General features: G+C 45.6%; 1 protein-coding gene across 2 annotated transcripts; it reads right to left on the reverse strand.

Annotated features, from left to right (window-relative positions):
• Positions 1 to 30,972: 30,972 nt before the first annotated feature.
• Positions 30,973 to 232,552, reverse strand: LOC115092793 (zinc metalloproteinase-disintegrin-like batroxstatin-1). 2 transcript variants are annotated; one of them, XM_029604111.1, is made up of 26 exons: positions 232,332 to 232,552; positions 221,212 to 221,300; positions 210,037 to 210,113; positions 195,939 to 196,017; positions 194,608 to 194,684; positions 175,085 to 175,268; positions 172,564 to 172,626; positions 170,599 to 170,670; positions 160,335 to 160,504; positions 140,415 to 140,499; positions 139,692 to 139,822; positions 127,851 to 128,028; positions 125,670 to 125,759; positions 124,610 to 124,805; positions 87,129 to 87,231; positions 79,091 to 79,247; positions 51,748 to 51,828; positions 50,115 to 50,190; positions 43,389 to 43,500; positions 42,483 to 42,582; positions 39,561 to 39,629; positions 37,055 to 37,102; positions 35,313 to 35,369; positions 34,471 to 34,539; positions 32,134 to 32,202; positions 30,973 to 31,099 (listed from the first exon to the last, which is right to left on the reverse strand). In XM_029604111.1, exons 1-26 carry the CDS (start codon positions 232,384 to 232,386, stop codon positions 31,067 to 31,069), a joined length of 2,520 nt encoding a protein of 839 aa, XP_029459971.1. In that variant the 5' UTR covers positions 232,387 to 232,552; the 3' UTR covers positions 30,973 to 31,066. The 2 variants fall into 2 exon arrangements, with proteins under 2 accessions (XP_029459971.1, XP_029459972.1); XM_029604112.1 differs by lacking the exon at positions 210,037 to 210,113 and having other exon boundaries at positions 232,332 to 232,551.
• Between the last annotated feature and the right edge of the window lie 55,806 nt (positions 232,553 to 288,358).

Consider the following 288,358-nt stretch of genomic DNA (forward strand, 5'->3'; position numbering starts at 1 on the left):
GAACAGCAGCCTGAGCCAGCCTCCTTATATTATGCTATGGCAATGATGAACCTGTAATCCTGCCTTCCTTGACGAAAGAAATCCGTGCACACACGGGTCAATGCAGTAAAGTGCGCAGGAGAGCCGGCGCTCTGAGGCGAGTGCCCGCTCTCCCGAAGCGCGCCCAGGCCACTCTCCTGGGCGCGTGATTCACTATGCAAATGAGGGCCCGTGCTAATAAGGAGGCGCTAGGGACACTAGCGCGTCCTTAGCGCCTCCTTATTGGAGGAAGCGGCGGCTGTCAGTGGGTTTGACAGCCGAACCTTAATTTTACCGAGGTCGGTTGTCAAACCCGCTGATAACCACAGGTTCGTAAATGGACGCTGGCAAAATTGAGCATCCATCTTCCAACCCGTGGGCAGATTTTTAAATTTTTTTTTTTAAGATTTTTTTTTTAAATTTTATTTTTGGGGCCTTCAACTTAATATCGTTATGACATTAAGTCAGAGGGTGTACAGAAAAGCAGTTTTTTCTGCTTTTCTGTACACTTTCCCAGTGCCAGCCGAAATTAACTCCTGCCTTTGGGTAGGCGTTAATTTCTGAGAGTAAAATGTGCGGTTTGGCTGCACATTTTACTTTCTGGATTGCGCGGGACTAACTAATAGGCTCATCAACATGCATTTGCATGTTGCGGGTGCTATTAGTTTCGGGGGGGTTGGCCGCACATTTTCTACGCGCTATTACCCCTTACTGTATAAGGGGTAAAAATAGCACGTCGAAAACGCGCGGCCAAACGGGGGCTAACGGTGCACTCGGCCGAGCGCACCGTATTGTATTGGCCTGACAGTGGGGTAAAACCAGGGAAAGTCCAGCCGGCTCTTTATTTAATTATTTAATTTATTACAGGGCATTCTGATTCACTCTCCTAATGGAGTGCTTACAGCAAGGTACGGGATTAGTTGAATAATTTTCATACATAATACAACAAAGGTAAATGCAGTACAAAGTACCTAAGCATAGCATAAATATATACATAAATAATACAAAATAAATAAACATAAGGCATAATATCTAGACAATACATAGATATAGAGAAGGGTATGAGGTAGTGTTTACTAAGTGTACTAGGATGGCCATGAGGATGTTCTGATTCTGATGAGAGGGGCAGGAAGATGAGAGGGAGTAGTTTCTGGCAGAAGGGACAGCTCTTTACTATTCAGCAGAATGTCAGTATGTCAGTGGCTAGTCTGGCCTTTTGGTGACCCTAATTAATTTGAGAAATCTGAATTTTTATGGCTCTTTCAATAGGTTTAGAAATTCAAGGACAAGAGGTGGAGAGGAAACAGAAAATATTTCTTTATTGGGAGGGTGGTTGATAACTGGCAGAGCTGTTGGCCACTTAAACTGTGACAAAATTTAAAAGTGCATGGGACTGACAGAGCACGTTGGTAAAGGACTGCTGGGGCTAACAGATAGAAGACATGAAAGAAAGGGATATATTTGGGATGATTGTGGAGGGTGATTGTGGGAGCAGGATGGAGAAGTCTGGTGGGGGACATGGGGGAAAGAGTTGGTGTTAGGCAATGGGAATTTGGGTAATCATCTACCTAAAGCAGAAGAAAACTAGAAAGAGTCTGAATCCAGGCAGAGTAGGTGGGCCAGTTGGTCATTGTCTAGTATGATTTACAAAGTTATAACATTATCTGGTGGTTTTTTCCTCTCTGTATTACAAGAGACCTCGAAATCTGTAAATGAGGTCCTTTGCTGTGTACACAATTTTAGAAGCGTGTTAGAAATTTACCCCTAGATTCGTCAAAATGCTATAATTTTCACATGAATAATGCATGCGATAAGAAAAAGGGATGTGACTATGATCATTTCACAATTACCATGTTAGCTTAGTGCTTTGCATGGGTAGTTTATTGAAATTTGCATTAAGTGCCCACACCACAAAGGCACTGAGTCAGAGGGAGAGGGAGAGAGAGAGAGAGAGATAGACTCTAGGATGGTGTACATAGTTGTCATCTATATATATCACTATAAGAGGGCCAGCTAGTAACTCAAGGTGAGGCTTTGGTGGTGGTGTAGGGTTTTGGGGTCAGTTTTACATGTAGAGTGACATGTTCGAACAGCACAGTACACCTCAGTGAAGATTTGACGTGATTTGGAGTGAGGAAATTCAAACTAAGATGAGATTACTTCAGTGTTCTCTTGACCTAGCTTGATAGTACCCTGGTAGAGAGTCCATCAAGCTAGAGCGAGAGAACATCGTAGAAATCTCATCTTTGTATGACTTTCCTCACTCCAAATGACGTCAAATCTTCACTGAGGTGTACTGTGCTGTTCGTATGTCTCAGTCTGCATGTAAAACTGGCCCCAAAAATGTACAACACTACCAAAACCTTATATCGAGTTACTAGCTGGCTCTCCTATAGCAATAAAAAGAGTTGACCACTATGCATGCCACCCCAGAGGTGCTCTCTCTCTCTCTCTCCCTGAAACAGAATTTGCAATATTTATTACAGCTGTTTTGCACAGCTTAAAGCCAGGAAAAAAGGTGTAGTTATTCCCACATTAAAATTGTGCGATAGTGTGCATTACGCTATTGCACGGTGTGATAATGCCCCTCATTTTCATTAATCCCTCCGCAATCCCAACCCTTTGAATAAATTTGCCCAATTTGAATTTGCGCCGTGTGCTGTGATAACTATCGCGTGCGTTATGGCGTTATCGCGGGCAATAACGCACTTTGATGAATGACCCTGTTAAAAAGGTGCTTCATGATTTGTTGAAAACTTAACTCTGGTATGACTGCATTTTTCATATAGCTTTTATAACAAGTTCTTTTATTGCATAAGAAAATAATGCCGTGCAATATATGCCAGAAGAGCAAGAAGCAAGGCTGAGTGATTGTGATATTAATAAGATTCATAAGTAATGAATTTCCTAGATAGCAGAAAGCCTATGTTAGAATGAAAGTCTCCAAGCACTAAGTATGGACACAGCTCATCAGTCATGCATAATTAAGGCATTAATAATAATAATTGTTATTATAATAATGATAAAGGGTATGGAGGATGATGCTAGCACTAAGGATATCCTGCTGAAAACCAAGTGTAATAATGTCGGTACAGCCATTATGGCTGGCACTCATCTCCACTGTTACTTAGTAACATTTTGGCAAGTCCAACACCAGAAAGAATTGAAACATTTTTTTTCTGGTAGAATCCTAGCATGTGAAAAGCAAGGCAATTATAAATGCTTCTGAAGAGGGAAAGCCATTATAAGAAGTATAGAGAGAAAAATAAAGCATGAAGCTGCAATCCACTTGGCCTGCTCCCAACTAACCAGCCCCAGGCTCTTGCGACTTGGTTTCTGAACAGTGCAGATAACAGGATTTTTGTCTGGTAAGAGATTCTTACACCCGAACAGGAGAATTGCTTGTTCCTGAAAGGTTCTCTTTCCATTGGTCCCTTAACAGGTATCACAACTTACTAAGACTTCTTTAATAAATACAACTAATGGGGCTAGTTAGATATGCTATGAGAATGACATACACAGTAACATAGTAAGTAGGTGATGGGAGAAAAAGGATATATCCCAGCCATACAGGGGGACCACTTGTAAGATATTTCTCCTTATCCAAGACAATTGCGTTAATCTTCCATATTTATACATTATCATCTTGGGCAGATGAGGGTGTACATTTCCCACTCCGTTCACTCCCAGCTGTCCTCTCCTCCAATGTCTAACCACAAAACTTTGAAATAATCTAAATAGCCACCAGAGCTGTTGCCTGCACATCCGGCCTCCAAGGTCTCCTCATAGCCTGCCAAATAGACCAGGCTGCCTGAGTGCCTATGTTTCAGCTAGGACTGCCAGTGATCATGAGAGCTGGCTGCTAATTTAATAGGGCCCCTTCGGATAGCCTGGTGTTTGGTGATATAGGACAAAGTAACTACATTGGCTCCCCATCCACTTCCACATACAATTCAAGCATCTCTTATTCACCTGCAAATGCATCCGTTCTAAAACTGGTCATTACCTCTCCACACCCTTCCTCGGGATTCCATCCATTGGGTAAAGTCATTCTTATCAGTGCCCTTTCCTTCACTGCCAGCTCCCAATGCACTTTCCAGCTTACTGTGCCACAGGCCTGGAATAGATTTCCTGAGTCAATGTGTCATGTTTCCTTTCTGGCCATATTCAAATCCATCCTAAAAACTCCCCTTTTTTGACACTGCTTTTAACACTAGAATTGCTGCTGCCAGCATGTTTTTATGCAGTGCAAATTTTAAATCTTAGCCTCTCCTCTATAATAAACACATTTCCCATCGATGCTTCATTCCTGTAAATTTGTCTTGACTAAACTGTAAGCTGCATAGAGCAGAGATTAAGAACATAAGAACATAAGAACATAAGGAATTGCCATGCTGGGTCAGACCAAGGGTCCATCAGGCTCAGCATCCTGTTTCCAACAGAGGCCAAACCAGGCCACAAGAACCTGGCAATTACCCAAACACTAAGAAGATCCCATGTTACTGATGCGATTAAAAGCAGTGGCTATTCCCTAAGTAAACTTGATTAATAGCCGTTAATGGACTTCTCCTCCAAGAACTTATCCAAACCTTTTTTTAACCCAGCTACACTAACTGCACTAACCATGTCCTCTGGCAACAAATTCCAGAGTTTAATTGTGCATTGAGTGAAAAAGAATTTTCTCCAATTAGTCTTAAATGTGCTACTTGCTAACTTCATGGAGTGCCCCCTAGTCCTTCTATTATCCGGAAGTGTAAATAACCAATTTACATCTACTCGTTCAAGACCTCTCATGATCTTAAAGACCACTATCATATCCCCCCTCAGCCGTCTCTTCTCCAAGCTGAACAAACCTAACCTCTTCAGCCTTTCCTCATAGGGGAGCTATCTCTTATCATCATCATCATTTATTTATTTATTTATTCCATGCTTTTCCAACTAGAAAAGTTCAAAGAATATTACGTTAGGCAGGGGCGTAGGGTGACTGCTGAAGTTGGTGGTGCACCAGAAAATCTACTGCTGTCATATGCCCTAGATCAGGGGTGGGCAAACCTTTTTGTGTCGGGACAACATTACAAGTTATTGACCACAGGGAGGGGGGGGGGGTCCCCTTTGGCACTCCTCGACACGACAATCAAACCCCCAGCACTTGCTGCAGGCCTTTCAGTATCCAGCAGGCTTAAGCCCCATCATTTTCAGCACCGGAGGATCCCAGGCCTCTACCAAAATCAGCAAGACCTTAATCCAAGAGGTACAAGATGTTTTCCCAGCTAGCAAACTACCTTACCTTGGCCACAAATGCAGAACACAGACAGACCCTCACCAAATAAGAATGAAAGGACCATAAGGAATAAATAGAAAGGTACAGACAAAAAATGAACTGGAAACCACTAAAAGCCAGAGTCATATGCAATGCAATAATGCAAAAGCAGAAATATAACCATTCCTCATAAAAAAAAAGTCAAGAAATATAAATCAATCATGATAGTAAACATACTAATAAAAATATTTCAAAACAGATGATAAATAGAAAATATAATAATTAAGAAAAATAAGGATAAAAAGTACATTTCCCAAAAATCAATTAAATATTTCAAAACAGCAGACATATCAAATACCCAATAATTAAAACTAATAAGAATAACATTATCCCCTTTTCCATACCTATGAGCTTTACATTTCCAGCCAACCTGAGGGGAGATGGGGGAACACAAACTTTCTCCTCTTTCTCTCTTATACACAGGCACACTTGCACTCACAAATCCTTGTATCCTCACTTGCCTCTTCCAATTCCTACCTCTCACTTCCCTTTCATTCACCTTTCATTGACTCCCTCAGTCATTCACCTTCCTTCCCTACTCTCCCACTCAATCCCCTTCCTCTCCCTTTTAATCACTCACCCCCACCTTCCCACTCACTCCCTTCCTTTTCAGTCACTCTCATTCCTTCCTACTCACTCCCTTCCCTCTCAGTCACTTACCCCTCCTTCCCACTCACTCCCTTCTCAGTCACTCTCCTTCCTTCCCACTCACTCTCTTTCCTCAGTCACTCTCATTCCTTCCTACTCACTCTGCACTCTTTCCTTCCCACTCACTCCCTTCTCACTCATTCTCCTTCCTTCTTACTCACTCCCTTCCCTCTCAGAACTCTCCTTCCTTCCCATTCACTCACTTTCCTCTCAGTCACTCACCCTTTCTGTTAGGATTCGTGGGTTTCGTGGAACCTTGGCCCGAGGTGAGGGCTGTTACTACCTGTGGGGAGGAGCCTCACAGGTCATCACCGTCAGGAGGCAAGGTCAGCTGCAGCAGGAGATGCAGTAGTGTGTAAAGGAACAGAGCGTCCCGCATTGCAGCCACGTGATCACAGGAGCTTGTAGAGAGAATACTGTGGGGGATCCCGAGGAGCAGGGTGAGAGACATAGTTCAGAGAGAACCCACAGTATACAAGCTGAGCTGGAGATGCACGTGCTAGAGTAGGAACCTCCGAGAGAGAAGCTCTAGATAGGCCCCGAGGAGCGGGGAGGCTGAGGCAGGAAGTTCAGGAGGTATGCCGCAGAGACAGTCCTGAGAGGTGGGGCTGCGTAGTGAAAGAGGCTCTGGTGTGATGACGTAGGCTTTCCCATGGTGCGGGGAAGCATGAGTCGAATCTCCAAAGTAATGACATAAGCAACCCCGAGGAGCGGGGCTGCGCACCATGGAACCTTTGGAGAAGAATGGAGACACTACCCCAAGGAGCGAGGAGGTGCAAAGTACAGTCACTGATGTAGAACGTAGGCACTGCCCCGAGGGGCGGGGAATCACAGGTATAATCACTGGTGTAGAACGTAGGCACTGTGCTGAGGAGCGGGAAGCACCGAGTACAGTCACTGGCATAGGCACTGCCCCATGGAGCAAGGAAGCGCAGAGTCGAGTCTCCAAAGCAGTAAGGTGGTTCTGGAAGGCAATTTCGAGGAGCAGGGAGGCCAGCAGGCAGGACCTCTGGGAAGCACAGGGCTAGCCTGAGGAGCAGGGGGAAGCCTGGAGACAAGGTCTCCAACTGAAGTGCAGTAGGCCCCCAAGCAGCAGGTACCCGAGCCAGAATACAGCGTCGCAGATAGATCCGATACAGGAACCATGAGTCCAAGGAGACAGGAGCAATCACCAGTAGTGAAGGAACTCGTTGCCAAGTCAGCTAGCAAAGAGCGAAGGCGGTGCTTAAGAACCCCGACCCGGTGATGTCATCAGTTGGGGACGCCCCTGAGGTTTCCACTATTGGGCCTTCAAAGGGAGACCCGGTGGTGTGCACGCGCACCTAGGAAGGCCCAGAGTTGGCGTGGGTGGCAGTGGCGTCCCGGCTGCCATGAAGAGCTTTGAGAAACCAGAGATATGTGGCGGTAGCGGTCAGCCCCAGCCGCAAGCATGCCCGGAGAGGAAAGAAGGGCAGCACATGATGTGAGTTGAATCGGTCATAACACTTTCCTTCCTACTCACTCTTTTCACTCTGTCACTCACCCCCGTTTCCTGCTCACTCTCTTCCCTCTCAGTCATATACCTTCTCTCTCCCTCCATTCACCCTCTCCCTCCCCCCATTCATTCTCTTCCCTTCCCTCTCCTCCCATCTTAGTCACTTATCACCTCACCCCTTTCTTCCCCTTCACTCCAACCCCTGCCCTTCCCATCCCACCATGTGACCAGGGTTCCCCTCTAAGGATTGGATTGCTTTGTGGAAGAAAGTTTTGGTCACGTTCCTCTAAGAGCAATAGTTTTTGTGGTGCAGAAAACCTATCAAATTTATGCTCTCAGCAACCCAATCCTTAGAGGGAACATTGGCTAAGTCCATTATTAAAATAATCACCTAATCTACTAAGAGAACTTACAATATAATGAATATGAAAAAATATTTTCTGCAAAAACATGTAAAACCACTTTCTGCATGCAAGTGAAATTAATAATGAGCAAACTTCTGTTTAAACTAGAAATGAGGAAGAAATGACCATAATGCCATAAATGCCAGTGATAAGAACTAACCTTTCACAGCAAGAGTTAAAGTTACACAAGAACTGGACCTTTAAAATGCAGACAGACCCGTACCAAATACAAAATAGAAAGACCATAGAATATAAATAGAAACAAACCAACAAAAACTATACTGGAAACCACAAGCCTGACTTTATTATGCAGTGCAACATTGGAAAAACAGAAACATCATAATTCCTTGCAAAACATCAAGCAATACAATTGAGAGATATAAAACATCATTCATAATATTAAATTATGAATGATAATTACTGATAAGAGAAAAAATGTCATAACACAGATGAACATCCAATAACTAAAAAACTTGCATAAATTAATTCTAATATTTCCCAAACCCCAATAAAATATTTCAAAACATCTGATGAATAAAACATCCAATCATTAAAACTCTTCTATTATTTTCCCCCCCAAATAATTGAAAACAAAAGAATATCAAATAACACCTAATAATTAGAACTGATAAATATAAAAAGTCTCTTACTCTCCATATCTGGGATCTTTTGATTTCCAGTTACTCTGAAATTGTCTTGACTTGGGAGAGGTGAGGCCAAACAAACTTTTTCTTCTCTCTCTCTCTCTCTTTCATGTACACACACACATTAACACATTCATTCTCTCATACATTCCCTCTCTCTCTCATAGACATATTATGTGTGTGTGTGCATGCCTGTGTGTGAGAGCCTATATGTGACACAAAGGCTCTCACAGGCACAGAGACACACACAGGCTCTCATACAGATACACACACATGCACACTGGATCTCACATAGACACACACAGGCATGCAATAGACTATCACACAGATAAACATACACCCATAGGCTTTCACACAGACGTATGCACACAGGCTCTCACACAGACACCCATGCACACACAAGCTCTCACATACACACATGCACATACACTCAGAGCTTCCTTTGTCTTTGGGCTGTGGTGGGATGGGCTCCACCTTGGTCCCGCTGGCATCTTCCTTACTTCGGGCTGTGGTGGGATGGGCTCCACCCTGGCCCTTCTGAGCTTCCTGCACTGGGGGGAGGGGGGAAGCTCTGTGCACCCGCCCACATGCAGTTTAGAGGGAACAGCAGTATCATTCGGGGTGGGGGTGGGGGGGGGGGGGGTAGAGCAATAGCTTCCTAACTTGGTAATAAACAGCACACCCCATTTTAAATTTGGTGGTGCCCGTGCACTATGGAGGTAGGGTTGTCAATAAATTCCATTTCATAAGGGATGGTCTAAGCCAGTTTTGGTTTCAGCCCAAGGCATCTATGATCTTGTTCTGCCTTTCTCCAAGAAATTGGAATCACAAGTGCATGTACGCAATGTAGTAATGCCAGGACTGGCTCAGTCTGTCTCTAACATGGAGCTTGTTGGTGGCCCTAACACAGAGTTGCAACCTCACTCAGGTCAATCCAGTCCTGGCTTTGCCCCATTGCATGCATGGAAATGTAATCCTACTTTTTTTTTTTTTTTTTAGAAAAATCAGACTTTCAGATCTATACAGGAAATAGGACGGAACCAAGAATGGATCAGCCTGGTTCTAGTAACCCTATGTTAATTTCCAGAAATAAAAATTGTCATTAGTTGAAGAAGAAGGCCTTGTATGTTTTCTGTGGGTTTGGGTTTTTTGCATGTCTCTCCTTAGAAACACTTTCCGAAATACTGCAACAATAAGGCGTGGGCCATACCGCATGGTTTAGCTGTCCAAGCCTGCAGCAGGGCTTGTATGGTGGTTCATTGGTTTATGGCTCCACCTTGTGACCAACTAAGAAAGTGCAATACATCAATGTTCTATGTAATACAGTAGTTTCAGTATATGAGTCCCTTTCTGAGAACATCTATGAGACCATATAAAATTGATCTATCATTGTAAATCTGACCTAGGAAACCCATGACTTGGTTATGTCAAAACATACCAATCTGGGAAAATGTGCTGCTTATTTATTTTGAAATTTCTAAACCATCTTTCTCATTTTTCAGGCCATCCAATGCAGTGTACAATACTAAGTTTAAAAGTACAAAACAAATTACAGTTGAAAAGAAATCAAAATCAGCATAGCACAAAATAAAATACATAATATATTATAAAACATATATGACTGGTATAGTCCTGAACAGGTTGCAAAGTATGGCATGATCTGTAAGTTCCTATTTCTGTAATGATCTATCTTACCAACTATCTTGAGGGAACAGCTATGTTTTCACTTTCTTACAAAAGCTCAGATAATTTAATTCCAATCTAATATCTATTGGTAGTTTGTTCCACAACATGGAGCTACTTCTCCTCCAGATTTATTCAGCTTGGGCCCAGTTTTAAAGTTGACCAGACTGGAAGGTTAACATTTGATCTTCTAATTCCAGAAATAGCATCTAAAATATCAAGTCTCTCAAAAGCTACTGTGAACATTAATATGGCTGCAGCTGGATGAGGTGGTGGTGTGAGGTGAGAATTTGGATTGACTTTAACCCCAGCCTCCAATAGTTACAATGAAATCCTCACAAGAATTCAGTGACAGGCTCACTAAACCTCAGTCAAGTGTAGTCCAGTAACAAGACTCCCACAAAAAGTAGAAAATGATTCATCAAACCAAAGACATTTATTTAGTCCTTCAAATATCCACACTTTTGTATGAGAGGCTATGTCCATCGACTCGTACGCTTTTTGCGAATGTGCTGCGTTGGGAGAGACAATAACACTAGAATAAAGCCAAAGGAACAAATGAAATGTCAGTGATGACTCAATGAAAACCCCCCTAAAACAGACATAATAAAAAAAGGCATACCTACTTTCAGTCAGCATAAACTGTATATATTCTGCTTTCAAGGACAGATGGAATGCCGATCAGTAAACCAGCTTAAATTTCATATATAAAAGTCATCAAATAGGTCACATGAGAAAATTGCACCAATCAAGTAAGCAATGGGGAGAGTAAATCAGAAAATTCATAAAGAAAGAACCAATCAGAAATACATCAAAAAGGTTGCCATACATGTGTCTGATAGCCCAGAACAACATTGGAGAATGAGAATGAGAATGGTTATTTCTTTCCAACGCTGGTAGCAATACGAGGGCATTTATGTGTGTTCTTCCATATTCTAGTAGCGTGGTGTCTCTCTATGGCATTATTAGGAACCACTGAAATGTTTTATCATTGTTAGGGGTGTGCATTCGTTATCGATGTATTGGCAATCCGCAACGCATATGTCCCTATTCGTTGTATTTGTGGGGAAGTGAAACATATCACGATTCCCCACGAATATAACGTATCATCCATTCCATACGTTTGACAGCGTGCGCTTTTCTTCACCACCATTTGCAATCGGAGGATGCCATTTGGGTGTATCCAGAGCCAAAAACCAGCCTTTTCCTGTGAGTCATCAGTAACCTCACAGCCCTGTTAGAGTAGTTCGGACAGGTTGGCATGGATACCGGAATGCAACGTATCAGCAATAACATTTTGTGAAATGCACTGAATACAGCCAATCATGCTGTCATTCAGTGCTCCGTGACGATTTTCCTGATGACCCAGCACTATATATACTTAAGCATACGGCGTGCCACGCACTTTCTTTGCAGGGATGGTGTGGGGAGGTGGTCTCTGCGGAAGGTGGCTGTACTCAGAGCTAGTCTAAGTTCAGAAATCTGTATTGAATTGCTAGCTAGGCTAGTTACTTAAGAGAAAAAGATATTTATTCTTTATTTGGCTGCAGTGCCTGTACCAGCTAGCCCTGTTTGCTTTTTAAGCAGTTTATTTAGGTGATCTGAGATGGTCTCTCTGTGCCAGGGAGAGAAGCTGCTAGCAGTGCCATTTTGTTTAATTCACCCTCTGGGCTAGGCTGCAAACAAGCACCATTTGGGTGTTGTGGGTGGGAGAGATATATTCAATTTTTAGCTAGTTTTCTAGAACTTCCATTGGAAAATATATTTCATCGATTTTCCTGCTGTGCCAACAATTCCAGCTTTTTTAAACTGAATTTGTTTAATTGAACTCACTCAGTCTCTCTGTGCACTGGGCTGGCAGTTTAGCAGACTCAAGTTTATTATTGGGACAGTCTGTGCAGTGAAATCCCCAGTCTGCCTCTTTTGTAGTTACAAGCAAGCTGTGTGTGTGCACACCACACACATTACATTAGGGGTAGATTTTCAAACGAGCGCGAACAGCCTACTTTTGTTTGCGCTCCAGGCGCAAACAAAAGTACGCTGGATTTTAGTAGATACGCGCATAGTCGCGCGTATCGGCTAAAATCCTGGATCGGCGCGCGCAAGGCTATCGATTTCGTATAGCCTGCGCGCGCCGAGCCGCGCAGCCTACCCCCGTTCCCTCCTAGGCCGCTCCGAAATCGGAGCGGCCTAGAAGGGAACTTTCCTTTGCCCTCCCCTCACCTTCCCCTCCCTTCCCCTACCTAACCCACCCGCCCGGCCCTGTCTAAACCCCGATCCTACCTTTGTCGGGGGATTTACGCCTCCCAGAGGGAGGCGTAAATCCCCGCGCGCGAGCGGGACCCCTGCGCGCCGGGCCGCGACCTGGGGGCGGGTACGGAGGGCGAGGCCACGCCCCGGACCGCCCCGGGGCGTAGCCACGCCCCCGTACCCGCCCCCAAAACGCTGCCGGCACGCCCCCGAAACGCCGCGCAATCCGGCCCCGCCCCCCGACACGCCTCCCGACACGCCCACTCCGAAAACCCCGGGACTTACGCGAGTCCCGGGGTTGTGCGCGCGCCGGTGAGCCTATGTAAAATAGGCTCACCGGCGCGCAGGGCCCTGCTCGCGTAAATCCGCCCGGTTTTGGGCGGATTTAGGCGAGCAGGGCTCTGAAAATCTACCCCTTAGTGCATAGCAATGCACTGTGACAGTGGGCACTGGGTAGCTTAGCAGACTCAAGTTTATTATTGGGACAATCTATGCAGTGAAACCCCCAGTCTGCCTCTTTTGTAGTTACAAGCAAGCTCTGTGTGTGCACACCACACACATTCCATTAGTGCATATGAAGGCACTGTGACAGTGGGCAGCCAGTAGGCACTAGACAGTGACATTAAATCCATAATGTCAGGTAAGCTAGATGTGGTCGAGTGATTGGGAATGGCAGAGGAGGCACTTCAAAAGGCACTAGAGCTAGTCCCTCATTAAAGTTAAAAAAGGACCTGTTGCAATCTAAAATCTTTGGAGGGGCAGGCAGTTCCATCCGGAAAAAAAGAAAATCTAAACATGATGCATCGCCACCACCTGATTCTGACCCTGTAGTTTTGGAGGTGAGGGAAGGGGAGGCTGAGTCATGCCAGACAAAATGTCATCACCCAAAAGCAGCAGTGGGACAGCAGTCTCGACTAAGCGTTGACAATGTAGCGCAGGCACTGTTTGCTTCTGATTCAGATGAACAATCATCTTGTGTGGGATTCTCATCAGAAACGGAAGAAGTAATAGCTGACAAAGGTTTAGGAGGATCAGTTAGTCCTGTCTTAGTCTCCACTTCAGTGCAGCAGGGGAGAGATAAAACTGATGAGGAGGAAGAGCAGTCAGCACAGGCACAGAGGGTGACTGAGTTCCCTGGCATTGCTTCTCAGGGTGCACCCACTACTTCAGCTCCAGTGCCAGCATCCACCCCCAAGGTTTAGAGAAGGGAGGATCACGAAAGACATCTGCGATCTGGAGCCACTTTAAAGTGACGGATGACCAACGTTTTGCTCGGTGTAATTACTGTGGCAGGGCTATTAGCAGAGGCAAGCAAATTGGACATCTATCTAATTTTGGCATGAAGAGGCAACACCCAACAAGAGTTTTGCCATCTGGGGATGGTAGCAGTACCAGTCAGGGGACCCCTTCCACGCAGCGTAAAGTGGTTGAAAAGCAGCAGTCAGCCCACGCCCTCATCCCCTTCTAGCAGTCAGGTGGCAGGCCAGCAACCCCCTGACATGTGGCAGAAGCAACAACCCACCATGGAGGAAATGGGGTGGAGTGAGCATCCTCAAAAGTTGTAACCAGGAGCATTGGGGAAATGATTGCCCTAGATGACCAGCCCTTGCAGTTAGTGGAGAATGTGGGTTTCAAGCATTTCCTGAAGGTCGTAGTTCCAAATTACAAAGTCCCCTCCAGTACCACATTTAGCAGAAATGTCCTCCCCAGTCTGTACAAGCAGTGTCGCAGTCGCATCCAAGCGCTGCTAGCTAAGGCAGAGGGGAGTGTGCATTTCACCTGCGATATCTGGACCGCCATGAATGCTGCACACTCTTACCTCTCCCTGACAGCACACTGGTGGGACCTGGCTGAGGCAGGGGCAGGGAGCAGCTCTATTACTGAACAAGTATCAGGGTGGAGGTGGGCTTTACTGCACACCCACCTGATGGACCAGGCCCATACCGCAGCCAATATTCTAACATGCATCAGACAGATGCTGGAGGGCTGGCAACTACACCAGCGAGACAGGAATCCTCATGCAGGGTTCTTTGTCACAGACAATGGTGCAAACATGGTTAAGGCAATAAATGACGGGCACTTTAAGAACATCCGATGTTTTGCACACACTTTGCACCTGGTAGTGAAGTCAGCTCTGGGGTTGGATTCCAATGACCAGGAGAATGAATACCTGCATAGGTTAATACAGAAGTGCAGGAACATAGCAGCGCACCTCCACAGAAGTGTGAAGGCGGGGCAGGTTCTCCGACAAAAGCAGGCTGATTTAGAGATGCCTCACTAGCGTCTCATTCAAGACATTGCCACCCGGTAGAATTCCACTTTTATGATGCTTGAGAGGTTAGTGGAGCTGCAGACATGCCTTCACGAACTTTCTGGTACAATGGACATAGGTGTGCAGAATCCCCTAGGGTATCATGATTGGTTAGTTATGAGTCAGCTGGTAAAAATCCCACAGCCCTTCAAGGATGTCATGGAGGAGCTGAGTTCCAGAAGTGCCACCTTGGCTGACATCATCCCTATAGTTAATTTCCTGGATGAAAATTTGGAGGGCTTTAAACAGGAAGAGGGAATGACAGTTGAGGTGCTGTATTGTCTGGATATTTTGCAGCAGCAAGTGGAAGAGAGATTAAAGCCTTTAACAGAACAGAACACATACATGCTCGCCACAGTCTGTGATCCCCGTGTGAAAGGGAAACTCGCCCTACAATACGTTTGTCTCTTATTGGTGAAGGACCTACTGTTACCAAAAGTCTGTGAACAGGAGCACCATACGCAGTGAAGATAACCTGGATTAAATAACTAAATGATGAAATTAGTGGAACAGTTTTGCACAAGAGAAGGAATGTGTTTTTGTTTTTAACAGGCTTTGCATGAGAGATGCAAGCAGTTTGTGTGGAGCCAGCTCAAGGCCTAGCGTACCAAGATAACCGTACTTTTACATAATTAGTTTAGGTAAAAGGTTTAGTCCATATAAGGAAGTCATCCCAAAACAAAAAACAGACACTGTTAGCAAAATCTGTATATAAGAATGTAATGTGTATCTTGAAAACTGAGAAGGCTTTGATACGTCACTGTTAAGACGCTCTAAGTCACTCCCAGGAAAACTATCTTTCCTGTAAATTCTTCTTCTGCCTTTTACTTTGCTTTTCTATAATAAATAGTATTATTGAGAAATATAAAGACTGTGAGTGTTTTCTATAACAAACCAGCCTGAGCAGCGAAACCTCTGAGTGCCATAAGCCTCATAATAAATTGGGAATTTCTTGTGAGGTAAGAAAGGTAACAACTAGTAAAATCCCTGCCCTGCTGGTAAGGCAGGTAATAACTAAATGTCCCCGAGACAGCCGCCCTCGGGACTATAAACAGCAGAGACATATTAGGCGTGAAGCAGAGGTGAAAACAGCGGGCACTTCAGAGGGTTGCGGTAGCCCAAGCTGGAGCAGCACTCTGTCAGTGACAGCTAGTACCTCCTCCTCCTCCACTTCAGAATGCCAAAGGCATGTTACCCATAAAGACTCATCTGTTGTGCTACAGGCTAGAGAGAAAGCAGCCCATCCAAACAAAGGAGACACCAGCACAGCTGTCAGTGACACGGTATCTCTCAGAGCCGATAGAGAACATGCAGACAGATCTGCTGGCATATTGGGCACACAAGTCCACTGTCTGTCCACACCTAGCCAAAGTGGCTCAGCAATATCTGTCATGTCCACCAACCAGTGTGCCTAGTGAACGTGTCTTTTCAATGACAGGGGATATCATGAGCCCTCACCACTCAAGGCTGGCACCAGAGTTGATGGAATTGCTAGTGTTTTTGAAAGTAAACCTGCCTTTACTTGGGTTTTCAAATTTTCCATGTGAATGGCAAGATGAATAAAAGCAATTGAAAGCCTTGCAGCAGCTCCAACTGCCTCCTATGCTCCAGATAATATAAGCACTGCAGCACATGTACCTGACCTGAAACGCTGTGCCTGTCCGGCGTCCACTGTCCAGGCTGTATGTCCCTACAAGGGCCTTACTGTGCCTGTCCGTCCACTGTCCAGGCCGTACATCCCTACAAGGGTCTGACCTCTGTCCTCGAATGCTGTGCCTGTTCATCCAGGCCTTATGTCCCTACAAGGATTTGAACTCCATTGCTTTGCCTGTTCATCCAGGCCTTATATCCCTATGTGGACCTGACCTCTGTCCTCGACTGCTGTGCCTGTCCGTCCAGGCCTTATGTCCCTACAAGGGTTTGACCTCGATTGCTTTGTCTGTACATCCAGGCCTTATGTCCCTACATGGGCTTGACCTCTGTCCTCGACTGCTGTGCCTGTCCGTCCAAGCCTTATGTCCCTACAAGGGTTTGGCCTCGATTGCTGTGCCTGTCCGTCCAGGCCTTATGTCCCTAAGTGGGCTTGACCTCTGTCCTCGATTACTGTGCCTGTCCGTCAAGGCCTTATGTCCCTACAAGGGTTTGACCTCGATTGCTTTGCCTGCTCATCTAGGCCTTATCTCCCTACATGGGCTTGACCTCTGTCCTCGATTGCTGTGCCAGTCTGTCCAGGCTTTATGTCCCTACGTGGGCTTGACCTCTGTCCTCAATTGCTGTGCCTGTTCATCTAGGCCTTATGTCCCTAGGTGGGATTGACCTCTGCCCTCGACTGCTGTGCCTGTTCGTCCAGGTCTTATGTCCCTATAAGGGTTTGACCTCGATTGCTGTGCCTTTCCGTCCAGGCCTTATGTCCCTTCAAGGATTTGACCTCGATTGCTGTGCCTGATCATACAGGATTTATGTCCCTACAAGGATTTGACCTCGATTGCTGTAGCTGTTCGTCCAGGCCTTATGTCCCTAAGTGGGCTTGGCCTCTGTCCTCGATTCCCTTTCCTGCGCAAAGGAAAGGGAACTCTCACCAGGTATAGCCAGCCTGTATCTACCCTCTGACCCATGTTGAACTGGTGTTTACATGGAAACCTCCTCCGCCTCGGCCTTGAAAATTCTCGTTTGTATATCTACTAACTCTACCAGAATTTAAAAGACCAGTGAGAGCTCACTAGACACCAAGGGAAACACCCCTCTCTAGGGGCGGTCCCATTCTAGGGAGCCCTTTCCTGCACAAAGGAAAGGGAACTCTCCCTGGGTGTAGCCAGCCTATAGCTACCCTCTGCATCTGTCCCTTGCTGCCATACACCAGATGACTCACTCAGCTCATTGTGGTGTTCTGGCCACTAATCATAGTTGCTCAGTGTGTTGGTGCTAGTCTTTCTGCTTGCTATGTTCCCCCTTCATTGTGCTATAGAATGTTGATGCCACTTGTCTTGCCTCTTTGCCTGTCGTGCTGCCTTCGAGGGTTCATGCATCTGTTATCGGTGCTCTCTTTTGAAGCTGTGGTGTGTTTTTGACACTCTTGCTGCTGTTTTGCACCTCTATTAAAGCACTCTTCTTGCCACTCCTGGTACCCCTTTGCCCCTTTAAAGTACCTTAGGCTATTCATTCCACTTTGGTGCCACTTTGCCACAGTCTAAGTACCTTGGAGCTCTTTTGTTGTTCTGATGATTGCTCCCCAGAGGTTTCATCAAAATTGATAATAAAACCCCAATTCTGCAGCCAAAAATAGGATGCAAATACTTCCTCCATTGACTTTAATGGGAACCGGAAAACGAATGCACGTATCAACATATCGGGGGCGTCACTGAACGAATGCAACATATTTGCCCACCGACGAATATGAATACGAATACAGAATCGGATGAATCCGTACCCTCTGCACATCTCTAATCATTGTATCCCTTTTTTTCAGAGGGTCTATGTTTCACTTATCAATAGGATCGGAATCTATGCAACGTTTTGGTATCTTTGGTGGTTTCTTCCCCAGACTCAACTGGTATGGGACATTCATTGTGTGATGCCTGTTGTGCTTGTCCGTTATCATTCTCTTTGTTCTTCCAGTTATTAACAAGGACTATAAGTTGTCTTTTTCATCTGATTGTGGCACCGGCGCTTATGAGGTCTATGTCATTCTGTGTCTGTGTCCATTGCTTTATGTGTGGAAGGCTGTTCGTGCTATTTGTACATGGATTTCAGAGCACTCTAGTTGTTTGTGTCATCAACAGGAGGAGGCTCCCCTAGTGACGCATTGAACACAGGCACACCACTCTGTACAAGGCTTAAGATTTTTTGTGATTGACAAGATCCAGTTGGGTATATGGTGGGGGGGGGGGGGGGGGGGGAAATCCGCTAATATTCTCCTTCTCAACCAGGAGACTGAGTGGTCCCCATTTCTACTAGGAATGTTTTGTGTTAGTGATGTTCTCATTCTCCAGTGTTGTTCTAGGCTATCATACACATATATGGCAACCTTTTTGATGTATTCCTGATTGTTTTTTTCTTTATGAATTTTCTGATTGGCTCTCCCCGTTGGTTGCTTGATTGGTGCATTTTTCTCATGTGACCTATTTGGTGCCTTTTCTGTATGACATTTATGCTGCTTTCCTGATCGGCATTCCATCTGTCCTTGAATACAGAAATTACACATTTTATGCTGACTGAAACTAGGTATGCCTTTAATTATCTTGTCTATTTTTTTGGGGGGAGGGGGTTGATTGACATTTCATTTGTTCCTTTGCCTTTATTTTCCCTCCTGATGCTGCAAGTCCACGAAACACATATGTGTTGGTGGACATATCCTCTTGTTAAAAAATGTGAACATTTCAAAGACTAAATAAATGTCTTTGATTTGTTATAATCATTTTCTACTTATTGTGGAAGTCTTGTTACTGGACTACACTTGACTGGGGTTTGCTTAACATTTACAATTGTCCACTGCACTGTTTTGACTATTTGCCTGATTTGTGCAGTGTGATTCCCTCCACTTGCTTCATTGGAAAGAATAAGCATTCACAAACTACTTCAAAATTGTTTGTTATAGAAAGTGAAGGACCATCATACTGCCTGTACACGTAATGCCAAACTTATGCTTGTGCACATTTAAATGGGTCACATATAATCATCGGTGCAAGTGTAATGTGATTGATTAGTTTTCAAGTTTTGGAGTACCGTATTTTCCGGCGTATAAGACGACTTTTTAACCCAAGAAAATCTTCTCAAAAGTCGGGGGTCGTCTTATACGCCGGGTATCGTCATATAGGGCACACCTGCTCTCTGACCAGTTTCTCTCAATCACACACATGCTCTCAATCAAATGCATTCTCTCACTTACACACAGGCTGGCTGCTTCTCTCTCTCTCACTCATTTCCTCTCCCCCGTCCCCCCAAGCACAAATAGTAGCTGCAGCCCCCGCAGGCCAAGAAAGAAGAATCCCATCAGCCGCGGGAGGCTCATGGTGCTGTCTCCTTTCCCTATTATCAGCTGCTTCGATTGCTTGGGGGCCGATGCTGCTGTCGCCGCTGCTATTTTTTCATGCGGCACGGCTTTCTCCTTCCCGCGCACCGCACTGCCGTTGCCGCTGGGCTATCAGCACGTTCAAGCCCAGCGGGAACGGCAACGGTGCAAAAAAAAAAAAAAGCTGTGGCATCCGTGGCTGGCCTTTTCTTCTTCCCGCCCCCCCCCCCCCTTTGAACCGGAACAGGAAGTGATGCGCGGGAAGAAAGAGCCGTGCCGCGTGAAAAAATAGCAGCGGCGACAGCAGCATCGGCCCCTGAGCAGTCGAAGGAGCTGGTAATCGGGAAAGGAGACAGCAGCATGAGCCTCCCGCGGCCGATGGGTTTCTTCTTTCTTGGCCTGTGGGGGCTGGAGGAGGAGGCTCCTGCAGCTACTATTTGTGCTCAGGGGGGGGGGGGGGGAGTGGAAGTGAGTGAGAGAGAGAGAGAAGCAGCCAGCCTGTGTGTAAGTGAGAGAATGCATTTGATTGAGAGCATGTGTGTGATTGAGAGAAACTGGTCAGCGAGCTCATGTGTGTGTATATGTGAGAGACAATGAAAGTGACTGCTCAGAGAGATGACTGATGTGTATGTGAGTGTGAGAGAGAGAAAAAGCATGGAAGTGAGAAATCTGGGTAAGTGAGAAAGCACGGGAGTAAGAAGCCTGATTATGTGAGAGAGAGCATGGGAGCGGGAGGGCTGTGTGTGTGTGTGCGTGCATGAGAGAGAGACTGGTTGATAAGGTGATGGTGTGTGTGAGAGAAAGAGACTGGTGTGTGTGAATGTGAGAGAAAGAATGTGATTCAGGGAATGAGAAGCCTGTGCACGTGGAGAGCAAGCATGGAAATGAGAGAGAGACTGGTGTGTGTGTGTGTGTGAGACAGAGAAAGTGATTATGAGAGTGAGAAGCCCGTATATGTACGGTAATCAGAACACGGGAGTGGGAAGCCTGTGTGTGTGTGTATGGCATGAGAGAAACTGTTCAGGAAGGTGTCTGGTGTGTGTGTCAAAGACTGTTTGGGAAATGATTGGTGTGTGAGAGACAGAAACTGGTCATGGGGGCATGACTGGTATGGTGTGTGTGTGTGTGAGAGACATGGGCCCTAAGGAAGAAGACCATGAGTATAGAGCTTAGCCATTACTGCTGCTTCTGGTGTGTGCTACGGCCTGCATGGAAGAGGAGTAGGAGAGCTGCGGGAGGGGATAAGTAAAGGTGGCTTTTAAAGTTTATTTTTCTTGATTGACTGCCATTTTAATTATTTAATATTATGTGATGTGTCTGCTTTTTTGAAATATTTTATTGGTGTTTGGAGAATGTTTAATAGTTTTTATGAGTTTTTAATTGTTGGATGTTATTCTGTTCATAGCTGTTTTGAAACATTTATTCTGCTTATTAGTATAGTTTTACAATTATTTCTGTGTGGGGATCTATAGCTGCTTGCTAGTTCTGTTTTCCTAATAAGAGGAGTATTGGTTTTTAGGGCCTGATATACGGTATTTGTAGTGTTGCCTTTTCATAGATAGGGTTGCTCCTGTTTGAGTGTAAAATTATTTTTTTTCTTAAAAATATGTATAAAAAAGGGGGGGGGGTCGTCTTATACGCCCATTCATCTTATATGCCGGAAAATACGGTACTTTTCACTTTCATTCAATTAAAACAATTTATATCCTGGGCAACAAGGTACTGCCCTTTCTGGTAGCTTTAACATGCTTGTTCAAAGTGTATCCAAAGACAAGACCTGACATAGCACTATTTCAGAGTTCTGCATCAGGGGTTTAAGCAGCACTTGATGGTACTTCTCCGGTGTTTCTATGCAAAATTGAAAAACCTAAAATCCATTCCTTTCAAGACTATTCTCCAGTTCTCAGGTAGGCAGATTGGAATGATAAATTACAGATTACCAATAGCATGTCTGAAATTATGTACTTAAGTTTCTTTAAGAGCCTTTGGGTAAATACTATCAGGTCCTAGTGATTTGTTACTATTTAGTTTGACAATTTGCTTTAGCAGTGCACCTCTTCAAGATTCACATTGATTTGTTTCAGTTCCTCTGAATCATTACTTAAAAAGCATAGTTTCAGTGGGATATGTTCTCAGCATCTTCCACAGTAAAGATCAAAGCAAAGAATTCATTTAGATTTTCTGCTATGGCCTTATTCTCCTATTGATTACCTTGCAGATTTCCCATTTTTAACGAACTTGAAAAATATTTTATCATTAGTTTTTGCCCCATGGCAATTATCTCCTCAAAATCTCTTTTGGCCTATTTTATTAGTGTTTTGCATCTAACCTGCTGCTGAGTGTTTTTTATAAGCTTATATCAATACAAAGCACATAAATCATTACTTTGTGACATCATATAGGGTAATAGTATCAGTATAAGGAAGAAAACATAAAAAAGAAGAGAGAACATCACTTTAGCCATATGTTATACACAAAGGAGTAGATTTTAAAAGCCCTGCGCGCCGGCATGCCTATTTTGCATAGGCCGCCGGTGCGCACAAAGCCCCAGGTCGTGCGTAAGTCCCGGGCTTTGCTTGGGGGGGCGTGTCGGGGGCATGTCGGGGGCGGTGTTCGGGGCATGTCCGGGGGCATGTCCAGAGGCGTGGCGGCGGTCTGGGGGCGGGGCCAAGTGCTCCGGCACAGCGGCCTGTGCCGGGGCAGGGAGCCGGCGACACGTGCAAGTAAATAAAGTAGGGGAGGGGGATTTGGTTAGGGCTGGGGGGTGGGTTAGATAGGGGAAGGGAGGGAAATATGGGGGATGGGACAAAAAAAAAGTTCCCTCCGAGGCTGCTCCGATTTCGGAGCGGCCTTGGAGGGAACGGAGGCAGGCTGCGCGGCTCGGCGCGCAGAGGCTGCCGATTTTGCGTAGTCGCGCGTATCTTTTAAAATCCGGTGTGCTTTTGTTTGCTCCAGTTGTGCGAACAAAAGTATGCGCATGCGTACTTTTTTAAAATCTGCCCCAATATAAACTGAAACCAAACCCTTTACAATCAGGAAACAAACGGGGGAAGCAATGAAATCAGAGGAGCAAATATAGGAAAGAAACAAATCTTACTAGATAAACGAAGCTTGACCGACGTGCCGCAAATGCGCAGTAGAGACCAGCTCTACCGCGCATGTGCGGGCGAGCACGTCGGTCTGAGCCAGCGTCAGAAAGAAAAAAAATGGCGGCGTCCAGTGGCAGCAGCGGGCGGTGGCAGCGGTACCGGCAGCGGGCGGCGACGGCGGTAGCGAGCGGCGGCGACGGCGGTAGCGGGCGGCGGTAGCGGACGGCGGTAGCGGGCGGCGGCGGCGGTAGCGGGCGGCGGCGGCGGTAGCGACGGCAGGTAGCGGGCGGCGGCGGTAGCGAGCGGCGGCGACGGCAGGTAGCAGGGCGGCGGCAGCGGGAGGGAGAAGAGAGAGAGAGAGAGGGAGGGACGGACGGACTGAGTGGGAGGGAGGGACGGAGAGAGAGTGGGAGGGAGTGACTGAGTGAGAGGGAGGGACTGAGTGAGGGGAGGGAGTGGTACTGAGTGAGAGGGAGAGGGGGGACTGAGTGAGAGGGAGTGGGACTGAGGGAGGGAGTGGGACTGGGAGAGAGAGGGAGGGAGTGGGACTGAGGGAGAGTGAGTGGGACTGAGTGAGTGAGAGGGAGGGAGAGAGGGGGAGGGAGTGACTGAGTGAGAGGGAGGGACTGAGTGGGAGGGAGGGACTGAGTGAGAGGGAGGGGGGGACTGAGTGAGAGGGAGTGAGTGGGACTGAGGGAGGGAGGGGGACTGAGAGAGAAAGGGAGGGAGCGAGAGGGAGGGAGGGAGTGGGACTGAGGGAGAGGATGGAGGGAGTGGGACTGAGTGAGAGTGAGTGGGACTGAGTGAGTGAGAGGGAGGGAGAGAGGGGGGAGGGAGTGAGTGAGACTGAGTGGGAGGGAGGGACTGAGTGAGAGGAGAGGGAGGGTGGGGAGGAGTGGGTGAGGGAGGGAGGGAGGTAGGGGGTGGTGAAGAATGAGGGGAGAGAGAATGAGGGGGAGGTGAGAGACAGAGGGATGTAGCCCGTTTTAATGGGCTTAACGGCTTGTGTATAATGAAAGAGCCTTGGCGAAATTTAAACTCCTTACAAAACAAATCAGGTTTGCTGGTCTACAGAGGGTACAGGAGAAGAAGTCAAATTCTTTCTAGCATCTATAAAAGATCTAAGCTGCTCAGGAGAGAAGAAGCTAGCTATATGTATTTGAATGAAATTTAATGTGGAATTTACAGGGATATCATAGCATAAAGGTAGCCCATATAGCTAGTGTCTCTTAAGAACATAAGAACATAAGATATTGTTATCCGAAAGAGTAAATAACCGATTCACATTTACCCATTGTAGACCTCTCGTGATTTTAAGGACCTTTATCATATCCCCCTCAGCCTTCTCTTCGCCAAGCTGAACAGCTCTAACCTCTTTAGCCTTTCCTCATAGGGGAGCTGTTCCATCCCCTTTATCATTTTGGTTGTCCTTCTCTGTACCTTCTCCATCGCAACTATATCTTTTTTGAGATGCGGTGACCAGAATTGTACACAGTATTCAAGGTGCAGTCTCATCATGGAGCAATACAGAGGCATAATGACATTTTCCGTTTTGTTCACCATTCCTTACTAATAATTTACTTTTTTGACTGCCGCAGCACACTGAGCTGACAACTTCAATGTGTTATCCACTATGATGCCTAGATCTCTTTCCTGGGTGGTAGCTCCTAATATGGAACCTAACATCGTGTAACTACAGCAAGGGTTATTTTTCCCTATATATATCACTTGGCACTTGTCTACATTAAATTTCATCTGCCATTTGGATGCTCAATCTTCCAGTCTAGCAAGATCTTCCTGCAATATATCACATCCTGCTCCGGAATCATGAATCAACATATTTGAAGAATTAGGCATCGAGGAAGATGCCAGTAATCCTGCTGCTGGAAGAAGCGTAGAAGTGATGAGCTCGACGGCTCCCTCCTGCACAGCGAACAGGTCATCATCCCACGCCACTGTGATCGATAAGAGAACATCACTTTGGGGCACCGGCAGAGAATCCTGTGCACGGGGGCTGAGAGAGATCTCTCTCCCAAAGAGGCCAGCACTTCTCTGGTAGCGCTCTCACTGGGGACCTGGCCACCTGGTAAATCAGGCGGAGAGGCGAAGGATGATATCAAAGGCTGCCGTTGCAGGTAAACGGATTCAGGGGGATAAATCCAGACCTTTCCCGTCCTTTTAGGCACCATTGAAAAAGAAATTCAGCAAAAGAGAAATGAAAGTCGTGGCAGCAGCTTTGGCGTCTCCAGTTAGGCAGCCATCTTGCTTCCCCCCTTCCAAGTCCGGACTTTCTGATATTTTTATCATTAGGTCTTGCTTTCCATTTTTTTAAAGGATCCCTTTTTTGGTTTTACTTGCCTCTTTCACTGTACCATTTAACCACTATGGAAGATGCTTGTTCTTCTTTCAACTTTTTTTAATTTGTGGAATGCATTTTATTTGGGCTTTCAAGATAAAACCTGATGTTCAATATAATGGCACTGCCCTTGGGTTGACCAGTTTTGAAAAATGGTAGCTGTGGGTTAGGAATAACTGGGGACCGCTCCTACCTGTGGAAGACCTTCCAACGAGGTGAGAAGGGATGGGAGGGGTGGGGGGAAGTCAGATGGGTCTAGGGGCTTTAGAGGTCCTTTCATTTTCACAGGTTTGATAGGCAAGAGAAGGAGACAATTCTTGGGGTTTGTTTCCCCCCATTTTTTGTTTGTGTTTATTTCAAAATTACAAACTAAAAACAAAAAAGAAAGCAATAAGAAATGAATTTTTTTCAGTGCACACCCCTAAAAAAAATTAAGGCTGAAATTCCCAGTGGCAGTTGCTCTGCTGGTGGCTGAGAATATTGGGTGAGTCAGTGGAATTGAAGTACCTGTCCTGTCGCTAAAGGGGGTTTAGGGGTTGGGAAGGCCTTGGGGTGAGGCTTGCATTGGGTGGGCTTTCGGAGACACTGGAAACCACTGTGTTGAGAGAGATGAAGGAAATGGGATCTAAGTAGCCTTGTTTTGTGGTGTGGATGGGGGTGGGTGGGAAATAAGGGTCTGGGTGGGGTTGTTGTTGTTTTTGGTGGACAGTGGGCAGGGCTTCTGAAGAGGCATCAATCTGACATCCTCCCTGTGTCCTTAGCTTTATCACATCTACATGGCCATGCATATGAAGTTCTATCCCCCTCATTTAAACAAATACCATATATGTTTTGGGTTTTTTTGAGCCACAGAGCAGGAGCAGGATGGTTTCTTGTGCACTACCAACAAGAAGTCACCTTATACTCATGTTGCTGTATGAAAATGGGGATATCTCTGAAGTGTGGGAGAACCAGAAACATTAGGTCAGAATATTTGGAGAATAGACATTCCCCCCAAAATCTCCATTGCTGTACTATGGGGGCAGTTAGAGGATCCTTTCCAAAAGCTTCCCCTGCCAGCAGCTTAATACAGAGCAAGGCAGGCAGAGATAGATAGGTAACATATGAAGCTGCAACCCTATCCCCCACACACTGCCACCTGCATATAACCTCTCATACATGCATTCCCTGCCAGCCACTCACACACACACACACACACACACACACATTCCTCACACATGCTCCTCCCCAAACACAACCTTCACACACACACACACACACACACATTCCTCACACATGCTCCTCCCCAAACACAACCTCCAGACACACACACACACACACACACACACACACACACATTCCTCACACATGCTCCTCTCCAAACACAACCTCCACACACACACACACACACACACACACATTCCTCACACATGCTCCTCCCCAAACACAACCTCCACACACACACACACACACATACACATTCATCCACCGTGTATACATTCTCTTAAATACGTCCACCTCTATGGTCCGCAACATTCCATGAGCATTAAAGTATGGATCCATATTTCATGCTAGGCCTGATTAAGTGTCCTTTGTTCTGACCATTTTCTAATGTTCTACTCATAAACCCTAATTAGCAAGCAGTCATGATTCTTTCATCCAATAACAGAATCCACTTAGAAAATGAATTTATATAAATGAAATTTCTCAAGTGACCTGTCAAAGAAGGTGAGGAGTAGAACAGTAGGGGCATAAAAGAGGTTATTTTTGTTTTTGTTTTTCTGTTTTGTATTTTCTTTTTAGTGCTCACTATTTTATAATTGTAAAAAAGCATGCACTAAAAGCTGGCCACCAGCGCCAAGCTTAAAAACTTTAAGCTTCATTTCCCTGAGTTTCTGTTGCACCCCTCCCATGCTTTTGGCCTTCACCCCCATCCAACCACTGCCTAACTTACCCAATCCTGGACTCCAAATAAGGCCGGAGTGATCTCCAGTTGCTCCTGCACTGCCAGTGCCATACTTCAAAATGGTGCTGGCAGGGCCGGCGAAAGCATTAGGCAGGGTAGGCGGTGGCCTAGAGCGCTGGAAGTGGGTGAGGCCACAGAGTAGCCAGTAAGGGTTTGAAAGGTTGGACAAGATGAGAAGTGATGGGGGTGAGGCATGGAGCTGGAGAGCATTTTCCGTTTTTGAGTATGTATTTCTTAGAGGAAGTGTGTCGTGTGTGATTTGAGAGAGAGAGAGAGAGAGAGAGAGAGAGATCATGTGATGACCTCACTGCCTAGGGTGGTTTGACATCCTTCCACTGGCATTGGGTGCCGGCCTGAAGTCAGCCTGTGCCATTTTGAAGTGCAGCACCAATAGGGCAGGAATGGCTGGAGATTGCTTCGGACCCATTTGGACCTTGGGATAGAGTAAGTAAAGTAGCAGGGACTCTGAGGGAATGAAAGGGAATAGATACTTGAGGGGACTTTATTTTTAAGTTTTAAATCATGGGTTTAATTGGGAAGGTGACTGCTCAGAGAAACAAAATAAAGGAAAAGGAACACAATTTCATTAATTTCTTTTTGTTTAGGAAATGAAATAAAATGAAATAGAAAAATGTCACTGACATTTCATATTTCATTTCAAACAAAAGTACATTCCTATCGTACAGTAATCACAGTTAGAACCCCACCACCTCCTTCTAAACCTCTGTTGGAAAGCATTCTCGAAACCATTCTTCTGCATGTTTTTCCCCACTTATGTTTTGTTTGTGAACTAGTTGGACAAGCTTGCAAGAATTTTTATGATTTGTCTAATTAGTTTAAACTTAAAAAAAAACAAACCATCTATTCTAAACTTACTGAATTTGTCAATCTGTATCAAAGTTCGAGCATATTTGCCCAATTCAGCAGGAACGTTTGATGCAGATTTCTGTAAATCTGCTTTTGTGTTCAATATGCATTGAATTTGGTTGCATGTCATTTGAGAAATATTAATACATTCCCCCAGTCAATCTGGGTAAAATCTGAACATACTGTCAACTTAAACCAGGCTGAAATTTGCTTAATTTGAGTTTAACCTTCAATTTTCCATGCATCCCTAGTCACTACTGTCAAGACTTCAAGATTTCCAATAGAACATATAGAATGAATACTCTAAGATGTTTCATGCTTTCCCATCAAATAATAATCTGAAAGCCTTAGGCAATTATTTTTAATGTAAGTATTTAACAGTACAAAATAATTTGAAATATTCAACTTCCAACACCATATAAACTAGTTTAGTTAAGTTACATTCATACAAAAAATATTTTTTTATAAAACAGTAGCCCATTTCAGTAAAATGTAAACCAAGAACTATTTTATAGCAGTTTAGATTTTGCCACACACATGAAGAAAGAAGAAATACAACGATAATTCTAATATGTGCAGAACAATCCAAATGTGTATATAAATTTGATCTCCGATGTAATGAACCAGCAGAAACATCACTATTAAAGACAAATTCACCTAGTATAAGTAAATAATTAATAGTAGCTGAAAGTGAATTAATATCCTAGTGGGAGGAGTTTTAAGGCTGGAGCCAAAGACCAGAGCTCTTTGTTCACTCGGAGAATGACAGGAAATGGTTGACCTTGACAGTTGTTATTAAAGAATTCTAGGCCTCCCTTTTTAGTCTTTTTAAAACAAAACTATGATGTCTCAGTGGCGTAGTCTCTAACAATAATTTGGGAATCCTGCAGTTTGATTTTCTAACACTTAACATTATTTACTTCAGAGTTTCATTTTCTCCTAGTAAGGATGTTTTATAAAATATGTACATTTTAGGTTTTAAAGGTTGACCATATCTTCTCTGAAGTTCTCTTCTGCACAGATATGAAGTCATTGAGAATATGTGCTTTAAAGTCTATTATTTTACCTTTTGGATCTCTCCAAAGTACTAAGCATTGCCAGCTCGTACAGTGTGTGTGACACAGTGAATTAAAACCTGGCCCAGACAGCTGCTACTGAAGGTCTGGTTCCGAGCAGAGGGCAAGGCCTAATCCAGAGATTATGTATTTTGATATTTCCAAAGCTGATGCTTTTTTACAGTCCTCTCCAAGACTCAAGCATTTTAGTGACATCTCCGGTAGTTTCACCCAATGTTTGCCATGTTTTGCTGGGAGTCTTTTCCAGCAGTTTCAGAACTGAAGAATCTGGAAAAATATATCTAAGTCATCAGCAAAACTGCTAAAGCCCTAGGGGGTGGATGAAAATGGGAGAGAACTCAAACATTTTTGACATCCTAGTGGGTGAATTTTAAAAGCCCTATGCGTTCCAAAGCCGGGAGATACGTGCACAAGTTGGACCGGCATGTAGTGCATGTATTTTAATAAGCGCCCATGTACGCTCGTACCTCCCGGTATGCACACGAGTGAGAGAGTCCAAAAAGGGTGGGGAATGGGCGTGGTCTGGGCTGGACATGGGTGTCCCAGGCCTTTAACATGAAATGTGTGCGTAAGTAATTTATGCACCCAAGCATGTGCAGGGGTGACCTGCTGTGTAACTTTACTACTGTTTTGGATGGCATACAAGTAACAAAACAAAAAAAACTAGGCTAGTCAGTGGGGTTTAAAGGGTTGGGGTTAACAGGGGGAATAGGGAGGCTAATAACCGAGGCGGGTTTGGAAATCCTATCCCTTAACTGGACGAACTGGGAATGAACTGGTAAAAATGGTAATGGCGTTGGTGCTCGTGTCTTTTAAAATCCCCCGACATGCAGTAGAGGCGGCATTTGCTCATATACCCATATAAAATTCTACGCACAAGTATGCGCGTTCAACCGGTTTTATACCGTGAGCATATGTACGTGCATATGTTATAAAATGGCCGCATCCTGTGGTGCAAGCTGGGACACGCACGTTCATGTGCACACCCGCGCCGGTATCAGAGTTACCGGCCCTGTCTACAGCAGTATTTCCATGAGTAGAACTGTAATGCCCATTAATATAGCACTCGCTGCTGTACTGGAAGACCGTAGTGTAAAAAAAACAAATGATCGTAATTAACATGCTATAACGAGCTATGTATTTTAACATGAACTAGATAAAAAATAATTGTAGAAATTGAAGAATCAAATGTTTTACTGTAGAAAATATTCCCTGAAAAAACATTTTTGCTAAAAAAAAAAAAAGAAACAAAGACATTAAAAGCACCATATAAGTATACTAATTATAATGAAAAGATGAGGAGTGCATTATATCAAAAAATATATATATTATTCCTTCCATTTTTGTTCTTTTCTACAGTGTTGTATTTACTATTATGCTATAAAATAAAATGCAATTTCTCAATATGAGAAAATAGGGAAGGGGGACATTGTTTTTTCTTTTAAAGTAGCCATGGAATGACTGTGCCATGGCACCTCCTCGCTACTTAAAGAAGGAATACCCAGGCACGATTACCCAATATTGCACCTCGCATGGCTTCTCATGGGATGTAGTGTCAGTTTAGGTGGGTCCCTAGTGCAGGTCAGCTGGGGGGGGGGGGGGGGGCTCAATGGCCTTCTGCAGGGACAAGGAATTCCACATTCCCTAACACTACCCAATATAAAGCTGCAGTAAAATAACAAAGAAAAACCCTTTTATATACTGTGGAGAATCATAAATCCCCTGGTTCTCGGCGTCATACCTGCATTTAGCATGGTACAGTAGGACTAGAAATATATTTACAATAATGCTCCCTAAATGGTGCTGTTTCACTTAGATGTTCTAACCCACAGAAGTATTTAAATTATTACAGACGTCTGGCATAAAAATGCTTAATATGTTAGTTTTTTCAATGGTTTTATTGCAAATAAGCATGCAGCTTCTTTATTCCTTGGAATTTCGGTAGTCCTGATGTGTGCTCTTCAAATACCTCGTTATTTTGGTTTACTTTTGGTTGGTTTCAGTGCCTAAATAAACAAAAAAAACAATACATTTAGGATTTATATGGAAAACAAAGCTTTTGTTCACAGTTGCAAGTAGTCTTCGAGGATTCTCTGTAGTATTTAGCATATTATCAGTAAAGCATGTTGGAAATATTGTAATCTACAACATATGCTTATATACATTTTTTCTTCTTTACCTTAAGAACAATTTTTTATTTAATATAATAGCATCAGATCCAGATTGGTACATGTTCTTATATGTACAAATCAGGCCCGATATGTCTTTTTCTGACTGTGCATAATGTATTTCCTGCCATCCTTCCTTCAGGCGCTCCCTGTTGGCTGACCACAACCCCAACATCCACTCACCCAGGCACTACAGAGACCCTAGACCTGGGATGATGAATGCCGTTCTTCAAGTACCACCAAAGACATCTGTTTCTTTCCAGACAGCTGAGTTATGCAAATTAACTAACTTCTTGGATTGCGTATGCAAATATGCATGATGACTAATCATAGAAGCATAGAAATGATGGCAGGAAAGGACCATGCCCATATCTGCTGCACTGTGCATTATTAATCATTGTGGAAATCCTAGAAAACAGAACACTTCATACCCTTGAAGACCAGACTTTGCCACACTATTTTAGCAGTCTTGAATTGCCACCTAGTCTTTGTCTTAGAAGGATATGTTCTTTGTGTTGTTTCTATCTCTAGTGTAGTGGCTCTCAGTGCTGCCCTGGAGACCCACCTAAACTGATCTGGTTTTATAGATATCCATAATGAATATGCATAAGAAACATTGGCACACATGGCTCTCCTTTCCTATGCATCCCATACATATTCATTAGGGTTACGCAGAAATCCAGATCTAGTTAGGTGGGCCTCCAGGACAGATTTGGGAAACACTGTCATGAGTTAGGCTTTTACAGTAAGCTAAGATGGAGCTGACACCTGAGTTACAGCAGCCTTACACTGAATTGAGAGACTCTCTTATGGTAGGAACTGTTCTTAACTGGTGGTTCAGCATGGATATTGCATGCACTGAACAACAGTACCTGTGGGGGAGGTGCTGGCAGCACCGGCTTCCCTTTGGGAACAGATGGAGGATTACTCGGTTTTGGTGCCTGTAAAGCAAGAAAATCTTTATTAGCATTATCCACTCTGCCAGGCATTCTCCTAGATTGCTGAGCTGCCATTAATCATCCCACCTATTAGAAGTGATGGCCTGTTCACAGTGGGGCAACTAGAATTGTGTTGCTGCCTTAGGCTAAAGCGCTTTGGTGAATCTGAGGACCATGGACATAGTGCCCCTTATGATATGGGGTTAGCATTACAACGGCTGGCTATGGTGAGAATGATTATCACTCTGGTAGCACTGCTGAAAATTATCACCACGTGGTCTCTCTCTCTCTCCTTTGGGCAGGTACAATGGCCAATTCATCAGTTCAGATGTGAATAAACTGCTGTTTACCTACTTCATGTTTTCAGATGCACGTGGTGCTATGTCTTACAAGGCTTTGTGATGCAAACACAGTTTATCCACATGGTTTTAGTAATGTTACTTTGTGATAACAAGGCTAATAACTTTGCATTTTGCTATCTATCTATCTATCTATCTATCTATCTATCTATCTAGATAGATAGATAGATAGATAGCAAAATATATATATATATATATATATATAAGTTATAATTTAAAAAACAGCTATAAAGAATTTACTGTGGTGAAAAGTGCCAGATCTGCGCCAGTCACAAAGGTCGATTATAAAATCCCTATGCGTGCCAAAGCTGGGAGATTCGCGCATGTCTTGGGCCGGCGCGTGCCGCGTGGATTTTAAGAAGCGCTCAAGTACGCTTGTGTCTCCTGGTATGCGCACAAGTTGAAAAGGCAAATGTGTAGGCAGGGCCTGGGTGGGACATGGGCGGTCCAGGTCTGTAACATGAAGTCTGCGCGCAAGTATTTACATGCGCACGCCGGGGTCGCCTACTTCTGCTATGGATGGCGTGTAAGTTTTAAAATTAGAAATTCAGGGTTAGTCAGTGAGGTTTGAAGGGTCAGGGCTAATAGGGTAAAAGGGAGGCTATCTAGCTAGGGGGGGGTAGGAAGTCCTGTCCTTTACCGGGGCAAACTGGGGAAATGGGTATTTGTGTCGGCCCTCATGCCTAGCAAGTTCCCCCTACTGACGCAGTAGAGGCGGCTCTTGTGCGCACATGCACGCGTCCATATAAAATTGTGTGCACTTGTACGTACGTACTGCCAGTTTAATAACATACATTCATATATGCGCGTCTTGTATAAAATGGCTGCGCCCATTGGCGTGAGCCGGCACACATGCGTACATGTGCGCCTGCACGCCCTTTTAAAAGTTGCCGTCCCCGTATAGTTATTCTCATAGTGCCAGTGAGAAATATCTATAGCACATCAATGTACTCAGTACTGCACATAGAGGGGTAGATTTTCAAACTATGCGAATAGGCCTACTTTTGCTGGCGCATCAGGCGCAAGCAAAAGTACGCTGGATTTTAGTAGATACGCGCGGAGCCGCGCGTATCCACTAAAATCCTGGATCGGCGCGCGCAAGGCTATCAATTCTGTATAGCCGGCGCGCGCCGAGCCGCGCAGCCTACCCCCGTTCCCTCCGAGGCCGCTCCGAAATCGGAGCGGCCTCGGAGGGAACTTCCTTTTGCCCTCCCCTCACCTTCCCCTCCCTTCCCCTACCTAACCCACCCACCCGGTCCTGTTTAAGCCCCCCCCTTACCTTTGTCGGGGGATTTACGCCTCCTGGAGGGAGGCGTAAATCCCCGCGCGTCAGCGGGCCTCCTGCGCGCCGGGACGCGACCTGGGGGCGGGTCCGGAGGGCACGGCCACGCCCCCAGGCCGCCCCGGGCCGTAGCCACGCCCCGGGCCCGCCCCCGGAACGCTCCTGACACGCCCCGAAAATGCCGCGCGGTTCGGGCCCGCCCCCGACACGCCCCCTCCGAAAACCCCGTAACTTACGCGAGTCCCGGGGCTCTGCGCGCGCCGGAAGGCCTATGTAAAATAGGCTTACCGGCGCGCAGGGCCCTGCTCGCCTAAATCCGCCCGGTTTTGGGCGGATTTAGGCGAGCAGGGCTCTGAAAATCCGCCCCAGAATTAATGCTTTCAAATCAAGGTTCATTGAAGCTCTGCTAGAAAACCTTTTTTGAGAGATTAAAAAAAAGTTTACCCTCCACCTTCAATGTGGGTTTTTCTTAATGAGAGACAGTTGGCAGCTGTTTGGCACAGTGGCAGCTGTATGATACCCTAGACATTGACAAGTAACAGAGCCTGAAAATGAGAGCAATGATAAAAAAAAACAAACAACCTAGATGATTATGTGCTACTTGTTTTATACTGGAGTTAAGGAATTCACCTGAGGCTGCTGGATGTCTGGTTTCAAAACAGGAACAGGGGGTGGTCCCGTGGTTGGCTTCTTGGGAGGCTTCCAAAAACAAAAGAGAGAAATGGTGTGAACTTGTGCATGGAATAGCCCCTGAACACATACAAATCACAGTCACTGGAAACAGCCATGCTCAAATGTTACTCCGATCGCTGAACCGAATCCCAGGGTCCCCAGTAAGTCTGGAAGTTTTGCTGTTCTAGATGGAATAATACAACATCCAACAGAGCAGGTGTTTACGTTGAAGTGAGCCCAGTATGAGCTCTGTTCTATTTTAGTCTAAGTCTTTCTGCTGTTCACACGGACTCTGTTTAAGTACTAACTAGGATTAATTTGTTGGGGAGGGTGTTTTCCATGAGCCTCTTTCAGGGCCTGAGCCATAGGATGAGGAGGACCTTACCCATTTGGGTAATGGCTGGGTTTCGGCAGGGTGCACTTACAACATGGTCAGGGAAGACCTCGCTCCCCATAGCATTATAATAGTGGCATGTGAATGAAAACGTTCTCTGTGGGAATCACTGCGATGTTGCACAAAACACCAGCCAGCACGTCGCAGTGGTTCTCTTAAACTCAGCCTTGGCAGCTCCCATGCTTCCGGTTGGCTTGTATGGTTTCTAATTACAGTGTCATCCTTGGCAAATGATTCACAAGTAGTCTGTACCATTAGCCCATTTTTTTTAAGTAATCAATACATTTTCCTTTCTGTGTTCCATGGTTTTTCACCAAAGCGTTTTTCCCACAAGCACAAAACGATGGTGAAGATGAGCCAGTATGCTTCATGACTATGGGGCCAGCTTTCAAGTTGCCAGTCTTACCTTTGGTGAATTTTCGAAGCTGGTTGAAGAGCTTTTCAGTTCTGGACCTGATGATGCCTGTGAAGGAAACACGACAGCAGTTACAGGTTTCTCCGAAATTGGTCACGGGAAGGTCACAGTGTTAAATTTTATAGGGTAGGTCTTGGGTCTTCTCCTCTTCTCTTCGGGTAAGACAAGGCATCCCTTAAGTATATAAACTGAGATATTGACGGCCATTGGGATGCAAGGCATACAGCCTCACCCTGATTAAACTTGCAGGCCAAAGGTCTTTTCCAACAAAAAACTGAGGTTATTATTCAAAGGTTTTGGCTGGCTAACTTTTGGAGGTTTTTGGACAAATGCCAAGATTAGAATATTTCTCCCTGCTGAGTAGATAAATTTGGTGCATGCATTCAAAATTCATCAGGATAAACGGAGGCATTCCAGGGGCAGAGCTAAATTAAGTAGCTGGTGACTGCATAGGGTGGATAACTTTCAAACAACTCCATGCAGCCCCATAAGTGTGCATACATGGCCAGGTGAAGATCCATTACATTATTTTATAACTTGCTGGTGTCGGGTATGCGCAGATTATAAAATACACGGATATCTACCCCCAATCCTACGTGAGTATGTATGCTTATGTGCAAATACTTGTACTGTATTGAAAGAGAGAGAGTGTATTTCAAAGCCTTGAATGCATATATTTTTCCTACTTATTTTAGACATGCACAAAAAAAAAATGACTTGCTCATGTAAATCCCTGATTCATGCTCATCAGTTTGCATATTTTTAAAACTTGCATATGTAATTGAAATGATCATTTTTCTGATTCCTCCACCATTTCACCCAGTCCTTCTCCAGGTCATTGAGACCTTCTTAGTTCTTCAGCTTCAACTTCCTTCACTTCATCCAGACCTTCCACCCAACCAATAAATGACAATGGACCCATCTGATAGCAGTTTTGCAAGACAATTAGCAGGTGCACAACTGCACAAATAAATTGCACATGTACTCGTGTAAGTCTCTTGTAAAATTGTGTAAGCGTAGCGCTGTGTTTAACCAGTCTGCTTTATCTTCATTGATTAGTTTGTGAATTATGCAAAGTGTTTTAAATTGCACTCTCTGTTCTATTGGTAGCCAGTGTAGTTCGGCCAGTGTTTGAGTAATGTGGTCTCTTTTGCTCTTGCCAGTGAGTATTCTGGTGGCAGAGTTTGACTTAGCCAGCTAAGGGTGTCATTTACTAAGCATTTTACCCCTAGACACAAAATGGGAGAAAACCTTTAGTAAATGACCCCCTAAGTTATCCACTGAACTCAGCTGACTTGTTGGGAGAAATTGCTGTCCTAAAGGAAGCCGGATAAAGTTAACCAGCTAACTTTAGGCTAGCCGGCTATATTCAATAGTGTAACTGCACTATTGAATATACCTCCAGAAGTAGCCAGCTAACTTTGCTATCTAGATAGTGACTGAATATGGACCTCATCAAGATTACTGTTGAAGCAAAGGTATACTTGGATAGTAATATAATAAAACAGTAAACAACTTCAAGAAAAAGAAAAACACATCCAATGACAATGCAGTCCAATAGTTGGGGAGAAGGAGTAGACCCTCAAAGATTTTATTTCTTAGATGTAATATATTAGTTTCTCACAGTAGTACCAATAGCACATTATCTATACTGTGGTTTCTTAATAAAGGTGATTCAAGGCAAATAATTATTTTCATTGATCTTTTAAACAATAATGAAACAGAAAACCTACCAGAACATGCTGAGGACTTGAATATCGTGCTCCATCAGGAGCATTATACTGTAATAAATAGTAGAACTGAATCAGTGATAGGGCATCCAGAAAATGCATGCAGAGTTTCTTTTCAATTAATTTTTATGCATTCAAGTTAATTTTATGCATTTCCTATCATCACCCTTTGCAATCTTTCCAAAGAAGTTTAATATTTAATTAATAAAGGATGGGTATTACCACTTGCTGCATGAGATTTTGAGACTTTTTCCCAGTGGAAGATGGGTGGGTACAGATACTTATTAAATATTGCCTTGCACATTCTTACATGTTATTTAATAACATCTGGATGTACATTACAATTTGGTGGGGGAGGGTAGTGCTTATTACAATAAAGCTTTGTGATTTAAAGGTTTGAGGGAGATGTAAAAATCCAAGTAAAAAGAGTATATCTGCTCATCTAGAGATATTTAATACTTCTAAACCAGTATCTCTCAAGCTGGTTCTGGAGTCCAGTATCCTCAACCAGTCGAGGGTTTGGGATATCCACAATAAATATGAATGAAATAGATTTGAGAGCAATGGAGGCAGTGCATACATATCTATCTCATGCATATTTATTGTGGATATCATGAAAATCAGACTGTCTAGGAGATACTCCAGGATTGGCTTAAGAAACAGTGCCTTAAGCCATCGTTTATTTTTACCTTAAAATGTAATGGGGTCATTTTTCATAACGCGATGGGCCATTATCACATGCGTTAGGGCCTTATCGCATGCAATAATGCCGTAATGCATGCGATAATGACCGCATCGCAGCGATATTTAAATGAGGGAGGGTTGGGCGGGATTAAAAGAATTGGGAGGTGGTTGTGCTGTGAGCGATAATGATTTACACATTATCGCCGGCAGTAGCGCCGGGAATAGCTGCACCTTTTGCAGGGGTGCTGTGGGGGTGATAGTGCGTGCCGTGGCTGCAACCGCAGTGGGTGAAAATGCCCTGCCACAATGCGGCAGGGTGCACACTATCGCCCCCTGCCCCTTTTCCAGGCATGGCTCTTTATTCTGCTATAATTATAGTGGAATGAAAAATCCTACAGTAATTTAGGTTGCAGCTAGAAATTTTTCCAAATTCTGAATTTGGGTGAATTGTGCCCAGTGTAATTTAAGCTAGCTTTTACATTCCATGCTATACTGTTAAAAACAGCTTAATAGAAAACAAGATAAGGGGTAGATTTAAAAAGCCCTGTGCAAGTAAATCCTGCCGGATTTACACGCGCAGGGCACTTGCTCGCCGGCGTGTCTATTTTGCATAGGCCGCCAGCGTGCGCAAAGCCCCGGGACAAGTGTAAGTCCCGGGGCTTCGTAAAAGGGGCGGGAGGGGGCGTGTCCGGGGGCGTGTCCGGGGGCGTGTCCGGGGGTCAGTGGCAGTCCAGGGCGGGTCCGGGGGCGTGGTGACCGTTCGGGGCCAGGCCGGGAGGGCTGTCCCGAATCCCCCGACACTGTGGCCTGTGCCGGGGGATGCCGAGGTGGAGAGCGCAAGTTATGTGCAGCCTTGCACGCGCCGACCCCGGATTTTATAAGATATGCGCGGCTACGTGTGTATCTTATAAAATCCGGCATACTTTTGTTTGCGCGAACAAAAGTACGCGCGCGCGTACTTTTTTAAGATCTACTTTGAAGTCTTTATTTTCTTATTTATGCTGACTAGCAAGTAAAGAAAACCTGGTAGGATCATCTTGACATTAGGAAACCCAGATTTCTCCATATTGCTCTTTGTATTGTGATACAATATAAATGAGCTAGAGCTAGACATTTGCAGATGCAGTCTCCTTTTTGGATTACAATTCTTGATCAGAATTTTTTCCAGATTGAAAAATAATGAAAACTGTCCTCCAATTGCATTACAAAAACAATGTCAGCAACCTTGCTAAGGTTTCCAAATGATAAAGAAATAACTTGTGATGTGAATCTTCCTAAAACCACATCTACATGGGCAATCAAGAAATGAAATTCTTTGTTATGTCATTTTAAAATGTTGCACTTCTTTGCTTTCGGCATAGCTAGGTTATCCACTGAAGGGTATTTCACACTGCATACAATAAACACACTATGGGGGTCATTTTCTATCACTTATCGCGTGCGATAGCTTGCCGGGGCGGAGTCAGGGCGGCGAGGAGGCGGACGCTGCGATGTCTTCGCTGGCGGCGATAAACGTGAGCACCGTTATTGTCGCCAGTAGCGCGCCCCATAGCACCACCTTTCACGGTGGCGCTATTGGATGCGCGAAAGCCAGCAGTGAAAACACCGCAGTGGTGCGAAGGCTGCTGGCTTTCACAGGTCCGCCCCGCCCCCCGTTTTCGCTGGATTCACCATTCTGCGTTAGAATAGTGAATCCAGGCCTTTGAGCTGTTTTCAGTACAAATATTTTCCATAGGAACAGAGTGGGGGAAAGTACCTTTTGAGCAAGGCCCTATGCAAAAAGTGTTTTAATATGGATTTCAAAAGCCTGTCCTGATGTACTTACAAAAGTCAGTTTTGGTTTAGCGGCTTGGCCAGGAGGCGGAGGAGGATAAAGAAGAGATCTTGCAGTGAGCTAAAAGCAAAAACCGATTGGATTAATATGATGTCTTAAGATAAAAACTTGATGCTGCAATAGAATAAAATGCAAGGTCACAAAGGGACTCATCATCATCATCATCATCATCATTTATTTATCTCACCCTCTTCCAGCAAATGCATACAGAGGGTGTTTACATGAAGAGAGGTTTACAATAGACATAGTTAATATGCAGCATAATGTTAGAATTAAAATAAGCAGAATATATACAAAAATAAACGTCCAGCATGTCTCAGTAGGCATGGAGTGCATCATTGATAAAATGTTACACCAGTGATAAGGGGGGCAAGATGAGGGAAAGGTATCTCAGACATAAACTCAGATCGGAATAAATAGGAAGGAGTAGTCTGTAAATGGGGATGGGAAGGTTAGAACTATTGGGATATACCTCTACATATCTCAGGGTAGTACAATACTGGGGATCTAGTGCGGCGAGCAGTGAGGTTTAAGTGAGATCGAGTTCTGGTAGGGAGCCAAAGGCTTCTGCAAATAGTCTGTATTTTCGTCTCTTTCTGAAAGTGAGGAGGTCAGACGCAAGCATGGTGCCCAGAGGTAGATGTAGCCCCTGTTCTAACCTTTCCAGCCTTGGGGAGCATTGGGGCCACTCTCCCAAGGTGGAGGAAAACTTCTCTGGGGTTGTGAGCTGGGGGCAGGATAACCTGCAGGGCCAGTGCTAGGCCAAGGACACTCCCATGAAATAAACAAACAATTGTCTACTTAGAAGTTGTCTCAACCAAAAAATAATTTACTGTGTAATCTTCAGAATAATACACTGTTTAGCAGTCTAGCAGAAAACAGTAACCGTCCAACAAAAATAAATCTCTTTATAATTCTTCTCTTTCCAAAGCACTTTAGCTTCTCAATTAGTGATAAGCTGTACTAGTACTCTCTTCTCCTAATGTCCTTAGGCCTAACCTGGACCTCTCTTCTTTTCCATTTCCAGTTTAATTGGCTCACAATCAGGCCGATACAGTAAAAACACGGGAGAGCGGGCAAACACCCGCTCTCCCGGCGCGCACAGGCCACTCTCCTGTGCACACGATACAGTATCTTAATTTAAATTAGGCCCGGCGGTAAAAAGAGGCGCTAGGGACACTAGCGCGTCCCTAGCTCCTCTTTTTTGACGGAAGCGGCGGCTGTCAGCGGGTTTGACAGTCGACGCTCAATTTTGCCGGTGTCGGTTCTCGAGCCCGCTGACAGCCACGGGCTTGGAAACCGGACGCCAGCAAAATTGAGCATCCGGTTTTTGACCCGACAGCCGCGGGCCCATTTAAAATTATTTTTTTTTAATTTTTTACTTTTTTAAACTTTCGGGACCTCTGACTTAATATCACCATGATATTAAGTCGGAGGGTGCACAGAAAAGCACTTTCCCAGTGCTCGGAGAAATTAACGCCTGCCTTTGGGTAGGTGCTAATTTCTGAAAGCAAAATGTGCGGCTTGGCTGCACATTTTGCTTTCTGAATCGCGCAGGAATACCTAATAGGGCCATCAACATGCATTTGCATGTTGCGGGCACTATTAGTTTTTTTTTTTGGGGGGGGGGGGGGTTGGACGCACATTTTCACCCAAACGCGGGCTAACTGTGCGCGCCATCATTTTCAAAACTGTCAAACTCAAGGATGAAAATTCCCAATTGTTCAATATGCGGTGCCACGCACTTGCAAACAGTGGCAGCCCCACCTGTGGGCAGCCCTTTGTTTATAACCGCAGCACTCCTACCACAAGACTTTACCCCTTACTGAATAAGGGGTAAAGCTAGCCCGTCAAAAACGCTCGTTCAAACGCGGGCTAACAGTGCGCTCCACCGGTCACATATGGGCCGATACAGTACAGTGTGCTCCACCGGAGTGACTCGGGGCATGGGCGAAACAGAATTGTACTATAGCATGTGACTGAAACAGCAGCAGAGCACTAATATTGTCAATTAAGCAATGAAAGCAGGTCAACAAATCTAAGCAAGCAGTCATACTGCACAATGTTCTATTGACTTGACAGAGCTAATGAAAACAAAATCAGGTGCTTGCATTAATTGTGGATTATTTTCTCACAAAATATTCAAAATATTTTATATTTTATAGCCACTGTTTCTAACTCAGATCTTGCAGAATTTTTCCCTCAGCTGGAAAAAGTGCCCCTGAAACCTCATCATTTTCAAAACTGTCAAACTCAAGGATGAAAATTCCCAATTGTTCAATATGCGGTGCCACACACTTGCTAACAGGGGCAGCCCTTTGTTTATAACCGCAGCACGCCTACCACAAGACTTTACAACGAGCAGGTGTTTTACCATTTCTAAATGCACAGCACTGCGCGGGATTGTTTGCTAAAAAGAAAATAAAAACGACGGTTTTAGTGCTTAACAAATGTGCTGGACATTGGCAGCACTGAATGCCGAAGTCCTTCCCTTTCCTCACAGGACGGGCACCGCATGACAGTGGCAGTGCAAATCCCACCCCCTCACATGCTGCCCTGCCAGGCCTCACCAGGGACCACTCTCCATTGTTCTGCTGAGCCTGCCAACAAGGGTGGCAGTAAGAGCCAAACCATGATGTGGACTTTGGGGATCTGGACTGAGACCCAGTCCTCCCCCACCTCTTGTCTGTGTTTTATTGTATTTGAGCCCAGTTTTATAACACGGCGCGTAGGATCGAAGTCCGCATCTCCTTCAGCCGTAGTGTTCAAAGCGGACTTCCACCATCTTTGAGAGGAAAGAGTCGCATGCGCCTGCATTTTTCTTAAATGTATGCAAATTAAGGTTCAGTGTCCAGAATTTTCCGCTGGGTTTGAGAGCACCTTCTTTTCCAAAGCTGACAGAATGACTCTTACCTCAGGGGTGTGCACAATGGGAAGGTTCTGTCTTTTGTTCTGCTCCTGCACTGCAAAGGTTGGGTTGCTTACGCCATCTACAGTAGCAGTGGGTTGAGAGCTGAAACAAAAGGAAAACGTTACTTACAATCTGCAGTGGATATTACAAGCTTGCCTAAGTCTCCTCCCCATACCGTGTGCACCAGCTGAAACTTGGGGTGAGCACAGTTTAATCGGGACCAACTGCACAAAGGCAGACCAGTTGGAATCGGAACATGGAGGACCTCTTACAAAGCTGCTATTGACCGTTTTTGGTAATAGTCTTCTGCTTGCTGATGTTTGCTGGCCTCTCCTTCTCCCTCTCATTGCTTTCATTAGTAGGTTTAAGAGACTCTGGGGTGGAATGATCAGATTAGGCATGCCATGTGGCTGAAATGTAAAAATAAAACGGTGCCACCTAGGCATGCCCTTATCTTGATTACCAGGCAAAACAGTCATCTTAAAATTTCAGTAGTCCCTGAACAAGGTAAACAGAGCCTGAGAACCTAGGGGTTAGACATACTTTCCCCCTTTTATCCTTTCGCTAAATATTGGGCCCATTAAAGGGTACATTCCTGTTATCAGAAGCTTTGACTTATGCAACATGCTTTTCAGGAGGAAGGTTAGGCCAGTCCGACAAGTGCTGTCCCAATGCATGTTGATACTCAGACTGCTGATTTAATGTCGGAGACCTAAAACACCACAATGTATTGGGATGTGATTCATTAGCAGGAGTAGTAGGCCTTTTCACCACCATGAGAAGGACCGCCACCAACTAACCATGGTTTAAGCGTGGCTTTTTACAGCTTTTTAGTCAAAGCCTTGGTAAGTAAATCAGAGTGGTCTTTGTTTTATGAGCAATATGTCATAAGAAAATGGAGGCCTTACCTTTGAAGCTGCTTCAGTGCCTGTGGAAACTTTCTGTATCGTACAAGCAACCCAATGACGATGGCACATACAATGATGACCAACAGTACAATGGCTACGATGATACCAATGCCTACAGAGAGCGAGACAGAAGAAAAAATGGTGAAGTGACATGGGAACTAGAACACAAGTAGCTGAATTAGCGTTAAAAATGTGGTTCTAACCAGAATCTCATCCAGTAAGAGTTAGAAATCATAGAAGAGCTGCACAAAGGCCTTACTGTTAGACACACAAAATTCTCTGAAACTCAAAGAACTGAGAAAAATATTTTGTGGAATATTGAATCTTTATTTTTCTCTAACGGGATGTGTATGAAAAAAAATCAAATTTTTTTTCATTTTGGGTATATTTTTTTAATGTTTTATTTAATGTTTACTCTGTTTGATGAACCAAAATATAATTTTTTTTGAAAAAAGAAACAAAAAGAAACAAACAATCTCCCTCTCCCCCCACTACGGACCACATTTACCTTTTCCATACAGTTTCCGATATAGAAAGGGACAGGAGTGATTCCTAGTCCCTCCTGCCCAGTTTGAAAATGTTTCTGGTCATTTTGTTATTTGGCTGTACAGATTATGGCGGTACAACCAAATAATGCAAGTCTCAGGCTGGCCTGCACCACTTCCAAATTGGGAACCAGCATAGCAGGAGCGACTGGTTATTGCTCCTGCCCTTTCCTATATCAGAGATCCCCATGAAAGAGGTAAATGTGGCCCAGGGAGGTTTAAGGGAAGATGGAGGGGGAACATTTCTCATTTGTTAGTTTCTTTTTATTGACTTTCTCAAACAAAAGTCACAAAAAATTGGTTTTTTTTTTGGGGGGGGGGTTACGTTTTTAAACAAAATGCAAATGTTTCAGCATGTTTTTCATTTCATTTAAAAATATAGGCACACCCCTAATATTTAGTTTATATATATATATATATATTATATATATATATATATATATATATATATATAATATATATATGTTTATGGGGTAACTTTGCAATATCACACACAAAATAGATGACAAATATGTGCATAAGTTATATCAGTTTTCAAAATGGACTTATGCAAAGAAGTTTGCTTTGAAAATTATCACCCTATATCCAAACATATGGCAAACCCCCACGAATGCAACGTATCACTAATGAATAAAATCCCTACCCTCCTGACCCCCCCCCAAGACTTGCCAAAAGTCCCTGGTGGTCCAGCAGGGGTCCTGGAGTAATCTCCTGCACTTGGGCCGTCGGCTGCCGGTATTCAAAATGGCACCAAAACCTTTGCCCTTACTATGTCACAGGGGGTACTGGTGCCATTGGTCAGCCCCTGTTACATGGCAGGAGCAATGGACGGCTGGCCCCATCTTGTGCTCCTACCATGTGACAGGGGCCGACCAATGGCACCGGTAGCCCCTGGGACAAAGTAAGGGCAAAGGTTATTGGTGCCATTTTGAATACCGGCAGCAGATGGCCCAAGTGCAGGAGAATGCTCCAGGACTCCCGCTGGACCACCAGGGACATTTGGCAAGTCTTGGGGGGGTCAGGAGGGTGGGGGGTTGTAGTTAATTATATTTAAAGGGTTGGGATGTTTTGGGTTTTTTTTAACTTTAATGGGAAATGAATACCATACGTAACTAATGGACGAATCGGGGTCCCCCGAAAACGGATGTAACGGATTTGGGTCCCGACGAATACGAATACCGAATCGAACATATCCGTCCCTGCTGCACATCCCTAGCCTCCACTCACTCCTGGTAAATGTGCATGTGAACATGTTTATCTGCATAACAGGTGAAGCAATTTGTAAAAAACCACTTCTTTGCACAAAACACTGTTTTTACCTATAGAAGCCTTTTTGCAGTGTGTATGTGTGTGTGTGTATATATAGACATATTTATGTTAAAAGGAGAATCCAAAAAAATCTGAAGCAGATATCTGAGAATTTGCTTCAGGTTTCTGAAAAAATCCAAAATTGATTTCATTGGCTTTGCTTTAGTTTTTTTAAAAGTCCAAAGTCCCTGGATCTGCTTTGAAGTTTTCAAATTTCGTTTGAATTTCACTGAGAAGAGCTGTGGGCATGGGAAGTGATATTTGATTAATTTCCTCAGTGGATATGGGTGAAAACAACCCTGAGTTTTTGCCAAGTTGGGCTAAGTTCTATTTGATTTAAACTATATTGTGGATTGTTCATGTGTTTTGACTTTTTTCTGAAGGAATTGATATGTACAGCAGGACAGAATGAAATACCGTATTTTTCGCACTATAAGACGCACCTGACCATAAGACGCACCTTGGATTTAGAGGAGGAAAATAAGAAAAACAAAATTCTGTCCCCATGATGGGCTCTGTACGGAGCTCCCCCTGGTGGCCGTCTGTGGGATATTTTTTCGGTTTTGTTTTTTTATAGTAAGGCAGAGAACATCCACACAGGTACTCACACTCACTGGTTTTCTCTCCCTCACATACATACATAGGCTCTTTCCCCTCCCCACATACACACACAGGCTCTTTCACACTCACTAGCTCTCTCCCCCACAGGCTCTCGCACATTCAAGCTCCCCCCCACACACACACACACAAACTCACTGGCTGTCCCTCACATATATACATACCCACAGACAATCACACACTCAGACTCTCTCCCTCATACACACAGCTCTCTCACACCAGTTATTTTAAACTTTCATGACTGCTCCAAAGTTCAATAATAAATAGTCAGGGCTATATTACACTGATTAGGAGAGCAATTTGTCCTAATATTTCAACAGGTAGCCACTTAATTACTACAGGCAGTAATTCTATTTGCTTATCATTAATTTCAGCTGTCAAAAACTGCTAATCAGTTCTGAAAATCCACATTGCTTCATATGTAAGAAACATTTTATCATAAATCACTGAACTATACCATGAACTAAAAAAGTAAAGGTTTGTATCATGTGTCCTCTATCCCAGGCAGTATATTATCCTCATGATTTTCTAATATATCTAAACAAATGAGAAGGAAATGGCCTGTACTAACCAAAAACTTTGATGCCATGTATCGTTTTCTGCCAGCAGAGCTTGAGCTCCCTGCCTGTCTGCTGTTCCCGGGGTGCATCTTACAGTGAAGCTCGGCGTGGCGCAGGTCAAACATCAGCTGTTTGAACTGCGTGCGCTACGGAGGCCCCTCCAGTTCAAACAGCTCCCTGCAGGTCTGCTGCTCCTGGGGTGCGCCGACCTTCATAGTAAGATGCACCCCGCGGCACCCCGGGAACAGCAGACCGGCAGGAAGCTCAAGCTCTGCCGGCAGAAGACGATACATGGCATCAAAGTCAGTACAGGCCATTTCCTTCTCATTTGTTTAGATATATTAGAAAATCATGAGGGTAATATACTATATATATTATGATAAAATGTGTCATGCATTTGACCTGTTCCACCATACTGATTGGGCTGAATTGGGAGGAGGAGGAGGGGGACGGTGCGCGAGAGGGAGAGTCGCTACAGTCGCTCCATAAGACGCACAGACATTTCCCCCCTACTTTTGGGGGAAAAAAAGTGCATCTTATGGAGCGAAAAATATGGTATGTAAAATGTTGGAGGGGCAGGTGGGAAGTGTGACTCAGCAGGCTCGTCTTGCTCCTTTGGGCCTCCTGTTCAGTCACAACCAGAGCATGGAGCTGATGCCTTGAGCCTTCAACTATCCAGGGATTGTATCTCCTTTTGCTATATCCTCTCCTAATGCACTTTATTTATTTATTTACTTATTGTACGTATATTCTGCTACCGAGCAACTTACATAAAGACACCAGAATAACATAAATACACAGCAAAACAATTACAAGATAAAACATAATATAATTCAGCTTACAGAAATCTGCTTCCTAAAAATCATATATTCTTCACGCATTCTTAAAGAGGATGCCAGATTATTCCAAAGAACTGGACCAATTTGAGAGAAGGCTCTCAATCTGGTTTGCTGTAATTTGGTCCTTGAAACAGATGGTGCACTTAGAAAAGGCTGACCTTCAGAAAGCAAGGGCCCAGATGGAACATAAAGATCAGTAAGATCTGCCAGAGGAAAATGATCATGGGACAAAGATTTAAACACGAAAGTTTAGCAACTTAAATTTGGAATGTGCTCCCTGCAGCCATTAGACTGGAGTCCAATTTTAAACAGTTTAAGAGAGATCTCAAGACATGGCTTTTTAGTGAGGCTTATTCAAGGTATTTTAATGCTATGCTTTTATCTTGATGATAGCTTGCTTGTATGAAGAGACAACCTGATGAATTTTTATTGCTCTTTGTTCATTTTAACCGTTATTTTATGTTCTTAGTAGCAGCCAATAATTTTAAGATGTTTTAAGATGTTATTAGAGAATTTAAGGTTTGTTTTTCATCTATGTCTTTAGATTTGATTTGAACTCAAATCTGCTTTTAGGTTACCTGCATTGTATTTTAGGTTTATTTATTATGTATTTTAGATTAGGTATGATGTTTTTTCATTCTTGTTGTGAACCCTTACGATGGGCCCCTGGTGACGGTACATAAAACGAAATAAATATATAAATAAATATTTGATCTTCTGTGGGAAGCCAATGAAGAGCATGTAGGCAGTGGAGAAATAGCCCCTGTGACAACCATGGCTGCAGCACTTTGAATTAACTGCAGCACATGAACAAGATTTTTAGGTAACCCAAGAAAATGTTTGGACAGCACCAAAGACTGGACTACCAAACGAAAATCCATAGGAGACAATAAAGATTTTAAAGGACAAATAGTCTGCAATTTAAAAAAAAACCAGATACCTTGGCAAAGATCAAAGATGAGGTTTCAGTGTCAAATTGGAATCTCCTAGCAGAATTTCCAAATTTCTTATCTTGGTGACAACATGAATAATTGTGTCCCCAAATTTAATCTGCTGAGATTCCATCACAGGCTTAGGACTGATTTATAAAACTAGTTTTGTTTTTTTTAACATTTAATACTAATTTATGTTTGAACAACCAGGACTGAATCATTGTCAGCCAATCATTGACCTTTTATTCGGGCAAGGGATGAGGAGATGGAAAAGGCAGAATAAATTGCAAATCATCCGCATAAATGCAATAGAAAACTCCCAAGTGTACGAAACAGAGCTCCTAGAGAATGTAAATAAACACTGAAGAGTAGCCATGAAAGAGCAGTCATTGCAGCTTCAGTCCTCAGCTAGGGACCGCGCGCCAGGGCTCCTTCCAGAATCCTAAAATCACTCAGTGCATGTGTCTCTAGGGATGTGAATCGTTTTTTGATGATTTAAAATATCGTCCGATATATTTTAAATCGTCAAAAATCGTTAGAGGCGATATTTAATAGGAATTCCCCCGATTTATCGTCAAAAATCGTAAATCGGGGGAAGGGGGAAGGGAAGGGGGAGGGCGGGAAAACCGGCACACTAAAACATCCCTAAAACCCACCCGACCCTTTAAAATAAATCCCCCACCCTCCCGAACCCCCCCAAAATGTCTTAATTACCTGGGGTCCAGTGGGGGGGGGGGGGTCCCGTTGTGATCTTCCACTCTCGGGCGTCGGGCGCGTTGATAGAAAATGGCGCCGGCGCCATTTTGGTTTCTGTTCCCCGACGTCACGAGCATAGGAGATCGTTCCTGGACCCCCGCTGGACCCCCAGGGACTTTTGGCCAGCTTGGGGGGGGCCTCCTGACCCCCACAAGACTTGCCAAAAGTCCAGCAGGGGTCCGGGAACGACCTCCTGCACTCGAATCGTGTTGCCGTACGGCCAGAGCCATTTTGCTGTATGGCAATATGGCCGGCGCCATTTTAAGCAAAATTTTAAGCAAAATGGCGCCGGCCATATTGCCATACAGCAAAATGGCGCCGGCCATATTGCCGTACAGCAAAATGGCGCCGGCCGTACGGCAACACGATTCGAGTGCAGGAGGTCATTCCTGGACCCCTGCTGGACTTTTGGCAAGTCTTGTGGGGTCAGGAGGCCCCCCCAAGCTGGCCAAAAGTCCCTGGGGGTCCAGCGGGGGTCCGGGAGCGATCTCCTACGCTCGTGACGTCGGGGAACAGAAACCAAAATGGCGCCGGCGCTACCTTTGCCCTGTCATATGACAGGGCAAAGGTAGCGCCGGCGCCATTTTCTATCAACGCGCCCGACGCCCGAGAGTGGAAGATCACAACGGGACCCCCCCACTGGACCCCAGGTAATTTAAGACATTTTGGGGGGGTTCGGGAGGGTGGGGGATTTATTTTAAAGGGTCGGGGTGGGTTTTAGGGATGTTTTAGTATGCCGGTTTTCCCGCCCTCCCCCGATTTACAATTTACACAATATTTAAAAACACAAAACCGCGACGATTCAATTCCCTCCCCCCCCAGCCGAAATCGATCGTTAAGACGATCGATCACACGATACACATCTCTAGTCTCTATTGTGCAGTGAGAGGGAACCCCCGCTCCTGTCCCAAGACCGGCAAATTGTGCCTCTGCTGCACCCCCCCCCCCCCCCCCCAGCCCCAGCTAACCTGGGAAGCAGAAAACCTGAACTGGAATTTTGGGACTCAAAGCTCGCTTCCTCCACGTGGCTGCGGTGGACACCGCCACGGAGCTGGCCTGAAGTACATACGATGTTAATTGTTCTGTTATCCAGCAGCGGGAGGGAACCGTCTGACGTCTGCTTTACACTCCAGCTATTTGACATGGAAAGGCGGTGCCGTGTACTTACTTTTCCCAGAAGCGCTGTCACAGTTTGGTGGGGCCCAGCCTTCCTCACACTGACACTTCAATTGGTGGTCACACACCTAACAACACAGAGGGAAATGCCGTTTGCCTGCTTGTGAAATCCTGACTTTTCCCTAATTATAACTGCCCACAAAACTATCAGACTTTTTCATTGACGTGAGTGGTTTTCAACCCTTTGTCCCCCAGAAAGTCAATTCTCAAGCAGCCCTCTCCCACTGCCACCTCCCAGCTGTTTATCCTCTTTTTATGCAAAAGCCTTGATGATGATATAGCTCTTCAAAGTATTCAAAAGGATTTGCATGCAAGAAATCATTTCTAACTGTTGGTCAAGATTTCTTAGGGTTTCCTGGGAAAAATTATTTTTAAACAATGAGAGAAAATTAGTGGGGGCCTTGCCTCAGGTTTCGATTGCTCAGTTTTTACTTATTATTTTAGAACGTATGGGGCCTCCACACCTAAAACGTTGCCACATCAAAATGTAGTGCTCCTATAGTCTTATGTGGAATTGAAATCTGGGAGGGGGACAGGCGTATGTTTCCAGACTTACGGGCCAATTCTGTAAAGCGCGCTGGGCCGTGTGCACTGTTTAACACGTGTTTGCCCACGTGTTTTCGAGGGGCATCTACTACTCTTTATACTGTAAGAGGTTTAGCGCCTCGAAAATGCGCAGCCAACCCCCCTGAAAACTAATAGTGCTCATTACATGCAAATGCATGTTGATGAGGCTTAGTCACCCGGGATTCTGAATGTAAAATGTGCGGCCAACCTGCTTTTCTGTACACCCTCCTAGTGATATTAAATCGGAGGAACCAAAAATGTAAAAAAAAAAAAAAAAAATGTGGCTGCCCATCTGGTTAGGAGAACCAGACAGGCAGGCAAATTTTGGGCAGCGATCGCTGTCAGCGGGTTTGGAAAACCAACGCTGGTAAAACTGAGCTGACAGAGCTGATCCCGCTGACAGAGCCTGGGCCAAGGTGGTGCTAGGGGCGCGTAATCATCCCTAGAGCCTCTTTTAGGGCGACCCCTCATTTAAATATAGGATCGCACGCCCAGTAAAGGTGGCTGGGCGCGCATCGGGAGAACGGGCGCTCAACACGGAGCGCCCGTTCTCCCGCCATCCATTCTGAATGGGCCTGTTACTGTACAAAATCAGGTAAGGAAGCACTATGGCAGGAAGGGCTTGTGGAATGAGCAGGTCTAGGTCATGAGGAATAGGTGAGTCAGGCCTGGTTTTCAACTCCCTTTTGAAATGGAGAGAATCATAGAATGCCTTGACTTGAGAGGTGAACAACCAGGACTGATCTGCCTGCGTTTGATCATCCATGCAGTAGCCATGTGGATGACTGGCAAGTACAGTGCACCTTTATTAATCTTTGACCGATCCTGAAAAGCCAATGAAAATAGGTTTTCATTCAGCTTAAATGCATCAGATACTTTATGGAGAAGGGCATAAATGCAAATTGGTGCTGGTTTTGGTGGCTGCTTGCATGAAATATTCACAAACATCCAACTGGACACTGATGACCTTTCAAATGCCCCCTTCTTCCTGCCCATCCCCCTAACTGCAACATATGCCTTTCTCCTCCCCTTTAAAAGCTTTAAAAGCCAGATCTTACCGCATGCCCGCTGCACTTAGCTGCACAGTCCTCTGCTCTGTAAGCAGTCTCAGTATCCACACACTCCCCGCCGATACACACCTACAAAGCAGATGGCAAGGAGGAGCAATTTCTAAGGGGTTTTCTAACAGTAGACGGTCATTTAAAATAAGGTTGAAAGCATCAACATTTGTTTTGTTTCCAATCAGAAATGACACAACATTTTTTTTTTCGTTGAGTTTCTGCATTTTACCACACGCTAAAAAACGCAGAAACAAAAACAACAGCAAAAGTAAAACGAAACGGACGTTTATCCCATGCACAACCCCAACTATTCCTCTTTAAACATGTTTGTATGTGTAATCTTGTAAGCAAGGGGCTTATGATATTGTTTGTTCTCTGACTGGAAAAAAAAAATCCATTAAATCACAAAGAGAGAGACCCTGTTGGATCCCCTTTTATTTTGAAGTCCAAAATGTCAGGGGGGCACAGTACAACTATCTCAAAAGAGAGAAGGTGACGTGGACCATTCTGCAGTCCTTTCTGTTGGTTCAGACTGAGAGGTGCCAATGCATATTCTCTCCTTTTAAGCTGACAGAAGTCCTTCCTACTTATGTTAATGTTAACTAGGGGTGTGCATTTGTTTGCAACGTATTGGTAATCCGCAACGTATAGGGCGATATTCGTTGTATTCATGGGGAAGCGAAACGTATTGCGATTCCCCACGAATATAACAAATCTTCACTGAATTATTCGGCCGTCTAAAGGAGCGCATTTAAACAAACCACCACCCTCCTGACCTCCCCCCCTCCAAGACTTACCAAAACTCCCTGGTGGTCCAGCGGGGGGTCCGGGAGCCATCTCCTGCACTCACGCCATTGGCTACCGGTATTCAAAAGGGTGCCGATAGCCTTTGACCTTACTATGTCACAGGGGCTACCAGTGCCATTCGTTGGCCCCTATCACATGGTAGGAGCAATGGACGGCCAGCGCCATCTTGTGCTCCTACCATGTGGGGGTCAGGAGGGTGCCCCAAGACTTGCTAAAAGTCCCTGGTGGTCCAGCGGGGGTCCGGGAGTCATCTCCTGCACTCAGACCATTGGCTGCCAGTAATCAAAATGGCGCCAATAACCTTTGCCCTCACTATGTCACAGGGGCCGACCAATGGCACCGGTAGCCCCTGTGACATAGTAAGGTCAAAGGCTATTGGCGCCATTTTGAATACTGGCAGCCAACGGCGTGAGTGCAGGAGATGGCTCCCGGACCCCCCGCTGGACCACCAGAGAGTTTTGGTAAATCTTGGGGGGGGGGGGGGGCAGGAGGGTGGAGGTTGTAGTTAATTAAATTTTAGCTGGGAAACGAATAAGAATGAACACATGAACGTATCGGGGGGCCCCCCCTTGCCGAATGCAACAAATCTGCCCCCAACGAATATGAATACCGAATGCAACGTATGCGGTCCCTCTGTACATCCCTAATGTTAACTTACCCCCTGTCTCCCCAGTGCTATGGCTGGATGCCAGTGGTATTATCTCCTGGGATGCAGAGACACCGAGAGGACATGACTGCAGTCATTAGAGTGAACTAGATATTTTTCCAGGAGGTAGAATTGTGATTTGAATGGACCTATTGGCAGGTCATAGAATCAGGAATTGTGTGTTTAATACCTTACTGGAAACAATGAGGGTCAGGGGATCGATTTCTAATTAAGAATAAAACAATGTTGTCTTTTGTTTAAAGTCAGACAGGCAGAGAGAAGGAAAGACAGAAGGACGTAGCAATGAGGTGAGGTTTCTATTCCAGCCTCCTGGCTGCTCTAACAAAGAAAAATGTAGTTGCAGGTGCATGGAAGCTTTTCATCTAGCCATCTTTTGAAGAATAGTAATTAATTATACAGTAATTCTGAGACAGCAGAATTTTTTTTTAATTTGTACTGAGCAAAAGAAATGTGAGTTTTAAATATTTCCTGACTGTTTTATTTATTGCTAGAAGAACAGTATTTAGAATAGTATCTGCTCACATTCAGTATCAGGCTGACTTTGTTGCAGGGACATTTGGAAGATTTGACATGATTTTATAAAGAGTAGAGAGGGAATTATTTGTGTGTGTGTGTGTGTGCGTGCATGAGACTCTGGACATTCAAATGGCCCCTCCCCATCACAACCCTGAAAACAAGTGGAGCCTGGATCTGCGCTGCATGAAGAATTCTAAACATCTGCAACAGGTTCATCCAGCACCCAGCGGAGAAGCTCATCTATCAAGGATTTATAGAATCATGTGAGAGTTAATTGTGATGACACTGTTGGTCCCCTGACACGGCCGTGTTTCGCACTGGCTACATCGGGAGGGACAGAGCAGGAGATAAGAACATAAGAAATTGCCATGCTGGGTCAGACCAAGGGTCCATCAAGCCCAGCATCCTGTTTCCAAAAGAAGCCAAACCAGGCCACAAGAACCTGGCAATTACCCAAACACTAAGAAGATCCCATGCCACTGATGCAATTAATAGCAGTGGCTATTCCCTAAGTAAATTTGATTAATAGCCATTAATGGACTTCTCCTCCAAGAACTTATCCAAACCTTTTTTGAACCCAGCTACACTAACTGCACTAACTACATCTTCTGGCACCAAATTCCAGAGCTTTATTGTGCGTTGAGTGAAAAAGAATTTTCTCCGATTAGTCTTAAATGTGCTACTTGCTAACTTCATGGAATGCCCCCTAGTCCTTCTATTATTCGAAAGTGTAAATAACCGATTCACATCTCGTTCAAGACCTCTCATGATCTTAAAGACCTCTATCATATCCCCCCTCAGCGGTCTCTTCTCCAAGCTGAACAGCCCTAACCTCTTCAGCCTTTCCTCATACGGGAGTTGTTCCATCTCCTTTATCATTTTGGTTGCCTTTCTCTGTACCTTCTCTATCGCAACTATATCTTTTTTGAGATGTGGCGACCAGAATTGTACACAGTATTCCAGGTGCGGTCTCACCATGGAGTGATATAAAGGAATGACATTTTCCGTTTAATTAACCATTCCGTTCCTAATAATTCTAACATTCTGTTTGCTTTTTTGACTGCTGCAGCACATTGAGCAGACGATTTTAAAGTATTATCCACTATGATGCCTAGATCTTTTTCCTGGGTGGTAGCTCCTAATATGGAACCTAACATCGTGTAACTACAGCAAGGGTTATTTTTCCCTATATGCAACACCTTGCTCTTGTCCACATTAAATTTCATCTGCCATATGGATGCCCAATCTTCCAGTCTTGCAAGGTCCTCCTGTAATGTATCACAATCCGCTTGTGATTTAACTACTCTGAATAATTTTGTATCATCCTCAAATTTGATAACCTCACTCATCATATTCCTTTCCAGATCATTTATATATATGTTGAAAAGCACCGGTCTAAGTACAGATCCCTGAGGCACTCCACTGCTTACCCTTTTCCACTGAGAAAATTGACCATTTAATCCTACTTTCTGTTTCCTGTCTTTTAACCAGTTTGTAATCCATGAAAGGAGATAGCCTCCTATCCCATGTTCTCTTAGAAGCCTCTTATGAGGGACTTTGTCAAACGCCTTCTGAAAATCCAAATACACTACATCTATCAGTTCACCTTTATCCACATGTTTATTAACCCCTTCAAAAAATGAAGCAGATTCGTTAGGCAACACGTCCCTTGGGTAAATCCATGTTGATTGTGGTCCATTAAACTATGTCTTTCTATATGCTCTATGATTTTGATCTTGAGAATAGTTTCCACTATTTTTCCCGTCACTGAAGTCAGGATCACTGGTCTATAGTTACCCGGATTGCCCCTGGAACCTTTTTTAAATATTGGGGTTTCATTGGCCACCCTCCCGTCTTCAGGTACAATGGATGATTTTAATGATAGGTTACAAATTTTAACTAATAGATCAGACATTTCATTTTTGAGTTCCTTCAGTACCCTAGGATGCATACCATCCGGTCCAGGTGATTTGCTACTCTTTAGTTTGTCAATCTGGCCTACTACATCTTCCAGGTTCACAGTGATTTCGATCAGTTCGTCTGACTCATCACCCCTGAAAACCATCTCCAGAAGTAGTATCTCCTGAACATCCTCATTAGTAAACACGGAAGCAAAGAATTCATTTAGTCTTTCTGCAATGGCCTTATTTTCCCTAAGAGCCCCTTTAACCTCTCTGTCATCTAATGGTCCAACTGACTCCCTCACAGGTTTCTTGCTTTGGATATATTTAAAAAACTTTTTATTAAGAGTTTTTGCCTCTGTGGCCAACTTCAATTCAAATTCTGTCTTCGCCTGTCTTATCAATGTTTTACACTTAACTTGACAATGCTTATGTTTTATCCTGTTTTCTTCAGATGGATCTTTCTTCCAATTTTTGAAGGATTTTTTTTTGCTAAAATAGCCTCTTTCACCTCACCTTTTAACCATGACGGTAATTGTTTTGTTTTCCTTCCATCTTTCTTAATGTGTGGAATACATATGGACTGCACATCTAGGATTGCATTTTTAAACAATGTCCATGCCTGTTGAACACTTTTAACCTTTGCAGCTGCACCTTTCAGTTTTTTTCTATCAGGCCAATACAGAAAGAAACGCAGGAGAGCGGGCGAGCACCCACTGTCCTGGTGCACGCACAGGCCAGTTTCCTGTGCGCGCGATACGATAAATAAAAATATGCTAATTAGGGCCAGTGGTAAAAGGAGGCACTAGGGACACTAGCGCGTCCCTAGCGCCTCCTTTTTGACAGGAGTGGCGGCTGTTAGTGGGTTTGACAGCCGACGCTCAGTTTTGTGGGTGTCAGTTCTTGGACCCACTGTCAGCCGCGGGTTTGGAAACCGGACGCAGGCAAAATTAAGCATCCGGTTTTCAACCCACGAGCTGTGGGCTGATTTTAAAATTTTTAATTTTTAATTATTTTTTACTTTTGGGACCTCTGATTTAATATCACTATGATATTAAGTCGGAGGGTGTACAGAAAAGCAGTTTTTACTGCACAACATCTTATCTCTGATTTGGAATTTTTTGTGATTAAAATCCTCCCCTCAATCCCTTCTGGGGTGACTTCTCCAATAGGCTGATGCACTGTGAACATCACTAGAGCTTTGAATTAGGTTCAATTCATCCTGCTGGTCTTAACAAAGAAATTGAATGGTCTGTGTTTTACTGATCATTTAACTCCCTATGATCACCAATTTCTGTTCAAGCTTCTTTTACCCTCCTTTTCTTTTATTTGTTGCTTTCTCTTTGTACCCTATGTGACATCTTATTTTATTATTAGTTTTTTATTCTTCTTCTCTGTGCTTGTTTAGACATGCTGAGGTAGATCTTAAAAACATACGCGTGCGCATACTTTTGTTCGCGCCACCGGATCTTTTAAGAAACGCTCGTAGCCGCGCGTATCTTATAAAATCCAGGGTCGGCGCGTGCAAGGCTGCCAAAATCAGCAGCCTGCGTGCGCCGAGCCGCGCAGCCTGCCTGCGTTCCCTCCGAGGCCGCTCAGAAATCGGAGCGGCCTCGGAGGGAACTTTCCTTCCGCATCCCCCCACCTTCCCCTCCCTTCCCCTATCTACCCCACCCCCCAGCCCTACCTAAATCTCCCCCTACCTTTTGTTGTGCAAGTTAACTTGCTCGTGCCGCCGCAGCATCCCCCGGCACAGGCCGCAGTGCCGGGGGACTCGGGACCACCCTCCCGGCCCGCCCCCGAACCATCACCACGGCCCCGGACCCGCCCCGGACCGCCCCCTGACCCCGGACATGCCCCCCCCGACACGCCCCCTCCTGCCCCTTTTACGAAGCCCCAGGACTTACGCGCATCTCGGGGCTTTGCGCGCGCCAGCGGCCTATGCAAAATAGGCGCACCAGCGCGCGAATGCCCTGCGCGCGTAAATCCGGCAGGATTTATGTGTGCAGGGCTTTTAAAATCTAGCCCATTATGAATATTATATATATATATATATATATATATATATATATATATATATATATATATATACATATATATATATAATATATATATATATATATACAGCATATTATAACTATATATGTATGTATTTATGAATATATATATATATATATATATATATATATATATATACAGCATATTATAACTATATATGTATGTATTTATGAATATATATATATATATATATATATATATATATATATATATATATATATATATATATATATACACACAGCATATTATAACTATATATGTATGTATTTATGAATATATATATATATATATATATATAGTATATATAGATAGCACAATATATATGTGTTTACAATATCTATATTTCTACACCATGTGAATACAAACATATTTATATGCTTTTTTATATTGTTATTTTTCTTATGTTTTAATTTTTGAGATGCTATTTGCCCATCCCCCGTATCAGTGTTTTCTATATTTTCCATGTGATTTCCTTTATTTATCTGTTTGCAGGTTTTTTCATTTATTTCTATTGTCCTGTATGTTTCTCTTTAATCATTGTTTTGACACACTGATTTCTCCCTGTATGATTCTCCATGACTGATTTATGGGTTCATAAGTTAGCCATTTTTTGGTCATCCAATAACTGTGTCTTGTCTTGAAGTTGCCTGCAATTATTTTCTTTCATTTTTACACCCTACTTTTTTTTTTAAATATCCTTTCCATTTTCATATTTTTTCATGAATTTTTTCCTTCATTTCATTTCAGTTTTTGTCCCTCATTACAACAATTCTGTTCTTTTGTGTGTTGGTATTTTATTTGCTTCTACGCGACGGTATGCTGATGCTATCACGTTTGTCCCATCTCTTGTTTTGGCGCGCGTTACCTGATTTAACCCGCGGTTTACAGCGTGAACAGTTGGCAGACTGTCACATTGGTTGGCGACTTGGTAAAAGGTATGGTTTTTTTTTGTTTTGCATTTATTTTGTTCATTTTCCACTGTGGATGCGCTATCTTGTTTGTCTGGTATGGTAATTCTTCAGCTGCTCATTGTTTAAATCTGCAGACATTTGCAACATTGTATCCTAGAGTGTCAGTTCTCTGTTCCTTTGAAACCTTGTATTTGTGACGTCTAGGAAGGTACTTTGTATTTTACTGCTTGCTACATTTTTCTCTTTTTACAGTTCACGAGCTAAGGGGTAGATTTTCAAAACTAGCGCGCACACACATGGACGCCCGATCTCATAACATGCGCGTGCAGTCGGGTGCATATTATAAAATCGGGGGTCGGTGTGGGCAAGGGGGTGCACATTAGTGCAACTTGCGCGCGCCAACGCCCACGGCCTTTCACAGTTCCCTCCCAGACTGCTCCAATTTAGGAGCGGCCTGAGAGGGAACTAGCCTGCCCTTCCTACCCCTTCCCCTAACCTTCCCGCCCCCTAGCCTTACCTAACCCCCCAAACCCTTATCCTACCTTTTGCGCCTGCCCGCTATGCTGGGGGCTTCTAGCCCAGCCCCCCATCCCGGACCACCCCGCTCTTGCTCCTCCCCTTTTCTTCGGCCCCGGGACTTACGCGTGTCCCGGGGATTTACGCTCATGACTGGGCCTTTGAAAATTGGCGGGGCACGCATAAGGCACCCCTGGTTTCTCCTAAGATTTGTAACAAATTATTTTCTTCACCTTATAGCACCTTTTTCTTAACAAAAATTTTTTTTAAATATATTTCTCTATTTATAACATTTAAAAATATTTTCCACTAATCTCCCCATTATCATATTTTTTTTTGAGTATTTTGCGGGTGTTTATCTCTTATCATCTACTTTCATTTTTGAGAGATCTGTCTGTTCCTATATCAGTGAAGATCTAGTTGATCTCCTGCTCTGTCCCTCCCGTTGCAGCCAGGGCGAAACACGGCTATGTCAGGGAATCAACAGTGTCATCACAGTTAACTGTTTCACTGCTTTGATATGCAAGATGCATCTGCCTGATAAATCATACTGAGTGAATAAAGATTTCTTCTACTCCAGTATGGTCTCTGTGCCTGTAGATGGTTCACCTGATGTGACATCTCCTGTATTATTTGGATTTATCCATTGCTGTGTCTCTTGTTCTCCACTTGTTTCGAGAGAAACGCATAGCAGAAAAAAATATTTAAAGGTGATGATTCAGAGTAACTGAAACAAATCTCAGTGAACTCTGATGATGCAATAGGGAAAATTAGCAAACTAAAGAGCAGCAAATCATTTAGAGCAGATGGCATACATCCCAGAGTGATGAAAGAACTAAAAAATGAAATTGCAGACCTACAATTAGTAATCCATAAATTATAATTAAAATCATTTATGGCTAATCACTAGGGATGTGCAGACCAAAAGTTTATGTTCATAAGTCCATAAGTCGAAAGGGGGGGTCAATTTCGGTCAATATGGACATATGGAGAATTCCATAAGTTGAGTCTATGTCCAAACGTGCACCGATTCCCTAAATAAAAATTTAAACCCTTCACCCTCCTTAATCCCCTCCCAAGACTTACCAAAACTCCCTGGTGGTCTAGCGGGGAGTCAGGACGCCATTTCTGAACTCCTTTGCGAGGAGCACGTGACGTCGGCGTCACGTCGGAGTGACGCGGACGTCACGTGATTCCCCGCGGGTTCGCTCCGGGACCCTCGTTGGACCCAAAAGGAACTTTTGGCCAGCTTGGGGGGGTCAGGCCAAAAGGACCCTCGTTGGACCCAAAAGGAACTTTTGGCCAGCTTGGGGGGGCCTGACCCCCCCAAGCTGGCCAAAAGTTCCTTTTGGGTCCAACGAGGGTCCCGGAGCGAACCCGCGGGGAATCACGTGACGTCCGCGTCACTCCGACGTGACGCCGACGTCACGTGCTCCTCGCAAAGGAGTTCAGAAATGGCGTCCTGACTCCCCGCTAGACCACCAGGGAGTTTTGGTAAGTCTTGGGGGGGGATTAAGGAGGGTGAGGGGTTTAAATTTTTATTTAGGATCAACAATCGCAATTTCCAATGTATTCAACATAGCTATGTTGAATAAGTTGGAAATCCGATCGTTTTCGCCTCATCACTTTTTTAAGTTAAAAAAAAAAAAAAGTTGCGTTTTACCTATAAGTTCAAAACGAATGCACACCCCTACTAATTACCTTGTATGACGCTCTTATTTCTGCCTCTCCCAATTTTTTATAATTTAGATGTTGGAAATTCCTAATTTCAATGGATTATAGCTATATTCCATTTACTTTGACATATTTCCTGTAAAAGCATCACATTTTCTGTACAAGATTTTGTATTCTTGGGTAAACTTTGAAAATAAAGGTTAAAAAAGAAAATCATTTATGGCTCCTGAAGATTGGAGGGTGGCTAATGTAACTCCAAGTTTTAAAAAGGGCTCCCAGGGTGATCCAGAAAACTACAGACTGAAAAGCCCAATGTCAGTACCAGGCAAAATGGTAGAAACTAGTACTATAAAGAACAAAATTACTGAAGAAATAGATAGTCATAGTTTAATGGAACAAAGCTAACACTGATTTAGGCAAGGGAAGTCTTGCCACACCAATCTGTTATACTTTTTGAAGGTGTGAATATACATGTGGATAACAGTAAGCCAGCTGATATGGGTCAGATTTTCAAAGGCTACGCGCGTAACCTGAGAAAATCTGCCTCTGCGCGTGCCGAGCCTAATTTGCATAGGCTCGGCGGTGCGCACAAGCTCCAGGACACACGTATATCCCGGGGCTTGCAAAAAGGGATAGGGTGGGGGCGGCCGGGGGGGGGGGGGGGTGGGGGCAGGGCTGGGGCGTGGCTGGAGCCTCCAGGCACAGCGGCTATTTGCGGATCGTGGGCTGGCCGTCGGCCGGCGCAACTTACCCGACAAAGGTAAGAGGGGGGTTCTAGGTAGGGCTGGGGGCGGGTTAAGTAGGGGAAGGGAGGGGAAGTTGGGGGGAGGCAGAAGGAAACTTCCCTCCGATATCGGAGCGGCCTTGGAGGGAACGGAGGAAGGTTGTGTGGCTTGGCGTGCACAAGTTGCACAATTGTGCACCCCCTTGCGTGCGCGCTGACCATGGATTTTATAACATGCGCGTGGCAGCACGCGCATGTTATAAAATTGGGCATAGATTTGTTCGCGCCGGGTTGCGCGAACAAATCTATGCCCGCGCACACCTTTTAAAATATGGCCCATAGTGTATATGAATTTTTAGAAAGCGTTATCCAAATTAAATAATGAGATTAGCAACATTATTGCTCCTCTGTGAATTTTGAATGTGTACATGGTTCTAGCACAGTGATTGAGAAGAAAGAAAGAGCAGCAGGAAGCAGAGCGACAGGTTCCTTGCACTTAGAATGGATCTGGGCCCTAGCTGACAGAAACTTGATGAGAGGGACAGGAGGAAGGAATAGGAAAGCCAGGGGCTTCTCCTCCATCAGCATAGACCCACAAGTCTTCCCCCACCCCTCCACAAGAAAGGCCGATCTATCTATATATTTTATGCACAAAGGGGTAGATTTTTAAAGAAGCGCATGCGCGTCCATGAGAGCATGCTTCCTGGCGTGCACACGTGGATCTGCCAATTTTATGACATGTGCGCGCTGGTGTGCGCATGTTACAAAATCCAGGGGCCGTGCGCACATGAACATCAGATTTTATAATTCGCTCACATATGTGCGTGTGGTACATGCTGGGGGGGGGGGGGGGGAATTATGCAATCTCTGCGCGGCGATGCATCCCGGCCTTCCTCAGTTCCCTCCCCCCTACCCTAACCTCCCTCCCCCTTCACCTCTCCTCCCCTACCTTTTTCCTATTTGTTTTTTTGTCTTCGAACTTACTTCATGGCCCAACCTGAAGTATGTTGCACACGCCAGCAGCCGGGACAGCGATGAGTGGTGCTGGGTTGGAATGCAGAAGAGCACAGATTGCTTGGGGATTGGAAGGAAAGTGGGGCTTGAGTGTAAGTGTGAGTGGAGGCTCAAGGATTGAATAGGGTAGAAAAGTGAGGTCTTCGGGATTAGGTTGGGTGGAGAGCGGGGATTAACATTAAGTAGGATTAGGCGGTTGGATGGAGGGCATGATTAGGGGTATCTTAGATGGCATATGGAATGGTGCAGAAAAGTAGGAAAGGGTGGGGAGAAAGTGTGAAGAAACCAGAGGGGAAGGGAAAGGTTGGGAGGTAGTGGAAAGGGACAGGAGGGGCTGTGAAGGGGGTGAGAGGAAGAGGACAGGATGATGAACAGGATAAGAGAGGGTGGAAATGGAGAACATGAAAGGGAAAATGGAAGGCTTGGTAGGGGGATAAGAGACACGAAAGGGGTTGGAGACAGAGGAGGGAAAGAGTGACAGAAAAATAGCTGGGGATGATGAGCGAGACAAAAGGCAAAGAAAAGTATATGAGGGCTGGGAAGTGGGTAATTACAGAGGAGAAAACTGAGACTGAAGAGCAGGTGAAAATAAGAGAAGAGATTGGGGAAAGTGTAAGAAATAGGGGGATGGGAAGATGTGTAGGGGGGACTGATAGGCAGGTGAGAGGTTAAAAGGGAAACAAAGAACGGGAGAGGGAGTTGAGACCTGGGGCATGACAGAAGGGAAGAAAGTGGTGTAAAATGTAGCCATGGGTAGACAGAGAAGTGAAGACAGAAATGGAGAAAAAAAAATGAAAGGGAAAGATGAATGTCAGATATAGGGAAGGAAGGGAAGAAGAGGATAGGGAGAAAGAAGAAACAGAAAAAGGAATGAAGACCCTCAAAAAGTACTTAGAAGACCAACAAAAAGAAAATAGAAAATAAAGATTGGGATTAACCTGATAAGAGAGAGAAAATGATCAGACAACAAAGGTAGAAAAAAAGCATTCTATTTTCAGTAATTGGAAGATGCCATCTTTGGGAATGTGCATTTCTTAAATCTTTGTGTTTTGCTTAGAAGAGGAGGAAACACATTTCTGTTTCTTTCTTCAGAATCTCAGAATCTTGCTTCTTGGGGTTTCCTTTTCAGTTTTTGTTGGCATGTTTCTGTTTCTACTTTATAGTCCCTTATTCTGTTTTAAGTACGGGTTGATCTGTCTTTTGCTTATATTACCAAAGTGAGAAATTCTGCTAGCATGTGGTTCCTCTGAATGATCTGAAACAATCTGGCTTGTTCTGTTTTCCTACTTGAAGTTCTAGGGTCTGGTAAAATGTTGCAGTGCTGTCTTTTCATAGGAAGGGTTTGAGACCTGGTAGTTAGTGCGTTTAAGGTATGGTAAGGTTCAGAATGTCTTTTTTGCAGGTTTTTGTGTTACTTTACAAAGTGTCTGGAAGTGGAGGGAGTTTGTGTTACAGTTACCGAGGTGACACCGGAATTGGAATATATATTTGTTGAATGTTGGATGTAAAGTGAAATGTCCTAGTTCTGTTTTGCATCATTTGGAGAGTGGAGTTTATGGGAATGCAGAGTGTGTGTCACAGAATTGAAGATGCAGGGTTTATAGAGATTCTATTCCTTCCTGTATGGACTCCTGACTTCACACCCGTGTAGAATTATTGGTTGAAAGATGCTATGAAATAATTTTAATGGTACCTTTCCTGGATGGATGAAACTGGCTTGGACTTTATTACATGGAAGATCATTTGGACTTTTTCTTACATTTTTTTATAGCCAATTTAAAGGCAGAGGGCTATGCTTTGGGGGCTAGTGTGATGTGCAGAAATGTCCCATTGGCTTGTCTCCATCCATACCTAGTATGCCCGCTTGTTGCCTCTCTCCCCTTCCCAAACATTTTTTCTAGAGATGCCCCCACACACCTGGCAGATTTCCCTAAGTAGCAAACATACAGGTCGATACTGTAACGTGCGGTTGAGGATTTCCCGTCTGTAACGAGCTGGGAGCGCACAATTCGGACGCGTAAGGCGATCCAGCGATACAGTCTCCAGTTTCACGCGTCCTTAGCGCTTCTTAAAACAGACGCATAACCCTTTCCGCACGCAGCATGTATATGATATGTAAATGAACGAATTAGCTGTATAATCACAGGTTAAAACACATCAGGTTAAGACAATCACAGGTTAAAACACATGATGCTCTAACCTAAATTCCTTTTTCCCGTCGATAGCAGGGCTGAATTAGCCATGCTGTCATGGGAACTGTCCATCAGGGCCCGGAAGGCGGAGCTTTTGTAGCAGAGAGTTGATTTTGGTTCCCTCTGCGGCTGCGCGGCTGTTCCCGCGCAGGAAGTAGCGATTCTCCTCAGTCTGTCTTTTTCCGCGCACGGATACGCACGCGGAGTTTGATTCTCTTCAAAAAAAAAAAAAAAAAAATGTCAAAAAAACCATCCGGTTTCAAGCCCTGTCCCTGCGGTAGGGTTATGTCCGTTACTGACGGCCATGACCGCTGCTATCGCTGTTTGGGACAGAGGCACGACCAAAATAATTGCGAATTTTGTGCTCGGATGTCGCCCCGAGCAAGGAGACACAGGGCCTATAGAATGTGGGAACTTTCACTTACAGATAGGCCTTCCACCACACATTCTTCTCCCGGACAAGAAAAGAGGACTCCTTTTTCAAAACAAAGATCTTCCTCCTATACATCAAGAGGTAGGTCCTTTGCTAAGGAGCCAGTCAAACGTCGTCGCCATAGATCTCCATCTTCCGAATCGGTACAGACCATTTCACCATCGGATTCTGCTCACTCGGCGACTCCTAGATCGAAGGCGCCGAGAACGGAGCGAACACGACATGGAGCCCTCAAAACAGACAAAATGGCGGCTCAGTCTAATGCGCCAGAATCGGCGCCGAAGGGCCGCGCACATAAAACGCCAAAAAACCTCGCGCCGGGAGCGGCGCCCGAGGATCGAGCGCCGAGAACGGCGCCCGAGGGTCGCGCGCCGGGAGCGGCGCAGAAGACCCAGGCACTGAGAACGGCGCCGAAGGAACACGCGCCGGGAGCGGCGCCGAAAACGCGCGCGCCGGAAACGGCGCCGAGAACGCGCGTGCCGGAAACGGCGCCGAGAACGCGCACGCCGGGAGCGGCACCGACCGCAGTTGGAAAGGTGCATAAGAATCACGCGCCGGACGTGGCGCAGACCGCGCCAGAAGCGATACCACTTAATCGCGCGCGCCGGGAGCGGCGCCGACCGCGCCGAGAGCGGCGCCGACCGCGCCGAAAGCGGCGCCGTCCATTCGCACTCCAAAGAGAGCAGTGGAAAAACGCACAACAAGTACTGTGCCGGACGAGGGGCATAAATTTAAAGAATACGGTATGCCTGAAACTGCAAGCCAGCAAGATTCACAGCTGACGCTCAAAACAAAGGCTAAAAGTCAGTATCACTCTACTAGTAGAAAACGAAAACAAAAGGACAGTGATGCAAGTCATAGTTCTCACAAAGGACGTTCTTCCGGCTCTCATTCCTCTCACTCAAAGAACACCTTTGATTCCTCCAAACGACATAGTTCTAGCGATAAGGACGGATCTTATCATTCAAAACGTCGTAGACGTCATAGTTCCTCACACAGAAGTGTGCATAGTTCCACAAGAGCCTCTACCCGATCTCCTGGGACACCACGAACCTTTTCTTCCTCAAGTTCATCCAGAGTGGCCTCTCAATTCATGGAACCCACCGGGGCAGAACCTCAAGGTTCCACACCGGATCCACTAACTCCCATACAACCGCAAGAGGCGGATACTACCAGAACTATGCCACCGGCCACGCAAAAAGCCTTTTGGGATCTTTCCCACTCGCTCTCCGGCTTTTTTGATTCCGTAAAATCGACGTTTAATTTGCCTGACCAACCTAAAGAGGATACATCTTCCAAAAAACCTCAAAAATCACAGAAGGATCTACAACAGCGGCAAGAACATGCAACTTCACCGACTCCTTCAATCTACTCCCTTTCTGAATCTTTGGCATCTCAGTCTTCGCCTTCATCCTCCACTGGATACCCCTCTGACCCCCCCGAACAACCGGCAGAACCGTATTCACCACCGGAAGACTTATCTTACCCAAAGTTTGTAGAGAAAATGGGTACTATTCTGAAAGTGGAAGTCCAGAAGCTACCAGAACCTAGGGCAGAGACACTGGGGCTTCTAAAAATTTTTGACACACCGGGTGAACCTACCTCGTTACCCCCGCACACCATGCTACATGGGGTTCTCCAAAAATCGTGGGAGACCCCGTTTACACTTCCAGCAGTCTCTAGGAAAACGGATCTTAAGTTTAAACTACAGAAGCCATCTACATATTCGACACCACAGCTGCCTCATGAATCCATCGTGGTCGAATCAGCACTACAAAAATCAAAACGTTCAAAAACGCATGCCACCAATCCCCCAGGCAAAGACAACAAGTGTCTGGATGATTTCGCCAGACGAGTCTATCACAACGCCATGCTAAATGCACGAATCCAACATCATCAATTCTACATGGTTCAATACATGTATGAATGCTTGCAAGCAACAAAAGGCATGTTTACTGCATCTGGAGATACTACTCCAACACCCATCTTAGACATGGAAGAGTGTTCGCGCCATCTACTACGAGCTGTCTACGAAAGTTTTGAAACCTCATCGAGGGCATCTGCTACAGCAATTGCAGCAAGACGACTAGCGTGGTTAAAAGCAAGCGCTATCCGGGAAGATTTACACGAAAAGTTGGCTAACCTTCCCTGTCTGGGGGATAATCTCTTTGGAGATCGTTTCCAAGACACAGTTGGTAAACTGAAGGACCAAGCGCTGGCAGTCCAATCCTTGACTACACCTTCTTCCTCAAAGAGGTTTTATACGCCAAATCGTCGTCAGTCATTCAGACGTCCTTATCGAACCTATCAATCCTTCAGACAGCAGCCGTACAATACCTACCAACGCCAGCAGGCTCAACCTCCATCCAATCAACAACGGAGGGGTAAACCCAGAGGTCAAAGATCTCAGCAGCCGCAACAACAACAACATACGGCAACAGCGCCAAAAGCCACGTCTTCTTTTTAAGATCCAGGCCGCCACCACTAATCTCGGGCAACCCACCGGGCAGGATCACAGCCCGCTGGCCAGAATGGAAGAAAATAACATCAGATCAATGGGTATTGGACATAGTCAGGATGGGTTATCGCATTCCCTTCACTCGCCCACCCTTCCTTCCACATCACTCTCAACAGAAACCCAACACCCTGCAACCACAATTGTCGCAGGAAATCACCCTTCTACTTCAACAAGGAGCAATACAACCTCTCCTACGAAGGGACCACAATCGAGGTTTCTACTCCCCCTATTTCCTAATTCCAAAGAAATCCGGAGGGCACAGACCTATTCTGGATCTCAGAGACCTCAACAAATTCATCGTAAAGGAAAAGTTCAAGATGGTCTCACTAAAATCCATTCTCCCACTCTTACAACCCAAGGACTGGATGTGCTCCATAGATCTGAAGGACGCCTATACGCATATCCCAATCCATCCGTCCTCCTGGCAATACCTCTGTTTTCAATATCACACGGGCCATTACCAATACAAGGTTCTTCCTTTTGGCCTTTCTTCAGCCCCCAGAGTGTTCACGAAATGCATGATAGTGGTGGTGGCCTACCTACGGCAGCAAGGTCTAACAATTTTTCCGTACCTGGACGATTGGCTACTCACAGCAGCGGACCCCAATCTGCTGAGCTCCCATCTCAATATAGCAATCAATTGCCTCCAATCCTTAGGACTCCTTATCAATTACCCAAAATCCAACTTGCAGCCCACACAAATACTGCAGTTCATAGGTGCTCGCCTGGACTCCATCCGGTACAGGGCATACCTACCGGCCGACAGGAAGGAAACACTTCGGACTCTGCTTTCCGCGCTATTACATTCCAAGACTTCCACTGCTCGGAAAATTTTAATAGTATTGGGTCACATGGCAGCAGCAAACTTCACGGTACCAAACGCCAAGCTGCACATGCGACATTTACAATGGGACCTCAAGCGTCAGTGGAGACAACATACACAACCCCTACGAACCTGTGTCACCCTGACAGCACCCATGATCAAAGACATCAGTTGGTGGCTCAAGGACTATGCATTGGACAAGGGAGCATTATTCAACCCCCCTCCTCACAACGCAGTCCTTACAACGGATGCCTCTCCATGGGGATGGGGAGCGCATCTGAACGATTTAGAAACTCAGGGTTTCTGGACACTGAGGGAAAAATCTTTACATATCAATCTCTTGGAACTCAAGGCAATCCGGTATGCCCTCCAAACCTTTCATTCCCAACTCAAAGGCCGACGACTGATGATTTACACGGACAATCAAGTAGCCATGTTTTATATCAACAAGCAAGGGGGATCGGGATCATGGCCCCTATGCAACGAGACACTGCAAATATTTCAGCAAGCCAACAAACACGCAATACATTTGCAAGCGACGTACCTTCCGGGGATCCTAAATACCAGAGCCGACAAATTAAGTCGAATCTTTCAGCCTCACGAATGGTCCCTTCACAAGGAAATCACACAGCAACTATTCCAACGTTGGGGAACGCCGATGATAGATTTGTTTGCCACACAACAAAACACACATCTACCCAAATTCTGCTCTGTGAGGCCGAGCACTTCCCGCATTGCTCAAGATGCTTTTCTTCTTCAATGGACGACACATCTACTGTATGCGTTTCCTCCAATTCCATTGATTACCAGGACAATTCAAAAGTGCATCCGGGACAACAGCGACTTAATCCTCATTGCCCCAGCCTGGCCCAGACAGACGTGGTACACCTTTCTACTACGTCTCTCAATCGAAGACCCAATCCTTTTACCAAACAGACCGGATCTTCTGACACAGAACGACGGATCATTACTACATCCTCTCCATTCGTCTCTTCACCTGACTGCATGGAGGTTGAAAGGACGTTGCTAACCTCGCAAGGAATTTCACCAGCAGCACAGGAGGTACTCCTTGCTTCCAGAAAGCCGTCTACTATACGGAACTATTCTTTCAAATGGAAAAGATATACCTCCTGGTGCTCGCAACAAGGGATTCCACCAGTGGACAGTGCACCGGCACAACTACTGGACTACCTTCATTCGTTGTTCCAATCTGGATTAACAACATCCTCTATCCGAGTTCATCTCAGTGCCATTGCGGCATACCATAGGCCACTCAATAACCACTCGGTTGCAGAACATCCCTTATTTTCCAGGTTTTTCAGAGGATTAATCCATTTGCGACCACCGATCCAAAAACCAACGGTCCCTTGGGACCTTAACGTAATTCTCGAACATCTTCTTCTTCCTCCTTTTGAACCTATGGATTCTGCTCACCTCAAATATTTGACCTTAAAGGTCATATTCCTCATAGCCATTACCTCAGCTCGCAGAGTAAGTGAACTACAAGCACTGGTCCATTATGCACCTTACCTACAGTTCTATCCAAATAAAGTACTCTTGCGCACTCACCCATCTTTTCTTCCTAAGGTAGTCTCGTCTTTTCATCTCAACCAATCGATGGAATTACCAGTCTTCTTTCCACCTCCACACGCTACGGACAGGGAAAGATCCCTTCATTCTTTGGACTGTAAACGAGCGTTACAAATTTATCTCCAGAGAACTGCTGCATTTAACAGATCCTCTCAATTATTTGTTTCCTATGATCCAAAAGCGATAGGGAAACCAGTCGCGAAAAGGACTATATCCAGTTGGATTACGCAGTGCATTCAGTATTGTTACACCAATGCGAACCTTCCACTGTCAACACGCCCATGTGCTCATCAGGTGCGAGCCACAGCCACATCCCTAGCAAATTTACAACAAGTCTCTCCACAAAATATCTGCAAAGCAGCCACGTGGACGTCAGTGCACACCTTTACATCCCATTATTGCATAGATAAGCAATCAGCTACAGATGCAGCATTGGGACATGCTATTCTACATACTTTGCACAACACATCATCCGACCACCACAATGTCTAAGATGCACGCTTATCCATAGGCGTGCACAACTGCTTGGGACTCCCATGACAGCATGGCTAATTCAGCCCTGCTATCGACGGGAAAAAGCAAGTTTGCTTACCGTAAACGGTGTTTCCGTAGATAGCAGGATGAATTAGCCATGCTGACCCTCCCACCTCCCTGGTAGTCGGAAGTATCTACGACTAAAGCTATATTACAGACTGAGGAGAATCGCTACTTCCTGCGCGGGAACAGCCGCGCAGCCGCAGAGGGAACCAAAATCAACTCTCTGCTACAAAAGCTCCGCCTTCCGGGCCCTGATGGACAGTTCCCATGACAGCATGGCTAATTCATCCTGCTATCTACGGAAACACCGTTTACGGTAAGCAAACTTGCTTTTATATTATGTTATAATTACTCCTGCCTTTCTTTCTTCCAGCTTTAAGCTTCCCAAGTTTTTACTCCTTGTTAAATGTAACTTTGCCTAATTCTCCTCTCTTGTTAATTACTATTTTATTTATTGCTTCAGTTATACCCTTGTTCTATGTAAACCGATCTGATATGGTTATTACTATGAAGGTCGGTATAAAAAAGTGTTAAATAAATAAATAATAAATATAATATAATGAAGGAATTAGCTATTCCCCTCCGATACTGTGACGCGCGCTCAGATTATCTCCTTTGTAACCCGCTATTTTGCCGCGTCCTTAACCTGTTAGTTTACCGCCACCCTCTACTTGGTGTTAGTGTGGTGTTAGAAAATTAAAACGGGAATAAAGTGTAAAAAATGGGGGCGATTTCGGCGCTCAAGGCCCCGTCCGGACTCCAGTGCAGCCCCAGTCCTGTCCCCTCCTCCCGAAGCAAAAAAACCCCAAAAAATGAAAAAGTAGCAAGGCTCGGGCCTGCTACGGTAGTCCCTTCTCCCTTCTCCCCTCCTCCCGATTTCGGTGCTCAAGGCGGCCGGGTGGGCGTGCATTCATCCAGGCAGAGGGAGCCGGTGATATAATTCATAACTCTGGTTCATAATTTTGGTTCATTCAGCCATTCCCAGAATCCTCAGAGGGCTGATTCACACTGACACTGTTGAAATATAGTGAATTTCTCAGACTCAAGAATGTGGAAGATTTGGGAAACTTGTAGCTCTGCAAAGCCTATAATTAAAGGCCAGGAAGGCATCAATGACAATATTTGCACCACAATACAGGGAAGCTTGGTTCGCATGAAGCCAGGATGCAAGCTTTTGTTTTACAGATGCCTATCTCAACGACAGGAGCCAGGTGAAAAGAAGATCCTTTTAAAGTTACAGTTTTAATTAAAGTCCTGGCGTCAGCAAACGGAATTCAGGCCTGAGTTTCTATTCAGGCCACAGACTTGATATCTGTTTACACAACACAGCGGATCAAGAGAAGATCAGCAGAAACAAAGGCCATCAAAGCTATGTTGATAAAGGAACTTTTATGGTGGGAGGATGAACAGGTTTAGAAGAATTCTCAGTTGGGGGGAATGATCCTCACAAGCATTTCCTATACATGATAGATTGTCATGACAACAGCATAATGTATCTTTGTAAATGAGTCTTTGGGCAGTCACGCCATTCTGGAAGTTTCGGCAATACTGTATGTTTTTAACTATAAAAGTCAGGGCATGTCCTATATTCATAGAGATGCTAGTTATTTTGAAAAGATAAAGGGCACCTAGCATACCGCATCTCCCAGGAACACTTTTAAAAAGCCAAATAAAATGTATTTTATACCTTTTACTGAGTCGAAGTGTTCTTGCATGCCTGGCCCTGAGTCCAGAAATTATGGACATTTTGGCGCCTGAACAGGGACTTGAATAGCTGTTGTTATTATAATTATTTTTTGCTGTAGTGTACGTTTGGTGGACAAAAGTACACTAGGTTCTTGGACGTTTAATTTGGCTTTTCGTCCAAAGATTGAGTTTCCCAGGTGGGCTGGAGGTTATCCCGGAGAATATTTGAGTTCAGAGAAGATGTTTAATGAAGTTTTTACGCTGCAGGATCCATTTTGTGAGTATGTAATGAGAAAAAAAAAAAAAAGAAAAATCATCTGTAAGTATCACTGTTTTTATTTTATTTGTTGTACAGGGTATATAGATTGTGTGTTACATCGGGATTAGAATACTTTGTGCAAAATGTTCCTTCATAGATATGTTAGGGAGACAGGTACAGGAGCTGCTGATTTGATTAAAATCTAAATTAAGTTCTGCTATTTTCAGATTGAACAGTTGAAAAACCAGAGGGGTAGCCAGCACTAGTCAGTCTGTGGTCTTTTGTCCTCAGACCGCATGGCTTCTGGCTCTGCAGAGGTTTCAAGTTACAGCTGCAAAGTGAGCAGTGGTGCTTGTGTAGAACTGTTTGAAGTTAAATTGGGTAAGTTTAAAAGTTATAATTAGTATGATAAGAGTTTTTAGTTAGTGGATTTTTACCAAAGTTTGGTTGTTTGTTTTTTGTACAGGAAGGTGCTAACGGCTTTAATCTTTTAAAGCAGGTTACATGTGGTTAATTTCTTTCTTTTCCTCATTGGATTAGCTTTAACAAGGAAGCCTATTTTTTGTCTGTGTGAATCTATTTATATAGGTTAAGATTTTGTGTAAAATGTTTCCTTGTCAAAAAGTTTAGTGATTGTAGTTAAATTTAAATCTGGACATTTGTGAAATGCTGGCAGTATTATAAATAGGGACATTTTGCCTTAATTGTTGCAGTTCATTAAACAGAGAACGGAATCTTTCAGTGCTATGCTGTTTTTCTGCAGCCCTTGCTGGCTTCAAGGACGTGTGTTTACAGTAAACATAGAAACAGAAGCAGCCCATCTAGTTTGCCCAGCTAGCTTGTTTCTCTTAGCTCTGTGGTTCTATTTTTTCACCATAAATGTAGGGCTGCTCATATTTGCATCTAAGTTTTTAGACTTGTGTTATTAATGAGAGTTTCTTGTGAAGAGATTTTAGCACAATGTAAAGTGCTTTATCACTTAACTAACCTCTTCATTGAGTGTAACAGTTGTTTGGTGGGAGAGGAGGTGACCCCCCCCCCCCTTAGGAATGTGTTTGAGAAGAAAGAAAAAAAAAACAAAACCCTGGGAGTGAGTCACTTTTAAAATGAATTGTACATTTCTGCTGATGTAAGAGTTTTGAGGTTTTTGTTTGATATTATAAAGTATAGAGTGAATATGTGATAGAAGAGGGACTAATGAATTGATCTGTTTAATGTGAAAACAGAAATTTGTGTTGAAAGTATGGGGAAAGTGAATATTAGGGATGAGAGATGACGTAATGTTAAAGAGGGAAGAGATTTATTTTTATGCTGATGCAGGTAGGTAAGAATGAATATGCAGAAGGCTGTGTGGTGGGACATTTAGAATGTTTTGGTAGAAGTAGAGAAATAAAAATGTGGGTCAGTTGCATTTAAACTTCATACCATGGGTTTGCTTTTAAACAATTGTGTGCAGATATGATTTATTTTAAATTAAACACAGGTCAGAAACAAACCGAAGGCACTAATATGCATGAACTTTATGCAGCAGTAAGGATGATAGATATTTCTCAGTTTTGAGTATACCTCATTAGATGCTAACTTTTAGAAGTAAGGGAATGAATTAGGTGGTTTATTTTGATGGGAGTTCAGGTATTGAACGTTTGTATTGTGGACTGTTTAGACGATATGTAAAGGAGAAAGATTGTGAGACGGTGAACAGCAGAGAGTTAAGCAGCAATGTCTATTATCTATTTATGTGCCAGTAAGAAAAACTTTTGGTTAATGCATATTAGTATGTGCCTTCCTTTTATTTTGCAGACTTCCAGCCTCCTAGCTGATATGTCTGTGCTTTTGGAAATGATCCGTAGTTTTATTTAGAGTATTTACAGGATTTGGTAGTATGAACTCTATGGAGCATATGCGTATAGGATGGAAATAAAATGAATGCTAATTAAGTGCAAAGTTGTCTGTTTTAAGTTTTTCTTTTAGAAAGTGAGTTAGGAGTTTATAGCATTTAAAAAAAAAAAAAGGGGTTTTAGATTTGTAAAAGGAAGTAGCTCTTATCACAGGGGACAGCGCCTCCTAGAGGTGGACCATCATAGAAAGGAAAGTAGCTTTATGACTGCTTTTTGCTGAATTAAGGTATAACAGAAGGTTGACTTTTAAGGAACCTGTAAAGTTATTTTTTAAATTTAATTTTAATCATTATATTAACTGTCATATATTAGATTTCTTTCCAAGGTACCAAAGCACAAAGCACATCTGTCTCTGTTCCATGGGAGATGAAGATTACAGTTTTTTCCAGTTTGATTCCTTTTCAATTTTTTAAATAGATCTATTCTACTTTTAATCCTGAGTTTTTGTTTTCTTTTGTGGATCGATCCAATTATTTTATATTTTTAAAATACATTTTTTGAGCTCAAAAGTTTGTCATGTTGTCTGTTCTATGTTACATGTGTAAAATGAGGAATGAATGAATGCATGCATTATGTAGTCAGTTCTGTGACATATATGTTTTAATGTAACGTCTGAGTACTGATGTTTGTGGTCTGGACCATTGCATGATGTTTTGAAATAATGTGGGGATTATTTTGCAAATTAAATATAGGGAGTATGTGATATAATAGTATTTTCTTACTACTTAATCGGATTTTGTTGTACTTTTATTTAGGTTTGAATCCATACACATGCATCTAATCTAATGAGCTAAGAGATTCTGCCCTGCCATCAGCACTGAATTCTACTAAGAATTATATATGCACTGATTGCAGAAATTATCATTGGCCACAGAAGTTCTTACATACTATATGGACTGCAATGCTTACAATTTATGCCTGATCGTTGCTTTTCTCTTTGTTCTGTGGGAGTAACTTTATGCAGAATCTAGGTTCTTTCATTCTCTGCCAGAACTTAGGTGTTCAAGTTAATGATATCATCTGAAGTGATGTTGTTTTTATTAGTTTGTATGTTCCAAGTTAAGTAGTATTTTCTAGTCTTAGAATTTATAATATTTATATGCTGAATCAACTAAATGCATATGTACTAGGTTTTTCTTTATCTTTATCTATGGAAGCTGCTTTGATTACATAGAGGGTGATGTGTCTCAGTGTGATTCAAATATGATAATTTAGGGTTCAAGAGGGAGATATATATATGTTTCTCTTCCACACCAGCATAAGTTATAAGCTATTCCTATTCTTTTGTTTTGCAGCTTACACTTATCGTAATCACTTTGCTGATCTTTAATATCTCAATATTCTATTTTTTATTCTAATTTCTTCTCTGAATCCTTTTTGAATATCTTTTTCCTATGACACTATCTATTAGGTTTTACCTAATGACTGTTTCACTCTCTTTCATAAAGATTTCTTACTAGTGTAGCCTGTGATGTTTATTATGAGATTGTTCTCCTTGAAACAAATACATACCTTACACATGAGGAGCTCTGCTATAGGGATCTGCAACATTCTATTACTATATCTTTCGGCATATTAATTGCTCATTGTTTCTTTTCTTCTTATCTTGGCCCTTTTACTATAAACCCTGTCTGTGACTTAAACTATTCTGTTTATAAGCTAGTTTGTTTCCATTTAAGATTCCAAAGGGGAAGATATTTTTCTTAGTTCTGTTTTTTATTTGTATTACATTCCTTCCCTTCCCTGTGCAGACTCACACTGATGGTTTATCAATCTTGCAAAGGACATTATTTTGTTTTAGATCATATAATATGCTAAAGACTTTCTCATAGTGTCAGCTTTCACTTGTTTTTATGATTATCCCCAATTACACTTAGACTTACCATCATCTAAGAAGGGTATTAGCCCCACTTCCCTAGAAATACCTGAAGACGAAGCAGTATTACTAGCCCTCATCTACCTTAATAACTAATACCCCTTGACTGAAATTGGTTTAAAAACCTTGCCATCCACAGCTGTACCATCTCTTGGACAGATGACTGCCACAATTGAATTAGGACTGTCCATACAGTGATTGTTTTCACTGCTACAGGTTGTTGTCATAATACTGGATAGCACTATACCCTACAGAATTAGTAGGATGTTTTGGAATTTTGCTATGCCTTTGTCTATCATGAATATGCCTCTGCATTTGATTTTCCATCACTGCAGCATATGACTAGAATATGTCTTATGCTTTGCAACACTTTTATAACTTGTCCCACATTATGTATGCACAACACAGCATGAGTCCTTTTGTTGATTCTTGGTTTTCTTCTATTCTATTGGCTTCCTTTACTTTTCTGGTAATGTGCAATCCCTGCTTGCCATTTTAATGAATATTATCCTGGGTAGTTGTTCATAATAACAGTACTCCTTGAAAAGATTTGCCTAGTATACCTAGTATTATATGAGAAACATAGTACTTTCATACTGGTCTCTCTGTGTACTTATCTTTATATGTTATACCACTATTATGTAATTACTTGACTCTGAAAGATAACATATGTGATCATGCTATTATGAAGTAGGTCCTTTTTATAATGCAGGTATCTGTATAGCTCCATTATAGAGCTAATAGCTACCTAGTGAAAATTAGTTATGATGTTATTGTTTGAGTAACTAGTGAATGCTTGTGGGAGTGTCATTTATATTAATTAGGAATCTAGAGGGACACACACCTATGCACTACACCTGATAAATACCAAGGTTAGTGGTTAGGACACACTTTTAAGTTCCTTTGTCATGGCTCATCATCGAAGACTGGTTGGTGTGACACCTTTTCCATTGACGGTGTCACAAGAGGGAAAATGATATAATTCATAACTCTGGTTCATAATTTTGGTTCATTCAGCCATTCCCAGAATCCTCAGAGGACTGATTCACACTGACACTGTTGAAATATAGTGAATTTCTCAGACTCAAGAATGTGGAAGATTTGGGAAACTTGTAGCTCTGCAAAGCCTATAATTAAAGGCCAGGAAGGCATCAATGACAATATTTGCACCACAATACAGGGAAGCTTGGTTCGCATGAAGCCAGGATGCAAGCTTTTGTTTTACAGATGCCTATCTCAACGACAGGAGCCAGGTGAAAAGAAGATCCTTTTAAAGTTACAGTTTTAATTAAAGTCCTGGCGTCAGCAAACGGAATTCAGGCCCGAGTTTCTATTCAGGCCACAGACTTGATATCTGTTTATACAACACAGCGGATCAAGAGAAGATCAGCAGAAACAAAGGCCATCAAAGCTATGTTGATAAAGGAACTTTTATGGTGGGAGGATGAACAGGTTTAGAAGAATTCTCAGTTGGGGGGAATGATCCTCACAAGCATTTCCTATACATGATAGATTGTCATGACAACAGCATAATGTATCTTTGTAAATGAGTCTTTGGGCAGTCACGCCATTCTGGAAGTTTCGGCAATACTGTATGTTTTTAACTATAAAAGTCAGGGCATGTCCTACATTCATAGAGATGCTAGTTATTTTGAAAAGATAAAGGGCACCTAGCATACCGCATCTCCCAGGAACACTTTTAAAAAGCCAAATAAAATGTATTTTATACCTTTTACTGAGTCGAAGTGTTCTTGCATGCCTCCGGTGTCCAGAAATTATGGACACCGGCGGCGAAAGCGGCTGGCTCCCTCTGCCTGGATGAATGCACGGCCCCCACCGGCAGTGAATGAATGCCCGTGCAATTTCGGCGCTCATGCCTTGAGCGCCGAAATCGCACGGGCATTGTTTCTGTTTATCCCAGTCTAATCGATTGCCCATTCAGGAGCCAAAGTTATTTTCATTATGACTAGGGTTCAGTGGTCTTTTTCTGATTTAAAAAAAAAAAAAAGGCTGGAGATCAACTTATTTGTTAGAAAGAGGTTTTCCTATAAGGAATTTGATGCATGAATGAATGCCCGTGCGATTTCGGTGCTCAAGGCATGAGCGCCGAAATCGCATGGGCATTCATTCACTGCCGGCGGGGGCCATGCATTCATCCAGGCAGAGGGAGCCGGAGGCCGCTTTCGCCGCCGGCTCCCTCTGCCTGGATGAATGCACGCCCACCCGGCCGCCTTGAGCGCCGAAATCGGGAGGAGAGGAGAAGGGAGAAGGGACTATCGTAGCAGGCCCGAGCCTTGCTACTTTTTCGTTTTTTTTTTGCCTCGGGAGGAGGAGACAGGACTGGGGCTGCACCGGAGACCGGACGGGGCCAGGGCAGGTGAGCGGGGGCTGGGGGAAAGTTTGCCGAGCATCGGGGAACATAACTGTCCACTTCCTGGTACCTGTCATTTCAAATGTCATTTGAAATGACAGGTACCAGCGCGGCCGTGAAGCGTTAGGCCCGCGAACCCAGGATACTGTATAGGCGCTCTATACAGTAAAATGGGTTGCGCGGGCCTAACGCTTGCCTAAGGCTTCGCAGCCGCGGCTTGCATTTGCATGCAATTAGAAGAGAGTATCGAGCGCTAGGTGAAGAGAACTGTGCGTGCGGGGAACGAGGGTGCGCCTGGCACTGCCGCACTCTTTCTAACGCGGCCTTAGAGTATCGACCTGCTTGTGAATAAAAGTTGGCAGAACTCACCATTCCTGAGCCACATTTTGTTCCGTTTTCCACCATCCCCAGATTATTAGGGGTAGTGCTGATTACCCCTTTACAAGTACTGAATTGTACCATGGTTCCATAGGCAGTGGGCAAGTCAGAACCACCTTGGCAAAATAGCACTCCACATTTGATGTCTCTGTATTGTGGGGAGAGAAGAAGGGAACGAGTTATATGATTTGGTTGTACCATGATGATAGAAACAGTAACAATAAGAACATAGAAACAATCAAACTGGATCTGATGAAAGGGATCCATCTACTCCAACAACCTGCTTCTAACAAGAGCAAACAGTGGGTGCTAAAAGGAAGTGTGGTATAGGGATTCACTGAACCCAAAGTGCCATCCCTAACCATTCTGTCAGATGTTCTCTGATTTTATATCATTTTTATGCAATGTTCTTTGGGACTTGGTTATTATCTTTTTCTGTCCCCCTTCCCCCATGTCCTCTAACAATGAGTCTCAAAGGTTAACAATGCACTGTCTGTTTCATCCACAATTACCATTAGTTTGTTTAAGCTGGAAATCATAAAATTCATCATTAATTTTTGGGGTATTTACTCATGTCCCTTCATGGATCAAAATGATATAGTGCTAGTCTGATGCAGTTATAAGAATGATGGTACAGCTGGGGTAGCAAGTGGATATGAGAAAAGTTCAAATTAAGCATGGACAGGTTTTATAGTGCAACTTTGGTTCTAGAGCTCTTTGACTTCAAACTTAAGCAATATTATGGCTACAAAATGACTACCAGAGACCTCTATGGACATATATGTAATTTAATCCTCCTAAATATTCCACCCTACCCCTGTAAATGGATAATATAGCCTTTGAGAGGTGCACAGAACAGAAGTGAAACCAGAAAAACACAGGGGGCACAGACACATGTTTTATAAACGCTGTGACACAGACTGGTTCAAAAGCCCATATTACAGCAAAATCTGCTGAGAAAATCTTGGAGAAAGCAATGCCCATGGTTATGTGGAAAGCCATGTTTCCTCTAAAGTTCCTGGATTTCCCCCCCCCCCCTCGCACAGACTACAGGAACGGATGGAGGGTGCCTGGCATAGAGAAAGGTGTCAGCTCAGCAGGCATCCGTGCACCAATGAAGGAATCCAGGCAGAAAGCACAGTGCCTCTAACTTCCTCCCATCTCCACACACACACACGCCTGAAGTTTGAGTTTTGCGCAAATATCACAAACCTGCCTGTGCATTAGGGATGTGAATTGTTTTTTAACGATTAAAATTATCGTCCGATAATTTTAATATCGTCTTAAATCGTTATAGAACACAATACAATAGAAATTCTAACGATTTATCGTTAAAAATCGTTAAATCGTGTTAGTGCGCACTAATGGGAGTTAGTGCGCACTAATGGGAGTTAGTGCGCACTAACTGAAAATGATACAAATTGACACTTTCCAGTTCAGTAAAGGTCAGTTAGGAATGAATATGTGTTCCTATTGGCTGGCTGCCCTCTTATCTATTGATGTTAACCAGGTTCCCACTGAGGTGATGGTTGGGGGGATGGGAAATGGAAATGGAAACTCAGGAACACTAACAGAAAATGATACAAATTATTGACACTTTCCAGGTCAGTAAAGGTCAGTTAGGAATGAATATGTATTCCTATTGGCTGGCTGCCCTCTTATCTATTGATGTTACCAAGGTTCCAACTGAGGTGATGGTTGGGGGGATGGGAAATGAAAACTGTTGGTAGTTGACAAAAAAAGTAATGTGATCAGTCAATTTGACTAGAATCTGTGCCCTATTCCTGATACCAGGGGTGTTGTGATCTTCCTGCACTCAGTGCCCTATCCCTGATACCAGTCTGAGACAGCTCCCTCTCTGCATTACTAGTGAGAGGCTGGCTTCACAGACAGGGGGGAGCTGCCTGACCCTCACTCCTGACTTCCCCCATGTCCCAGCTAGTAAATGGTGTGTGGGTGAGGGGGGGGGGGGAGGATGGTAAAGTCTGAGACAGCTCCCTCCCTGCATTACTAGTGAGAGGCTGGCTTCACAGACAGGGGGGAGCTGCCTGACCCTCACTCCTGACTTCCCCCATGTCCCAGCCAGTGAATGGTGTGTGGGTGAGGGGGGGGGGGGGGGGGAGGATGGTGAAGTCTGAGACAGCTCCCTCCCTGCATTACTAGTGAGAGGCTGGCTTCACAGACAGGGGGGAGCTGCCTGACCCTCACTCATGACTTCCCCCATGTCCCAGCTAGTGAATGGTGTGTGGGTGAGGGGAGGGGGGAGGATGGTGAAGTCTGAGACAGCTCCCTCCCTGCATTACTAGTGAGAGGCTGGCTTCACAGACAGGGGGGAGCTGCCTGACCCTCACTCCTCCGGGGTATTGTGATCTTCCTGCACACAGTGCCCTATCCCTGATACCAGGGGTGTTGTGATCTTCCTGCATGCAGTGCTCTATCCCTATTAATACCAGGAGTGTTGTGATCTTCCTGCATGCAGTGCCCTATCCCTGATACCGGGATGTGTGCAAGAAGATCACAACACCCCCGGTATCAGGAATAGGGCACTGTGTGCAGGAAGATCACAACACCCCTGGTGCTAGGGTTAGGGCACTGTGTGCAGGAAGATCACAACACTCCTGGTATTAATAGGGATAGGGCACTGTGTGCAGGAAGATCACAACACCCCTGGTGCCAGGGTTAGGGCACTGTGTGCAGGAAGATCACAACACTCCTGGTATTAATAGGGATAGGGCACTGTGTACATGAAGATCACAACACCCCTGGTGCCAGGGTTAGGGCACTGTGTGCAAGAAGATCACAACACTCCTGGTATTAATAGGGATAGGGCACTGTGTGCAGGAAGATCACAACACCCCTGGTGTCAGGGTTAGGGCACTGTGTGCAGGAAGATCACAACACTCCTGGTATTAATAGGGATAGGGCACTGTGTGCAGGAAGATCACAACACCCCTGGTGCCAGGGTTAGGGCACTGTGTGCAGGAAGATCACAACACTCCTGGTATTAATAGGGATAGGGCACTGTGTACATGAAGATCACAACACCCCTGGTGCCAGGGTTAGGGCACTGTGTGCAAGAAGATCACAACACTCCTGGTATTAATAGGGATAGGGCACTGTGTGCAGGAAGATCACAATACCCCTGGTATCAGGGTTAGGGCACAAGTTCTAGTCACATTGACTGATCACATTACTTGTTTTGTCAAGCTACCAACTGTTTCCATTTCCCATCCCCCATATACTGTCAGTGGGAACCTTGGTAACATGAATAAATAAGAGGGCAGCCAATAGGAATACATATTCATTCCTAAACTGACCTTAACTGACCTGAAAAGTGTCAAATTGTATCATTTTCAGTTAGTGCGCACTAACTCCGAGTTAGTGCGCACTAATCGGAAAAAACGATTTTTAACGATTTTTTAACTAAAAAATCGTGCCTAACACGATTTTCTTGCCCTGCCACACGATTTCTATCGTTAAGACGATATGGAACACGATTCACATCCCTACTGTGCATATCATGGACTGCAGCAGTCCTGACCCCGTATGCTGACCTGGTACTTCCCAGTAGGTTCACCTAGAGACCAGGAGTGGGTGTGGGAAACAATTTTGCTTTATTTTTTTTTTGCATTTGCTTACCATTTTATTTAGTGTATATCTTGTTTAGTTTTTGCATTTTAGTGCACACCAAAACCATTTAGCGGGCACTCATGAAACATCTATGTTTTCCATGTCACATCTCTATGAGAGAACTTTCTGTACTGGTGTCTGCTGGACCTGCTCTCCTCCAAAGCACAGGGTTTGTCTGCTGGACCTGCTCTCCTCCAAAGCACATTTTTTTCAAAGAAAGTTATTGTAAATGAACCCTGTAATCACTTATCAGAGGAGGTTGTGATTTTGAAATAAGCTTTTCTTTTAAATTCCTCCTTTTATATACCTTTACTGCAGTAACCCAATACTGGTGTAAGCCCACCCCGGTGTGCATGTCCTGCATGGGTGGAGCCATAAAAGTATTTATAGTCTCTTTGGGCAGGGACCCAGGAGAATGGGAGAGGGACACTGTCTCTTTTTCTCCTCAAGGTGTGGGTCCTTTGTTGGATGGGGAAAAGCTATCTTTCGAGGTGATGAGTGCTATGGGTATCTCTGGTGGGTCTGTGTGCCCCTGGGACAGGAAAATCCCATGAGAAAGTTCATAAAGCAGGCCCGTTATGCAAAAAACACTTCAAACTCCAAGGCTGATGTCTAAAAATAAAGTTTACTTCCAGATAAGCAGTGGTAAATGGGCTCAATTCATTCAGTCTCGACCCCACAATTAATCTGTGCGCTTCAGTGGCATAGCCACGGGTGGGCCTGTGTGGGCCCACCAACTCAGAGTTACCCGGTGCCTGAGAAGAGAGACCCAATAGAGGGCCATCACAAAACTCATCCCATGCGGCCCGAGGCCTGACCTGACCTTCGCAGGGCCGTCACAGAGCTCATCCCACACGGCTCGAGAGGAGAGGCCTGACTGTCGCAGGGCCATTGTGGAGCTCAATACACACAGCCAGAGAAGAGGCCTTGCAGTAAGGAGGCCTGGAAGAGAGGGAGAGGCCCTGATAGAGTGTGTGTGTGTGTGTTGATGTCTGCAAGAGAGAGAGAGAGAGACATATTGGGAGTGAGAAGCATATGTATATGTGTGAGAGAGAGAGAACATGAGAGTGAGAAGCCTCTCTATGTATGTTTGAGAGAGAACATGGGAGTGAGAAGCCTGGTGTGCGTGTGTGTATTAAAGAGAGCATGGGAGTGAGAAGTTTGTGTGTGTGTGTTTGACAGAGAGCTTGGGAGTGAGAAGCCTGTGTGTGTATGTGTATATGAAAGAGAGCTTGGGAGTGAGAAGCCTGTGTGTGTATGTGTATATGAAAGAGAGCATGGGAGTGAGATGCCTGTGTGTTTATGTGTATATGAAAGAGAGCATTGGAGTGAGATGCCTGTGTGTGTGTGTGTATATGAAAGAGAGCATGGGAGTGAGATGCCTGTGTGTGTATGTGTATATGAAAGAGAGCATGGGAGTGAGAAGCCTGTGTGTGTGTGTGTATAGGAAAGAGAGCATGGGAGTGAGAAACCTGTGTGTATATGAAAGAGAGCATGGGAATTTGAAGCCTGTCTGTGTGTATATGAAAGAGAGCATGGGAGTGAGAAGCCTGTGTGTGTATGTATGATACAGAGAACATAGGATTCAAAAGCCTATTTGTGTATGTATGAGAGCATGGGAGTGGAGAGTCTTATGATTGAAAGAAAGCATATAGGTCTGAAAAACAGTTGGTATGAAAGACAGCATGTGGGAGTGGAAGCCTGCATGTGGGAGAGAGCATGTAAGAGAGCCTGTGTATGTGTGTGAGTAGAAACCTTAGTATGAGAGTGGGAATCTGTGGGTGTGAAAGCCTGGGTAAAAGAGTGTGTGAGAGTGAGAACCTGCATGAGAGAGAGAGAGCATGTGAGAGAACATATGAGAGTAGGAACCTGAGTGGGAGCCTGTGTGTATGTGAGAGAGAGCATGCAAGAGTGGGAGCCTGTGTGAGAAAAAACAAGTATTTGAGAGACTGCATGTGAGAGAGAATCTCTGTGTGTGTGTGTATGAAGGCGAAAAGAAAGAAGACAAGAGGAGAGAGAAGAAACAGAAAGAATAAAGAGACCTTGAAAAAGAAATTAGGCAAAGACAGACAAGGAGAACAAAGAGACTGGGACCAACCAATATGAAAAATAAGATCAGACAACAAAGATAAAAAAAACCAAATATTTTGACTTTCAACAATTGGAATTGTTTTATTATGTAATTGGATCTGATGTTTCTGTTAAACTTCTGTTACTTTTTACATTATGTATATTTATAAACTGCAATACATATACAATAAATTAATATAGATTAATAAGGTATTTTTAATGCTGGTAAATGCTTGAAATAATAGAATTAAAATATTTTAAAGCATCTCTTAGAGATCCATTGTCAGATGCACTGTAAGGCATTATTTATGAATAAGAGTACAAATAGTAGGGCCTAGGCTTGTATGTCAACTGCCCACCCATGTTAACCTTGGCCCCCCCAAAAAAATTCATTTCTGGCTACGCCAATGGTGCAATTTACAGTTCTTTCTCTCAATCTGTGCAGAAGCCTCCCTCACAGGGACCCAGGGTATCCCCGCTTTCCAGGGAGTGGAGGAGTGGAGGCCCTGGGTGGAAAAGGTACCTGCTTTGGTTGTGTGGCAACAAACCTCCAACCCTGGATGACAATAGGCAAACCAGTCTTGTCAAAGAGAGCTGTAAATCCTCTTTCTCTCCCCAGGGGCGAAGACTCCTGTGTGGTGTTCTCAGTGTTCTCAGCTGACTTGTTAAAAACAGTTCATAGACTCTCCTTGGATCCCTCCTTATGGGAGGAATTCTGCTGGAACAGCAGCTCTTGGTGCTCCTTTCAGGTAGGAAGGGGCAGCCAAACACTTCTACCTGAGTAGGGTTTCACCAGGTCTCCTACTGAGAAAATGTAAAACCCCTGAAAATATATCCAGAAGGATATCCCAACCAGCTAATTAGTAGACTGGATGGAAACCCTCCTGACCCTGGTCAGCTTCCACAGGCTGAGTTAGCCTGATTTTTCTTGACTGGGCCTGAAAAACAACAAAGGCTTAAGCTACTGAACTACCTCCTAACTCCACAAAACCCATACTGGACTGTCCACAGGCTCCCTCTAGGGAGCTGCTTAAAAAACCCTCTCAGGGGGACGGCCATGCCAGACCCTTCAATGGGAGGGGCTTCACTGAATGGTATCCTCCCCCTATAGACTTACACTGCTCTAGTTTGAAACAGAACTGACCCAGGGTTTACTGCTAACCGAAAATGGCTATCGGTTACACTGGGAACTTGACTTCTAAGTTCTAGTTCATAAAAAAAACTCTTGTAGTGACTTTATTGCTGTCTGATCTATGGAGCCAAATTCCTGTGGTGGCATGAGAAGCCAAGTTCAACTTGCACCATAGTAAACATTTAATATAAATTATTGTCCCTTTCAAAATATTTCTCAAAATACCACCTCATAGGATAAGTGACTACTGGGTTCATTCACAGTAACATTTTCAACAAGAAAATTGTACAGCAGCTCTCCTTTGAAATTAACGTTGCACCTCAAGAAGCTTAGAAGCTAACTGGAAGCCATTCTGTGCATCTCTAAGATAATTTTCAAAATTAATGTTACATAATCTTATTGCTTTTCTGTAATTTAAAGCAGGAGATACATTGCTATGAAGTTTTAAAAATAGAAACATACTTTCAGGGCCCGATGCGCAAAATGTTTTTCTCTTGCTTTGCATCTCTGGGTAAAATACTTAGAGGAAAATTTTAAGACCTGCGTGCATTTGCCGGCGTGTGCACAGACAGGGACGCTGCAATTTTAAAACATAGGCACGTATTTGCGCTTAGGCATGCATGAGTTAGAAAAATGGCGGTATGCGTGTACATGTGCACATGACTTTCTATTGACACGCAAATGCCAACTCGACTTTGAAGTTCACCCCAATAAAGCAGACGACATTCTAAACCCCCTAGCTAACTTGCCTCCCTGTTACCCTATTAGCCCCGATCCTTTAAACCCTGCTGACTAGCCTAGTTTTTGTTATTTTATTACTTACGCACCGTCCATGGCAAAAGACAGAGTTACACGGAAGTGGACCTCAGCACGCGCTTGTGTGCATAAATATGAGTAGTAGACTTCACGGTACAGACTTGGCCCGCACAAGCCCTGCCCAGACCCCGCCCCTTTTTTGAACTTTTATTTTGTGCACGTACCAGGAGAATACGGGCAAACTCTCGTGGTTTTTAAAATCCGCGCGGTGCGCACCAGGCCAAGTGGTGCGCGTAAATCCCGGCTTTGACGAGCACAGCGCTTTTAAAATCCAGCCGTTGTGTGCATATAGCCCATAACTGCACCAGAACTTGACATCCTGTATTCCAGGAGCCCTTGCACTGGGCAGCTGACCATATTACCCTGGGTGTTGGTACTTACTTGGTTTTGCATGGAACAAATGAATCTTCAGACTGATAGCAGAATCCGTAATTCATTCCTTTTGTATTCTTCCTAAAACAGTCATCTATGGCTACTGTTGCAGCTAAAAACACCCCCCCCAAAAAACAAAATACAAACATGTAAACCATATAAATACATGGAACATCAAGCTAGTGCACACATGCTGTATTGTACATTAAAATAATCAGATAAGCTGGGTTTATAAATTACTGGCTCTACCATTATTACAGAATTGAGCAATAAAAGTTCATAACACCCATGTGACTTGATATTTTAATGAGAAATGACACCAAGAAAATCTGTGGCGTTTTGTCTTCAGTAGCCTTCAGTCCAAGTCATTGTAACACATAGACCTCAATTTTGCAAAATTCCCGAGCCACATAAATGGATAAATATTGAGAAAGTGTTTGCCTATAGCAGTTGTAAAGAACCATAGGATTCCTTACCAGAAAGGCTGAACCAAGAGTCTGGGGAGGTCCAGAGCGATTAGGGAGTAGAAGTCTGGTAATGTGGGAGAAGGAGATGGTATGCTCGAAGCCTTTATAAACCCCCTTCCACATCTCAGTGTGTGGATTCTTGAGTTGTATTTCCTAAGTTAACCTAAAGGGCATCATTTCCTATGCTGTTTCAAGTTTATTATAGTTTCTTAGGTTAGGACTCTGGGATCTCTCTGAATAGAGACTGGGACAAATAGAAACAAAGAGCCTTATTCCAGTATTTTGTCCATGGTTTATTGCAAACCTTTTGGTTAAGTGAGAAGGAAGCTTTTTTCTTTCGTCCCTTCCTGCCTCTTATTTGAGGAAAATGAAACCTATCTGGTTCTCAAAGGAGAGGGCTGACAAAATAAAGGCTAAAAGAACAGCATTCAAGAAATATAAAGGATCCCAAAGGGAGGAGCATAAAGAAGAATATATGGTACAACTGAGAGAGATGAAGACAAAGTAATCAAGACAACAAAAAGTCAAGGAGAAGAAAGGATTGCCAAAGAGGTAAAGAGAGGTGACAAAACATTTTTCAGATACATCAGAGAAAGGAGAAAAGTTCAAAGTAGTATAATGAAATTGAAAGGTGAAAAGGATCAATGTGTAGAGAGAGATGAAGAAATGGCAGAAATATTAAACAAATACTTCAATATGGTGCTCACTAAAGAGGGCCCAGGAGGACTGTCGCTAGTTAACAAGAAACTGGAAGAGAGTGGAGTAGATGTAACTCTGTTTACAGTGGAAAATGTGTGGGAAGAGCTGGGGAAATTGAAAGTGGACAAAGCAATGGGGCCTGATGAGGTTCATCCCAGGACACTGAGGGAGCTCAGAGATGTGCTGGCAGGTCCGCTGAGTGACCTGTTCAAAAGATTCCCTAGAAAAGGGAGTGGTGCTGAGTGATAGGAGAAGAGCGGTGGTGGTCCCGCTTCACAAGAGTGGGAGTAGAGAGGAGGCTGGTAACTACAGGCCGGTTAGCCTCACCTCGGTGGAGGGAAAAGTAATGGAGTCACTGCTGATAAAAAAAGAATAGTGAACTATTTACAGTCAGGAGAATTGCTGGACCAGAGGCAGCATGGATTCACCAGGGGAAGATCCTGTCAGACAAATCTGATTGACTTTTTTGACTGGGTGACTAGGGAATTGGATCGAGGAAGAGCGCTCGATGTCATCTACTTGGATTTCAGCAAAGCTTTTGACACTGTTCCGCACAGGAGGCTGGTGAATAAAATGAGAAGCTTAGGAGTGAGTGCCGAGGTGGTGGCCTGAATTGCAAACTGGTTGATGGACAGAAGACAATGTGTGATGGTAAATGGAACTTACTCTGAAGAGAGAGCGGTGTTAAGCGGAGTGCCGCAAGGATCGGTGTTGGGACCGGTCCTGTTCAATATCTATGTGAGCGACATAGCGGATGAAATAGAAAGTAAGGTTTGTCTGTTTGTGGATGACACTAAGATCTGCAACAGAGTGGACACACCGGAAGGAGTGGAGAGAATGAGATGGGATTTAAGGAAGCTGGAAGAGTGGTCGAAGATATGGCAGCTGAGATTCAATGCCAAGAAGTGCTAAGTCATGCATATGGGGTGTGGAAATCCGAAAGAACTGTATTCGATGGGGGGGTGAAGGGCTGATGTGCACGGAGCAGGAGAGAGACCTTGGGGTGATCTGAAGTTGGCGAAACAATGTGATAAGGTGATAGCTAAAGCCAGAAGAATGCTGGGCTGCATAGAGAGAGGAATATCGAGTAAGTAAAGGGAAGTGATTATCCCCTTGTACAGGTCCTTGGTGAGGCCTCACCTGGAGTACAGTGCTCAGTTCTGGAGACCGTATCTCCAAAGGGACAGAAACAGGATGGAGGCGGTCCAGAGAAGGGCAACCAAAAAGGTGGATGGTCTTCATCGAATGACTTATGAGGAGAGATTGAAGAATATAAATAAGTACCCCTGGAGGAAAGGAGGAGCAGAGGTGATATGATACAGACTTTCAGATACTTGAAAGGTTTTAATGATCCAAAGATAATGACAAACCTTTTCCGCTGGAAAAAAATCAGCAGAACCAGGGGTCATGATTTGAAGCTCCAGAGAGGAAGACTCAGAACCAATGTCAGGAAGTATTTCTTCACGGAGAGGGTGGTGGATGTCTGGAATGCACTTCCGGAGGAAGTGATGAAGACCAGAACTGTGAAGGACTTCAAAGGGGTGTGGATCCATAAAGTCTAGAGGATGTGAATGAAGATAGGGTGGCTTGCTGGAATAACGGCTACTATCTGGAGATAATACCCTTATTCAATAAACATACACACGATTAATGTGACTCCAACATTGCTCTATGCTTCAATGGCAAGAGGAAATGTGGAAAAGAGGATTTGCATTCACAAAAAAGCGGGGAGTACTTGCTTGTTACGGCGGTTACTACCCCAAACCAAATAAGCCTGATACTTCACTTTCAATACATATCCAGTGTAGCTCTCTGCTTCAACGGAAGGGGGAATGAAGAAAAATGGATTTATATACAGACAACAACCATCAGGGACTAAATTACATAGCCTGGGTAAACAAATAAGCATGGGTGTAGCTTGCTTATTGCGGCGTTTACTACCCCTAACTGATTAAGCTAGATATTTCACTTAGATGCAGTTCCAACACTGTGTTATGGGACCGGGCAGTGCCCCAGTCCCTTCTCATGCCTCGGGGCCAGCCCGGCCAGCACGAACATCCCCGTGGCCGTGTAGGCCTGATCAGCCTCCTGCTGCGGCTCTCCCTGCGCGAGGGAGACGCCGCCGAACAGACGTGCTTGGCCCCGCCACATAGGCATGCGCGCACCCGGGGGCTGGAGCTTTAAAGGGGCCAGCATGGGAAATCTTGGTGGACGCCCTCGGATGACGTCAGACGCTGCAGGGTATTTAAACCCTGCAGCTGAGCCTAAACCTCGCCTTGCAATGAGGTTCACTCAGTCCCCTGAGTTGCTAGTTGCTGCTTTGGATCTTGGATCATCTCTTCTACTTCTGGCTTCCGACCCGGCTTCGTCCATTGACTTCGTCTTCGCTTCCGCCCCTGGTTTTGGTTTGGATTTCTGACTTCTGGCTTCTGACCCGGCTCCGTCCAACGACTCTGTTTCCAGCTTCTGCCCCTGGCTTTGGCTTCGGACCTCTGACTTCTGGCTTCTGACCTGGCTTCGTTCCTGGACTCCGACTTCTGCTTCCTCCGCCTCCTCAGGTATCCGGTTCTTGCTGGTCCAGGGGGTTCTCCTACATCCCAGTGGCTCGGGCTCCTCTTGGGGGAACCACAGGCTTCCGAGGGTGAAGACTCTTCCAGCCTCCTGGGCCCTGCCATCCTCATTGACCATCTCTTCAGCTGCTTCCTGGATCCTTGGTCGCATAGGGTCCCACCTAAGTCCAAGAGGTCTGGGTCCCTATGGACTCCTCCTGGGGGGACCTTGGACTTCCAGTGGTGAAGTCTTCTCCGGAGTCTCTCTTCAGCGCCGCCTCCCGGCTGTGACGCTCACTGTGGGTCCCCACAGTGCAACATCTGCAGTCTCAGCCAGCCCAAGGTTCCACGACTGTAACACACTGTTCTCTACATTAATGGCGGGGGTGGAAGGGAAATAGAACCAAAAGGTTACTAAGGTCCAAGAGTAACAGATAAGTATGAGAAAAAAACAAGTGCGAAAGCTTGCTGGGCAGACTGGATGGGCCGTTTGGTCTTCTTCTGCCATCATTTCTATGTTTCTATATGTTCCCCCTATGAGTGAACTTTTTCGTGCTGTGTTTCTGAGGACCCAAGGGCCCAGGGACTCAGTTGGGATATTTTGAGGAGGAGGAGCCCTCTTGCCTTAGAAAGTACATGAGAAGAAGAGGTGTCATCAATTAAACATGGACTCTCATCTATTCTTAGAGAGAAGTATTTTGAAGAGTGTGGTGTGAGATCTTGTACCATGGATGCAGGTGAGAGTAATCTGGGAAGAGTGAGAATTCTGGTGCCCCACTGGTGCCACAGAGTGAAAAGTGAGGAATAGACAGGACTACAGGACAAACTGAGAACTTTCTTTTATGCTGGAAGTAAATAGGGATACATTTTCTTCCATTTAAATGGGAGGATCTGGAGATTAAATTGCAAAGTGAGAAGGGAGTGGCCAATTTGCCCAAGGAATTGACAGGAGAAAATGGAGGACTTTTGCTGGAAAAGAGAAAAGGTGCCCTGGAAGAGATCACAAATGTTATCTTTGCTGGAAAAGGTCACAAATGTATTAAATCTCATTTTGTAACAATCAATTGGCTATTTTTTCAAGTCACTTTTAAAATCCATCAGTAAAATTGAGTTGGAATTCTTAGTTTCCAGTGTGATTATTATTGCTGTATTCATTGAGAGATTATTCATGCTGTTTACAGAGGACTGGAAGAGTGGTTTTGGGATGAGCAATATAAAAGGGCCTTGAAGTTAAGCTTCCCCCACAGGGGATCATGGACTCTCAAAATGGTGCAAGTGAGTAGAACCATACAATTAGGGCCCAAAACTGAGATGTGAGCCTTTGGGTCCATGATAGGGGTTTGTCCTGCCCAGGAGCTACACAATTTTTTTCTTTATGATGTGGCATGCTGACTGAAAAGGTACAATAATGTTAGATATCACACATGATTAAACTAGATGTTACAGTAGTCAGATATTATGTAGGGTCTGCAGGTTATTAATGAGTAGATGTAAGCAACATGTATGATGCTCCATGTAGTAAAATAGAAGCAGTCACCCATAGGAAACTACAATTTTACAACAGTCAACACTTTACTTGTTGGCCTTCAAGATTCATATCACTTCCTTCTCTCTTTTCTTGCTCCCTTTATTCCTCAGTCTCCTATGTACCCACACCATACCGCTTAGTGGTCCACCTCTTCAACATTTCTTTTAAATTATTATATCCTAAATGGATGATCTGCAGAATTAATATCTCCCTTTACCATTCTATTTTTCATGGGGCTTTTTTTTTTCCTATTCCTTACTCTCAAAGTAATATTTTCTTGCATCAGCTATTGTAACTATTCATCATTTTGTAATATGCCTGTGGTCCTTTCACTAAGATCTATGCTTCTTTCAGAAGAGGACATATTGTGATTGTCAGGGTAGTGAGTGGACTGAACCATGTGCTATAGTACTACTCTCTAGGAGTGGTCACTATGGTGCAGTACAGAGTGTTGGTCAGTAAAGCCTGAGTATATTCTTGTCAGAGGATTTGGAGGTGAGAGAGAGAGAGAAGTGCAGTCTCTGCTCTTTCTGCATTACTTTGGAGTTTGGGAAAGGGTAAAGCATGTCCCCAATGTCTCCAGAGTCCTTTAATGAGTTTAAAAGGCCATGCAGAAAAGTTCCTGTGGTGGTGCTTCTGATACTTTAAGTAGCAAATCCAACAGTGGGGGTGGAGAGCATCCTTGATCTGAAGGAGTAAACCTCTTACCCTAGGTCAGTGTTTCCCAAATTGTGTGCTGTGGCTGACCTGCCGTGAGAAGAGCTGGGTTTGAAATATTGAGCTGCCGGCAGTCTTTGTTGTTTCTTTCCTTCCTGCCTGCAGAATGTCCTTCTATCAGCAGAGGGAGTTAGAGAGGAGTGCATACCTGCTTCTGAAGCTACTATTTCCCTCTTTCAGGCCGACACAGTAAAGCGCGGCCGCGGTTACCCTGCTTCTAACCCGCTTCTAACTCACAATTTGGCCGCGTAAGTCCAACCCGCGATTCACTATCCTTTTTAACTCATCCTTACCGCTTCTTTAAATCACCGGGTAACCCTTTCCGCCCGCAGCATGTATATGAGATGTAAACGATCGGATTAGCTATTCCCTCCCATACAGTAACGTGCGCCCTGACTATTGCCTTTTTAACCTGCAGTTTTGCCGCGTGTTTAACCTGCTAACTTACTGCCTACCCTTACCCCTGCGTTAGTGTGGAGCGTCAGGTCAGAGAGGCAAAATTTCATGGGCAAACGACCCCCTCACTCCCCCGGGAACCTTACCCTGGCGTTAGTGTGGTGCGACAGCAATAGGCAGGCTCCGGTCAAAATCCCCCCCTCCTGAAGCAAGGCGCAGGGCGAAAATCGGCTCGACATGTCATTAAAACAAAAGTAAATAAAGTGTAATAAAAGTAAACTTACTGCATGTGAATTTTCTTTGAACAGTCCTCTCTCCCCTCCTCTCGAGGTGCGCGCTGCGGCTCCCCTGTCTCCTGGGGGCAGCCGGCGGCGAAAGTGGCTTCCAGCAGCCCCCGCCAGTGAAGGTGGATGAATGCACGCCCGGCGGCACGTACGGGCGTGCATTCATTCACTAACCTTCGCTGGCGGGCGTGCGTTTATCCGGGCGGGAGCCGGCAGGCATGCGTTCATCCGGGCAGGTGCCGGCGGGCGGGCGTTCATCCGGGCAGGTACCGGCGGGTGGGCGTTCATCCGGGCAGGAGCCAGCGGGCGTGCATTCAGCCAGGCGGAGGGAACCGGCGGTGAAAGCGGCTTCCAGCAGCCCCCGCTGGCGGTGAATGAATGCACGCTTGTGTACGCCTGTGTACACCTGTGCCTGCAATTTGGGCGCTCAATGCGTGACGTCATTGGGCGCTCAAGGCAGTGCATTAGCGAACGCTGACGTCACACGCCGTGACGCCAAACGTCGTGACGTCATGCCTTGAGCGCCCAAATTGCACGCACAGGCGCACATTCATTCACCTTCACCGGCGGGGGCTGCTGGAAGCCGCTTTTGCCGCCGGCTCCCTCCACTTGGCTGAACGCACGCCCACCGGCTCCCGCCTGGATGAACGCATGCCCGCCGGCTGCCCCCGGGAGCCACGGTCCATGCCTCGGGAGGAGGAGAGAGAGGACTGTTCAAAGAAAATTCACAAGCAGTAAGTTTATTTTTATTATACTTTATTCACTTTTGTTTTAATTTTCGCTCTGCGCCTTGCTTTGGGAGGGAGGGAGAGAGGACCCGAGCATAGGAGAACCATCCACTTCTTGGTACCTGTCATTTCAAATGTCATTTGTGTATAATTTGTTTTTATTGTCTCAATGGGCAGACATGATACAAAACAAGTCAAGAGTAAGTCAAAATAACCAAACAGATCTAATACAGCTCAAACTCCGTAAAATGGAAAACAACAATATACATCAGGGATAGTCATCAGACAATCTTGAACAGCGCAAATGGACACCATTGAGACCATTTTACCCTTAATATGGTAAATACAAATCCCACCGTCCTTCTCCTCCCTCCCTCCCCCCCCCCCCTGCTGAAGTATATTGCAGATCAAAGGAACACAAATAAAGGTAAAACATATATGCGCCAAATAATATATGGATCTGGGAACAAAAACAACCTAGAAAGAGAAAGAGAAATCCACTATACATTGGTGCATGTAGAAAGTTCACTACCCTGACTGGACACAAGAGGTATTCCACACTAAGGAGCTTTGTTTATCCAACCAAGCGTGGAAAGGCGCCCAAATGTTGTGGAAAGCTGGCACTCTATTATGATGTATGGCTGTTAATCGTCCCAGCTGATAATAAGAAAACACTCTCTGTTGTACCCCAGCTATGGTTGGTGCCTCCCGCTGCTTCCAATGTAATGCAATTTCTGCTCGGGCTGCAATAAAAATTTGCAAAAGCAATTTCTGTGTCGGAATGTTATGTTCTGCCAACGTTAGGCCTAGTAGAGCATGCCAGGGTTGGATATTACCACCCACTGAAACACCACCTGCCAGAAGGCGCAGATCCGTGGGCATGACCACCAAACATGGTAATACGTGCCCCTCTCTCCACATCCCCGCCAACAGAGATCAGAGATAGATGAATAGAACCTATGTAATGCAACTGGTGCATAGTGCCACCGGAAAATCATTTTATAACAGTTTTCTTGTAGCCCCGTCGATATGGAGCATTTGCGAGCCATGGTGTAAATGGTATCCCAGTCACTATCTTCCAACCGAATCCCAAAATCAGCTTCCCACAGGGCCCGGTATCTGGGCTCCCCAATCCTAGTGTTATTGAACAGTGTATATATTTTGGAAATAATACCTTTGATGGTGGGTGCATGCTGGCATAGAGTTGCAAATAAGGTATTAGTAGTGCGCACCTTGTGCAAACGAAGCCCTTGATTAATAAAAGAACGGATACCCGTATAAAGAAAAAAATCAATAGCCCCCTCCGAATGTAAGGCACATAGTTGGTCTCTGGTCATCATGCCCCCTTGATGAAGGACATGACCAATGCGCATAAGGCCTGTACCCATCCAGCGTGTAGTGGCCCTTGACCTCACCTGAAAGGGGAGTGCTGTATTGGTAAATAAGTGTGTCATTAGGGAATAACTCTCCCCACCGATCAACAGAGGCTTCCATCTACGCCAGATGCTCAGGGTGGTACATAGAGCGTACGGGAGAGAAATGATAGGGCCCCAGGAAGTGCGTGGTTGCCACGGTAGTGCTGAAATTGGAAATTTGCCCAGAAATCCTTGTTCTATGTGTACCCATTGCGGCGTCTCAACTGTATTATGTAAAGCCACAATCGCTCGCAATTGTGCCGCATAATAATACCAAGCTAAGTTAGGCATATGTAAACCTCCCCTGTTCTTAGGTTGGTATAAAACACGTCTAGCCACCCGCGGAGGCCTTTTCCTCCAAATGAACCCACAAAGCATTTGCTGCCACTTCTTAAGGCACGTAGCGGGAATATGAATAGGTATGGTAGTGAAGAAGTAGAGGAAACGCGGCAAGACATTCATCTTCACTATAGCAAGTCTCCCCATCCAAGAATGAGTGTGGTGGCCCCATTGTCGAAGCTGCTCCTGTAATTTAGCGACTAAGGGTTTATAATTTAAATCAAACAGTTTATGGTTGTGGGGTCCAATCTTAACTCCCAAATATTTAAGGGAGGAGGAATCCCATAAAAATGGAAAGCTTCGCCTAAGGTCCTGGACCTCACTGGGGGGTAAAGTCAGATTGAGCAACTCCGACTTGTCATAATTGACTCTCATGCCTGACACCGCTGAAAAGCTATGTAGCTCGTCCATCACTCCCTGCAAAGAGGTCCGTGGATCAGTCAAGGTTAACATGATGTCGTCTGCAAATAGGGAAATTTTTGAATGTACCGAGCCCCCAACAATACCCCGTATGTGTGCAGCTGCACGAACTCGAATGGCAAAGGGCTCAAGGAACAAAGCAAATAACAAGGGCGATAACGGGCAGCCCTGTCTGGTGCCTCTCTGTATGTAAAAAGGGGTGCCATACCCGCCATTCGCCTTCACACGCGCCTGTGGATGATCATACAGTTTACGTATCCATAACAAAAAAGAAGTCCCGAAACCCATGGCCTCCAGAGTTTGAAAAAGATACTCCCAATGAACAAGATCGAAAGCTTTTTCAGCATCGAGTGCTAAAAGTACTGCCGGTATACCCTTACGCTGGACCACATCCACTATGTCCACTATCCGACGGACATTGTCCGCGGCCAGCCTGCCTGGTACGAAACCCACTTGGTCGGTATGTATCAACCCAGGGAGCAGTCCGTTAAGTCTGGCTGCAAGGACTCTAGCCAATAATTTCAGGTCGATATTTATGAGGGAGATGGGTCTGTAAGAGCTGCACTTAGTGGGGTCCCTACCGGGTTTTGCTAAAACAGTAATACCTGCTGTATTACTATCATTGGTGAAAGAGACATCCTCTAACAGGGAGTTAAAAGCAGCAGTCAGAGGTTCCACCAACAGGGTCGCAAATTTCCTATAGTATAAACCAGTGAATCCGTCCAGCCCTGGCGCCTTCCCCGGCCTAAGTTTCTTGATAGCGGCCGCCACCTCGCCCTGTTCAATAGGTTTATCCAGCCCAGCTTGTTGATGCTCAGTGAGCCTCGGAAGCTGTATATCTTCCAAGTATCGGCCAATGCTTTCCCCAGTGATATCAGTGTCTCTAGCATAAAGTTCAGAGTAAAAGGCAGTAAAAGTATTTCGGATGTCCTCTGAGGAAGTGATAAAATGCCCAGGCGTAGTCTGTAATTTAGGAATCACCGTGCGGGCCTGTGCCGATTTAAGTTGGCGAGCAAGAAACTTTCCCGCCTTGTTCCCCCCTTCGAAGAACTGCTGCTTCAAGAGCATAAGTTGATGACTAATTGCTGTATCCTCCAATGCCCTCAATTGATCCCGAATCCTTACTATCTGGCTATATGTCTTATTGGATTTAGTGCGGCTATGGGATTGCGATAATATGTGTAACTCCTGAATCCACTGTCTACGCAGGCCTTCCCTCTGTTTATTGCAATAGGCCGCCCTTGCTATACATGTCCCCCTGACCACTACCTTAGAGCACTCCCAAACCGTTAGCGGAGACATTCCCACCGTTTGGTTAGTGACAAAGTAGTCCCTCAATAATTGCTCCACTTGGCCGCAAAAAGCTACATCATTAAGCAGAGAGTCATTAAGGCGCCAAGACCGGAACCCCTTATCCGTCCCTGCAAAAGTACACGTAAGCCATATGGGAGCATGGTCGGACCAGGTAATAACATCTATGTCAGTTTTGGCAACCAATACTTGTAAAGGTTTAGAGAGAAAAAAGTGATCTATTCTAGTATAAGTGCCGTGTGCGCATGAGAAGAAAGTATAGGAGCGAGAGGTTGGAAAGCGCTCCCTCCAGATATCCACCAACTCCCAATCTTTCAGAAATTGAATCCACCTTCTACGTGTTGATTGGTCGAACAATTTCCCGGAGCTGGAGTCCCTAGATGGGTTCTGTACAAAATTAAAGTCACCCCCCAGAATGAGATCACCCTCTAAGTGTTGATGGAGGAGAGTATGAAGCACATCTATGAAGGAGGCCTTCTGTACATTCGGGAAGTATACATTAAGTAGTGTATACACTTGCTTTCCCACTCGCAACTTAAGTAAAATATATCGGCCCTGGGGATCATAAACATGAGCTAGATGTTCATGTACAAAAGTGTGTGCTAACAGCACCCCTACTCCTGTATATTTTGAGGTTTTTGTACTAGCCGCCCAGTGCGCAGCAGCATAATTAGGGAAGCTTAAGAGATGCTGGTGGTGCCGCCGTACATGTGTCTCTTGGACAAACACTATATCCGCCTGCTGTCTCTGCAGTTCACGACGCAGGAGAGACCTCTTCCCTGGTGTATTAAGCCCCTTAACATTTAAGGATAATAGTTTAGTCGCCATCTATATTGTAATAGACGACCCGATCCCCCCAGATAGAGACTACGCCCTCCTCCCTCTTGTGCCAGTATACTGTAATCAGTGGATCTCACTAAGATGTAAATAGCTAAAACAGGCGAACCCTTTGTTGCATACCCAAATCCAAACAGAAAAACAAAAACTTCAGCATTCCCCCCAGTCAGTCCAACGGCATCCCTACAGTCCACCATGGGATACCTCTCCTCCAGAGGTCGGTGTTCTCGTACGGTGCGCGCCAGTCCCAACATCACACCGCCCCACCCTAAAAACATAGACAATGAACAGTAATGTAAAAACCCCTCCAAGTAACTAGAGTAAAGGGCACCCTTAACACACAGGTGCCCTAACCGGAACTGCATGAGAATTAAATAGCAACATCGCCAGTAGCCAGAGCTGGCAATGGTAGCTGGAAGCCTGGCTACCACATCAAACCGTTAATTCAGAAGAACCACAAAATCCCTGAGAGGCCGGTCCCCTCAGCCTTGTTCCTGCTCTGCTGGTCGTCGATGATCAGGTTGGCGTCGGAGTCTCTTTCCACCCTTTTCCGCCCTTTGCCAGCGCGGAGCGTTATCCATCTTCTGCTGCCGATGTTGGGCACTGTCCTGCTGGAAATTGACCGGAATTTGAGCCTTAGTGAATGCCACGGCAGCTTCAGCCAGCGTAGTGATCTTATAGCTGACTCCCTGGTTTTGAAAATAAAGTCCAAAGGGAAATGTCCATCTATACTTAATATTCCGCTCCCTTAATTGAGCCGTAACTTCACGCATCTCATACCTTTTTTTCAATGTAACCGGAGACAGATCCTGGTAGATGGATATGGCATGATTATTCCAATGAATATCCTTCATCTTTCTGGCCATGATATAAATCCGCTCCTTGACAGGAAAATTGGAAAAGCACAGCACAATGTCACGTGGTCGCTGATCGGTTCTTGGGCCCAGAGCCCGATGCGCCCTCTCAAACTGAACCGCCGTTGGCTCTGAAGTGCGTGTCTGATCCTCCTCGGATCCTTGACACAGTATGTATTGGCAAATCTGTAGGGCTACCACCTCCACCTCCGCATACTCTGGCGTGTCCGGCACTCCCCGTATGCGGAGGTTATTGCGCCGGTTTCTGTTCTCTAAGTCTTCGACCTTACTCTGAAGGTCCAGTATGGCAGAAGAGGTAGAAGCCTGCTGACTAACAAGCGTGTTGATGGAATCACCATGGGCATCAATCCGGGTTTCATTCTCATCCACCCGTCGCCCTAATGTCGCAAGGTCTTCCTTCAAGTCGGCCACAGACGCCATGATGTCAGCACGGTGTTGTTTTAAGTCGGAACGGATCTCCATAAACCAAGTCCTGGCCTCAGCCCGGGTCAACAGCGCTGGGTCGGGGGTAGAATCGCCAGGGTTCTGTGCCTCAATCCGCTCCGGTTCAGGAGAAACCGCCCCCTCCTCCGCGGCAAGCTCTGCGCCGCCATCTTGGCTCGACAGGGCCGCCGCCCTGTCGAATGAGAATTGCCTCAGATCCGTGGTTTTCCGTTTTGCAGCCATAATGCCAGGCAGGGGAGAAGTTCCGCACTCGGTAGAGCTTAATTCCGGCACTCTTCGCACAATTTTGCAGCGTTTAACGGGGTTTTTCAGCAAGCGGGTGGACGGAGCGAAGGCACTATGCGACTGCACACATCCGCCGGAAACAGCGCCCCCCTCAAATGTCATTTGAAATGACATTTGAAATGACAGGTACCAGCGCACCCAAGTTACTGTATAGGCGCTTTATAGTGCTCTATACAGTAAAATGGATTGTGCGGGCCTAACGCTTCACGAACGCTTCTTGGACGCGGCTTGCATTTGCATGCCATTTTAATACAGTATCACACGGTAGGTGAGCTGGACTGTGCATGCAGCAAACGCGGGTGCGCCCGGCACTAACGCACCTCTTCCTACCTCCTTACTGTATCGGCCCGTCTGTTTGCTCTCTCTTGCCGGACACGCTGGCCTCATGCTGTTATCATTGCAGAAGCAAGCTGGCAGAGGAGGAAGCAGTAACAACAGGTAAGTGCTGCTCAGACTTCTGCAGGCTCCAGGGAGGGAAGAGATAGTAAGAAGCAACAGCTGAATGTGCCTGGGGGGGGGGGGGGGGGGGGGGGGGGGGGGGGGGGGGTATGAATGTGCCACAGAGTTTTGGGGGAAGAGGGAAGTGAAAGGAAATGTGGTTCTTACCTGCTAATTTTCGTTCCTCTAGTATCAAGGATCAGTCCAGACTCTTGGGTTTATGCATCCCTGCCAGCAGATGGAGACAGAGAAAGTTTCACTGACACTGCTTCATAATCCCTGGTGCCACCTGCAGTTCCTCAGTATTGACCTATACCAAAGCACAAAACACATGCAAAACTCGTAAAACTTGAAACAAAAACTTGGAAAAACTTTTACCAACAAATCTGTATTCCATACACTGAAAAATTTGCAGATTGTACCAAAAAATGACAGCCGAGCGGATGACTCTCCACCTTCCTAGATCAGGCAGGTTTTAGACTGATCCATGGTACTACAGGAATACTACAGGAATACTTTAATACTTCCCAGACACCTGGGATGTATTAAAATTCCCTACTGAGAGTGGAACCTGGAGAGTCCCACTCGCAAGACACTTTTGCCAAATGACTGAGACTCCAGATCCCCTACATCCAGCTGATAGTGCCTTGCAAAGGTATGTAACGACTTCCAAGTTGCCGCTCTACAAATTTCCTGTGGTGAAACCAACTGGGCCTCCTTCCACAAAGTCACCTGATACTAAGTAGAGTGAGCCCTCAAACCTTCCAGTACCTGATGGTCTTTGAGAATGTATGCCAACCCAATAGGAAAATTAGTTTCTTACCTGATTTTCGTTCCTGTAGTACCAAGGATCAGTCCAGGACACCTGGGTTGTGACTCCGCACCAGTAGATGGAGACAGACTAAAACTTGTGGGCGGAGCCATATATGCCCCTGTGTCAGTCACAGCCCCTCAGTCATACGTAATGTCAAAGTAGAACACAACCAGAGAACTAAACTAGCTATAAACCGCTAAAAGAACGGGGAAAGAAACACCCCTCCTGGAAACGGACTCTTCAACCGAGAGAGCTAAACAAGCGGAACAGAATAATTCAGAACAAGAGCGGACTCTCCATTACTTCAGCGCAGCACTGCGGGCGGGATCCTGGACTGATCCTTGGTACTACAGGAACGAAAATTATCAGGTAAGAAACTAATTTTCCTTTCCCTGTACGTACCAGGATCAGTCCAGGACACCTGGGATGTACCAGAGCAAACCTACTGAGGGTGGGAAGCAGAGAGTCCTGCTCGGAGTACCCTCTCTCCAAAACCCCCGGAATCGGTAGCCCGGACATCCAACCGGTAATGCCGGATAAAGGTATGCAACAACTTCCAGGTAGCCGCCCTGCAAATCTCTTGAGGCGACACCTGCGAAGCTGCCGCCCAAGACGCCGCTTGAGATCGAGTCGAGTGAGCCCTCAGGCCCACGGGAAGTGGTTTTCCCCGCATCAAGTACGCCGAACCAATGGCCTCCATGAGCCAACGGGCGATCGTTGTGCGGGACGCTGCGGCTCCTTTCTTTGGACCAGAGAACAGGACAAACAGATGATCCGTGACCCGAAACGGATTAGTGACCTCCAGATATCGGAGGAGGGATCTCCGCACGTCAAGCTTCCTTAAGTCCCTTGCTTCTGGGACGGAGGACTCCCCGCCCACCAAAGCGGGCAGCTCCACCGATTGATTCACGTGAAAAGACGAAACAACTTTGGAAGGAACCGTCCGCAAGAGACTCCGGAATCTGAAATACGCAAGAAAGGTTCCCTACAGGACAGGGCCTGTAACTTGGAAACACGCCGTGCCGAGGCAATCGCCACCAAGAACGCCGTTTTTTAAAGTGAGATCCTTAAGAGTTACGCGTTTCAAGGGCTCAAACGGCGCCGCGCATAGAGCGGAGAGAACCCAATTGAGGTTCCAAGCCGGACAAGGGAGACGCAATGGAGGACGAAGGTGCTTAGCTCCCCAAAGGAAACGAGAAATATCCGGGTGAAGCGCCAGGGACGTACCACGGCCCTTACCTCGCAAACAACCAAGCGCCGCTACTTGAACCCTTAGAGAACTGCACGCCAGACCTTTGGCTAGACCTGCCTGGAGAAAACACCAGAATGTCGGAAACTGAAGCCGAAGTGGGGTCCACCCCACGCTGCACGCACCATTCCTCAAAAACCACCCAGACACGGACATAAGCCAGAGATGTCGACTGTTTCCTGGAACGCAGCAACGTAGCCACCACCGCATCTGAGTAACCTTTACTCTTCAGGCGCCTCCTCTCAAAAACCATGCCGCGAGACAGAAGTGATCCGCATCCTCCAAACAGACGGGGCCCTGATGGAGTAGGCCCGCCATTCCTTGGAGCCGAAGGGGTGCCGCTACTGCCAGCTGGACGAGGTCTGCGAACCACGGCCGGCGCGGCCACTCCGGTGCCACCAAGATCACCTTGGCCGGGTGCAACTCTATGCGCCGTAGAATCTTGCCGATCATCGGCCACGGGGGAAACACGTAGAGCAACACATCCGTCGGCCATGGAAGCACCAACGCATCGACGCCTTCTGCCCCCCGTTCTCGACGTCGACTGTAAAATCGCGGAGCCTTCGCATTGTGCCACGTGGCCATCAGATCCATGTGGGGCACACCCCACGTTTCGCAAATGAGAAGGAACGCTTCGTCCCCCAGCTCCCACTCTCCGGGATCTAAGCGATGACGGCTGAGAAAATCCGCCTGAACGCTGTCGACTCCCGCAATGTGAGATGCTGCTATGTTGCTGAGATGCAGCTCTGACCAAGCCATCAAGCGCTGAGCCTCCTCCGCCACCTGGGGGCTCCTTGTTCCGCCCTGGCGGTTGATGTATGCCACGGTGGTCGCATTGTCCGACAACACTCGGACTGCCTTTCCCCGCAGCAACGGCAGGAAGGCTTGTAGGGCCAGACGGACCGCTCTGGTCTCTAGGCGATTGATAGACCACTGGGCTTGCGACACTGACCATCGGCCTTGGACCGAGCTGCCTAGGCAGACCGCCCCCCAACCGGAGAGGCTGGCATCCGTGGTTACCACTGTCCAATCGGGCACCAGAAGGGAGACTCCAGAAGACAGATGACTGGGATCCAGCCACCAGAGTAGGCTGGACCTCGCGTGTCCCGCTGGAGGAAGCGGGAGATGGAAGTCCTCCGAGACCGGCTTCCAGCGGGACAGTAAGGAGGACTGTAATGGTCGCAGATGAGCAAATGCCCAGGGAACCAGCGCCAGCGTGGAGGCCATAGACCCTAGGACCGTAAGGTAGTCGCAGACTCGCGGTCGGCGGAGAGACAATAAGCGCCGTACTTGAGATTGTAGTTTGCACACCTGGTCGTGCGACAGGAACACCTTGCCCTGCTTCGTGTCGAACACCGCTCCTAGATATTCCAAGGTCTGTGTGGGTGCCAGATGACTTTTGCTGAAGTTGACCACCCATCCCAGGGACTGCAGGAGATGGAGGACCCTGGCCACCGACTTCCGACACTGATCCTCGGACCTCGCCCGAATCAGCCAATCGTCCAGATAAGGATGAACCAGGAGACCTGCTCGGCGCAACTGCGCTGCCACCACAACCATCACCTTCGTGAATGTATGGGGAGCTGTCTCGAGCCCAAACGGGCGCGCCCGAAACTGATAATGCCGTCCTAGAATGCAGAACCTGAGGAAGCTTTGGAACGACGGCTGAATGCCTATGTGAAGATACGCCTCCGTGAGATCCAGGGAGGCCAGGAACTCGCCGGGCCGTACCGTACCGCAGCAATGACTGACCGAATCGTCTCCATTTTGAAGTGAGGAACGCGAAGGCATCGGTTTACCCCCCTTGAGATGCAGAATTGGTCTGGACGTGCTGTCTTTCTTTGGGACGATGAAGTAAATGGAGTAACGGCCCTTGCCTTGTTGGCTGACCGGGACGGGGGAAATGGCTTCCAATGCTTCTAAGCGTCGGATGGTGTCTAGCACCGCCGCCTTCTTCTCGGGGGCCTTGCAGGGCGAGGCAAGGAACTTGTCCGCTGGAGTGCGAGCAAAATCTAACGCGTAGCCGTGTCTTATCACGTTGAGGATCCACTGGTCCGACGTTACACCGGGCCATCTCTCGCAAAAGGACATCAACCGCACCCCGATGTTCTGCTGGGGGCGCGGCGGGAGAGGGGCCGACCACCTTTCATTGCGAAGACTTGGCCCCCGTGATCGCCAGGGGACCCCCTTGCCTTCCGAAGCGCTTCCCCCGAAAGGACTGCTGCTGCTGCCACTGCGGGGCACGGGAGGAAGAAGACCTTTGAATGGCAGCGCCCAGAGGTGAGCCTTGGAAGAGCCATCTGCCGCCCAGTTGCGTAGCCACAGGAGTCGGCGCGCCGAAACCGCAGCCACCATGGATCTCGCCGACGTGCGCAGCAGATCGTGGAAAGCATCTGCGCCATATGCTATTGCCGCCTCCAACCTATCCGCCTGCGCTGCCTCGTCTGCAGAAAGATCCGCATTGGCCTGTAGAACTTGAGCCCAGCGCAATCTAGCTCGCATAGCGAAATTCGTGCAGATGGCGGCTCGTACTCCCAGCGCGGAAACCTCGAAAATCTTCTTAAGCTGCACTTCAGGCTTCCTGTCCTGAAGATCCCTGAGGGCTGTCGCTCCCGTGAGTGGGATAGTGGATCTCTTTGTTACCGCAGAAACCGCCGAATCCACCTTGGGAAGTTTGAGAAGGTCCAGCGCATCCTCCGGGAGCGGGTAAAGCTTGTCCATGGCTTTGCTGACCTTCAGACCCAATTCTGGGGTGTCCCATTCCCGGAACAGGATGTCCGTTGAAGAAAAATGAAACGGAAAAGCCACTGCTGGACCCGTGAGGCCTAACAGGACCGGATCCATGTTCGCCTCCTGCCGAACCACCACCGGAGGGGCCTCTATACCCAGCTCCTGGAGAATGGCCGGAATTAAGGGTGGCAGTTCCTCCCTGCGAAAGAGCCGGACCACCTTGGGATCGTCTCCCTCCATTGCCTGTGATCCTTTTCCTGCGCCGGATGGAGCGGATCCGCCTTAGGGGCTCTTCAGGGGAATCAGTGTCTGCCCCCGTGGAGGAATCTGAGTCCGCCTCCTGTGGGACGCCACGTGGAGGCCTCTTCCCCCTGGAAGAGGCCTCGGGGGCACTTCCGCAACCCCCGATGGCCTCTTGGATTTCTTCAGCCGTGGAGCCTTGCAGGATTCCCTCCGGCCGCACTTGCTTTTCTTATATTTCAGGACTTTGCGCAGCAAAAGCGCAAAGTCCTCAGAAAAGGAGCCAGAATCGGAAGAAACCTCAGCGGGGCTCCCCGGGGCCCCCGAGGGACCCCCCCCTCGCCGCGATTCGGGGGGGGGGGGCCCCGAGCGACACCCCCCCCGCCGCGATTCGTTGAGGAGACAGCGCGGGAGGCAAGGCCGAAGGCCCTGCCGTTTCCCGCGCCATTTCGCGGCCGGTGGCCAAAATGGCCGCCGCTCCCGCACTGAGCGGGAAAAACTCCTGGGGCCTCTCAACCGCGCCCCCCCCCGCTCGGCGGCGGTCGCGCGGGTCGCAAACGAGCCCCCCGAGACGCCCCGGACGACCCTTCATCTCCCGGGATGCAGGCAGCACAAAAGCCCTCGCGCACGCCGAGCCGCAGGCCCTGCAAACCGAGCCACGAGGCATGCCGGCGAAAACGGCGCGAAGAAGGAGACCACGGCAGCAAAACAATAAATAAATAAAATTTGCGCGAACGGCCTCCCCCCTGCCAGCAGCGCCCCCCCCGAGAGCAGACGCGAAGAAAACAGAGAGCCGGCACAAAAATAAAAACACACTTTTTTTTTTTTTTTTACAAAAAAAACGCCTGTCGCTGTCCGTGGTCCTGGAGCCCTAATCCAGCAGGGGTGAGTGAACCGGGCTCCCCGGTGTCACCCCTGACGCTGCTACTAGGAAAGCCGGGTCCTCGACCCTAGCAGCGGCCTCAACCAGGGGGGGATAGTCCCCTCAGGACCTCTCAACCCCCCTGGGAGGCAGGGCGGACGGACGTCAGTGACAATTTGGCAAAAATCCCAATTACAAACACCGTAGCCTAAACTGGCCTAAAACCAAAAAGAAATAACCAACCCTGACGGAGTACCAGAACCAGGGCAGGGAGGAGCTGTGACCGCACCTGCACCATCTACTGGAGACAGAGTAAGACTGAGGGGCTGTGACTGACACAGGGGCATATATGGCTCCGCCCAAAAGTTTTAGTCTGTCTCCATCTACTGGTGCGGAGTCACAACCCAGGTGTCCTGGACTGATCCTGGTACGTACAGGGAAAGCCTCCTTAAGCCATCTTGCGATAGTATCCTTGGAAGCCTGAGTACCTTTCTTTGAACAACTCCATAAAATGAAAAGATTATCAGATCTCATAAAATTTTTCGTGACCTTGCGATAATTCAGCAAAGCCCTATGTCCAACAACCTAAGCTCCCATGCATGAGGCGCAGAAGCATCCAAATTCGGAAAAGCTGGAAGCTCCACCGTCTGATTAGCATGAAAAGATGATACCACTTTCAGAAGAAACAAGGGTGCCGTCCGAAAGGACTTCCAGAGTCCAAGATCTGAAGAAATGGATTGCGGCAAGATAAAGCCTACATCTCAGACATTCTCCTCTCAGAACAAATGGCTACCAAGAAGACAACCTTTAAAGTCAAATCCTTAAGTGTTATTCTGCGAAGAAGTTCAAAAGAACCCTCACACAAACCTCTGAGAATGAGATTAAGATTCCAGGATGGACAAACTCTCCTCACCAGAGGGAGCAAATTTTTAAACCCCCTCCTAGGAAACCTAACCACATCAGGATGAGAGGGCAACAGACAATCTTCAGCTTTACCCCACAGACAAGCCAGAGCCACTACCTGAAATCTGAGAGAACTGAAAACCAGGCCTTTGATCAAACCTTCTTGAAGGAAAGATACAATCTGATACACTGAATACTGTAAGGCCTGTACGCCTTTAGTTATACACCATGCCTCAAAGACCTTCCAGACTCAGACATACGACAACAAAGTAGATGTCTATCTAGCTTGTAGGAGAATAGTAATGACTGCCTCTGGGTACCCTCTTCATCTCAAATGCCACCTCTCAAGAGCCAAGCTGCTAGACAAAAGTGATCTGTCCCTGCCGAAGAAGGCGTGGAAGATGACTGAAGCATAACAGCCCATCCACTGACATGTTGATTAGATCCACAAACCACGGCTGACGAGACCACTCTGGGGCTACCAACACCACTTTGCCCAGGTGTTTCTATCTGACGCAACACCTTGCCTACCAGAGGCCAAGGGGGAAATATGTAAAGCAGCCCCCCCCCCCCCCGAGGCCAGGGTAGGACCAGAGCGTCGACTCCCTCGGCCCCATATTTCTCACCTTCAACTGTAAAAGCGAGATGCCTTCGCATTGAGACAGATCGCCATTAGATCCATAATGGGACAGCCCCACTTCTCTTGGATGAGATGCATCACTGATTCGGACAACTCCCATTCCCCTGGATCTAGCATCCTGCGACTTGAAAAATCCACTTGGACATTTTTGACACCTGTGATGTGTGAGGCCGCTGTCTGAACCAAGTGCTATTCGGCCCAAAGAATCAAATCCTGAGCCTCCTGGGCCACCGTTTGACTCTTGGTTCCTCCCTGCTGATTGATGTATGCTATGGTCATCACATTGTCCGACAAGACTCTCACCGATCAGCCTTGAACCAAAGGCAGAAAAGCAAGTAATGCTAACCTCACTGCTCTGGTCTCTAAATGACTGATAGACTGAGGCTTCTTCTGCTGACCAAGAGCCCTGGGCCAACTGTTGCTGGCATAGTGCTCCCCATCCAGACTGACTGGCATTGGTAGTAAGAATTACCCAATCCGGAACCTCCAAGTCGACATCACGGATTAGATTGAAGTCAGGGGCCACCAGTACACCAGTACAGTACACATAACCCATTATCGTGACGGGCATATGAAATTCCTCCAACAACAGATTCCACTGTGCCAGCAGAGCTCTCTGTAGCAGTCTCATATGCGCAAAAGCCCATGGTACCAACTTCAGCATTGAAGCCATTAAGCTGAGCACCTGCAAACAATCCTAGCTCTGGGTACTTGCAAAGCCAATAAGTCCCAGATTTGCCTCTGTAACTTGTATATGCTCTCCTCCGACAGAAACACCTTGCCTTTCCAGGTGTCGAACCAAACTCCCAAATAATCGAGAGTCCAAGATGGAATCAGGTGGCTCTTTGCCAAATTCACTACCCAGCCTAGAGACTCCAAGGTGTTTATTACCTTCTGCACTGCAGAACGACAACTGCCTTCCGACTTTGCACTAGCACTCCTTCATGCCACAATGCCTTGGTGAATGTGCGGAGCACTGTGGCTAGCTTGAAAGGGAGAGCCTGAAAGTGGAAATGATGACCCAGAACCATAAACCTCAGAAACTGCTTGTGATCCTGGCAAATGGGGATATGGATGTACACCTCCGTCAGATCCAAAGAAGTCAGGAACTCATCCTTCTGCACTGCTGTGATTACTGACTGTAGAGTTTCCATCCAGAACCTTGGGACCTTTAGCACCACATTTACCTGTTTTAAATCTAGAATGGGACAGAAAGAGCCTTCTTTCTTTGGAACTACGAAGTAAGTGGAATACCCATCTTTGCCCTATTCGCACTGAGGTACCACTGCTCCTAATTCCAGTAACCTGTCTAACATCGCCTGAACTGCCTGTTGCTTTTCCTTAGCGGGGAAGCTAGAAACAGGTCGTGAACGGGCCAAGCAAATTCTAATGTGGAACAGTCTCTTTACGCTAAGGAACCACTGATCCTGAGCGCTTGGCCCACTCCCTGTAAAATCGTGCTAGACAACCCCATATAAAAGAAACAGCAGAGTGGACCGGCCTCGCCTCATTGTGAGGATTTGGCCTCTGTAGCCCCGCTTCCTGAAGAAGCCCTGAATGGCCTTTGAATGCCTCAGAAGGGCTGCCCCCAGGACTGACCTCAAGAAGAGAACTGCTTTTGTGAAGTTGGGGCTTCTCTCGCATGATGTGACCTCCTAATATCACAAAAATGCAACCGAGACTGAAAAGGCTGCTTGCCCTTAGGCTAGATTTCTGGCAATTTATGCACCTTATTATCCCCCAGATCCTTCATCAAGTTGTTCAGATCTTCTCTACAAAAAAGTTTTCCCTTGAAAGGCAACAACCCCAACTGCGACTTAGATGACACATCTGCCAACCAGTTACGCAGCCATAATAACCACCTGGCTGACACAGCAGATCCCATAACACATGACAAAGTTCTCACCAGGTCATATAAGGCATCTGCCATGTAAGCAACTGATGCCTCCAAGCGCTCAGTTTTATCCACTTCGTCACCAGATTTTGCCTGCCCATCCTGAAGCTGTTGTACCCAGCGCACTCAAGCTCTTTGCATGAAGCTGGAGCAGATAGCCACCCACAGACTCAGGGCTGATACCTCAAAGATCCTTTTGAGGTGAATCGCCAACTTCTAATCCTGAACATCCTCCTTCTGCGATGGGAATAGTCACCTTCTTTGTGACCGCCGAAACCGCATTATCCACCTTTGGAAGGGAAAAGAGCTCCAACATCTGTTCCAGCCATCTACCTTCACACTCTCAAGTCAGAGTCAGGAGCTCCCCATTCTTGATTCACCATCTTTTTCACCAACTTATGATAGGGAAAGGCTCTTGGGGGACCCCAAAGCCCATCCAAGACCGGATCCACTCGTTCTATATCTGAGTCTTTCCGCAGGACTTTTAGCCCAAGTTCTTCTAAGACCTGAGGAATCAAAGTGCCTAATTCCTCCTTCTGGAACAAACTGAGTACCTTGGGGTCATCTCCCTCCAAAACTAAAATATCATCCAGATCATCCCCCTGAGACAAGCTGGCCACATCCTGATCAACACCCTGGTCCCTAGACAACAATGCCTCTTGTGCCCTGGGGGTCCCTGAGTCCTCACAAGCAAGCACAGGATGCAGCAAACACTACCCCAAAGGAGATCTTTTACCATGGGACTGTTCACTCTTAGAAGTCCAGCTCAGACCCCTGAGAGGCCGAGACTGGCTACCCAGCCCTGCCTGCTGAGCTAAATAAGCTTCATGCAGCAGGAGGACAAAATCCACAGAGAAAACACAAGGAGTCTTCAGGAGCTGCGTGGGTTTAGTAGGAGAGGACGCAGGTACGGGCAGATCTGAGTCAACCACCTCATCTGCCTCCCCTGCTCCTCTACAGCATTCGGGTGGGCCGGAGAAAGCCACGGAGGAAAATCTCCCTCCTCTTCCAAGATGGCCACTGTTTCTGTGTTGACAGAAGTCAGGGCTTGATGCAGACCACAAGTCGGCGCTTCAAAATAGCCATCATGGGGGGAGCCTGAATGCCGCTTCCTACATTTCACGGTCGCAGGGGACTCTGATGGTCCCTCTCTCCCTGAAACACAGGCCGCACATAGTCCTAAATGACTCAGCTGCACCAGCACCGCTCCATACGTGTGGCAAACTGAGCCACAACCCATTCTTTACTCAACAGGAAGCCGAAGCCAGAGCGACATCGCAATCGGGAGAGACAAAAAAGCCGGTCCCCCAGCTACTAGCAAGGACCAGAGAGAGAGAGAGAGAGACGCCAGCGTGAGACAGCCTTACCTTTTTTTTTTTTTTTTTTTTTAAACAACTTTACAAATCTGGCCAGCCTCTCTTCAGTATGGAACACAGAGCTGTCCAACTCAAGAACAGCCAAAATCAAAAAACAAGGAAGAAAAAGGCAAGCTGAGCAAAAAAGTACCAGCTGCCCTGAGCCCACAGCCTCCTGAGCAGCCTCCTGAAGGGGAGGGATCTGGACCACCAGGTTTACATCCTTCGGACTAATGGAGCACACATATAAAAAAGTCAACGACCTCCAGCTCGTCCACCTCAACCAAACAGGGAACAATCCACCAGGACTCAAACATCTCTGGGAGGAAAGGCTCATAAAAAAAACCAAAAAAACCAAGAACTCACCAGACTGCAGAACTGCAGGTTTATGTATCAGCCATCATCTGTGGGAGACAGAGAAATACTGAGGAACTGCAGGTGGCGCCAGGGATTATGAAGCAGTGTCAGTGAAACTTTTTCTGTCTCCATCTGCTGGCAAGGATGCATAAACCGAGGAGTCTGGACTGATCTGGGTACGTTCAGGGAAAGTGATGATGCCAGAGGGTGGGTAAGAGGGAAGGTAATGATGTCAAGGGCAAGAGGGGCTGGGTAAAGAGACAAGAAAGGTGATGAAATACCAGGGGGATAGAGGGAAGAAAGAAGGTGAGGATGCCGGGAAGAGAAAAGATTAAGATGATAATAGCGCCAGAAGGGTAGAGGGAGAGGGTAATGAAGAGAAAGTGGTGATTATTTCAGGGGATGGAGGGAAAGAAAAGAGAAGGGAAGAAGGTGATGATGCCAGGGGAGAGGAAGAGAAGATGCTGCTAATGCCAGAAGGGAGGGAAGGGAAGAGAAAGTGATGATGCTGGGGGGAATGGAGGGTGTAGTAATGATGCCAGGGGATGGAAGAGACGAGGAGAGAAGGTGGTAATGATGCCAACGGAGAGAAGATGACAATGTCATAAGGGTAGAGAGAGAAGGGAAGGTGGTGGTGGTGATGATGATGCCAGGAGGTGGAGGGAGAAGGTGGTGAAACCAGAGGGTGGAGGGGGAAAGAAAAAGGAAGGGAAGAAGGTGATGATGCCAGTAGAGAGGGAAGAGAAGTATTGCTGATGTCAGAAGGGTAGAAAGTGATGATGCCAGGGGGTCGAGGGTGAAGGTGGTGACGATGCCAGTGGACGAAGGGAGAGAAAGGGAAGGTGGTAATGATGCCAGGGGAGAGAAGGTGATAATGCCAGAAGGGTGGAGAGGGAAAGAAGGGAAGGTTGAGATGATGCCAGGGGAGAGGGAAAATTAAGATGATAATGTGCCAGAAGGGTAGAGGGAGAAGGAAGAGAAAGAAGTAATGCCAGGGGCTGGAGGGAGGGAGAGAGTTTGGGCAGTGGGAAGGAAAGAAGGTGATCATATCTGGAGAGAGAGAAAAGAAGGTGGTGATGATGCCATATGGGTGGAGGGAGAAGGAAAGTGGTGGTGATGCAAGAAAGGTGGAAGGATAGGGCGAGGGAAAGGTGGTAATGATACCAGGGGATGTGGAGGGTGAAGGAAAGGAAGGTGGTGATGTGGGGGGGGGGGGGGGGAGAAGATAAGGTGATGATGCCAAGGGGATGGAAGGAAGAGGGTTGGGAAGAGAAGATGATTGTGCTGTTGCAAAAGTTGGCCGAATGGGACTGCAGCCAAACTCCCCCCACCTACCGGCTCGGCCAGCTTCACCTCCTTGGACCTGGGAACCTCGCTTCAGCTGGTGGTCGCAGCCGGCAAGCTGCGCCGCGGTCCTCCCTCCAGACCACCATGCCGACGCCGCGTGCAGGATGGCATGCCGACAGCTCCTGCTCTGGCCTCCCTCCTGATTCCCGGCTTCCCAGGCATGCGTGCGCGCCACCTGACCCCTTTTCAGGGATCACCGCAGGAGGGGCCCGGACTCCTCCTCCCAAACCTGCAGATATTTAAGACAGGGCTTGCTTCTCAGGCCTTGCCTTGGCTACGCCTGGCTTCACTTCCTGTTTGGATCTGCTGTCGTCTGTTACCTGTTTCCTGTCTTCTGCTTCTCCATGCTAAGACCCTTGCCTGCCTGACTACGAGATACTCTGCCTGCCAAGACCCTTGCCTACCTGACTACGAGATTCACTGCCTGCCAAGACCCCAGCCAGCTTCGCTATGAGGTACACTCTCTGTCTATGTCCTTGTCTGCAGACTCTAGTTCACTTCCGGCCTGAGACCCCACATAAGTCCAGCCGGCCTCGGTACCAAGGGCTCAAACTGCGGGGAATGAGGGCTGGTAGTGGTGAAGGTCCCAAGGGGGTCTGGTGCCATCGGAAAGGTCCGATGGGGCTCCTCCACATTGGTTCCCTACTCTGCCGGCCCAAGGATCCACTCTCGAAATAGCTAGCTAAGGCCATGGATCCAGTTGAGGTTCCTGCCTTGCAGGGAATTCCTGGGCTGGCCCAAAGAGTCCTGGAACAACAGAAGGTCCTGGAGTCGCTGGTGGCTTCTATGGAATGTCTCAATGCCCGCTTGGATTCTGTGGCCGCCACCTCTCTCCAGGCCGTCCCTCCTTCCGGCTCGCTGACCTCAGCAGCACCTCCCCGACTGGTGATTCCTTTACCAGCTCCCCCTCGCTATGCAGGGGACCTTCAACACTGATGTGGCTTCCTTAACCAGTGCAATATGCACTTTTGCCTGCAGGCGGAACTCTTTCCAGACGCTTTGACCAAGACAACTTATATCCTGTCTCTGCTAGAAGGGAAGGCCTTGGCCTGGGCTTCGCCCTTATGGGAACATTTAGATATGCTGCTGCTGGACTTTTCGAGTTTCTTGGCACATTTTCGAGCCGTCTTCGAAACCCCTGGGCAACAGACACAAGTCAGCACGGAACTTCTTCATCTCAGACAGGGTAGTCGTTCCCTGATGGAGTTTCGCACCTTATCAACCGAGCTCCATTGGGAGGAGCCATGTTTGTGAGCGATATTCTTAGATGGTCTTTCCCCTAAGATCAAAGATCTTCCAGGAACTCTAGATGTGTTAATTGACCTGGCTGGAAGAATCGACCGCTGTCTCCGGGAGAAGTACATCGAGCTTGCAGGATCTAAACAACATATTACTGGAGCTCCTCAACTTCGCCCCATGTCACCGAGTGCCTCCCCACAGTCCTCCAGTGAGGCCTCTCCAGACAAGCCCATGCAACTGGGCCAGGGTCCCTTGTCGCCAGAGGAACACCAAAGGCAGCGCCGCTCAGGTCTCTGCCTCTATTGCGGGTGTTCTGGACATCTCCTGGTCCAATGTCCAGTGCGGCAGGTAAACTCCAGGGCCTAGGAGTCACTGGAGGGGTGACCCTAGGCCTAACTGCTCCTGTCCCTCCACTCACCTTGCCGGTGACTTTGACCTTCCAAGACTGCAGCCTTCCTACCCTGGCTCTGATGGATTCAAGAGCTGATGGGAATTCTCTCATGCAAGAGATCATGGACCAGTTATCGATTCCAACTCAGCCTTGTCTTGTTCCACTGGTTCTCTCATCAATCCACGGAGAACCCTTGCCAGGTCGGATCACCCATACAACCCTTCCGCTGGAATGCCTTGCTGAATATGGGCATCGTGAGCACATCTCCTTCTACGTCATACAGAAGGCCATGTACCCGGTGGTTCTGGGTATCCCTTGGTTGCAGCAGCAGCATAATCAGATCAACTGGACATCTCTCCAAGTCGACCACTGGGGTTCTTCCTGCTACCCTAAATGTTTCCTGGCTTCCGGCGAGCTTTCTCCTGAACCTAGCTCCGAAGTTCTGGCGGGGCTCCCGCCTCAATGTGCTTACTTCGCGGATGTATTCTCTAGGAAAGCAGCTAGCACCTTGCCGCCCCATCGGCTATCGGACTGTGCTATCAACTTGATTCCGGGCTCCACACCTCCTCGTGGCAGAGTATATCCGCTCTCAGAACCGGAGACCCAAGCTATTACTAACTATATCTGGGAAAACCTCCAGAATGGGTTCATCCGTCCTTCCAAATCACCGGCTGGAGCCAGCTTCTTTTTCGTGGGGAAAAAGGACAGGTCTCTCTGGCCCTGTATTGATTATCATGGCCTGAACGCGATTACGGTCAAGGACCGCTACCCCTTGCCTCTGATAACAGAGCTCTTTGACCGCCTACAGGGGGCCCAGGTCTTTTCTAAATTAGATCTGCGAGGTGCGTACAATCTCGTCCAAATCAAGGAGGGTGACGAATGGAAGATGGCATTTAGCACAAGAAACGGTCATTACGATTATCAAGTCATGCCATTCGAATTCTGTAATGCACCCGCCGTCTTCCAGAACTTGATGAATGAGATCCTCTGCGACCTCCTATACGTCTGCGTAGTCGTTTATCTAGACGACATTTTGATATATTCCAAGAAACTGCAAACTGATTGACTCATGAAGCTCTTGAGAGAGAACTGTCTCTATACAAAATTAGAGAAATGTGTCTTTGAAAAGACTTCGCTGCCCTTCCTGGGCTATATAGTGTCCAACCAGGGGGTCAAAATGGACCCAGCCAAGAGGAAAAGTATTCTGAATTGGCCCCGGCTGACAGGCCTACTCAGTCTTCAATGCTTCTTAGGCTTCGCCAACTACTACCAAAGCTTCATCAAGAATTACTCCCGCCTGGCGGCACCTCTGACCAGTTTAACCCATAAAGGAGCTCTGGTAAAAGACTGGCCTGCCAAGGCTGAGGAAGCTTTTCAGGCCTTAAAACAGGCCTTTTTGCATCACTCCTGTCTCCGCCATCCAGATCCCCATCTGTCCTTCATTCTGGAAGTAGATGCCTCCTCTCAAGGAGTCGGGGCCGTTTTAAGTCAATTCGATTCAGCCAGGACGGTACGTCCCAATGCCTTCTTTTCCAAGAAGTTCACTCCAGCTCAACGGAATTATTCGATAGGTGATCAGGAGCTCTTGGCGGTCAAAATGGCCTTTGAAGAGTGGTGCCAGTGGCTCAAGAGCACCCAACATCATATAATGGTCTATAACGACCACAAGAATTTAGAGCACCTGCATCAGTCGCAGCGCCTCAACCCCCGCCAGGCCTGTTGGGCCCTCCTCTTCACGTGCTTTGATTTTGAGCTGCATTATCGTCCTGCCTCCAAGAACCAACATGCAGATTCCCTTTCACAGTCCTTCCTGGAGGAGGCACCCAATAGTGTGAGCCACATCATTGACCCTGCACATGTTATCCTTGCAGCCACCAGACAGTTCCCGTAGGGAAGACAGTGGTGCCACGCAGACTTTGGAACTGAGTCTTGGCTTGGGGTCATGATTCTCCTTCTGTTGGACACCCCGGACAGGTGAGAACACTGGCACATCTGTTACACTACTACTGGTGGCCTGGTATGTATTCGGATGTTCATGCCTATGTGGACTCCTGCCCAACCTGTGCCCAACAAAAAGCACCCACGGGCAAACCCTGGAGCCTGCTCTAGCCTCTGCCACCACCTAGTGAACCCTGGACACAACTTTCAACAGACTTTTTGGTGGACCTACCTCCCTCCGGAGGGAACACTGTTATCTGGGTCACCGTGGATCGATTTTCCAAGATGGCCCACTTCGTGGCTCTGCCCTCTGTTCCTTTAGCTCTGCGCCTAGCACAACCTTTTATCCAGCATGTTTTTCGACTCCACGGCCTATCCCAGCACATTTCCTCAGACCGTGGCCCACAATTCACCGCCAAGTATTGGCAAAGTCTCTGTAAGAAATTCCATGTCACTCTGGATCTCACTTCAGCCTACCACCCACAAGCAAATGACCAGGCGGAGAGGATGAATTGCTCCCTTAAACAATTTCTGCGAATGTACATCAATGCCTGTCAAGACGATTGGGCTGCACTACTCCCATGGGTCGAATTCTCGCACAATTCTCATCCCTGTACTGCCACAGGGGCTTCCCTGTTCCAGATAGTCTATGGCAAGCAGCCGCTTCCTCCTATTCCATTACCACTTCCTGTGCCCTCGCCGGCTGCCCAGATAACAGCAGAGAACCTGAAAAACCTGTGGACACAGGTGCGTAAGATGCTCCTCAAAGCCTGTAGTTGAGCCAAGAAATTCGCAGATCGCCATTGCTGTGCTGGACCTCAATATCGACCTGGCCAAAAGGTTTGGCTCAGTACCCGGTTTATCCGATTATGGGTACCTTCCATGCGACTTACACCTCGCTATATTGGTCCCTTCTCTATCCTTCGGCAACTGGGCTCGATGACCTATCAACTCTGCTTGCCAACCTCCTTGAAGATCCATAATGCTTTCCATACCTCTTTACTAAAACCCTTAGTTCCATCTTGGCCTTCCAGGAAGATACCCGAGGCTCCACCTATGCCGCGGAAGAAGATACCACTTACCAGGTACGTGAGGTCCTAGATGTCCGGAGACGGGGGCGCAAGTGGGAGTACCTGCTTGCTTGGGAAGAAAATTATTGGGAACCCTCTACCAACATCTTTGATAAAGACTTGATCAAGCAGTTTCACTGGGATCATCCCAAGAAACCAAACCCCCGGGGAGGGGGCTTAGAGGAAGTTGTGCTGTTGTGAAATTCGGCCGAACGGGACCGCAGCCAGACCCCTCCACCTACCGGCTCGGCCGACTCTGCCTCCTTGGACCCAGGAACCTTGCTTCAGCCGGTAGTCACAGCCAGCAAGCCATGCCATGGGCCTCCCTCCAGTCCGCCATGCCGACGTCGCGTGCAGGACAGCACACCGGTGGCTCCTGCTCTGGCCTCCCTCCTGTCCCCCGGCTTCCTAGGCGCGTGCACAAGCCACCTGACCCCTTTTCAAGAGTCACCGCGGGAGGGGCCCGGACTCCTCCTCCCAAACCTGCAGGTATTTAAGGCAGGGCCTGCTTCTCAGGTCTTATCTTGGCTACTCCTGGCTTTAGTTCCTGTTTGGATCCGCCGTCGTCTGTTACCTGTTTCCTGTCTTCTGCTTCTCCGTGCCAAGGCCCTTGCCTGCCTGACTACGAGATAGGCTGCCTGCCAAGACCCTTGCCTGCCTGACTACGAGATAGGCTGCCTGCCAAGCTACGAGGTACGCTCTCTGCCTACATCCTTGTCTGCAGACTCTAGTTCACCTCCGGCCTGAAACCCCACATAAGTCCAGCTGGCACCGGTACCAAAGGGCTCAACCTGCGGGGAACAAGGGCTGGTAGTGGTGAAGGTCCCGAGGGATCTCGGGTCTCCTATAGCTTCTCCTGCCATGGGAAGGGCCCTCTGGGGCTCCTCCCCATTGGTTCCCTACTCCGCCAGCCCAAGGATCCACTCTCGTAATATGTGCCAGGGGTGGGGTGAAAAGATAGGGAGAGTGATAGTACCCAGGGTTAGATGGAGAGGGATCATGATGATGCCAGAAATGGAGGGAGAGGGAAGAGAAGATTATAATGTGATGGTGTGCCACAATGAAGTGAACCCTGTGCCAGGTGTGCCATGGCACAAATTAGGTTTGGAATCACTGCCCTAGGTTTTTCTTTTTATGTACACAAAGATCTTCACAGGAGAAGGGAGAAGTAAGTGTCAGGTGCCTGTTCAGACAGAGGTAATCTGTAGTGTGGAAAGAAGAAAAGAGAAAATGAGTGAGATGACCATCTGGTGCTCTAATCCAGGAGATCAAAGGAGCCCAGAGGAAGGCACTTGTGGACCTTTAGGCTGAGGCGGGGTTGATGCAACCTGCAGGGAAGAGTCCTGCGGTTTACCTTCATTGGCAGGCAAACCCAGGTGAGGCAGAGGCCCAATTGGAGCTTTGTCTTTACAACTCATGTTCCCCTCGGTTGAGCCTTTGGGTGACGGGACTTGCAGGTCTTAGGTGGAGTCCTCTGCTGATGCGATGAGGTCCATTGGGACAGCTGGTTCGGAGTAGGCCTAAGAGAGGCTTGTCCGAGGGCAGATAGAGATTCATGGCAGGTGTCAGGCAAGGAGATCCAGGCGTCAGGTAGAGGTCAGTACCGAGTATCCATCCGAAGGAAAAGGCAAGATGGGTAGGCAGGACAAGAAGGTATGGAAAAGAACAGGCAGGCAGCGAGGGAGACAAAGACTGAGGCTGAAGAACTGAAGCTGAAGAACTGAAGCTGAAGTATTGCAGGCCCTGGAGAACAAAGACAAGGAACACTCGAAATGAAAACAAGGAACCCAGGAGCAGCACATACTATTGGTCATAGGGAGACCTGTTGCTGAGGCAGCGTAGAAGAGATAGCAAAGGCCTTTTATAGGCCTGAGCCTATGAGATCATCAATGGGTGCCGTGGGGGATTTCCCACCTCGGGCCCTTTAAGAATCATTACTTCAGGCATGCACATGGCTAAGGGAAGCCTGGCTGGGAGACGGCAGCGGCCCACCGGAGAGTGCATCAGCAACGTCCTGGTTCGACGTCCTACCATGTGGATGAGTGAGGGGGCTTGGCAGCTTCGGGAGCTAGAGGAGATGGCCCGGACCAGGGGGTGAGTGTGGCGGTTTGTGGTAGTGACCTGTGTACCATCAAACATAACAGTTCCCCCTCTCTTAAGCCACCCACCGAGGCTTGAGGTTTCTTGGGGAAGGGTAGATAGAAGGCCTTCAAAAGGTTATGGTCTAGGATGTTGGGCTGGCTCCCAGGAGTTCGCTTCTGGACCATAATCCTTCCACAAGATGAGATATTCGATCTTCTTGCCTCTGCAGTGGGAGTCTAAGATTTCCTTGACTTCCATCGATGGTTTCATCCTGAGCTTCAGGTAATGTCCTAGAGGGTCATGAGAGTACCAGTGGCTTGAGAAGCGAGACATGAAATACATTATATATCTTGAGTGTTGATGGCAACTTTAATTGATAAGTGACAGGTCTCAGTTGTTGAAATTCTGAGAAAGGTCCAATATAGTGTGGGGCTAGATGTATGGAGAGGACCTGCACGTGTAAATGACATGTGCTTATACTTTCTCCTCAACCTTAAACTGAGGAACTGGTCTTCAATGGGCCGTTCTCTTGGATCTGTTGGTGGCCTTTTAGATTAGATGGTTAGTCCATTCCCATAATTCATGTAATTCCCGGACAGACAGTTGTGCTGCTGGCGAGGGTACTGACACTTGTAGAGGCAGAGGAGGCAATGGTTGTTTGAAAGCAGAGGATCCAGTGGCTGAGTTAATAGTGTAAGAGGGTGGCCCAACTGTCCTGTTGCTCATTGATGTATGAGTTGAGAAATGTCTTGAGAGTGTGATTGATGTATTCTGCTTGTCCGTTTCCCTGTGGGTGATGTGATAGTGAAGTCCAATATGAATTTTTTAAAGAGGGAATGCCAGTATTGTGCAGTGAATTGCACACCTCAGTATGTGTTTTGGCAGGCCATGCATGCAGAAGCATGAAGAGGTGTGCCAGTTATGGCCTGGAAGAAAGGCCTGGTTGTGGGAAGAAATGAGCCATCTACGACCACCCAAATCAAGGTAATGCCATCTGAGATGGGGAGATCCACGATCAAGTCTATGAACAGATGAGCAATGGCTTTAACAGCCCTCAGGTCATCCATGCAATGTTTTTTGCTGTGCACAGGTAGGCCTTGATGTCTTGCTTTATTTGGGCTAAAACTAAAGAAGGGGCACCAAATTATTTATGAAGGATTCCTAACAAGATAAATAAACCACAATTCTGAACCCTCCAGAACAATGTACTAAACAAATATATAATGTTCCAAACCCAAATGTTAGGTGACGCAATTCAAATGACATAATATTAGATGTATGTGTTGAAAAAATTTTTGGAAAAGAGAGGAACGTTTCATATATCGCTATCATAAATCCCCGCGAAGGGGTAGTATGATTGTGGTTATAATCATAAACGGACCTCCCCCATCCGATGTTTTTCTTGAAAAGAATGATATCACCAAGTGTAAACATTTCTAGTGTTTTTTATGATTTTTATAAAATCTTCATTATTAGCGACGGTGAAAAAATCACTCCATCAATCATGAAAGCATTAGAAATGAATGTCCCGGTAAGATTGCAATGATCCCAAAAGGTATGTGTAAGTGCTTAACTCACTTCAAAAAGACCTCTCTGGCATAAAGAAATATGAAAAGGCTTAAATTCTAAGCTCCTTCAACATCCCGACTTATCTGATGTTATCGATGGATGACCGATGCAGCTACGTTTCAAGTCCGTCCAGGGACCTTTCATCAGGGAATTCGTCCTCCTTCAATCCTCGGTCGGTGGGTGTTGAGCTGTTGCCTGATAGATTTATTATGAGGTCTCCAACATGAGTCCGATTGACTCTATCCAGGTCTGACAACACATACATCTAATTATATGTCGTTTGAATTGCGTCACCTAACATTTGGGTTTGGAACATTATATATTCGTTTAGTACATTGTTCTGGAGGGTTCAAAATTGTGGTTTATTTATATTGCTTTATTTGGGGCCATCAGTAGTGTCACTGAAGCAATTCAAAGGTTCATGCCCATTCAGGGAGATCTACAACATGGGCACTTCAACACTTCAAACACTTTTTTGTGTAGTCCGGAGGGTACAACTGTCCTCCCTGGAGGGACGGTCACCATGGGAGGTTCTTGGGTATCTTCTGTCTGAAAAGAGTGAAAGAGAGTGTCTGCCCATTAGTTTTTGAGTGCGGGACAGTACCAGAGTTCAAAGTTGGAGCAAGTGAAGAAAAAAGGCCAGCGAGCTTGTCTTGCATTTAGCTGTTGAGCTTGGAAAAGATGTTCTGTATATATTGTGATACAGTGGTGAGCTTCCACGAGCAGATAGTGTCATTCCTCGAGAGTTAATTTAACTACCAAGAGCTCTTGGTTGCCAATGCCATAGTTATGCTCTGTGGGTGAGAACTTCTTTGAACGAAAGGAACATGGGCAGAGTACTCCTAGAGAATGTTGGCTCAAATCTGCCCCTATGCCCAGAGTAGAGGCATTGACTTCTAGGATAAAGGGTCGCATAGGGTTTGGATAGCGCAGACAGATCCTATCCACGAAGGCATCCTGCAGTTTCTGGAATGCCTCTACAGCTTCAAATGGCCAGTCCTTTGTATTGGCACTTTTGCGGGTAAGAGCATTAAGAGAGGCTGTCATGGTGGAGTATTTTTGGGATAAACTGACGATAATAATTAGCAAATCCCAAGAATCTCTGTAGAGCTTGAAATCCCACCACATGGGGCCAGTCCCTGAAGGCCTTTACCATGGCAGGGTCCATTTGAAATCCATCATGAGAGTTGGGACAGCTGGGTCAGTAGGTATAAGAGAGGATTGTCCAAGGGCAGACAGAGGTCCATGGCAGGCGGTGGTCAAGGAAATCCAGGAGTCAGGCAGAGGTCAGTACCAAGTATCCAAACAAAGGGAAAGGTGGGAAGGGTAGGCATGGCAGGAAGGCATGAAAAAGAACAGGTGGGCAGTGAGGGAGACAAAGACTGAGGCTGGAGGACCGAAGCTGAAAGACTAAAGCTGAAAGACTAAAGCCGAAGTATCGCAGGAACTGGAGAACGAAGACAAGGAACACAGGAACTGGAAACAAGGAATACAGGAGCAACACGCACTAGTGGACATAGGGAGACCTGTTGCTGAGGCTGAGTGAAAGAGATAGTGAAGACGTTTGAGGTCATCAATGGGCACTGTGGGGGATTTCCCACCACGGGCCCTTGAAGAATTGTGACGTTGGGCACATGCGCGCCTAAGGGAAGCCTGGCTGGGAGGAGGCGGTTTCCCGCCGCTGAGTGCATCGGCGGTGTCCTAGTTTGAAGAAGCGCAGTGTCCTGCCATGTGGGCGAGCAAGGGAGCTTGGTAGCGTTGGGAGATGGAGGAGATGGCCTGGACCAGGGGGTAAGTGCAGCTGTTTGTGGGAGGGGCCTGCGGACTGCCAAACAGAAGGAAAGAGGTGTGAAGGAGAAAGATTCAAGCATTTGGAGAACCCTTGGGAACCAGAGAGCCCAGCATCTGTTGAGGGGAGCTTTAAACCCCAGGAAGAGTGAGGAGATCCCAGAAGGATGCATAATTAACAACCCCATTGTAAAATCTCAGTATCTGCTTTGGAATTTTCAATACTGAAAATACTGCCATGTTCCTCCCAGTTGGAGGTTCCATGCCAGGGTTTTACAGGAACCAGTCAGGTTTAAGCTCCTGTTATTGAATGTGCCCACCATCTTAACAGTGTACTTAGAAAGGGGCTACATCTTTATGAAAGATGCCATCGGGCACTTAAAGAAAACTACATCTTGTGAGAAAAAGACACAAAAAAATAGTAAAAATGAACTGAGATGTTAAAAGAGAAAATCAGCGATGTGAAGACTTGCCCCCCCCCCCCCCCCACGTCATGACGACCAGCCAGCGGCGACCCGATTAACGCACAATTACACCAGGCGTCGCGTGCCGGGTGTGCTCCCCTTCATGCTAACCTTTGTGCTCCTTCTAATATAATTATGTTTATGTTAATAATTTAACTTTTATTAATGTTATTTAGCTTTTTGCTTTGTTTAAAATTATTTCATTATTGATGTTTAAATGTATTAGACTAAGGAATTTTACTTCCTGCTCATTCTGTTTCATTGTAAACCGGTTTGATATGCATTTTATGCAGGAAAATCGGTATAAAAAAACTTAAAATAAATAATAAATATGAAATTTGAAGATAACTGGATCATCTGGCTGGAATTTATTACAGTTTTGGGTTAACCCCATCATGGTATTTCATAATGGAGGCTAATATTTAGCGTTACTTAGCCTGATAAATAGGGACTTTTCAGCTAAGTGACAGCCTTTGAATATCCAGTTATATTCAATAGCCACCACTTAGCCGGATAAGTATTTATCCGGCTAATTAGATAGCTGGATATCTTGAGGGTGGGCAATGGATGGATTGAGGCAGGGCAACTTATCCAGTTAGCTTAACCGGATAAGGCTCAATATAAGTACTTATCCAGTTAAGTTATCTAAATAAGTTATCCGGAAAAACGTATCCGGTTAGCAGCATAACTGAATATAACCGAATATAGCTATGCTTCTGAATATCCCTTCTAAGTTATCCGGATAAGTTATATCCGGATAACTTAGATAACTGGATGTCTTTGAATACTGGGCCCAAGATGTTTTGGTTTCCTACTTCCCACTTACCTGCTCCCCATAGTTTAATGCACTGGCTCTGCAGTGTGGAGCATTTTCCTATGTAACAGTAGCCTTCTTCATTGTTGCATGGGAACCCATTAATGCGGAAGCTATCATATGGACAGTCGGGTGATTGGCCGTCACACATCTCGGAAATATCACAGTCATCTTTGGCTACTCTGCACACTTGACCAGCACTCTTAATCTGCAAGCGAGAACAGACAGTAGCTGATAGTCTTGCCAAGGACAGATAACATAGTCAACAAAGACACAGTTTAGTGATTCAAGCCTGAAATCAGGAACTCATGTTTATATTTGAAATCTATGTTGACCTTGGCCAATTCCTTTTATCAAACTCTATCAAGGATGGGCAGTATTTAGACACTGAGGATTCTGATCAGGGGAGGGAATGTGGTGGTCCAATCTAAGGATATTCAGCCCATTCTCATTTCTTAATTATGATCTTGTGACAGGGTTGAGTAATAAGGGGATGAATATGAACAACTTGACTGAAGTAAATAAGGTTCTCCTACTAGCCCAGCTTGGTTAGCTGTTGTTTTCGTTCTACAGTAGAATCCTAGGGATATGCATTTGTTTAGAACAAATGTGCAAAACAGGTTGATTAAGGCCATTTTCAGTTTGCTCTGAATGAAACACATTGAAAATGGCCTCTCATGAAAATAGCCCAAATTTTTCAATGTTTTCATTTTATGTGATGAATTTTTTAAAAAAGACCTCCCCTAGGCCCTCCAACCCCACTCCTACCCCCATGAAATCAAGTACAGAGCCTGGACATACCCTGCTTGGCCTCCCTGGGCCCCTCCAACTCCATCTGCCCACTAAAAATCAAGGCTGGGGTTCGGGCCTACCTGGCTTGACCTCCCTGTGCTCCTTGAATGTTTCTGAAGTTCAGACACTCACAGAAAATCACTTGCAGGTAGAAAGCATCTGCCAGCAGACCTCTGACCAATCAGCTCAACTGCATACCAAAATGCTCTCTAAAAACCTTTGCTGCTATGTCTGGAATAGGTTTTTTTTCTAAAATAAATTCCAAAGGAAAATGCTTCACCTGACAATTTTCACAGCATTCCCCGTCAGCACAGTTGGCTTCTCCCTTCAAGGTGCAGGTGTCTGCATTACAGCAAGGATTGCGACATTCCTGTCAATCAATAAATGATGTTACTACGAAGCTCTGGTGCTAATGTTTTATGTAGACTAAATCAATGAACAAGTAAGAACAGCTCTGTATTTTAGTACACTTGCAAAGAGAAAAACTGAAGAATGATAACCACCAACATAAAATGTTCTGCCTGGTAAACTATTGCATCGTGACAAAGACAAAACACTGCATAATTTGTGTGACCCCGGAAATTGACCTTGTGATGTTGTTTAGTAACTGAATGACTTGGTATCAAGTTGCCATTTGTTGAGGACCAACCCAAAAATATGAACAAGTCCTTTGCCAATGTTGTTGAAGAAAAAAAAGAGTTTATTTACAAGAGGATAGTATTGCCATTTTCAAGCATCTCTGATTTATAGTTGAGATTAAATTGTTCTCTGGAAAGTATTCACAGATTTCATTGTGATTTGTCTGTTTTGCATTCAAATAAAAACTAAATATATAGCTGTGACATTGGCTATTTACTGTGTTCCTTATGATATATCTCTACAATACAAAAAGACTGCCTATTACATGTAGGATTTACTCTTACTGATACCTGGAGGTAGATTATGATCTTTCAAGGCAAGCAGAATTACAAGTAAATTGTAGTAATCCCTTCTTCCATGAGTGTGCTGTGAAGAAATATCTAATAAGCAATAGATCGGTTTCCTAATTATGCCATAGATGAGGAACAGTTTTTGCTTAAACAGATGCTAAATGTAATCCTGATTCAGCTAATGTGACTTCAGCTGCCCATATCACAGAAGCACGGCACCTTATACAAACGTGAATGGAAGTGCCAGCCTGCTGGCTCTATGGCAAGTGCTGTGCACTGCCATGAGAAGGGACCTGGGTTAAATTCCAGGCTGAAGTCTTTCACTCCTTTGGCTGGTAGGGAATGGGGATGCCATGGAGCCATTGGGAGAAGGGAGTCCCAGTCATTGTACAGTTATGACACCTAGTGGCCATATTTAGAGCCCTAATGCAGGGGTGGCCAATTCCAGTCCTCGAGAGCCACAAACAGGCCAGGTTTTCACGATATCCACAATGAATACGCACTGCCTCCACTTTTTGCAAAGCTATCTCATGCATAATTCATTGTGGATATCCTGAAAACCAGGCCTGCCTGTGGCTCTCGGAAATCGGAGTTGACCACCCCTGCCCTAATGCATGGTCCCTGGCTGAAGATTGTCACTGCAGTGAATGGAATGAAAGGAAGTTGGGAAGGGATATAAAATGGGGAAGAATAACTGGGTAGTTGCGCATGAAGTCTCACAGTGCCAGATCCCAGCCCTGGCTCTGACTGAGCTGGAAGCCAAAAGAAGCAGAAGGAAACTGCTAGATCCAAAAAAATTTCTACATGGACCAACCACTTCGTCTTTCCTGAATCTTAGACTGGGAGGAGGAAGAGGGTATTTATTTATTTGTAGAGTTTTATATACCGTTATTCGTTAGAGCCATCATAACGGTTTACAAAATATGCAATTATCATACAACAAAATGCAATTATCATAGTAGCTGGACACAGTAGAGCTTTGTGAACAATATACATTTTTCTTAGTAGATGAATAACAGTAGAGTGAGGAGAACATTTTCATAAAATTTAACGTATCAAGTCAGTAATGTTGGGGGAAGTGATATTATGAGTTAATACTGCTTTGGATGGTGGCTCCCCTGATTACCAAATTGTCTAGTATTGTTAACGTGTTTTGGGGGCCATCATTGTTTGCTTGTTTCTTTCTTTTTTCATTACTCAATTAAAATTGTTTCCACAAAATAAATAAATAAATAAAAAAAACTTGAATTGTATGATTCACATGAGCTATAATAGGATTTAAATGAATTACTATCTACTGGTTCTTCCTTTTTTATTAACTTTCTTCCCATGGCAATTTTTAAGTCAAGATGTGGATTCATGTTGGCGGTCAGGCAGGTTAGTTGGGGATTTTTCATAAACCTCACCTGTTTCATAGCTTTTTTATTGGATATATGGCAGATTTAGTATTAGTGGAAATGGTCTATCATCTGTTTTCAGCAATAAAATGTGCTTTTCACATATCCTAAAATGTCAAAGTCCTGGGTACTTACGTCTGGAGTTCCACAGTCACACTGTTCTCCAACTTCAACAAAGTTGTTCCCACACACAGGGCTTGCTGTTATGTCTGTTTTCTTTGGCTTGTTCCTAAGGCACTCAGGCATTCGAGTCAACATGAATTCATCAAAATTCTTATAGCTGCAGGAGCTGAATTCCCTGGGGGTGTTGTAGCTGTGTAGACCAATGGATAAAAGCATAATTAAATCATAATCCATCATGCATGTGTGTGTAGTTATTATAATGCATGATATGAGCCAGTGTCAGATGTCGGCCTATCCCAAGATCCTGAAAAATGACATTTGTGCATATTTTTGAAAAATATGAAAAAATGGCATTAGAAAAAAAAAAAATCTGAATATATCTGAATCCTTGATTTTTTTTTCTTTCTAAGGTAAGATTATTAATGTTGCAATAGAGGAGCAGCCTAGTGATTAGAGCAGCAGTCTCTGTGAACCACAGATGCTAGCAGGGATAGTTGTATAATGAGGCAGGGTGAGACGGCCGATTCAGGCAGCAAGATTTTGAGGTAGCAAAATTGCTGCTGAAACCTTCCTGCCTTAGCCATTCCACCCTTCAATCTGGCAAACTCTTAGTCCTGGGGGAATTCTGCACTACTGCAGAGCACAGAATTCCCCCCCTGCACAAAAATTCCAATTTCTCTGCAGAATTAAAAGCAGACAACACCGTGCCATGAGTGGACCCCATCCCTTTCACAGCAAGGAGGTCCTGGCATGCTGTGTCGCGGCACTGAAGAGAAAGGAGGCCCCGGTGTGGCATGCTGCGGTGAAGAGAAAGGAGGCCCCGGCTTACCACATCGTGGTGAAGATGGAGGTGCAAGTCCCGGCATGCTGCAAGCGGAGCAGGCCCCGGTGATTCTATGTGTAATGGTTTTGTGAGAAACTGGGAGGTAGTGTGTGTAGAGGTATGTGTTTAAGGTTGCAAGCTGGTGTGTGTGTGTGTGTGTGTCTGTGTCTGTGTGTATGAGAAAGCATGAATTAGGGTGTGTGTGTGTGTATGTATGGGAAAGCATGAATTAGGGTGTGTGTGTATAGGAGAGCATGAATGAGTGTGTGTGTGTGTGTGTACCAGCCAGAGAGAGGGAGTCTTTGTAAGGAGATTGGGAGATTGTGAAGGAATTTGTATGTGTGTGAGAGATTGGGAGCTGGTGTGCTTGAAAAAGGGAGTGTGTGTATGTGAGGGAGTGAGGGTGTTTGTGAGTGAAGGAGCTTGTGTGAAGGGATATGTGTGTGAGTGTGTGTGTGTGCACGAGAGAGAGAGAAAGAGAGATATAGGTACAGTGTATGCAAGAGAGGGAAAGGGAGCTTGGGTGAGAGTGTGTGTGTGTGTGTGAGTGACAGAAAGAGAGGGAGCCTGTATGAGGAGATACGTATGTGCACAAGAGAGAGGGAGCCTTTGTGTGTGTGAGAAGAGAGAGAGAGCCTGTGTATAGGGGTGTCTGTAAGTGTGAGAGAGGAAGCCAATGTGCAGGGGCGTGTGTATGAAAGAGAGAGATAGGTAGCCTGTGTGAGGGTGTATGCATGAGAAAGAAAGGGAGCCTGTGTGTGTGTGTGTGGGGAGGTATGCAAGAGAGATAGAGGAAGCCTGTATGAGGGAGTGTATATGTGCATGAGAGAGAGGGAGCTTGTGTGAGGGTGGGGGGTGTGAGAGAGAAAGAGAGAGGAAGCCTGTATGAGGGGGTGCGTATGTGCACAAGAGAGAGGGAGCCTGTGAGTGTGAAAGAGGACAGAGAGAGTGCCTGTGTGAGTGGCAGTACTGAGAAGTGGAGATAGAGTAGAAGGGATTGAGCCTAGTGGGGAAGGGGAGAGATAGTGGAGGGTGAAGGAGTTTGTTAGGATTAGATAATATGTGGGCCCTGGGCCGAGGTGAGAGATGGTACCGCCCACAGGGAGGAGCCCCATGAGCCTCACCGTCGGGAGGCGAAGTCTCAGTGACGTCAGACACAGTATCAGTCTAGAGACTTTATTAAAGAGAAAGGGTGACACAACCCAAGAAGTGGGGGGTGCCAGAGAGGAGGTCTTACAGAGCCAGAGACACAGGGTCCGTGGATAGGAGAATACCCCCAAGTGGATACCTCTGTAGAGTAGATGATGATCCGCAGAGTGAGGTACACTGATGATGTCTTCAGTAGAGATGGTAATGGCCCGCAGAGCGGGGTACACCGAAGAAGGTCCTCAGTTGAATCGGTAGTGGGCCGCAGAGCCTTAGTAGAGTCCTTAGTAGAGATCCACGAAGCGGGGTACACCAGAGAGGGTCCTCGGTAGTGATGATAGCGGTTCGCAGAGCAGGGCACGCTGATGAGGTCTTTGATAGAGATGGTAATGGCCCGCAGAGCGGGGTACTTGCAGTGAAGGTCCTCAGTAGAGATGATAGTGATCTGCAGATCAGGGAGCACCAGTGAGGTCTTCAGTAGGAATGGTAATGGTCCGCAAAGCGGGGTACACCAGAGGAATCCTCGGTAGAACAGGAAGAAGTCCACGGAGCGGGGTTCTCACGGAGAGAGTAGTGAAGGTTGCAGGGAAGCCCTGCAGAAGTCCTAAGTGATAGGCCCTCTGAGGAGTGGATAGCCAAGTCGAGGAGAGGGCCCCCGAGGAGTGGGTACCCAAGACATCTATGCTTGGAAGCAGGAACTGGAACGCAGGTCTTCTGAGAGCGAGGTGGATTTAGCAAGAAAGGTTCTCTTTGCCAAGTCATCGGTAGGCAGGGCCAGTTGGCTTAAATGTCCTGGAGGGATGACATCATCCGAAGGGGACACCCCCCACGGTTCCCGCCATGCCGGCTTTAAGACTGGCCAGTGCGCGCACCTGCACCTAAGGACTTCCAATGGCAAGATGGCGGTTGGCGGCATCCGTGCTGCCCCGAGAGGCCTGGGAGTGGTAGGCAGGCTGTCGGCAGCTGGCGGAAGCTGCCAGTCTATCCCACGGAGTCAGGGAAGTAAAGAAAGAGGTGAGCAAGAGTGGTTGCAGCCGTCTTCGACTGACGGGCCTAACAGTACCCCCCTTCTTAGGGCCCCTCCCTGGGGGTTTCGGCTTTCTTGGATGTGAAGTATGGAAGTTTTAGATAAACTCCTTGTCAAGAATGTTCACAGCAGGCTCCCAGCTATTTTCTTCGGGACCAAATCCTTCCTATGAGATCAGATATTCCCAATGCTTCCTGCGCTTCCTTACGTCCAAGATGTCCTCAACCTGATATGTGATATCTTCTTCCAAAGCTAGCAGTTGGGGTTCCGGAGCTTTCTTGGAGAATTCTGATAGGATGAGCGGTTTTAACAGTGAGATGTGGAAGGCGTATTGAATTTTGAGCGAAGTGAGTAGATGAAGGCTGTAAGTGACCGGGCCCAGCCCGCGGAGTACGGAAAAGGGCTCGATGTATCTGGGAGCAAAGCGAGCTGAAGGTAACTTTAGGCGAATAAAGTGGGTGCTGAGCCACACCTTGTCTCCGGGGTTCAACTGAGGAGCTGCCCGATGGTGGGCATCGTAGAACTTAGATTTTATGGCAGCTTGTTACAGAAGCTGTTTGGTATGTTCCCAGAGTTGATGCAGTTCTTGAGCAGAGGCTTGCGCTGCTGGAGAAGGTACAGACAAAAGTATCGGAAGAGGAGGCAGAAGCTGGCGTCCGTACACTACTTGAAAGGGTGATGACCCAGTAGATGCAGCTGATGGGAGTTCAAGGCAAACTTGGCCTATGGCAATAAGTCAGACCAGTTGTTCTGCCAAGAGTTTACGTACACCCAAAGAAACTGCTTCAGGGTGCAATTAGTCCTTTCTGTCTGTCCATTGGCCTGAGAATGATAGGCCGATGTGAGGTCCAGGGCGATGTCAAATTTTTTACAAAGCGACCTCCAGAATTTAGCTGTGAATTGGACACTCCTATCCGACAGGATGTGTCTTGGAAGTCCATGAAGACGGAAGATGTGGCGAATGAATAGTTTGGCTTGGTCCGGGGTAGAAGGAAGGCCGGTTAGCACTATGAAATGAGCCATCTTCGAAAAGCGGTTCATGGTGACCCAAATGGTGTTATTACCACTGGAAGAGGATAGGTCCACAATAAAATCTGTGGAGATGTGTGTCCATGGCTCACTAGGTGCAGGAAGTGGTTGTTGGAGGCACCAGGTACGGCCTGCTGGTGGCTTTTGACAGGCGCAAGTGGGACATGATTCCACATATACTTGAGTGTCCTTCTTCATGGTTGGCCACCAGTAGAACCTCTGGAGTGTCGTGAGCATTCTGGCTTGTCCGAGATGACCAGCAAATAAGGAGTCATGCGCCCAGCGGAGGATCTTCCTGCGAAGAGGTTGGGGAACCACCTTCTTCCCGGAAGGCACTGTATGTATGGCAGCGAGGAGTACTTTAGTCGGGTCGATGATGTGCCAAGGGACTTCTGGGACATCATCAATGGTGAACGAGCGAGAGAGGGCATCTGCTCAGACGTTCTTATCAGCAGGTCAATATCGAAGTAGGAAATTAAATCAAGTAAAAAAAAGAGACCAGCGGGCCTGTCTCTGGTTAAGGCATTGAGCATGGTGTGGATACTCAAGGTTTTTGTGATCAGTGTACACTGTTATTTGGTGTTGTTCCCCCTCGAGCCAATGGCTAATTTGATCACCAGCAATTCTTTGTCCCCAATTCCGTAATTACGCTCAGCCAGAGAGAAGCGACGGGAGAAGAATGAGCCAGGTACAGGGTGTGACTAGTAGAATGCCGGCTAAGTACTGCACCAACACCGACGTCAGAGGCGTCTACTTCGACGATGAAAGGTCATCCTGGGTCAAGATGACATAGGCATGTCTCCCTTAAGAATGTCTCCTTAAGTTCCCGGAAGGCGGACACGGCCTCGGGTGACTATTGGGAAGGATTGGCTCCTTTTTGTGTCATAGCCGTGAACAGTGTGGTTAGTGTCAAATAGTGATTGATGAACGACCTGTAGTAGTTAGTAAAACCCAGGAATCTTCGGAGAGAGCCTTAAGACCCATTGGTTGGGGCCATTCTCAGATGTTCTTATCTTTTGTGGATCCATCTGGAATCCCTATGATGACATAGCCTAGAAAAGGGACAGACTCCTTGTGGAAAGAGCATTTTTCCAGCTTGGCGTACAACTGGTTTTCCCTTAAGCATTGCAGAACGTTGGTGATGTTCTGTTGATGGTTCTGGAGGTCTTGCAAAAATACCAGAATGTCGTCCAAATAAACCACTACACAACTGTAGAGCATGTCTCTGAAGATTTCGTTCATCATTTTCTGTAACACCGCTGGAGCGTTGCAAAGGCCAAATTGCATGACCAGATATTCAAAATGGCCGTCGCGGGTGTTAAGTGCAGTTTTCTATTCATTGCCCTGGCATATCCTGATCAAATTGTAAGCTCCTCTGAGGTCCAATTTGGTAAATATCTTGGCCCCCTGGAGCCTGTCAAACAGTTCAGAGATTAATGACAGGGGGTAGCAATGCTTCAGTGTAATCTCGTTTAAGACACGGTAATCTATGCTCGACCGAAGGGAGCCGTCCTTTTTCCCCTCACAAAAAAGAACCCTGCTCCAACGGGAAACCTGGAAGGCTGAATGAAGCCTTTAGCCAACTTTTCTTGTATATATTCGGACATGGCTTTCATCTCGGTCAGGGAAAGTGGGTAGACTCTTCCTCAGGGAGGCTCAGTGTTGGGTAACAAATTAATAGTGCAATCAAAAAAGCGATGCGGAGGTAAGACGTATGCAGCTTTCTTCGAGAGTGCATCCTGGAATGAGGAGTACTGGGGCAGAAGTCCCAGAATGGAAGGCAGTGGGACTTAGTGGATATGTGGAGACAGATGCCCCAAGTCTAGGAGCTACACTTTTTTTTCTGCCGCACATCTCTACTCACAGATTGACCATTTGTGGGTGGATAAGCTTCTATTAAACCAAGTCTCTCATACTAGAACAGGGGTCATCTCGTGGTCAGACCATGTCCCTGTGTGGTTGGACTTATCCTTTACCGATTTGGATAGGAGTCACCACTTTTGGAAGCATAATGACTCCTTATTGGCAAATACCTCATTCTGTTCCACTTTACAGGGGGTGATTAAGGAATACCTTATGCTTAACAATGTTGAGGATACATCTCCAATTGTTATGTAGGAGTGGTTCTATGTTGGCATTTAATATCTTGGGCATCCTTTCAGAAGAAAGAGAAGGATTGCCAGCACAATCTATTGCTGTCTAGGATAGCTGACATAGAGCAGTTACACCAACAAAATTTGAAGCACTCCCTTTTTCTCCAGCTCCAAGCACTTAGCAGGAAAGTGCAAGCTTTAGATGCTGATCGTATAGCTTATCAATTAAATATGACTTATCAAAAAAGCAAACTGAATGTTAGGAATTATTAGGAATTTAATGGTTAATAAAACGGAAAATGTCATGCTGCCTCTATATCGCTCCATGGTGAGACCGCACCTTGAATACTGTGTACAATTCTGGTCACCGCATCTCAGAAAAGATATAGTTGCGATGGAGAAGGTACAAAGAAGGGCAACCAAAATGATAAAGGGGATTGAACAGCTCCCCTATGAGGAAAGGCTGAAGAGGTTGGGGCTGTTCAGCTTGGAGAGGAGATGGCGGAGTGGAGATGGCTGAGATGATAGAGATCTTTAAGATCATGAGAGGTCTTGAACGAGTAGATGTGAATCAGTTATTTGCACTTTCGAATAATAGAAGGAGTAGGGGGCGTTCCATGAAGTTAGCAATACTAATTGGAGAAAATTCTTTTTCACTCAACGCACAATAAAGCTCTGGAATTTGTTGCCAGAGGATGTGGTTAGTGCAGTTAGTGTAGCTGGGTTCAAAAAAGGTTTGGATAAGTTCTTGGAGGAGAAGTCCATTAACAGCTATTAATCAAGTTTACTTAGGGAATAGCCACTGCTATTAATTGCATCAGTAGCAAGGTATCTTCTTAGTATTTGGGTAATTGCCAGGTTCTTGTGGCCTGGTTTGGCCTCTGTTGGAAACAGGATGCTCGGCTTGATGGACCCTTGGTCTGACTCAGCATGGCATGTTCTTATGTTCTTATCTTACTTTGAATGGGGAGACAAAGCTTGGAAAATGCTGCAAATAGATTGAAAGCTCAGATATCTCAACAGCAAATAACTAAGTTAAAAGATTGGGGGGGGGGGGTCAATTATTAACATCGTCTACAGATATTAGGGGACAGTTTTCTCAATTTTATAGTGATCTATATGCACATGACTGATATTAAAGCAGCAGAGATCGATGGTTTCTTGCAGAATTTAGATTTACCAAGCCTTTCTGATGAACAACAAACTGTATTGAATGGGGAAATCCAAACAGTGGAGGTTTAAAAGTTAATAAATTCCCGGGTTTTGATGGCTTTTCTCCTAAATTTTATAACATTTTTGCCCTTTATATAGTAGTGCCCCTAAAAAATATGTTCAAATCTTTACAGACTGGGGCTTCTTTTTCAGATGGTACCAATACTTCTGGAATTACAGTTCTGGCCAAACCTGGGAGGGATCCTTCGATTTGTGGATCATATAGACCAATCTCCCTTTTGAACGTAGAACTTAAAATAGTGGCCAAAGTTCTCATGAACCGGTTGAATGTCTTTATTAGTACTATGATTCACAAGGACCAAGTTGTTTTTGTACCTCAGCACTTGGCAGCAGACAATGCCTGTAAAATTATTGACATTTTATGGTATGCTTCTAGGATTAATGTTCGGACCGTCTTGCTCTTTATCGATGCTGAGAAGGCATTTGATCTGCTTCATTGGGAGTTCCTGTTCAAAGTTTTGGAAAAAAATGCATTTTGGCCAGCATTTTATAGGTTGGATTCGCAAGCTATACGATTTACCTCAGGTATGTGTGATGGTCAGTGGTGGTTATTCCAAACCTTTTTTTTTTCTCAATAGAGGGGGTGTCCCTTATCCCCTTTGCTGTTTGCATTATTTTTGGAGCCCTTGTCAATTAAGATTAGGGAGAACGCTGCCGTACATGGGGTTGGGATTGGTATCAGAACGTATAAGCTTTCATTGTTTGCCGATGATATTATGTTTACTTTATTCCAGCCCCACGAATCCCTCTGGGAAATTATGGCTGGATTGAATAAATTTAGTAAGGTTTCTAAGTTTAAAATTAACCTTGAGAAGTCTGAGGTTCTGAACATCTCAGTTCCTCATTCTGATATGCTTTGCACAAGGCTTTCCCTTTTAAATGGGCTGCTCACCGGCTTAAATACTTAGGGATTTATTTGGGGCAGAATTTAAATGATTTATTTCTGTTTAATTATGTTTCCCTGGTTTGTGCTATATGCAAAGATCTAGAATGTTTGGAAAGGCTTGGGCTGTTGTGGTTTGGGCAGCTGACCTGCCTAAAAATTAGGGATGTGAATCGTTTTTTGACGATTTAAAATATCGTCCGATATATTTTAAATCTTCAAAAATTGTTAGAGGCGATATTTAATAGGAATTCCCCCGATTTATCGTCAAAAATCGTAAATCGGGGGAAGGGGGAGGGGAAGGGGAGGGCGGGAAAACCGGCACACTAAAACATCCCTAAAACCCACCCTGACCCTTTAAAATAAATCCCCCACCCTCCCGAACCCCCCCAAAATGTCTTAAATTACCTGGGGTCCAGTGGGGGGGTCCCATTGTGATCTTCCACACTCGGGCCACGGGTACGTTGATAGAAATGGCGCCGGCGCCATTTTGCTTCCTGTCCCCCGACATCACGAGCGTAGGAGATCGCTCCCGGACCCCCGTTGGACCCCCAGGGACATTTGGCCAGCTTGGGGGGGCCTCCTGACCCCCACAAGACTTGCCAAAAGTCCAGCAGGGGTCCGGGAACGACCTCCTGCACTCGAATCGTGTTGCCGGCGCCATTTTGCCGGCCCTCCCCGATTTACGATTTACATGATATTTACAAAAACAAAACCGCGACGATTCGATTCCCTCCCCCCCCAGCCGAAATCGATCGTTAAGACGATCGATCACACGATACACATCTCTACTAAAAATGAATATTCTGTCTAGATTTCTTTACCTTTTTCAAACCCTTCCAATATTTATCCTCTCTCATGTGCTGAAACAGTGGCAAAAGCATTTATTTTCCTTTATTTGGAAGCAGAGGCCTCCCTGGATGTCTAGGCAGGATCACTTTCAACCCAAATCAAGAGGGAGCTTAGGAGTGCCACATTTAGCAATGGTATTACACTGCCACCCAACTCTGGGTGGTCATGGACTGGCATTAGCGGGGCGAACAGATGCCTTTGGACACAATCATTTGGCAACCTGCTCAGACATGGTGACCTTTTAGGGAGAAACCACTTAGACTCATGACTACGTTGAGGGTGTGGTCGCAATGGAAGATAAATCTCATTGGCCATAGGAACTATTTCTATAGTACATCTTTATATAATAATTATGATTTTATCCCGGGGTTAGAGGCTTCTCATTTTAGGTCCTGGATAGATAGCTGTATCCTATCCTGTGGGCAAGTATGGGAGGGTACTCGTATGTTGGCTTGGGAAACCCTTAAGGAAACGTATTCCCTAGACAATAAGATGTTTCTGCAATATGTGCAACTGCATCATTTTTTAAGTAACTCTACTACCTCTAGGGATCTTGCTCAAGGCAGAACTCTTTGAGGGATTTTGTTTAAAGGCTGATAAAGTGATGGGAGTCGCCTCTAAGCGATATAATTTGCTAAAGAATGATTTGACGGAAAAACCGTCTCATATTCTGGCTTGGGAGAGAGATATTAGCCCGGTAACAGAGGGAGACTGGGATACAATATTTCATTGAATGGCAAAAAGCTCCATCTCTGTGAGAATCTTGGAAAATTCTTATAAAATATTGTTTAGGTGGTATTTGATACCAGAATGTCTCTGCCAGATGTTCCCTCAGGCTAATCCTTCATGCTGGAGACAGTGTGGGGGGTTGGGATCTTTCTACCATATCTGGTGGGAATGCCCTCCTGTATCAGTGTTTTGGCAAGACTGAATGCATTTGTGGAAATTTTAACTGGGTTACACCTAGAACCTTGTGTGAAATCTGTACTATTGCATTTTTCTTTTGCGAAAGGTGATATTTATCAACAACAGTTACTACATCAAATCTTTCTTGTAGCGAGAGTGGTTCTTTTCATTGGAAATCAACTATAATGCCGCCTCTGGCAGAGGTGTGTGGACAATTGGACAGGGTATATTTAGATAGTAAAATTACTGCCTTTCGATCACAAAATGTTACCAAATTTGATTTGGTTTGTGCCTCTTATGTTAGATGGGAGGTTTCTCACTAAGGGGCAAATTTTAAAAGCCCTGCGCGTGTAAATCCGGCTGGATTTACGCGTGCAGGGGGGTTACGCGCGCCGAGCCTATTTTGCATAGGCCCAGCGATGTGCGCAAGCCCCGGGATGCGCATATGTCCCAGGGCTTTGAAAAAGGGGTGGGAAGGGGGCGGGGCGCCAGTCCAGGGGCAGTCTGGGGGCGGGACCGAGGCCTCCGGCACAGCGGCCGTGCCGGAGGATCGCGCGCCGGCAGCCGGCCAGCGCGCGCAAGTTATAAAAAAATGAGGCGTAGATTTGTGCGTGCCGGGTTGTGCGCACACATCTACGCCCGCGCGTAGGTACTAAAATCCGGCCCTAAGGGTGTTCATTGTGGGACGTGGAGTTTGTGGCTCCATTTGAGGTGGGACAAGTTTGGTGTGCACTACTCTGCTTATTTACTGTACCTTCTCTGAGTGTATACTTTTTATATTGTTTTTTCGTCTTGCACTGAATACCTCTCAGTTTCATTGCTAAGCTGTATGCTGAGAGGTAACATTCACTGTTTGTGTCTCTATGCCTGCTTAATGGATGCTGCGGTTAGAGGTGGAGTGGGTAGGGGGGACTGGGTTTACTCACTTACTTATTTTGTGAAAGTCGGAGTTATTTGCAATGCTGTTTATTGTTCTTGTTATCTCTTTCAATAAAACTTTAAATTACAAAAAAAAAATATAGCCAGATAAAAATAGCCATAATGGAAGGCATTCAATTCAGGGGGCATGGCTGAAATCTATCCAGATAGCTCCAATATTTAGCATTAGCCTTATAAACTTAGCTGGGTAAATTTGGTCAGAAGAAAGTGTTGCCCTAAATATAGCTGGATAACTTTCTCCACCTAAATCCTGCTAAATATCCTGGATAAAATTACTTTGATAAATTTATCTGGCTATATTTTTACTTGCCAGAATATTGAATATTTAATCTATAACTTTTCGGAACCCTAAACATAGCTGTCAAAAGTTGAGAGCCACAAAGGTTATTAACATAACCAATGAACTGAAAATAACTCACATGCTGTCATTCTGTTTGCAGGATTCCATCTTGCCTGAATGGTCAGTATTGAAATCTTGATTTACCATTTGAACATTGGAGGATTGATAGTAATAAAAGTACTTCAGGATTTTCCAAGATAGTATTAGTCGTGTTCAGGTTATCTAAAATTTATTGTTCCCATTAATACTACATTAGAAATAATAACATAGTAATGATGGCAGAAAAAGACCAAAATGGTCCATCTAGTCTGCCCAGCAAGCTTCCCAAGGTAGTAACTGCTATCCCAAGGTAGTAACTGCAACTGGGCCTTCAGTCAATAAAGTCCTTATCAAATTGCTAACATTATCAGGTGCACTACACAAACATTAGCAAAAACGATTATAACTCTTCACTGTTTTATCTACATTGTATAGGCCACTGTTTTCAGCACTACATAAAACTGATGAGCCGGACACATCTTACCCATATAAGTCTATCAAGGTTACAGTCATACGGTATCCCAAGAAACCTAAATATCTAACCTTAATGAGGGCGCCATGATGCATGAGTGTGACGTACAAGTGCAATCTTGCGTGTCATGATTCATTCCAATATTATGGCCCATCTCGTGCGCAACTGTAGATCCCACCAAAACGGCTAATCTGCTGTGGTCCTGCAACAAAAAATTGAGTTCTTGAACCAAACCATGTATAGTGAATGAAGGAGAAACTGAAAGTGTGCATGCATTTTTTTTTTTAAAAAAAGCCCTTGTTTAGATGTGTCCAGTTACAGCTTAGTAATGTGAAGAAGAGGGAGCTGGGGGATTTCCCTAATGGGCTTAGTTTAGCGATTCATTAATCATTTTATGTGGTGTCCAGTGGGAGATTTGGGTTTGTGATCCATTTTCTTTCCTTTTACTTTAGATCATTTGAGATTGGGTCCTAGGAAAGCATCACTTTTAGTCCTTTCTTTAGTGGAGGCAATGAGGAAGGAAGTAGCATTGACCAGATAATAGTCCTTTGCGCTAGGGTACAGAGAGATCCCTAGAGTACCACCAGAGACCATGAATGAAGACCCTTGTCAGCATGATGGTGTTATCATGTAGTGGCAGATGGGCCTGACATGGTACCTTGAAGCATGTCTAAGGTTACACACAGTTGACAGTAGAACAGCAAATGGAATTTGTTTCAGGCTCTGACAGCTTTCTACTCCAACTATGAAACCATAGTTCCTCCTATCATTGTTTCAAATTGAACAAAACTTACCTGAATTACACCTGCAGAATGCTCATTACTGCATATGGTGCCTACGTATGCCAGTCCAACTGTTGGTCCATCAAAGTCAGTATTTCTAAAAGAAACAGAGAATCTTTTCTAGTCTTGTTTTGACATTTGTGTGGAAAGTAACTAAGTGTGGGAGCAGGATAAGGTTGGGATGGAACCCTGCTAAGCTGCCCAGTGCTCTGTAAATAGTTTTTTTTTTTCCAAAACAAACATGGCTAATGGTGACCTGTTTGGTATGGTTGTAACAGGTAAAACATAAAATTTAGGGTCTAGTTTTTGACAGAAATTTAAAAAGTCATGTTTTTTTCTGTTTGTATTGATGAATTAAGAGTTTTCATATTTATTTAGCTCACATCTGTTCAATAGTAGCTCAAGGCAACTTATATTCAAGCACAGTAGATATTTTCAGCTCTTTATGTATTCAGATCATGTTGAAACATTAATTCTGGATACACTTGACCTGATACAGAATTCTGTGGAACTTGTACATCCTGCATTTCTCTGGAAAGCTATGTCTATTTTCTACTAGCTTCCCACAGTCATTCATGTTATCAGAGGCATTGGGTCATTTGTACATAATGTGCACCTACACCAACAATTTAAAATAAAATATATGCCCTGCACCACCAAAAGTGTGCATCTCATGCCAGATGGTCCATGTGGTCTCTCTTGGCTTTAGTACTTATGTGTTCTTATTTGTTTCCACAGCTCTCACCCAGGACTCTACTGGTCCCAGCTATCTAGCCCCAGGAACCAGCAGTAAAGAGCTGGGGACCAACCATGCAGCAGCATTTTTCCGTGACCCCTTGCTTATGGATGCTCAGACTCAGTTCAGCGAGGAGGAGGAGCAGCAGAGAAACCCAGCCTGCAGTGGCACACAATTGAGCCAGCGCATCCTTGCTCCAGCACACCACATGGCCAGCACAAGGCAGCAGACACCGAGCCAGAGCAGCCCTCCAGCCCCCTCATGCTGTTTCTGGAGGCTCAAACCTCCACTGTGCCCATGACCAGCATAGCACCAGCACCAGCTCTGGCAACAGCTCTGGCACCACCATCAGCACAGACTGAAGCCTTGATACACGAGCAGCTGGACTGGCTGGAAAGGAGCCATGATGGCCAGATGGCAGCCCACATGCAAGTTCATACTAAAGTGCCTATGTCAATAAATAACCTCACCAGCACCCTCACCCAGATTCTCCAAAGAATGCCAGAACCTCCACCAGTGCCTTCCCCAGCATCCCAAAACTCTATGCCATGTAGCAGTCCCCGGCCTGACAGGCTATTCAGGGGTAGGCCCCAATGACATGCCACCCCAAATGACAATGAGATGCCACCCCCAACTGGCAAGTCATGGCATGGAAAAAGCCCATGAACATTCGTCACTGATGCCCTGTTACGTTTAAAAACAAAACTTGTTGAACAAGCCTGGCCGGGCCTTGAAAGAGAGTTCCTGTGCTGGCTAGATGGAAGAAGATTGCTGGGCCCATCCTCACTACAGATTTTCTGTGCCAGCTAAATGGAAGAAGACTGCAGGGCCTGACCACATTACAGAGTTCCTGTGCTGGCTAGCCAAAGGGATGGTCTGCTGTCTGCCATTGATTTCCTTTTGCCTGACTCTAAAGCCCTCCTTGATTCTCTGCCATACTGAAGTCTTCTTAATGCGATTTGCAGTCATGGCCCAGCTGCTGCCTCTTCTCACCATGTCTCATCTCATGCTGGTGTCTGATCATCTTATCTCAACTCATCTCATCCTGGTGCTGTCTCCATGCTGCTGTGTCTCATCTCAGCTCATGCTGCTGCAACCTCCATGCTGCTATGTTTCATCTCAGCTCATCTCATCTCATCTCAGCTCCATGCTGCTTGTTTCATCTCATCTCAGCTGCTGTGTCTTCTTCTGGGGCTGCTACCTCCATGCTTCTGTGTCTTCTCCTGGGGCTGCTACATCCATGCTAGGATATCTTCTCCTGGGGCTTCTGCCTCTATGCTGCGGTGTCTTTTCCTGATCCTCAGCCTCCATGCCACGCTCTCCAGTCCTGGTCCTGCTGCCTGCTACTTAAATTCTGCTGCCTTGGTCCTTAGTCTGTCCTCCCTTTGAGTGTGCTCTTTCAACATGGACTGTCTGGGGCCTTCACTTGAACTCTGATGCCTTGCCCTTAGCCTGTCCCCACTTTGAGTGTGCTCTTTCAACATGGACTGTCTGGGGCCTTCACTTGAACTCTGCTGCCTTGGCCCTTAGCCTGACTCTCCTTTGAGTGTGCGCTTTCAACATGGACTGTCTGGGGCCTTCACTTGAACTCTGATGCCTTGCCCTTAGCCTGTCCCCACTTTGAGTGTGCTTTTTCATCATGGACTGTCTGGGGGCCTTTTGTTTTACTTCACATAGTTGTGCAGCTATCAGCTCTAACATAAAAAGCTATACTGTAGCTATTGGGGTGCCACTTCTGCTTCCTATATTCTTTGCTGTAATCATGATTGTGCAAAATGATAAGATGCTAACACTGTATGTGTCAGTTGCCCTTTGTAACAATGTAGGTAGAGGGTTACAGTGAATGAGCTGTTCATTTCAGTTACAACATGGTGTGTAATTATATATCTTGTCCTTGCAGAAAGTGATTACCAAAGATGTTGACTTGCTTTCAATCTGTTGACTTTTGTTGTGTAATAAAGTGGTCACAAGTTTGAAATAACACTTTCTGCTTATCTGTTTTTCTTGTGTGTTTTTTCTCTTAAGGGTTCACTAGGTCAAAGGTTTGGGATGCATATGATCTTGCATGATAGAGTACCATTGGCCATTTTTGGCAGGCAAAACCATATGGCCTACGACATACAACTAAATGCTGATTGTTTGCTCCCAAGGAAGACAGCAAGAGTAAACAGGAAGCTCCTTACCGTGGAGCTTCAGTATTGGCTCCAGCTGCCTTCTCCAGAGAGCATACTCTTAGCTAACTGTTGGGTACATAGGCATGTACACGAGATGGCCACTAGCTAGCTAGTGTTCACCTCCATAAGCACTCTGATAGAATAGGTATAGAAATGTTTAGCTAGAGGTGAAGCCCCGATGTCTTCACTCTGTTGGGGAATTGGTTGTCTAGCTATCCGAAGGTCATACTGCACCTCTTACAAACCATTGGCCTATAACATTGTGAATATATGTAATTTCTGAGCAAACAAAGTTCCTTCTCTCTGGTTCTGACATAGAATGCTATCATGACATAAGTCTTCAGTCAGAGGACTACTTAAAAATGACTTAAATACCTAGGTGAGTTTTATCTCTACAGAGCATAAATTGCAGCTGCAGGTTTCTGGGACTGAGAGTATATAGTGTACATTTAAAACATGTGAGCTGTTAAGGGCAAGTTACACTAATCACCCCACCAAAATATACTGGGACCCTTACTAAGGTCCTCACTCCACCTAAAAGGCAATCAGGACAAAACCCTTTTCAGGTGCCACTAAACAATGTCTTCTAATTGCAGGTTCTCAAATACTGTGTCAGCAGCTGTGTGAGAACTGAGGAGGAGTGAGAGAGTTGTGTAGATTAGACTAACCCCCACAGCCTAGAGCAGACATCTAGGCGGCCTGCTGTTATTTGGGAACAGCAAGACCTCCACAGACTGGCTGCCTCTCCTGTACTGGCCTGGCATGTGGATCTGTCTAATACTCATTTTCTATCAGCCTTAGCAAACAGGTATTATACCAATCCACATGCCAGGCCAGTATAGGTGAAGCAGGCAGTCTGTGGAAGTCTGTCTACTCCCAAGGAACAGCAGGCCTCTTAACTGTCTGCTCTTGGGCTGTGGGGTTTGTCTAACCTACACAGCTCCCTCACTCCTCCTCATTTATCACACAGCTGCTGACATGGTGTTAGAGCAGCCAGGAAGTAGACAGAGGTATATAATGCACAGGTCATGAAGAGGCCAAGTGATGCAGGGAAACTTGGCTGCTAAACCTGTCCTCAAAAATCAACTGCAGAAATGTGTCTCCACTTCTTTGTAAGCACACAAAATATGTTGAGGTACATATGACAGCATCTTTGTAGGCATAACCTGCCAGCATATATATCTATCAGAATAAGGTAAAAAAAGATGTGGCCTGGTGAGGCAACCTCTGTGTGGAGTGTGCAGGATCTTTTCTACAGAGAGGAGGGTAAGTAGGCCATGGTCTCGAAAAAGGGAACCTCTAATCAGAGTGCTAGCAGGCCTCAAGCAACCCTCCCCTCCCCCTCCAAAATGCCTAGCCCTCTGAAGCTCTTGGAACTATCCACATCCCTAAATAACAGGACAATTAGGCCCACTCCAAGTACTAGGTAGAAAACCATCTGGGTTGTGGGGGTGGAAGGGGTAAACTACAGGCAGAGATTTACTCATCCAGAACTGTGACACAACATATCTTTATGTTTTATGTAACTTTGCTTGATTCAGCCTTCTTGTTCTTGGTTACACTTGTTTATCCCCCAAGTTCCATGTAAACCGGCCTGATGTGAATTCTATTTGTGAAGTCCGGTATAGAAATATATAATAAATAAATAAATAAATATCTGAGGTCTCACGCTGCCAAGTTTAACATTCCCCCCTCTCAACACAAGGAATAAGCAGTGTGAGCCATAGCTGGAATGGTCTTGGAGTACGTGTGAGCCCATTTTTCTCACCCAACGATACAATCGTATCTCTGAGGCACTCGTAAACAGTTGAAGCACAGGCTCACACTTGTGTTGAAAGACAATCTGTGCAAAATGGATGCACTCACACTGCCTGCTCTGCAAACATCTTCCCCAGACACAGATGTATTCCAAGGCTAACACACCATGTCACTCACCCAGATGCACACAGTCACACATGTGTTGGCCCTGTTCCTTACGTGAAAATGAGGGAGTTAGAATCCAAAGTACGCTCACAAGATTAGGTACACCTGCCAGCATGACAGACATCTGTGAGAAGCGTATATGATAGCACTTTGTCAGAGGTACTAACATGGGCCCCTCAAGTCCTCACAGGGCAGGAAATGCGTGTCTTTTAAGAGACCAACACAGAAAGCGAATAAGCCATCATTCCAACCACCCTCTGGGAGTAGTTGCCCCAGACATTCACCACAGTAACAAGTTTCCAAATGAGGCAGATTGTAGGCTCCTGAGGTCATCAGCTGGCAACAGCTTCTTTAGCCTTTATTCTGTACACAGAGCTGATGATTGATAGTCTATCAGCGCCCCTGCCCTGCTCACCACTAACTGTAAAAGTGACAAACATGACATGAGGCACAGCCTATAGGCAGCAACTCTTCCACATGGCCACAAGTCCTGCCAGCCATTGGATTAGCAAGGGCCTGCACCCATAAAACCCCTGAAAGGAGGTGCCTGACTTTGGAAACGGACCGTTCTGCAAGCTGATCGCCCCAAGAGTCCTCCACCTATGTGCTGTAAGGGTGACCACAGATAGAATAAGGACTGTAACTGCTACTAGGTATTGCAACAAGCAAACTGCTCTGCATATTTTCTAGGTACATACATACATACATACATACATATAGCAGCAACACATGACCAGGTCTGAGCTAGACATGCCAAGAGCCTTGCAGCACTATGACATTTCCATATCTGACTAAGGCTACCTGTGACAGGTGAGGCGAGGCAAATAGCTTCTAACAGACCTTTGCGTTGGGTTCAATGACATGAACCTTTTCTTAGGAGTCATGTGGGTGCTCTTAGAGTCATTATAAACTATACTGTGACCTTGACATTTCTGAGGTGACTTGCAAATACAAGTGAAGGCATGACACTGTCTGATTCCCAATCCTGCCTTCACACAGTCTGACCAGCATCCTTGACTAGCCTCCCCGAGAAGCTATCCTAACCCACATGACATCCCAAAGGCCAAGGCCCTCACCATCTGTACATGACAGTTTACATTTTGCCTAGGTAGCAGGGTACACCTGTGTATGGGTGCATGCAACCACAAAGAGGTATGTTAGCTTGCAATGACCTGTGAGCATTGTGGGAATGCCACAATTTTTGACAGGCACTTTACTAAGGCCAGGAACTGAAGGCCTGTTAGGTGAGCACTCTGATGTCAGAACTGGCTCTGAAACAGCTGAGGCAGTGCTGTCAGCAGAGTCTTTGCAGGCCCATGTGACACAGAGCATCCCAAGTTCAAGATCATAACTTCTCATGCACACGTTTGTCAGCTATGGGATGAGGCTGTAAAATTGGAACTCTGTGATTGATACTTTATATTGTCTACCTGTAGCTTTATGCTGTGGCCTTAAGCTTCAGAGCTACTTGCGATTTATAGGATTTCTAGAGCTGTTGCTCTCCATGTTAAAGGCCCAGCTGGAGTTCCACCACACCTATGGCACTATCTCACCCACATGTGAGAGCTAGGACAGGGACCTAGGGTAGGCCCCCCAAGCAAAATGCCACAAGCTAGGCCAAGCTCTGTATACTGTGGTGGCAGTCCTACACAAACTCTCTTGTGACACATGACTCTTTTAGACTCACTATCAGTCAGAAAACATTAGGCCAGCCACAGGTCTTTGGTGTTACCTTTACTTGGACTACAATTTTTCAAGTGCAGCGTACTGTGTCATTGTCAAGATGAAGCCTAAGTAGGCATACATGTTTTCTGTTACACACTGACCCAGACAAAGGAGCAATGAGTGAAAGAAAGATGATAAAGAGGAGAGCAGCTACAAACACTCTACTGGCCTCCCTTCCATGGAAGGGGAAGGGGAGTTGTGGCCTAACAGGCAAAATAGCGTTCTATGAGGCTTTGCCGAAGCTGGCTACTACTCAGTGTGGTGTCCTCGGCTTGTGCGGGTGCACTTGGGGGATCCAAGGGTAGATCCGGAAGTATCTCTATTGGTATCCCATGGCATAGAGGGAGATTATGGACTACAGAGCAGAGCAGCACTATATCTCCTACTTTTGGTGGGGCATACATTAAAGCTCCATCCATTTTGTCCAAACTGCGAAATCTACTTTTGAGAACTCCAAGGGTGCATTCTATGACACAGCAGGTTGAACATAAGGTCTCGTTGTACCTTATCTCAGCCGGCATGTTGGGAATAGCAACTGGGGTGAGAAGCCAAGTCCTGCAACGGTATCCAGAATCTCCTGAGGCAAAGACAGAATGGGGGCATCAATCACACCACAGTCACTTTGAGATCTTGCCAAACCACAGTATGTTATAAGATAGTAGAAGCTAACCTCTAGCTTAGCCAGAGCCTTAAAAACCTATTTCCCTACCCTAAGTACATGCCACCTTTTTATGGGACACTATATGACCACTATAGCATTAGCCGAATCTAGGTCACATCTTTCTGACTACTAAACTGCTTATGAGTATTCCACTAAATGTAAGGCAGCTCCTCACATCCAAGCTAAGGCTATTCATTTGTAGCAGTTATCAAACCCTGAAGCAGTACATCAAAGCTGCCACACCTGTCCTAGCAGAAAAACCTCTACCTCGCTGTCTGAATGTGCAAGTCCCTGGCTGTTCTGAAGTATGTTCTCAAGAGAGACAAATTTGTCAGCCCTGACACAGGAAATATGCTAGGCCCCAAAATGTACAGGCCAGTGCTTCTTCTTTACCTATCTGATAGTCAAGACAAACTATGCCATACATCCTGGCTGACCCATCACTAACAAGGTACAACTGAATTGTACCAGCAGTGTGGACACCTAAAGGCTGTGATTAACGTGCGAGATTTCAAATGCTCCAAAGGGGAGGATTTGGAAAAGGCCAATGTTTAAAGTGAACCTTTAGAAAGTGTGAGGTGCCTGCTCACACACCAAGCTGTATGGCAAGTGCATTGTTTGGCAAGACAAGATCAGCAGGGCCTGTGGAGCATGGGGAGAGAAAGCCCGGGCTGGTGCAATGGCATGCACACCTAAGCTCACAAGCCACTTGTCATGTCAACAATGCAGTTACATCCCCCTCAGCCCCCCCCCCCCCCATTTCCGTGCCGTTTGCTACAAATACATAGCCAGAGATGGAATACAGAAAGAAGCATCTCTCTTACCTATGAGTCAAAAGTGACCATAGAGGCCATCCTCAAATTTTTCACACACGCTCGATTGCCTAAGTATAAAGGAATCATGCAAGGCTCCCCCGTACCTGGCCACCAAACTGAGGATGCACATACTAGTGTCACAGACCACTTACACGTTGAGGGACGGGAAGAGCTTTCTGCTGCAGTAGATCTCCTCCCTGGCACAGCGTGGGATGATGGCCACGTGAGTGCAGTCAATAGCTCCAAGAACACTGGGAAAGTTAGCGATGGCATAAAAGCCTCTCTTCAATTCCATCAAGTCCTGCCTATCCTGAGGAAATACTATGTGGCGATTCATATGGTTATGACCTGATCCAGACAGCAGGAAAAATTGGTGTGGGACATTTCCCCCCTGACCCCTACTGTCATTTGGAAGGAGCCGTTTGCCATGAAATGCAGGGTGGACACTAGTTTGGTAAGGCCCGGCACAGCGAGGAACCTTTCTGTAAATGGATCCAGATCCCCTCTGATTTCTTCATATAATTCCAGGATAGCCTGATTGCTGAGGCAATACTTGCTAACCACATAATCCTCTGGCATGCCCAGCAATGAGGCGCATGGAGGAAAGATGCGCTCCCTGTATCTCCTCTGCCTTGCCCGCCTGCATGTCAACCACCACCACCGTGTGCCCCGACCCTCTCCCTGTGTCGCCAGTGACTCAGGCTCTGATGCAGGGACTTCCCCAGGAGGGGTTGGAACTTCCCTTGCCTGTTGTTGTTTTTCCTCTTGCTGTTTGCAACGAGCCTCCTGAAGCATCCAGTATCCCCAGTAAGTAAACTTGCCACAAACATTATGGGTTTAGAAAGACAGGCCAGGTAAGAACAGGTGTTTTTATTGGCCCAGAAGAGCCTGGTAGGTGTGTCTGATAGAATATCTCTTTTTATCACGCACGATAATCACCACGATCTGTGATAACGGCTGCAGACATGTACTAAAAAGGTTTGTCCCTTGGTACTGTAAAAAAAAAAAAAGGTTTAGTTATTTCTGACGCTAAATTCCGCATTCTAATGCAGAATGCAGTAAGACACCTTATTTTGCATTAACCCCTCCCACATGCATACTAAATTTAAAATTTGCATACTAGCTTGCAGTGCGCTATGTATCATGCATCAAATGCACATTAAATCTCATTTAACTGCATTTGGACCCTAACACACTTTGATGAATGACCCAGTAAATCTGCTTATAACAAGGCCAACTGGAACTCCCCCATTCTTCCCAGGACCCAAGCATCCCCTTTCCTCCTGGCAGGAGAACTTATTTTGGTTGACTCTCCCATTGCTATCAAATTGGCACTGGCTCAGTCCTGCTTCATACTTGAACTCAGATGTAGTCAGTGTCAGGTGCTGCTGAGCTAGTGACTTTGACAGTGTTGGGTAAAACAGTGAGAAGTTAACACCTATATGGGTACAGGGGTTGGGAAGACCTTGAATGAAGATTGTATCGAGTGGGCTTTCAAAGATTCTGAATAACCATGTTGTGTTGAGAGGGATGAGGGGGTAGGGTAGGGTGCAAATGGTCTTATTGTTTTGGATGGGTGGCCAAGGCTGCTGAAAAGAACATAAGAACATGCCATACTGGGTCAGACCAAGGGTCCATCAAGCCCAGCATCCTGTTTCCAACAGTGGCCAATCCAGGCTATGAGAACCTGGCAAGAACCCAAAAACTAAGTCTATTCCACACTACTGTTGCTAGTATTAGCAGCGGCTATTTTCTAAGTCAACTTAATTAATAGCAGGTAATGGACTTCTCCAAGAACTTATCCAATCCTTTTTTAAACACAGCTACACTAACTGCACTAACCACATCCTCTGGCAACAAATTCCAGAGTTTAATTGTGCGTTGAGTGAAAAAGAACTTTCTCCGATTAGTTTTAAATGTGCCCCATGCTAACTTCATGGAGTGCCCCCTAGTCTTTCTATTATTTGAATGACTAAATAACTGATTCACATTAACCCGTTTTAGACCTCTCATGATTTTAAACACCTCTATCATATCCCCCCTCAGTCGTCTCTTCTCCAAGCTGAAAAGTCCTAACCTCTTTAGTCTTTCCTCATAGGGGAGCTGTTCCATTCCTCTATCATTTTGGTTCGCCTTTCTCTGTACCTTCTCCATCGCAACTATATCTTTTTTGAGATTGCAGCGACCAGAATTGTACACAGTATTCAAGGTGTGGTCTCACCATGGAGCGATATAGAGGCATTATGACATTTTCCGTTTTATTCACCATTCCCTTTCTAATAATTACCAACATTCTGTTTATTTTTTTGACTCAGCAATCATGTTCTTTTCAGCAGCCTAGTGTTATCCACTATGACGCCTAGATCTCTTTCTTGGGTGGTAGCTCCTAATATGGAACCTGACATTGTGTAACTATAGCATGGGTTATTTTTCCCTATATGCATCACCTTGCACTTAACCACATTAAATTTCATCTGCCATTTGGATTCCCAATTTTCCAGTCTCACAAGGTCTTCCTACAATTTATCACAATCTGCTTGTGATTTAAATACTTTGAACAATTTTGTATGATCTGCAAATTTGGTTACCTCACTTGCCATATTTTTTTCCAGATCATTTATAAATATATTGAAAAGTACGGGTCCCAAATCAGATCCCTGAGGCACTCCACTGCCCACTCCTTTCCACTGAGAAAATTGTCCATTTAATCCTACTCTCTGTTTCCTGTCTTTTAGCCAGTTTGTAATCCACGAAAGGACATCGCCACCTATCCCACGACTTTTTACTTTTCCTAGAAGCCTCTCATGAGGAACTTTGTCAAACGCCTTCTGAAAATCCAAATATACTACATCTATCAGTTCACCTTTATCTACATGTTTATTAACTGCTTCAAAAAAGTGAAGCAGATTTGTGAGGCAAGACTTGCCTTGGGTAAAGCCATGCCGACTTTGTTCCATTAAACCATGTCTTTCTATATGTTCTGTGATTTTGATATTTAGAACACTTTCCACTATTTTTCCTGGCACTGAAGTCAGTCTAACTGGTCTCTAGTTTCCAGGATCGCCCCTGGAGCCCTTTTTAAATATTGGGGTTATATTAGCCATCCTCCAGTCTTCAGGGTACAATGGATGATTTTAATGAAACATTACAATTTGTAACTAATAAATCAGAAATTTCATTTTTTAGTTCCTTCAGTACCCATGATGCATACCATCCGGTCTAGGTGATTTGCTACTCTTTAGTTTGTCAATCTGGCCTACCACATATTCTAGGTTCAGCGTGATTTGGTTCAGTCCATCTGAATCATTACCCATGAAAACATTCTCTGATCCGGGTATCTCCCCAACATTCTCTTCAGTAAACACTGAAGCAAAAAAAATAATTTAATCTTTCCGCGATGGCTTTATCTTCTCGAATTGCCCCTTTAACCCCTCGATCACCTAACAGTCCAAATGACTCCCTCACAGGCTTTCTGCTTTGGATATATTTTAAAAAGTATTACTGTGAGTTTTTGCCTCTACGCCAACTTTTTTTCAAATTCTCTCTTAACCTGTCTTATCAAAGACTTACATTTAACTTGCCAATGTTTATGCATTATCCTATTTCTTCTGTTGGATCCTTCTTCCAATTTCTGAATGAAGATCTTTTGGCTAAAATAGCTTCTTTCACCTCCCCTTTTAACATGCCAGTGATTGTTTTGCCTTCTTTCCACCTTTCTTAATGTGTGGAATACATCTGGACTGTGCTTCTAGGATAGTATTTTTTAACAATGACCAAGTCTCTTGCACACATTTTACTTTTGTAGCTGCTTCTTTCAGTTTTTTTTCTAACTATTTTTCTCATTTTATCAAAGTTTCCCTTTTGAAAGTTTAGCATGAGATCCATGGATTTTCTTACTGTCCCCCTTCTAGTCATTAATTCAAATTTGATTAATATTATGATCACTATTGCCAAGCGGCCCCACCACCGTTACCTCTCTCACCAAACCTTGTGCTCCACTACAAATTAGATCTAAATTGCTCCCTCTCTCATTGGTTCCTGAACCAATTGCTCCATAAAGCTATCATTTATTCCATCCAGGAAAGTTATCTCTCTAGTATGTCCCGATGATACATTTACCCAGTCAATATTGGGGTAATTGAAATCTCCCATTATTACCGCACTACCAATTTGGTTAGCTTCCCTAATTTCTCTTAGCATTTCACTGTCCATCTCACCATCTTGACCAGGTGAATGGCAGTATACTCCTATCACTATAGTCCTCCCCAACACACAAGGGATTTCTACCCATAAAGATTTGATTGTGCGTTTAGTCTCATGCAGGATGCTTATCCTGTTGAACTCTATGCCATCCCGGACATAAAGCGCCACACTGCCTCCCAGGTGCTCCTCTCTGTCCTTGCAATATAATTTGTACCACGGTATAGCACTGTCCCATTGGTTGTCCTTCTTCCACCATGTCTCTGAGATGCCAATTAAGTCTGTCATTATTCACTGCTATACATTCTAATTCTCCCATCTTACTTCTTAGACTTCTGGCATTAGCATATAAACATTTCAGTTTGTTTTTTTTCTTTGTATTTTCATTCTGCTTTTTAATTGATAGGGATAAGTTAGAATTTTTTAGCTCAGGTGAGTTTTTAGTTACAGGCACTTAGACTACTTTTCTTATTATTGGAACCTCACTGTCGGGATGCCCTAATTCTAATGCATCATTAGGCGGGTAAAAAATCATACATGTGACACTCGATGCAAAAGACTGGGAAGACCCCCTCTTGCTGCTGGACTGCTGCCTTCATCTCAGATTTGTTCAGTTCCTAATTAAGTTTTAGGTTGCTATGGGAGTAGGAATATCTCTAATTAACGTCCTTTAAATGTAATAGTGAATTCACTATCGGGCGGATTTTAAAAGCCCTGCTCGCGTAAATCCGCCCGGATTTACGCGAGCAGGGCCTTGTTCGCCGGCCCACCTATTTTGCATAGGCCGCTGGCGCACGCAGAGCCCCGGGACGCGGTTAGGTCCCGGGGTTTTTTGAAGGGGGCATGTCGGGGGCGGGATCGGATGATGCGGCACTTCGGGGGCGGGACGCGGCATTTCGGGGGCGGGACCGGGGGTGTGATGCCGGGCCAGGGGCGTGGTCCAGGCCTCCGGACCAGCCCCCGGGTCGGAAGACGGCGCGCCAGCAGTCTGCTGGCGCGCGTAGATTTACGTCTGCTAGGGGGTGGAGTTAAGATGGCGCCCTGACTGGCAGCACTGTTTGTTTGCTCCGTGCGATTTCTTCTAAAATTTTGTTTCCTTGCATCGAAATGCCGCCAAAAAGAAAGGGCAGAATGAGGAACTACCCCTCCGTGACCACCCTGCCTCCCGGGCAAAAAAACATCTTACAGTGCGCCATAACCCCCGCACAACAAGGGAATAATGCTCCAGCTGTTGGACCCGCAGTAGGAGGAGCGGAGCTAACCATGGACGAAATATCATTATCCCCACCTGATGAGAGGTCACCACCGGAGCTTAGGGGTACTTCGACCCCGCGCTCGAGGACGAACTCCGAAGTGGAGATTAATCACTCGCAGGAGGAGGGAGCTGTGTCGCAGGATCCTCTAGCCGTTAGCCTCTTAGATCTAGAGGCGGTACAGCCCGGTGAGCGCAACCAGGATGGTGGAGAAGTGCAGGCAGGAGGTGGTGAAGGTAGGCCTGCAATAACTCCAGTTCTTTCCACCGGAGTACTGATAGGCTCAGAAAAGCCTGAGGTGGTGACTCTAGACGCTCTCTGGCATCTAACGTCTGCTATAGCAAAATCATGTGGAGATTGTTCTGATAAAATTAATAACTTGTCTCAACAAATGGATTTGTTGAATAAAAATTTTGAAATGCAAAAGCAGGAAGCAACTGAGAAATTTGAAAAAATGGAAAATGAGATCAAGCAAGTAAAATCTGTGCAAAATGTGATAATTCAAGATTGTGGTAACGTCAATAGGAAAATAGAAATGATTGAAAATGCGTTAAGACATCTAAACTTACGTATACTGAACTTTCCTAGGATTGTGGGGGAATTTCCTTGTGCTACAATTAAAAGGTATTTCACTGAGATTTTGGAATTTCCTTCTCAAGAAACCCCACCCCTAGACAAAGTATACTTTTTGCCAAGTAGGAATAAACAGAATGTGCAAGAAATCCCAAGAGACTTTGCCAATTTGACGGAGTTTCTAGAAACCTCAGGATTTGAAATAACTGAAAGAAGTACTTTATTGATAACATTCTAAAATGAGAAAGATCTCACAGATGTAATGAGAGCATATTTCAAAAAAATGGAATCATTGTTTATGGGAGCAAAACTGAGAATATATCCGGACTTGACGAAAATTACACAGATGAAGAGAAAAAGCTTTCTGGCTTTGAAGCAGGAAACACTGGCGTTGGGAGCCTCATTTTTTTCTAAGATTCCCCTGCAAGTGCGCAGTAAAGTATAATCGAGACAGTTATATTTTCTTTCAACCAGAACAATTAAAGGACTTTATACAATCAAAGAGAGTCCAGTCAATGCTAGAGAATTAAGGGAATCTCATCATTATCTGATATTGGGGGTTATACAGGGCACCTGTTATTTGTTTTAGAATTTAAAATAATTACCTATATATTCCTACTGTTCATTCCACCCCCCCTCACTTTGATAGTGGTCTAATGGGTAACAATATAGGAAGATTGTTTGGTAATATTACTTTATATATAATTGTAATTATTGCGTTATGATGCCATGTTTCTGTACAAAGTGTAATACTTTGATGTTCATTTTGAAAAAGATAATAAAGTATAAATAAAAAAAAAAAAAAAAAAGATTTACGTCTGCTTCTCGCAGGCGTAAATCTAGGGACAAAGGTAAGGGGGGGGGGTTTAGATAGGGCCGGGGGTGGGTGGGTTAGGTAGGGGAAGGGAGGGCGAAAGAAAGTTCCCTCCGAGGCCGCTCCGATTTCGGAGCGGCCTCGGAGGGAACGGAGGCAGGCTGTGCGGCTCGGTGCGCGCAGGCTGCCCAAAATCGGCAGCCTTGCGAGCGCCAATCCAGGATTTTAGAGGATACGCGCTGCTATGCGCGTATCTTATAAAATCCAGCGTACTTTTGTTTGCGCCTGCTGCGCAAACAAAAGTACGCGATCGCGCTTTTTAAAAAAATCTACCCCTATATGTCTGGTAGTGTCCTACAGGGGAATGATCAAACTCTCAATAAAGTTATTTTTTTTTGTATAAGTGGCACCTGCCTATAAATTAAAGGATGAGCTGGGGGTGGGAGGGTTGGGAAATACAGTCTAACTTCAGTTAGTCAGCCAGAGTGACTCGCTGCTCTCTTGATTAACAATGTTGGTACCTAATCAAACCAAATCACACTACCTTAACTCCTTTCCAAGTTGAGTGCAGAACTTTTCAACCTTTTTACTTAGGTATACACTGCTCCTAGCTTATTTCTAGCTTCTGGCTACTTTTTTTTTATATATATATACACTCTAACTTTTGCATTTTAACTGCCTTACAGACTATTAAAAATAAACACACTAACTTCTGCTTACTAGCTGCCTTACTGACTGACTATTTAAAAATACAGTCTAACTTCAGTTTATTCTGAAATCCTCCCCGTGTCCTTAACTTTTATCACATCTCCATGGTCATGGATATGAAGTGCTATTGCCCTCATCCAAGTAATTAGCATACATTTCTGTTTTTGAGCCATATAGCAATGGCAGCAGCAGCAGCACGCTTTCTGGTACACCACCAATTTAATTATAGAAACATAGAAACATAGAAATGACGGCAGAAGAAGACCAAATGGCCCATCCAGTCTGCCCAGCAAGCTTCACACATTTTTTCTCTCATACTTATCTGTTTCTCTTAGCTCTTGGTTCTATTTCCCTTCCACCCCCACCTTTAATGTAGAGAGCAGTGATAGAGCTGCATCCAAGTGAAATATCTAGCTTGATTCGTTAGGGGTAGTAGCCGCCGCAATAAGCAAGCTACACCCATGCTTATTTGTTTTACCCAGACTATGTTATACAGCCCTTATTGGTTGTTTTTCTTCTCCCCTGCCGTTGAAGCAGGGAGCTATGCTGGATATGCGTGAAGTATCAGTCTTCTCCCATGCTGTTGAAGCAGAGAGCCATGCTGGATGTGCATCGAAGTGAAGTATCAGGCACATTTGGTTTGGGGTAGTAACCGCCGTAACAAGCCAGCTACTCCCCGCTTTGTGAGTGCGAACCCTCTTTTCTTCTCCCCTGCCGTTGAAGCAGAGAGCTCTGCTGGATGTGTGAAGTATCAGTTTTTCTTCTCCCCTGCCGTTGAATCAGAGAACTATGCTGTATATGCATTGAAAGTGAAGTATCAGGCTTTTTTGATTTGGGGGTAGTAACCGCCGTAACAAGCCAGCTACTCCCCTCTTTGTGAGTGCAAATCCTTTTGTTCCACATTTCCTCTTGTTGTTGAAGCTTAGAGCGATGTTGGAGTCACAGTAAGCATGTGTATGTTTATTTAATAAGGGTATTGACTCCAGGCAGTAGCCATCATTCTGGCGAGTCACCCACTCTTCATTGGCAGCATCTTGACTTTATGGATCCACAGTGTTTATCCCACGCCCCTTTGAAGTCCTTCACAGTTCTGGTCTTCACCACATCCTCCGGAAGGGCATTCCAGGCATCCACCACCCTCTCCGTGAAGAAATACTTCCTGACATTGGTTCTGAATCTTCCTCCCTGGAGCTTCAAATCGTGACCCCTGGTTCTGCTGATTTTTTTCCTATGGAAAAGGTTTGTCGTTGTCTTTTGATCATTAACACCTTTCAAGTATCTGAAAGTCTGTATCATATCAGACTTTATCTAAATTATCTAAAATATCTTGCAAAAAGCCCAATATTACACCAGTTTTAAATGCAGTTCTAAGAAGGCTAACTCAGGAGCAACGTCAGGAAATATTTGTTCATGGAAAGGACAGTGGATGCATGGAATAGCTTCCCAGTGGAGGTGGTGGAGACAAAAACAGTGATAGGATTCAAGAAAGCCTGAGATAAACAAACAGGGATTCTGGTGCTGAGGAAGAGAAAAGAAAGCAAAGATGAGCTGGGGTCTATGGTACTGCAGCAGGAGTGAAGTTGAGCTAACTTAGAATATGACAGTAGATGGATCTTGGGATCCTCATCTGCTGGCATATTCATGGTTTCCATGCTTCCCCAGGAGCAATACTACTGCTAGATTTTAGCACTACATGTTTGGATGAGTAATTATTCCAGTGGATTCTTTAGAAGGATATTCCAGTTGGACTGATAAAACTGCCTTATGCAAAGAGACGATTCATTAGCTTTTGAGATCTTGTTCTCCCTCCCTGAAACATCTTGGATATAGAGAGAAAGATGGATTTTATTTATTTTATTTAAAGGCTTTTATATACCGATAGCCATTTGCACATTGTATCGGTTTACAAAGAATATTGCGCTTATAGTATGAAGCATAATGTGGGGGAGGTGATATTAAAAGTACAAGCAGACATACCTCTATACATTTCTGTAAATAAGCAATTCTTCTTCTTTAAAAAATCCTTTCTAAATCATCATTCCATTTAGTTTAGAAAATTACATAGTAAGATGTAATATGTTCATGAAATTGAATGAAAGTAGGCCTTGAACAATTAGAACATATGATTGTGTTCACATATTTGACCAGAATATTGTACAGTATAAAAGTGAATTCCAATGAACATATGGAGGTAGATATTTGGTGGGTCAATGAGCAAGAAAGTTACCCAAGTAACCTTGCTCAAATATTCAGCAGCATTTATCTGGATAAGTCTGCTATGGAATATACCTGGTTAAAGCTACCCAGATAAAGTTATATGGGTAACGTCCTTCCTACCAGATTTACCCAGCTAAAGTTTGTTAAGAACATAAGAACATAAGAAATTGCCATGCTGGGTCAGACCAAGGGTCCATCAAGCCCAGCATCCTGTTTCCAACAGAGGCCAAAACCAGGCTACAAGAACCAGGCAAGTACCCAAACACTAAGAAGATCCCATGCTACTGATGCAATTAATAGCAGTGGCTATTCCCTAAGTATAATTGATTAATAGCAGTTAATGGACTTCTCCTCCAAGAACTTATCCAAACCTTTTTTGAACCCAGCTACACTAACTGCACTAACCACATCCTCTGGCAACAAATTCCAGAGCTTTATTGTGCTTTGAGTGAAAAATAATTTTCTCTGATTAGTCTTAAATGTGCTACTTGCTAACTTCATGGAGTGCCCCCTAGTCCTTCTATTATTCGAAAGTGTAAATAACAGAGTCACATCTACTCGTTCAAGACCTCTCATGATCTTAAAGACCTCTATCCTATCTCCCCTCAGCCGATTCTTCTCCAAGCTGAACAGCCCTAACCTCTTCAGCCTTTCCTCATAGGGGAGCTGTTCCATCCCCTTTATCATTTTGGTTGCCCTTCTCTGTACTAGAGATGTGTATCGTGTGATCGATCGTCTTAACTTTCGATTTCGGCTGGGGGGGGAGGGAATCGGATCGTCGCGGTTTTGTTTTTTAAAATATCGTGTAAATCGTAAATCGGGGGAGGGTGGGAAAACCGGCACACTAAAACATCCCTAAAACCCACCCCAACCCTTTAAAATAAATCCCCCACCCCCTGAACCCCCCCAAATGTCTTAAATTACCTGGGGTCCAGTGGGGGGGTCCCGTTGTGATCTTCCACTCTCGGGCCACGAGTGCGTTGATAGAAAATGGCGCCGGCGCTACCTTTGCCCTGTCATATGAATCGTGTTGCCGTACGGCCGGCGGCATTTTGTAAAATGCCGCCGGCCGTACGGCAACACGATTCGAGTGCAGGAGGTCATTCCCGGACCCCCGCTGGACCCCCAGGGACTTTTGGCCAGCTTGGCGGGGCCTCCTAACCCCCACTTGCCAAAAGTCCAGCGGGGGTCCGGGAATGACCTCCTGCACGCGAATCGTGTTGCCGTACGGCCGGTGCCATTTTGCAATATGGCCGGCACCATTTTGCAAAATGGCGCCGGCCGTACGGCAACACGATTCGAGTGCAGGAGGTCATTCCCGGACCCCCGCTGGACTTTTGGCAAGTCTTGTGGGGGTCAGGAGGCCCCCCCAAGCTGGCCAAAAGTCCCTGGGGATCCAGCAGGTGTCCGGGAGCGATCTCCTACGCTCGTGACATCGGGGGACAGGAAGCAAAATGGCGCGATTCGAGTGCAGGAGGTCGTTCCCGGACCCCCGCTGGACCCCCAGGGCAACACGATTCATATGACAGGGCAAAGGTAGCGCCGGCGCCATTTCTATCAACGCACCCGTGGCCCGAGAGTGGAAGATCACAACGGGACCCCCCCCACTGGACCCCAGGTAATTTAAGACATTTTGGGGGGGTTCGGGGGGGTGGGGGATTTATTTTAAAGGGTCGGGGTTGGTTTTAGGGATGTTTTAGTGTGCCGGTTTTCCCGCCCTCCCCCTTCCCCCTATTTACGATTTTTGATGATAAATTGGGGGAATTCCTATTAAATATCGCTTCTAATGATTTTTGACGATTTAAAGTATATCGGACGATATTTTAAATCATCAAAAAACGATTCACATCCCTACTCTGTACCTTCTCTTTCTTGGGTAGAAATGAAAATCAGCACTCACCAGCTAAAGTGTAGCCCACCCCCCAGAAGACATCCATCACTGTTTCTTTTCATCTGGCTAAATTTTGTATGGGTAATGAGCTAAATGAACAAATTTTAGCAGGAGATATGGGGAAATTGTTTAAAACTTGGTTTTTGTCCAGGTAAATCCAAAAGCTATCCAGACAAAGCCACTGAATGTCAAATACATAAATATTTAATCCTCAAAGGTTTTATAGTAGAAACCAAACTTACGTGATAAATTGAGCATTGTCATTCTTCGTCCAATTCAGCAGGTTGGTACGCCTCCAATTGGAGAATCGGTCTAAGTTGTCGTTGGCAGAGGTGGTCACATCTATCTTATCAGTATCGGTCCAGACTTCTAATTCATTTAAAGCTACAAATATACGTAGTAATTTATAAATCTGGGGGATGAGGAAGAAGAAAAGGATTTTTTTCACAAAAAAAATCTGGGTTTTCTGAATAATTCAATTGCACATGTATTCTGGAAACATTTATCTACCCTTGTGAATTTGGTTGAAATCATGCAGTGCTACAAGGGTTAAAAGAAAGAAATCATAATTCCTAGTGAATTCTGCTATAATGAATTCTGTGCCATAGTGAACAATTCAAGAAGTTCAGCCTCTTTTTTGTGCAGTGCGAGAAGATAAATAAATTCAAGTTGAAAGGGGGTTAGACTCTTCCTTATTAATTTATTTTTTTAATTTAAAATGTATTTTCTTGACAGTGAATACGCTCTGAGGAACATAGCTTATTTTAATGGAAATATATTTTAAATCTAAATGTACCCCTTTCTTTTTTATCCTTTTTAGTGAAGACATAAAAGAACTTAAATCAGAATAATGTTTCATTTAACAATAAGACAGAAATTATAAACACACACTGCAGATCTTTTGCTTGGCTATAAATCTGACATAATTTACTCCTATTTAAAGTAAAATTTATCGGTAAAAGTTGCCAACTTTATTCAAATCAAAAATAGGCTTTTATTATATAACTGAAACCATATAATGGATGGAAACAAAGCACCTAGTCCCCAAAGTATCTTCCTTATCATATTTACCCATTACTCATTGCTTTCACACTTTAGAACAAAGCTTTTATCCATCGCTAATGTACTAAGCAATGGAAACTTCCACAAATGGGACTTCAGGCACAAAAACACATAACCCCCCCCCCCCACACACACACACACATTTCAGGGGTTTCATGTGTTTTTGTGCTTGAAGCCCTGTTTGCAAAAACTTTCACCGATTTTCAGCTTCAAAGTAGTGCACAGTCCACTAAATGCAAAGTTTTATTTTCATTCTAAATTAATGAACCGCTGCAATGCAAGATCATACAAAGCAGCTCATTAATTTAATTAGGAATGTGCATTTGTTGTGCATTCATTTGATTCATTCCGGCAGCACACACATCTCTGACAAAAGGATAGTAGGCATATAAAACAAATGGTATAAGCGCTCACTATCCATTTGTCACATAAGCATGTATCGCCAAAACAAATCAAACAAATGGAGCAATGAATGCTCAGCCCTCAGCCCTCAGATTAATTATGAATCTGTAGAAAACTGGCATCTCAAAAAGGCTTCATGGACAGTTTCTGCAAAAAGTATAACTGCATTTCAGTGAGGTATAGTAGCTTCCTCATAGCAAAATTTCATGCAAAAATTTGCTATGGAGCTTATCTGAACCGGAAAACCTTGGGTGGGGAAAAGACAGATAATGGATCCAAGGGCACAGGATCTAAGTTCAGACCCTATTTGCAAAGTTCTCCAAGGTGTTCAATCAAATCTGAGTGTCCAAGGCTTCTGGTGGGGGAAAACTTAACTTGAAGGCCCTTTTGCATTGGTTAACTTTTACACAGCCCCTCAAGTCCCCCCGTAAACAACACTGATAATTTCCCAAAGTGCACAGCAGCAATAATCACCCTGGAAGCTGAGTGGCTTCCAACTTAACTTTACTGATAGTTGATAAGATGGATGTAAAATTCTTTACAGCTCTTTGATGTTAAATTCGATTGTTTTACTGGTTGAAAATTAATACATTTCTTTTTTTTCTTTTAATTTTAAATTTTGCATTTTCAATATAACAAAATTTTTGAATATAGATGACAAAGAATTCAAAATTATTACAGTAAATAAATTTCTTACCATCATCATTACATCTTATATTCATAATAATAAACAATTGTAATAACTCATGAAAGCAGACGAAAAAAGAGCAAAACATAGAGGAAATACAAAGGGAAAGAAAAAAAAAATTTCCCCTTAAGAACTACAATTGAAATATTGAGTTCAACTGGTATTATTTACTACTGCTACTGATTCTACAGCTACATTCTCTTGGGTAATTGAGTCCAGAAACCTGCGGAGCTGCGATGTTTCAAAAAAGATGTATTTCTGCTGCTGGTAGATAACTTCACATTTACAAGGAAATCGCAGCAGCATCTTCCCACCTTTTTCTTCAGTCTCTGATCTCAAACCTAAAAATGTTTTCCTCTTATCTTGTGTTAACTTTGAGAAGTCTGGGTAAATCCAGATTCTATCTCCATGGAAACTAGCCATTCGATTACGCATATAAGCTCTAAAAACTGCCTCTCTGTCTACTGCAAAGGAAAAAGAAACATGCAAAACAGATCTATTTTTTATAGTAGTGTTTAGATCAGATTCTAATATCCCTGTTAAATTTAAGGATGGTTCTTCCCTTTCATTTTTACCAGGAAAATTTCCTCTTGATGGTACATAGTAAATCTTTGATACAGTAGGGATAGCCTGTAAGGGTAACTTCAAGATTTCAACCAAGTATTCTCTAAACATATCATATGGAGATATCATGTCATGTTTAGGGAAATTTAGTACCCTCAGGTTTAAATACTGAAAATTAATACATTTCTGACCGTACTCTTCTAGTAAAAGTCTTCAGAATGTATATGACCTATTCCTTAATGATATAGCTCCTTCACCTTTCAAGTTAATCACATTGAATAAAATGTAAACCTTTTCTCAATTTTTCAGATTTGTAACAAATTCTTTCCATCGTGTAATGGTCAGATTTTTAGTCTTAATTACTTAAGTGTACATATTCAGATCCTTCAGCCTCTCCTCATAAGTCTTCCAATTCAGACCCTATAGCATTTTGGTAACCCTTCTCTAGACCACCTCCATCCTGTCTCTATTCTTTTTAAGATATGGGTCCCAATACTGAACCCAGTACTCCAGGTGAGGCCTCACCAAGAACCTGTACAAAAGCATCACATTCACTACCTCCTTTTTCTTACTGGTTATTCCTCTCTCTATGCATCCCAGCATTCTTTTGGCTTTAGCTACCGCCTTGTCACATTGTCTCACTGCCTTCAGATCAACAGACAGTATTATCCCAAGGTCTCTCTCCAAGTCTATGTACATTAGCCTTTCACTAATCATCACATACAGCTCTTTTGGATTACCACACCCTAGATACATGGCTCTGCACTTCTTGGCATTGAATCCCAACTTCCAAATCCTCGACTAGTCTTCAAACTTTCTTAAATCCCTTTTCATTCTCTCTACTCCTTCAGGTGTGTCCACTCTGTTGCAGATCTTAGTATCATCCACAAACTTTACCTTCTACCCCTTCCACAATGTCACTCACAAGATATTAAACAGAACTGGTCCCAAAACTGATCCCTGTGTCACTCCGCTTATTCGCTTAACACCGTTCTTTCTTCAGAGTAGGTTCCATTTCCTATTATACGCTGTCTCCTGTCAGTCAACCAGTTTACAATCCATGCCACTACCTTGGCACCCGTCCCTCAAGGTGTTGGCAGCTTTAAAATAAATTCCTGCCCAGTCAACCACAGACAAATAATAATGAATTTAGAGGTCTGAAGGCCTAAGAAACCATCATATATCTGAGTATATATGTGAATTTATAAGCAGGCAGTCGGACTGCAGGACTTGAAGGTCTATCCAGTGCTATCTGGATAGACCTCACAGGACCATCCTCCAAAGGCTTTCAGCTCTACCCTGAAGATTTTTTCAGCCATTTTGCTGAAGACACAAATGGATTACAAGGAATTTTAGAGCTTACATTTCTGGAGACTCCAGCAAAATGTAGATTCTTGGAAGGGATAACTTGGGCGTGCGTGGTATAAAGAGTCCCTGTTTGTTACAAAACTCTGTTAGATTAAATACATTTATTTTTTTCTTGAAGCTTTCTGGTTCCATAGTCCATGCCATTACCAGTTGCTACTAGATAAGTTAATAGAGGATTTTTATGTAATGGCAACTTCCTTCAACTTATTATTATGTAACCTATCACAGATATAATATTTAAGCTGCATTTCTGCTGTACTTTGTATTTTACAGTTTTAGAATTGAAGCGGGATTGAAAAAAATGACCCTCGTCAATAATATTTAGCAATTTCGCTTTCATTTTCCCCCTTCCCTCCTCCAAAAATAAACTGTTGCAGTTGGATACTGCTGGCGAGATAGTGGACCCTTGGGCTGGCCTACCTAGGGTGACAGGGTAGGCCAGGAGGCGGAGCAACAAGCAGGAGGTGTTCACCTGGGAACCAGGAACCCCCGGGAGGAGCCCATAAGGCACTGGGACTGCGGGACTTGGAACAAAGGCTGAAAGTCCAGGGGTAGAGATAGGCTAGACCGGGACAGAGCAAACAGGAAGGATAAGAAGTCCAAGGTACCCGGGAAGCAGAAGACTGGCTGTACAGGGCCGAGGGCCGGCTGAAGGCAGGGCAGCGGGCGGCAGCGGAGTCTGTAGCAAACCGGAGGCTGAAGCAGGCTGTAGGCTGAAGCGGAGTCGGTAACAAACCGGAGGCTGAAGCAGGCTGTAGGCTGAAGCGGAGTCGGTAGCAAACCGGAGGCTGAAGCAGGCTGTAGGCTGAAGCGGAAGCAGGCCGGGGTCAGAGGCTGGCTGCAGGCTGAAGCGGAGTCAGAGGCAAACTGGAGTCAGAGGCAGGCAGCAGGCTGTAGCGAAGTCGGAAGCAAACTGGAGTCAGAAGCAGGAAACGTGGAGATCACCAGGAACGCAACTAAGAACAACTATGGAGTTGTGAACCTCGTTGCAAGGCGATAAGAGAGAGTTTGGACGCCGGTTATATCGGGACCCGGGTGTGACGTCAGCAGCATGGGCGGGGCCAGGCTTCCGGGAGTTGAGCGCGAGACTGACGAGAAACAGGCACGTAATGGCGGCCACCACATGGCGTGAGAGAAGCCCCCGGGGTCCAGAGCGGGCGGAATGCAGTGATTCCTGAAACGGAGGTAGGCGGGTTTGAGCCCTAAGCGGAGGGAAGCGGTAGAGACCGCAACAGTACCCCCCCTTTACGGCCCCTCTTGAGAGGACCGGGTTTCTCTGGGTGGTCACGATGGAACTGCTGCAACAAGGACTTGTCCAGGATGTTGCGGCTGGGTTCCCAGGTGTTGTCCTCATCACCGCAACCTTCCCATGCAAGTAGATATTCCCACCTGCGGTTGTAGAAGCGCACGTCCAGGACCTCGCGTACCTGGTAAGTGGGATCATCGTCGATGGTAGTAGAAGAAGGATCCGGAAGTTTGCGGTGATAGCGAGAGAGGATTACAGCTTAAGCAAGGATACGTGGAAAACATTGTGGACTCGAAGAGAGGACGGCAACCTCAGCCGATACGAAACTGACCCCACTCTTTCGGCAACCTGGAATGGTCCACAAAATCTGGGCGCAAACCTTCATGAGGGGAGACGGAGTCGGATATTCTTGGTGCTAAGCCAGACCCGGTCTCCTGGCTGATAGGTAGGAGCCGGTCGTCGGTGGCGGTCAGCCGCCTGTTTGGCGGAAGAGGCTGAGCGAAGCAGTTTGTTCTGGGTCTTCTGCCACAAGGTCTGTAGCTGGCGCGCCGTCAGCTGGGCAGCTGGAGAGGCGCTGGGAGTAGCGAGAGGAAGTGGAGGTCTCAGCTGTTTCCCGTAGACTAGCTGGAATGGTGAGAGCCCGGTGGCTGCATGAGCTTGATTGTTATAGGCAAACTCAGCCCAGGGCAGTAGTTCTGACCAGTTGTCTTGTTTTTCATTGGTAAAGGCTCGAAGGTAGGTCTTCAGAGACTGATTCATCCTTTCAGACTGTCCGTTACTCTGCGGGTGGAAAGCTGTAGAGAAGCTGAGCTTTACCTTGAAGCACTTGCAGAGAGCCCTCCAGTAGCGTGCAACAAACTGGGGGCCCCGGTCGGAAACGATGTCCTGCGGGAGGCCGTGTAGCCTGAAAATATGCTGGGCAAAGAGGAGAGCTAGTTCTGGTGCAGAGGGTAACTTGGTCAACGGAACCAGGTGCACCATCTTCGAGAAGCGGTCGACGGTAACCCAGATAACCGTATGACCGCGAGACGGGGGCAAGTCCACCATGAAGTCTGTAGCTAGATGGGTCCAGGGTTCTGTGGGGACAGGCAGAGGCTGAAGGAGACCGCACGGGGGTCCAGGACTGGGCTTTTGACGGGCACAGGTGGGACAGGAAGCAACATAAGTGCGCACATCTTGTCGGATGTTGGGCCGCCAATAGAAGCGGTTAAGGAGTTCCAGGGTCCTTTCGCATCTTGCGTGCCCTCCAGTGAGGGAGTCATGAGCCCAGCGTAGCGTCTTTAAACGGTCTCGTTGGAGAACCACAGTCCTGTCTTAGGAGAGGACCGTCAGGGCGGACATGCGAACCTTACTAGGGTCGAGGATATACTGTGAAGGTTCTTGGTCTTCTTCGGAAAAGGAGGTCCGAGAGAGAGCATAGCTCGGAGATTCTTAGCCGCCGGCCGGTATTGTAAAACAAAATTCAAAGCGGCTGAAGAACAGGGCCCAACGGGCTTGGCGAGGGTTTAGTCGTTGAGCCTGGGACAAAAACTCTAAGTTTTTGTGATCCATATATATGGTGGTCGTGTGTCGGGCCCCCTCGAGCCATTGCCTCCATTCTTCAAAGGTGAGTTTGATCGCCAACAGCTCCTTGTCGCCAATGGAGTAATTAATCTCGGTGGAGGAGAACTTCCTGGAGAAGTAAGAACATGGCAGAAGCTGTCTGGAATTGGAGTATTGACTGAGGTCCGCTCTGACGGCAATGCTGGAGGCGTCGACCTCGACGATGAAAGATCTAGCGGGATCGGGATGACGGAGACAGGTGTCCGTGAGGAACGCCTCTTTCAAGTCGGTGAAAGCTACTACCGCAGCGTCAGGCCAGTTCTTGGCGTCGGCTCCCTTGCAGGTCAGGGCAGTAAGGGGAGCGACCCGATGCGAGTACTGTGGAATAAAATGTCTATAAAAGTTAGCGAAGCCCAAGAATCTCTGGAGGGCCTTGAGACCCTTGGGTTGAGGCCACCTAGTTATGGCAGCTACTTTTTCAGGGTCCATGCAGAATCCTGTGGAGGAGATGATATACCCGAGGAAGGGCAAGGCCTCGGCCTCGAAAACGCATTTTTCAAGCTTGGCGTACTGGTGATTGTCTCGGAGAGCCTGTAGGACTTGTGCGACGTGGCGACGGTGAGTCTTCAAATCCTTGGAGAAGATGAGTACGTCATCGAGATAGACAATGACATGGGAGTGGAGCATGTCGCGTAGGACCTCATTCATGAGGTTCTGGAAGACGGCTGGGGCGTTGCAGAGTCCGAAGGGCATTACCAGGTACTCGTAATGCCCATCCCTGGTATTAAAGGCCGTCTTCCACTCATCCCCGGGGCGAATGCGGACAAGGTTATAGGCCCCTCGGAGGTCTAGCTTGGTGAAAATGCGTGCTCCCTGAAGGCGGTCCAAAAGCTCAGGGATCAAAGGAAGAGGATACCGGTCTCGTTTGGTGATGGCATTCAAGCCACGATAGTCTATACATGGACGGAGAGAGCCATCCTTTTTGGCCACGAAGAAGAAGCCAGCTCTGGCGGGTGAGCGAGAAGGACGAATGAAGCCCTTGGCAAGGTTCTCAGTCACATACTGAGACATAGCAGTAGTCTCAGGCAAAGACAAAGGGTACACCCGGCCACGGGGAGGCGTGGTGCCCGGCAACAAGTCAATTGGGCAATCAAAAGGCCGGTGTTGGGAGAGTATTTCAGCCATCTCTTTGGAGAAGACGTCAGCGAAGTCTCAATATGGCTCGGGTAGCAGAAGCGAGGAGCAGAGATGCAAGGTTTTCAGTGGACGTGAGAGACGTAGACAATGTTCAAAACAAAAGGGATTCCATCGGGTTAGCTGAAAGTTATCCCACTGAATAACGGGCGAATGCTGTCGCAACCAGGGTAGTCCAAGAATCAGGGGGTGCACAGCACACTCCAAGACTAGCAGGGAGATTTCCTCCGAATGGAACAAGCCTGTCTGGAGAGTCAAGGGGGCTGTGGAGCAGGTGATGACACCAGGGAGCAGGGTGCCCCGGATAGAGGAAATCCGCAGTGGAGGAACTTTCTGTAGCGTGGGGAGAGACAGCTGATTTACCAGGTCGGCCACAATAAAATTCCCCTCGGCACCAGAGTCGATGAAGGCGCGGATCTGGAGCTCCCCATCGGGGTATTTCAGAGTCACTGGCAAAGTACATAGAGGAGCTGATCCTGTAGCGCCTAGGTGTAGCTCCTCGGTATAACCTAGGCACGGTCGTTTCCCGAACGTTCCAGGCAATTGGCGAGGAAGTGCCCCTTGCCTCCGCAGTAGAGACAGAGGCCCAGCGAGCGCGCCTCCTCCTTTCTTCAGGAGTCAGCGGAGATCTACCCAATTGCATGTGTTCTCCACTGCTGACAGAGGCCGGGAGAGCCTTAGGAGCCGGGGTTCTGGAGGCAATGGACGACTGTGGTGATGCCTTACGGTAGGAGCGGGTCTCCTTGTCCCGCTGCTGAAGGCGACGATCCACCCTGCCAGCGATGTCAATTAAGTCCTTTAAGTCCTCCGGGAGTTCCCGGCCTGCTAACTCATCCTTGATGTGACTAGCAAGCCAACTTCCATGGCCAGCGTGAAAAGTCAATGGTGTAATCGGCCACCGAGCGTGTCCCTTGCCTGAGGTGCAAGAGCTCAGAGGCCGCGGTGGTCTGGCGTGCAGGATCATCAAAAGCGAGGCGAATGTTGAGGACAAATTCCTGCAGATTCTGTAGCAAGGGGTCCTGACACTCCCACATGGGTGAAGCCCAGTCAAGGGCCTTACCATCCAGTATCGAGAATATATATGCCACTTTGACTGCATCTGAGGGAAACTGTGCAGGCAGGAGGGCAAAACGCACGTAGCACTCATTTAAAAAGCCACGGCAAGTCTTGATATCCCCGGCATACCGGGTCGGCGTGGGTAACTGAGTCTCTGAAGCTGAACTGGGTGCTGGTGCCGGAGGAGGGGCTGGAGGCGGTTCCGGAGAAGAAGCCTCCATGCGGGAGACCAGCTGTTCCACGGTAGCAGCAAGTGTATCAATACAGTGCTGTTGCTGCTGGAGGTGTTGTGCCATCCCTGGGATGGCCCGCAGGCTTGGGGCCTCTGCCGAGTCCATGGCCTTGCAAACTGTTGCAGTCGGATACTGCTGGCGAGATAGTGGACCCTTGGGCTAGCCTACCTAGGGTGACAGGGTAGGCCAGGAGGCGGAGCTACAAGCAGGAGGAGTTCACCCGGGAACCAGGAACCCCCCGGGAGGAGCCCGTAGGGCACTGGGACCACGGGACTTGGAACAGAGGCTGAAAGTCCAGGGGTAGAGATAGGCTAGACCGGAACCAGAGCAAACAGGAAGGATAGGAAGTCCAAGGTACCCGGGAAGCAGAGGACTGGCTGTATAGGGCCGAGGGCCGGCTGAAGGCAGGGCAGCGGGCGGCAGCGGAGTCTGTAGCAAACCGGAGGCTGAAGCAGGCTGTAGGCTGAAGCGGAAGCAGGCCGGGGTCGGAGGCTGGCTGCAGGCTGAAGCGGAGTCAGAGGCAAACCGGAGTCAGAGGCAGGCAGCAGGCAGAAGCGGAGTCAGAGGCAAACCGGAGTCAGAGGCAGGCAGCAGGCAGAAGCGGAGTCAGAGGCAAACCGGAGTCAGAGGCAAGCAGCAGGCAGAAGCGGAGTCAGAGGCAAACCGGAGTCAGAGGCAGGCAGCAGGCAGAAGCGGAGTCAGAGGCAAACCGGAGTCAGAGGCAGGCAGCAGGCAGAAGCGGAGTCAGAGGCAAACCGGAGTCAGAGGCAGGCAGCAGCCTGTAGCGAAGTCGGAATCAAACCGGAGTCAGAAGCAGGAAACATGGAGATCACCAGGAACGCAACTATGGAGTTGTGAACCTCGTTGCAAGGCGATGAGAGAGAGTTTGGATGCCGGTTATATCGGGACCCGGGTGTGACGTCAGCAGCATGGGCGGGGCCAGGCTTCCGGGAGTTGAGCACTCAAGACAGGCGCGCGCGAGACTGACGAGAAGCAGGCACGTAATGGCGGCCGCCACGTGGAGTGAGAGAAGCCCCCGGGGTCCAGAGCGGGCGGAATGCGGTGATTCCTGAAACGGAGGTAGGCGGGTTTGAGCCCTAAGCGGAGGGAAGCGGTAGAGACCGCAACATAAACCACATACAAATTCTTACCGAGTTGACATAATTAATAATTTCAAATATCCTCTTTCTTATGGTTTCCATGCTTTTATTGTATTTCTGATACTGAAAAAAAAATGAAAGAATTATTAATTTAAATAGTGAAAGTGTGGGAGGAGAAATAATACATTGTACCATACAAATATTTGGTTATGAATTATTTATTTCAAAATTTATATACCGTACTATAAAACTATAAGAGCAGCTTACAATAAAATAACATGCACAAAAATATGACAAACAAATAACAAACATGATTACCCTCTTCACTGCTATTTTCTGAACCCCTGCACAAAAATTAGAAAAATAAACCCCCACCCTATGAGGTACTATGAAACAGGAATGCCTGTTTCCAGAAATTTCCAGAAGTTTCCAGAAATTTTGATAGCTCGGTTTTGATCACAGTATAATTGGTAACGTTATTACAACATTGTGGAGCTATTACTTGTAATAGTTCTTTTACCAAAATGTTGCAATCTAAATCCATGTCTCGCAGATACATGGAAATAGCTGGGCAGAAATGAAGTGACTAGAACCATCTGAAAATGACATTGTAGCACAAATGACTCCAGAGTTAATGTAGATGAAGTTGGGGTCAATTCAATAGTGAGGTAAAGGAATCCACTGTATAGGCCTTTGAAAGTGAATGGCAAGTGTGAGTGCAGTGGTTCTCATTACAAGTAACAAGGCTGCCCAAGGCTACTGCTGTGGTCTGTTTACTAGGGATGTGAATCGTTTTTTGACGATTTAAAATATCGTCCGATATATTTTAAATCGTCAAAAATCGTTAGGGCCACGATACAATACCAATTCCCCCGATTTATCGTCAAAAAATCGTAAATCGGGGGAAGGGGGAGGGCAGGAAAACCGGCACACTAAAACCCCCTAAAACCCACCCCCGACCCTTTAAATTAAATCCCCCCCCCTCCCGAACCCCCCCCCCCCCAAATGCCTTAAATTACCCTGGGGTCCAGCGGCGGTCCGTAGCTAAATCGGGGGAAGGGGGAGGGCAGGAAAACCGGCACACTAAAACCCCCTAAAACCCACCCCGACCCTTTAAATTAAATCCCCCACCCTCCCAAACCCCCCCCCCCAAATGCCTTAAATTACCCTGGGGTAGAGCGGCGGTCCGAAACGGCCTCCTGCTATTGAATCGTGTTGTCTTCAGCCGGCAAATCGTTTTCCGTACGGAAAATGGCGCCGGCAGGAGATCGACTGCAGGAGGTCGTTCAGCGAGGGTTCCGGACCCCCGCTGAACGACCTCCTGCAGTCGATCTCCTGCCGGCGCCATTTTCCGTACGGAAAACGATTCGCGGCAGGAAATCGCTCCCGGACCCCCGCTGGACCCCCAGGGACTTTTGGCCAGCTTGGGAGGGCCTCCTGACCCCCACAAGACTTGCCAAAACTCCAGCGGGGGTCCGGAACGACCTCCTGTAGTCGAATCGTGTTGGTCTATGGCCGCCGCCATTTTGTGCCGCCATTTTGGAAAATGGCGCCGGCTGAAGACAACACGATTCAATTGCAGGAGGCCGTTCTGGACCGCCGCCGTTCCGGACCGCCGCTGGATCCCCAAGTAATTTAAAGCATTTGGGGGGGGTTCGGAAGGGTGGGGGATTTAATTTAAAGGGTCGGGGGTGGGTTTTAGGGGGTTTTAGTGTGCCGGCTCACGATTTTAACGATTTTCACGATACTTTACACACCCAAACGGCAACAATACGATTCCCTCCACCTCCCAGCCGAAATCGATTGTTAAGACGATCGAGGACACGATTCACATCTCTACTGTTTACCTCTCCCCAACTATCTGAAAGCTTTTGAGATGAGCCAGTGCTTCCTCGAGCACAATCGTTCTTGGCTGGTGTAATATCATTTTAGTTTTTTGCTGACCTTCCTTTTTCTTTTTTGCCTAAAAGATGAGTTGTAAGACCACAGCATTGAATACATTGTTGAAATACTCACCATGCTGTTATCGGCTACTATACGGAGTTCAATATACTTTTCTGCTTTCAGGAACGCCTCGCCCTGTTAAAAAAAAAGGTATGATAATCAGTCCCATTAGAAACTTAGTGTAATTCTTGTTACATAATCGTGTCTTGTTTTTGCAGTATGCTTTTTCATACAAACTACGTGTCCTGCCACACTTTCTGTAAGGGAATGCCTGGTTCAAGCCCAGCTTGTATGTTAAACCAGAGTGGATTAACATACAATTTACAGGGGTCTAGAGAAACTGACAGAAGGATAAAGATTAATTTACAACTTACAGAGATGCAGGGTGACATATACACACAAGGTTAAAGGTTAGCATATCCCTGATGCAATTAACAATACCTGCTTTGTGTTGGTGATAGGGATGTGAATCGTTTTAGGACGATTAAAATTATCGTCCGATAATTTTAATATCGTCTTAAACCGTTATGGAACACAATACAATAGAGATTCTAACGATTTATCGTTATAAATCGTTAGAATCGTGAGCCGGCACACTAAAACCCCCTAAAACCCACCCCGACCCTTTAAATTAAATCCCCCACCCTCCCGAACCCCCCCAAATGACTTAAATAACCTGCGGGTCCAGCGGCGGTCCGGAACGGCAGCGGTCCGGAACGGGCTCCTGCTCCTCAATCTTGTTGTCTTCAGCCGGCGCCATTTTCCAAAATGGCGGCGAAAAATGGCGGCGGCCATAGACGAACACGATTGGACGGCAGGAGGTCCTTCCGGACCCCCGCTGGACTTTTGGCAAGTCTCGTGGGGGTCAGGAGGCCCCCCACAAGCTGGCCAAAAGTTCCTGGAGGTCCAGCGGGGGTCAGGGAGCGATTTCCCGCCGCGAATCGTTTTCGTACGGAAAATGGCGCCGGCAGGAGATCGACTGCAGGAGGTTGTTCAGCGAGGCGCCGGAACCCTCGCTGAACGACCTCCTGCAGTCGATCTCCTGCCGGCGCCATTTTCCGTACGAAAACGATTCGCGGCGGGAAATCGCTCCCTGACCCCCGCTGGACCTCCAGGAACTTTTGGCCAGCTTGTGGGGGGCCTCCTGACCCCCACGAGACTTGCCAAAAGTCCAGCGGGGGTCCGGAAGGACCTCCTGCCGTCCAATCGTGTTCGTCTATGGCCGCCGCCATTTTTCGGCGCCATTTTGGAAAATGGCGCCGGCTGAAGACAACAAGATTGAGGAGCAGGAGCCCGTTCCGGACCGCTGCCGTTCCGGACCGCCGCTGGACCCGCAGGTTATTTAAGTCATTTGGGGGGGGTTCGGGAGGGTGGGGGATTTAATTTAAAGGGTCGGGGTGGGTTTTAGGAGGTTTTAATGTGCCGGTTTTGCGATTTTTCGATTTTTCACGATTTTTCACGATATTTTACCCCCCCAAACGGCAACAATATGATTCCCTCCCCCTCCCAGCCGAAATCGATCGTTAAGACGATCGAGGACACGATTCACATCCCTAGTTGGTGACGTGTCTCACAGCAGTGAAAACAAAATAGCTATGTTGCAAAAGTGTTCAGTGCTGCTCTGTATGCTAGGGTGCCTGCACCCAGCAACATAGCATAAGATAAAAGACTGATGCAGACAGACAAAGGAGGAGAAGGCAGAAGAACAGAGAGACATGCTGTGACCTTGAGCTCTCCTACAGGCAGTTTTGCATCACATAAGGGATGTGTTACATTTCATTATCATTATTATTCCTGACATTAATTTCATAACCAAAGATATATAAGGGCTGATATTCATCTGTGGCTGCAAAATATACCTGGCTATCTTAAAATTAGCTGGATAAATGCATAGCTGCTCCCTGGCTGAATATCGCCTCATATGTCTTTGGTTATGAAAATATCAGAAGAAATTATATATATACATATATATATGTATTGGTAGTAGGAATAGTAATGATAATGCAATGTAACACTTATCTAGCTAACTTTAGGCCAGCCCTATGGCACGACCAGTGTTAGCCGCATAAATTAAGCAGCTAACTCTGAATATTGGAGTTGGCTGCATAACTTATGTGGCTAACTCCGCTCATCCCGGAATCGCCTCCAGCCCACCCACGATTTATGTGGCTACATTTTAGCCATATAACTCTTAATGTGGCTAGAATGCAGCTGCACATGGCTATGAATATTGCCAATTTTCCATTTAGACAAATAACTTTTCAGTTATCTGTTTAAATGGCTTTTGAATATCAACCTCCTAATAAATATTAATTGTTTTGTTGTGTAATGTGTGGAGTGTAATGTGGGAGTGTAATGTGAAGTGTGGGAGTGTGGGAGTGTAATGTGAAGTGCCCCATGTAACAGATCCTGTCACAGTGGAAATCTGAAAGGTCCTGACCCTTGTGTTCTTGTATCCTTACCATGCCAACACACAACATGATGGAATAGCAGTCTTGACCATTCCTTTTGGCATTGACGTTGGTGTAGCCACTCTGTTTCATTATCACAGATTTTCATGTACATAAAAATTATTGACTTATTTTATACCCACTTCTTGGCTACTTCTGGATCTTGAGGTCTTGGCATTGGGATCTTCTTCCCAAGTAGTGTTTGTGACGCCACAAGTTTTTGGGACATTTTTAAGATCCTCGTATTTGTAGACTGCATGTTCATTGCCATCTCTCAGCTTCAAGGGTTCTATCAAATAACTCTGAGCCTCAGTCTTAAAGAAGCCTCTGTAAGATAATTGCATGAATGCTTAAAACAGAAAGATATACCTATCACTTGTCAGCACATTATATATATTATACTTTTCTGTACAGAATGCTTTACTGAAAATGAAAATATCAACACACGAAACAATTTCTGGAGGGATATACTATCTATGATATCCAAAGTGTCTACAACACTATCACCTCCTCTATATAGGGGCGGATTTTAAAAGGCCCGCTCGCGCCGGCGCGCCTATTTTGCATAGGCCGCCGGCGTGCGTAAAGCCCCGGGACACGCGTAAGTCCCGGGGCTTTCGAAAAGGGGAGGGAGGGGGCGTGCCTGGGGGCGTGGTGCCGGCCCGGGGGCGTGGCCCAGGCCTCCGGACCAGCCCCCGGGACCGGAGGACGGAGCGGGGCTGCCGGTGATGCGTGCAAAGTTAAGGGGGGGGGGGGTTTAGATAGGGCCTGGGGGGTGGGTTAGGTAGGGGAAGGGAGGGCGAAGAAAAGTTCCCTCCGAGGCCGCTCCGAAATCGGAGCGGCCTCGGAGGGAACAGGCAGGCCGCGCTGGGCTCGGCGCGCACAGGTTGCACAAATGTGCACCCCCTTGCGCGCGCTGACCCCGGATTTTATAAGATACGCGCGTATCTTATAAAATCCAGCATACTTTTGTTCGCGCCTGGTGCGCGAACAAAAGTATGCACTCGCGTATTTTTTAAAAATCTGCCCCATATTGTATTAAATTTATATGAATTAAATTGTGTTAAACCTCTCATTCGTGCTATTTCATGTATGAAAATATTTTTCTTAAAATTATTTAAGAAGGAGCGGAAAGTTTCATATAATATACTTTAGCTACCACCAATTGGTAGACTTAAGATTTTGTAATCATAAATGATTTGCTACGCATCCCGCCCGCGGCTGTCCCGCGCATGGGCCTGCTCACCTTCATGGTTCCACAGCGGGTCCTGGGACGACCTCCCTCCCGGTAGTTGCCAGCCCTGCCAGGCCCCGGCGTCCCGCGGCGGCGGTCGCCAGGCCTTGCACTGCACGTCAGGCCTCAGGCCGAGGCTCGGCGTCCTCTGTCATGTTAGCCACACCCCTACGCGCGCGCGCGCACGGACCGCCATGACTCATGTAGGGCCAAGGGCGGGTCATAGCTCCGTGGCGCACCCTGATTGATCCCTCGATATAAGGAAGTTCCTGTCTTTGCTTCCTTGCCTTGGCAATCGGGTCGGTTTGTTCTAAGATTGCCTCTGCGTTTGTTCCTGCTCTTGCCAGTTCCTAGTCTCGTTCCAGGATCCTTCTGTTCCAGTTCTGTTCCTGACTTGTTCCTACATCCTAGTTCCTGCTTGTTCCTGTGTTCGTCTTTCTGTCTGTCTGTCTGTCTACCCAGGTAGTACCCTCGGATTGTCTTACTGGTACTGACCTCATCTCGTTCCTGACCTGCCTGCCTGCCTGCCGCCTGCCTCAAAGACCTCAGCTTGTTCCTGACCTGCCTGCTTGCAGGCCGCCTGCCTCAAGACCTCAGCCTGTCTTTGACCTTGTCTGACCTCCGGTACCTGACCCCTGCTTTGCTGACCATTCCTCGGACTGACCTCTGGATCTAACCTTTGCCTGCCTGACCTTGTCTCCAGATTCTGGCTCTGTTCTTCGCCTTGTCATCATCACCAACTCTGTTCTGGTTCTCCGTGTTCTAACCAGCCTCCAACTTCAAACCCGATCGCGCTCCCCCTGTGTCTGTGGGCACACCGAACTTCCATTCTCTCAGGAGACCTTGCGAGGCCCACCTAAGTCCAAGCGGCCTGGGTCCCTACAGGCTCCTCCTGGGGGGACCTCGGGCTTCCAGTGGTGAAGCTCTTCACTGTCTCCTCCAGTGCTCCACCCCCCTGGGGGCAGTTACCTTCTGTTCCCTTTCAGGAGGTGTTCCTTCACTGTCCCAGGACAAGGGTCCACCCCCTAGCGCAACAGGTTGCCAAGGCCATGGACTCGGTGGAATCTCCCGCTTCCAGGGCCCTACCAGGACTGGCCGCCACAGTGAAACATCAAGCTTTAGAGATGCTGACCTCTTTGGTAGAAGAACTGCGCTCTCAATTACAAGATACAGCAATGGCCAACCCGGTTGGCCTCTCGGCCACTATGCTTCCCAAAGCAACTTTGGCACTTCCTGCACCCCCCAGGTATAATGGGAACCCACGCTCCTGTCGTGGCTTTTTTAATCAGTGTTTTATGCAGTTTGTTGTTTTTGAAGGAGATCATTAAAGTCACCTTCATTCTGTCTCATTTGGAAGGGAAGGCTCTGGCATGGGCCTCTCCCTTATGGGAAAGTTCTGACCCCATCCTCTCCAAGCTATCTGACATCATTGCTCTCTTCAAGTAGACCTTCGGAGACCCAGGTCGCATGGCTATTGCTACTCACAACTTACTCCACCTCCGTCAAGGGTCAAGAACCCTCTCCGAATACACAGTTGAAGTTTCGGACTTTGACCACAGAATGTCGGTGGCAAGAAGACTGTCTGCAAGCCATCTTCCTAGATGGACTCTCCTGTGCTCTGAAAGATGAGCTCTTTTTCCGTGAGACTCCCACATCTCTAGAAGACATGATCTCCCTTGCCGGGAGGATTGATCATCGCCTCCATCAAAGATGCCTAGAAGTAAAGGCTCCACGCCCTCCTCCAGTACGCCCCACAAGTGCACTCCAGTGAAGAATCTCTGCACTCCAGTGAAGAATCCTGCACCACCACCTTCCTCCATGGTAGAACCTATGGAGGTGAATCGTGGGCGATTGTCTCCGACCGAAAATCTCTGTCGGCGAAAGGAGGGGCTCTGCCTTTACTGTGGCACTTCTGGACATTGTCTGCAGTTTTGCCCCATCCATCCGGGAAACTGCAAACCCTGAGCCGGGTAGGGGTCCCGAGCTTGGGCGCAACTGTTTCTGACCCTCAACTCTTGCTTCCTGTATCCCTGGGCATTAAGGCCCACACCATTGCGACTACTGCTCTCATCAATACTGGAGTGAGCGGTAGCTTCATTACGGATGACATCATCAAACTCTTGAAAATACCTCTCCAACCCCTAGAGGTGAGTCTTCGTATTGCCTCCATCCAGGGGGAACATCTTCCAGGTCTCATTACTCATCAGACAGTGGCTATCCATCTCACTGTAGGTACCCTCCATGAGGAAGAGACATCTTTCTACATCCTAAAATACTCAACTCATCCGGTAATCCTGGGGCTACTCTTGCTCCGGTCCACGAACCCCAGTTCGATTGGCAGTCCCTGCAGTTGGTACAGTGGGGCCCAAAATGCCAAAAGACTTGTCTGCACTGGGTATCCCCCGTGATACCCGTCTTGAAATCAGTTACCCTTCCAGGTTTACCTCCACACTATTCTGAGCGATGTGTTCTGTAAGCAGAAAGCAGATACCCTGCCTCCATTACACAAGTTCAACTGCCCTATTGAACTTCTGCCGGGCACTATGCCTCCCAAAAGCAGAACCTAACCGTTGTCCCAGCCTGAGACTCAGGCTATGTCAGAGTATATTAAAGAGAATCTAGAGAAAAGCTTTATCTGTCCATCTGATTCCCCCGCAGGAGCGGGGTTCTTCTTTGTGAAGAAAAAGGATGGTGGACTACATCCCTGTATTGATTACAGGGATCTCAATGCAATAACTCGAAAGGATCGATACCCGGTACCCCTCATTAGCCAACTGTTTGATCGCCTCGAAGGGGCATGAATCTTTTCCAAGCTGGACCTGTGCATACAATTTCGTACACATCCAACTTGATGACATTTGTAAGATGGCATTTAATACCAGAGACAGCCACTACGAATACGTAGTAATACCTTTTGGGCTATGTAACGCTCCAGCCGTCTTTCAACACCTCATGAATGAAATCTTCCGAGATCTCCAGTACAATTTTGTAGTTGTATACCTTGACGACATTTTGATCTTCTCTAAGGATCTAGAATTCCACCGTGAACCCATCCGCATCTTCCTCCAATGTCTGAGAGAGAATCATTTGTATACAAAACTGGAAAAATATCTGTTTAAACGGAATCGCTTAGCCTTTCTTGGATACATCATCTCTGATTGTGGATTCTTAATGGGCCCGGAAAAACTTCAGGGAATCAGTGACTGGCCTCAGCCAGTAGACCTTCGAGCGTTGCAACACTTTCTAGACTTCACCAATTATTACTGGAGCTTCATTGTGAATTACTCTTCCACAGTTGCCCCACTCACTGCTATGACTAGAAAAGGGGCCAACACGCAAGTTTGTACACCTAAAGCAATTGCTGCCTTCCAGAGGATTAAAGAAGCCTTCAGCTCTGGCCCCTGTCTCTTTCATCTGGATCCCAAACGTCCATTTGTTGTGGAGGTCGACGCGTCAGCGATCAGTGCCGGAGCCATTCTGAGTCAACACTCTCCCATGGGAAGCTAATCCCCTGCTCGTTTTACTGACCACAAGAACCTCAAACATCTTAAAGAAGAACAACTTTTGAACCCCCGTCAGGCCCGGTGGGCCTTATTCTTCGAGAGGTTTGACTTTAACCTTTGCTTTCGTCCTGGTTCCAAGAACCTGCTCACTGATGCGCTGTCCAGATCTTTCGAGCCTGAAGATGTCCCGGAAGTTCCTAGCTTCATTATCGACCCTGCTTGTATGTCCCTGGCTGTGACTACCACAGTCCCTGTTGGGAAGACTGTCGTTCCTCGCTGGCTATGTGAGCGTGTCTTAAAGTGGGCCCACGACTCCAAACAGGCAGGCCACCCTGGTCATGCCAGGACCCTGGAAATTCTTCAAAGGCACTATTGGTGGCCTACTATGGCGCAAGATTCACAAAACTATGTGGATTCGTGTCCCACTTGCGCCCAGCAAAAACCGCCAACAGGGAAGCCTTGGGGCTTGCTTCAGCCTCTCCCAGCACCTACCGAGCCATGGTTCAGCATTTCGACGGACTTTATTACTGATCTACCTCCTTCCCAGAATAACACGGTGATTTGGGTCGTCATCGACCGTTTCTCGAAAATGGCTCACTTTATCCCCTTGCCGGACCTTCCTTCAGCCCCGGAAATGGCAAAACTCTTCCTGAAGAACATCTTTCGCCTCCACGGACTCCCTAAGGAGATTGTGTCCGATCGGGGACCACAGTTTGCTGCCAAGTATTGGCATTCCTTGTGTCGAAAGTTCGATATTTCCCTGAGTTATACATAGGCCTATCATCCCCAGGCCAATGGGCAGGCTGAAAGGACCAATTGGACCTTGAAGACATTCCTACGCTCCTATGTAAATGATCAGCAAGATAATTGGTTGGATTTTCTTCCCTGTGCTGAACTGTCGCATAATACTCATGTCGCAGCAGCCACCGACATATCCCTGTTTGCAGTAGTCTTCAGAAGGCAGCCCCGACTGCCTCTTCCTGTTCCTCTGATGGTTCTGTCTCCAGTGGCTCAATCCATGGCTCAAACCATTTGCCAAGTGTGGACCCGAGTAAAGGAGCGACTGTCACAAGCTGCTGAACGCACCAAGCGCACTTCTGATCTTCATAGACAACCCGCTCCACTCTTTTGAACCTGGCCAGAAAATGTGGCTGAGTGCTCGATACATTCGACTGAGACTTCCCTCTCACCATCTGGCTCTGAAATACATAGGACCATTTTGTGTAATCCGAAGAGTGGGAGCTGTCTCATATCAACTCCAGCTACCTCGTTCATTGGGTATCCACAACACATTTCACGTCTCCCTATTGAAGCCGTTGGTCCTCTCCTGGCCCTCACGCAAAGACCCTCCTGCTCCACGTATCTCTGCAGAACCTGACACTTCTCTCCAGGTAAGACAGGTCCTTGACATCCGGCGACACCGAGCAAATGGGTGGGCTATGGGGCCGAGAAGAATTTGTGGGAACACTCCCAAAACGTCCTTGACAAGGATCTCCTGAGGACCTTCCATAGAATGTACCCTGAGAAACCACAGCCACATAGGGGGAGACCTAGAAAGGGGGGGGGGGGGTACTGTTACACACCCCACCCATGGCCGTCCCACGCATGGGCCTGCTCACCTTCATGGTTTCACAGTGGGTCCCGGACGATGTGGCATGGACCGCCCGGACTCATGTAGGGCCAAGGGCGGGTCTTAGCTCCGCGGCACACCTTGATTGATCCCTTGATATAAGGAAATTCCTGTCTTTGCTTCCTTGCCTTGGCAATCGGGTCGGTTTATTCTAATATTGCCTCTGCGTTTGTTCCTGCTCTTGCCTGTTCCTAGTCTCGTTCCAAGATTCTTCTGATCCAGTTCTGTTCCTGACTTGTTCCTGCATCTTAGTTCCTGCGTCCTGCTTGTTCCTGTGTTCATTTGTCTGTCTACCCAGGTAGTACCCTTGGACTGTCTTACTGGTACTGACCTCAGCTCGTACCTGACCTGACTGCCTGCCGCCTGCCTCAAAGGCCTCAGTTTGTTCCTAACCTGCCTGCCTGCCTGCCGCCTGCCTCAAGACCTCAGCCTGTCTTTGACCTCATCTGACCTCTGGTACCTGACCCCTGCTTTACTGACCATTCTTCGGACTGACCTCTGGATCTTAACCTTTGCCTGCCTGACCTTGTCTCCAGATTCTGGCTGTGTTCCTCGCCTTGTCATCACCAACTCTGTTCTGGTTCTCCGTGTTCAAACCAGCCTCCAACTTCAAACCCGATTGCACTCCCCCTGTGTCCATGGGCACGCTGGACTTCCATTCTCTCAGGAGACCCTGCGAGACCCACCTAAGTCCAAGCAGCCTGGGTCCCTACCGGCTCCTCCCGGGGGGGACCTCAGGCTTCCAGTGGTGAAGCTCTTCACAGCCTCTGTCGCCTCCAGTGCTCTGCCCTCCTGGAGGCAGTTACCTCCTGTTCCTTTTCCAGGAGGCATTCCTTCACTGTCCCAGGACAAGGATCCACCCCCGAGTGCAACACAATCCACCATCAACCTCATATTTTTTTCTTTTTTATCAAAGCGTGCTATGTGAATTAAAAAATTGTTTAAAAAAAATTCAATATTTACTTAATGCAACAGTCCAGCCATAATTAACTTTATGTTTTTAAAAAATCTGATATTTATTTAATGAGAATCTAATGATGATGTAACTTCAATTATGTCAGTGCTCCAGTGGGAGCACTGACATAATTGAAGTTATGTCAGTGCTCCAGTGGGAGCACTGAGAGGAGAGGATCACCTTGCTGGTGGCTGAAAGGAATCAGTAAGGTTTTGCTTCGGACATTGTCTTTTTCAAAAGTATTGGGGCAAAGTTAACTATTTGGGAATATTATTTAGTGTGTTTGTGTGTTTGTGCTTTTAATAGTCAGTAAGGCAGCGAATAAACAAGTTAGACTGTATTTTTATATGGTCAGTCATTAAGGCAGCTAGTAAGCAGTAGTTAGTGTGTTTATTTTGAAAAGTCTGAAAGGCAACTAGTAAGCAGAACTCAGTGTTTGAATTAAAAAAAAAAAAAAAGTAGCCAGAAGCTAGAAATAAGCTAGGAGCAGTGTATACCCAAGTAAAAAGGTTGAAAAGTTCAGTTCAGTTACTCACCTTGGAAAGATGTTGAGGTAGTGTGATTTAGTTTGATAAGGTACCAACATTTGTTAATCAAGAGAGCAGTGAGTCACTCTGGCTAACTAACTGAAGTTAGACTGTATTTCCCAACCCTCCCACCCCTTGCCCACCCACCCCTAGATCATCCTTTAATTTATAGGCAGGTGCCACTTTCACAAAAAAAAAACAAACAAAAAAAAACACTTTATTGAGAGTGATCAGTCCTTTGTAGGTCACTACCAGACATATAGTGAATTCACTAATACATTTAAAGGACATTAATTAGACACATTCCTACTCCCATAGCAACCTAAAACTTAACTAGGAACTGAACAAAATTGAGATTAAGGCAGCAGCCCAGCAGCAAGAGGGGGGCTTCCCAGTCTTTTGCATCGAGTGTGACATGTATGATTTTTTACTTGTCGGTGAGAAGTTGTACATGTGCATGCGATGCAAAGAGCTCCTGGCTCTCAGAAAACGAGGCTGATCTCTGGAGGCTGGAGTAGCAGACCTGGAGGAGGTGAGGCAGACAGAGAGGTATATAGATGAGACCTTCAGGGACATAGTAGCCAAGTCCCAACTTCAGACTGGCAGCCCTGGTGCTGCCTTGGAGGAAGAAGGTCTCATGATTGGAGAGCATCAACTGGGTGCAGCAGGAAAGGACCCTGTAGCAAGGACCTGCACTCCAGGTGATGCATTGTCCTTTCGCACCGAGGATATCTCCCCAAGGCCTACTGCCCAGGAGGGAAGGGTTAGGTCAGCCGTCATAGTTGGTGATTCGATTATTAGGAATGTAGACAGCTGGGTGGCTGGTGGGTGTGAGGATCGCCTGGTAACATGCCTACCTGGTGCGAAGGTGGCAGATCTCATGTGTCACCTATATAGGATTTTAGACAGTGCTGGGGAGGAGCCGGCTGTCGTGGTACATGTGGGCACCAACGACATAGGAAAATGTGGGAGGGAGATTCTGGAAGCCAAATTTAGGCTCTTAGGTAGAAAGCTTAAATCCAGAGCCTCCAGGATAGCATTCTCTGAAATGCTCCCTGTTCCACGCACAGGTCACCAGAGGCAGGCAGAACTCCAGAGTCTCAATGCGTGGATGAGACGATGATGCAAGGAAGAGGGATTCAGTTTTGTTAGGAACTGGGGAACCTTTTGGGGAAGGGGGAGTCTCTTCCGAAGGAATGGGCTCCACCTTAACCATGGTGGAACCAGACCGCTGGCGCTAACCTTTAAAAAGGAGATAGAGCAGCTTTTAAACTAGAACAAAGGGGAAAGCCGACAGTCACTCAGCAGTGCATGGTTCGGAGGGAGGTATCTTCAAAGGATACTAATGATGTATTAGAATTAGGGCATCCTGACAGTGAGGTTCCAATAATAAGAAAAGTAGTCCAAGTGCCTGTAACTAAAAACTCACCTGAGCTAAAAAATTCTAACTTATACCTATCAATTAAAAAGCAGAATGAGAATTCAAACAAAAAAACAAACTTTGAAATATTTGTATGCTAATGCCAGAAGTCTAAGAAGTAAGATGGGTGAATTAGAATGTATAGCAGTGAATAATGACATAGACTTAATTGGCATCTCAGAGACATGGTGGAAGGAGGACAACCAATGGTACAGTGCTATACCGGGGTACAAATTATATCGCAATGACAGAGAGGAGCACCCGGGAGGCGGTGTGGCGCTTTATGACTGGGATGGCATAGAGTCCAACAGGATAAACATCCTGCATGAGACTAAATGCAAAATTGAATCTTTATGGGTAGAAATCCCTTGTGTGTCGGGGAAGACTATAGTGATAGGAGTATACTACCATCCACCTGGTCAAGATGGTGAGACGGACAGTGAAATGCTAAGAGAAATTAGGGAAGCTAACCAAATTGGTAGTGCGGTAATAATGGGAGACTTCAATTACCCCAATATTGACTGGGTAAATGTATCATCAGGACACTAGAGAAATAACATTTTTTGATGGAATAAATGATAGCTTTATGGAACAATTAGTTCAGGAACCGACGAGAGAGGGAGACATTTTAGATCTAATTCTCAGTGGAGCACAGGATTTGGTGAGTGAGGTAATGGTGGTGGGACCGCTTGGCAATAATGATAATATGATCAAATTTGAATTAATGACTGGAAGAGGAACAGTATTCAAATCCATGGCTCTCGTGCTAAACTTTCAAAAGGGAAACTTTGATAAAATGAGAAAAATTGTTAGAAAAAAACTGAAAGGAGCAACTACAAAAGTAAAAAGTGTGCAAGAGGCGTGGTCATCGTTACAAAATACCATTCTAGAAGCACAGTCCAGATGTATTCTCATTGAGTCCAGTTAGTAATTGAAACTGAAACGTGAAAGTCCAAATGTCTGCCCTATATCAATGACGTCCAATCAAGTTCTTCATTAAGACCGACAGTCTTAATTACTAACTAGACTCAATGGAGAACAAGATGGGGTGTTTCAGGCATAGGATAGATGTTTTTACGCTGAATTCTTAGCCATTGGTAGGACCTAATAGAGAACTGGATTGGGAGTTGCAGATACATGGTAAGACGTAATGACGTCCCTGAAGCATAAGGTGGTTTAATCATTTAGGATTGGTCAGTTTGTAAGGTGTCCGACGGGTATATGAAAGAAGCCAGTGTTTGTGCATTTCAGATGATCACATCCAGATGACAGCAGTACTTTGATACATTGAAAATTCAGCTTTTCTAATTTATAAAGAAAATGAGGACAGCACGAGATTGAGATGGCGGAAACTGGCGCAGTAAATGAATAGAGAAAATTCTGACAATTAGATCTATTATACCAGACATCCCCTGAGGAAAGACCAGCTGGTCTGAAACGAGGCCCCATTGGGCGGACGGTAACATTTGCATATCTAAAAGACGTCAGTAAAGTTGGATAGCGTTTTTTTTTCTATATAAAAAAATAACATTGCATTGACATAATTAAAGTTACATCGTCATTAGACTCTCATTAAATAAATATCAGATTTTTAAAAAACATAATCAAAGTTATATTATGGCCGAACTGTCGCATTAAGTAAATATTGAATTTTTTGAAAAAATGTTTTTAATTCACATAGCACGCTTTGATAATAAAGAAACAAATTTGAGGTCGGTGGTGGATCGTTTATGATTACAAAATCTTAATTCTACCAATTGGTGGTAGCTCAAGTATATTATATGAGACTTTCCACTCGTTCCTAAATAATTTTTAAGAAAAATATTTTCATACATGAAATAGCACGAATGAGAGGTCTGACACAATTTAATTGATATAAATGTAATAAAGTATATAGCGGAGGTGATAGTGTTGTAGACACTTTGGATATTACTGAAAATGAAGACATCTATGAAAACCAGGGGGAGTCCAGAACTTTTTTCCTGCTCCTTTTGGCTTTCAGCATAGTAAGAATCAGCCTCTACAGGGTTCTATGGGACCATGAAACCTTCATTTGCAACTAATTGGGTTTAGACAAGTCAAATGAGGGCATAAAAAGGGAAAATACTTTAAGAGTGGAGGAGTAGCCTTGTAGATAGTGCAGCAAGCTGTGAACCAGGGATGCCAGGGTTTTAATCGTGCTTCTCCCATATATGCTTCTGGTGACTTTGGACAAATCACTTCACAATTTACATTCCATTGCCTCAGGTACGGCTTAGATTATAAGTCCTCTTGGGCAAGGAAATAACTAAACAACAACATTTTAACTTGACTTGAGCTTGGGTTTCGAAAAAGTGTAAAATGAAATCTAAAATCCAAATATTCTAGTGGTGATTGTCTTTTCATAACACCAACATGGTATGCAGAATTTTACCTACACGTTTAAATTTTTGCTTAAAGTCAAATTTTAAAATAGTGTTACATTAAGCATGGACAGCAATTGCTTAATATTAAAGTGGGGGTCCCCAAATCTTGTCCCTGAGTTCAACAACCCAGCCAACTTTTCAGGATTTCCATAATGAATATGCCCAAACTTCTAGTTGCATAGACAAAGAAACATAGAACATGATGGCAAATAAAGACCATTTGACCCATCCAATCTGACTGTCCACATCTCCTTTTCAGCTTTTCAATGTATGTAAATAGATCTCATGTATATTCATTGTATAAATCCTGAAAACAAGGACTGGATCTGGGGCAGTGTTCTCTCACAACTTTACCCACAGCTTTTCCCTCCCAGTGCAGTACAGCCGACAGGGCCATGGTGGAGCTCATCTCATCATGGACAAAAACAAAGAGGAGGCCAGTAGGGGGCTGCGGTGGAGCTCATTCCACCACGACCTGAAGATAAGAGGTGGCTTACGGGGGCCATGTTGGAACCCATCCCACCATAGCCTAAAGCGAAAAGAAGCCCAGCAGGCCATTGTTGAGTTCATTCCAGCATGGCCCGAAGCAAAGAGGAAGTTGGCAAGGCTATGGTAGAGCTCATCCCATCATGGTCCAAAGTGAAAAGAAGCCCTGCAGAGCTGTGGTGTGGCTCATCTCATGACAGACCAAAGATGAAAAGGAGGCTGAAGGGGCCACAGTAGAGCTCATCCCATCATGGCTCAAAGCAAAAAGAAGTCTGGTAGGAGTCACAGTGAAGCTCATCCTACTGTAGCTCAAAGAGAAAAGGAGGGTGGTAGGGCCATGTGTGTGTGAAAGCCTGTGTGCATGTGTGTATGTGTGTGACTGTGTGTGTGAGAGAGAGAGAGCCTGTGTGTGTATGTGGCAGCCTGTGTGCATGTGCATGTGTTGTGTGTATGTGTGAGACAGAGAGCCTGTGGGCCTGTGTGTGTGTGTGTGTGTATGTTAGTAAATCTTTGTGTCTGTGTGAGAACCTATGTTTGTGTGAGAGAGCTTGAGTATCTGTGTGTGAGAGAGCCTGTATATGTATTTATGTGAGAGCCTGTGTGCATGAGTGCGTGTGTGTGCCTGAGAGAGTCTATATGTGTTAAATATAGACTCTCTCAGGTATTCGCACACATCCATAATGTGTATGTGTGAAAGAGAGAGGGAGTGTGTGTGTGAGAGTATGGGCATGCATATGAGAGACGAAATGTGTGAGAGAATAAATGTGTGTTTATGTGTATGAGAGAGAAGATAAAGTTTGTGCAGCCCCGTCCGCAATCTCCAACAATCTCATAGTGATAGGAAATCAAAAGATACCAACTATGGAAAGCAGGATATTTTTAAATCCTTAATAGTTTTAATTATGGGGTGTAATTTGATGTTTCTACTGTTTTGAAATATTTTATTCTTTTTTTGGGAAATATTAGAACATTTTTTAATTATTGGATATTTTATTCATCAGATGTTTGAAATATTTGGGAACTAGAACAAATTTAAGCAAGTTTTTCTTATTATTGGATGTTCGTCAGTGTTACGACTGTCGCTGCCCAACGTCTCCACTCCGCCCACCTTACCTTTTTGCGACTCCTCCCGCGGTTGATGGATGTCTGGCTACCACAGCATCTGCCTGCCGTTCTCTCCGGCGTCCCTGGTCTGGCTTGGGCGCTGCATCCCGCCGTGTTGTCCAGGTAACTTAGGGCGCGCGTACCGTGTGGCCCTGCTTCTTATTCTCTCTTTGGCGGGAACCTCAAGGGCGTCCCCCTGTGATGATGTTACGCATCCCAGATACAAAAGCCTACACTTTTTGCTAGCTAATCGAGTTAGCAAGGATCGGGATCTCCTTAAGGATGGGATTCGCTCTCTGTACCCAGCTACTGTGCTTCTCCAACATTTGGACTTTATCCTAACGGGGGCCTCTCTCATTTCTTTCAGGTCGTTATCGGGAACCAGTACTCGCTCCTCGAGGGCCCATGTTCCCTGAAATCGCTTCTGCTTGGAAGAAACTGCTGCCTACTTTATCAGTGAGTTACCAACTTTATCTCCTCAAAGCTGTTCCCTGGAACCAGGTACTCGCTCCTCGAGGGCCTGCCTCTATTCCAGCTTCTGTGTCACCTTCCGGGAGAAACCGCTGTGTGAGTAACTTCACCAACGAGGCTATACCAGAACTCTGTGCATGCTCCACTGTACTCACTATCTCAGTTTTCTCCACTACAGCACAGCCATAGAGGGAATCGCTGTTCCAGTATCCTGAGGAACCCTAAGCCCAGATGAGCTTCATCTCTACTCACTACTGCCACCTCTGGTGGCTTCTCAACTTTGTCTAATAAAAGATATAACTGTGTTGTGTGCCCCAAAGCTGAGCTTGACCTGTGGCCCCTCATGGGACTTCCCCCCGTGGGTGTGGTCAGCTGCCACAGTGTCCAAGGGTCCACCCAAAACCTTACAAACAATAACAGATTGCTAACTCCATGGATCTGGCACAGCTCAATGCCCTGAGACCATTCCGGGCCTTGCCCTGCGCATTGCTGAACAGCAAGACACTTTGGAAAAACTCACTTCAGCGTTCCATCAGCTGCACACACAGAGGACCCAAGGCGCTACTTCCAGTAATGAAGGTCAGTTACCTCAAGTAACTTTAAAGACTACTGTATCGCTGGCGTTTCTCAGGAGAGATTCAGAGAACCAGGGGCTTTCTAAACCAGTGCTACATGCATTTTGCATTACAGCCTTCTCACTTCCCCACAGCTTTTGCCAAGACTACTTACATTCTATCTTATCTTGATGGAAGGGCCTTGTCTCAGGCCTCAACACTGTGGGAACACAAGGATCCTATTTTGCAGGATTTTGACAGATTTTTGGACTTATTTAAATCTGTTTTTGGCGATCCTGCCCGAGTGACCGTTGCCGGTTCTGCTCTGGTGGACCTGAAGCAAGGCAACCGACCACTGGCTGATTTTGCGATAGAGTTCAAGACTCTTGCTACAGAACTCTGCTGGGACCCCAAATGCCTGAAAACTCTCTTCTTCAAAGGCCTGGATACTCGCTTGAAAGATGAGCTGGCTGCTCGTGAAACACCTGACTCACTGGATGAACTAGTGGCTTTGACTACTAGGATCGACCACCGGATTCGTGATAAGGTGAAAGAACTCCGGCCTAATAGAGGACCAGGTCAGAAGGAGACTAGTGCTAAACCTGCACCTCGGATGGTTCCAGTAATTCCTGTTGCCAGTGGAGATGAACCGATGCAACTTGGTCGCAGTCATTTGAATTCTAAAGAGAGAAGACTTCGGAAGAGGCATGGTCTGTGTATGTATTGTGGACAGGCTGGTCACGATGTCCCAACATGCCCAATTCGTCCGGAAAATGGATGGGCCTAAGTCCTGCAGGAGGACTGTTCTTCGGCCTTACTACGCCCTCTCCTCCTCTCTCTCTCCAAGTCTCCTTGATCTCCGAACTGTCTCTTGCCCTGGTGGATTCAGGGGCAGGAGGCAACTTTATTCTTCGATGCCTAGTGGAACATTTGAGGATTCCCGTCATCACTTTGAAGGTTCCACTACTCCTATCTTCCATCCATGGGGAGCCCTTACCAGGTGACTTGAATTGCCAAACCGAAACAGTAACTCTTCGCACCGGAGCTCTCCATACAGAGTCAATTCCCTTCTTTGTGTTAGAGAAAGCCATGCACCCTATCGTCCTGGGATTACCTTGGTTGCAGTTGCACCAACCCCAATTCGACTGGGCTTCATTGGAACTCTCTCGTAGGGATGTGCAGCCAAAAAGTTTTCGTTGCATTCGTGATACGTATTCGTGGATGGTCGATTCCGTTTCATGCGGAAGTATGGAGAATTCCATACTTTGTCGATCTGTCAATACATTTCCCGGTTCCCATTAAAGTCAACGGGGAAAGGATTTCCTAAATAAAAATTTAAACCCCCCCCACCCTCCTGACCCCCGCAAGACTTACCAAAACTCCCTGGTGGTCCAGCGGGGAGTCCCTGCACTCGTTTGCCGGCTCATTATGGCGCCGATAGCCTGTGTCACAGGGACTACCGGTGCCATTGGTCAGCCCCTGTCACATGGTCACCGGCACCATCTTGTGCTCCTACCATGTGACAGGGGCTGACCAATGGCACAGGTAGCCCCTGTGACATAGTATGGGCAAAGGCTATCGGCGCCATTTTGAGTCCTGGCATCGGAAGGCCGGAATGCAGAAGGTCGCTCTGGGACCCACGTTGGACCCACAGGGACTTTTGGCCAGCTTGGGGGGGCCTCCCGACCCCCCACAAGACTTGCCAAAAGTCCAGTGGGGGTCCGGGAGCGACCTCCTGCACGCAGGCCGTCCAATGCCAATATTCAAAATGGCGCCGATCGCCTTTGCCCTCACTATGTGTGACATAATGGCGCCGATAGCCTTTGCCCATACTATGTCACAGGGGCTACCGGTGCCATTGGTCAGCCCCTGTCACATGGTAGGAGCACAAGATGGTGCCGGTGACCATGTGACAGGAGCTGACCAATGGCACGGTAGCCCCTGTGACACAGGCTATCGGCGCCATAATGAACCGGCAAATGAGTGCAGGGATGGCTTCTGGACTCCCCGCTGGACCACCAGGGAGTTTTGGTAAGTCTTGGGGGGGGGGGGGGGGGGTCAGGAGGGTGGGGGTTTTAAATTTTTATTTAGGAGGCCGAATAAAACAGAAATCTGTTTAATACGTGGGGAGTCGCGATGCATTTCACCTCCCCACGTATTTAACAGATAGCAAAAAATAAGTTGCGGATTACAAATACGTGGAAAACGGATGCACATCCCTACTCTCTCGCTGGTGCCCAGGTTGTCATGGAAAGTGCCTTAAAGAGATTGCTCCTGTCATCTGCATGCCTACAGCTCCAGCAATGCCGGGACTGCTGCCTCAATACACATCTTTTAGTGATGTGTTTTCCAAAGAAGCTGCTGACATTCTTCCTCTGCATAGGTCCTATGTCTGTGCCTTACTGAACCTCCTAAAGGACGTGTCTATCCAATCTCAGTGATTGAGAACAAGGCTATGTCTGAATACATCAAGGAGAATTTACAGAAGGGGTTTATTAGACCATCGAAGTCTCCAGCCGGCGCAGGCTTCTTCTTTGTGGGGAAGAAGGACGGTACCTTACGTCCTTGTATCGATTACTGAGGTCTGAACGAGATCACGATTAAAGACTGCTACCCTCTGCCTTTAATCTCAGAGCTGTTTGACCGGCTTCAGGGGGCCAAAATATTCTCAAAACGTGACCTGAAGGAGGCCTACAACTTAGTTCGCATTCACAGTGGCGACGAATTGAAAACAGCCTTCAACACTCGAGACGGTCATTTTGAGTACTAGCTGTATTTCAGAACATGATGAACGACATTTTGCAGGACCTGTTGTACAAGAGTGTCGTGGTATACCTGGATGATATCCTGATATTTTCCCAGGATTTGCCTACTCATCTAGAGGATGTCAAGCAAGTACTTTGCCGACTCTGTGAACACTGGCTCTACGTCAAACTATCCAAGTGCGAATTTCATAAAGCCTCTGTACCTTTTCTTGGCTATATCATGTCTAAAGATTGCTTCCAGATGGACCCTAAAAAACTAGAGAGTATTAAAAATTGGTCCCAACCTACCAGCCTGAAGGCCCTGAGATATTTTTTGGGGTTTACCAACTATTATAGAAGCTTTATAAAGAACTACTCTTCTTTAACAGTGCCCTTGACTACAATGACCCACAAGGGTGCCAACATTTCAAAATGGTCTGTGGAGGCCATTTCCGCTTTTGAAAAATTAAAGACTGCCTTTTCCACGGAACAATGCTTGTGTCATCCTGACCCCATTAAGCCATTCATTGTAGACGTTGACGCTTCGGATGTCAGTGTGGGGACTGTATTGAGCCAAACTGAGACTCCAAATCCTTACGTCCCTGCTCTTTCTTCTCACGACGTTTCTCCCTGGCAGAGAAGAACTGTGGGATCAGAGATAAAGAGCTCTTGGCTATTAAGCTAGCATTCAAGGAATGGCGGCCTTGGCTCGAAGGCGCTCAACATCAAATAACTGTATTCACGGACCATAAAAATCTAGAGTATCTCCGCCATTTGCAACATCTTAGCCACAGACAAGCTAGATGGTCCTTATTCTTCAATCGTTTTGACTTTGTGCTTAAATATCGCCTCGGAGACAGAAATACCAGAGCCGATGCTTTGTCATGCTCCTTTCTCTGAGGATGTGCCTGAAGAACCTCAGCACTTAAGTGACCCAAAGAAAGTCATCTTAGCGACTACACATTCTGTACCCGCTGGTAAAACCATCGTGCTTAAACACCTCAGGAAGAAAGTGCTCTTTTGGGTGCACGATTCCAAGCTGGCTGGCCATCCTGTTCAATGCCGCATCCTGCTCAAGATCCAGAAGTTCTATTGGTGGCCTACTATCAAAAAAGATACACTATCCTACGTGGCATCTTGTACCAACTGTGCCAAACACAAACCCGCTTCTGGCCAACCGTGGGGATTGCTGCAACCGCTGCCAGCTCCAGAACAGTCCTGGGGACACATCACTACTGAATGTAGTCGATTTACCCCTTTCTGGAGGAATGAATACCATCTGGGTAACAATCGATCGCTTCAGCAAGATGGCCCATTTCGTAGCGCTGCCTGGCTTTCTTTCAGCCTTGGAGCTGGCGAAGCTCTTCATATCGCACATTTTTCGCCTTCACGACCTACAAAAACACATAGACCGAGGATCCCAATTCACAGCAAGATTCTGGAGGGCCTTGTGCAAGCTATTCGACATCTTTCTAGACTACACTTCAGCCTATCCTCCGCAATCAAATGGCCAAATGGAACGGATGAATAGAACCTTAAAACAGCTCATTCTTCACAGAATGATGAATCCTGCGAAAATAGGGGGTGGGGGTGAAGGGGGGGCGGGCTTGCAAAAGCCCGCAGCCTTCGCACCACGACGGTACGATTTCGGGGGCCATTGTGCACCGGCTGCCGGCTTTCGCACCAAATAGCACCACCGTGAAAGGTAGTGCTATTCGGCTGGCTACTGCCGACGATAATGTTTGTAACATTATCGCAGGCAGCGAAGCCACCACCGACTCTGCCCCTTCCCGCCTCGTCTCCTCCCCTCCCCCTAATTTGCATGATATCGCATGCGAAAAGGCCCTTTTTGCATGTGATAGAGGCTTATCACATGCATGTGATAAGCCTTTAGAAAATAACCCCGTTAAACAGAAGTTTGCTCTTTATTAATTTTATTTGCATGCAGAATGCAGTTTTGAATGTTCTTGCAGAAAATATTTTTCCATACACATATTTTATTGTAAGTGCTGTTAGTAGATTAGGTGATTATTTTAAGGGATGGACTAAGACAGTGTTCCCTCTAAGGACTGGGTTGCTGTGAGCATAACATTGATAGGCTTTTTTCATCAAAGTAAGTGATGTTCACAAGGTAATGTAATAAAAAGGTTTTGCTCATGAGCAAAAGGTTTTGCACACAGCAACCCAATCTTTAGAAGGATCACTAATCTGGGGACCCCTGATTTGAAAATAATTTGGAATCAATTGCAGTAATTATACACATTCTTGTATCCGACATCCTTTTTAATATATTGTTAGGTGTTTAGCAGTATGTTCATATGCCGTACATACACTGGGACTGTGTATCGTAACTGTGGCAATGGAATATTGTATGCAGATGGACATTAGATAAATACATTCTCTAGTACCAGTCATTCCATTTATTTATTTATTTATTTATTTATTTAATTAAAGTGCCTTATTAATAATTTCCATGATTCAGTAGAACCGCTCGAGGTGATATGGTACAATTGTGCTACCACTGTTATTCTTAGGACTGGGTGAGTTTCACTACCACAGTGCAATTATTCACTTTCAGAAATGTAACCGTGACAGTGAAGCCATTAATGAGTGTCCCTACTGAAAAAACTTACTTTAATCCTTCACAAGTACTGATGCTTGCTGAAGATCGACTTTCATTTTGTAGGTAACCTTGGTAGTAGCAGTTCTCCTAATGGGGTGGGGATGGGGGGAAGAGGTAGAATAGATATATTTAAAGGTAAACTTGCTGAACCTTATGTCTCTCTTTTTCTATTTCCAAATAGATTTAGCATGGCAGGATAACTTCTATGCAAATATTCAGACTATGGGCAGACATTTGGATTACAATCACTGGTAATTACTTTTCAGCTGCTTCTACTGTGTTCTGTCTTAGTTACTTACATTAGTATGTAATTCAGTGCAATTATCCAGTGCCCTGCGTATGCTATAGTACATGCATTTCATGATGCACCCTGTGAAGGCAGACTTCAATTAGTCACATGGTGCCTACAAGGCTGCCTAAAAAGTACAGGGATTAGGAGAACCTGCCATAGAATAAGCAAGGAGATACACAATTCCCATCATGTAAATGCATTTTTTGTCACATCATCTCTACTGACGGAGTTTTATTACAGTAGAGACTTTATTTGGAACACCACTAAGTCTGGCATGTGTTTTTATGGGTGGGGGTCATTCCCAAGCTTCCACCTGGCTTAGAAATGACCCACACCCAGCCCCCTCTTTCTAGAAAAGACACTAAATAGTGGGATTACACTGCTTTAATAGCAGTTAAATAGAGCCATATTGTGGAACTACATAGCTATGTTCAATCTCTCTTCCTGGTGCAAATTTGGAACACAGTGATGTCCCATAGAGTTTGAGGACCAGAAACGTGTTTATTCACCAGCACAATGTTTATTCAGGGCTTCACACAAATATAATTGACCAGAGTGTATCCCCCGACACGGGTCGTGTTTTGGCGGGGAGGCTGCATCAAAAGGGATGAGGAAAGTACAAACAGCTTACATCAATTCAGTTGTGATACAGCATCAAATAACCATGTTTCTGGTCCTTGAATTCTGTGGGGCATCACACTCATTCTACACACACTTATTGTGCATTTAACTCATGTGTGTTGGTTTACTCCATGTTTTGGATTTTGCTATTCTTTTTTTTTTGTATTCCCCAAATATTAAATTCAAGGGCAATGACCTTGTTCCAAACTGACCTCTTTCTCTGCTACTTAAAAAGCAGAAGCTAGAAAGGTGCAATAAATTTACCTCTGTTGAGCAATGCCGGAAGCAAACAAACAAAACCCCCAAAACCAACAACCAACCCTTATCCTTTTGAGGGCAAGCCTTCATCCAAACATTGTGTAATGGAATGCTGCTTGTACTTGTATGACACTATCAGACTAAAGCCAAGAGAATCCTTGATGCCTTACCTTGACTCGAGGAATTTCTGTTACTGCTTTTCCATTGTCCAAATAATATGTTTCTCTGTAGTTCTTGGCTATTATATCCCTGGAAGAAAACCAATAAGGTTATTACTGAGTGCTGTAACATTTTATTTTATTTTTTTTTAATGATGGGCCAATGGAGCTGGAATAAACAATAGTGGAAAAGCATTACAAAACTCAGCATCTGCAATGGGGAGGGTAATTTTCAAAGCCTTTTACGTGCAGAAATCGGGGTCTTTGAAAATTGCCTACCCTATCTGGGCACTGTGTCTGTAACTTTATGCACAGATAGGAGAGGTGTTCCTGGGGGCAGGACTGTGATAGAGTAAGCACTTAGGGGGTAATTTTCAAAAGGAGTTACATGCATAAATGTAGCTACTATTGTAGCAATTTTCAAAAGCCATTTACTCAAGTAAAGTGCACTTATGTGAGTAAATCCTATAGACAAGTCAATGGCATATATTGTAGCAATTTTCAAAAATCCACTTACTCAAGTAAAGTGAATTTACTCCAGTAAACCTGGTTTTTACTCGAGTAAATGCTTTTTAAAATCAGGCCCTTAGATACTTACTTTTGAAATTTTTAAAGTGTGCATACCTTTGAAAATTGAAGTAACGTCTGAAGATAAAAAGTATCCACAAACTTTATACTTCTAAGCATAGTTTGAAAGTTGCAACCAAAATGACTTGAACTTTAACCAGACAGGTTACATGATTAAATATGATATTGTACATGGCACTGTTACAGGTTAGTAAATGCACAGTATTTACAAGTATGATAGTATGTACAGTGGGATCAAATGTTGTTGATATTGCATCTGTAGAAAGAAATAATCAGGGATACACTTAAACATGACCATGGCCTGCAGGAAATATGCCACAACTGTGAAGCAACAATGGCAGTTTGTGAATCCCTAGGTCATAAGCCTATATCTCTCTGTGAGCACAGAACTGGCACAGGATTGCACAACTGTGGCCTCTGCTTATCAGGAGAAAAATGATTACCAATATCCTGCAACATTATGGGACAATCTTGAAGACTAGCAGAACACATAGGCATTGAATTGCAATGAGTCTCCCCTATTTTAAGGCAGTGAAAGAAGAATTATTGAGGAGGAAGACTAAATAGATGAACAAAGCAGTAAAGTACAAGGCTTGATATGCATTTTAGAACAATTGACTGCTTCAAAGTCTACAGCTTATATGCTGAAAGTTCTGAAAGTTTTAAACTAGTATATTGGGTGAGCTTCCATCCATTAGCTGGCATCATAGAATGCATAATTTTGAGATGATTATGATTATGTCAATTACCATATGTTACGATCCTGCTCGCGGACTCCATCCCGCAAGCAGGCCTCCATTTACCCTCAGTGCTGCCTTGCAATCGCTAGGCCACTTCCCGCGGCCCGGTTGCCATGGACACTGTTTCTTCGCGGCAGGAGGGGCCGCTGATGTCTGTCTCTCACCGTGGTTTGGGAGCCGCCGCTGTCGCCTCCGTCCTCGCGGCCCTGCTCGGGCCGCCGACATTCCTTCTAAGCATCAGGAAGCCGCCGCCATCACTGTCTTGATTTTCGCGGCCTAACCTTGTACCATCGTCGGGAAGCCTCGACCTTAGCGGCAGGAAGCCGCTGCACCAATTCTACATCATGCGGCAGGTAACTTTTTGCACCAATTCTACATCATGCGGCCGGTAACTTTTTCTTCGCGGCCTGGTGCCACTGTCGGGGCCTGCTCCTCTGCCTGCACAGTGGAAACGCCACTGTCCGTGGTCCTGCTTCCTCCCTGGGCCCTCCTCTAGGCATGGCGCACGCCTCTTCAAAGATATTTAAAGGGCCAGCGGCAGGAGAAGCTCGTGGCCCCACCGGAAATCCCTGTTAGCTTACTTCCTGCTTCAGCCATATAAAAGGGCTCAGTTCCTGTTCTTCGGGGCCTTCGAATCCAGAATTCACAGTTGTCTGTGTTCCTATTTGGGTCAAGGTCCTCCATGGTCTTCACTTGTCTAGATGACTCTTCGTTCCATGTTCCTGGTCTCCTTGTCCTGATGTTCCTGGTCTTGTCCTCCATCAGAACTCCTTCGTTGCCTGTTCCAAGTCCTATTGTTCCAGATGTCCTGATGTTCCATGGTTCCGTTCCTGAAAATCCTATTGTTCCAGAAGTTCCGTGGTTCCGTTCCTGAGTCCTGATGTTCCGTGTTCCTGATGTCTTGGTCCTGATGCCTTCGTTTTCGCCTCTGCAACCAGTTCCCAGTTTCCTGCGTCCACCTTTCTTGGCGTGCCACTGTAGTGGTCCGTGACCAGCCCATGGGGGTTCTGTAGGGCGCTTCCTGGTACAAGGCCTTCTTCTCGTCTGCAATGCAAGTCTCCAGAAGACCCTTGTTTTTAATGTTCCGAGTTCCAAGTTCCAAGTCTTGAATCCTGAGTCTTGAATCTTGTTCCGGTCTTCGGAGTTCCTTGCCTGCTTCCGTCCATGCCCAAGATTCTGCCAGAACCTGCTCCGCTCCAGTGTGGTCCGTGACCAGCCACAGGTGGCTGTGTAGGGCACAGCAGGCCTCTACTGAATCTTCGACATGTTCCAGTCTCAAGTTCCACTACTTCACCTGGAGTCTGCTTCGCGCTCAGCGTTGTCCGCAACCAGCCATGGGCGGCTGTCTAGGGTGCGCTGCAATGCATTTCTCACCCAGTACTTTTGTCTGAATCCTGAATCCTTGCCTGAGACCTTCTGAGTAACCTGAATCCTTGTTCCGAGTCTTCTGAGTAACCTGAATCCTGTTCCAAGTCTTCCCAATTCCAAGTCTTCATCTGAGTCCTTCCAAGTTCCAAGTCTTCATCTTGTTCCTGCCCTCAGCCTCCGTCTGGCCTCACGCACTCGTTGTTCCCAAGCGGCGGGTTTGAAAGGGCTTTCGAGTGGCTGGAGGGCTGAGACCAGCATTGCATTGCTGGGTCTCCTTGGTGTGTGTAGGTCCAGCGGAGGGCTAATCCTGCTTGGTGCCTGTTCCGAGTTCCTTGCTTTAGTTCCAGTCCTGCTTTGTTCCTGTTCCGCCTGTGCTTGCATGTTCTTGCCTCCCACGGTATGGCTTGGGACTCTGAGTTGTGCCATGGTTCAGGGGCTCACGCTCTCCCATGAGCTAGTGGTCACGCCCATATCAGGACCCGTAGGTAGTGGTCACAACAGGATGCAAAGGCCATGAGCCCAGTGAGCTGTGCCTGCAATGGGCTCAAGTTCCTGGATATTTTTCGAACCTTGTTCCTTGCATAGAAAAATTTTTTGCTCCTAGTTCCTGGACTCTTTTGCCTGTTTAAACAATTTCTTTGCTGTTTGCTTCGCTTTTTGAGAATGTCTGGATTTTCAGGACCCGCAGGAGGTACCTGCATCCAGATTTTTTAAACCAGTCCTGGAACTCCTTTCGACCAGCAGGAGGCGCCTGCACTTGTTTCAGAGACCATTTCTGTTCAATCCCACAGAGATCTGGTGTTCCATCATGGGTTTCCATATGATCTGCAGGAGGTGTCTGCGCCCAGGTTTCCACATCGCCGTTACCAAGTTATGCTTCTTCGCTGATCATCATCAAGCTTCAAGGAGTATATGCCTACTTGAATTAAATTACAGCAATTCCAGGTCCTTGGGTTTGAATGATCTGCAGGAGGTGCCTGCACCCTAGACCTGGCTTTGTTCCACCAATTTCAATTCAGTCCACGCTTTCTTCATCTCGGTGCTTGTCGTCGTATTAATTACAACTATAATCCTGACTCTGCTCTGCACAGTGGGAGTTCCAACTTCTAATTCCACTCCAGTTTTCAGAGGTGTCACTATGTGTCTCTTCTCCTTAATTCCAGTGTGGTGAGTTGCTTTGTATCTACAGCTTACAGATCCTTTGCACAGTTCTGAGCTGCTAGAGTCCAGATTGGGAAATCCGACTTGTTCTTCATCCGTCCTTCTGATGCTGTCTCTGCTGCCAAACAGGGTCCGTGATCGCCACCTTCAGGCTTGTCTGGAAAGCCTAAGTTGTCCTTCATCTCAGTTTTCATTAGGAAGGACCTCTTCCATCTAAGGACTGCTCATAAAGGCTGGCAAGATTTGAACATCCTTTAACTGTTTTCCCACCTTTGATGGAATTGACTATCTAACAGTCTCTGCTGGAATCTCCACTTGGAATCTCCACTTGTCAACTGCAACTCTGTGTCATCTATTATCAAAGCTATAGAATTACCTCAAGGTCAACTTTCCATTTTTTGAGCAATGTTTGTTGGACTTTCTAGCTCCACCTGGCGTTCCTCGTATCAATGTTCATCTAACAAGTGGTATCTGCAAGTTTGCATTCTCCTGATACACCATCTTGCATCCAAGATTCCAACAGTGATACCTTAAAACCACCATTATTGGCTATTGCTTCCATGAAGTTGTTGTGGAGGTGTTTCTCATTCTCGTCTTGATTTTAATTATAACCTGAACTGGACCATCCTTTAAGATGCTGTCACTACTTATGTGCCTCCAATTCACCTTGGGTTATGTTATTTTTTTAGTTTTATCGTGTGTCTATGTTGTCTGCAGTATGTTGCTTCGCTTCATTGCTTCAGCTCCTTCCAAGCTTTGAAAATCTTGTGTTTGGACCCCCAAGTTCCCCAGCTGGTATAGAAGATATGCCTTCTCGCCTTCAGCCATTGAGAACAGGCTGAAGGAGGGGCTTTGAGGAGAGGTGCTCTTACAATCCTACTCGTGGACCCCAACCCATGAGCAGGCCTCCACTTACCCTTAGTGCTGCCTTGGGATCGCTAGGCCACTTCCCGCGGCCGGTCGCCATTGACACCATTTCTTCACGGCAGGAGGGGCCGTTGATGTTTGTCTCTCACTGCGGCTTGGGAGCTGCTGCTGTCGCCTCCATCTTTGCGGCCCAGCTCGTGCCGCCGACATTCCTTCTAAGCAGCAGGAAGCTGCCGCAGTCACTGTCTTGATTTTCGTGGCCTAGCACCACCGCCAGGACCTTGTGCCGTCAACGGGAAGCCTCGACCTTAGCGGCAGGAAGCCGCTGCACCAATTCTACATCATGCAGCAGGAAACCGCCGGTAACTTTTTCTTCGTGGCCTGGTACTTCCGTCGGGGCCTGCTCCTCTGCCTGCGCAGCGGGGACGCCGCTGTCCGTGGTCTTGCTTCCTCCCTGGGCCCTCCTCTAGGTGCCAGGCCAGAGGCGGGAAAAGCCCGCAGCCCCACCGGAAAGTCCCTGTTAGCTTACTTCCTGCTTCAGCCCTATAAAAGGGCTCAGTTCCTGTTCCTCGGGGCCTTTCAGATCCAGAATCCACAGTTGTCTGTGTTCCTCTTTGGGTCAAGATCCTCCGTGGTCTTCACTTGTCTAGATGGCTCTTCGTTCCGTGTTCTTGATCTCCTCGTCCTGATGTTGCTGGTCTTGTCCTCTGTCCTCAATCGGAGCTTCTTCGTTGCCTGTTCCAAGTCCGGTTGTTCCAGATGTCCTGATGTTCCATGGGACCGTTCCTGAAAGTCCTGTTTCAGATGTTCCAAGGTTCCGCTCCTGAGTCCTGATGTTCCAGATGTTCCATGTTCCTGATGTCTTGGTTCTGATGCCTTCGTTTTCGCCTCTGCAACCAGTTCCCAATTTCCTGTGTCCACCTTTCTTGGCGTGCCACCGTCGTGGTCCATGACCAGCCCATGGGGGGATGTGTAGGGCGCTTTGTGGTAGAAGGCCTTCTTCTGGTCTACAGCTCAAGTCTCTGGAAGACCCTTGTTTTTAATGTTCCAAGTTCCAAGTTCCGAGTCTTGAATCCTGTTCCGATCTTCAGAGTTCCTTGACTGCTTCCGTCCATGCCCAAGACTCTGCCAGAACCTGCTTTGCTCCACCGTGGGCTGTGACCAGCCACAGGCAGCTGTGTTGGGTGCACCCTGGTGCAGGCCTCTACTGAATCTTCGACATGTTCCAGTCTCAAGTTCCACTACTTCACTTGGAGTCTGCTTCGTGCTCAGCGTTGTCCGCGACCAGTCATGGGCAGCTGTGTAGGGCGTGCTGCGATGCAGTTCTCACCCAGTACTTTCATCTGAATCCTTGCCTGAGGCCTTCTGAGTAACCTGAATCCTTGTTCCAAATCTTCTGAGTAACCTGAATCCTTGTTCTGAGTCTTCTGCGTATCCTGAATCCTGTTCTGATTCTTTCCAAGGTCCAAGTCTTCGTCTGAGTCCTTCCAAGTCCTTGTCTTGTTCCTGTCCTCAGCCTCTGTCTGGCCTCATGCCCTTGTCGTTCCCAAGCGGCGGGTCCAACAGGGCTTTCGAGTGGCCGGTGCGCTACTCCTGAGACCAGCATTGCATTGCTGGGTCTCCTTGGTGCATGTACGTCTAGCGGAGGGCTGATCCTGCTTGGTGTCTGTTCCAAGTTTCTTGCTTTAGTTCCAGTCCTGCTTTGTTTCTGCTCTGGCCATGCTTGCATGTGCTCACCTCCCACGGTATGGCTCGGGGCTCCTCTCTGAGTCATGCCGTGGTTCAGGGGCTCACCCATGAGCTAGCGGCCTGTAGGTCGCGGTCACAACACCATATATAGCAGCTTAAAAGATAATGCGCTGTATACATTTGTGATTTGTTCCTATATCAGGGCTGTTGTAAAGGGTGGGTGAAATGGGTGACTGCGTGGGGCATTAAGCTCAAGGAAGGCACCAATGTGCTTTGTCTGCAGTTGGGGCATCAGTCCTCTCTGCTGCTGAAGTAGCAGTTTGACAATTACATCGTTTATATTGTTCGCTATATGTAATAAGTTGTTCATCTGTAAACATATTACATATTATTATTACATATAGCGAATGTTTACATCGTTCGCTTATTACATATAGCGAATTTAACGCTTATTATATGTAACGCTTATTACATATAGCGAACGTTTACATCGTTCGCTATATGTAATAAGTTGTTCATCTGTAAACCGGAGTGAAGGCAGATCGCTATACTTCAGTATATAAAAAAACTCTAAATAAATAAATAAAATTAAGGTCCCATACTGTTGCATCGATAGGCACCAGCTCTGTGGGTGCTTAAGCACCCCCAATATTGTCTCCTGCTCCTATGAATCGGGAGCTGAGAGCTCCATTCTGCAGCACCACTGGGAATGGCAATACAGAAATGATTCTGTCTTCCTGTTTCTGCTCCCGCCTCCCCCTGCAGCTTATTAGCTGGCTGTGGAATGTCTGACCAATGGGCTGCAGGGGAGGACAGGAAAAAAATCCTTCTGTTCCCCTTCTATTGCTCCCACCTCCTCCTGCAGCCTATTGGTTGATTGTGGAATGTCTGACCAATGGGTCACAGGTGCACCAGAGAGAGGCAGCCAGGTAGGACAGACAGGCTTCCTAAGATGCAATGGAGATAAGGAGGGCTGCTAACAGAGGGACTGGGAAAGGAAAATATGGACAGATGAGCTATGATGGGGGGGGGGGGGCAGGGCTTATAAAAGTGCTGGGAGATGGGAAGAGGAGGAGAAGTGGAGAGGGAAGAATGGCTGGAAGAAGAACAGAAAAACTGTGGGAAGAAGGGGGTCTCATAGTGGAGCTATGGGAGAGGAAAAGGAGTAGAGGGGCTGGGAGAGGATCTGAAAGGGGGGGGGCATGAGCTGTGAGAAGGGGAAGGGAGTGGAGAGAGGTGAGAAAAGGATACAAGCTGGGTGAGGGGAGCTGGGACGATGGAATAAGGATACATGAAGGAAGTATAAAAGGAAGAGAGAACTGAAGAGGACTGGGAAAGGAGCTGCATGGGACAGAGAGGAGGAGGCTGATAGAGGAGGTAAACCAAGAGAAAATGTGAGAAGAGAGGGATCATGGTGGAAGGAAGAGGCATGGAAAGGGCTGGAAGAGACAGGAGAGGGTGAGACCAGGAGGATATGAGAGAAGATAATGAGCTGGGAAGAGACAATCAGCAAACAGGAAGGTACATAGATATGGAGGAAAAACAAAAGCAGAAATGATAAATAAATGAGAGGAAGACCAGAAAAGAAATGAGGAGGCAGAAAGAAAACTAAGAGAAAGCCAAGAGCAAGCAGAGACAGACCAAACTAGAACATAAGAACATAAGAAAATGCCATACTGGGTCAGACCAAGGGTCCATCAAGCCCAGCATCCTGTTTCCAACAGTGGCCAATCCAGGCCATAAGAACCTGGCAAGTACCCAAAAACTAAGTCTATTCCATGTAACCATTGCTAATGGCAGTGGCTATTCTCTAAGTGAACTTAATAGCAGGTAATGGACTTCTCCTCCAAGAACTTATCCAATCCTTTTTTAAACACAGCTATACTAACTGCACGAACCACATTCTCTGGCAACAAATTCCAGAGTTTAATTGTGCGTTGAGTAAAAAAGAACTTTCTCCGATTAGTTTTAAATGTGCCCCATGCTAACTTCATGGAGTGTCCCCTAGTCCTTCTACTATCCAAAAGAGTAAATAACCGTTTCACATCTACCCGTTCTAGACCTCTCATGATTTTAAACACCTCTATCATATCCCCCCTCAGTCGTCTCTTCTCCAAGCTGAAAAGTCCTAACCTCTTTAGTCTTTCCTCATAGGGGAGTTGTTCCATTCCCCTTATCATTTTGGTAGCCCTTCTCTGTACCTTCTCCATCGCAATTATATCTTTTTTGAGATGCGGCGACCAGAATTGTACACAGTATTCAAGGTGCGGTCTCACCATGGAGCGATACAGAGGCATTATGACATTTTCCGTTTTATTCATCATTCCTTTTCTAATAATTCCCAACATTCTGTTTGCTTTTTTGACTGCCGCAGCACACTGAACCGATGATTTCAATGTGTTATCCACTATGACACCTAGATCTCTTTCTTGGGTTGTAGCACCTAATATGGAACCCAACATCGTGTAATTATAGCATGGGTTATTTTTCCCTATATGCATCACCTTGCACTTATCCACATTAAATTTCATCTGCCATTTGGATGCCCAATTTTCCAGTCTCACAAGGTCTTCCTGCAATTTATCACAATCTGCTTGTGATTTAACTACTCTGCACAATTTTGTGTCATCTGCAAATTTGATTATCTCACTCGTCGTATTTCTTTCCAGATCATTTATAAATATATTGAATAGTAAGGGTCCCAACACAGAACCCTGAGGTACTCCACTGTCCACTCCCTTCCACTGAGAAAATTGCCCATTTAATCCTACTCTCTGTTTCCTGTCTTTTAGCCAGTTTGCAATCCACGAAAGGACATCGCCACCTATCCATGACTTTTTACTTTTCCTAGAAGCCTCTCATGAGGAACTTTGTCAAACGCCTTCTGAAAATCCAAGTATACTATATCTACCGGTTCACCTTTATCCACATGTTTATTAACTCCTTCAAAAAAGTGAAGCAGATTTGTGAGGCAAGACTTGCCCTGGGTAAAGCCATGCTGACTTTGTTCCATTAAACCATGTCTTTCTATATGTTCTGTGATTTTGATGTTTATAACACTTTCCACTATTTTTCCTGGCACTGAAGTCAGGCTAACGGGTCTGTAGTTTCCCGGATCGCCCCTGGAGCCCTTTTTAAATATTGGGGTTACATTTGCTATCCTCCAGTCTTCAGGTACAATGGATGATTTTAATGATAAGTTACAAATTTTTACTAATAGGTCTGAAATTTCATTTTTTAGTTCCTTCAGAACTCTGGGGTGTATACCATCCGGTCCAGGTGATTTACTACTCTTCAGTTTGTCAATCAGGCCTACCACATCTTCTAGGTTCACCGTGATTTGATTCAGTCCATCTGAATCATTACCCATGAAAACCTTCTCCATTACGGGTTCCTCCCCAACATCCTCTTCAGTAAACACCGAAGCAAAGAAATCATTTAATCTTTCCGCGATGGCCTTATCTTCTCTAAGTGCCCCTTTAACCCCTCCATCATCTAACGGTCCAACTGACTCCCTCACAGGCTTTCTGCTTCGGATATATTTAAAAAAGTTTTACTGTGAGTTTTTGCCTCTACAGCCAACTTCTTTTCAAATTCTCTCTTAGCCTGTCTTATCAATGTCTTACATTTAACTTGCCAATGTTTATGCTTTATCCTATTTTCTTCTGTTGGATCCTTCTTCCAATTTTTGAATGAAGATCTTTTGGCTAAAATAGCTTCTTTCACCTCCCCTTTTAACCATGCCGGTAATCGTTTTGCCTTCTTTCCACCTTTCTTAATGTGTGGAATACATCTGGACTGTGCTTCTAGAATGGTATTTTTTAACAATGACCACGCCTCTTGGACATTTTTTACTTTTGTAGCTGCTCCTTTCAGTTTTTTTCTAACAATTTTTCTCATTTTATCAAAGTTTCCCTTTTGAAAGTTTAGCACGAGAGCCTTGGATTTGCACACTATTCCTTTTCCAGTCATTAAATCAAATTTGATCATATTATGATCACTATTGCCAAGTGGCCCCACCACCGTTACCTCTCTCACCAAGTCCTGTGCTCCACTGAGAATTACATCTAAAATTGCTCCCTCTCTCGTCGGTTCCTGAACCAATTGCTCCATAAAGCTATCATTTATTCCATCCAGGAATGTTATCTCTCTAGCGTGACCCGATGATACATTTACCCAGTCTATATTGGGGTAATTGAAGTCTCCCATTATTACTGCACTACCAATTTGGTTAGCTTCCCTAATTTCTCTTAGCATTTCACTGTCCATCTCACCATCTTGACCAGGTGGACGGTAGTATACCCCTATCACTGTAGTCTTCCCTGATACACAAGGGATTTCTACCCATAACGATTCAATTTTGTATTTAGTCTCATGCAGGATGTTTATCCTGTTGGACTCTATGCCATCCCAGACATAAAGCGCCACACCTCCTCCCGACTGCTCCTCTCTGTCATTGCGATATAATTTGTACCCCGGTATAGCACTGTCCCATTGGTTATCCTCTTTCCACCATGTCTCTGAGATGCCAATTAAGTCTAGACTAGAGTCACAACAGTTGGAAAATAGTTTATTTTAAGTTTGGTGAAGATTTCTGTGCTAGTTGGGACAGTTAATGGTGTGTGTTGGGGGGGGGGGGGTGGCAGGCGGTATCTGCCCTTTTCTTCCAGCCCTGCAATCACTGAAGTAAACAAGGTATTTTATAGGAAGGATGGAGAAAGGGGAGGAGGGAGGAGGTTGTGTGGCGGGCAATACCATTGGCTGAAAATCTCCCTCTTAAAAAATTACTGCTTCATGGCGGCTCCTGTATTGAGAGGAGCGATGGTCAGAGATTGAACTGAGGAGAACGCTGTTCCCCTTGAACAGAAAAATTAAAAATATATACAGTATATTCCCCTTTTATATCCCACAGGGGACAGGAGTTATCTCTGCGGTTCCCAAGCTGAGGGCAGGAAGCACCGCATACTGCTGCGGTCCTGGAGCTTGGTGGATGTTGCTGACTGCTGAGCTGCCAGCGTTCAGGCTATGTGGACTCTGAGGGCGTGGGACTGACTATGGTCTGCTGGGAGAAGTTGCTGCAGGGGATGGGGAGGCAGGAACAGTTCCATAAATAAAAAAGCCCGGGCTCAGGGAATGCAGACCAGGGAAATGATTCAGGTCTGTGTAGGAAGGGAAATCACAGTTTCAGAGGTGAACTGAGTCTGTCGGTGAAGAGAAGGGATACGGGATGGGGAGCAGTGAAGATATACGTGACTAAAGCCTGCAGAGAAAGTGTTCTGGCTAAGGAGGGATGATGAGGAACACGCCGTGAGGGGAGGGATAGGAAGAGGAACTGGCACAGAGAAGGATGGGTTAAGGGGAAAAGAGGAGTAGGGCAAACAAAGGGGAATGTAGGTAGTGGAGCAGACAGAAGAGTTAAAACACCTGCCCCAAACAGAAAAGTCAAAGTGTGGCCAAGAAGGCAAGAGGGAGTAAGGAGGGGAGGAGGAAAAGAGGATACGATGAGAAGGGAAGGAAGACAAGCGTGGCACCCCTATGCCTCAGAGTGTATATGATTTTATACTACTAAAAAAGGTTTATGGTAAATTAAAGATTCTCTCCTTATGGGAAATCTGTAAGGTCTGGAAGAAGCTGTAAAGGCTGCACAGGAAGTTTAAGGGGCAAAAGGCTTGCAGGTCATCTCTTGGTCAGAGGGTGTTACCTGCCTTCTTGACTGACAGTGGGGTACAGCCCCTTGGAACTCGGTCAGCAGTAAAAGTGATACAAGCCCTGACTCTGCTGAGTTTGGGGCTGGCTCCAGATTGGAAGGAAAAATATGTGATCCTCTCCCAGGGTTACAGAAGGGAGTAGCAGGAATGGGGCACACATTGTCTCCAAAAATCTCAGGAGGCCTGAAGTTAAGAACTTAAAGTGTTTGCAATATTATTGGAAGATCTAACATAAAAAGAAACAAACTGTGCTTAACTGGAGCAGGAACTTATCTGGACCAGAGGGAACTTGCCTTGGGGCTCGGAGGATGCTGATGCTGCACCAGAGGGAGTTTCTCCTGGAGCGGAACAGGCATTGTGAGGAGCTATTTTACTAAAGGATGGGAAGAAAGAGAGGGCCCAGAAAGGCCTGGGTAGAGACTGAGTAACTAAAAGAGGCTACACTAAGAGGAGAGATTGTAGCAGCAGAAGTAATTGGTATCAAAGGAAGAAAACTGCTCAGTAGTAAGAAGGAGTTTCTGGTTGTTTAAGGAGTGAAGAGCTGATTAAGAGCTGTAATTTTTGGTTGATTGCCTTTACAATTTGGTGTTTGTCAAAATGTTTTATTCTGAAGAATCTATAGTTAAGCATTTTTATTTTGGAGCACAACTTATGATTGGACATTGGTATTTTTGTGTGGAGTATCCTCGGTCCACTACTGGCCCTGCAGGTTATCCTGCCCCTGGCTCATGGCCCCAGAGACTTGATCCCCCCCACCTTGGGAGAGTGATCCAATGCTCCCCAAGACTGAGAAGGTGACCTTGAGTGGAACAGTGGTTAAACGAGGTTAGGTGAAAGTGAGAGAAAAGGAAGGCATTGAGAGAGAGTGATGGGGCAGGTGAGAGTGGAGGAAAAGAAAGGGGTGTGGATGGCCTGCAAGAGGGGAGGAGCAGAGATGACATTTGTGTGGATGAGCTGGAGTTAGAGAGAAGAATGTTTGGTGGGACTTTGCTTTTGACCACACAAGTCTTCCCTATGTCCACGTTACCCACTCCTCTCTGGACATTTAAATACAGGCTGGTCAGTCACACTCACAACCCACTGTGCTTTCTTTTCTCATTTTCGTAGGGAGTTCAGCACCCCCAATCATTAGAGTTGAGTTGAGCTCCAACAATCATTTTCAAACATTGGGCCCTATGGCCACATCATCAAAAGAGGGACCAACTGCCAACTGTAACGGAACTTCTGAATGGGACTGCCTGGGGCACCGGTTAATCCAGTGACTATATTATGTATTGTATAATATAAAGACAAGAACTCTGTCTCTCCGTGATTTTTCTATTTTGTCTCTTTCTATAAATATTTGCTGTAGCTAGCAAGTCCCAAATAATAAAGAAAAAATTACTCGAAGAAGTCCATCTCCTTGTAAGTTCTGAGGGATGAAACTTTAAGGTAACCATTTCTTCCAGGAAGTATATTAAGGCTGGGAATTTCAACATTGACAGTTTTATTTATTTATTTAACAGTTTTTTATACCGACCTTCATAGTAAATAACCATATCGGATCGGTTTACATTTAACAAGGGTAAAACTGGAGAAACAATTCAAGTAAACGATAGATAACAATAGGTAGGAATAAGTCAAAGTTACAATCAACAGGGAAAGATAACTTGGAAGCTTGCAACAAGCTGGAAAGAAGATGAAGGCAGAAATAAATAAAGAGTTACCATAGAGCGTACGGGTTAAAAGCCTGAAGGTGCTTTTACTATGTTAAAGTGCTGGAAAATGTTTTCAATTTTTGGGGTGGGGAAGTTAGGGTTTAGAAGTAAAGGGGATAGTAGCAGCATAAATCCCATGAAATTTCTTAAAAAATCACCAGCATCACACACAGGTTTCTTGGCTGTGATTTCAAAACACATGATAATATTACCAAAGAAGGATGATTATTGCTTTGACACCCGTAAGCTGGTACTCATGATAGCTAAATGATACCAATAAAACTAAACTTACTTTGATTTTTCAAGGTGAAGCACCACTGGTCTGTTTTGCAAATTAAATGTATATTGCACAGTTTCTGGATAGCGATCCTGAAAATATATTTTTAAAATGTGGTTAAACTGCAGAAAACTCATCAAACAAGACTACTGATGTTGACTTGGTTGTTATACTGTCCAGTAGGGGTGGGAAGAAGTAAAAATTTATTTATTTTTTTTTTTTGCAGGGGGAGGGGGGGGGGGGGTTTCCACAAATTTCATTTCATGGAATGTTTATTTTGTTTCTTTAGTTTTTCCAAAAATGAAATAAATATTAAATCCCCGAAAAAAATGAAAAAAAAAGAAACAAGGATCCCAAGGCCTCCTATGCCCCCTAAGCCAACCTCCCACTTGGAAAAATGTTGGGGCCAGGATCTTCCTAGGCCCCCACTTACCTGATCTGGGAGGGATCTGCAGATGAGGCTTTGGCCTAAGCCAAAGCCTGGGCATTGCGTATGGCCTAGGCCAAGTTGTAGCAACCTGTCACGGCCAAGGCCAATGCAAGGCTGTTTCAGCCTGGGCCTACGTGTCAGAGTCAGGCCTCAAAGCCTGGTCCCGACACTTAGGCCCAGGCTGCAGTAGGTTGCCGTGGCCTCGGCCTAGGCCTTATGCAAGGCCTAGGCATAGAGGATGGGTCCTGATACCTGGTCCTTGGCCTAAGCAAGAGCCTGGGCCTAGGCCCTATGCTGAGGCCCAGACCAGAAGCTGGGTCTCAATGCTGGGGCATCAGCCTGGTCCTAGGCCCAGGCCATTGTCAAGGCCCAGTCCAGAGGCCAGGTACTGACGCCTGATCCTCAGCCTAAGCCAGGGTCTGGGCCCAGGCCCAGGCCCAATTCTGCAGCCCAGCCTAGATGCTGGGTCCCAACACCAGTGCCTGGTTGCAGAGGCCCATCCTGACAGGTCCAATGTGCATCCAGACCCAAAGGCCAGGTCCTGATGCCTGGGCCTCAGCCCTGGGTCAGTCCCAGGCCCAAAGCCCAGGCCTCAGAGGTCCTCTTTGTAGGTCTTTTCTTTGATCTTCATACTTGAAATGGCGGTATTCTCTCTGGGACTTGACAAAGTTAATTAACTTTGGCACCTCTCCAAGTAGACACTGTCATTTCAAGTACGAAAATTAAAGAAAATTGAAGAAAGAAGACATGCAAAGAGAATCTCCTTGGCCTGGGATCTGGGTCTGAGCCTGACTGCATTGGTGCCAGGGCCCCAGCATCAGAACCTGGCCTCTGGGTCAGGGCCCTAGCTTAGGCTGAGGCCCCAGCAACAGGGCCCGGCCTTCAGGTCAGTCCACATCATCGGGCCTGGATTCAGCCCAAGTCCCAGGCATCAGAACTGTGTCAAGACTCGGTGTTGGATTTGGTAAGTTGGAGTGGGGCTCAGGGATCAGGTAATTTCCCAGACCTGGGCCTTTGCTCAGGTCTCGGGCGAGGCCTCGGCATCAGGCCCTGGTCTAGGCTGAGAGCCCGGCATCATGCTCAAGCATATGCCACAACCCCTTAATTGGGCTACAGCCTATGCCTAGGTGAGGCCCCGGCTTCGGGCCTAGGCCTGACAAGCAACTTTTTTGTTTAATTGGTTTTCAAAATAAAATGAGATTTATATGACATGTAATCAGAATTTAACTTGTTCTGTTTTGAAAATGACCCGAAACGAAATAGGAAATTTTGTGTCATTTCCTATTTCATTTCTCCAGAATGCCCATCCCTACTGATCAGATATATGCACAGTGAACTTAGCTAGAGATGGGAAACTGTGAACTGAGAGAGGTCCATCAAACTCGAACAGACAGAAATCAGCTTGGTTGGAGCTCGTTGACAAACAATTGGCACACCTCAACTTAAAACCACATCAATGACATAGAATGGACTAGGGGCCACTCCATGAAGTTAGCAAGTAGCTCATTTAAAACAAAGGGAAGAAAATTCTTTTTCACTCAGCGCATAGTTAAGCTCTGGAATTCAATGCCAGAGAATGTGGTTACAGCAGTTAGTATAACTGGATTTAAAAAAGGTTTGGATAAGTTCCTAGAGGAAAAAATCCATAAACTGCTATTAGTAGCTTGAGATTTATTTAATGTTTGAGAACTTGCCAGGTACTTGTGACTTGGATTGGCCAGTGTTGGAAACAGGATGCTGGGCTTTATGGCATATCTTATATTCTTATGTAATTATGACAAAGGTCATGCACATGGAATTGAGAAGAATTACTTGAAAAAGTAAGCATGGTTTTGAAGTAATGGGTCCTGTCAGAGCAGCCTGACTGGGCTTTTTATTTATTTATTTATTTATTTATTTATATATTTATGTATTTATTTATTTATGTTTTAATCTGAGAAATATAAATTGATCTAATTAATCATACATACTTGCCCTACTTGACATATCTGCTGCCTTTGACACCGTCAATCATACCATACTCCTCACCCGCCTTGCTGAAATCGGTGTCACAGGTTCTGCGTTGCAAGGGTTCTCTTCTTATCTCAACAACAGAAATTACACGGTAAAAATAGCCAATTGCGAATCATCCCACATTCCCCTCACACAGGGCGTCCCGCAGGGCTCCTCCCTCTCCTCCATGCTCTTCAACAATATCTATCTCCTTCCCCTCTGCTATCTCCTCTCTAATCTTGGCCTAAAGTTCTTCATGTATGCTGACGACGTTCAAATCCTCATCCCGCTTCAAGAATCCCTCCCCAAACATTAAAATTTTGGGATTCTTACCTTACTTCAATCAACACCCTCCTCTCAAACCTACTTCTCGCTTTAAATGTAACAAAAACGGAGCTCCTCACAATCTCCAATCCCCCAGTTCGCTCGCTCTCTGTCTTAAGCAACACCAACCCTCCACCTGACTCATTCACCTGCAATGTGAGAGATCTCGGTATCTATCTTGAGCAACATTTAAATTTAAAATCTCACATCCACAATACCATAAAAACAGGTTTTTTCAAATTGCACATCCTAAAGAAACTTAAACCCCTGCTTTATACCCAAGACCTCCGCACAGTCCTACAGGCAACTATCTTAACTAAACTGGACTATTGCAATTCTTTTTCTGGGCCTCCCTCTCTCTACTATCAAACCCCTCCAACTATTACAGAATGCCATGGCCAGAATTCTCACAAACACACGTAACTCTGATCACGTTACCCCTATCCTAAAAGACCTCCACTGGTTACCTATAGCCTCCTGCATAAAATACAAAACACCATTCTTCACAATCTATTATACAATCAAAATCACACTTGGCTCGAGAATGCACCACTTTTCCGACCATCAACCCGTCCCTCCAGATCCAACCTTGCTGGAACTCTATACACCCCCTCTCTAAAAATTGCTCACCACACCTCAACCAGAGAAAGGGCTTTCTCCATTGCCGGCCCTTCCCTATGGAACACCCTGCCCACGGCCCTCCGTCTAGAGCCTAACCTGTCTAAATTTAAAAAAGGGCTCAAAACCTGGCTCTTTACATTAGCAGATCCAGATGTTGACCAGACTTAGCTTGCACTCTAACCCCTTAGCCCACTCTCTCTCCCCTCCTCCTATCTGCCTCTCCTCTTTCTCCCCTATTCTTCCCCTTAGCAAAGACTCCAAAATACAGTGTTTCTTCCCCTCAAGCAAAGACTCCTAAATACTGCTTTATAAGCTCCCCTCCTCCACTCTAAACTTATCCTACCCTGTCCTTCCCCCCCCCCCCCCCCCCAACCTCTCCCTTTCACTGCCATCAATGGTCTGGTACCTACAGCCCACCTGTACATATATGTCTATTGTTAATTTATATTCTTCAAATGTTTATATTTATATTTATGTTTATATTTATATTCTTCGAATGTTCCTATCAAATTTCTCTCTTTCCCTATCCTTCCTACTGCTATCCTCTCTCCTCCTTCATTGCTGCTCCCCCCTTCCCCATCTCTGTTTATTGTATTTCACGCTCTTGTTAATTTGTTACAATGTAAAGCGGCATGATGTTTCCGACGAATGTCAGTATATAAAAATCAACAAATAAATAAATAAATAAATAAATAAAATAAAATTGAGGTTTTGCTAAAGCTTTCAGTATAATATGCCATGAAAGGCTAAATTTCAAACCCAGTCAACTACTTAGCATACTGCAGTGGCTGACGAAGAAGCAGTTATTTGTGTGTCCCAATCAGAGTATTTGTAGAACACTAATGAACTTCTATAGATCCAGTAGAACAAGAACATAAATGCTAAAGCAAACAAAAAACTCAAGATTAAGGAAGCCGCTTTTCCTTGGTGTTCTGCCCAATAGTAATAGGGCAATCTAAGGAAATTGTCATTAAAGGTCCAATATGGGGGATGGTTTTTTCTGCTATTAAGTTTGTTGCTTGCTGGCTGATTCAGCCATCTGTGATTTATTGAGGTGGTTCACATCCTAAAAGAGAACGATTTCTCTGTCTTCAGATGCACTATTGCATGTCCCTTCACACATTACAAGCGTAGAGTATCAGTGGTCATAAAGGGCCTGAATAAAACCTGAGACTTGGTAGGCTGTGATACCTTTTAAAGGAGCAACAACAAAGATGTGGCAATGCATGACCTATTGTTAAATTTCAAAGCTATTTAGGCGAGTAAATAGCAATTTTCTCTTGCAAATAAGCTGTCTGAAAACAATCTCCCCCCCCCCCCCCCCCCAGGTGGCTTAAAGTATGTGCATTGTTATACAGTGTGTCTACTTTTAGCCACTTTGAGAGAAGGTACTCCCAGGGTCATGTTTAGATTGGGGTAGTTATAGTACATGCATAGATTGTATTTTCAGCTCTATACGTATACATTTCTAGCAAACTACTCACATGTGAAGCAGGTGAACAAGCCATAGGAGAAAAGTATCCATGAAAACGTTTCAAAGCAAAGGCAGACATGCATCCCCCTTGTTTCAGGCTATGAATTACCCCTATGCATGGGATGGGGAGTACCACAAGATAAATTATATTTACTGTTATGACTTATCTTTGGGTTTGTAGCTTGAGTGGGGGGTGAGACAGGATCCTGGTCACCCTGATATCATAACTCTGTGCCCGTCCCAAACAACCTCTCACTTGTAGCACCAGATAAAATCATCACACCAGAATAAAACTGTAATTAACCCTTTTACTAGTATTATTATGTTACTCCAGTTATTCCCTTGTTAAATGTAAACCGATCCGATATGGTTATTTACTATGAAGGTCGGTATAAAAAACTGTTAAATAAATAAAAATAAATAAATAAATAAATTATGTAAGTAGACAGTAAATGCAACCAGAACATTAAATGTGAAAATTACAGGAGTGAAGTATAATATAAACTTACGGTTTTCTTATTTTATAGCAAACAATGCAAAGTTAACACTGGGTATGGCTGTTAACCAGGGCAACTGATGTACTCGTATGAATAGAAAAAAAAAATAAGGAATGCTAATAGAGAAAGGTTGGCGGGAAAAGCAGTGAAGTACACAGCTTTCAAAAATTGTCTTTATCCCTGAGTACTCAAAAGGGGGTGGGAGGGACAGATCTACCCCAATGTCACCAGTTTGTAAAGAGTGCACTCTGTCCCAAACACAAAATTGTATGGAAAAAAACAATCAAGAAAATGAAGAAGTCCCCCTTGATGGTGGAACTGGTTAGATGACAAACCAAATAGATGAGCAGTGTGTGAAGAATCTCTCTCTCTCTCTCTCTCCTCTCCTGGGGAGCTTCCCCAAATGGATTATGTTTGACTTTGACTGAAGAGCTGAAACAATTATGATAAGATTCTGAATTTGTGACAAAAGGCAAGGAAATAAACCTTCTCCTTCCTCTGCTAAGATACTCTCTGTGCAAAGTTGTGATTACTTAGCTCTGTCTCTTAGGAGGGTGATCCAGCATGGATAGAAGTATCTCAGGCTCTCATAAGAACATAAGAACATGCCATACTGTATCAGACCGAGGGTCCATCAAGCCCAGCATCCTGTTTCCAACAGTGGCCAATCCAAGTCACAAGTACCGGGCAAGTACCTAAACATTAAATAGATCCCATGCTACTGACACTGGCAACAAGCAGTAGCTGTTCCCTATTAACTAATAGCAATTTATGGACTTCTCCTCCAAACCATTTTTAAATCCAGCTACACTGCCTTAACCACATCCTCTGGCAATGAATTCCAAAGCTTAACCATGTGTTGAGTGAAAAATAATTTTCTCTGATTTGTTTTATACGTTCTACTTGATAATTCATGGAGTACTCCCTAGTCCTTCTATTATCCAAAAGAGAAAATAACCAATTCACATTCACCCATTCTAGACCTCTCATGATTTTAAAGACCTCTATCATATCCCCCCTCAGTTGTCTCTTCTCCAAGTTGAACAGCCCTAACCTCTAGAGATGTGAATCGTGTGATCGATCGTCTTAACGATCGATTTTTGCTGGGGGGGGAGGGAATCGATCGTTTTTTTTTAAATCGTGTAAATCGTAAATCGGGGGAGGGCGGGAAACTGGCACACTAAAACATCCCTAAAACCCACCCCAACCCTTTAAAATAAATCCCCCACCCTCCCGAACCCCCCCAAAATGCCTTAAATTACCTGGGGTCCAGAGCGGGGGATCCGGTGTGATCTTTTACTCTCGGGCCTCTGGTGCATTGTAGAAATGGCGCCGGCGCTACCTTTGCCCTGTCATATGACAGGGCAAAGGTAGCGCCGGCGCCATTTTTGGTTCCTGTCCCCCGACGTCATGAGCGCAGGAGATCGCTCCCGGACCCCCGCTGGACCACCAGGGACTTTTGGCCAGCTTGGGGGGGCCTCCTGACCCCCACAAGACTTCCAAAAGTCCAGCGGGGGTCCGGAACGACTTCCTGCACTCGAATCGTATTTGCCGTATTGCAAAATGGCGCCAGCGCACTACCCAAATACACTAAAAAGATTTTCTCATTTTTGGCCTAATTCATAAAGGGAGTGGGAAAAAAGATTTGGTACATCAACTTCTTAGTGTCTGTGGGATTAATGCTTGCCACATCTGGCCATAGGGAAGGTAAGTTTCAAAGCCATTTCCAAGGATAAAACAGTGCTTCACCTGTAGACATGGACTTTTACAAAATTGCTCCCCCGATATGCACATAAAAACACATGAGTAGGGCCTTGCATGTGACAGAGTGTACCCACAACTCCCTCATTCTACCTTAAGGAGCCTTGCTCAGATTTGTAATCTGGTCCTCCTTAAGGCAGAACATTGCAAGGGATTCTGGGTGAAGGGAGATTCCCTTCACTCTACCATAAGAACCCAGGCCTAGAAAGCTTGAGGAGGCCTCAGGGAGCTGGTACACCCATATGGCGTATGTTTACCTGACAGCTGTGCCTGACACAAGGTGAGCTACTATTTTGGTTTCTGTAATTGTGAAGCACTGTAAATAAATACTTAAGAACATAAGAACATAAGAAATTGCCATGCTGGGTCAGACCAAGTGTCCATCAAGCCCAGCATCTTGTTTCCAACAGAGGCCAAAGCAGGCCACAAGAACCTGGCAATTCCCAAACACTAAGAAGAACCCATGCTACTGATGCAATTAATAGCAGTGGCTATTCCCTAAGTAAAATTGATTAATAGCAGTTAATGGACTTCTCCTCCAAGAACTACTCCAAACCTTTTTTGAACCCAGCTACACTAACTGCACCAGACTGCTCTAGTTGAGCAGAGGCGTTTCTGGGGAGGGGCTGTGGAGAGATTTGTATTTGCCTTTGCAGAAGTGTGCACTTATTGTTTCTTGAAAATAACTGTGAGCACACATTAGCAGGTGTAAATATGTGTGGATAGTTTTAGTGGGATCATTTTCAAAGGGAATCTATGCGTGTACTTTCCCTGTGAATACTGGAGTAAAGTCTGCCGACTTCACACCCAGGGCCAGTGAAAGGACTAGGTGCACTAGGCAGTCGCCTAGAGTGCCACCATTCTGGGACAGCGTGGGGACAGCATCTCCTCCTTCCTGTCTATGGTAGGGTCCAGAAGAGCAAGTGATATAGTGGGTCTACACATGGGAAGGAGGAAATCCTATCTGCTTTAGAAGCAGGGGATTACAGAATTGGCTGTGGCAGTGAGGATCAGGTGGCCTAGGAGTCAGCCTGTAGCACCATCAGGTGAAGAAGAGCAGCCGAGCCTCCTTACATTCAAGAGAAGGATTAAGGCCATGTGCAGTCAGTGGAAGATACAGCAGTTGCGCCCCCCCCCCCCCCCCGGCAGTCAGGAAGAGAAGTATCAGTTTCGCGTGCCTCCCCCCTGTCGGCAGTTAGGATGAGAAGCAGTAGTCCTCCTGTCCCCCTCCCCCCATGTAGTCAAGATCAGAAGAAGTGCTGGAGCTGCACGCGGGTAGAAACTGAAGGCACAGCACCGTTGTGGGGCCCAAAAAAAAGAGAGTTCTGTGAGCCGTGGAGGCTGAAGGAGGAGGCTTCTGCCACTGCCCTATGTGCTTTATGGAGGGGAGGGTGAGTGAGTGAAAGCCATTTGTGTGTGTGTGTGTGTGTGTATGTAACAGAGAGTATGTGAGTGTACATGTGCATATAATTGAGAGTGTGAGAGTGTGTGTGTGTGTGTGTATATGTCTGAGAGAGCCTGCATCTGTCAGAGTTTCAGTGTGTGTGTGTGTGTGTGTGAAAGAGCATGTGTGAGCGTGATTGAGAGCATGTGTGTATGTGTGTGTATGTAACAGAGAGTATGTGAGTGTGCATGTGCATATAATTGAGAGTGTGAGAGTGTGTGTGTGTATATGTCTGAGAGCCTGCATCTGTCAGAGTTTCAGTGTGTGTGTGTGAAAGAGCATGTGTGAGCGTGATTGAGAGCATGTGTGTATGTGTGTGTATGTAACAGAGAGTATGTGAGTGTGCATGTGCATATAATTGAGAGTGTGAGAGTGTGTGTGTGTATATGTCTGAGAGCCTGCATCTGTCAGAGTTTCAGTGTGTGTGTGTGAAAGAGCATGTGTGAGCGTGATTGAGAGCATGTGTGTATGTGTGTGTATGTAACAGAGAGTATGTGAGTGTGCATGTGCATATAATTGAGAGTGTGAGAGTGTGTGTGTGTGTGTGTGTGTATATATGTCTGAGAGAACCTGCATGTAAGTGTCAGAGTTTCAGTGTGTGTGTGTATGTGTGAAAGAGTATATGTGCGAGTGTGATTGAGAGCACGTGACTGAGACAACGAGCCTATGTGTACGTGTCAGTGTCAGAGAGCCAGTCAATGTGTAAGTGTATGTAGAGCCAGCATGTGTGTGTGTAGGTGTTTGAGAGAGCCTGGGTGGGTGAGAAAGAGAGAGAGAGTTTGTGTGCACAACATGACCCCTTTGAACATGCACACACACCAATCCATGGCAATCTTAGGATCTTATTAGTTTTAATTATTGGGTGTTAGTTGATGTATCTGATGTTTTGAAATATATTATTGGTGTCTGGAAACTTTTTATGAGTTTTTAATGCTCTATTTGGCAGCTTTCTTTACATATGTATTCTTTTCATTAGTATGGTTTTACTATTTTGATTGATATTTTATATTTTCTGATTTTATTGTTTTATGAGGACTGATGATATTTATATTTTTTCCATTGTTGCACTGCATAGAGTCTGGCCTGTTGTGATTTCCAGTTCAGTTTGTCTGTACATTTCTATTTATGCTTTATGGTTTCTTTATTTTGCTTTTGGTTAAGGTTTGTCTGTGGTCTGCATGTGCAACTGAGGTGAGGTATTCTGCTAGCATGTAGTTTTTGCCTTGTTCTGTTTTCCTAATAGGAGGTGTATTGGTGTTTTAGGGCCTAGTGTAATATTTGCAGTGTTGCCTTTTCATAGGTAGAGTTGTTATTCTGAGTGCTGGCACTTAATGCTCTTTTGATATGGGAGGTTTACTATATTGTATTTATAATTTACTTGACTCATGGCTTTCTGAGCGCCAAGCCCACACCCAGCATGTGTTATGATAGGCCTAATCCCATATGAATTCCGTGTATATTTTTTGCAGAGTTTTCTGGTTGACACCAGACCAATGCATGTAAATAGAATATACATGTTGTTGTAATATTTTTACCTCAGAAGAATGTACCTTGTCATTTTTCATGGAAAATTTATTATTTTAAATGCATAACTTGTTAAATGCATAACTTGTTAACTTGTTAAGTGTGTTGGTTTGAGACAGGTGTAATGTGTTGGGGGGAGGGGGAGGTTCAAGACTGTAAGGCTCGCCTAGGGCAGCGATGGGCAATTCCGGCCCTCGAGGGCCACAAACCAGTCAGGTTTTCAGAATATCCCTAATAAATATGCATGAAATAGATTTGCATGCACTCTGCCTCAGTTGTATGCAAATCTATCTCATGTATATTCAGTAGGGATATCCTGAAAACCCGACTGGATTGCGGCCCTCCAGGACCGGAATTGCCTATCCATGGCCTAGGGTACCTAACATCCTTGCACTGGCCTTGTTTACACCATTGTGGACAGGTACAAAATTACCCCCATAATGTTTTATTCCCATTCATCATCATCATCATCATCATAGTTTATTTTATGTCACATTTTTCCACCAAAAAGAGTTCAAACTGAGTTACAATTAGGAGAATAGTGAAGTACAATAGACCAATACAGGCAGGGAGAACTTAGCAAATTTGCTTGGACATTTCACTACCCCAGAGAAGGGGTTACAAATTATTCCAGTAGTAAGGAGGTGCATGGCTATAGCAAGCTATCATCCATAGATTCAACATGTCCAGTGCACGTTGTGTGGAGTTTCTGCTGTCTGCATGAATGTCTTGGAGGGTCAGCTGGTGCATTGGCCGATGTTAATAGTTGGACACTAAAGCTGCTTCAAACAGCCAGGTTTTTACTAGTTTTCTGAAAGTCAGGAGGTCTGATGTGTGTGTGTGTGGGGGGGGGGGGGGAGCGAGTAGGGAGTTTCAAATGGTTAGCGTTGGAACCTGTTTCTAGTACTGTTGTGGCGTTATGGCTCTTGCGGGATGGGTCACGAGGCAGGCTTGCCTATTGCAGCCAAAATCATCTTCTTTTTCCCTGCCTAGAAAATATATTGGCAAGGACATTCGAAGGGCACATTAGATGAAGGAGATATAGTTTGTTACACCTTAGTACTATTCATGTGCTTTATTTCCCCCTAGAACAGCACATTACATGACAACTGTTACAATTTACCTTTGTGTCTCTTTTGTACACAGCGTGGAGTTTCTGAGGGTATACCACTTCATACTGTCTTACCCCGGGTAATGGTCCTAAGGCAGTGGCTGCAACAGAAGGAGAATATATTACAAAAAAATACCATACCGTAGACAGTCGCTGAGGATTTCATTTTCAGAAGATGGTTCAGACAGGTTTTATTCAACATGGCTGCAATGCCTCCTTCTATAAAATGACCAAGGAATGCCAACACATCATAAAAAAACAGCCCAGACTTTCAGCTCTTTCTGAGCCACAAAACAAAAAGGACTATAGTGCTTTCTTGGGGCATGCACTAGGGTGACCATAGAGCATCGTAGCCAAAGGAATAGACTAAGTTCTGGATTTGCCTCAAGGCATAAGTACAGATGCAATTTTGGTTTTCCTAAGAAAAATGAGATTGTCTCCATGTGTGCCATGAGATAAAAAGCAGGACTGGCGCAGCTTGTCCCTCCTGACATGTAACTATATGGTCACTTTAGTACTTGGTTATCAGCTTGTATCGATTTCACTTTTCAGGGATATACATTGCATGAAAGATCCAGTAGGGACACTTTTGCTTGCATGATGTTTTAAAACCTTTAAAAGTTTGTACTTTTTTTGTTTAGAGAAATGACGTACAGGAAATGGTGCGGGAGCTTGAAGTGACCGCAGGCTAGTAGAGAGAACCCTTGTTAGAGAAATATGTGTTTCATGTGTGCTTGCACTGTTTGCACAGGATATGCACACAGCAAATAGAGAAGGCAGTGCCAGGATTTTTACTTTACAGTAGTAATTTATGATCTGGTTATTTTATTTTTTTTACTTATATATGGTTAGGGATTTTTTGTCATTCATCTTTCATTTGATTTTTTATTTGTATTGATTTGATTTATGTTTGCCCTATTTACCAAGTTGTTGATATTCAAATGTTTTATCTTGCTTGTTTATTAATATGATACTGATGTTGCTTAGTTTCACGTTGGGCATTATATCCATATATAAGAACTGAAAGTCCTCTACCCAAGAAATGCACTGCCAATATAACATCTCTTGACATCGCCTCATACAAATGTTCTTCAGATAGGAAAATAAATACAAGCTCTAATGAAATGAGAATCTACATAGAAACAAATCCTTTCTTTTGCTCAGATTTAATAGATTTTATATGAGAACAATTAGCATTCAGAATGGATTCATTTTACAAAAGTTATGAAAAAAGGTAGAATGTCTGTAGGAAAGTGATGGGATCTTCATAGCAGTGAGGAGCCTCATCTCATGAGGAGCTTTCGAAAATCTTCCAGAAAACTTAGCTTTTATTGCATTTGTTTGCATCTGTAATTAAAATGGTTTATGCAATTGGAAAACTCTGTAAATGTAATTTTGTTAGAGTAGCTTTCGTCTGGCACATTGCCATGTTTTTCTGTGGTGCCTTTTATATAAAAATGTATCTGAAAAGGCTTTACAAGCACATACACTACACTGAAACAAAGCAGACTAACATCTTTGGGAGGAGCTGCGGGCTAGTAGTTACTGGTTATGGAACATGAGTTCCAGTCTGTTCTCTGACCCTGGAGAAGTCACTTTATTTCCCTGTGTCCTGAGCTTATTTGAAAATGAAGGCATCCACCTTAATCTGGCCTTTCTAGTCAACAATCACCCCCCCCCCCCACCCCCGAAAAGAAAGGTCTAAAGGTTGTACCACTAGGTAAGAGACAAGAGAAAAATCTTACAACAGGACTGGAAAATAAAGAGAAAGTGGAAAGGGGAACATGGATAGGATTCATTGCAGAGTTTGATTCATTCTAGGGATTGTTAGAACTCCTACTGAGGATGGCTTGCATGAATAGTTCAGTGTTCTCTTGAAATTCTCATTCTGCACTGCATGAGGGGCTTAGTTTAGAGTTCTGCTGAGCTGGGGTTTTGCCACTAATAAGTCATAATTAAGTTGACTCGGGTCCTATCAGTTAGTGATATTTCTAGGCATTCTCCTGTCATAGAATTCTAGTGAAATTGATCACTACTCAAAGTTTGTTCATCTGTGCGTAACTAAGTAGAAATTTCAAGTTTATATCATAGCATATCACACCCGTGTATGATGATAAGATGACATTGTCCCTTGCCTTGGTTAATATGTATATGCCTTGCTACGCAGTTAATGTTTTTCTTTACTCATTGGAAGATGGGAGGGGTGGGGAAAGATGAATTGCAGGGTATTGGTTCTAGCCCTGTATGACTTTGAGGAGATCATTTCACAGTGTGCATCAGTGTCATTTATTTAGTACTTCAAAGCGGATTACATTCAGGTACTGTAGGTATGTGCCCTGTCCCCAGAAGACTTACATTCTAAGCTTGTACCTGAGGCAACGGAGGGTAAAGTGACGTGGTAAGGTCACAAGGAGCAGCAGTGGGATTTGCTTTCCCTGGGTTAAAGTATAACCTCTAGGCTACTCCTCCACTCTAATAACGCTTATGTCCTGGTCACAGGAACATATGCTACATTCCTCCTTCTTCCTGGAACCATGACACATCAATTATGATGGCGCACACTGCCCTGTCTGGCATTTCTGCCGGTGATGGGTTATCCCAATTTTTTAAAAAACAATAACATACACGATTAATCATTCTAGCAATTCTATTCAATGTCTAATCAAGTGCAAGAGAGACAATCTATAATCTCAATCTGTACTGCATGTACAGTTTTTATCTGAATGTGACTCAGTTACAAGATGAGCAAACACAGGAAGTTATGTACCAATTCTGAAGAAAGAAAATCAAGAACTAAACTAGAAGAAAAAGGGAACTGTTAAGAGAAGATGACTCACAGAACAACAATAAAAAACGTATCGCACAAATTACAGACCCCAGAAATATGCAAAATAACTGACATTAGAGTAGTCCAAGGAGGAGATGCAACAGAATCATTAAACAAAATAATCAGAGTTTAAAAGTGATTTTCCAAGTTCTCTTTTTTGCTGCATGATTGTTTCCCTTCAGAAACTAACAGCCAGGGACCAGCTTAGTGCCAAGTGCTGTGTGCTGCCATGCAGAGGACCTGCCTTCCATCCCCTCCGTTCCCTGGTCAGCTTTTCTACTTCCTGTGGAGACAGCATTCGCAGCTCTTAGGACAGATGCTGAGCTGATGTTCAGGGGCCAGATTTGGAGTCCCCAATTACAGGAAGCCTTGCTATGTGACTCCCAGCTGAAGGTAGTTGCTGCAATGTCTGGGCTAGGGAAAACTGGAGGGGGATATAAAATAGGGAAGATCCCCAGGTAATTGTGAAAGAAGGCTTATAGCTCCAGATCCGATCCTAGCCCTGGTTCTGACAGAGCTGGAAGTACAAAAGGAGCAGATGGGAAAATGTCAGGCCAAAAAAAAACAAACCAATAGTTAAAAAAACAAAAGCCTCAGAGCATATTAGTTGCTATGAAGGAGGAGCTGGGGAAAATGGCAACACTTTCACTAACAGCTTTCCACAGCTGAAGAAGCTCCCAGGACTAAAGGAGAATGCCATCGGAAAAGTTGGTGGCCTGTTGGATTTTCTACATTCTTACCAGCTGACATTTGAATCTCATTTCCCAGAACCTCTTGGTTTTTTAACCTGTAAAAGGCATACCTTACTACTTGGCTAAATAAACTCCTAAGAAAAGCTAGAATCCTTCAAATATTTCCTATTAACAGTACACTCTAACTCCTTCCGTTTCACACTAATGGAAAATCCCATTCATGTTTAGTTTCTAATTAGCTTGAGATAGGAAGTACTTTGTGTATACTGAAGGTGAAGGAGTCTAATAAGCCTTAATAAGATTTTACCTTGCTGTGCAGGCCTGCACTGAAGTTAAGCACCAGAAAATTCTAAAGTGATTACCAGATACCTCACAGAAATTCAGACTGTATGTACATTCATGTGTCCAGCAAAATGGTTTGCATGCTGGGTGTTATGCTTGCCGCCCATGGCAACCTCACGGTGCGGCTTTTGTACCTTGCTATGCAGCCTGCGGGACCCAGCTCCTCTTCCCTGGGGGTGGTGGGCCACTGGCTCCGACCTCGGGTGTCCACCAGTGCCTCTGGCCTTGCATCTCCTCCCGGGCCCTCCAGCCGGGACATCTCCATCCGCTGAGTCTCTCCGCGTGGTCAGCAGAGAGATGCCTCCAGTGGCACCGTGCCTCTCTTTAGGCGCGTGCGCGCGACATCCTGAGACCTTTAAAGGGCCTACGGCAGGAACCAGGCTGCGGACCCTGGTTGTTGATGTCATGTCCTGTATCATATATATTCCCTGGTATTCCACAGAAGCTTGGCCTTTGCAAGAGGTCTCCTTGGATTACCTGTTCCAGGTTTCGAAGTGCTCGTTGCCTCTTCATGTTTCCTGATCCTGTTCCTGTGTCTTAGGTTCCTGTGCTCGTCTTGTCTTCTTGCATTGATCGACTTCCTGGTATTGACTTCTGCTATGTTTGACTTCGCCTGCCTTCTCCAAGCCTGACTTCTGTTACGTTCGACTTCCCCTGCCTTTTCCAAGCCTGACCTTTGCTACGCTTGACCACATTTGCCTTCTCCGAGCCTTGACCATTGCTACGCCTGACTAAGCCTGCATTCTCCGAGCCTCAACCATTGCTACGCCTGACTACGCCTGCCTTCTCCGAGCCTCGACCATTGCTACGCCTGTCCTTGCCTGTCTTCTTCATGCCCTGACCCTTGCTACAGATGACATTGCTATAGACTCTCTTTCTTCCAGAGTTCTAAGTTGCTTGCTACACCTCCCATTGGCCGCCAGCTTCCATCCTAGCTCGAAAGTGACGCTCCTGTCTTTATCCTCTGGATGTGGACTCTTGAGGCTTCAGCCTTTAATTGCTCAGGCACCTCCAACTACCCCTTGTTCCTTGGTGCTTGAGTTTCTGTTCCGTAACCCGTCCGGGGTAGAACCACGCCATCTGCTGGCTGCTGTCTTTGGGCTGAACCATCCTCCATTGTTGTACAAACTTGAAACCTTCCTAAGTTCTGCTGGCCCCAGCACCCAAAGGCTTAACCTGAGGGGAACGTGGGCTGGTATAGATGAAGCTCCAGTAGCCTCTAGCTTCAGCCCACTCCACCTGCTGATGGTGGAAACCCGTGGGCTCCTGCTCACGGGTAGCATCAACCCCACCTCAGCCCAAGAATCCACCTCCAGCGCAACACTGGGAATCTGGGGCAATTGCTTCTGGAAGGTAGCAGACAAACAGTGGCTAAAGTACAGGAAGGAAACAATTGTACAGGATTTAGCTTGAGGTGGGTTGGAGTGGAGGAGCAGATAGGCATAGGATCCATCTTTGAGAGGGGCACAGAGTGAGGTGTCAGAGATGGTAGGTGGGGGCAGAAGAGTTATTTCCACCTACTTGGTGTAAGCAGGAAGGGGGAGGAGAGCATTTCCTGCTGTTTTAGTACAAGGTGTTAAATTCTCCAGCTATTTATTTGTATATTTTATTTATTTATTTGTTTGTTTTTATATACCGACATTCGACACGCGTATCACATCGGTTTACATGGTAACTTGAGGGATAGAATGACAACAGGTCATCTTATCCTTTTACATTGAAACATTGTAGAAACAGGTATAGATTTAATTAACTGCCTTTCCATAGATGCTCAAGTAGTATACACTAAACTAAGCATCATATACATACTCGGTTAATAATAATAGGTAGGACTTATCTGGCTAAGTGGTGGCCACTGAATATCAAGCTAAACTCAGTGGCTTCCCCTTAACTGGATAAGTCACTTTAGCTGGATAACTTGTAGGCAGGCAATGAGTGTAAAGGGGGAACACAACTTAGACAGATAAGTTATTTGGCTAAGTAGCGATATTGAGACTTATCTGGATTAGTTATCTGTTTAGGGTAGATCTGCCCAATAGCAGGCAAAAATTTAGATGGATAGGTCTTACTTGGCGAAGTAGCGATTTGGGGATATTTAGCTGCATAGCCATGCCGCTGAATATCATGTCTAAGTTAGCCATTGCACATCGCAGTTTAATAAATGACCCTGTTTGATAGCTGCCTATGTTTTGAATATCTACCAACGGTTCTTAAAATAAAACGGAGAAAAATATATATACATAATAGTGATAGTAACAGTAAGATAAAATTATGGACCTTACTTTGCAAGGGGGAAAATGTTACAAAGTCAGGTTTTAATTGTGATGGCATTAATGAAAACGGAAGGGACCATTTTTTTTTTAGAACCAAATAATTTTACTGTGCCATCCGCACAGGTACAATTGTATTTCTGATAGCCAATTGTGCATTTTAAAAAATAAACTTTCTATTCACAGGAAAAGTTATATACTGTATTACTCCATTTGGTATATCTGGGTTAGAACTCTACAAAATACATTTTTTTAAATTTCTCTAACTTCTTTCAGAAAGAAACATACTTAAGTAGTCCAATCTCATTTTTTTAAACTGAATTTAATTTTATATTTTTCACTAGACATGTGCCAGAGAAGCTAGACAATCTGAGAAAAATCTGGGTAAATTTAGCCATTACATTTTTACTCTTTATTTATACCATTTTAAAAAATATCAATGAGATAACCTTATATTTGTTTTTAATGAGAGAGAGAGAGATACTCTGCATAGAATCAATCTGACAATTCTGGTCGCCACATCTCAAAAAAGATATAATTGCGATGGAGAAGGTACAGAGAAGGGCAACTAAAATGATAAAGGGGATGGAACAGCTCCCCTATGAGGAAAGACTAAAGAAGTTAGGGCTATTCAAGGAGTAGAGACGGCTGAGGGGGGATATGATAGAGGTCTTTATGAGAGGTCTAGAATGGGTAAATGTGAATCAGTATATTTACTGTTTCGGATAATAGAAGTTTTAGGGGGCACTCCATGAAGTAAACAAGTAGCACATTTAAAACTAATCGTAGAAAGTTCTTTTTTCACTCAATGCATAATGCTCTGGAATTTGTTGCCAGAGGATGTAGTTAGTGCAGTTAGTGTAGCTGTGTTTAAAAAAGGTTTGGATAAGTTCTTGGAGGAGATAGCCACAGCTATTACTAGCATAGGATCTACCTAGCGCTTGGGAATTTGCCAGGTACTTGTAGCCTCGATTGGCACCTGTTGGAAATAGGATACTGGGCTTAATAGATCCTTGGTCTGACCCAGTACTTCAATTTCTTATGTTCTTATATACCACTGTAAGAGGGGACACTTTCAAGTCGGGGCAGGTTTGGGGGTGAGGGTTTACATACACAGTCAGAGGAATTAACTGCGTGTCACATTGACTGTACACAGAGTCTCTCTCTCCCTCCCCCAGTAAAGCAAGGCTAACGGGGTATGACTAGAGACCCTCATTTCCATTAACTCCTCTCACTTGCCTACTGAATGTAAAATTTGCATACTAATGTGTTGCGATATTTATCACACATGATAGGGGTCCTAATGAGGTCTAACAATGCCTTTAAATCTGAAGGTTCTAAAAAGGAGTTTAATCAAACATTTAGAAGGGTTTTGCAGGGAAAATTAGCCTCCCAAAGTAAGGACAGCATTCTTAAATTGAAGAAACACCCTCTTCCTATTCTGAGTTTGCTTGGATACATTGGGGAATATCTGAATTTTATGACCTACAAAAAGAGCATCTTTGTTCCAAAATCCAGTTTCATTATCAATTTTTTTTTCAATCTCAGAGGACAGGTAATTAACAAAGTAGCATGTTCATTAATCACATCAACAGATTGTTCAAAAGATTAGTCAAATTAGATGTACCTAAGGAAACTTGTGACGAATCAAGGTTAACAGTAACTCCATTATCTCTTTTAATAGGGACATAATATACTTTAGTGAGAGAAGGTAGGTGATCTTCCGAAATGCCTTACATATCCTTCATATATTTAATAGCTAATTCCCATGGGCCAATTAAAGAGGAATAGGGAACATTTAGAAAACCGAGATTACTAGTCTCCACCTGTCTTCAAAAAGTTCTAATCATTGCACCTATGAGGGAGCTCTGACCGACGTGCCGTAAATGTGCAGTACAGAGCGGCTCTGATGGACATGCCGCGCATGGGCGAGCGATAGAGCACGTCGGCCTCACAGTGAACGGAAACAAACGCAAACATGGACTCATGTATCCCAGGTATCACAGGCCCTACCAGCTGCACAAAGATGATGTCAGAGACCAAGAAGAAGGAGGATAGTAAGAGGAAAGGGACGGGCCAGAGTAGGTGGAGGAGGAGGAGGAGAATAAGGAAGAGAAGGGTGCTGAGCAGGTGAGACGCAGTGAGTGCAAGGGGAGTGTAATGGAAGAATGAGGGGAGAGGGGGGCTGCAGGAACAGACCAGTGGGTGATAGAATGGGAAGAGGGGCTGCAGGAGAGGAGCTGTGGAAGAAAGGAGGAACACTGGTAGAATGAGAGATGAGGAGCAGTGGGGAAAGTGAGAGGGGGAGGGGGGGAAGCAATGGGTGCAAGGGGAGTGCAAAGGGAGGGGGGGGGGAAAAGAGTACACATCCTGACACCTCCACGCACAACGCTTAGCTGGCATTTGGCCCCGTTTTAACGGGCTTAACGGCTTGTCTATGTATAATAGAACAATCTTTAACTGTAGCAGATGTAAACTCTGATGCTGACCTTCTCTAACTTCAAGATTTTCCAATCTCCTTTCATGGTCTCCAGAAATTGTCTGGGACACAGAAACTTGACGCTTGAGTAATTGCAATGATAAAGAAAAGTCATCCATTCTTTTACTCACAGTCTTTTCAAGAAGAAGAATCACCCAGCACACATCTTCCAGACTTACATTGGTTGGTCTCTGCAAAACGGACCCTTCAGAGATATTCCTAACTAGCGTAGCGCAACCAGCAGGGGCACTCAGCCATTGATTGATGGAAGAAACAGCAAAGTGCTGAGTACTCTCATGGAAGAGCGGAGCACAGGAGGGGATGCGGAGCTCGGGACTCAAATGTGTTTCCTCTGGCTGTCTCAGCGCCATCTCAGTCATGCTGAGAGCAACCAGGGGGATCACCTGAGCCACATTTTCAGTGAAACGTCTCCCAAGTGGTAAAGTGGCAAGCCTGACTTATGTTAATGTAATAATAATAATTTGTACCCTGCTTTTCAGCACTTCAAAGCGGATTACCATCAGGTCCTGGAGGTATTCCCCATCCCCAGTGGGCTCACAATCTAAGATAATGGAGGGTGAGGTGATTTGCCCATGGCCAGAAGGAGTGGCAATGGGATTTGAACCCTGGCTTCTCTGGGATACAGCCTGCTGCTTTACTATATACACTGTTTCAACATCCAAAGAAAGAAATGCAAAATTATAATGCTGGAAAAACCTTGTGTGACTAACTTTGGAGTGGAAAAAGGTTTATTTTACTTCTTATTTTGGGGACTAATCTGTGCAACAAGAAGAAAAATGTATTCTTCTACCTCTGCTGTATCTCTCCAGTAACACTAGCAAGGAGAAGGAGTAGCTGGGAGGCTGAGAGACTGAGAGACATTTGAGTTTTCGCAGAGAGTCAGTGGGGTAGTAGGATTTGAATTCCTGACTTCCAAGAAGCTCTTCTGACTTGAAGATGTCAATTAAGGAATCCCAGATTTTCCCTGATACACTAGGGACTTTTTTTTCTTTTCTTTTTTTTTTTTTTTTGCACTGTGGAAAACTTCTGAGCTTTTGGGATTCTAGCAGTCAGCATTTGATCTGAGGGCATGGTGAGGTACACAAAAAAGTTAAAGGAATTCCACTTAATCCCACTGTCCGCCTTTGATGGTATGTGGGCCCCCATGGGTCAATGTGACTTAGGGACCCTGGCATTCCATACCCGGACCTCTTTTGGTGGTCTGAAAGAATATATGAACTATTTTCAAACATACTCTGACTCTTTTTTGTCACATTTTTATTCTAACCATGCCTGCTATTTAGTTCCCAGGATTCTCTACTCAGTGCTGAGAAGGGACCTAGAATGCTTTCTTTATTGTCTTTGAGCTCTAAGTTTAACCCTTCAAGCACTTCATACGCAAACAGGCTGAAAACCTCTCACCACAAAGGGGAAAGCTAACTATTGGAACAATTTCTGACAATGCCACACTCAGCAGAAGCAGCCCAGAAATGCCAAATCATAACAACATCACAGATGACGGCGGAAAAAGACCAATTGACCTATCCTGTCTATCCAGTTATTTAGCTGAACGCTGCTTTCCAGTGAATGATCCAGGCTTAGATTACAAGTGGAGTTAGTGTGGTTTGCTTACCCCCGCCCCCAAAGATGTGCAGAATAGTCTGGCGGTTAGATCAGTGGGCTGCAAATCCCACTCCTGTTCCCTGTGATCCTGCGCAGGTTGCTTCACCCTCTATTACCGCAAGCACAGATAGATTATAAGCCTTCCACAGACAGGAGAGTACCTGAATGTAATCAGCTTTGAAATGCCCAAAAAAGCAGAATATAAAATAAATAGGCCACATCAGAAAGCAGGCAGACCCTTAATATGGCTATAAGCAAAAGCTGAAGACAACAAAGCTAGTTTAAGTGGAGTAATAATACCTTCAAAATTATTTGTAAAACAGTCATGCAAGAGTATCAAAATGGACTGTAACTTTCACTCAGTGCCCTTTGTAATTATATTGCAGAAAAAAGCAACCTCTTCAGTGGAAAGACTGGTTTCCAGTTTTGGTTATCTTTTAAAAATATATTTCCCAGTGCAGCTGGAAGCGGTTCATACTAGTAACATTAAAATGCAACTTGGATCTTTGTATAATTATATATATATTAGTCATACAAAGGTCCAGAGAAGGATGAGAACATTGTAGTTTTTGTTGTATCGTTACTCAGTTAACAATTGGAAGAACTGAGAGAAAGCAGTATTCAGTCATATGGAGCCAGTGTGATTTCAGGGTTTGAAATCACAAGACTTTGAAAGTCATTTGATTTATGATTCACTGTTCTCAGTGCTGGCTCAAACCATTTCCCTGGTACTATCATGTGCTGGGCTGGAGATAAAAACAGTCTACTAGCCATTGGGCAAAAAAGCATTTTGAGCAGAATTCCAGTGCCTGTGTTTACCCTGGAACACAGGTGGAGATCTAATCATAATTACTATTTTATCTCATGTACCAAATAACACAAAACAAAATCTCTCTTACCTTTCTGCTGAGCCAGTAGCAAGATGGTGGAAAGTTGGAGCAACTGAAGACGCATTTCAGCTGGGGTGATGGAGAGAAAAGGGCTACTAAGTCTTCAGGAATAAGAGTGTTTGTGTTACAGCTTGGTATGTGTTCAGTCCCCAGATGCTATCTCCTCACAGACTGAGAAGAAACCAGGAAAGCACGCTTTTTATTCTTGTCCCTGCATGAGCGAATATGTTTGTCTAAGGAGTTGCTCAACTTCTGCAGGTTTCAAGAATGTAACAGAAGACGGAAGTATTGACTGGATAATTGCAGTCAAGTTGTTTCTATGAGGATTAGCTGAGCTTTCTAGCTGGGGGTCTAAGCCAGAATCTCCACACCGGTCTGTCAGCATTCTAAAGAGACACACTGAAACAAACCTGCCTTGCTGATCCCACAGGATATCCATAATGAATGTGCATGGGAAAAATTTGCGTCTACTGGGTTTCCAATGTATGAAAAATACATTTATTTCATGCATATTCATTGTGGAGATCCTGAAAACCTGACTGACTGGGGTCACTAGAACAGATTTGGGAAGCCCTGCACTAAACGTTATCCTAGGATTTTATAGTAGGTGTTTGATTATAATCAATGGTATAAAAAACTGGATAATGAAGACACAGCCCATTGCTAGTTGGATAAATATTATGCATTACACAAAGGAATTTGAACTTGTAACTGTGTGATTCTTGGACTAAAGTTTACATAGCTAGGGTGAAAGAAGAACAGAAATTCAGTTGTACTTTGTTTGACCTGATCATCATAATCTCCCCTAAATGAATTCTTTAATTTTATAAAGAACGTAGGTAGGAGTTATCTACAGTATATATTACTGCAGAATGGAATATTGGAATGGCAGTTATGATGTCCTAAAAGTTAATCAGTACTGCAGATCTCCTTAATTCACATTTGCTACTCTTCTACATATATAAACACATACACATGTTGCGAGCGCAGCCTTCAGGGGCCGATGGTGTGGGCTCGGCATGCATCACTTGGCTCATAGGAGAGCGGAACCCTTGGGCCACAGGGCGGCTCAGGTCAGGACAAGAGTCGCACCCATGGTGAGGTGTGTGTGTGGGAATGGGCGACACAGGAGCAGAGCTGGATGGAGCTAGGAACACAGGCTACAATGTAGGTCTCTGGCTAGGACTTGGAACATCAGAGAGTTCAAGGAAAGCGAGAGCACAAAAGTCAGAGAAGAACTTGGAACTTAGGATTCTCACAGAGGACGACTTGGAGCTTGGGACTCACAAACATTATGTCGTAGAGCTGAAGACTTGGAATGTGGAACGTAGAGCAGAAGACTTGGGACTTGGAACATAGACGTAGACAAGGAAGATGAATCCCTTATGCGCCCTACACAGCACATGGGGCTGGTTGCGGACCACATTAAAGACTCAGGCAAGGAACAAGACACAGGCGGGGATGAGCAAGACCCTCAGGCACCATACACAGCACGTGGGACTGGTCGCGGACCACACTGTCCCCTTCGCACCCTACACAGCTGGATGGCTGGTCACGGACCAAGAGGAGATCAGGGCGAGCTCAGGAAGTCTCATAGAACAGGGTAGTGGAAACCTCTCGGATCCTCCGGAGTCGGAACTAGGAACAGATAAAAGCTTGAAGCTAGGAAGCTCAGAGTAAAAGCAGGACATCTCCGGAGGCATGGGTCCCACCGGACCTGGAGCATTAGGACCGGGACAGCATCAAAGGGAGACAAGGACATTACAGGATGAGGACTCACGGCCTCTTGGAACTAGGAACTTGGAACTTCTAGGAACATCTAAAAATTTCTTGAAACTGATTGCAGAACTTAGAATGGACTGCAGGACTTGAAACATGGAACTTCTTGGAATGGACTGCAGGACTTGGAATGAAATACAGGACTTGGAACATGGGACTTCTTGAAATGGACTGCAGGCCTTGGAGCATGGAACGTCTTGGGACAGACATCCGGATCAGGATTCACGGACATCCGGACTTGGAACGGACCACAGGATCTGGACTCACTGGCGTCCGGACTTGGAGCAGACATCAGGAGCTGGACTCATGGGCATCCGGACTTGGAGCAGACATCAGGAGCTGGGCTCATGGACATATGGACTTGGAACAAACATCAGGATCCAAACTCAAGAAAAGACATCAGGATCCGAACTCAGGAACAGGACATCAGATGAAGAGACGTCTTCAGGAGCATCTGAGCTGATGTGAAGACAAAGCTAGAATGAAGCAGGGCCCTCTTATATGGCTGAGTAGGCAACTCCCTGGGAGGAGCTGCTAGGAAGACCACACCTCTCTGTCCCTTTAAGAAGGGAAGAGAGCCGCGGTCCTGCCCCCTAGGAGGAGCAGGAACAGGAAGTTCAGAACCCTGGACAGTGGGTGCAGGGAAGCAGGCCTCCGGGCAGGCCCCGATGACATCGGCGGCGTCCTGCCGTATCGGAGAGAAGAGGACTGGGCTGCAGGCAGGCCCCGATGGGGGAGTCAGCCTCCGGGCGAGGCAAGAACCCGGCATGGCTCCTGCCATGCCGGCAACATGGCCGGGCCGCGGGAGCACCCAGCATCGGCCACATCAGGCAAGGCCCCGGTTTCAGCTGCAGCCTCCTAGCCGCGAGGAGCAACGTCAGCAGCAGGACAGGCTGCGGAGGTAAGGCCCTGTCCGCGTGAAGTGCGGGCAGGGGCACAACAGTACCCCCCCTTCAAAGGCCCCCTCCCAGCCTCTTTTGGCTGACTCCGGAAGGAAGGCAAGTAGAGTGTTGTGAAACTCGGAGCTTCAACACACTTCCCAGGCTGAAGAGCTGAAATGAGAAAAATAGCTTGTCATAGACATATCATAGATACAATGTAAGAGGAGAAAAACCCAGATGGAATGGGACAGGAATGTTCTTGGAATTCTTGAAGTGGGAGCTGGGACCCACAAGCTTATCATCAATGTTTGTGGAATCATAGATGTGTGGGCTAGGACCCACAAACCTGGAATCAAGTGTTCTTGGATTCAGGAATGTGTGGGCTGGGACCAACAAACTTGGAATCAATTCTTGGAAGCACCAAGAGTGGGACTTGAACCCATGACTTGTGGATCAAGGTCTCTTCACCTTAGGCACTGCACCACATGCTAAGGCAAACAGAATAGTCAAGGATCAGACCAAGGTCAGTACCGGTGAAACAGTTCAAAGGTACTACCTGGAGAGACAAACAAACAAACAGGAACAGAACTGGAGCAGAAGAATCTTGGAATGAGAAGCTGAAGAACCATGGAACCCCTTGATGTAAGGCTCCTACTAGGAGCAGGTTCTTCCCTGGAGAATCACTGATTGAAGACAGCCAGGCCTGGGATGCAAGCACCTCCTGCTGGTCAACAGACTCAGGACCTGGGGTGCTGGAAGGAACTCAAGGTTCAATTCTTGACTGGAGAAAATTGAATCAGATATGGATCAGAGAAGAACCTGGGCGCAGGCCCCTCCTGCAGGTCGTTGAACCCAGGGGTAATACTGCTTCTCTACGGATGAGTAAGGAAGGTCTAGGATTGATGTAGATGCCTTCCATTGGCTGGACGATCCTCAGGACTTGTATTAGCTGATAGGAACAGCTTGCAGGTATCTCCTGAAGATCAGAGGAACTGTAGAACAGATGAAGGAAGAATCAGATAGCAGGCACCTCCTGCAGGTCGTAGGAGGCTCCAGAGCATGAGCCGGCTGGTAGAGGGTCAGATTGTAGGTGCCTGCTGCAGGTCGTTGGGACATCCGAACCTCAACTGCCGATCTGGGAGAAAACAGGAACTGGAGTAACTTGAAGACTCTTGCGAGTTGGAATCAGATACGTGGAAGAAGGCAAGTGAGCAAAAAGGTTTTTGTACCAAACAGAGTATTGCTAACAAAACAGTTCATAGTAAGTCCAGGAACTAGGGACAAAAACAGGAACTTGGAAATATCCAGGAAAGTTAGAAACATTTTTTAAGGCAGACTTTAGAATCAAGATGAATGTCCAACACTGAGCCCAGCACACCTCACCGAGTTCTGGTCTTCACATCCTGTTGCAAGAGCAGCCTTCAGGAGCCGATGGTGTGGGCTCGGCATGCATCGCTTGGCTCATAGGAGAGCGGAACCCTTGGGACACAGGGCGACTCAGGTCAGGACATGAGTCGCACCCATGGTGAGGTGTGTGTGTGGGAATGGGCGATATAGGAGCAGAGCTGGATGGAGCTAGGAACACAGGCTACAATGTAGGTCTCTGGCTAGGACTTGGGACTTGGAACATCGGAGAGTTCAAGGAAAGCGAGAGCACAAGAGTCAGAGAAGAATATGGAACAGGATTCTCATAGAGAACGACTTGGAGCTTGGGACTCACGAAGAGTACGTCGTGGAGCTGAAGACTTGAAACGTGGCACATAGAGCTGGAGACTTGGAACGTAGAGGAGAAGACTTGAGACTTGGAATGTAGAGCTGAAAACTTGGGACTTGGAACGTAGACGTAGACAAGGAAGGCAAGTCCCTTAGGCGCCCTACACAGCACATAGGGCTGGTCGTGGACCATACTGAAGACTTATGCGAGGAACAAGACACAGGCAGGGATGAGCCAGACCCTCAGGTGCCCTACACAGCACGTGGGGATAGTAGCGGACCACACTGTCCCCTTCGCGCCCTCCACAGTCGGATGGCTGGTCACGAACCACGAGGAGATCGGGTTCATGTGGAAACCCCTCGGATCCTCTGGAGTCGTGTGGAAACCCCTCGGATCCTCCGGAGTCAGAACAGATAAAAGCTTAAAGCTAGGAAGCTTGGAGTAAAAGCAGGACATCTCAGGAGGCACGGGTCCCACTGGACGTGGAGCATTAGGACCGGGACAACATCAAAGGGAGACAAGGACATTACAGGACGAGGACTCACAGGCCTCTTGGAACTAGGAACTTGGAACTTCTAGGAACAGCTAAAAATATCTTGAAACTGATTGCAGAACTTGGAATGGACTGCAGGACTTGAAACATGGAACTTCTTGGAACGGACTGCAGGACTTGAAATGGACTGCAGGCCTTGGAACATGGAACTTCTTGGAACATGGAACTTCTTGGATCAGGATTCACGGATATCCGGACTTGGAACAGACCACGGGATCTGGACTCACGGACGTCAGGACTTGGAATAGACATCAGGATACGAATCCAGGAACAGGACACCAGATGAAGAGTTGTCTTCAGGAGCATCTGAGCTGATGCAAAGACAAAGCTGGAATTAAGCAGGGCCCTTTTATAGGGCTGAGAGGGCAAGTCCCTGGGAGGAGCTGCTAGGAGGAACACACCTCTCTGTCCCTTTAAGAAGGGAAGAGAGCCACGGGCTTGCCCCCTAGGAGGAGCAGGAACAGGAAGTTCAGAACCCTAGACAGTGGCATCCCTGCCGCTGTACAGGGAGGAGACGGAGCGGAGGAAGCAGGCCTCCGGGCAGGCCCCTATGATGTCGGCAGTGTCCTGCCACATCGGAGAGAAGAGGACTGGGCCACAGGCAGGCTCCGATGGGGCCGCGCCGGCAAGATGGCGGCCTGGCCGCGGGATCACCCGACGTTGGCCGCCTCAGGCGAGGCCCCGGCTTCAGCTGCGGCCTCTGGGCTGCGAGGAGCAACATCGGCAGCACGACATGCTGCGGAGGTAAGGCCCTGTCCACGTGAAGTGCGGGCAGGGGCGCAACAGCACACATACATTCACATACACATATACCCTACCTACCTTTGGATTGGTAGTGATAGCTAAACCATTGCCCTAGTCCTTGTCTAGTGTACTAAATTATCCACAAGCAATATCATAAATCATCTAAAACTCAAAGGTGTTAGAGGTTCATTTGGTCTTTCATCAAAAGCATTCTCCTTGCACACACACATGCACCATCCTATATCCATTTGGCTCTCTGCTTGGCCTTGGGGACTGGGCTATAACACATTAACTAGTGGATGGATTCATTAAAATAACACATAAAATCTCAATGGCAAACAAGAAAGCTCCAATCCACATCTGTAATATTTTTGACCTGAGACTAAGGATTTCCTCCCATTTTGAGCTGGGGAAAAAAGTGCTTAAGTCCATCTGTCCTTTTCTATCCATGAGAAGGGGTTTATTTTTCTTTTGATCTTAGTTTCTGCATGGCTCACTAGTACTTATCACTTCTCTAGCAATACATGACGTAGACAGTGCTGTACAAAAACATGTAAGAGATGTGCACAGGGTTAGTCACCAAACATATTTGGGCTATGTCACATACGCAGTCACAATCTACTCTCTTCATGCTCTGTTCAGTGGATTCTTTGAAGTGAGGGAGGATAGTTCCAGGGCTCGAGAAGTTAAATGTGTCAATCACCAAGTGCATTTAAAAGAATCAGAAGTTCGCTGGATGGGGGTTCCAGCATAAAATCTTTACTGGAGCACTTATGCAACGAAAGGGATCTGACATAATCCATAATCCAGAAGTAAATATTTGAATTAGCAACCGTGTGATCTCTCCTTTCTGTCATTGGGGGTCTCTCTTATACATTTTTTTAAGCTAGGGCCTCCAACTACTATTCCAACTGGGATTATCAGGACTCTGTACAATACTCCCTCCAATTTAGAGTTCCCTGTAACAACGTTTCATAGTAATGACAGCAGAAACAGACCAAATGTCCTTTCAGTCTGCGCAGCAAGCTCCCTTACATAGCAACTGCCATTATCTGCAGGCTACCCCCATGTTGTTCTCAAGGGTGGTAACTGCCACTCCATGCAGTTATCCCCAAGCTTTGTGATAATCCATACAAATTTCAGCTAGCAGCATATTTTACTGGGTGATGAGCTTTCTTGAAAATTCAGACAGTGCTGTTTGACATGAATTGCGTATGATCTTTGCCATAGAAGCAGTCCTGTGCTTTTTCCCTTATGTCTGCGTATCAGTATCCCAGACCTTAGAAATCGGGGCCCTTGGTTGTTTTCTGAATCCAATTTCCCCTTCCCCCCCTGCAATCAAAGCGGGGAGCAATGTTGCAGTTGCTTTAAAAGCACCAAGTCTTATTGGTTAAGGGTAGTAATCTCCATGCCTTCTGCATGCATGTCTTCATTTCCGGCCTCTAGCCTGGGACTGAGTAATACTGAGATTCTGCTTGCGTTCCTTCCCTTCCACGCCTCCGTTTCTCTTCTGCACTGGTTAGTTACCTCTTTGATTCTCTGGTGTATGCCGTGAAAAAGCACCTTGTGGTTGCCACCACTTCTTTCTCCTGCTTCCTCTGCTTCTGCTGGATGGTGGATGACCATCCTCACTTCTCTAAAATGTTGGCATGCGGGTAATGACTCTGTCAGAGAAATGGATGGGAAATAAACAAGTTCCCACATAAAATGGTGAAAGAAAGGGTGAAAAAGCTTCCTTTGAATTGAAGATCCAAAATAAAGAATCTTCTCTAACCTCCTACTGCAAAATGTAAAATCAATCAGAAAGTCATTTTAATCTCCACAAATCTATGTCCCACTGAACTGGGCCTAAGATTTGTCCAGGAAAAAAGGAACTGGAAAAAAAAATCTTCTTTCTTAGCCTTGCCCCTCAAAAATCTAGGGTTTCTGACTTATATAGGCACAGGAAACATCCATTACAGCAGCCTCATATAGGGGTGCTGTGATATAGTCTGTTCCTCTCTCCTTCGCTAAGGGCCTGATTTTAAAAAGCATTTACTCGAGTAAAAACCAGATTTACTGGGGTAAATTCACTTTACTTGAGTAAGTGGGTTTTTGAAAATTGCTACAATATATGCCATTGACTTGTCTATAGGATTTACTCACATAAGTGCACTTTACTTGAGTAAATGGCTTTTGAAAATTGCTACAATAGTAGCTACATTTGCGCATGTAACTCCTTTTGAAAATTATCCCCTTAATGAATAACCTTTGTACAAGGCCACACCTTCTAGAGATTCTAACGGGGCCCTACAGATGCCCTCTAGGTTCACCATATGTTTTGCAAGTTAGGTGCTTTCTGATCAAGCTCATTAATACCTTATTACCTACAATGCATGCTCACTTGGCTGAGGAAGGGGCAGAATAAAATATATCCACATTTCAGTGGCTGGTTTGGTATTTTGTCAATGAAAGTACAAGATGATCAAATATTACCGATATTAATACATTTCTTGCTTCATCTATAAAATATAAAGCAAGAGCTCACTTACGTCCCAAAGTGGTAAATGAACACTGTGCAAAAAAAATGCTTTGACGTACATGACAGAGTGTGACAAATCATGATTAGTACAAGATGCTTTGTTACAGCTGAAAGGATAAGCACAAGGGAAATACACAGTTCATGCCCATGTTGTCACAATTCCAAATATGTTGAAAATGCCCTTGGTTTGATGAAATACAGTAAATCTGTCTGCACAGGGCACTGCAGTTCTTCTCGCAAAGAGAGTGTAGTCAAGGATCCTGCCTCCTGACAGCATCACCTATACCTAAACCATCCCACACAGATGTTTGTCTCATCTGTTCTTAACCTCCACTAAGGGGAAATTCTACACCCCACTTGGTAACTTATTCCAGTGCTTAACTACTGTTACAGCTGGAAAAGTTCATCCTAATATCTAACCTAAATCTCTCCCAAATGCAATTTAAGTCTATAATCTTCTCTCAGCCCTCAGCAACTTATTTAATAAAAATATTTTTATTCACAATGAACATAAAAACAGCAAAACATACATACAGCAGGATCAATTTACAATATATCATAAACAAACAAGACATCAAGTACAAAGCTTGCTGTCGATACAGGCCAAAGACCTACAATTTAAACAAAGACAATGTTATCCCCTTCACAGTATCACATGACAGAAATATGAGTGCCTGGTCCTTGTGCACGTGTGAGTTATCAAAATTACCAAAAGAAATAACGCATGAAACAAAAGAACATAAGAACATGCTATACTGGGTCAGACCAAGGGTCCATCAAGCCCAGCATCCTGTTTCCAACAGTGGCCAATCCAGGCCATAAGAACCTGGCAAGTACCCAAAAACTAAGTCTATTCCATGCTACTGTTGCTAGTAATAGTAATAGCAGGTAATGGACTTCTCCATGAACTTATCCAATCCTTTTTTAAACACAGCAACTCTAACTGCACTAACCACATTCTCTGGCAACAAATTCCAGAGTTTAATTGTGCATTGAGTGAAAAAGAACTTTCTCCGATTAGTTTTAAATGTGCCCCATGCTAACTTCATGGAGTGCCCCCTAGTCTTTCTATTATCTGAAAGAGTAAATAACCAATTCACAGCTACCTGTTCTAGACCTCTAATGATTTTAAACACCTCTATCATATCCCCCCTCAGCCATCTCTTCTCCAAGCTGAAAAGTCCTAAACTCTTTAGTCTTTCCTCATAAGGGAGCTGTTCCATTCCCCTTCTCTATACATTCTCCATCGCAACTATATCTTTTTTGAGATGTGGCGACCAGAATTGTACACAGTATTCAAGGTGCGGTCTCACCATGGAGCGATACAGAGGTATGACATTTTCCGTTTTATTCACCATTCCCTATTAATTCCCAACATTCTGTTTGCTTTTTTGACTTCCGCAGCACACTGAATTGACGATTTCAATGTGTTTTCTACTATGACGCCTAGATCTCTTTCTTGGGTGGTTGCACCTAATATGGAACCTAACATTGTGTAATGATAGCATGGGTTATTTTTCCCTATATGCATCACCTTGCACATCCACATTAAATTTCATCTGCCATTTTGATGCCCAATTCTCCAATGTCACAAGGTCTTCCTGCAATTTATCACAATCTGCTTGTGATTTAACTACTTTGAACAATTTTGTATCATCTGCAAATTTGATTACCTCACTCGTCATATTTCTTTCCAGATCATTTATAAACATATTGAAAAGTAAGGGTCCCAATACAGATCCCTGAGGCACTCCACTGCCCACTCCCTTCTACTGAGAAAATTGTCCATTTAATCCTACTCTCTGTTTCCTGTCTTTTAGCCAGTTTGTAATCCACAAAAGGACATCGCCACCTATCCCATAACTATTTACTTTTCCTAGAAGCCTCTCATGAGGAACTTTGTCAAACGCTTTCTGAAAATCCAAGTACACTACATCTACTGGTTCACCTTTATACACATGTTTATTAACTCCTTCAAAAAAAAGTGAAGCAGATTTGTGAGGCAAGACTTGCCCTGGATAAAGCCATGCTGACTTTGCTCCTTTAAACCCTGTCTTTCTATATGTTCTGTGATTTTGATATTTAGAACACTTTCCACTATTTTTCCTGGCACTGAAGTCAGGCTAACTGGTCTGTAGTTTCCTGGATCACCCCTGGAGCCCTTTTTAAAAATTGGGGTTACATTAGCTATCCTCCAGTCTTCAGGTACAATGGATGATTTTAATGATAGATTACAAAATTTGACTAATAGGCCTGAAATTTCATTTTTGAGTTCCTTCAGAACTCTGGGGGGTATACCATCCGGTCCAGGTGATTTACTACTCTTCAGTTTGTCAATCAGGCCTACCACATCTTCTAGTTTCACTGTGATTTGGTTCAGTCCATCTGAATCATTACCCATGAAAACCTTCTCCGGTATGGGTACCACCCCAACATCCTCTTCAGTAAACACTGAAGCAAAGAAATCATTTAATCTTTCCGCGATGGTCTTATCTTCTCTAAGTGCCCCTTTAACCCTTCGATCATCTAACGGTCCAACTGACTCCCTCACAGGCTTTCTGCTTTGGATATATTTTAAAAAGTTTTTACTGTGAGTTTTTGCCTCTATGGCCAACTTCTTTTCAAATTTTCTCTTAGTTTGTCTTATCAATGTCTTACATTTAACTTGCAAATGTTTATGCATTATCCTATTTTCTTCAGTTGGATCCTTCTTCCAATTTTTGAATGAAGATCTTTTGGCTATAACAGCTTCTTTCACCTCCCCTTTTAACCATGCCGGTAATCGTTTTGCCTTCTTTCCACCTTTCTTAATGTGTGGAATACATCTGGACTGTGCCTCTTGCACACTTTTTACCTTTGCTCCTTTCAGTTTCTTTCTAACAATTTTTCTCATTTTATCAAAGTTTCCCTTTTGAAAGTTTAGCATGAGAGCCATGGATTTGCTTACTGTCCCCCTTCCGGTCATTAATTCAAATTTGATGATATTATGATCACTATTGCCAAGCGGCCCCACCAACGTTACCTCTCTCACCAAATCCTGTGCTCCACTGAGAATTAGATCTAAAATTGATCCCTCTCTTGTCGGTTCCTGAACCAATTGCTCCATAAAAATGTCATTTATTCCATCCAGGAACTTTATATCTGTAGCATGTACCAATGATACATTTACCCAGTCAATATTGGGGTAATTGAAATCTCACATTATTACCGCACTACCAATTTGGTTAGCTTCCCTAATTTCTCTTAGCATTTCACTGTCCGTCTCACCATCTTGACCTGGTGGATGGTAGTATACTCCTATCACTTTAGTCTTCCCCGACACACAAGGGATTTCTAGCCATAAAGATTCAATTGTGCATTTAGTCTCATGCAGGATGTTTATCCCGTTAGACTCTATGCCATCCCGGACATATAGCGCCACACCGCCTCCCGGGTGCTCCTCTCTGTCATTGTGATATAATTTGTACCCCACTATAGCTCTGTTCCATTGGTTGTCCTCCTTCCACCATGTCTCTGAGATGCTAATTAAGTCTATGTCATCATTCACTGCTATACATTCTGCCTTCATCTCAAATTTGTTCCTACTTAAGTTTTAGGTTGCTATGGGAGCAGGAATGTGTCTAATTAATGTCCTTTAAATGTATTAGTGAATTCACTATATGTTTGGTAGTGGCCTACAGGGGTTTGTTTTTTTTTTTTGTTTGTTTTAAATTGTTACCTGCCTAGAAATTAAAGGATGAGCTAGGGGTTGGTGGGTGAGGGGTGGGAGGGTTGGGAGGGTTAGGAAATACAAACAGTCTAACTTCAGTTAGTCAGCCAGCGTGACTCACTGCTCTCTTGATTAACAAATGCTGGTACCTAATTAAACCAAATCACACTACCTTAATACCTTTCCAAGGTGAGTAACTGAGCTGAACCTTTCAAGCTTTTTACTTAGGTATACACTGCTCCTAGCTTTTTTCTAGCTTCTGGCTACTTTTTTTTGTTTTCAATATACAAACACTGTAACCTTTGCTTACTAGCTGCCTTACAGACTATTAAAAATATACTCACTAACTACTGCTTACTAGCTGCCTTACTGACTGACTATTTAAAAATACAGTCTAACTTCTGTTTATTCACTGCCTTACTGACTATTAAAAGCACAAACACAGTAAATAATATTCCCAAATAGTTAACTTCGCCACAATACTTTTAAAAAAGAAAATTTCCCAAGCAAAACTTACTGATTCCTTTCAGCCACCAGCAAGGTGATCCTCTCCTCTCAGTGCTCAGGTATTGGTTATTTCTCAACCCTCCTCCCCTACCCCCCCACCCTAAACTCTACATGAATAAGTGCCTAAACAGAACATAGTCAACACGCCAACCTTTGGGAAATCAATTATTCAAAATCAAACTCCGAGCTCGAGGTGACAAGCTTGACTGTATGGGTCCCAAATTGCCAAAAACGTCTTTCGATTAGAGTTAGCACAATTGTGTAAAACCAAAGATTCCATATTGTGATGAGGTACAGGCTGGCTCAGGGGAAAGAAACCCTGACTGGATCACCCCAGGGGGAGCCCGGAGCAGAGCTAGACAACAGAAGTTGCCAGTGAGCTGGGGAAGGACTACATTTCCCAGGTTCTTTGAACCTCAGCTAAACCAATGGGAAAGAGAGAGTTGATGGTGCAGCTGAGCAGGATACCCGGGCAAGGCACCCACCTGAACCCATGATTGCTGACAGGATTCGTTTGGGTTAAAAGAAGAATGCATCTCTTCGGACCAGGGGAAGCCATGGAAATGGAGGTCCCTGCAGGGGAAATGACTGATACAGACATGGAGATAGAATGAGTAAGGATTACTTGGAGTTTTGTTGGTTTGTTTTTTGTTTTTTTTTGCCTGACTTGGTGTTTTGTAAGGACTGGGAGGTCCGTGGCCTGCAGCTCAACGGAGGGGAATTGGGGAGAGTTGTGCTACTGCCAAGCAGGGTGGTTTTTGCTGGCTGGAACTTGCAGAACATTTGTTTTTCCCCAAGGAACTGAGGGCACTGGGGACTTTGTGTGGTTTTTTATCTTGAACTAGAAAGAAAAAGACTGTTTTGGACCCAAGCTTCTTTTGTGCTTGATTTTCTGGGAGCTGGTCTGGACCTGCTACAGGGGAATCAAGGAGCATTTGTTTGAGCCCTGTCAGTGCACCTGAGGCCACGCTGGAGTAGGAGGCTGTAGAGATGACACAGAGTCCTGCGGGGTGGAACTACCTGCCGAAGGTGGTTCTGCAGACAGCAAAAATAGAGGACCTTCTTCAGCTGGCGTTTCGCTACAATATAAATCATGTCATTATATTGAATTTCTCCATTGCCAATCAGAAGGTGGAGATTCCTCTTGCCATACTAAAAAAATCAATTTCCCCAGTATAAAAGCTTTACATGCTAAGAAAATATCCCCCTTTCTCGCAAAGTGCTTAGAAAATTCAATCTCAACCAAAATGAGTTTGGGAGATAATGGAACCAGATAACCCAACAATTTTGCTACATATTGAACTTCTTTGCCCCCAAATTTTAATATTATGTCACATTGCCAAAAAAACATGAGTCAAAGAACCTTTCTCTTTTTTGCATTTGACATAAACCGTAGAAGCAGACAATTAGCATGATAGGCCAATGAATTAAGAAATATAAGCCCTATGTAAGAACTTAAATTGCAATTCCCTCAAATACATGTGCGAGGAAATTGCCTTCAATCCCTTAAAGCAGGATTGCACCTCTTTTGCTGAGATAAGAATGTTACCTTCATTTACCCAGCGGGATCTAACAATTTCATAAGAGTTAACAGAAGACGTTTTTTGCAAATCTCTATAGAGGAAGATCAATTCATCTTCCAATATGAAAACAATCCTTAACTTTCACCACCGTCTCCTGGGTTAATGTTCTCTTCAATAGCAAACATACATAATGTCGCAACTGGAAATAAATCCACATTTCGAAGACCAAATTGAGTCTTCAACTCTTGAAAGGATAAAATAGTGCCATCTATAGCAAATACCTGCTGCTGTTACAATACCTACCGACAATCAATCCACAAAATGTGTTGAGAATGGGTATGTTTAGTGTGCCCTTGGGCCTCAGCCCGACCCCAGAAGGATCCAGGACCAGACCGAACCGAGGGTTGACGGCGTGTTCCAGCAGGGTGGGACTATGGTCTTACCCTCTGCCAGGCCTGCAAACTCCCAGTGCCAACAACAAGATGATGTTGGTAGGGGGATGGTCCTCCGACCTTTCCAAGCCCTTTTGGACCTGCTGCATGGATTGGCATGGAGCAGCAGGCCGGCCTGAGGATGAGGGCAGACGGAGGCCTTGACACAAAGACATGACACCAAGGTTGATGCGACGGCATCACAGACGAGGATTAAACGAAGACATGAAACCAAGGTTGTTGAAGACATGACACCAGGGCTATTGAAGACATGACACCAAGGCTGATTCGAAGGCATCACGGACTGGGGTCGATGTGATGATGGACCGGGGTCGATGTGATGACGCTGAAGTGAAGACATGACACCAAAACTGATGCAACGGCATCAGGGACGAGACGAGGAATTTGACGAAGTCCAGACGAGATGAGAAGCTGGGAGGGTGAACACTGGCACTGGGCGGAACCAATGGGCTGATCACAGACCACCTTGTCCCACTGCGCGCCCTACACAGCCCGAAGAGGCTGGTCACGGACCACGTGGAGAGCGGGACAAGCGCAGGGAAGAATCCAGTCGAGGTGGGACTCCGACGACGAAGCCGATGTCATCCGAAGCTCCACAAAGGCTGGCAGGACAAGACGGCTCAGTAGCACAGGACACCAGTCCACCTGCAGGCCACTCCAACTCGGGAAAGACGTCAATCGATGGACCAAGCCCGACAGGACCAGAAGGCTCAGGAGCGCTGAAAACACCGGAACAAGACACCAAGGAACCTGGGACATCAGGAAGCGGAAGATCAAGACGAGACACCTGGACGGGGACCTCAGGCAATTGAGACGTGACATGATGAAAAGACTAAACGATGAGGAGCTCCACGAAGAAGACCTGACGGAGCTCTGGCAAGCAGGAGCGTCCAGAGTGAAGTAACTCCGATGCAAGGCAAGGAACACTGACGAGACCAGCCCTTTTATAGGGCTGGAGCAGGAAATCCAATGAAAGGTGGGGCCAGCAACACTTCCTGTGGCTGGCCTTTAAATGCAGCAGAGAGGCGCGGCCTAGAAGGAAGGAAGCTGACTGTGCAGGACCGTGGACAGTGGTCCTGCACTGACTTCATCATGCAGAGAGTAGGGCTGGGCCAGGACGCGGCCCCGATGACGGCAGCGGCTCCAGCAGCTAATCCAGGCCTCCAGCCGCGAAGATGTCGTAGACGTCAGGGGCGGCTCCGGCCGCGAAGGAGGCAGGGCAAAGTCCACGGCTCCTGCCGCAGCGAAGAGGAACTCGGTGGGCGGGCTCCGGGCCGCAGGAAGCAAGAAAGTCCACGGCTCCGGCTGCACCGGAAGGCCCGACTTCGGCGACGTCCGGCCACATCGGGAGAAGACAGCAACATGGTGAACAGGGCCTGCTCGCATGGATTAGCTTCATGGGCAGGGTTTCTAACAAAATGGGGGTAACTTAATCTAATAACAATACCTAACCCGCATAGAATATTTCCTTATTTTCTTTTTTACTTTTTTCTTTTTTTAATATTAATTTGAAAACATGCCGAATATCGATCACCGATGTGTAATCAAACTTATTACTTCTCACAATAAAAAAATTTTTAAGAGAGGAAAGTGATGTTTCATAAAATTCATTCAAGGTACCATCCAGGTTAATCTTGTTGTTTTTTTAAAATCATGAACACCACCGTCCACCCTATATAGAATTTATTATTTTGAATGTCAAAACTCTTTTTTTTGAATTATATTTATAATTTGATAAATTCCATCCTCAACATGAAGAAGAACTGTCCACCAACTCGATACTTATAAGCAATACTTAGCTTTTAACTAAGACGCTGAGACATCCATTCGGCACAAGCGTTTTTAGCCAACAAGGCCAGATTTCGAATATCTTCTTCGTCAGGGGAACCGCTTAACCACTGCTCCTCTCAGCTCTTCAACATTGTTAGTCCATAATCTTCTCCTTAGATTCAAAAACGTAATCTTGCAAAATGCTCGCAGCATGCTGCATCTGTTAAAAAAAAAAAATGGCAGACCTAAGTTCCCGTTCACGGCGTCCTTATTTAAAGGGACTCCATCACGTGACATCTCCCGTTCTTATTCACGTTGAGGATGGACTTTTCACAATATGTGTGTAACCCTTTGAAAATCTGGCCCATTATTCTTAGAACTCTTTAATACTAGAGTATGTAACACCGATCAAATATTGGGGATAAATATATGGGGTAAGCAGTATATACACTCTCTCTTTGCTGATATCCTTTTTACTCTCACTAGTCCTAATGCTTCACTACATGGAGTTACCTCGGAACTACAACACTTAAGCACAGTGTCTGGATTCAAAGCTAATTTTGATAAGTCAGAGATTTTGAACATCAATCTAGACAAAGTTACTATTAGCGCTTTGAAGAGCTGTTTCCCCTTCAGATGGGCTAAACCTTCTTTAAAATATCTATGGGTAAATATCGGTACTGAGGTGGGAGAGTTATTTGCACTAAATTATGCCCCCTTGATAAAACAGGTGGATAAAGATCTAGGTATTTGGGACAGAGAAACATTTTCATGGGTAGACTGAACTGCAGTCATTATTGTTTTGGCCGCTGGCTGCTGCCGCCTGCAGCCAGCTCAACTCACATCATGTCATGCTTGGCTCTCTACTCCCGGTATACTTGTGGCTGTGGCCAGTCGCTGCTGCTGTGTTCCTCCTGGCTCCCTGTGCTCCACATGGTGGCTGGGACGCCGCCAACCAGCGTTCCGACCCTGGGCCTCCCTAGGCGAGTGCATGCACCATCTGTCCTCCCTTTAAAGGGCCAATGGCAGGAACTTCAGGCTTGTCCCAGGCTGATGAAATCACGGGCCTGGGATATTTAAGGACTACCTCCAGCCACCACTAACCAACTTGTCAATTAGTTCCCTGGTTCCTTTCTGGTGCTTGCTCCAGTACTCCAGACCAGTTGTTCCTGCTCTGCGGATCCCTGTGCTCCATGTTGGTATCCTGTCTCAGCACTTCCTGCTCCTCGGGGCCTGGCTCAGCGCCTCTTCACCTGGGACCCTGTCTCTGCGTTTTCCGCTCCTCGGGGCCTGGTTCAGCGCCTCTACACTTGGGACCCTGCCGTGGTGCCTCCCACTCTGCGGGATCAGCCTCAGCACTTCTACATCAGAGATTCTGCTTCAGTGCTTTCACTCTCCAAGACCTGGCTCAGCACTGCGACATTACTGGATTGTGTCTATGTGTCCTCGCTCCTCGGGGAACCTCTCAGAGCTTCTACATTGCAAGGTCCTGTTATTGTGCTGCCGTTTCTCAGGCAGCCCCTCTGCGCTACTACTCTACTTGTACCTGCTACAGTGGATCCCCCGCCCTAGCCCTGCTTCAGCATACCAGACTACAAGCCTCTGCTTCTCTACCTCCTCTCCTCAGGACCACTCCCACATGGTCCTGCCCTATCGTCTTCAGAACTGCAGTGGCCTTTCACCCCTTGAGGCCTTCTCTCCCTCTGAGAGTACCTCGGTCTTGGACTATACCTAACCTTACTGACACACTCTGACTCCAGCTGCCTACTCTCTCTGGGACAAGCCACATACAGGTGCTCCTAAGACCAGCCGGCCCCGGCACCCAAGGGCTCAACCTGCAGGGAACAAGGGCCAGTACTGGCGAAGTTCCTGTTTGCCTCTGTTCCTGGGCAGCCTCACCTCCCAACGGTGGGGACCTGCGGGGCCCAACCTTTCAGGTAACTTTAACCCCACCTCGGGCCAAGGGTCCACAAATCCTAACACCTAGATTTCTGTATTTGTTTATTACTATCCCCATTTATTTGTCAGCATCATTACTGAGGGCATGGCAGAAGAAGATTTTTTACTTTATTTGGTGGCGGAGACTCCTAAGAGTGTCTCGTCAAGTATTGTATCTAACAAAAGAAAGGGGGTGGTCTAGGAGTATCCAGTCTCTCTGCACTGGTACTTTGCTGCCGCTCAATTGTGAGCAATCCTTGATTTTCATAGGAGTTTGATTACAAAGCAATGGATAAGCCATTGAGCAAGCAATGATAGGGGGAACACCCTTTGTCGGCTTTACCCTGGCAGCCCCGTGCTATGTGGCGCCAGATGTGCTGTTGGCCTTTCACATTATATACCACAATGAGAGTTTGGTCACAGTGCTGAGCTAAATTAGTAGGGAAAAGCTCCCATTATCATCTCACTCACCTCTTCCCCAATACCTCTTTCCTTGTTGGTTTACATCCTAGGACTTTCATGGAATGGAAGGCTAGAGGTATAACTAAAGTGGAACATATCGCTTTACAGGGCAAACCTCTGTCTTTTGATTTGCTGAAAATACAACCCCCAGGTTGGGATGTAGGTATATTAGAATACGCACAGGTGCAACACTTTATTCTTGCTCAATGGAGTTCCCATGCCCTGAGCCCTACTAAATCATTATTTGAAAATTATTGCAGTCAAATTGACAGAATTAGAGATTGATCTCTAAGACTTATGCCCTTTTAAATCAGAGGCACTGTTAAATCCTCATATATGCAAGCATGGAAAACAGATTTAGGGATTTCTATAAATGAAGGAGACTGGGATCTTATTTATCTAAGTGCTTGGAAAAGCTCCATATCCGCCCATATCTAGGAAAATTGTTACAAATTACTGTATCGTTGGCACCTAACCCTAGTTAAGCTGCACCGTATTTCATCCTCCTTCTCTATAAAATGCTGGCAAAATTGTGGGGAATTGGGTACATATGTACATATCTGGTGGGAATGCAGTAGAATAATACCTTTTTGGAACCACCTGGCTTCGTGGCTTTCAGAGATGCTGGAAGTGGAGATTGGACTGGATGCCCTAAGCATGTTACTTGGTAGACCAGTCCTGAAGCTTTCTAAAAGCCAGCAACGTTTTTGTCTACATGTGTTCACCACAGCTAGGTGTGAACTCACTCTGTTCTGGAAGCGCACAGAACCCCCGGTAATCCAGGCAGTAGTCCGATGATTACACTTCTATTGCCATATGGCCCATTTGACGGTCCTTCCTCATGATACCCTCCTCTTATATCAGAAAATTTGGGATCCTTTTTTAAAGAGGCAACAGCAGAAGGGGGTCTTAGTATTTATAAAATACTTCTGCGTGTAATGCTTTGCCTCACTATCACTGTCACACTTGGACTTAATTAGGAAACAGGGTCAGTCTATCGACCACTGCTTCCTAACTTGCTCTTATGTTGGTTGACCTTTGTTTATTTATGGAGACCGTGATAATCATCAGTTTTTATAATGGTAGCTAGGATCGTTTATGCATATCATATATGACTATGTGTGGGTAACTTCATCTATATCGGTGCTGTTCTGCAAGGGTGGAATGGTTTGGGAATGATAATTGAAAATTGCGGATGTTTCTTCATTTTGATTACTGATGTGTTTTAATGTTCATTATAATGATACATCCAATAAATTGTTAATTACAAAAAAAAACCCCAAAACTTAACATTGCAAATACTGGCTGTCTACGGTGTTTAGAAATATATGAAACTATCAAGAAGCCGATAGCAAGATAAATGTCATTCACCATTTTGGTGTATTTTTGAGAGAAGAATTCCTTAAGTTTTCTCTAGGATTGTTTGCAGTAGTGTTCTTGACCCAGAAAGAAAAATTTTAAAAAGTTGTTTACCCTGGTAAAAGTGCTGTCTGAAAAATTGACCACCCTTAAAACGGCTAAAGTCCACATTTCACAGTGCACTTTTAGCCAGGTTAAGGGGAGGCATTTCTGGTGGCGTGTTCTGGGCGAGATTAAGAAATAGTACACATAGCATTGCATTTTCATATCTATATGTGCTACTTCCCATCCAAATCTAGCCCCTACAAAAAGCAGGTGCAAAGTCCACAGCCCATTTGTACTCATGGAACATTTTCTAAGAGGAAGTATACATGAGTATTCCCTTTGAAAACTGGTACAATGTCTGCAGATGCAAAGTACTTGCAGACTTTGAAAATTGCCCCATGAATACCTGGGAACAGCAGGATAGTAGTGGAGGCTTGTGCACCTTTCCACTATGCCAAAGAAGACTAGGAGTCAGATAACGAGTCATGACTCTCCCAGGCTGGGTTGTTACAGTTGTGGGGAGGAGGAAATGCAATAGGAAATGTGTAATCCATGCCAGTGTTAAAACTATTCCAAATATGGTGAAAGGGGAAATGAGTGAAACCCCCGCTCACAAGAGACAGAAGTTTGAGCATGCAGTGGAGGAAAAAAAAAAAAAGAACAATGCAGCTATGTAACTTGAGTCGCCAGCCCAGGAAACCCAAAATACCCCTTGCTATGAAGGTGCTTAACTGACCATTGATAGATGAGTCACAGATTCAGGTAGGGGATTTGAATGTCACAGCCCCCTGGATTTCTGCTAGTAAAAAAAAATCAGAGGATTCAAACTCCTACATAACTGAAACATAACTGGGGAAGGGATTTATAAGAGAAATATACTGGAAAACAGGCCTAGGAAACAAACAGATTTTTATTCTAACAAAGGTATTCATACACATGGGTACTGAGATCCCAGACAACAGGGGGAATGGCTGGGCAGGATAGAGGAGCGTGCACATGGTCTCTCTCTGTGGTCTTGCCTGAGTCTTGGCCTATTGGCTGAGAGGTGACCCATACAGGGTCAGACAGCAGATAAAGCAAAAGCCAGGCTGGGTAACAGCACATGACTGGCCATGAGCTTAGCAGAGCTAAAATCACAAAATGCTGAGACTGCAGAGGGCCAGAACCACTGAACACTAAAACAGCCATGAGCCTAGTGGAGCTGTAAACCCATGCCATGGAAAACATTCCTACCGAGGGAGGAGAACTGAAGGACAGCAGCAGGCCTGGAGGTTGAGTGATACCCCTTTGAGCAAGGGGACCCCAGCGGCAGTTCAGGAGGCAGAGTCAGGGCCTCAGGAGGGCAGGGACTACACCGGCAGATCAGGAGGCGGAGTCAGGTCCCCCAGGAGGGCGTGGACCACAGTGGCAGATGGAGGGCAGAGTCGGGTTCCCCAGGAGGGCATGGACCCTAGCATTGGCATGGACCTTTCAACAGAGCGAAAGGAGACAAGTTAGATACGGCGGACTCCCAAGGCCAACACTGCCCACCAGCCCAGTTGCATCTGTTCACATGAGTGAGGCTTGGGATAAAAGGGGGAGGATAATAATGCTTGAGTAAGAGGGAATGCAAGAGGTCCCTTCTATTCTATAGGGTGGTATACTGTGGGGGCAACAACAACCCTAAATTGCCAAATATTAAATATTCTTGTTACCTTGTAGAAATGTATATAGTTGTGTAGACTGAGACTACTAATCATGAGCAGAGAATTGTGCTGCTTGACAACTTAGTAGCAATGTACAAGGTCATGTAGAAATGTATATACTTACATAGTCTAATAAACCTGTATATATTTGTACATTCTGCCAGCCTTGTTCACAGTCCCATCTGTTTTTCCTGGGGTGAAGGGAGGAAATCCCTCCCACTAACACCTTCTTCCCCAGGTGGAGGCACCAGGCCCTAAGAATGTGAGGACCAATGGAGTCTGCCCTAGGGGGCTTCTGCCAGGTCGGTCCTGGACCCAGGAATGCCCCGCGAGGTAAGCGGTCAAGGGGCATTACATGTGTCTTGGGTTTGCTGAAATGTGGTAAATCTGTCAGCACAATATATTAGGGATGTGAATCGTTTTTATAACGAATTGAAATATCGTACGATATTTCTAAATTCGTTGTATATCGGGTAAAAAAGAAATGATCACTTTTCCCCCCGAATTTTCATAAAAATCGTTTTTAGGGTTAGTGCGCGCTAACGGCGATCCGCGGGAAAATGAGATTTTCCCGCAGCCAGACAAACTCGAAAGCAGGAACGATCAGGCACCCGATTCACATACCTACAATATATTACAGTTCTGCTCACAAGGAGGCTGATGTTTAAAAGTAAATTAGGAAAATTAGAGTTATAGCTGCACCTATAGATTTATAGGTCCAGTTTCTCTAGGGAAGCAAGACTACAAGTCCAGAGATGCTCTAGGAGCAAAACTAAAAATGAATCATCCCCTCTGGATACCTTAGTTATGTAGAATTTTCACATAAACATCTGGAGGCTGTTGCGCTCCTGTTTGCGAGTTGTGCCGCAAGCAGGCACTTATCTTGCGGCCCGGATGCCGCCGTCATGCCTATGTGGCAGGAAACGCTGCCAACGTCCTTCGCGGCAGAGGGCCGCACTCTGCCTCTTCTCTTCACCCGGCAGGGAGCCGCGGACTTCGGACCCCTTCAGCAGCAAGGGGCCGCCGGCATCACCATCTCCAGGCAGATCCGGTGGCCTGCTCCGCAGCGGCATGGACACCACCTTTGTTCCGCCTCTGGCTCCGCCCCTAAGGGCGAGGTGGCACCTCTCTTCCTTATTTAAAGGGCCCGCGGCTGGATATGCCCCTGGCCCCACCTTCTGACTCCTCCCTAGGTGTCTCCAGCAGAACCCTATATTATGGCTCCTCCGTCACTTCTCACTTGCCTTGGCAAGGGGCTAGTCCTCCTTAGGACTCCTCGCTTCCTGCTCCTGCCTGGCATCTCCTTGTCTTCATGGGATCCATCGTCGTCTATGTTCCTGGTCGCTGCTGATGTCTGCTCCGTTCCTGATGTGTCAAGATGTTCCTGCGAACATGTTCCTGGTTTCTGTTTTGTCCCTGCTGTTCCTGATGTGTCCAGATATTCCTGTTGTCCGCTATGTTTCCACATGTCTCCGAGGCTCCGCTTGTTCCATCCTTGCGTGGCCTGGCTGGATTGTGTAGGGTGCGCAGTGGTCCGCAACCATCCCGGCTGGAGTGTGTAGGGTGCTCGGTGGGACAGTTCCATCCGTCGTGGCCGAGGATTCTCCACGTCCCTCGTCAGATCACGATTATGTTCTAGATTTACCTCCTAGTGGCCCGTCCTCAGTCCAACTTCGGGATGACCTTCTGATGCGTCTTCCGCGCCGGGTTGGAAGTTTCGTCTTCTTTCAAATGATCTGTCAGGTCGTCGATCACGCCGTGTTCCCGAGGCTCAGTCCAGGATGTTGCTGCTATGAGTTTTGGCCAGTTACCTTCATCCGTCTGCCCTGACGTCCTCAGTCTGTGATGTCCAGATGTCCGTCTTTATGTTCCTGGACTTCCTGAGGGGCGGTTGTCCGTCCTGCATGTCTGTGCTGCTCTTTGTTGAGTGTCCACGAGCGGTAGGAGGTCCTGCACTCTCTTAGAAGTTCCTGACTTTTATTTGTCTGATTTGCACTTACCTTGCCTTCTATCCCAGAGTCTTCATCAGTCTGAGTCTTCGTCTTCGTCAGCACCTGTGTCTGTCCAGTGCCTATGGCCTTTGTCCTCCTCTGCGTCCTGTCTGACCTGCCGTCTCAGCCATTACCCAGCGGCAGGTCGGAAAGGGCTTGGCGTGGTTGGAGGACTACTCAGAGACCAACCTTGCGGGGTTGGCCTCCCGGAGGCCGTGCAGGTCGGCGGGGGCCTGGGCTTCCGGTTTCCGCCCAGTCAAGGCTCCATCTCAACTGTCTCGGTGCTTCCTCGGAGCTCCTCTCCCGGTTTGCCGATGTCCAAGGGCACACTCCAGTTGTCCCAGCGCAACAGAGATGAAGAGTTGTGTTATTATAGCACTTTGAGGTGGTGGTGGAGGTGGAATATATACACCTGTGGCTAAATATGGGTTTATTTGCCCATTGAGATTCTCAATCATATCTCTGGGACCTTTGTCTTCCCGGCGAGGACTCCCTTTACAAAGTTAGTTTGTAAGAGATATCCTGACTTGTGCAAGGTTCTTCAATGTTTTGCATTCCCTGGCAGCCTGAAGGTGTTTCTTTGTGTCAGCAAGAACTGAAGGGCTTAATCATTTTGCATTAACAAAACAGCCTGTTCCTCCAGTTTTCTAGAGGGTGGTGTGGCATTGTAATATTCTGTGATTGTGTTAATGTTACACTGTGTTATTGGTTAAAAAAGCCAGTGCTTTGGGTTATAATGGTGAAGCAAGGTACTTTAAACCAGGTTCCTTCCCCCCATGAGCTTATCATGTGTTGGAGCCTTACAATGTGAACCAAGCTGCATCTGGATCTGAGTGGTGTTTTGTACCTCTCAAAAAGGGGTTTTCAACTCTGAAGAGGCTGCGAGCCACCACAGCCAAGGTGAAGGAATATAAAAATACATCAAAACCCCCTGTGTGCTCTCCTATGAATGACAAATATTCTGCAAGAACCAGTATCCAGCACTCACAGTGTTAACAAGTTGGGAAATAGGATGTACTGTTTAGCCTGCCCAGAGAACATCACTACATAGCCAACAGAGGAGGAAGCAAAAGAAATGCTGGGAGACCATTTAAGGTAGAAAAAGCGCAAATTGGCTGACTCTTTCTGTATGTGTGGATCAAGGACGGCCAGGAGTTGGTTCCAGGAAGAGAGGAGTGTATCTGGCAGACCTGCAATCAATTCTTCTCCTGAAGAGCTAATTATCAAGAAGGACAGACAGAAGTCTGTGCTCTGAGGAAATAGAGAGACAGCTGTTCTTGCTTCATAGCCAAGCTACATTTAAATCCTAACAAGGGACAGAGGAGCCAGGAGCTGAGAGACTGAGAGATTTCTTTTCCAGAGACATTCAGGCCCAGGAGCACATGATTGGATCACCCTCTTAAGAGACTGAGTTAAGTAATCTAAACATTGTACAAAGAGCATTTTAGTACAGGAGAGAGAAGGTTTATTTCCTTGCCTTTTGACCCCAAATTCAGTATCTCATCTTAATTGCTTTAGCTTTTCAGGAAAAGTCAAGCATAAACCCCTTCTGGGAAAGAAAAACTGGTTGACTGTGGATTGAAATCAAGGCAGCTTTCGTGCATTACCAAGTAAACATTTGGGGAAGCTTCCCAGGAGAGAGACCTTCCACACATTGCAGTGCCCATCTATTTGGTTTGTCATCTAGCCAGCTCCAGCATCAAGAGGGATTTCTTCATTTCCTTGATTGCTTTTTACACACAATTTTGGTTTTAGGACAGAGTTCATTTACAAACTGGTGACATTGGAGTGGATCTGCTCTACCCCCTTTTTTGCGTACTCAGGGGTACAGGCAATTTTTGAAAGCTGTATACTTCACTGCTTCTCCCCCCCCCCCCCCCCCAACCTTTCTCTATTAGTGTTCCCTATTTTTTTCACTATCCATAGGAGTATATTGGTTGCCTTGGTTAACATCCATATCCAGTGTTATTTTTGCATTGCTTGATTTAAAATAAGAAAACTGCAGGTTTAAATTATACTTCACTACTGTACTTTTCTCATTTAATGTTCTGGTTGGATTTACTGTCTACTTACACAATACTAGTAAAAGGGTTAATTGCTGTTTTATTCTGGTATGATGATTTTTTCTGTATGTGGTGCCACAAGTATGAGGTTGTTTGGGAAGGGCACAGAATTATGGTATTGGAGTGACCGGAAACCTGTCTTGTCCCCACTCAGGCTGTGAACCCGAAGATAAAAAATATTAGTAAATTGTTATGATCCTGCTTGCGGACCTCATCCCGTGAGCAGAACTCCATTTACCGCCACCATTGCTTTTGCCGCCTCCATGCGGGCTGACGCCATTCTGCGGCAGGAGGGGCCACTGATGTCTCCCTTAGCGGCTTGTGAGCTGCCGCCTCTGTCTTTGCGGCCTTAGTGCTGCCGCTGCCAGGACCTTCAAACAGGAAGCCCCTGCCTGCTTTTCATCTTCGCGGCAGCCGCTACACATCTCCATCCATGCGGTAGGAAGCCACCGACCAATCCTTTCTTCACGGCCTAGTGCCGCCGCCGGGCCCTGCTTCTTCTGCACGGCCTATTGCCATGCCTGGGAAGCCTCCTCCTAAGCGTCAGGGAGCCGCCACCGCTGCTGTGGATGCTGCCAGGCCCTGCTTCCTTCTCTGCGGCAGGGAGTCTCCACCATCTCTCCATCTTCACGGCCTGGTGGCTGCCTCAGGGATCCTCTTCACAGCCTGTGCCGCTCGGGAAGCCGCTGCTGATGCCATCTTGTGGCCTGGAGGCCTGCCTGCTCCTCCGTCCACATGGCAGGGCCTCCGCTGTCCTTCGTCCTGCTCTCAGGCCCTCTAGGCATCGGCGCACACCTCTTCTTCTGTATTTAAAGGGCCAGCAGCGGGAAAAGCCCGTGGCCCAACCAGAAGTCCTCATCATTTCATTTCCTGCTTCAGCCCTATATAAGGGCCCACTTTCAGTTCCTCGTGGCCTTCAGATCCGACTTCATGATTGTCCATGTTCTTCCTTGCTGGTCCAGGTTCTCTGTGGTCTTCATGTGTCTGAGACGGTTCTTCATTCCGTGTCTTGATGTTCCTGGTCTCATGCCTCGTCGGAGCTCCTTCGTTGCCTAGTCTTGATGTTCCAGATGTCCTAGTTCCTGATGTCCTGTCGTTCTGAAGTCCTGATGATCCTGTGTTCCGAGTCTTCCAAGTTCCGAGTCTTCCAGCTCTTTGAGTCCTCCAGATGGCCACCCCAAGGTTAAACCATATAGATCCGGTTCCTTTTTCTGGTCATTGGAACCTCATTTGGTTGGATCCCCTTCCGGCGCTTGTCTCGCTCCCGCGTGGTCTGCGACCAGTCTTCCTAGGTTGTGTAGGGCGCACAAGTGGACAGAGTTGTCCATGACCAGCCCATGGCGGGCTGTGTAGGGTGCCCTGAGGGACAGTGCCCACCTGCACCTTCCAAGTCCTTGTCTGAGTCCTTCCAAGTTCTTCATCTTGTTCCTGCCCTCATCCTCCATCTGGCCTCATGCACTCGTCATTCCGAAGTGGCGTGTCCAGAAGGCCTTTCGAGTGGCTAGAGAGCTATTCCTGAGACCAGCATTGCATTGCTGGGTCTCACTGGTGCGTGTAGGTCCAGCGGAGGGCTGATCCTGCTTGGTTCCTGTTCCGAGTTCCTTGCCTCAGTTTCAGTCCTGCTTGTTCCTGCTCTGCCCGTGCTTGCATGCTCTCACCTCCCATGGTGTGCCTTGGGGCTCCTCCTTGAGTCGTGCCGTGGTTCAGGGGCTCACGCTCTCCCATGAGCTAGTGACCACGCCTCCGTGCTCTCATTACACTGTAGGCCACACCTGCATCAGGATCTGAAGCCCGCGGTTGCAACATAAATATAATTTCTCATGTGGTACTCCCCACCCCAAGCATAGCGGTAATTCATAGTCTGGACAAAGGGGCGGGGGTGGCATAATGGTTCTATAGAACAAGCTCCAAGTGAGAACTTGCTAAGAATTTACATAAGAACTCCTGTACTAGGTCAGACCAAGAGTTCATCGAGCCCAGTATTGGCCAATCCAGGTTGCAAGTACTCAGCAAGATCCCAAATAGTAGTGTGACCGATAGCCATTTTCAGTCACCAGTAAGCCCTGGGTGAGTCCTGTTTTCCAGCTAGAGCAGTGTAGGTCAATAAAGGAGAGAATATCATTCAAATGCAGCCCCTCCCTTTGAGGGTGCTGGAATGGCCATCTCCCTGAGAGGTTTTTTTAAGCAGATCCCTGAGGGGAGTCTGTGGGCAGTCACTTATGGTTTGTCTAGAGTTAAGAGGTCGAGAGGAGCTTTAACCTTTGTTGTTTTTCAGGCCCAGTCAGGGGAAGCTGGCTAACTCAGCCTGGGGAAGCTGACTAGGGTCGAGAGAGTTTCCATTCAGTCTACTCACTAGCTAGTTGGACTATCTCTCTGGGTATGTTTTCTTGGGTTTTACATTTTTTGTGTTAGGAGGCCTGGTGAGACCCTATGCACCACCTAGACTCAGAGATTGGGGAACCCTGTGTTTTGTGGGCTGTCCAGGTTAGGGAAGACCTCCCCCTCTACACCTCTATGAGGACAGAGGACATGGTGACATGGTGCCAGGACCCTCCGGTGTTATATTGCTTTTCAAGGGAAGAGATGTATTGAGACTCAGGAAGAAGTATTTGACTGCCCCTTCCTACCTGAAGGGAACTTCCAGAGCTGTTTTTCCAGTGGGTTTTCTGCCATAAGGGATGCAAGCATCATGATAGTCTAAGAGAGCTACGAAATGTGAGTAACCAATTGATTGAAAACACTGAGAACACCATTCAGGTGTCTTCGCCCTGGGAGAGAGAGAGAGGATTTTGTAGCTCTCTGTGCCAAGTCTGTTTTACCTATTTTCAACTAGGGTTGGAGGGGATCCCTGAAATCTATAAAGGGATACTTGCTCTATCCAAAGTCTTCACTCTTCCACACCCTGGAGGGTGGAGATCACTGGAGTCCTTGTGAAGAAATATGTTGCATAGATTGTATAAGCTCTACAGATAAAGTTCTCTCAGAGTGAATTTTGCCACTACACTATCATTATCTGCAAGTAAACTTTTATTTTGGATACCATCTCATAGTCTGCAGTGGTTTTTGCACAATGGACCCACAGTGTGAACTTTCCCATGGGATACTCCTCTCCCAGGGTAAAGACACCCTTAGCACGCGGGGCCTTGAAAGATTACTTTCACCCCATCTACAATAGGACATGGCCCCCTATCCCATGACTTTTTAATTGTTTCTGGAAATCCAGATACATTATAGCAACTGGTTCACCTTTATCCACATGTTTATTTACACCCTCAAAGAAATGTAGCGGATTGGTGAGGCAAGACTTCCCTTGGCTAAATCCATGTTAGCTTATGGTAATCCCTTTTCTGGAGGGCTGTTGCTCCTAAGGGCACATAACTAATTTATCTTTTCTGGGCTGTTCCAACTAGCATGTTATAGCCCATGCTTGACTCTCAATCCCTGGAGGGGACTCTTTTAATGGGAGAAAGCTCCCGCTTGTGGTCCAGATGATGAGGAAATAAACCCTCAGTGTGTGTGTAGTGATTTGGTGCTTCCCATGAGGTGAGAGGCTGTAATAACTCCGACAGGACCAGATCTAGGTGTTAAAATAAAGTTTACTGATTAATACTCAAAAATTAAAGTCCATTATCTAGAAGTGTGAATTTACATCTGACTGACGGTACAGGTATTATTTTGGGTAGGTAAGGTATCCTTACACCAGACCTCTGGGGAGAACCCATGGTAATCTTAATTGTACAAACTCTCCCAACAGCTGTGCGGAAATCCTAATGGAGGTGACCCCACTTTACTAAAAATAATCCTACCTTTGAACATCTTCTCAGACACCCAGCCCATCCTGGTCCTGAGATGGTAAAGTTCCAGATGGGGTCTCCTGCTCTTATTCTTCCTTATTTAAAGATTCTTTCATAATTACAGTATTCTCTAATTTTTCAGGAGAACTTCTCTTGAGGGATCAGGCAAGTTTTATGCTCTGAAATCCCAGTGGGGAAGGGGGATCAAAAAACGTCCCCACTCTTCTTAAGTCCAAAAAATACTTTAAAGCTTAAACTGGATCTCTCTTCTGCCTTCCCTGTCTCTGGCAGCAGGATCCATCACTGGTGCTTGCCCACCTAGAGGAGGCTCACAGGCCTTTTATTCCTGGTGAGAGCTCTTTTGCCCCTAAAGGGTATCAGGCTTAAAAGTCTCTCTCTCTGTAAATTATAAGAAGGACCCTCAGGCAGGGAGTGCACTGGGAGGTGTCACTTCTAAAATAAACTCCTTAAGGTGAAGCTGGGAGGCCCCACCAGAGTGTGAGAAAAATACATCTTCACCCAAGACTGCTTCCTCATACTGAACCCCATGATGTATTAACATATCTGGGCTAATAATGTTCAGGCATCCAATCCAGACAATCCAGGTAGAAGGGTCTGAGGGGTATGGATGGCTCCTTACAAAGTGTGTTCTAATGACAGGGACAGGGACATCTCGTGGCCAGACTGGGAGGGTCTGCTACACTTGCATATCTATATGTTCAGCAGTTTTTTTTCTTTATAATAGTTTCTACCATTTTGTCTGGCTTAGACGTCAGACTCACTGGTCATTAGTTTCCTGGTTCACCCCTTGATCTTTTTAAAAATTGGTTTTATATTGGCAACCTACTAGCAGGTCGGCAATTTCATTTTTCAGTTCTTTCAGCACTTTAGGATGTATACAATCTGGTCCAGGTGATTTACTACTGTTTAGTTTGTCAGTTTGCCCTATTATAACTTCCAGATTTGTACTGAATCATCACCTTTGAATATTATTTCTGGCATGGGTATCTCTCTTACATCTTTCTCAGTGAAGACTGAAGCAAAGAATTCATCTAGTCTCTCTGCTATGGCTTTGTCATCCTCAGCACCGGTGCTAGGTTTTTTGTTGCCCTGTGCGAAACAATTACTGTGCTGCCCCCCCCCCCCCCCAATTCATTCATTCTCTGTCCTGGGCCCACCAAATAAAAGCACAGCTCCCTTCAGTGATACAAACTTAAAAACTGACACCCTCCCCCCCACCCCCCCAGTACCAATGGCTGGTGCAAGGGTTTTAGGTAACCTTATAGGTGAACCTTATAGTCTTACACAATGGCCTCCCCCCCCCCCCCCGCCCCATTACAGACACACAGTTAAGAGTTATGCATTTATATTTTACAAGAAAAATATCAAAGTACAATATTCTGAGGTAAAAATATCACTTCCATTATATTTACATGCACTGCTGTGATGCCAACCAGAAATCCCTGCAAAAACAAATACTTGGAACCCATGTGGTATTAGGCCTGTTGTGATGTGTGTGTTGGCTGTGGGCTTAACCCTCTGAAAGCCCAAATGCACTAATACGCTTCCTATTAGGAGAATGCCTCACCTCAATACACATGTAGAACATAAACAGACCCTCACCAGATACAGAATAGAGCAACAATAAAGTAGAAATATATAAATATGACAAAACCTGAACTGGAAGAAGCCAGACTCTATGCAGTGGAACAATAAAAACTAGAACCATCACTATTCCTCAGACATCAAGCATTAAAATCAAGAAATAAAATAAATACATAATAATACTAAAAACATACAAATATTATTTTTTAAAAAGCTGATGACTAAAAGATCAAATAATCAAAAACTCATATACAACCATCCCAGGCAGGCTCCCATTCATACACACACCCATCACAGGCATCCTCCCATTCACTCACACACACACACACCAGACAGCCTCCCATTCACACACACATACATATGCAGCCCAGGCACAGGCAGTCTCTCATTCATACACCTACTTATTCCATCCAGGCAGCCTCCTATTCACACACACACACAGACACACACACACACATCACAGACAGCCTCCCATTCACACACACATACATATGCAGCCCAGGCACAGGCAGTCTCTCATTCATACACCCACTTATTCCATCCAGGCAGCCTCCTATTCACACACACACACAGACACACACACACACACACACACACATCACAGACAGCCTCCCATTCACACACACATACATATGCAGCCCAGGCACAGGCAGTCTCTCATTCATACACCCACTTATTCCATCCAGGCAGCCTCCTATTCACACACACACACAGACACACACACACACTCATCACAGGCAGCCTCCTATTCACTCACACACACATACATTCATTCCTCCTCTGCCGTGGGGCCATCACCGGAGGAGGAGCTGTAGAAGGGGATTCCTTTGCTGTAGCCTCCTCTTCTTCTGCCACTGATGGGATCAGGTCCACTGGTGCACCACGGACCTCCTTCTTCTGCCGCTGGTGGGATTGGATCCACCAGCAGCAGCACAGGCTTCTCCCTGCTCTCAATGCCTTCCACTGGTTGTGCCGCCCTGTGCAATTGCACGGTTTGCACACAGCAATGGCGCCAGGCCCAGTCATCCCTAAGTTTCCCTTTTATTTATTTGTTTGTTTATTTATTTATTTTCTATACCGACATTCGATCTGACATATCACATCAGTTTACATATAACATGATGTCTAAGGCCCGCCTTATAATGACATGATACATTGTAACAGGTTAAATGCATAAATGGGCTAGGTACATATAACTGATATTCAAAATAGTATAGGTATAACTTTGTGTAACAGAAAATCTATTTAACAGCGATAATTTCTGACTTGAAAATAACTATGTACAAGAAAAAAAAGGGGGGGGGGTGTTTTAGGGGGAAAAGGGTGGCAGAGGTGGAATTTTACCCCTTCATCATCTAATGGTCCAGCTGACTTCCTCGCAGGCTTTTTGCTTTGAATGTACCTGAAAAAGTTTTTATTTTGAGATTTTGCTTCCAAAGCAAACTTCTTTTCAAATTCTGTCTTTGCCTTTCCTATCAGTACTTTGTATCTAATTTACCAGTGCTCATGTTGTTTCCTGTTTTCTTCATTCAAATCCTTTTCCATTTATTGGAAAATGCTCTTTTGGCTGTTATAGCCTCTCTCACCTCACCTTTTAACCATGCTGGTAGTAGTTTTGCCTTCCTTCCACCTTTTCTAATGCAGGCAATACATCTGGTCTGGGCTTCCAAGATGATATTTTTAAACAATGTCTATACTTAATGTAAACTCTTAACATTTGCAGCTGCTCCTGTCAGGTTTTTTCCTAACCATTTTTCTCAGTTTATCATAGTCACCCTTCTGAAAGTTAAATGCTGTCTCAGTAGATTTCTTTAGTGTCCTCCCTTCAATTATTAAGTCAAATTTGGTCATGTTATGAATATTATTGCCAAGTAGCTTCAACACTTTTATCTTTCACACCAAATCTTGTGTTCCACTAAGGACTAGGTCTAAAATAGTTTCCCCTCTTGTTGGATCTTGTACCAGCTGCTCCATGAAACAGTCATTTATTTCATCTAGGAACTTTACCTCTCTAGCGTGTCCTGATGTGACATTAACTCAGTCAATAGTGGAGTAATTGAAATCACCCATTATTACTGTGCTGCTGATTTTGTTAGCTTTCATAGTTTCTTACAGCATTTCATTGTCGGTTCATTTTTTCCATTTTATTCTTTCTATTTTATTCCCCTTTACACCCAGAATTTTTATCCATAATGAACATTGCATTTTGTTTTCTGCAGAACATTTATCCTGTTTGACTTAATGCCCTCTTTAATATATCCGCCAATTTGCATTTGATATATTTGGTACCCTAGTGTCAGTGTTCCATTGGTTGTCTTCCTTCTACCAGGTCTATGAAATATGCTATACACTCTAACTCTGCCAGCTTATGCTTTAGACTTCTTGCATTTCTATACAGACCAGGATGCCCCATATTCCCTGTTCTCTTAGTATTCTTCAAGGATATAACATTTCAAACCATGCTCATTTGATCAACTGTTTGCTTTACCCTATCATATAGTTTAAAAGCTGTTCTATCTCCTTTTTAAAGGTTAGTGCCAGCAGCCTGGTTCCACTCTGATTAAGGTGGAGCCCATCCGTATGGAAAAGTCCCCCACCCCCTCCTCAAAATGAAACTTAGCTCCTAACAAACCTAAAACCCCCTGCACCATTGTGTAATCCATGTATTGAGACTCTGGATGCCTGCCTCTGGGGTCCTGCACATGGAATGGGGAGCATTTCTGAGAATGCTACCCTGGAGTTTCTCGATTTCAGCTTGCTACTTAAAATCCTAAATTTGGCTTCCAGAACCTCCCTCGTGCATTTTCCTATGTCGTTGGTACCCACATGTACCAAGACAGCCAGCTCCTCCACAGCATTATCTAAAATCCTATCTATGTGAAGTCTGCTACCTTCGCACCAGGCAGGCAAGTTACTAAGCGGTTCTCAAGTCCATCAGATATATATATATCTATATCTATATATAGATATAGATATATACAATAAACAGTAAATGATGAACACTAATAATTAAACGCCCTAAACCAAATAATTCCAAAAAATGCTCAGAAAAATATTATTACTTCTTACAAAAATATTTATTGAATATTGTCTTCCCAAAACAAAATTTACACAATTAATAATTTCAAGCTAGACACAATAAAAACTTGAAATATATTCAGACAAATGACAACCATGCCATACCTATATGTTCATAAAACACATTGTCTAGATGAACAAATGATCCATTTCAAAACTTTAAAGTTTTGGTATTTCCTATTGTAAACGCAACAACGTTTCCACAAGGTATTTTGCAGAAAGTGAGTAACAATTATCATCCAATAGTTGATAAAGGAGCATATTCAAGATTCTTCAATACTTTAAAAGCAATCATACTCGAGCCTTCCTTCCTGCAGCGTTTCAGTCAGGTTTAGGTTTAGGGAGTTTAATCATTAGTATTCATCATTTGCTGTTTATACTATAAATATATATTTCTAGGACTGCCTTATTGTTTTTCTATCTATCTATCTATCTATCGATATATGTACCAGATTGGGTGGGAGGTTAGAGAAGGATGCAAGGGAGAACAGGACTGGAGCACAGTAGGGATATTTCTCTCCTTCACCATCCGCCCCCCCCCCCCCCCCATTCAAATCCTCTCTCTCATGGTCTCCGATTATATCCCCCAAATCTTGGATCCTTCCTTTCTTCCTATCTCTTCCTTCTCCCAGATCCTGAAATCCATCTCTCAAGTTACTAATTCTAGATCCTCCATTCTCTAATCCCACTCCTACTTCGTTCTCCCGTCTCTTTCCCATCCCGTCTCCCCTCCACCCCATCCTCAGTCCATCTCTCTCTCTCTGTTCCTCCAATCCCACTTCTTCTCACTCTCCTCTCCCCACTGCTAGCCCTCTTTCTCCTTTCCTCATCCCTTGCCCTCTCCTTCTCCTCTTCCTATCTCCAAGATCTCCTACTTGTGCTAATATTTGAGATCCCTTTATACAAACAAACAATTCTACTGACAGACACAAGGATGGAAAAATATTTTTGTGATGTAATATAAAAGACAGAGATATTTACCAATGTGCTTCAGAATTTGCTAATTCCTGGAAACTTTGGAGTCTGTGCTTTAGACCTTCCACTCCCTGTTGCTTGACATTCTTGGAGGGGTGAGTGACAGCACCAATAGTACCAAGGGGCGGCAAAAAGCAAAATCAATCACTGATTTTCTCCTGTTTTGTGTCTATGGAGAAAGACCTTGAGGAATCGGGCTACAAGTTTCTACAGTATCACGTTTCAAGAAAAAACCATATGCACATATATTGGAGACATGGTAACAGTCATAAGACAGAGGTACAATTAGCACAAATTTGAAACTTAGGAGCAGTAACACCAAGTGTGAGTAGCTAGGGTTGAAGCTTTGACAATTGATGATAGGGCTCACAAATTTCAAACCTGAGCTGATTCAGCCCCTTTTTATCTATGTTTCAAGAGGAAACTGTCTATTAAAAGAAAGAGAAAAAAAAAAAAGCTTTCCAAGTTCTAACAAGCATTTCTGCTCAGTAAAGGAATCGCTGAAAAACCTGAAAGCTGCAGAACAGGTTTGTGTAATAATGTGACCCCTACTAGGAGCTCAGAAAATCAAAAGAGTCCTGATAATGGGGTTTTTCAGTCTCAGCACCAGTTCTGTGGGTTCATAAAGCTATGGCTGGGTAGGACATTAAGATTAGACCCGATTCAGAGTGCCATGGGGTGTGTTATTCTGTAGGACAACCAAAAGGAAAACGAAAAGCTTTCCCACCTTGTGACCATCTACACTGCATACTCTGCGAATTGACTCCCGGGGATTCAGGAAAGTAGTCTCACACAGTACAGTATAGCTCCAACTGATAAACTTTCTTTTATCTGCTAGAGTTCATTATCAGAAAAAATCAGCAGTAATCACAAAAGCAATAGAATGAGTCACAAGATTCTAGTTTCTACTAGCCTACAATCAAACACACCGCCTGGGATAAGAACAATCCCCATTTCTTTAGCAGCACAGCCATTAAAACTTGAAACAGCTCCAGAAAGAAAACAAGAAGAAAACACCATCTCCGGCTTGACCCCCCATGTTAACACCAGGTATTACTCAGTAGTACCCCTGAATCCAACAAGAAGGACATTCTTGCAGGAAACTACTTTGACAGTTAGCTATGTCCATAATCCCTCTAGGCCTTTGCGCCTAGGAATAATCCTTTGGCCCATCAGTATCCATTGTAAACAGAGGCCCCTGATGGACTGGAGGAAACAGCAGACGTTGAAAGATTTTGTCAGATCCCAGGAGGAGCCCTATCATTCTTGGAATCTATTTCCCAGAATATCCCTCTCACAATCACGCACTCCCACTGAGAACTCAGACCTATTTCATTTATTTATTTATTCTGTGATCAATCCTACCGGTTCGCAAGGCACGCTCCCCTTGGAGGTCATTTCTGCACACACTACTTAAAGGAATAGGCAAACAGTGCCATCCTCATCTGCAGAACCATCCTTCCAATATAACCAAGGGTAGCAGTTAAGTTTTAGGAAACAGAGAGTCTGTTAAAAAAAAGTGTGTCAAAATGGTACTCTTTAGATGATGGAGTCTCTCAGAGTTCCAGTCTTTCCCCTGTTTATTCAATCTTTTTCTTAGTTCCTTGAGTAAAGTGATATCTAATATGGGATTGGTATACAAGTGTTATGCAGACAAGGTGCAGATATTTATCCCAAGTGATGTTCCTGGTGAAGTGCCTGCAGTGATGCTTCAGCGTTGTCTATCTAAAATAAATGAATGGATGTTAGACAACAATCTGTGGCAAGGGCAAAAGGGAATTTGGGTTCACACAGCAATCAAGGAGGCCCCGACTTTTACGGCTTGGGAACTATTAGGCATGGAGATAACTTGCTGGTGCGGCTGTTACTGCCCTTAATCAATAAACCCTGATACCTTTGATGCAACGCCAACATTGCTCTCTGCTTCAACAGCAAGAGGAAAATGGGAATTGGATTCAGACAGCAACCAACAAGGACTCCAACTTTTATGGTTTGAAGAACTGTTGCACAGACATCAAGGAAAAAAATACAGGCCAAGTCCATAAGCAAAGCATATCAAGCAGCACTGTCTGAATTTTCAAAAAGGCTCATCACCCAATAAAAATGTTGCTTGCAGTAAAGTTTTATGGGATATCATAACACTTGAAGATAACTGCACGGAGCAGCAGTTGCTGCCCTTAAGAGAAATGTGGGGTAACCTGCACAGAGGGGCATATACTACCATAAGAAGCTTGCTGGGCAGACTGGATGGACCATTTGGTTCTTTTCTGCCATCATTTCTATGACTACAATCTTGTGGGTGGGAAATAAGTTATTGATATCTCTACTCTATCCAACATGGAAGGTTGAGTTGATCTTGTCCTTGGAAATATGGGATTTGGGAGTCACCTTAGATTCCTTATTAATGCTTAAGCCACAGGTGCCGAAGGTAGTGAAGCTGGCCTTTCATATGTGGAAACTGCCAAGGCCTTTAAGAAATATTTTGTCAGTTGAGGATTTTAGGGTGATCACAGTCATTGGTGTTAACGTGTATTGACTATTGTAATACTTTGTATTGTGGGCTGCCAGCTAAATTGCTGAGGATTTTATAGCTGGTGCAAAATGCCAATTAAGCCAGACTGGGGATTTCACTGCACAGACCGTCGCAATAATAAAGTTCAGTCTGTTAAACTACGCACTGTCAAGGTGCCTTGCTATGCACTAATGTAACATGTGTGGTGTGCACACACACGCAGCTTGCTTGTAAGCACAAAAGAGGCAGGCTGGGGATTTCACTGCACAGACCATCCCAATAATAAAGTTCAGTCTGTTAAACTACGCACTGTCAAGGTGCCTTGCTATGCACTAATGTAACATGTGTGGTGTGCACACACACGCAGCTTGCTTGTAAGCACAAAAGAGGCAGGCTGGGGATTTCACTGCACAGACCATCCCAATAATAAAGTTCAGTCTGTTAATCTACGCACTGCCCACTCTCACGGTGCTTTGCTACGTATGCACTAATGTAATGTGTGTTGTGTGCACACACACGCTGTTGCGATCCTGACTGCAAGGAGCGCGGGCAGGCTCTTACCTCCACGCGGCCAGTGGGGCCGCTGGCGCTGCTCCCTTCGCGGCGGTCATGCCGCTGTGTCTGGACTCCTCCCTGGCTGCCTTTTGCCCTACGTGGCAGGGCCGACCTGCCACGAGCTCTCCCTCGCGGTCGGGCTCCCTGCTGCCGCTCCTGTGCCTCCCGATGCACTGCAAGCCTTCCTGGGGTCTTCAGCCGGCAGGGAGGTCATCCCTGCCAGTGTCTACTTCAGCTCAGGTCCTTGCCTGGCAGGGAGGCCGTCCCTGCCGGTGCCTGAAGTCTCCTTACTCTTCCTGCTTCTGTCTTCACGGCATGGAGCCGCTCCAGCAGCCTACCTTCCTCCAGGGCTACTTCTGCTGCCTGCCTGCTTCTCCTTTGGCCTTCCACGTGGCTGGGAATGCCACCAACGATTATGCCTCTCTTCATCTAGCTCTCCTTAGGCGCAGGTGCGTGCCTCTCTCCTCCTTTTAAAGGGCCAGCCAGGTGTGGCCCTCTGCTGACCCCTCCCTGGGCGTTGTCCTCTTCAGCCTTACAAAAGGGCTCAGCGTCCATTCCAGCTTGGCCTTCACACGGAGTTGGTCACTCCTGGGATCCTGCTGTCCTTCGCTCCAGGAGTCGTCCTTGTTCCAGCACTTCTTCAAGGTCCTGTGTTCCCTGTTCTTCGTTGGAGCTCCTTGTCTTGTCCTGTTGTCCACGTTGCACCTCAGATGTCTGCCTGCTGTTCCTGATGTCCGTGTTCCAGTCCAGATGTCCGCCTGTTGTTCATGATCCAAGACTAAGGTCTGTCTCCTGATCCAGTAATCCGTGTTCCAGTCCAGATGTTGTTTCTCCAGATCCTGATGTCCGTGATCCTGTCTAGCTCTCCTGAACCCCTGGTTCCTCGTGCCACTCCTCCTGGCGTGGCATGTCATGGTCCGTGACCAGCCCCTTGGGCGGGCTGAGTAGGGCGCTTCATAGTGCAATACCTTATACCTTGTTTCTGAGTCTTCTGAAAGCCTTGTACCTCGCTCCTGAGTCTTCTGAAAGCCTTGTACCCTGCGGCGTGCCATGTCGTGGTCCGCGACCAGCCCCACAGGCGGGCTGAGTAGGGCGCTTCATGGTGCAAGCCAAGTACCTCATTCCTGAGTCTTCTGAAAGCCTTATACTTCGCTCCTGAGTCTTCTGAAAGCCTTGTACCTTGCTTCTGAGTCTTCTGAAAGCCTAGTACCTCGTTCCTTCCTGCGCTGGTCCCGCTCCCGCGGATGTAGGACAGGGTGGTCCGTGACCAGACCAGTAGTATTGGCTGAGTAGGGCGCCCTGAGGGATCGCGCCACTGTCCGTATACCCGAGTCTTGTCTGTGCATCCAAGTACCTCGTTCCTGAGTCTACGTCTGTGCATCCAAGTACCTCATTCCTGAGTCTACGTCTGAATCTCTATGTTCCGGTCTTCGCTGCCCTGGCTTCCATCCAGCCTGACGCTTCTTGCCGTATCGTGCGGCAGGTCCGAAAGGGCTTGGAACGGTCAGAGGACTGTTCATAAGACCACCATTGCGTTGCTGGTCTTCCGAAGTGTGCAGGTCCGGAGGAGGGTCAGTATCTCCAGTCTTCAGTCCAGCCTCACTCCTGTCCAACCCATGCTCGGGCATGCCTCGCCTACTGCGGCACCTCTTCGGAGTTCTTCTGGGGTCGAGCCGTGGCCCAAGAACACACATCTCCTGGTAAGCGGACCGCTCTCCTAGCGCTCCACAACACACACAGCTTGCTTGTAAGCACAAAAGAGGCAGACTGGGGATTTCACTGCACAAACCCTCCCAATAATAAAGTTCAGTCTGTTAAACTACCCACTGCCCACTGAAGCCCATTGACAGAGAGACTAAGTGAGTTGAATTAAACAAACTCAGTTTAAAAAAGCTGGAATTGTTGGGACCGCAGGAAAATGGATGAAATATATTTTCCAATGCAAATTCTACCAAAATTGAATATATCTCTCCCAGCCACAACACCAAAATCGTGCTTGCTTGCAGCCTAGCCCAGAGGGTGAAAAAAAAAATGGCAGTGCTAGCAGCTTCTCTCCCTGGCACAGAGAGACCGTCTCAGATCACCTAAATAATAAACTGCTTAAAAAAACACAAACAGGGCTAGCTGGCACAGACACTGCAGCCAAATTAAGAATCAAAAGCTTTTTTCTCTTTCCTAACTAGCCAAAATTGCTCTCAGTGCAGCCTCCTTCCACAAAGCCCACCTCCCCACACCACCCCTGCAAAGAAAGTGTGTGGCACAGCTTGTGCTGAAGTATATATAGTGCTGGGTCATCAGTAAAATCGTCATAGAGCACTGAATGACAGTACGATTGGCTGCATTCAGTGCATTTCACTAAATGTCAGCGCTGATACGCTGCATTCTGGTATCCGTGCCAACCTGTCCGACCCTTTCCTGTGAGTCAAAGGTTGGCACGGATACCGGAATGCAGGGTATGAGTGCTGACATTTTGTGTAATGATTGCAAATGGCAGTGAATAAAAGCGCACTCGCCGCGCAACGTATTAAACGGATGATAAGTTATATTCGTGGGGAGTCGCAATGCGTTTCGTCTCCCCACGAATACAACAAATATTGACATATACATTGCGGATCGCCGATACTACGAAAACGAATGCACACCCCTACCAATTACTTATAGAGTACAGTTTAAAATATTTGCTACCATAAAGTATAGGATTGCCAACATTCAAGTGTGAAAATTCTGAACACCATTAGTAGCATAGTAAATGATGACAGATAAAGACCATTCATTCAATAGCATCATTCAATTAATCCTCTTATACGAGAGTGATCTATCATTAACCCCAAACTATATAGAATAGAATAGAACCATATAGAAATCCTGCACTTCTGTGTCCATAGAAACACTCCAATAAGGTTTAGAGCAGGAGGAGGATGTTTGTCTTTACTGCTCACCATATGAAAAAGAATATTCAAATTTTGGCATCATCTGAGTAACAATGACACAAATTCCATCCTGTACCGGGCACTCTGTGAAGCAACACAAAACTACCGAAAGCACACTCTGCACCTATGTAGCAAACCTGTCATTCCCAAACAGCATTTAACACCCAGAACTAAACAGCAATGACCCCTAGCTATGAAAAAGTGGCACTGCAAATATTGCAATGGGCCTTAGGACACCAATATACCTCCTACTAGGAAAAGAGAAGAAAGCAGAGCAGACTGCCATCAATCCCCACACAAAAACTACATACTAGCACCTCAGAAATACAAAATAATGTTTTCGACTCGCTAGCTTTACCCCTTATTCAGTAAGGGGTCGAAAACACGCGTCCAATCCCCCCTGAACCTAATAGCGCCCGCAACATGCAAATGCATGTTGATGGCCCTATTAGGTAGTCCCACGCGACACAGTAAGTAAAATGTGCAGCCAAGCCGCACATTTTACTTTAAGAAATTAGCGCCTACCCAAAAGTAGGCGCTAATTTCTGCTGGCACCGGGAAAGTGCACAGAAAAGCAGTAAAAACTGCTTTTCTGTGCACCCTCCGACTTAATATCATGGCGATATTAAGTCAGAGGTCTCGAAGAGTAAAAAAAGTAAAAAAAAATTTTTTAAATGGGCCCGCAGCTCACGGGTTGAAAACCGGACGCTCAATTTTGAATTGAGCGTCCGGTTTTCAACCCGTGGCTGTCAGCGGGCTTGAGAACCGACGCCGGCAAAATTGAACGTCGGCTGTCAAACTCGTTGACAGCTGCCGCTCCTGTCCCTAAAGAGGTGCTAGGGACGCCCTGGTGTGCCTAGCGCCTCTTTTTGCCGCGGACCTTCATTTAAATAAATTAATTTACTGTATCGCGGGCACAGGAGAGTGTCCAGCAATTAGAAGGACTGAGACAAAAATGAAATGGAAATCCTAAGAAGTCCTATGTAGTATATTTGAAGTCCTATGTAGTATATTTGAAACAAATGCATTTCCTCTTCTGTTAAGTAAAATGAAAGGATAAGAGATGCATATTTACACAACAGACATTGCAATTAATAAACTAAAAATAAAATGCTTTCTTCTACCTTTGTTGGCTGAAAATCTTATTTTTCAAGTTGTTTTGATGCCAGTCTCTCTTTTCTGTTTTTTCTAGGGTCTTCTATTATTTTTTGTTTCTTCCATGTTCATCTGTCTTTCACTTCCTCCTCTTCATTTTACTATGAGATTGATCTTTCACTTTCATCCCCTTTCTTCATTTCTTTGTTCTGCCTCTAGGCACTCATCTTCTTTCTCCTCACCTTTCAGTGCTCAGCCTCTCTCTTCAACTCTCACCTACCCACCAGCTTTCCATCTCCTGCTTCCACCACCTTCCCACAACGTCTCCCTGCTTTCTCATTCTAACTCAGACTCTGTTTCTCCGTTGCCTGGTTCCTATTTCTACTCTTTGTACACTTCTCAGCTATTTTCTGTGCCTCTAATCTTCTCATTAGCATTCTCTCTTTCTCTGTTTTTCAGGTCCTCCCTCGCCTCCTTCACCTTTCTTTTGTCTTTTACCCCCTAGACAAAATCCAAGTACCCTTCTTTTAACTCCTCAACCTTATTTCTGTTACCTCACCCCTGCAAAACACCCTCATCCTTTTTCTCTGGGGGTGGGGCACAAACTTTCTCCTCTCTCACACACATACATACTTTCCACACATACACACTAGATCGGTGCTTCTCAACCCAGTCCTCAGGGCACAACTAGCCAGTAAGGTTTCAGGGTACCCACAATGAATACGAACGAGATAATTTGCCTGCATTTCTTCCATTGTATGCAAATGTATCTCATGCATATTCATTGTGGATAAACTGAAAGCCTGACTGGCTGGGTGTGCCCCAAGGACTGGGTTGAGAAGCACTGCACTAGATTACTTACAAATACTCGCACACATACATGATCTCTCACCAAACGTGTTTTCTCTCTCCCATACACATACATTCGCTCTCTCCCCGATATACGCTCTTTCTCTCCCTCTCTCCATACACACTCTCTCTCCATACACACACAAATGCTTTCTCTCTCCCCTCAATACACACACACAGGCACTCTCCCCCCTATGCATTCACACACTCTCGCTCCCCCCATTCACACACACACACATGCTCTCTCTCTCCCTCATAGATGGTTTCTCTATGAGAGAGCATGTGTGTGTTTGTGGGAAAGAAAGGCTGACTATCCCTGCTCCTCCACTTACACACACACACACAAACACACACACACACACACACATAAAAATGCTTTCTCTTCCTCCCTATCCCCCTTTCTCTCAGTTTCTCCCTGCAGAACGAGAAGATAGTAGCAGTCTCCTCCATGGGCCCACATGACATTAGGATGCTTCTTTTTCATTTGTGGGGCTAACACTGCTAACCTCTTTGGCCGCACGGGCCTGCTACCTTTGATGCTCCATCTCGTCAGCCTGGAGGGCCTGCCACCAACGTTTTGGTTCCTCTCTTCGGCTGGACCCAGGAGGGGCCAAAAACCATTGCTTTGCTGCCTCTCTTCAGCTCCCATGCTCTGGTTCCTCTTGTGGTGTAGGTCAAAGGTCAGCTGATTGACCCACGTGGGCCGTGGAGCCCTGCATGGTTCAAATAGCTGATGTTTGAACATTTCGTTATAAGAAAGTCTGTGTGGCTGGGGCAGCATTCTGAAGAGAAGACACCGCTGTCACCTCGCCAGAGCAGCAGTGCTTCATTGAAAGCACTATAGAGAATTGATCAGACAGGACTGCAGCTGTACCTGGAGAGCTAAATTCCAGATATTTTCTGGACATTTTAGCCCTCATCCTGGCTTCTGGATGGTCCCTCCAATTTCCATACTGTCCAGAGAAAATCTGGACAGTTGGCAACCCTAAATAGTGTACAATGTTTCCTATAATCTAAAAATAAGGTTGTTGATGATGTACCCTGCCGAGATTTGCATTCTTCTAGTCAAGAATTATTTGTAATTCCTTCAGTAACAAATTATCGGCTGCATAGAACTAGAGCTAAGCCTTTTTCTATTGCTGCACCAGCTATGAGGAATGCGGTACTTATGGCAATAAGAGGTGAATCTGAGCACAAAATTTAGAAAGTTATTAAAAGCAGAACTATTCCGCAAAGCTTTTGCAGAGGGGGACTTGGAGGCGTTGGTTGAATTATTTAAAAATATATTATGTTGTAGTTTTTAATTGTATGTTATGTTTGCGTGTTTTACATTTTATGAATATTTTATTGTAATCTGCGTTTTAATATGTTAGATCACACAGAACATAAATGATTTTTAAATAAATAAATTAATTAATTAATAAGTGAGAATCTGGGGAAAGTTTAAGAATTCAATTACGAGGGACACAGGTACCCCAAGTTAGGATCTAAGCCACACTAAAGTCTAAGGGGACCAGGAAGGGCATACAGAAAGCATACAGATCTGCTGTTGGACCCGGAGTGGGACATTTTGAATGTGGCTTACATTATTTGCAATGTATTGCTCTCACTTTTCAAAAGGAAACATTGCGTGCTGTTTTCCTTTAAAAATTAGCAACCACAAAGTCCTCGTGTTAAAAGTGTCCACCTATGTTGCACCTGCTCTATGTGTGGGCGGCTGAGCAGGGCTAAAATAGCATCTGTGCATTTCAGACTCACACAATGTGCTCCCCTGACCTAACCACCCCTCACTTTACCCCGGCTAAAAGCGTGCATGCCGCGGAAACCGGCACTGATTTTCAGCTGGGCAGAAGGAAGCAATTTTCATGTACCCAAGTGAATGGCTTTGAAAATGATTCTCAGAATGATTCAGCAAACTAGGAAAAGAGCTAATAAGATTCGACATAGCTACTTCCTTTTTTGATAACAAGTGCATCTGTGTGAAACAACCCCGCTTCTCCTTTTGCTGTTTGTGGTTCTCATATTTATAATAATCATCAGATAAGCTCACATATAGAAAAAAGAAGCCATTTATAATTATTTAGATTAGTTTCTGTACCAGAAAAATGCCATTCTGAGGTAGAAAGCTCTGGTAGATTTCCACGGTAGCTCTGCCTTTGTTTCAGTCCTTCCCTACTCTGTCCACTTACCAGAAGCCCATCTTGTCTCCCAACTTTTCTTCCTGGTGCACGGCTGCCTTTGAACCCAGCCGATCCCTGATTTTTTTCCCCTTCACAGCTAGGGATCCTTTGCGCTCATCTTGGGCTTTCTTGAATCCTAATACTGCTTTGCCTTCTCCACCTTCACTGGAAGGCCATTCTTTGCGTCCACGAGCCTTTCCCTGAACAGATATTTGCGCCTTTTGTAGCCGGTGAGTAAATGGGCTTTGTGAAAGTTACTCCAGGGGGTCATACGCATAAAAGTGTGCATTGGAAGTGATTTCACGTGTGTTTTTCCCACACGCACTGCAAAGAGGCAATCCCGGGAGGGTGTGACTCAAGGTCAATCATTTACACATGAACTTTTGATTTTTTAAATATTCATGTGAACATTTACACCTGCTCCTTACAGGATGGTTTATACAACCAAATTATATGAGGGGCCATAGAGGTGCCTACTTATATATATAGTCTCTTCTGGGGTGGGTGGTCACAGCTGAATTTGGTACGTGAGCACTGCATGATGGTACGACTGAATGGGGTGCCAGGATGGTGAAGAGGGCCACCCGAAACATACGGAAGAAAAATGATCGTCTTCCCATATATTTTCATGAAGCTATGCACAGAGTTGAGATTTTATCTTCCGAGTCCCTAACTCCCAGTAACTGCAGCACTGCAAGCTTAAATTAGCTCTAAATAAGTTTGAACATGCTTTCCAAGAAAGCATGCCACCAGATGTACATTTTCAACTCCACAAATACTTCGAGAATGAGTGTGCAGCGCCTTGCCTTCAACCAGTCGTCTCCTGAAAGACGTCTTTGCTGCATGCCTGATTCGTTTTTTATTCAGTTCACAAACTTCTTCAGTACTCTATTCAAGCTGGAACAACGACCGATGGATACCTCTCTAAATAAATTAACAAAAGCAGCAATACTCCTCTGATAAAGCAGAGAAGATGACTGTTTCAGCGAATGCTATCCTCTGTATCCTACTCAGAAGTGTGCCATGGCTGGCATTTCCAGAATTTTATCTATGCTTCACTCAGATTTCTATTCAAGGCCATGGAGGAAAACCTAGAGCCACGGACTATCATCTCCCTAGGGAGCCTACCCCTTCAAACAAAGGAACCCGAGCTCTGTTTCCGACAGACAGGATTATATTATCGCTGTTTCCCATTTTTGCAGACCTTAGTATAAAAATCACCTTTTCCTTGCCCTTCCATTTAAACAACTTCCAGCAGGAGTGACTCCCCACACCCCCCCTGGGTCAGGCCATAGCTCATGGCACAGCAGACTCTGGGGCTGGGCCCAGCGTGGAAGTGATTGCTGTATCCTGGGGAGGCTACAGAGGCAATGCCCAGTTGCCCACTGGTCATAGAGTGGAACATGTCAGAGGACCTACCTCTCTATTTGTTTATTTAGTGTTTCTTATATTCTGCACAGCAGATACAGATCTGGCCAGAGTGGTTCACCCAAAAAAAAAAAAAAAACAACCCACAAATAAAATTACAATCGATGTTACAGTTATTCCCATTAAACAATAGAAACCCCCCCTGCAACCTTGCCACAGAAAATTTAAACAAAACCTAAAAACCTGGCTGTTCAAAAAAGCATATCCAGGACTGACTGGCCTTCTACAGGCCACTCACTTCACTGTTAACCTTCCACCTGTTTCCCCCCCCCCCACACCCTGTCCGGCTCTTACTCCCTAGAAAAGCTTGCCACCGTATGTTGGCCTATATTTAGATCAAACTTCCTGTATATCGTGTTACATTTAAGTCAATGATACCTATCTGAGTTAAAAAAAAAAAAAAATGTTCCAGTTGCTAAGTTGATTGTTAAGCTTGCTGCAGGTACTGCTCCGTTTAATATCTTATTGTAAAGCCTGTTGCTGAATTATTGTTTGCTGTAAACTGAGGTGATGTTCTGTACGTGCCGCGGTATATAAAAATCTCAAAATAAAGAAATAAAATAAATAAATATATGAGAAAAAGACCATTGGTGCAGGGGAGGGCTCCTGGTCCTGCTCTGGCATGCTCCTCGAGGCAGTTGTTCCCAATCTTTTCATGCCCAAGGCACTCCTACTTTAACAAAAAATATTGCGTGGCACACCAGTCTCCATGGTATGGGCAATATGGACACAGAAAGGACTCGTATAGTTAAAGAACTAGGGAAGCACTGAAAGCCCCACAGTCTGTCTTCCAAATTTTAAGACAGGGAGAGAGAGGTAGCAAAGACACACACCGAACCTGAAGCAATGGACCAGTTCCCTCGGAATAGAAATGTGGAGGAGGGAGAAGTCAGGGTGCTGTGGGCACCGGGCAGCCGGCGCAGTGAATTACTTTGGATTCTGCATGTGGCTGCCCAGAGCTCCTCCATTGCTGCTTCTCCCAACACTCAGAGTAAGGGGTTAGGAAGCTGAATAATTGGTGTGGGTGGGCAGACTAGATAGGCCATAATGATCTTTTTTTTAGCCATTATGTTTCTAAATCCCATCCCATGCTCAGGGCATGCTCTACCCATCTCACTCAGCCTGGGGATAAGGCAGAGGCTGGAAGGACTCAAAGAAAGAGTCTCAGGAGGGGGAAGATGAGGAGGTGCTGTGTGCAGTGTGTGTGTGCTGCACAGAGTGGGACCCAGCTATCCATGCCCTGGATGCTGCCCCATTAATTACAGTACTACACTCCAGGGCTCATGCTGTAGCTGGGAAGAGACGTGCATGATTGCACATGTTCTCAGCAAGGAGCCAGCCCTAGCGTTTCCTGTTTTGCGAGGTGCTGAGAGCAGAGTGCTGGAGCTGGCCTGGATCTGAGCTTCAAGCAGTGGTGGCTTTTCCATGGCACAGCTGATCGGGTCTGAAGGCACGCTAGTGTGTGCCATGGCACACTGGTTGGGAAACCCTGGTCTGAAGTGAGGCATTTAACGAGGGGGAAAAGAAGTAAAAAAACATTCTTCCAGCAAATCAATATGAATATATTTTATTCACTTCCTATTTTCAGTACTTAATTTTGTCATAATTCAAAAGTGTTCTCTTTGTTAGTGTTCAGCTTCTATTTATCAAGGTTGCATTCACTCCTCAAACATTAAATCCTGAAATACATATCTGGAGATGCCTGGGTAACTTTACTTGCACAGAGGACATTTGCAATTATTTCACCACTTTTTTCAGAGAGTTTTCTAAATATAGTCTTAGAAATTTGCGCTGCTTCTCTTATCTTCTTCAGTGGGTGGGGGCCCTAGTGCAACTGTATCCTTGTATCGCTTGTAGAGTCTGGATGACATTTGGTTTGCAGTAGAAAAGATATGCATATTCATGCAACAGAGACTCGGGTCAGGGACTGACTTTAGTAGCATTGATCAGTCTTGTGGCTTCAATATTGATTCATATCTTTTGCTGCTATACCACAGAAGAACATGTAAATAATATAACTGAAGGTTCAAGCAGTGCTATCAAAATATGCAAAGAAATTTAATGTGGTTTGCATAGAAATTAAAATTTATTTTATAATTTCAATTTTTTTTTTCCAGTGGCTAAATAACCTTTTCTGGCTGTTTTCCTTCCGGCTTCCTTTTGTGCTACTGGCTTCCCCTGGAACAATGGGCTAGACAGAGGTGGATTATAGCATAACATAGAGAAACATTTCTTCACAGTAAGGGCAATGGAGACATGGAACACCCTCCCAGGCGAGGTGATGGAGGCAGTAACAGAATTCAAGAAAGGGTGGAACAGAAGGTTGTGGTAATGGAGGGGAGAGTCAGATCAAATACGGTCTGAGGCAGGGAGACTGAACAGGATGGATGGATTTTGCAGTCGTTATGTACTGCCACATTCTAAGTTCCTTATTTGCTACTCGTCAACCTTAAGACCAGGTTGCAGACAGTCCAAGTTTACCTTCTGAGATTCCAGGGAGATGGTGCAGGACAGGGGAAAAATAAGTATGCTCCGCTTATTTCCCTCTGATAAAACTAATACATTTTAATGAATATAAAAGCTAGCAAGAGGGCATTAGAGCCACTTGACAATTACATAATTTGAAAACACTTCTAATTTTACATATATATTAAAAACTTTCAAAAGATCATTTTTCTACCTTTGTTCTTTTTCTCTCTGATAAGCATTCTTTGTCTCCCCTGTTTACAGATGATTCCTTATCTTATTTCTCCTTTACATTTCACCTTTCCTTCTGTGTTCTTTCTTCCTCAACCTCTGTCTCTATGACATCATTCTGTCACCTTTCTTTACCTGTCTTTTTCACCTCAATTTTGCTTCTTCAGTTCTCTCCCTTATCCCTCTCTCATCCCTGCTGCCCTACACTTCCTTCACTTCTGTGTTCTGCATTGCTCTCCAACTTACTCTCTCATTCATGGTGCTCCCCCTTTCCATCTTCCAATAATTTGTCTCTCTATATTTCCCCTCCCACTCCTTATTTTTCAACCATCTATCCCCCCCCCCCCCCAATTATTCCTCCTGTCTTCCAACTATCTGCCTCCACTTTCTTTTCTAACTCTTCCTCCCATTTCTACCATCTTTCCCCTACCCCTGTTGCGGAGGTGGACCCTTAGCCCAAGGTGGAGTTGACGCCCCCACGGGTCCCCACCATCGGAAGGCGGAGCAGAACAGCAAACGGAGGCCGACTGGAGCTTTGCCAATACCAGCCCTCATTCCCCGCAGGTTGAGCCCTTGTGTGCCGGGGCTGGCTGGCCTTAGGTGGGCCTTCGCATGGTTGATCCCATAGAGGATGCTCAAGGCAGGGAGCCAGGAGGCAGCGGAGACACAGGGTCCAATGGAGCTGGGTTTAAGACAGGGCCTGGAACCAGAAGCTCGAACAGGCTGAAGCAGGCTAGGAGTCAGGAACACATTAAGCCCGGGCTTGTAAGTAGGTGAAAGCCTAAGAAAAGCCAAGTCCAGATAGTCAGCTGAAGGCAAAGTCAGGTACAAGCTGGAATCAGGGCAGGCGGCTGGAGACAAGGTCAGGTACAAGATGGAAGGGCAGGCGGCTGGAGACAAGGTATGATACAAGCTGGAGTCAGGGCAGGTGGCTGGAGACAAGTTCAGGTACAAGCTGGTGTCAGGGCAGGCGGCTGGAGACAAGGTCAGATACAAGCTGGAGTCAGGGCAGACAGCAGGAGACAAGGTTAGGTCCGAGCAGGAGTCAAAGCCAGGGAATCCGTCCAAGGCATGGTCAGGAATGAACAAGGGATAAAGCCAGAGAATCCGTCCAAAGCGTGGTCAAGAACAAGCGAGGGTCAAGTCAGAGAATCCGTCCAAAGGGTAAATTGGAAACAAGAAGTTGGAAGCTGCAACTGAAGGACAAGGGACTGGATCAGGAATGCAGGACTGGAACTAGGATAGGTACTGGAACAGGAACAGGAAGCAACTAAGCACACGACTGGAAGCATGGAGACTTGTTGCCAAGGCAAAGACGGGATGGCGGAACCTGCCTTAGGTAGCAGGACCCGAAGACATCATCATCCGGGGCTGCAAGAAGGTTTCCCGCTGCGGTCCCTTTAAAGTTGGGGAAGGCATGCGCGAGAGTGCCTAAGGCAGACAGACTGAACTACATGGTGGCGGCGTCTCCCCTCAACGCATGTGGGGAGACCTAAGTGGGACCGAAGGAGGCCGCGGAGCTGCCAGAGGAACCTGGGAGCGTAGCAGGAGCGGAGCGCGTAGGCAACTGGCTACTGCTGCCAAAGAGGAAGAGCCAGGTCCGGGACCCGGGCGTTGGGGGTGAGTAGAGTCGGTCATGGGCCTGCCTCAGCCGGGATATGCAACAGCCCCTGCATTGCTTCATCTTCTCTCTTGGACCCAGGTAGGCACTTCCTTTCTAAACAGAAATTGCAAGACGCTATGGAGGAGGAGCTGGGACCAAGGGGACAATAAACAATATGGATGTTCATTCTTTAAAACCAAACTTGGAAAATGCAATGAATAAAGACCAATTTGTTTTTTTTGGGGGGGCCCCGAAATTAATTGAGAGTCCCCTGAATTAAACAAATCCTATTCATTTAATTTGGTTAAATCTCCCATTGGGCATACCCCTAGCTTCGAAGCCAGGGTCTTACCTAGGGCATAAGCTGAGACCCAAATCAGGGGCCATAGCGTTCGCCCAAGAGTGATGCCAGCACCTCGGCCTAGGCCTAGGTTTAGGCCATCATTGCGTCAGGCCACAGCCTAAGCTCGAGCACAATGCCGGGGTCTTGGCCTATATCCAGGCCCAATGCCGGGACCTCAGCCGACATCTGAGCAATGGCCCAGGCCTCCAAAACAAATTTTCTGGGAAATTTCTTGACCCCCACTTACCTGATTTGTTGGGGGATCTGATGCTGAGGCCAGGTCAGGTCCAGATGCCTGGATCTTGGTCTGGACCAAGGCCTGATGCCAGGGCCCTGTCTGGAGGCCACATTCAGCCTAGGCCAGAGTCCGGGCCCTGGCTTGATGTTGGGACTCAATCCAGAGGACAGGACCTGAAACCTGGGCTTCAGCCCAAGCCCAAGCCTGATGCTGGGGCCCAGTCTAGAGACCAGGTCCCAATGCCTGGGCCTCAGCCCAGGCCTGATGCCAGGGTCTGAACTGGAGCCCTCCACTGAGGATGATGCACCGGATTTAATTTACTCTGGCATGTCCCGCAGCGGACACCATAATTTGAAGAAAGAAGAAAAGAAGAGGATCTACATGACGAGTGCTCCTGCCCCTGGGCCCCGGCATTGGGTCTGGGCTTGGGCCCAGGCATCAGGACCCAGTCTTTGGATAGGGCCTTGGCATTGGGGCTTGGTCCTGGGCTCTGGCCTAGACTGAGGCCCAGGCATCAGGACCTAGGCTGAGGTATCAGGCCCAAGCCTTGCATAGAGCCTAGGCCGAGTTCACAGCGACTTACCAAGATCTAGGACTATGCAAGGCCGAAGCTTTGGTCTGGGCCTAGGCATTGCCAGTGGATCCCTACCAGATCGGGTTAGTGGAGGCTGGTAGGATCCTGTTCTCAGCATTTTTCTGGGTGAGAGGGATGGATGGTGGGATCGGGAGGCCTTGAGAGCCCTTTTTCTTTGTTTTTTGTTTTTTTTCTTTAAACGAAAGAAACAAATTAAACATTAAATGAAACAAAATTTGAGGAAGAGCCCCCCAAAAAACTAAATGAAAAACTAAATGAATTTTTTACCCCTGCACACCCCTAGTAAACAAACATGATCTCTTTTTTTCCTGTGCTGTCATGACTATCAAAGTGCACCCACTGCTTTTCCTGTACCTACAGTTGGCAGCGGACTTGCAGGCATTGAATGTTATACATGGTGTCTGTTGCCCACTGCTCCAGTGTTTGGATATAGGGCCAATTGGGAAGACCCATCAGGGATAGCAAGAACCAGGAGGGAAGGCAGACAGCCCTGGAATCTCATGGAGAAGATGCTAATGCAGAGAGTCATCCAGCAGGGCATAAACTTAGCAAACAATTCCAGACTTGCTGACTTGACTATTCAAAGAAACAGTGTACTCCAGCTACCTTTACTCACATGCACAGCAGTCACCTGATTTAGAATGTTATTTTTCTTATCTATCACCCTTTCTCTGCTGAATAGACCTACACTGTGTGAATCAGCATGAGAAAAAAAACCTTTGTCAACAAACACATGACCATGCACTCAGATAGCATTTTATGAAATAAAGTTGTCAATACAGCACATTTTTTTTCATAAAGATAAAAAAGTTACTTCTTGGTCTATGTGATATTCAGTGACAGAATGAAGGCCATCCTTGAACAGAGTTAGGTCAGCAATATTCTAATAGTAGTGGATAGAAATGACTTGTGTCTGCCCAACCCATTCCATGACAGTAACTATTCTAATATTTTGTGTGTTCTGAATTATGTCCTGAACAACATGTGTACGGATTCATCATTCATTGACTTGCCCAATAACTATGTAATATAGTGATGATAATATTTAATAAACCAACAAGCAGACAAGTTATGTGATTACAGTTAGTTGGATAATTTTTTTTAATTAACATTTTCATTGAGAACAAAGAATACCATACACAGATATTAAACAAAGGCAAACTGTTCATCACAGTAAATTCATTTTTCACTCCTCCTCCCTCCTTCTCAAGCTGCCACTCCAAAAAGAAAAATGATAATTAGTAATTAAAAGGAAAAAGAAAAAATAACTGCATTTCTTTGGTCCAATATGCGTTAAAATAAGAATAGCCTATGAGATGAAAGAAGAATTTAATTTTTTAATTCAAAATCTTTTCTATACCGTCGTTAAGATAGATACCGTCACAACGGTTTACAATAAGGCACATAAAATAATGTTGCTAAATGTATTAAGTTATATCAACTACACAGGTGCCATCCTGTATTACTCAACAAAAATTCATCAATACCAGTTTAATCCACGTGCCCTTTTCCGATACGTTTCTAATATAATCTCCCCCACAACTAACATCTACCCTGAAGATGAGACCAAAAATAAATGTGAGAAATTAGCCGCCTATTTCCAGGACAAGATATCAAATATCATGGCTCGTTTTACATCTCCACTTCGGCCAACAATTCCAGCACTAACAAGCTCCCAAAATGATTCACCCACACTCTCAAATTTTGAATTATCTACTGTATCGGAGACTAAAGCAATTCTAAAAAGAATCAAACCAGCATTACACCCTGTTGACATTATGCCAACAAAAACACTCCTAGCCATTCCTACTAGAATAGCCCCGGCGATCTCCAACATCATTAACACCTCTATAACAGAGGGAGTCTTTCCCACACAACTCAAACATGCTATAATAAAGCCTACCCTTAAAAAAGCAGACCTGGATCCATCTGAACCGGCTAATTATCGACCAGTTTCGAACCTCCCGTTATCAAAAATACTAGAAAAGGTCATAAACAAACAACTAACTGACTATCTAGAGGAAAATCATTTACTCTTCCCGTCGCAATATGGATTTAGGAAGAACCATAGCACCGAAACACTACTAGTGTCCCTTTCAGACTCCATACTAAAATCCCTTGATACTGGTAACTCTTATATTCTGGCCCTTCTGGATATCTCCTCAGCATTTGACACAGTGAACCACAATACACTCCTCTCTCTCCTTTCACAAATTGGCATCACCAGCACTGCCTTATCCTGGATACAATCATTCCTGAAAGATAGGACTTACAGTGTCAAAGTGGGACACCATACGTCAAAACCTAGAAATCTGTCACAAGGTGTCCCTCAAGGATCCTCACTTTCCTCAACTCTTTTCAATGTATATCTATCTCCACTCTGTAAACTACTGAAGAAATTGGATCTCCGGCATTTCATAAACGCCGACGACGTCCAGATCATTATTCCAATCAAGGATTCACTTGCTAAGGCCATGGAAACCTGGGAATCAGCACTTACTGAAATAAAAAATCTACTCATGGAAAACTTTCTTGCAATCAACACCAACAAGACTGAACTACTCATAACACCACACAAGAACACCTCAACCAACACGCAACATGATCCTTCCTCAACAACAGACCATACCAAGCTAAAGCAGGTCCGCAGCCTTGGGGTCATTATTGATAATCACCTTATTTTGAACAATTTCATCTCAACCACAATCAAGAGTGGCTTCTTCAAGTTACATACATTGAAAAGAATTAAACAGTTATTACATCCTCAGGACTTCCGGACTGTGTTACAAGCCACAATTCTACCAAAGATTGACTATTGTAATGCTCTACTACTGGGTCTCCCTAAAAGCACAATTCAACCTCTTCAGATGTTGCAGAATGCCGCTGCTCGTTTAATTACTAATACTCGACGGCATGAACATATTACTCCAGCACTCATGTTCCTACATTGGCTACCCGTATCCTTCAGAATTACTTTTAAAGTTCTCTCACTCATCCACAAATCAATTCACAACCAAGAGATGCAATGGTTCTCTGATCAGCTCATTTTTCGCACCTCCAACAGACCAATTAGAAATATTCACCAAGCGAAATTAGCTGTCCATCCACTAAAACACATCAAACACATTTCCACCATATGGAAACGATCATTCTCCATAGCGGGTATCAAAATCTGGAACATGCCGTTGGACCTGCGTCTTGAATCCTGTCACAAAACCTTCAAACAAAACCTTAAAACATGGTTGTTTGAACAAGTATTCACTCTATGAATCTCATCTAACCTAAAAATTCAGCTATCCCTTATTATTCCTCACTGACTCCAAGTTCTTTTCCTCGCATTTTGTATTTACATTCTATTCCATACCCCCCACTGTTACTCAATTTAGGCTATTGTATTCAATGTGACATTGGTCTCGCTGCTGACAGTTAATTTGCTCCTGCGAATACATGGTTATTTATATTTTATTGTTTGATATTTAATGATGTATGCATGTTGGGGCGGATTTTCATACTCCGCGAATAGGCCTACTTTTGTTTGCGCTCCAGGCGCAAACAAAAGTACGCTGGATTTTAGTAGATACGCGCGGAGCCGCGCGTATCTGCTAAAAACCTGGATCGGCGCTGCGCGCGGCTATCGATTTTGTATAGCCGGTGCGCGCCGAGCCGCGCAGCCTACCCCCGTTCCCTCCGAGGCCGCTCCGAAATCGGAGCGGCCTCGGAGGGAACTTCCTTTTGCCCTCCCCTCACCTTCCCCTCCCTTCCCCTACCTAACCCACCCCCCCGGCCCTGTCTAAGCCCCCACCTTACCTTTGTTGGGGGATTTACGCCTCCCAGAGGGAGGCGTAAATCCCCGCGCGCCAGCG

The sequence above is a fragment of the Rhinatrema bivittatum genome, chromosome 5, assembly GCF_901001135.1.
Source record: "Rhinatrema bivittatum chromosome 5, aRhiBiv1.1, whole genome shotgun sequence".
Taxonomy (NCBI): domain Eukaryota; kingdom Metazoa; phylum Chordata; class Amphibia; order Gymnophiona; family Rhinatrematidae; genus Rhinatrema; species Rhinatrema bivittatum.

Excerpts from the sequence above, each read along its gene's own strand:
- LOC115092793 (XM_029604111.1), bottom strand. The coding sequence starts at position 232,386 with ATGCGTCTTCAGTTGCTCCAACTTTCCACCATCTTGCTACTGGCTCAG. Across the intron at positions 194,685-195,938 it reads CAGAAATTCCTCGAGTCAAG|GAGAACTGCTACTACCAAGG; the intron begins GTAAGGCATCAA and ends CCACCCCATTAG. Across the intron at positions 37,103-39,560 it reads CTAAACCAAAACTGACTTTT|TATAATGCTCCTGATGGAGC; the intron begins GTAAGTACATCA and ends TATTTATTACAG.